The following is a 244,252-nucleotide window of genomic DNA, read 5'->3' as shown; positions in this document are numbered from 1 at the left end:
ACGAGAAATCCCTGAAAGTCTTTTATTTTGCAAATTTTGAAAGTCTGATGAGGTTTGGACTGATATTTTATGGATCTAGTTCGGAGATTTCTGAAATTTTCCGCGTTCAGAAGAGGTGCATTTTCAAACTCAAATACCGCGAATCTTTTAGGGGTATATTCCGTACAAATCTGTTAGTGAGTGCACACGTGCTACCTACCTCCGATACGTACACATATTTAGCTGTCCTTTATCTACGGTGAGCGAAGATAAAATACTAAATCTGATAATTACAATGAAATAACCTCATCTTAAAAATCTCATTCGTAATCTGATTATTGCTAAATATACGAATTATAATATTCATCTCATCGAGCTCTAGCTCGGCGGGAACGATCCATTCGAACGAACAGGCGTATATTTCTTACGAGAAAATATGCCTATGATTATTCCTTATCTCGAAAATAACAGATAAGATAACTACAATGAATAAAGGAACCATACACGAACCAACCACCTCCCAGGCAAATAATTCAAGCGTATCAACCAAAACATCATACGCTTGGCTAACGCAACAAAATCCACACCGACCATAAATTTCCCAAAAAAAGAACAAGCAATCGTACTAAATGCAATTGGAGATCTCCGAAATTCCGACTACATAAAAGCCATTGGTAGTTTAATAGGACCACAATGTATAAAATTCATATCACGCCTTTCCAACCAGAGAATCTGCATCTTCCTAGATGAAGTGAAAACAGTAGACAAATTACTAGAAAATAGATCGAGTATCAACATAGGTGGCTATGATATACATATCCGAAGATTTATAACCCCAGCAAAGCGAATCATTATTTCGAATGCATGTCCATCTATTCCTCACGCAACTATTGAAGCAAAGCTAAAAGACCTCGGACTCAAATTAGTCTCCAGTATAAATTTCTTGAGAGCCGGAATAGAGGGCGACGAATTCTCTCATATATTGAGTTTCAAAAGGCAGGTTTTCATTATGCCCCCCGAAGATGAAGGAGAAGGTTTTCCATCAATATTTCTCTTTACACACGAACAAACAACTTACAGAATATTTCTCGCTTCTGACACATTGGTATGTTATAATTGCAAGGAACAAGGTCACATCGCCAGCACATGTCCAAATATACCTGAAACCGTAACGCCCCGTAGTGTTGAGTCTCTGGATCCTACTCATACTAACCAGATGAATCCAGAAGCAGAAAAAGAAAATGAACCAATGGAAGATGAGTATCCTATAACCGAAATATCTGAGAACCCAAAAAAACGTCGAGCTTCTTTCAGTTCACCAAATTCACCAAATACAGAAGAGATCAGCAATCCTCTCACACAACCAACACAAGAACCAGGCTCAGGAAAACCCCAACAAATTTTTATGAAACCTGATCCAATAAATACATCTAAAACCAGTAGAAATAAAAAGTATAAAACCTCACAAAATTCCCACCCAAACCTTAACTTAGACGGAATCGAAGCAGTATTTCAGACAGACCCAACACAATTCCCGTTAAACTTTCAAGATTTCAAGAAGTTTCTCGACTTCAGCATCGAAAATAAAGATCCACTCAACAACGCATACAAAATGACTGAAAACGTCGATTTGGTCATACACACAATGGAAAATATATACACACACTTACCTAGTAAAACCACAAAAACAAAGTTCACAAAGATACTAAATAAACTGAAGGCTCAAATGGAACTTGAAGAGACTGAATTGTCCAGCAGTATAAGCATTAGCTCTCAAGAACCTTACGATGACGTTGACGAACATAAAATCAGAGAGAATAGAATCCACCATTCACAAAATTCACTATAAGTCAATGTAACTGTCACGAAAACAATGTTATACAATACAGTTCAATATGTTAACTAAATATGAATAATATGTAAATTTTATTGTACCGAAATCGCTAATGACCTAGGTGTCGAAGCGAAAATTTATAAAAAAATATTTATTTTAGGGGTATATTCAAACGCAATGGCATTATGACTGTTTATGGGCTATAGATATATGAAACACTCATTTATCTTTTTAAGAACAAAAGTGAATACAGTACTTGTAATAGCTTTCATGACAAACCAAAACATTAAGAAGTGTGATACTTTGAGGTTATTAAAAAAAATGTAAAGAGCTTTTTGCTAGATCTGGAACCTTATTCTCTGAATGATTTTTAGCTAAATTCTTTTTCATTTGACAATTATTTAATTTTGTGTTGTTATTTTGGAAACAATGAAACATGTCTTTAAAATAAATATCTATTATTATTATTATTATTATTATTGAATCTCTGTCAATTGATTTCAAGTGATGAAAATCGAGATGAAAATGTTGACGCCGAATATTAGTAGAGAAAGGGGCAATATCTGAAAATACTGAGTAGATAATCACATGTTATTCAAACAATTTGTAATTTTATGGATATATTGAAAACTTGTTATTAAAAATTAATCTCTTCCAATGAGTGTGCACCTACACGTTCTTATCCGCTCTCCAAAGTAAGTTATTTTTATGATGCAATTATATCATTGAAGCGCATTGTTTATATCAAATAGTTCAAATCTTTATGGAGAAACTCAGCACCTAATCCCAATCAGGACCATATATGACAAATTTTCCAGCAATTGTTTAATTTTATCCACCATAATATAAATAATCATGTCAAAGATGATATTATGTTTTGGCCGGAATTAGCTTCGTGTGATGTGTCATAACATAGCTATTAGATTTTGTGCCGACAAACTTCAAACCACCAAATTTACTGCAGGTTCGGCCAATTGTAGTATTCTGGGCTATTTTGTCTAAAAAAGCATGAAATAAAAGCGGGAAAGCGAAAAATAAGCAAAAATCAAAACTGCGTATTATTAGTGACATTCGGATTAATGTTGGTACTGTCCAATGTTTGATGTGAGATGTACCCAAAAGACTGCGAAGATGCTGGACCATTGATTTTCTTATCATTCCATTATTGCATATTTTTAATTTATCCTTATCTAGTAACGTTTTTCCCCGTCGCCGAGTCATCGATTATTACTCCGATCAATAAACAAGGGGATCGCAATCTTATTGAAAACTATCGACCAGTATGCATATCGAATGCTCTGTCTCAAATTTTCGAGAAAATAATATATAATGATATAATTGATAATTCAAGTATACAAATCAATGAATGTCAACACGGTTTCGTTCGGGGAAAGTCAACGGTTAGTAATGTTTGTTCTTTTGCCGAGTTTGCAGCTGAAGCAATGGAGCAGGGCTTTCAACTTGATACGATATATACAGATTGTGAAAGACATTCGACAAGGTTGATCATGGATTGCTCGTTCATAAACTTGCTTCGAGTGGTTTTTCCAAGGAGGCTTGTAGCTTTATTGAGTCATACTTAAATCATAGAACACAAGTTGTGAGGGTTGGAGCAAATTTTCTCACAAAATAACACAAAGTTCAGGTGTAGCTCAGGGTAGCATACTGGGGCCCTTACTCTTCCTTATTTTCAATAACGATCTTCCTTCTTGTCTACGTTTTTCCATAGCATTGTTATTTGCAGATGATTTCAAGTTGTTCAGAGAAATTTTAAGTGTATTTGATTGCTTTATATCACAGAAAGATCTAGATTCAATTGTTCATTGGTTCAGAATGAATAAAATGTCACTTAATATAGAAAAATGTAATGTTGTCAGCTTCATTAGAAAATCTAACCAGGTATTTTTCGGTTATGAAATTGATTCGAGGATCATAGAGCGTAAGTCAAATGTGAAAGATTTGGGTGTGATATTTAAGCACAATTTGAAATTTAACGACCATATTAGCTTCTGATAAATAAGGCGTACAAGGTCATGGGTTTTGTTTTAAGAAACACTAAGGATTTCAATATTTCAACCACCATTCTATTGTATAATACCCTAGTCAGACCTCATCTTGAGTATCTATGCCTCAGTGGTTTGGATGTCAATTACAATCACTAATATCGATAAAATTGAGAGAGTTCAAAAAAGATTCCTCAGATACTTACATCTAAGGAAATATCATGTATATCCCTTTATGAAATCATATATATCCATGTTACAAGATTTCGGTATGTAAACATTAGAGAAAAGGAGAAGGTATAATGCAGTGATATTTCTGTTCAAAGTCAATACCAATCAAAACTGTATTTTATTGATTTTATTAATTTCGAAGTTCCCAAATTGAATTTAAGGATGAAAAATAAAGAGCTCTTTCTTGTTAAACCAGGAGGTTGTTCTCCTGTAAACAAAATGATGATTGTATATAATGAATTTCTTATTGATAATGATGTAGACATATTTTTTGACTGCTTGGAAATTCTGAGGGATTTATTTTTTTCTTAGGTTGAGTAACGAATTGTTTGTATTCTGCATTTGTAACTATGTATCATGGTGTTGGTGTGGAAATAAAATATGTATCATGGTGTTGGTGTGGAAATAAAATAAATAAAATAACATAAAATAAATTACATTTGATCTAAAATGAAATATTGTCGTTTATAAAACTTTAAATTGAACCTGTTCTGAAAAATCCCCGTAAAATCATGTTTTTCAATATTGTATGAAGAAATTTGTGCCAACATTCTTGAGATATATGTTATGTGTTTTCTGTTGCCTGCTCTTCCAATATTGAGCAAGGTTAGTATCTCAGAGAAAATAGTTTCTTGCTTATACATTTCTGAAAGAGTATAATAAACCGTAAGGCCTCTACGACATCGCTATATAACATGACCAGCATAATATTATGATCCCTGTTTAACATCGATCAGGTACGAAAATTTAGGTTACCATTCTTCCGACCTAACAGCCTCTGCAGAACACGTACATCAAGTAGGTGTACCAATCATCCCATCCTAATAAATAAATCATTCGAATCTTCCATATTCAGCAAGATTTGGTCTTGACCCTCACCACGTCTGAAAACGCGTATGACTTCACATTCTATTCGTGAACACCTCACCAGCCTCACTCAATACCACTTTGGGAAAGTGCCGTTACAGATGTCTTGGCTCACTCGATTTTGCGGGGGTTGCAGCAAAGCCTTGGACAATTTTCTCTCGCCATCACATCCGCTATCTACCTACAAATCAGAATTTCTCGACTTATTGATATTAAGGCCGATGATTAATCAGGTATTATTGATTTGCGGTCCAGATGCGAGCAGATTTCGAGATTTATCGGAATCGGACGCGGCAACCTTCGATTGAAAGTCGGATTTGATATTACCATGGATTGTGGTTCATTACTATTCAACACATAAGGCTACTCGTGTTTAATTATTCGTTTGGAATTTCTCAATTTAGGTGTACTCATTTTAATGGTATACTGGAGCGAAAAAATTAAATCAAATCGAATTATAGGTTGCTAATATGATAGATTGACTGATCATTCCTAAATGGACTTGAACCCGAGAATCACAACAAACTAATATTGGTGCAGGTTAGTACATCTGACAGTACACCTGTTGAATCTATTGTCTTTTCGAGATTTCAGCGAACTTATTTTATCCAAGGAACCAGTAGAAGTTGATTTCTGGTTTATTGATTCCTACTCAAATTTAACCCGCCCTGAAATTTACATTTTGCTTGAAGGATAAAATAAATTGTCAGAGGCAGGGTGGTTACTGGTTGTAAGTAGTGTGCGTTACTTTTGTTCCCAAGATGGAATATTATTGACAGTATATGATAATAATAATAATAATAATAATATTCTTTATTTGATCAAATATCAACAGATGTAGATCACGTCAATACATATGAACACTATAATGAAACAAAATCCCTTTCACTTAAAAAATCCTTAACACTATAATAACATTTACTAACCAAAAACATTTTTAATCTTTTTCTTTGAATTGCAATAGGCATGCATTTAAAATTTTGAGGAAATTTATTCCATACTGTGATTATAAAATATACAGCATTCCTTTGTATACAACTAAAATTTGTTTTTTCTCTACTGAGATAATTTTTTCCTCTGGTATTGTATTCATGACATAACAGTAATTCTTTAAAATCTTTGAAGTTGTTGCTTACATACATAACAAATTCATAAATAAACAGACTGTACAATGTCAATAAGTTATTACCAATAAATATATTTCTACAGCTCTCATTGTATTTCATTTTGAAGATAGTTCTCAAGCATCTCTTCTGCATTATGAATATTCTCTCAGCCTCAACAGAATTACCCCAGAAAATTATTCCGTACCTGAGCTTGGACGAACATAGGCATAATAAGCTGTCAGGGCCGCCTCTTCACCAATTTTATTGGTCAATATCCTCAAAGCATAGCAATATCTTGCAATACCTGTAGACAGATTTTCAATTTGTGTTTTCCAACTCAAATCCCTATCGATATATATCCCCAGGAAAGGTACTGCATCCTCTGTCTTGATCGTTTTACCATGGTATGTCAAGCTTATGGCATCTTCATTTCTTTCCCTAAAGACATGCAATTTTGTTTTGTCGATGTTTATTACTAATTCATTTCTTTTAAACCATTCTGCAAGATTTTTCAAGTCACATTCGAGCTGATCCTTGCATTCAGTCACAGTCTTACAAGACAAAATCATTGACACATCATCAGCAAACATAACCATATCATTGGATGTTACATGAATTAAATCATTGGTGTAGATTATGTAGAGTAGAGGACCCAATATTGAGCCTTGTGGTACACCTCTCTCTACATGTAAGGGATCTGATATTACCTGTTTGCCATTTTTTCCTCTCTCTGTGGTTCTTTGAGTTCTTCTTGTTAAATATGATCTGAAGAGATCTAGTGCAACTCCTCTTATTCCATATTTTTCCATTTTCTCTAGTAGGATGTTATGATTCACACTGTCAAATGCTTTTGTCAAATCAAGGCAAAGAGCTGCTGTCACTTGATTTTTATTCAATGATTTTATGATGGAATTTAGCGCCTGATACATTGCATTTATTGTAGATTTTCCCTGCCTGAAACCACATTGCTGCTTAACCAAGATGTTATTTATTTCAAAAAAATGTAAGACCTTATCAAAGATTATTCTCTCGAAAATCTTGTTGATATTAGATAATATTGATATAGGGCGATAGTTATCAAAGATGTTCTTATTTCCCTTCTTGTGAATTGGTTTAACCAGAGCTTCTTTGAGTGCCTGTGGATATTCACCTCCTTGCAATATTCGATTGATTATATGAGTTAAGGGTTTCACAAGTATTGATGCACAGGTTTTCAATAGGTCAACAGGTATCTCATCATATCCGACTGTTTTCTTATTTTTAAGCGCCTTATATAACCTAGCATTTCCTCTTCCAATACTGGCCCCAGAAAAATGCTACTATCGATTGGTCTAACAGTCTCTGTGTCCGTCTTATTGCTCATATCAGGTCTTGGAGCAGACTTCAGAAAGAAAGCGTTCATCTCGTTTAATAAATCTTCCTCTGATTTTTCTGGAAACACCTTGAATAATGATTTGTCTTTATCTCTTTCATTTTTGGTTGTCTTATTTATCAATGTCCAAGTGGCTTTGGTCTTATTCTCAGAATTTGCTATGAATGTCATTTCTGCATTTTTTTTGGATTGTCTAACTACTTGCTTCAATATATTTGAGTATTTCTTGTAGAACTCCTGTGATATTAAACCGTCCAACATTTTTTCATAAAGATCTCTTTTATGTTTACTTGACTTCTTTATTCCCGAAGTGATCCACATCCTTTTGAGTCCTTTTTTTAGGTTGCATTTTTTCAATGGAAATATTTGGTTAATTCTTAACTTCAATATATCAAAGAAATGTTCATAGGCTCTATTTGGATTCATCTGCAACATAACGTTGTCCCAGTTACACTCTTGAAGACTATAAAAGAAATCTTGGAGCTTTGATTTTGTGGAGAATCTTTTTTCAATGATCTCTTTCACGTTTTGTTCTATTGGTGTTACGGTCTCCACTGTTATGTGCTGACCCATATGATCTGTTAAGGCCGATGTGAGGTTTTTATTGTTTCTAAATTTGGTTGTATTTATGAATATATTGTCAATTAGAGATTTTGTTGTTTCTGTTATTCTAGTTGGCTTGAAAATTGTTTGTTCGTAGTTGAAAGATGTTAAGAGGTCTAGAAATTCCGCCTTTGAGCAGTCATCATTCAGCAGGTTAATGTTGAAGTCAGAATATGTGTTTCATATTCATTTGTATGACAACTCGTACACCATAGCAACGTGATATCGTTATCGCCTGTGTAAATCAATTTATGTTGCTAGCAACTTCTTCTTCTTGCAGTGCATCTCCTATCGGAGGTTAGCTAGCAACACGACGTGTAATTTCATTTTATATTGAAAACACTTTGGACAGACTATACTCCACATGTGGGCTAAAGTATCAGTTGCGCTCAGCAGTATACGCTAGTCAATATGTGTTTTTCTCAGAAGGGTTTTGGGGTATTTTCATTTTCTTCGATCGTAGATAATTTTTGGGGTGCTGAAATGAATCTGAGGTTTGCCAACAGAATTTCGTGACAGAATATCGAAAAAATGCAGAAATAGGTTCTTTGGCGATTTTTTGCATATAACTCGGAAAATATCAATTTTTCGTGAATAACCTTCCTTCACAAAAACAAAGAATATAAAATTCAGTACAAATTTTTTCTATTGAATTTCTTCAGCTGATGAACTGTTCTGACTCATATGATAGTGAAAAATTGGCGTATTTTATGTGTCTCCGCAAAAACCCATTTTCGGTTAGTTTCGATTTTTCACATTGTACATTTTTGGGATGCTGAATATGAGGTTAGTCACCAAAATTTCGTGACGGAACATCGAACAAAATGCAAAAAAAGGTAAGGAATTGCATTTTTTGGCGGTTTTTCGCATATAACTCGGAAAATATCAATTTTTCGTCAAGTATTGTATCTTCATAATAGAATGCAATACCTTGAAATTGATTTGAAACCTAGTCAGCACCAGGCTGTCCATACTGGTATTCCGCAAGGTATCGTTCTCGGTCCGGTACTATTCCTCATCTTCATAAACAGTTTTTTGCACATTCCGAATTTGGATGGGATTTCTTATGCGCTCGATTTTGTTATTGTGTTTTTGGGTAGGTAATTCATGGAATGAATTTTATGTTACATCGGAGGAGGGAATGGTCGTAATCTGTGACTGGCTGTCATATAATCAGCTGATAATGAACGTGACAAATTTATCGCATATTTGCTTAGGGTTGATGGTCAGCCGGTAATTTCTTCCATCGTCATTCTCTTGAGCAATTATGAAAATTCAATTGATTGTGGCTCTTTAATATTGAGGGTAGATTACATAAAATATCTAGGAGTAGCTATGCATAGACAAATATCTGAGATGGGACATACAATTTCCCATCAAGAGTTTTGGGAGACTATTTTCAATTCATAAGTGGTTGTGTGTTGGAGTGGACACGATGTAATCGAATTCATTTTTAATTTTTTTTTCACCTTGTTGGAAGAAATTGCGTTGGCGCTATCACAAAAGAAAGAATAATGTGAATTGTTGTTCCTCTTGTTCATCACGTATATGGATGATTCATGGAGTAACATACGAGCTCCAGCACATATCACGAGGTTCTCATTGTTGAATAAAAATTTATTGTTATTATATACAGGGTGATTCATTGGTGAATAGGTGGAAGTTGAGTACAGATAAAGGACACGGAGGCGAATCAGAATAACCTATACTTGAAGGGTCTATCACTCTTTATAACACACAGGATGTATTATCGATGTCAATTTTTTCAATTATCACTAACTTTCAAACCACCCTATACCTATATTTGATAAATAAGATTCAACCAAAAAAAAAAAAAAACTGAAGGAAGCAAGGTATCTTGAACATCCACATGCGATTTGAGTACCTACTCAATAAATCTAGTAGTGATAGGAAAAGTTCATAAGTTAGAGTTTTTAGGTTGATATTGCGAAATCGAAGAATTTTATACCCATGTCCATTTATTGATGAAGCACAAATCACCAGAGATGGTATTACCCAATTATTTAAAAAAATCACATGTTTGCGCTGAACCAAATCATTTCGCCACAAAACACGTCCATTCCCAATACAGGTTTTCGTTTAATGTTTGGTCCATTCGTGTTACCACCTTCTTTAACTGGTGATGTTTATTTTGATTTTCTTCAAAATATTTTACCTGTTTTGATTGATGCAGTTGTTTATGTCGGAGGCATGTATTTTCGACAAGATGGGGCTTCATTTCATTCAAAGGCCATTGTGACCAATTTTTTGAACAAAAATTTTCTGAATCATTGGATAGGTAGGGGTGGACCTCATAACTGGCCTGCAAGAAGCCCCGACTTGAATCCTATCAAATTTTTTGTTTGGAGTTATTTGAAATCAGGAGTTTACTCGACACGAATGAACGAATAGAACTTCTTCAGAGAATCGAGGACGCTTGCAACAAATTGACAAATAATCAATAAATGATAAGAAAATCTAATTGTCTAATTAAATGAGCCCAGAAATGCATTGAGATGAATGTTCGCCATTTTGAGCAATTTTTATGAAACTTCTTTCTCTGTATCAATGGCTTCTCAATAGCATTAAGATGTTTTTCAGAACTCATTTTATTGTTAATTTTCAATGTAGATATTATTCGATAAATAAATTTAATCCTCGATGTTACCGTTTTCAGTGGTGATGTCATTAAATGAAATTATTACTGATTTCTGCAAAAAGAAATTGACCAAATCAATAAAACACTCTGTATCTCAATTATACAGAGAGATAGACCCTTCAAATATGGGTCATTCTGACTCAGTGTCCTCTATCTAACCCTTAGCTTCTGCCCATTTACCAATCAATCATTGATACAGATACAGAGATACAGATGAATAAGGCCATCTATTGGAAAAATAATAGATTTCTTTTTACAACACCTAATGAAATGTTTTTTTCGAGTTCGAAATTCTTGTTCCAATGCTAATATTCTGCATAAAATTGTTTAATTCAGAAAATTACTCCATATGAACATAAATTTCCTTATACGTGGTAAACAACAGAGTTTGAATATTATTGAATGAATAATCTGTCACAAGTGTATCCTTGAGTTAGGATTTTGTATGTTACTTTTTTTTCTTTAAGTAATATTTTTCGCAATGTGTGTAAACATTATATGGAAATAAAGTGGTTACTATTTTCATTAGTATTATAAGTCCAGAATATTCTCACTGTTTGGAGCGAAATTTCGAAATTGTTCCTATTGAAAAAAATTTTTCGCGGAAAACCGGAGGTGTGCCAAAAAAATAAAAACACCGGAATATTGGGTCATTATAGAAAAATATGAAACGGATAAAGAAGATCTGGAAATGCAATGTTTACAGGTATTTTTTGCACAATTAATCTGAAATTATCACAATAACAATCCCGTATTTTGAAAAAAGTGTTGATATTATTGATTGTACTCATTTATATTTTACTACACTCAACACTGATCCAGCTTGAATGAGCCATACCAATGTTATTAATTGAAGTAGAATCTGCCAAATCTAACAAATTACCCTGTAAAGCCAAAAGTCTCAATTAAGACCTCAAACCATAAACCAAACATTGTTTTGAAACTGTCCTAAAATCTAACGGTCTCCTCCGGAATCACCCTGTATATGACTGCATCTGACTACATCCAGATAACCATGTTGGGGATACTTTAAAGTATATCACCTCATCTAAACTACAGAAAATTGAATAAGATATACCCATTACATGCTTCGTTTCAACTTGCCCAAATTTCGTGTGAATAGCGTAATCTGAAAGACAGAAGACATATGCGGAATATCGAAAAAAATTTCACACATGAACTTAAATTTATTAACGCAAACTGAATTTCTTTTAAGAAAATTCAAACTCGTATAGAGACTTCTACTCGGAATTTTGTTACCACCTTCTGCTGTCCGTGCTTCTTGTTGAAATATTACTTAGCAACACGTTTTCAAATTTTTTTCGGAGATATAAGATGCCCTTATGATAATACTTACGAATAAAGACTGACCGTTTTTTTGTTCAAATACAATATTGGATCTTTGATCCACCTGCGATACCACTTACAGAATCTTAACCATCATTACCCAATATTCTGTAATTTCTTTTCAAATTTCATCATCGTCGAGGATATTTCGGAAAAACATTTCTCCTTTTATGTATCAATTCTCGTAAGTTCCAGTTCATTAGTTAGTACCTTGCTTCCCTACCTCGTAAGTCTCGTAGGCGACCTCTACACTAGACAGTTAGTCATATGAGGTCAGGAACGAATCATTTCTCCTTTCTCGCTTAACCGTTTTTGGCGAAGAAACCTTGCATCGATCATATTCCGAAAGATCGCCTCACGAATTCGGAGAACCCAGAAGTTTTTTTTGATCGCATCGCGACCATTTTTCTTCGTTCTACTCTTGATCCAAATTCCATCTGCGACGTCTGAAACGCAATCACGAACGATATGAATTGCAGATCACCAGCGCGCGCTGCAATTAGAACTTATCTCCTTAACTTCATACGACATTGACATATGCCCATATAAAGTACCTATCTTTAAAACAAGTGATTGTTAAGTCATACGTCTGGACCGGTCTCGGGCGGCCGTGGCCCGATGCGCTTATTTTTCACGTTATGTCACGGTTAGGGGGGCGATTATGTCCATAGTTGACCATAATGCGGATTGCTGCGCCTTCTACATTGTATTGGTTTTAATATACGATTTCTTATTATTCTTGGAATACAAATGACTTCATCTGATTCGGATTTGTGCAGTAAAAATTATGTTTTATAGCGTTGGAGGTGTTATGAAAGGCGGTTTAAATCGTAATTGACGGTAGACTTACAAGCTTCTGGAATTATTGGGAAAGAGTTTTTGGTTTTGGAATGACGAAAGACAGAAAATTCGGATATTTGTTTAGAATTTTTCGGCTAGACAAAATCATTGTGTTATTTCAGAATTGTTGTGATTTCACTGATATCTAGTATATCAGGTTTCTCAAGGCTAGTATGAATATTTCATAAGATTCTACAAGTGTTTTGCATTTCCCGTATAGCAAAACTGTAGTTCTCTTCATTTGACATAATGAAGAATATACCTGCTCTACTTCACAAATAATATCATACATTAGAATGAATAGTTTTACATATTCTTTATGTCATTTGCTAATTCCCGCTACTTCATTCACGTAGTGTTATTTCAAGTCCTAAATGTTTTATTTCGTGAGTTTTGATACGAAATGACTGGAATAAAAATAATCCCAAATTTCATCAAAAAGGAATTGTAGAAATTCGACTATGAAAAAGCACAAAAAGTAAAAAACTTTATCTTCGGAGCCGGAAAAGCAATATACAAAAAATTCGACTATGACCTAGCTATTAGTTTCTCTTTACACATCAGTGCTTTTTCAGGAAAATGTTTATTGAGAGTGAATTAATGAATAGAACTGTCTTCAACTACCTACAGTCAGCTAAATGCACGTCATATTTTTCGATATTTTCAAATTGAGAGGGAAAAACTAAATAGCACTGTATATAAAGGGTTTTCCAATAAGAGGTTTATTCTGAATAGCCCGCTATCTGTGCAGCTGTCACTTTTGAAGCTGTCATCTTTTAATATTTGACAAGTAAAACCTAAGTCATTACTAAAAATAAAACAATACATGCTTTAACAAACGGCATTACACAGTATTTTGCATAAATCTTAAGGCTTTTAAAGTTCAGTTAACACGAGTACTCAAGTTGGTCGATCACCAGCAACGTCATATTTTTGCTGTTTGTGTCCTTGAAATGCATCGGATTCTCATGAAAAATCGTCTTCAATGGTGAGGCCTATTTTCACTTCGGCGCCAAAGTTAATAAGCAGAATTGTCGTGAAGCATCTTCTCGACCGGCAATAGTGAACCTGGTGGAAAAATTTGAGCTGTTGGGATAATGAATAAGTGATGTGAAGAACCGAAACCGCGTGCGTCGCCCAAGAACAACTGAGAATATTGCTGCTGTAGTCCGTAGTGTTGACGAAAACTCAGGTTTGTCGATTGATTGTCAATCTTGGGAATTAGGCATTTCCCAAACTATTTTTTATGGCCATAATTGGAGGATATATGACCATCGATGACGATCTCGAACAGATGATCACAATTGGCCACTGAAACGAACTGAACTGGAAACGATAATATTTTTTGGAATTTTAATACAAATTCCGTACTTGAAATAAAATAATTATGTGTTCATTTTCATGAAAAACTTTTCGTTCTTCGTTTTGGCAAGAATTCTAAAATTTTATAATTTGGAAGTCTTGGGGGAAGTAATTACCCCCAGTACCGCCTAAATCTACGCCCTTGGCAACAAACACGCAAAAAGAAATAAACACACCTGTTTGATCTACCGAATCAATTTATTTTTCAAGAAGTATCATTTTGATTAATTCATCAAAGAGAACGCCCGCGACGGTTATTAATAAATTCCGAATCCTCTCAGCATGGGCGTCGAATTTGGTCCTCCACATCCAAACAGTTGACAGAATAAACTGGGCTGAGGGGCAATTAAGAAATCTGTAATGGCACGTAGGTGATTCTGTGTCTGCCGAGTAATCTTGAATATTTCTCTTATTCATCTGTGGGCGATGATGTATATGAGACGGCCACTGTGAATCTGATTCTGGTAAATATAAATGAGAATCTTTCACCATTCGAAGGGAATTTCAACACTTAGTTAAGGAGAAATTGTATTCAAGTTGTTTTTGGACAGAATAGAATCATCTCGTAGGTATATCCTTTTGATAGGTACCATGTGGAGTATAATTTAATATTCAAGAAGCTTAGTTAGTATTTGGTTTTAATTGGAGAAACGATATATTGCATAAAATGTATCGAATTGTCTCTTCTATGCGATATTTCACAATTCACAATTAATAGTCCAGTCATTTTATAGATTCACCTAGAAATTCGTTCGGATAATTTGAAAATTGGCGATTTTAAAGATTTCGATGTACTATTTCCGAATTTCCTCTTTGCTACCTTGTATCTTTGCCGTTCGCGCCATCTTGGATAAATGGCGCAAAAAAACAGTTTTTGGATAATATGTATCTCGTTCCGACTATTTTTACTTATTTATACAACTTTGCTTCCACCGTTTTTTCCGAAATTCGAGGCTGTATTGTAAAAAACTGGTTGTACATTTATGATCCAAAGTATTGTCCATCGCTAGCCACTACTTGCTCGAATCTTTCGGGCAGCTTACGAATCCCGAAAGGAAAAAACTGGTCATCTTTTGAAGCGATCCACGAACCGATCATCCAATTTTTTACTTCTTCATAAGATCGGAAGAACTGGTCAGCCAGGCCGTGTGCCATTGATCGAAACAGTGGGTGGGTTAAGAGTTCCCATTCCAACGTATTGCTGCCGTTTGTCTTTCAATACTTATACTCTACGCCGAGCTGGTCCCACCAAATACTGAGCATGACCATGGAACCGTGAATATTCGGTTCGGCTGTCGACGTGGAAGCATGGCCGGGATATCCCCATGATTTTTTCAATCTTTGCTTTGCAAACAAACGCCGTTCAACATCTCTCGGCTCCAACTCGTATTAGGCACCCAATTTCCTTGTTTCTGAATCATTCCCATGACTTTCAGGTATTTCAAAATGGCTAATTACGACACTTCCAATGATCCTGCCAATTCTTTTTGCGTTTTATACGAGTCTTGATCAATTAATGCCTCCAATTCTGCATCTTCGAAAACCTTCTCTCTTCCCCCGCCATGCTGCTCTTCAACGTCAAAATCACAGTTCTTGAAGCGTTGAAACCACTCTTGGCTTGTTCTTTCACTAATAGCGGTCTCACCATAGGTTTTTGAGAGTATTTGATTGCCCTCACCCGCAGATTTCTTCATAATAAAGCAGAAAATTAAAACTGACAGTGACATGTTTAATCGAAAGTAACTTCAAGATGCATACACAAATCGACTAATATTTCGATGGCGTTATGTTTACAAATACCTAAGCTTATTACACCTATGACATCAACGATCTATTTATTTTCACTACGACGAAGGTTTCTGTTGTTCCAATTCCACGGGAGGTTTTCTTTGTTCCAATCTCACGGGAGGCTTTCTTTGTCCCAATCCCACGGGAGGTGCGAGAATCCCGACACAATTCTCGCCGATAAATCAGATTCCGAGTCTCAAATTAAATTAATAATGACTGAAATCTAAATCTTAGGTACGTATTCTTGCTGAAGTCTCAATAATCATTGAAAATCTTTCAGAAGATTCTCTCCAGATCCGCGCATCTGCGTTCCGACCGATAGTACACGATATTATACGATTAATTGACAAATTACCGCGTCTTCAAAAATTCCAGTAGCGTAACATGGAATAAAGCGTGCAAAATCGTTGCAACATCTATAGCTTTTTCTACTATATTACTATTTTTCTCATTATATATTTACTTGGACATATTTTGTTTTATTTTGATTTAATTTTTCAATTTCTGAAAAAAATATGTTTCAAAGTTTATCTGAGGTGATTGAATGTTGTGTACCTGATTTATTGGTTTTGAATCGTTACTACCCCCTCCATGAAAAAGAGCTATATGTAGGCTTTCTGACAGCCCTGATACCAGATACAAGAAATGAGTTTTAACAGGGTTTCTGGAGCTAGGAGATCAATTGTCATGACAGGATTTTTTTTTTCTGTTTCATCTACATTGCTCTTCATTTTGTTCATTCCATCATTCTCATACCACTGCTGTACGTCATGCTTGGTTCGAAATTAATGTTGTCTTGTCATGCTTGTACTTCTGTTGGTGATAGTGATGCAATATTGAATGTATTTTTATATGCTAATTTTTTGAAGCATACATTGCTATCTATATTCGTTCAAAAACACGCTTTTCTCACATTTGACAGTTAAAGTTTAGAAAGAAAGCGTTTTTCAGCTTAAGCAATGATATATTGATCGTGCAAGTTTGGATTTTTTCGGGACATCTGCAGATCATATTTTATTCTTAAGTGCACTCCTCTTTAGTGGCTGCGATACAACATGTGCACTTTTTAATCAAGTAAAAATAAAATTTCAAACTTCAAAAATTTCCAGGTAAACCCCTTTTTTGGGACCAGATGACTTGACTAAATAAATATTTCTCTAATAGAAAAAAGGAGTAGGAGGGTAGGGGTATAAACCAGCAATTTCAAAAATGCATTGATTTAATTAATTTCGAAAAATGAAATCGACCGGTAGGAAGATTTGTCTCAATAATTTATTGTTCAATAATGGCCTAATGGTAATATTCCCCAATAACAAATTATCAATTTTTTCCTATGTTTCAATAAAACAAAGAAATAACCAATTTTCGTTTTGGTCAAACCTCAGAATGGGTAATCGAATGGCCTTTTATTTTATATATCACAATATACATATATACATATGAATAGTTGCGAAAAAATTTAGGGAGTGATTCCTTGTCGAAAAATATGGTGGATCTTTCATATAAACTTTTTTTTGAGACTCCCCTGCTCAGTTACTGCCACTTTAAGATGTAGTCCGAAAAGAAGTTTTTCATTTTTTCTTCAGAAAAATTCACAAAAATCAAAATGAGTTGACATTTTATGCGGGCGAAAAAGCATTCGAAAAAATTTTTAGTGGTGTTCTTCTATGATTTCAATGGGTAGAAAAAGCACACCAAACTTGTTTCGCAATAACTTTTTCATTTTCATATTTTACAAAAGGAAAATTGATTTTGGATGGATTGATTTATTCTTAACAAATAAGGTCTTGTAATTTTTAGCTAATATTCATGCCATTCACGGTTTTTGAAAAAAAAATTATCAACAGATAATTGTGAAGGCTGGCATTTTATCCAGTAGGCGGATGTCAAAACAATATTTTATTGAGAACTGGGACAAATATAAAATAAATGTAACAAAAAAAATTTATAATTTTTTCACAAACTGAAAATTAATTTTCAGGCTCCATCTTTAGGGGCTGTAACTAAGCAGGGGGATGCTCAAAAAAAAAGATTTATATTAAAGACCCACCATATTTTTTGAAAAGAAATCCTAGCCTGAAATTTTTCGCAATTATTTATATACACCTTGTATATTCTCATTCGAAAAAAATAATTGTGGGGGGCAAAATATATAAAATTAAAAAAAAAATAGCGTAACTTTGAAAATAAAAATCGATGGGTGCGAGAAGTTCCCTTGATTAGTTTTCATAGCAGAATTATTATGGGCCTTTCACGTTACTCTTTTGGCAAGCTGTTTATGTATACATATACCAACGCATGAACAGAAATGTTAATATTTCACGAACACCCCAAACACCCATCCTGAAATCGATAAAATTTTTATTTATTAAAATATCGATTTTTCTTCACTTTTTCTCGAACCTATTGGTGAAATTTGTCTGTTTTAACTTGAATCACCCGGTATTTACATGAAAGTAAAATGAAAATAAAACTTCTAATTAAGATAAAGTTTATGTTGCACTTAATACCTACAACGCATAATAAGGATACTTTCAATTCGATGTAGGTACATTTCTCGATTTGTTTACTCGTTCAATTAAATTATTCAATAATTGCATATTCATCGATATTGAGCTCTGAAAAATGAATTCTATTACGGGGGTGGTATTTTTTCACCTACATATTACAGGTAAATTAGGTAACAAGAATAGCATTGGTTATTTGCTTATTTCTACGTATTTCGATTTGAGTGTTATTTTTAGAGAACGATTATAATCAGCAAGTTTCCAAATATGGGAGCCAGACTACAAAATAGTTTTTATGGGACTTTTTTCCTTCCTCATAATTAATGATGGGATAATTTTCATAGATCACCAAATTTCCAAGGCTATTCGATTTCAATCAATATTTAGGTTCTAGAGTTTTTTTTTAGTTTTTGTTGAACCCACATAAATTTGAAATCAACAACGAAGAATAGTAGAAATAAAAGCCAACATGCATACTAAAGTCGAACCTTTATTAGTCAACTTCGATAATAATACTCTGATTTATACTTTACATAAACAAATCATGTTGGCAAATACGAAATGCACAATTCAATCTATTTTGAAAGAAGTAACATTCTTATGTTCAAGTTGTGACGTCACCTAGTTTCATCCCACATCAGTAAACTCTATCGGGACAAATGTCCTTTTAAGGGACCATCCCACTGAAATAGTTGCCAACGCCAATGTGTTATCGAAGTTTTTGTTTCGATTCATGGAGAATCAGCGGCGTAGAGAGCATGATTTGATATGAGCATAGTATAAGGAAAGGATAGTGTGCCAGTGTAGTACTTTTTTCGATTTTGTTGATGTTGAGCGCCATCTATTTGTACTCACGTTTTACTCGAATTTTATTGTCAAAAATTGGTCCGTGAAGTGGAGCCCTCTGAAAAAATCGGTGTTATTTTGAAGAACTAAAATATTTGAAATAATGTGTTCAGAAGATTTCTATATTTTGATATTTTCTCTGCTCTGAAATAAGCATTTACGCCAGTGGCGTGTATTTGTGATAACTCAATAATAACATAAAAATTGTTGGCAATGTCATGCGACCCCTTCTCAACCACGCCACTGAATTAATTATCGTATTATTTCTGCGACATCTATAGCTCATGATACAGTGCCATCTATTATCGAGCTACTTCTCTAAATCCAAATCCAACTACAGTAGCGACCCCTGGTGACTATTTCCTTGCCGTCAAACGGCGGTTGGCTTACTATCCTTTCCTTATACTATGATATGAGTACCTACAAGTAATTTTTTCCGTTTATTTCAATATGTAAAAACTTGAACACATTTTTTTTTCAATTGAAAATCCGACTAGATCTATTTTCCTCTTGTATTTCATCCTTGTTTTTCATCAAATCAATTAGTGATTCTGAAGACATTGACAGTTATTTATTTCTTATTTTTAGAACATATATCATTATATTAGGTGTGGTTCTCACGATGTTCTCTGAACATTACAGGATATCTCCATTTGTGAGAACCAGAACTTAAAAAAAAAACAACTTTGCTTCCGCCGTTTTGCTATAGATGGCTGTATTCGTAAACATTACTCCATCGAAATATTAGTCGAATTGTGTCTGCATCATAGAGTTATTCTCGATTAAACATGTCAGCTTACGAACCAAACTCTCGCCCTTTGCTGGAGGTTTTAATCTACGTCTGAGGCTCATCGAAAGCTCTTAAATACCTATAATGACGTCACTATTAGTGAAAGAACGTGCCGAGAAAGATTTCACGCCGATTTTGATTTTGACGCCGAAGACCAGCATGATGGTGCAAGTGAGAAGATGCAGAATTGGAAGCATTACTTGATCAAGATTCGTGTCAAACGCAACAAGAAGTGACAGGATCATTCGAAGTGACGCAACAAGCCATTTCAAAACAACTCAAAGTCATAGGAATTATTCAGAAACAAGGAAAATGGGTGCCGTATGAGTTGAAGCCGAGAGATGTTGAACGGCAGTTGTTTGCTTGTGAACAGCTACTTTCAAGGTAAAGACGGAAGGGATTTCTGCATTGCATTGTGACTGGAGATGAAAAATGGGTTCATTTCGATAATCCCAAGCGCAGAAAATCATGGGGATATCCCGGCAATGCTTTCATGTCGACGGCCAAAACAAAGATTCACGGTTCCAAGGTCATGCTCAGTATTTGGTGGGAACAACTCGGCATAGTGTATGAGTATTGAAAGAAAAATGACCGCAATACAACGGCAGACATGATAAAGTGATTTTACAGCATGCCAATGCTCCACCCCATGTTGCAAAAGTGGTCAGGAGATACTTGGAAATATTGAAATGGGAAGTCCTACTCCACCCGCCGTATTCTCCAGACGTTATTCCCTCGGACTCTCACTTGTTTCGATTAATGGCACACGGTCTGGCTAACCGTCACTTCCGGTATTATGAAGAAGTAAAAATTGGATCGATTCGTGGATCGCTTCAAAGCCAGTATTTTCAACTCGGGATTCGTACGCTGCCCGAAGCATGTGAGAAAGTAGTGGCCAATGATGGACATAACTTTGAATCATGAATATATGACCAGTCTTTCACAATAAAGCCCCGAATTTCTGAAAAAAAAACGGTGGAAGCAAAGTTGTACGCCTATGTTTATATTTTTTTGTTTTCTTCAAGTTGAACAATAGAAAAATTAAGAAATTATGATATGAACCCGATAGAGTCACAGTGCGAAGAAAAAATTGTGGAAAGTAATTTAAAATTTCAAAATAAATTTCGAAAAAGGAAACCAATTATTATTCAAGTTCATATTTTCATTGCGAACCTATTACATCTTTGTTAGACCTGTCAGAAACCAGAAATCCAAGCTTGTGTGAATTTTGATAATAATTATGATAATGAAAACCAACTGAATCGAAAATAAAATACATATTTCAATTTATAATTTGAAATTATAAAAATATCAAAATCAAAGATCCAATTCCTGAGACGCCACTGATTTCATTCAAATTTTTATGCTACGATTTTATTGTTGCCTTCATTGAACAGAGTGGTTGAAATAAATACGGATAATAATTGTTGGTTTCAAGCTCGTAGAATTTATAATAGGCTGTGAATTGATATCTGCCACTCAAATTTTTGTGCGAAGGTGTTAGAAATTTCTATGGTTCACCGATTATCCTAGAACGAAATACTTCCTAGGGGTACGTTCCAATTTCATCGACTTCCCTTTTCATTTGAATGAACTGTGTTATTTTCAACAACCTCCATTATTTATTGAAAACATATACACCTATGGGATTATGATCAATGAATTTTGAACTGTTGTATAATAAAAAATCAGTTTGAATAATTCGTTGAGAACTTTTTAACATAATATCAGGGGGTTTTGGAGTCTATGGCTTGTATCTACATGAATGTCTTCAATACCTACATAAAAACAAAAGCGATTTCCTGAATAAGAATAATAATAATTTAACATAAAATATAACAACAGCAAATGATACTTACCCACACCACATGTTATCTCTTACAGAAAATATCCATCATATAGTTGTATCATAATATTCAATAAATTTACCTACAATCTGCAAATAGGGCTAGCAGATTCCTTGGATTTTTGAGATATCGTAATCGTTTGTGTAGATGTTCTAGTGAAGAGGTCCTAGAACTGAACCTTGGAGCAGTCCTGCTTCCACTAGTCAAGTGGGTGGTACTGCTAAATCTATGTTGTCATTAAAACTCCTGTCTCTCAGGCAGATTATTATTTCGTTGCTGGTTTTGACAATGTACCTTTCTACTTCATTTTACAGGTTGGTCCTTCGTGCCAAACTCGATTAAATGCTCTATTTATATCTAAAAGCACTAGATTTGTGGCTTGCTTGCGTTGAATTTCTTCGGTAGCATATTATAAAGCCTCAGTTGTTGAAGTTCTGTGGAATGTTATCTTCTGAATCCGAATTTCTCGGTTGTCATCAGATTCAGTAATATTGTTTCATCTCTTAGTCTTCCTGCAATGATTCTCCCTCATATTCCAAAGTGCTGATAGAAAACTTACTGGCCTGTAGTTTTGTGAGGATTTTCATCTTTCTTTGGCTCATTGAAGACAATAACTTGTGTTTTCCATCTCTTCATATCTCATTGGCGTAATTGTTCAGCGCTTCTGTTTCTTTTCTGGGCATCTTCTGTAAATTAAAATTTATTATTCTGTCGTTATCTGGAGCTCTCCCGGTTCTCAATTCCTTGATGACTTCTTTGATCTTTGTTGGTGTTATTGGATTTAGAATAGTTTCACAATCTGTTGCTTCCGCCAACAATTCATCATTTACTTCTACTTTTTCTGAGGCTTCATAATCATCGTCTTCCCTTTAATCACAGTTGATTTTTTTTGAGAAGAACATGCAAACATTATCACTGCAAGATGTTCAGTGTAAGTGAAAACTACAGAGTTTTGAATTTCATTTGTTCTGAAAAGAACATCCTGAAATTTTGTCGTTCGCCTCTCATTCTGTGATCAGGGTTCTGCTTTATACTACATCTCGCACTGGAGTGTAATTTCGTTTGACATGATGATAAATCACATCTGATTTATACCTATATATTTAAAATTCTTCGATTGAATGATAAGCGCATAAAGGCTCCTGAGTAGTTCTTTATTATTATTTTAAGTGGAGAGTGCCGTGTTTACGGAATTGCATATGGTTTGCAAATAGAGTTATTGATATGTTTCAGAACTCGAGCCTGCTGTCCAAAAGATTTCAGGGGTTATTGCGTGTTCGCTTAGTTTAATTTAAGTTTTTATTCTATTGTTTATGAATAGACAATTTTTATGTTTCACTTTCATTCATGGCTATTCTCCATTTCTTCTACAACACCTGGATTTTCTGTACCATATTTATTCAAAAGCGAGTTCGATGATTTTGTGCAGTGCAAATTACTATGTCTTTCGCACAAAATCCAATTTTGGTTTTAGGGTATAGTGCACTGACTCATGAATGACGAATGCTCAAAAGCTTGTGCTTTCCCCATTATTTCGCTTAAATTTACCGAATTTTAAAATTACCGTTATAATAAAAGCTATTTATGCAGTTTTCAAGCCGAAAAAGTTGTTTTCAAAAACAGTTCACCTAAGCCATGAAATTTTTTTTATTTCACGACGGAGATTCTTCAAAACAGTGAACTAGTTGCGGGACACTAGGTCACTACGTCACTTCTTGAGCGGTCATTCCCAAAACTGATGGTTCATCATTTCATACCGATTTCTGAAATTTCAGAATTTTAAACCGAACATAGTCACACTCATGAAAAATCCGTCGTTGAATTAAATTTGTCCTCTTAGTCAGCCGTAAACATGACAACTCTCAAAAAGGACGACCTAGGAATGTTCAGGATAGGTTCCGATAATAATGGACAAAATCCGACTAAGGGAGAGTATTATAAAGATATTTTTTGTTTCGGTTGTACAACAATCGGTTACGACCGAATTTATTTCGGTTGGCTACACTGCGCGTTCAATTATCACAGTTTTTTCTTAGATTTCCTAGTTCGAACACAGGAAGAAGAAGAAAAAAGCCGATAATTCTATATACCTCAATGTCTTAAACCTTATTTTCATTCGTTTATATTAGGTTGAACTCAACCGACGGTCAACCATCAACGGCCCTAAGCGTTCCCTAAATATTGCCATTCAGAAAATTGTTTTCAAATCTATCTATTCGGTCTAAATGAAATGTTGATTTCAATTGTGATATAAGGCATTTAAGAAGGATATAGAAATTCAATGAAAAAATAACCTCAAATGTTGACGACAAATTTTAAAAGGACCATATTTGTTACAAAAGGAGGAATCCTCATGGACAAACTATCAACTGTTTGGAATTTTTAAATGGCGGAAATTGGGATTGCCTGTTACCTTTCGAAAGCTTTTCAAGAAGATACTTCGGCTGAACGAGCCTTTTGAGGCGAGATTGAGTAGTACAGGGTGGGCAAATTTCGATGTTTTAGCACTACAACTTTTGAACCAGAGGAGATAGACAAAATCTGATACCCACTTCTCGATCTCTTTTTCTGAGAAACTAACAAGGGTAGTATTCATTTTTGGCCACCTTCTTTTGTTTTCGAGTTAAAAGCGAAAATTGGAAAAATGGCGATATCGAAAAACATTTATATCTCCGCTAATACTGATGATAGAGCTCTGAAATTAAAACATTATACAGGCACTTTTTTACGTAGAATCCAGTGGAGTGCTTGTATTTTCAAAAGGGTTTTTAATTACGAAGCTATGACCCAAAGTTATGTTTTTTTAAATGGGAACACTAGATTTTTGTGCCATTTTCTGAAAGCTTAATTTTTCCTGATTTCAAAAATATATAACATCGTATGATTCGTATCAAAATGAATAACAGAAAATGGTCAAAAACCTTTTTTTCCTTAAGAGTCTCAATATTTCTATGGTTTCAACTGTTGATGAGCCTTCCTATAACAAGAGCAGTGTCCTTCCGTCAATCTGATTATTTCTATGCTTTTCACTTATTTCTACAAAATTCGAATCTATATTCATTTTATACAAATAGTTTCGAAAAGATAAACGAACTTGGAAAAAGGTTCCTAGGTAGCTTGAACACAGTTTCAAATATTCATCTATTGAAATGTCTAGAAGAGGTGTCGACTGTGCATTGTGCAATTGTTGTCATTATTAGGTAAAATATTATTTCTTGTTTGTCCCTTCGTAATTAAAATGTTGAGTTCAATCAGATATGCATTGTTTCATATGCTGTTTAAAATGGATTGGTACTTGTGCGTATTGATTCTGGAGACCTATGTAAATAATCTCCTGATACATGCATCTCATTACAACTCTGTCGATTGAAAAATTCGATCTTGTGGTTTCTCCGTTATTTCCAAATCAATTTTTAGATAAAAAATTTATAAAACATATCTAGATTCGAATTTTGTAGAAATAAGTGAAAAGCATAGAAATAATCAGATTGACGGAAGGATACTGCTCTTGTTATAGAAAGCTCAAGTTTTCTGTGTTCATCAACAGTTGAAACCATAGAAATATTGAGACTCTTAGGTGAAAAGAGGTTTTTGGCCATTTTCTATTATTTATATTGATCCGAATCATACGATGTTATATATTTTTGAAATCAGGAAAAATTAAGCTTTCAGAAAATGGCACAAAAATCTAGTGTTCCCATTTAAAAAAACATAACTTTGGGTCATAGCTTCGTAATTAAAAACCCTTTTGAAAATACAAGCACGCCACTGGATTCTACGTAAAAAAGTGCCTGTATAATGTTTTAATTTCAGAGCTCTATCATGAGTATTAGCGGAGATATAACTGTTTTTCGATTTCGCCATTTTTCCAATTTTCGCTTATAACTCGAAAACAAAAGAAGGTGGCCAAAAACGAAAACTACCCTTTTTAGTTTCTCAGAAAAAGAGATCGAGAAGTGGGTATCAGATTTTGTCTATCTCCTCTGGTTCAAAAGTTGTAGTGCTAAAACATCGAAATTTGCCCACCCTGTACAGTGAATTCGCTGATGTTCTGAGATTCGATTTAGAGTACAAGTTTAGAACGGTTGTATCTGAATGTACTGAACGATTAGGGTATTTTTTCCGTTTTCCCAAGAGTTTTGAGAGCAATTTTATTGAAAAATCTCTTCAACGGTGGTAGATTCGCCTCACTTTGGAGTTGGGTATTATCATAGTATAAGGAATTCTTCATATTATGGAATTACGGACAAATCAGGGCGCGTTGAAGGCGATCGTTAGGAATTTGTATCTTGTGGAGCTTCTTTGGGAAAGGCGCGAAAGTTACAGATTGTGTTGTACGGACAAAGGACATGTTGCTGCGACGACAGAGCAGCACAATTTACCCTTTAGTCCAGGTGCTGGTTGAATGTGAGTTTCTTATCCAAGATGACTCCGAAGTGAGGTTTTCCAATATATTTCGTCTCATTATGAAGAGGAAGGTAATGAAGGTATGGCATTAATCATGGAAAACGATTTCAACCAAATGACCAAACCGGCTGAGGTTGCAACACCATATCCGTTTCATGAAATTTTCCATGACCAATTCATACATTAGAGGCTCTATGTGCACGATAACTTCACGAATTCCCTCTTTAAAGTCTTGAATTGATTGCGGAGCATTGGCATAACCTATATTTTCCAAGTGACCCAAAAAAAATGTAAAGATGTTAAATCACCAGATCTCGGTTGCCAATTGTAATCAACTCCAAAAAATAACACGACCAGGAAACCTTTTTTGCAAAATGGCGATTGTTTTATTTATTCTGTGGCACGCAGCACCGTCTTGTTGAAAGTTTTCATTGTTCACGTCAATATCTTTCCCTTTCGACCATAAAAATCATTAATCATAGCTTATTCGCCGACGAATCGACAAAACTGGGTTTTCCTCAACACCACGGGCTACAGCAGCCATATCCTCAGTTGATTTTCCATTGCAATAACTAATTCTAACAGCTCAAATTTTTCCACAAGTTTCACTATCGCCGACCGAAAAGGTGCTTCACGACGACCGAAAAGGTGCTTCACGACGACCCAAAAGTGCTTTAGTTTCGTGAACTGTGACAAAATGTTCAACATTTTTAAATATGTAGTTTGTATCATCCCATTTAGTAATGACGTATTTTTTACTTGTCAAATGTCAACAGATGACAACTTCGAAAGTGACAGCTGGCTAGATATTAGGCTATTCAAAATGAATCCTCTTATTGGAAAACCCTTCAGAATCTTTTTCAAAATTCTGTTCAAAAATAGTATATCGCAACACTTGAAAGTGTATGATTGAAAAAAGATTTTCTTGAATGATTTCGAAAGTTAACTATTGGAAATAATTTAGAAAAATATCACCAGTTTCCCAGAATTTCTCAGAAATAAAAAAATATTGAATCGCTGGTAGGTATCATTATACCTTCAAGATCAGCATTTGGTCAATAGTTTTTCGAATTGAAAACCCCATATGAATTATGAAAATAAATATCAAAAAAACGTCAAATTGGGTACAATTGTAGCTTCGATCTCCCAAAACCGATTTGGCCAGATTAACCGAAACCAACTGAGCTTTTTTCGGCATACCTACAACAATTGCAGAATTGCAAGTGTAGACTAATAAAATTGATGACACCAACTCATCGTGAGCGGGGGGGCCAGGAGGGTGGCTGGGGGGCTCCTTCGCGAGTCTGCAGCCCAACTCATGGCCGCCCAGGATCCAACATCTAGTCGACCACTAGCGTTCGCGATCGCAGCAGCATTTTTCGACAATCGAAAACGCGCAGAACCTCACGTTCAACAGAACTCAATCTCCTTGTTTTTCAAAGAGATTCCAGTGAATTTATGAATGATTATTGCTTTGAGTAGTTCGAATAAAAGTGCTTCAATTAACAGCTTTGGATCAAGTGGACATTAACGCTAGGTAACGTGAGTATTTTTTATGTAATTGATACGATAAACGACGAAGAATTTGCTGTGTAGTGGAACTTCAGGATTTCTGGAAATATTGAGGAAGGAAGAGTGCGCTTTATCAATCTTGGAGAATTTCAAGTGTCTTCAATATTATTTGGGAATCTTCATACAAAGGGTCAGTGTTTTATCTCTTTAAAAAAATATATTGCAAAAACCACTGAATGGAAAAAGTATATAATACATTTCAATTCGCAAAATCTCGGAAACTACAATGAAAAATATGATTGTAGAAATTTAAAGAAAGCTTGAATGTAGTCGAATTTTCACCAAATTAATTTTCAGCCTTTGAAACTTACTTATCATTTTTGCGAGCTTGAGCGTGGCAAATGTTATTTATGCATACAGCTCTCATTTATTTCAGTATTTATGAATTTGTTTCAATCTTATTTTTGTTATGATAGCAGAAAAGTGAACAAAGATGATTTCAGGAGAGTTTATTTTTTTCTCTCTTGAATGATACCAGAGTTTCACTAATGAAAATAATAATTATAGGACAGTTGACTCATTTTGATGATCCGAGCATCAATGAAAAAATAAATTTGGATTATGGTAACGAACACATCACAGATATTCTACGAAAATATTAAATCACGTTAAATCAGTTTTTCAAATACAAAATTACGGAGATCTCTACCTTCATATGAATAAATGCAAAAAAATTAAGGTGATGATTCCTTGTCAAAAAATAGGGTGGATCTTTCATATAAACTTTTTTTTAGGCCCTCACCCCCTGCTTATTTTGAACCCTTTAAAGATGACGCCCCAAAGTAGTTTTTAATTGTTCTCAAAAACCAAGGAATTCACACAAAAAATTAAGCTGACACTTAGGCATTCAAAAAAATTGTTGGTGGTGTCTATTATTCCAAGGGGTAGAAAAAGCCTCCCCTCAATCTTGTTTCGCAATAACATTTTCTTCATTCATATTTTACAATAAAAAATATTTTTTTGGATAGACTGATCGATTCTTCACAAATTAATTTTTTGCTAAAATTTACGGTTTTTGAGAAAAAAAATTATAAACAGATAATACACCTTTTCACATATAAAACTACTTTTCAGGCGCCATCTTTAGGGGGCTGTAACTGAGCAGGGATCTCAGAAAAAATGTTTTCATGAAATACCCACCCTATTTTCTGACAAGGAATCACCCTTCTAATCTAGCTTTCAATTTTTTCGCAACTATTTATATACACCCGGTATGAATTGGCATTGAGGGAGTACACTATTCTTTTCTTCTGTGCAGATTAATTTTAATTTTGTGTGGAAATCGCTTAATCGATTATTTAAATTTTTGGAAGAACCTTCGTATGGCATGACATGACATTTTCATGTCAATGATATATTTCAGAAGAAAAATTTGAAGTATTTGTTTTATATCACTTTTAAAATTGAAAGGTTCTGTAACCGTATTTCAATTACTTCAATGATGAATTTCAAAAGTTTTTTATTATCATGTACATAATTGCAAATGTTTTTGAAACACTACTTGAAGCCAATTTTCATTTATCGCTCTCTTATTAGGTACTATTTCCATTTGTTGATTCATATTTGAATTTTCAAATTGAAAAACACGAGAATATATTTTTTTTGAAAAACCCTAAATATATAGATCATGAATCTTCTATGAAAAACCCTGTGGGAAAGGTAGTGTACACCCATAACAAATATACAGGGTGTTCTGATTTGTTTCCGACAAACTGAAACGGGTGATAGATCACATCATTTTAAGCAAAAAAGTTCCTATGAACATGGGTCCGGAAATGCTTCGTTTCCGAGATACAGGGTGTTGAAGTTGAAAAAATAATTCGCGTTTTCTCAAATATCTTTCGACTGATTCCAAATAATTGCATGAAAAATGGTACATAGGGTTTTTTGAGGTGAGAAATTCAAATTTGTGGTCGATTTGGTTGTATTTTCTAGAGGGCGCCACTGGCAATCATTTCGTCCCCTTTAAACCGTTGCAACTTTTCTGTGCTACCCTGTACGTCATTCTGGACTAAAAAAAACGATTTCCCTGACTTTTCTAGTTAAAAAAGGTATACCTCATTCAAGTTGCTAGGGGCAACCGTTTCAGAGAAAAACGCATTTAAAGCCAAATCCATATTTTTGTAATCTCTAAAACATGTAGAAACAAATTTGTAATAATTTTAAATTAAATATTTTTCAGAAGTAACAATTTAGAACAAAACAAAATAACATAATAATTTTTAAAGAAGGTGTTCGAAATGTCCACTGTTCTCTTGATTGCACAAATGACATCTTCGAATGATTGATTGTTTTACATTCAACAATTGTTTTACATTCAACAATTGTTGCGGCAATAGATTTAAAATGGCTATACACAATTACATATTTAAAGTGTGTTAGGTTCAGATGTCATTAATTATAATTATAGTTAACTAAGTTAATAGCTTATCAACAAATACAGGAAAATGGTATTGGTTACCAAAGGCCCGAACGAAGCATACAAAGAAGAAATCATCTACAGAGAAATAGGATTTTACAGACCTTCGAAGAAAATAACACTCAGTATTCGTAAAGCATCCCAACAACGCAATATTGCAGGAAACAGAATATTCAGAACACTTAAAAACAACAATTACATAGCATACCACTTCTACTTATTAGTGGGCAATAGAAAATCCGCATGCATTTCGCCTTAGAAATTTTCAAAATGAATTTAAATTTAATATTTGAATAGGAATAATTTCATGAAAGGATTTCGAAGCAGTCAAAACATATTAAAGAAAACGCGAATTATTTTTTCAACTTTAACACCCTGTATCTCGGAAACGAAGCATTTCCGGACCCATGTTCATAGGAACTTTTTTGCTTAAAATGATGTGATTTCAGTTTGTCGGAAACAAATCAGAACACCCTGTCTATTCAAATTGTGTGGTTTAGACGAAAAATTTGAGCTACTTCTTGATTCTTTCAAAGTGCAAACTACGAAAGTTTGAAAGGAATCGAATTTTCAATCCATAACAATTTCAAAGGTTTTTTATTGGAAATTTTTATTTTGATTAGATCATCAACAAAAATTTATTATTCATAAACTCCACAATGTGAAATTATGAAATTTGAGACGCGTGATTGTATGAGGATACTGAATTAAATATCCTTCACTGTGAAGTATTCTTCTCTATGATTATGGAGTCATAAATTCTAAATATTATTTCATCTTAATGGTGAACATTAGGTTAATATGGGTTTGGCTATTGTTGAGTATTTCGTAAGAAAATCTTGTGGTGAATACTATTCAACTGTACAAAACTTCCAAAAGTAAATAATTTCGTAAGAGGAGCTTCTTGTTAATCGTATTCAAATATACAAACTCAGTCCTTCCTGAGTTGAAATTGGAAAAAATTGCATCAATAGATTATGCGCGAAAACTTTTTTGTCGTTCATGATATGACTCTTTTCAATATCGCTATTGATTTATTGAAGACTGAAGGTTGACGGTATTTACAATTTGTAAATATTGATGATTGTACCTCACCCGAAATATATCGAAAAACTATCGAGAAATAATCAATGAAACATAAAATCTGCATTTTTGCACGATTCAGCTTTATGGATAGTATACTGTATCTGTTGCCAAGAGAAGGTCTTATTGTTGCTAGACTGAAGGCGTCGGTAAAGTATTTTGCTGACGTCAAAATTATTTTCTTCAATAATATGTACATTCAATTTCACTAAAGTTAGGACTCGAAAATGGAAAAATTTTGATATACTCATCAACAAAATCTTTTGAAGTCATCGAGTAAAAACGTACAGTTAGTACAATTGTTTGTGACAATGCCTCGTACATTATTCGAATCGGTATTCAATGAACATGATGTAGTAAAAATCCAATCTTATATAAAAGTCACTTTTGATTTGTAGCAATTAGGTGGTAATTGATTTATTCAAATCAAGGAAAATATAATGGGATCGTCAAACAGAAATATGAGCATAACGAGCGTTAAGACGTACCGATTAACATGTTTACCATTCTTGATACTAATAAAGGGTGTTTTTTTAGAGCTATAGAACTTTAAATTGCAATAAAACAACGATGTATTATTCGATTGACATGAATTTCATTTATCCGCAAGATAATCTTGTGGCATTATATTTTAAATATGATTTCTGGCATATGACCGACACGGCTGGCTCGGATGTGGTCCAATCTGGACGTCCAATTTTCGATGACTTTTTCCAACATTTATGGCCGTATATCGGCAATAACACGGCGAATGTTGTCTTCCAAATGGTCAAGGGTTTGTGGCTTATCCGCATAGACTAATGACTTTACATAGCCCCTCAGAAAGTAGTCTAGCGGTGTTATATCACAAGATCTTAGAGGCCAATTCACAGGTCCAAAACGTGAAATTAGGCGGTCACCAAACGTGTCTTTCAATAAATCGATTGTGGCACGAGCTGTGTGACATGTTGCGCCGTCTTGTTGGAACCACAGCTCCTGGACATCATGGTTGTTCTATTCAGGAATGAAAAAGTTAGTAATCATGGCTTTATACCGATCACCTTTGACTGTAACGTTCTGGCCATCATCGTTTTTAAAGAAGTACAGACCAATGCACCAGCCCATAAAGCGCACCAAACGGTCAGTTTTTCTGGATGTAACGGTGTTTCGACATACACTTGAGGATTAGCTTCACTCCACATGCGGCAGTTTTGTTTTCTGACGTAGCCATTCATCCAGAAGTGCGCTTCATCGCTAAACAAAATAAAATGGACGTAGTGCGCGATACGTATTCCGCACAGAACCATTATTTTCGAAATAAAATTGCACTATTTGCAAGCGTTGTTCAGTCGTGAGTCTATTCATGATGAATTTCCAAACCAAACTGAGAATAAATCACTTGACAGCTGTTAGATCGGTCGCCTTCTTGAACAGTAATGCCAACTTAAAGTTATTTACTTCGAAAAAAAACACCCTTTATCTCAATTCATTCCCTTCGAAATAATGATGATTTTAAATTTTTCGAGTATTCGAATTGTCTTTTGCGACTTTGGCTGCTCGTTATCGAACAAAATTTTATGATTTGTTGTGTTTTTGGCCAAAAAATATTAGGCAAAAGTCTTGTCATAGCGAAAAAACCATGAGCTTTCATACTCTCAATCTAGCCTTGTTCGATAAATTTACTTTGTCAAATAGCGCATAATGTTCATACACAACAATGCATCACTCATACGTATTTTTCATTCAATCATGAACCCTATGTAACAGGGTTCCAATGCAAAATTCAGGATATATTGCTTTTTCGATGTTTCTAAACATATTGTGACAATAAAAAAATAATTGGAATGGAGCTCTGTGAACAAACTACATGACAATGATAGGATATTTATTTTATAAGCAGCTCGAACTCCGTCTAAGTGCGGAGGACAGTTGTGGTAGTTGGTGACAACAAATCCGACAGTCCCTTCATAAATTATCTATTTCCGATGATTTTCTGACTGTATTTACCTATATAAAAAATTTAATTTTCAAATCAGTTCATTTTCTGAATTTTTGTCTCTTACTATCTGCTCTTTATAATAGAATCTATTTTTCAATTCCATTTCTCTACCAATCCTATTATGAAATAAGTCTTTTGAACGAAACATACCTATATTTGTATTTCATAACACGTGAAATTGAATACCGAAGAAAACCAAATCTGGCATAATATTGAATCATTCCACAAATAAAAATTGTTAATTTCTTTCACTCTAATTATATTTCATGCTAAATATCTTTTTCAATCGTTAACATTTGACGCGCAATATCACCTCCAAAATAACTCAATAAATCACCCTGTATATCTACTCCATTTTTTCAATATTCATTACTTACTTGAATACGAAGGACGATAAGAGATATTCAATGAGTTCTTGTATATAAGCAAACAATATACACTAAAAGATTTATTATAGAATTTATAGAAATTGTAATATCTCAAATGGTAGGCATCACAATATTGTTCAATAAAGGTTGAAAAGAAGTAAGTATGAATTCATGTATTCTCTCAAAATCGAATTCAGTAAATGCAGATTAAAAAAAATCATGTCGCATATTTCCTCTTGCCTTCGCAAACAATTTAATTATTTCAGCTTATTCAACCGACTTTGTTAAATTAACAATGCAATCATTTCTATTTTCGAGCAGAAATCACAACTAATTTGAAGTCATTTTGTCGGTAAATAAATCATAAATCAGAATGTATCGTTATTATGATTTCGCAGGAAGAGCTCGTAAATTTCTTCATCCGATTGAATAAATGCGTCTTATTTTGCAGCAAATTTAATTACACGAATAATGTATGTATTTGTTTAAGCTCAGCTGTAGGTAAATCATGTAGAGTGTAACCACCTGATCGGTAGATCTCTGGTCAGATTTGATGAAGTATTAAAAATATTTGCGAACCCACTGACCGACAGACAGATACGAATTCTTAATAATTTAGAATGGTCATTTTTTCCAACCAGAACCTTTTCTAAAGAATATGTCATGTGGGGAGGTAGGAATTATAATTTTTTAATCTCAATGCAATACGCCATATATTATTCAGTTTTTAGATCCTTTAGATTCGGGAATATTCACATTAATAATGGTACCACGGACTACATATTTAGGCAGATTTAATTGATTGTCACCATGTATATTTTATATCCAAGAACAAATGTCGCAGATAGGATAATAATTCATTATTATGACTGATCAACTGAAAATAAGTATCTGTCACTATAAATTACAGTGGAATAATTCTTATGGAAGAACCACTTAAAAATAACAAGAAATTTCATTTTCAATTTCAAATACATCATTTACATTTATTATAGTTGTCCCATTCGATAGAATTGAATTCTGAAAAAAATTACACTTTTAAAAATTTTACACTTTTTATGTGATTAATAAATATCACTAGGTAAGTAAAAATAATTTGAAAAGTGAAGTAGATCTTTAGGAAGTGCAGCCATTCCAAAGTGGTCCTCAATGATCCATATTTTAACATGTGCTCCTTGATTGAATCGTATTACGTTTATCAGATAAAATAATCAAACATATGTTTTAGTAAAATTATTGAATATATTAGAAATATTTAACCTTGAATTTCCAAATGTCAAATGTTAAATATCATCAGTCAGGAATAATATAAAAAGACTTGATCACTATTATCGTTGTCATTCAAGAGATTGAAAAATAATTTCCGAAGAAATGTAATTGTTACTGTCGTTCTCGAGAGATGCATTTTGAAATTAAAAAACACTCGGAAAATTTATCAGTTCCTGCGTAAACCAGTATGCAAATATCTTCAACTCCAGGCTAGTTTCTGCTATCCATCAAACTAATTTGTTTATTTACAAATATTTATGGGATGACCTCATTTTTTATTTATATGTGTTTGGATTTGATATATTTTATTGCCTTAATCAGTAATTATATTATATTATCATTTTCGAAAGTTAGGTATCAGGTTGAAGAAGTCATTGTTATCACCTAAAATAACAGTGATCACATAGGATCTAAAGCTTGTTTTCTTACAGTAGGTAAACGATCGTGCAGTCAAACTATTGAAGGCTAAATAGGTGTGTTCTCGTAAGATGGAACACGTGAATCTTCAGGTAGAAAGAATTCATTTGTAGATAATCAAGCAGATCAATTTCGTTTTCGAACATGTACTAGATATTCGATTAATTGATATGTACTAGAGAAGTACGCTAAATCGTAATACTCGTAATTTGGTTGATTTGGTTTTACTTGATGAAAATTCATTTTATACCTATTAATATAAATTATTATTATGAATTTCCCACAACGGTTTCATATGAAATAACATTTTTTTTCGTCCGATTGTATATTCTGACTATAGCCTACTGCTCGTTTTCCTTATGGAAATGTAGGTTGCTTTTGGATACACAATTGATTTCGAATAGGTATACCTACGAATTTGTAATCGTCAAAAATTTCATGTCAATGAGCTCCTGTAATGACGTTATTCATTTTCAGTAAAATTTTAAACTCATATCCATGGGCGCCCGTAGGGGGGGGCAGGGGGGGCCATGGCCTCCCCTGAGATTTTGATTGCCTCATTTTTCAGCTCAACACCCTCACTATAACCTTCTCAATCCAAAGGGAAAGGAAAAACGGAAAGTAATGGATTCACAACAATTTTTCGGTTTTCAATGACAATCTTGGACGCCTTATCGTTTTTCAATAATTTTCATTTTGCCCCCCCTGAAAAATTTCTGCGGGCGCCCATGCTCATATCATATATTTCTCACCGAATGCATAACATCCTTTCTAAAGGATTTTCCAATATAAAGTTTCATTTTGGATAGCCCGCTATCTGGGCAGTAGTCACTTTAGAAGCTATTATCTTTCGAAATTTGACAAGTAAAAACTACGCCAATACTAACAATAGAACGATACAATATTCAACGATTGAAATACAAAAATGGTGGAAATTTTGCAGTCCAGTTCGCAAAACTAAAGCACTTTTGGGTTGTCGTGAAGCACCTTCTCGGCCGGAAATAGTTAAACTGGTGGAAAAATTTGAGCTGTTGGGACAAGTGAAGTGAAGAATTGAAACCGTGTGCGTCGCTCAAGAAAAACCGAAAATATAGCTGATGAAACTCATAGTATTGACGAAAATCAAGAGTTTTCGATTCTTCGTTGATCTTGGGAATTAGGCATTTTACAATAGTATATTATTCAACGAGCGATAATGTAGGTCATAACTCACGCAGATGATGTTTGCAGCACGAGCCGCAGGCGAGTGCTGTAATTCATCACGTGAGTTATGACCATTACCGCAAGTTGAATACTATACTTTATCTACGACTATATCAATAAATACTAAGAAAAAAATACAGACTTAGAATAAAGACAGAAGGAACGGGAAATAAACATAATGTGCTCGATCCCGTACAAGAGAGATGGAAACTTAGTGCCACCAATCACAATCGAACTAGCTTCGGCTAGCTCGAAGCCAGTACAGAGTACAGACATAGAAATTCATTGAAAAACCTTAATAATTGCCTATAAAAATGCATTAAAATATACCAAAAAATATTCTCTGTAAACGATGACTTAATGATCTTACTGCTACACCAATCTTGAAAATTTTTTCAAACTCCTTTATATTTTTTCGGGCAATTAATTGTGTATGGTAACATTACCTAGCTGTTTGTCTTTTGGAAATGTATACCTTTATAATATTTCATCTTCACTATCTGATAATCGTTTTCAGAAAAACATTCACAATAATTAGATATCAACTTAATTTGAAAACGTCAAAAGTGACATTCCCTCGGACATTCTTCCCCTCAATAACAATACTGGAATGTTCCCTTTCGGCCAATCGAATAGAAGCAGAGAAGTATAGAAGCACAGATCCATATTTTCCGATTTATAATAGTGAGTTATAGTAGTGAGTTATTATAAATCACGCTGTTTGTTAATAGATACTATTAATTGCTCAAAAGCAGTTGAATAATCAGTATATAATTCAATAGGAGTAGATAAACGCTATTACACCGTATTTGGGATGAAGGCTTTGATCTTAACGCTTTCGAAGTTCACTCAACACAATAACTCAACTTCGCATCTTCGCTGATTGAGTCCTTGAAATGCATCAAAATGATATTCATCGAAAAATCATCTTCAATCATGAGGCCCATTTTCATTCGGAGCCTAGTTTAATGAGTAGCATTTTCGCATTTCGGACTTACTTGTTCTAAAATGAGGCTGCTATTACCGTGAGTGTATTGCGCTAAAGATCTATGATTAATGCTTTTTTATAGACGATATTGGAAAATATTGATGTGGACATTTTTTATTTTCAACAAGATGGTGATACATTCTACACAAGCAATGAAACAATTGCAATTTTGCAGAAAAAGTTAGTCGGCTTGTTATTTCTGAAAGAGGTGACCATGATTGGCCACCGAGATCTTATGATTTAACACTTTGGGACTTTTTCTTTGAGGCCCCGTGAAAGAAAAGATCTTAAAGATGGGATTCGTGAAGTTATCGAGGACATACAGCTGTAAATGTGCGAATTGGCCATAAAAAATTTAATGAAAAGGATGTGGTACTGCAACCGTAGCCATGGCGATCATTTGGCTGACATTGTTTTCCATCGTTAATGGCATACTTTCCTCTTCACAACTGAAAAAACATCCATTGATTTCTCTTGAAATATTCTGTTTTTTTGATACGTATACTAAATTAAACCTCTTATTGAGAAGAAAAGATTGAGAAACCCTAAAGGTTCATTTTCTCGATGTAACATTCTGTGCTAGTTTATAGGTACTTTCTTGACATCAATAACCGCAGGAAGTATCACCATATATAATAATAATAATAATAATAATAATAATAAAATGGTTTATTCTGTAAGCTACAGGGTATAAACATATAATCACAGAGGCGTGAGCCTGTACGTAAATTACTATCGCTATTGCACTGTCGCGATAGCACTCTCTCACTATCTCGTCGTACTAGATAGTTGATAGGTACTCTCATGACAGTTCGAGAACTGTCGCGCGCCAGCTTTCGCCCTGAATACAAGACAAAACATGAACGTGCGATAGTACGTTTCCCTCGTCGACTATTAAGAAAACTATCAGGAAAGTACTTCATTGAGATCATCCTGCAAATGGGGCTTTGAGTTTAGTTGCAATCTCTATGTCCCGCCCTGTTCTATGATCAGCATTCATCAAACCTCAGACTCTCAGAGTATTCTATGTTTATTACTATATGCATCAAACTGATGTCAACTTGACATCGATTGTCAAACTCCAAAAAACTTCATGAAAGTCCCATAATTTTTCCTGATAACATAGTTAGGAATAAGTTCTCTGGAACCAGGAATTGTCAGAATTTCTCTTAATTTATTTCAACATTCTCGAAAGCTGTATCCTGTGAATGTTGAATCTAAACCATCCATTGACCCATTAGGAATACCCTCAATAAATATTATTGGAAGTGGTGAAATTAATAATTTGTATTGCTCTTTCTCAAAAGAATATATATATTTGAAGTAGTTTTGTTTTTAAGAAGAATAATTCATTAATCATTATCATTATGCATTTCTGAAAAACCAAATGGATATCAATTTCTAAAATTGGTATTTAACGGTTTTGGTACTTAAACCTATCGCCTTAAGTTTATTCTACCACTGAGGTATTTTGAATGAAACACTAACTATTTTTTGCCTAGTTGTATTGCATGATAAATTTATCGAATTTATCGGTTTCTTCAAATATTTCGTAAGGTTAGACTATTAATTTGAAGGAAATTGCGTTAACGTATAATATTCTGAGGGTAATTACGATTATGCATAACATCGTTCCTTTATTTGAGACATATTTGATCAGATATTAGATATCGTTATGTGTAATTTCGATCTTATTCTTCCAAATCAAAATATTTCAATGGCTTTTATCCCTACTCTTTCAGGACTGTGAGAACTCTGGCAAGCTTTTTTTACCCAACAGCAAATATTTGCACAGTTCCCTGTAACTAGAAAATTTTCCCGGCCTGACAATCTTCGTATTAGTATTATGGGGTCATACCCATTGTACAGACCAACCAAATTAAACTTAATCTAATATATAAAATTCTTCTGTCACGGGGTGCGTAATCGAACTCCTCCGAAACGGCTCGACCGATTTTCGTGATCCTTAGCGAGGATATTAGTCAGGGGGGAGAATCGGACAAGATCTATTTTTCATCCCCCTAAATGTTAAGGGTGGTCCACCCCTTAATTTTTTTTTTTATTTTTCAGACAAAATTTTTTGTTTTTATTTTTTTATGATACATCATACAAAAATACATGCAACCCTAAATTTTCACCCCTCTACGATCAACCCTTATTTTTTATTTGGTAATTAAAAAGTTTTATTTTTTTTGCAAGAATTTTTTTTTATTTTGTCATGACTTATAATGAAAAATCTCATATGACTCTCAATTTTTCACCCCTCTACGTTCAACCCTTATTCTTTATTTGTTAATTATAAGCTTTAATTTTTTGGCAAAAATTTTTTTCATTCTATCATGACTTTAAATGAAAAATCTCATATTACTCTCAATTTTCACCCCTCTACGATCAACCCCTATTTTTTTTTGTGAATTATAAACTTTAATTTTTTGGCAAAAAATTTTTTTTTATTCTGTCGACTTAAAAAAAAATCTAATTATACTCTCAATTTTTCATCCCTCTACGATTAACCACTTTTTTTTATTTGTTAATTATAAACTTCAATTTTTTTGGTAGGAATTATTTTTAATTTGTCATGACAGAATAAAAAATTTCATATCTCTCTCAATTTTCACTCTTATACGATCAACCCCTATTTTTAAATCCCGATTTTTATCGTTTTTAATCTATCCATAGATCCGCAATAAGGTTGCAAGATGGCAATCAAATATTATAATTGTAGTACGATAAATTCTCATTCAGAGTTTATAATTTCAAGTTACTTTTTTTATTTTCTGTTGAATTTTGTTTCTAAAGATGCCGGCAATCAGACGTACAAACTTAAGTCGCAGAGCCCGTAATGCTGCAAGTCAAAGAAATACAAAAGCAAGTCAAACTGATGAGCAACGAGAAACGCGGAATGAAGTTGATCGGAATCGATGGAACCGGAACCAACAAAATAGAAGTGTTGCGTTTAACCCCTATAGAGCTGCATTTAATTATAACAAATAAATTGACTACAGTACACTGCATATCGTTGCTATTGGACCAATGAACGTTATTTGTCAATATTGCAAGGCATTTAAGTTTAAAAATGAAGCCCCTGCATTGTGTTGCTCGAACATAATAAAGAAATTAACTTAATTCAGATGAAAAGGTAACAGACATTTCTTGATTATAGGGTGGTACGAAGTTTGCCGGGTCAGCTAGTAAATAATATAAAATTGGCTAACACCTGCACTTGGTAATGAATGAAGAAAATACAAAAAAAAGAAAAGAATTACGATTTCCAAGTGTGTAATATCATACGATATTAATTATCTATCTGGTTAATGTATCAACAAAAATACCACCAACATAACCATTGTCAAACAGAAGATGTCCACGCTATTTCATAGGAATCATAATCGAAAGTAAACCAAGGAGAATGCATGTCATCAAGGGAGAGTAGCAATATACCGTTCTCACCCTTATTTGTGATCATTAGTTATGCGGTACTGATGATTCCAATAAGGGTGAAACCGGGATATTGCTACTCTCCCTTGATGACATGCATTCTCCTTGGTTTACTTTCGATTATGATTCCTATGAAATAGCGTGGAAATCTTCTGTTTGACAATGGTTATGTTGATGGTATTTTTGTTGATACATTAACCGGATAGATAATTAATATCGTATGATATTACACACTTGGAAATCGTAAGTCTTTTTCTTTTTTTTTGTATTTTCTTCAAATGAAACTTACAACGAATTAATTGACGAAACCCTACTATAAAGGAGGCAAGAATCGAAAGATCCCTATGCATAATCTATGTTTTAATCTATATCTAATGTCTTCATCCTAACTAAAAAGTATAAACTACTCTGCTTTCATCGAGGTTTATTATGGAGAATCTAACAATTTCACTACAGTCTTCACATTATACCCACCTTGCTGCCTGCAGTGATACCTATAGACTCTCTTCGTCAAAGTCAATATACCACACAATGTTTGTTCCCCCTTGGTCAATATGAATTTTTCATCCGGAACGAAAGCTTTATTATGAACGTTTAGAAGATATGCAAATTTTACAGTAGGATGATAGTTCCTTATTATGTGTTCTACAGACGTTCCCTTCTCTTGAGCGAATGCAGGCACTATCGGCTTAACTTCTAAGGCATCCCAGCCCATGGATCTTTTGCAAGCAATCGCAAAATCATATACATCTTTGAAGTAATGATCAAGAGGATATGTTATAGTGCTCTCTGATGCTTGTAGTGATATAAATAGTTTCACTTTCATCCTATGTTTTTCTATTACAGTCGACAGAAGCAAACAGTTTGGTGATATAATTGGTGGGGTGTTCAAAACATTAGCTGCTAACGATGATGCATCTGGTCTCGTTATGGGAAAACATTTGGTCAGGTCTATGTCATTTTGTTCATTCTTCGGTATTTTCTTCCTCTTTAGACATTTTTCATACCCATCTGGATTCAAACACGGTATTATAAGATACTCCACAACAAGCTTGAGATCATTCTTGACAAGATATTCAATCAAAAATAATACAGAAGAAACTGTCATCTTCTCCGAACCATTTGATCCAGCTTCTATCAAAACACTCATTTGATTGCGTCTGAACCTATTCGGACAGATCTTGACCAGACAAATCGGCCTTTGTTCAACTGAATATCCTAAACGCTGAAAAAAAAATCGTTTTTTAATTGAGCAAGAGAAACATAATATTTGCAGTGAAACTTCTTTAGTGAGACTAGACTAGAGTTAAATCGGTTGAAACTCCTTCTCGTTCTTTGACTTGAACGTGCAGTTAAGAAAAAAGAATAATTGTTTCTTTCTCGGTCTTAAAAATGAAGGTTGCTGGTGCATACGTGTATACAAGATTGTTCAATAAGTTTTGCGGTTCGGAAAAACAATTTTATGGTTTGAAATACACATTATGGAGTATAGTTTCTCTGAACATCAATACACTTGTTCCAACGAGATTCCAATTTATGAATTCCATCCCAGAAGTGACAATTTGGAAGGGTTGCAAAATTCGCTTCTACATCTGTTATGACCTCATCCTTTCTTTGGACTCATGAATTTTTTTAGATTTGGAAACATATGTAAGTGACAATGTCTAAATAATCTTGTCACATGGTGAATTCTGATAAAAAAGAATTTTTCTTCTTCTGCAAACTGGGTCTATTTCGCGAATTTTTCTCTTCAGCTGGTCTACAAGGTTACAATAATATTCAGAATTTATTGTTTTACTAGTTTTCAAGTAATTCGCAAACAAAATTACTTTCACATCCCAAAAAACTGATGCTAACACCTTCTTGGCCGATTCCTGGACACGAACTCGTTTCGGAGCCGAAGAACCAGGCTCACGTCACTCTTTACCCCCTTGTTTTAATCAAAACAAGGGAGTTCATGGTGATAGACCCAAGTTTCAACCATAGTGATGGATCGACACACAAAATGGACTTCATACTTTCGAAAGCGCTCTAAATGTTGGTGAGAAAGTCGCATTTGAATGTATTTTTGTTCCATTATTAGAGAATGTGGCACCCATTTTGCACACAGCTTTCTGATACCCAATACTTTAGTCAAAATATTGCTCTCACTGCCCAATGAGATGCCTAGAGCTTCTACTACATCTCTTTCATTCACTCGGCGATTTTCCAATACGATGTCCTGTATTTTTTCTACGATTTCTCGTGTTGTTGCTGTTTTTGGACGTTCTTGACGTGGTAGGTCTTCAAAGCTAGTACGACCACGTTTGAATTCAGCAACCCATCTGTCTACTGTTCTTATTGAAGGCCACCTCCCAAAAATAAAAATTCAATCACTGCACGATACTTGGTTTTTACTGTAACACGTCGATACTAATTGGCTTGTAAACAAATAATGAATTGGCTGATTAAAATTAAACACGTTTACCTATATGAAGCGTGTACGTGTAGGTACCAATTAATAAAGCTAGTAGCAACGCTCTCTCTTATTGAACAACCCTAGTATAAACGTAGACGCACTTACACACAAAATTTTTATTTGGCACAACTTTCGATGAAAAGTTAGTGTTTAATGATATAGGGTAATTCCAAAAGTTGATCAGTTTTGAAATACTTGAATTGTAATTGATAATAATGAGTAAAACCTCGGAATTTTCTTACTCTATTGGAAAATCCCACCCATGAATATGCATTCTATAAAGATTTATTAATGAATTATTTCGATATTTCCATTTCAGAAGAAATACATAATGCATAATCAACTCCTGGGTCTGGTATACATATAGATAACACTGCCTGTGCCATGTCACTTTTTTCTTGTTAGTTCTAAGCTTCAATATATTTGTTTATAGCGTATTCGACTGGCTGCACCAGAGCGAATTAATTAGAGCTAATTATGTAATTAGCTTGAAAAAATTCGAATTAATTCGCACTGTTGCAGCCAGTTGAATACGCTATTAAAGAAAAATTTCGGAACATAGAGTTAAGTCAAGTCTGAAGTGATAACCGGCTTTTTGCAAAACTCAAAAGAATTCAGGAAAAGAAATTTGGCTCCAATACAGGCAAAGATGAATATTTCGATTCAAAAGGTATTATACAGTTAAAGGAGCGTTTCAGCACATGTATCACTCTTGAAAGATACTATGTTGATGAATAAAGAATCATATTTAACAAAGATGTGTTTAATTAGTTAGACCTGGGACTCATTGAGTGAAGTGTTATAAGTATGGGAATCACTTGAGGAACTGAAAGTTCAAAAGAGAGAAGATCTGAACCTAATGCCAATCGCCGAGACGAAATTAAACCGTTAATAAGTTTTTCAAAGAAGTATTCCAAGGTGAGATTCACTACTAACAAATTCAGTGTACAGCCAAATCAGTCACTACAAACAATGAAGTATTTTATTGTTATTCAAAAAATTTTCAATTCTAAGACTTTATCTCCCATTCCAGCTCATGGTCATGACTCATTCATTTCTTTTCTGGGTGTATGAATCGTGAAATGGATAAATAGAGAAAAATGTGTTTATGTCGAATGAGAATTTCACCAACATTCATTTACAATTCTATAAATTAATCGAATATTATTGACCTCACGTCTTCTAAACCGATTGCTGGAGTATCATTTCATTACAATTCATTCATATCAATTCATTACAATTACAATCATTTTGGAATGTTTGGAAGAAATTGGCCTTGAAAGATAAGGTACCACTCACTGAAGAGGAATACGATTCTGTTCATCCATCCGGTCGGAAGTATACGAGAATGGAGGGCAGAAGAGCGTAAAAACCTAAAATTTGCAGGGTAGATGCGGATCTTACCTAAATGCCAGGGTTAAGTTCATTAATGGGCAAAATATGACTAGGAGTTCCTTACACAAATTTGAAAATATGCATTTGGATGTAGAATGAGAATTCGAAAGCTTCTACAAAATTTCATGCCGATCGCATAACCAGCATCATAGAAAATTCAAGAGAACCTATCGAAAAAAATGTCACAATATTTCCTTGAATACAGAACCGAAGTTGGGATTTTGGGTTTTTATTTGAAATGAAAATTTTAAATTCTTTACAACTCCCCTTGAGTTCAGATTCTGCTTGTATATAAAACATAACTATGTTAATCCTCAACCGAAAGTGTGTAGTGATAGCTCAATTAGAAACATTGAAAATTCAAGCGGAATATCAAACAAAAAACCTAATATTTATTATTTTTTAAAATTGGTGAGGGGGTGTTAAACTAAGAATCAACCCAAGAATATCGTGCTGATAGCATCATCAGAGTTATGAAAAATTCAAAAAGAATATAAGAAAAACAGAAAATCACTGACGTGAAGTCAAGAGCTTTGAGCGCGGGTTCATTAATGCGCCAATTATAGCACCATTGGCACATGAATTTAATAAATGAACGCTTGAAAGCTCCTGACGCTGGTGATTACTTCATTTTGATTAATGAGACAAATATTTTTACCTCAACTGTGCACTTATGTTTATAGAGGTCTGCCAATTTTACCAAGTACTCGAGTATTTCCTTATAACTCAAGAATTTCTCGTGCCAAAACTCGAAGCGACGGGCTATCACTTTCGTTTGAGTTATAACAACAGTTTTGTCGTCATCGCTGGTGTTGTCTTCGATGCTGTCGTTGCAGTCATCATCTGAAAGTTCTGTTGGTGAGTCATCGTAGCAAGATGAGGAGGACATCTTCGAAATTTGAATTTATAATTTTATCAATAACCATTCGTAACTTTTGACGTTCCAGGAACATTCCTTATCAAAAACTGAAGTTTTTTCTGTCTGTCGATTGAGTTTGTGAATTTTAATTCTGTGATCATTATAAATTTTATGCTGATTAATCCACAGAATATATTCATTCCGATATGCGAAAAACATATAAATCTTATGTCCCAATTTTTAGAGATTTGTATTGATTTTCAATGAGAGAAAAGGGGTTATCTGATCTACATGGCTCAAGTCACCATACTGATTAATTGATTAGTATAAAAAGGTCGTTTCGCCTCAATGTGATCTCTCTACTCTCTTGTATAAATCAAAATATAATTTCACTAATTCTGTGACGAATCCGTTCATTCTGGCGTAGCATGTAGATCAAAATCGTGGGGAAATATCTCAGTTTCGCACAGATTTTATGGATATATTTCATTATTATAAGTTGGTACCTACTTGGAAATCTCCTATCACGGATTTATCTAGTATCTGTCAAATTCATGATTCGGGAAACAGTTGTGCAAACCAACATTTTTCAATGTCAAAATCACTAAACGATATTTACAAAAACATTTCATTAATTTCAATGACAATTCAGCGAGAAAATAATGTCCTGAATTCGTTGTCTAATGAGGGGGTTTCAGAATTCCTTTGAGCTAGAAAAAATGAATGGCACATTTTTGGGTTCGATTTTTAAGAGAATTATTTTGGTGAATATTTCCCTCCTGTCAAAAATTCTATGTATGTGGAGAACAGTTATCGAAAATTACAGCGAATATTTCCCTCCTGTCAAAAATTCTATGTATATGGAGAACAATTATCGAAAATTACAGCGATAATTGCATTGTAGGAAGCGAAACAGCACTGCGATGCCGATAATTGTTCTGTTCATAGATGCATAGTTTCTATGCATCTTACACAGTTCGAATCTATGGCAATTCCATTTTAAATCAGTTTGACAAGTAATGTAACAGTTTATTCGGGAAATATTCCCCCGAATTACACTCGTGCATCAAAATGACCGGATAATCTCGCATTCCAGCGTGTTTTCTTTGAAAAACTGCATTCGGTCATTTTCAAAAATGAAAATGAACTCATGCAGTTTTTATGACAACATGCTGTCATGCAAAATTACCGGTAATTTTGATGCACTTGTGCAATTACTCACGAAAACAGCAACCTCATAAATTCAATATTTTAGGTGAATTTTTTGAGAGCTAGTTGAAGCTAACAATTGCGAAGTCATTTCTTTTTGGTTTATGTTTTCAGAACTGTAATTTACTAAAAAAAAAGGAATATTATTATTATCAATCTACATGGTATTCAAAAGTCCCATGGGATTTTCCGATATTTTTGCAGTATTTCATATAGGTTCAAACCTTGACTCAAAAAATAAATAAAAATCTTATGACATAAACAGTTTAGCATCAATGCTTAAATTTATCTCATAGAGTAATAATTTACAGTCCATTCAGGAATTATTGACATCCCGGGTGGCTATGGAAAATCGAAATTAAGTTGGTACTGGCTCATTCAGTAACATTTTGAATTGCAGATTTCGGGTTGGCATTGGAAATGTCATTGACAAGAGGTTAGATTTCAGTATGTTTGTGTTATTGGTTTTGATCGAAGAAATTTTGAAACTTAAAAGTTGTATCAATTTCAAACACACATTGATTAGTTTATTTGAGTATTTCTCACAGTACTGTTCGAAAAAAGAAGAAGGCAAGTCATTACAACCTGGATTATTAGTGGAAGAAAACCTGTGCAATACGATTTCACCTTCAAAGAATCATTGAATGATTTGATTGTTACCAAAACCCGAGCCAAAAGCAACCAATATATCAGCCTGGATGAAAATTGACCAAAAAGCATCTGGATTTTAATCAATCAAAGACAACATTACATAAACGTAATTGGTTACAAGTTCAAAACAGTTAATAAAAGGAAAATTCTTATTGATAAACAGAAAAATATAATAAGTTGAGTACGATTTTATGGTGAATACAGAGAATATTTGCAACAAAATGTGAAATTCATTTATCTGGAGAAAACTTGGTTATTTGAAAATGCCAGCATTATTCAACAGTGGACTCTAGAAAGAAAACAAAATGTTTTTCAAGTATACTCAAGGGTAAAAGTAGAAGGAGCACTATTTTGAATGCTGGATATTTGGATTTTTACCTGGATGTTTTGTTTTGACAGTGGTGATCATGAGGATTATATAAATCTATGAAGAGAGAATTATTTTATGATTGGATTGCTAAACAAAGTCTTGGCATTGCATCTATAGCTTATTTATATTCTATATTGAAATTAAGTATTGTTATATCTGTGTTTTGTTCTTCAATGAGTAATCCAAAAATCTAATAAATTCCAATTGCTTTATAGAATTTTTACTGAGTATTTAATTGAAAAATATATTCAGAAGAGTAACTTCAAGAATTTCTTCATCTCTTACCCCCTTGAAGATAATAATAGAATGCAATAAAATTTTAAAATTCACAAATTGAAAATAATTTCATGCAAAAATGCTTTTAGTGAGTGAGTTAAAGCTGTTATGGGCAAAATAATTTATGTAATTTAATAGAAACTAGTATACAAGCATTTCAATAAAAAACAGAAAACTCAAGTACAAATAGTACCTATATTTTTCATACAACTTTAAACAATCATTCATGTCATGAACAGTTTCATTAAATAGTGACTTTAGAAAGTAATTTACACATCGGCTGATAAATTGGTTCCAATTTTGAAAGTTCAGTACAACTGTGATGTCAAAATTTTTCATATACTAAATGGATTCTTTGAATTTTATTTCTGTCTTATTATGTTACGGCTCTTCCATTCACTAAGCTACACTATTTAAATTTATCAACCAGTTTTTTCTGTTTTCTTTACCAGTTTAGACACCACAGTTAAAATGATCCATAAGAGTGATTTAATAAGAATTTTGCAAGCAGGTTGGTATCCAGTGTCCATCAGTAATGCAACAATTTTTGTAGAGCCTTTGGCGAAAAGGAATATGCCTATTTTAATGATCTTCAATGGGATCTTTCATGAGCGACTCTTAAATGAATAGATATCTCTTCATTGAATTTCCTTGAAATGAGATAGCATTTCACTATATTTTTACGTTATATAATCTGAATTTCAATTTATGAAATCATGAGTGTATGCGTCCCTTCGTAATAATCGTAATTTCGAAAATTCAGGATCTTTCGGATACAAAAATGATGAAAATAATTTAAACTGGTCATTTCTATGATGAACCATAGCAATTTTTAGTGATATTTTTGTAACCAGAAATAAAGCCGCGACTAGACGTTCATGGCCTACTTCGATGTCAATAATTCCTGAATGGACTGTATGTTTATTACTCTGAGATTTATCTACTCCGCTACTGATATAGATATTAGTTTGGAAACGTTAGTATTCTCTTCTAGACGGGTTGCTCCTTTTCTTGATATCAATAGGTTCTTTTATGATATCGATTTTAATTTCCAAGTTTGATTTCGGTATTATTACCATTTTATTCTTTAATATATGGGAAATTTATTCAGAGTACCATTTCAGAATGTTGATTAACTTATATGTTTCAGTTTCATTCATTGCAATATTTAAAATTTGATTTTCGTCCCAAAATCACTGTCACTAATGTCAGTTACTCAACATGTTACCAAAAAGTATCATAACATAAATTCGCTACCAAAGATGGCAACCTTTCCGTAGCATATGCTGAATATGAAACAACTGTTGAATCTGCTGAACGCGCCCGGCATTCTATTAGAAAATACACTGTATAGATCGAAAAGCGTAGTTTTATGTGTAATTGCAATGAGTTTAGATTTTAAATGTGAGCTTTTGAGTTCACGTCAATGCTTTTTCTATTTTCTCTCCAGAATTTCACAGAAAATGCATCCCATTCAAATTGATACTAATAAATTAATTCCACGAATGATTCATCGAACGAGAATAAATATTCCTACTGAACTTCGCATATTTCGCAATTGAATGAAAACACCAACAGCAGGTCAAACAATAAATAAATGTTCTAATAAGGTAACACCGAATGCAGAACTGATGTCATAGAGGTGGGCGCCAAGAACAACAGTCAACTCGCATGAACGAAGGTGACAATTTTTCAATCGCCATAGACATCGTGGTGCGAGGTCGGCCGTTCTTGAATTCACTTGAAATAATCCATTTTCAATTATTCAATTTAACAATTACCGAGCATTATTTTCATCCTCACTGTTTGTTTTATTGCGATGAATGATGATCTAACCGTTTTTTCGAATCTAATTATTCTTCATTGTGTTTAAGGATTTGAGATTTACAGGAGAGAATATGTAATATCTAGGCTAGAATTATAAAATATTTTTTTTAAGAAATAAACGAAACATTTTAAACATTATGTTCTATACAAATATCCACAATTATGATCCATACATTGGCAAATTATATCCTTTCCTTATTTCATTACAATTAACTTTTGAAGAGTAGGATTTGTATGCGTTTGTTATTTTTATTTCCGAATGCTCTAAATTATCAATTTTGTATTTTATATTTTTCTAGGTGACCCAAAGAAAGTAATCCATGGGCGTTAGGTCCGGCGATCTTGGGGGATATATGATGGGTTTATTTTCGAATTAGTGATCTAAATATCTTTTTACAATGACAGCGTTGTGCATGGGACCTAATTTTGCTGTAGCTACATATTTCATCTTATTTGAAGAGGCACATTTCTAGTAAACCCGGAAACATTTTTTGTAGGCAATCTAGACACTTTTGTATATAAAACTGATTTTGAGAATTAATTAGACAATTCAAAAATAAAAATAGGAAACCCATGCGCTGATATAAACCCTACTATAAAGGTTAAAGTAAATTATATCATAATGGAGTAATGAAAATCTATAATTTACATATGGATCTTAATGGTGGCCTTATAGAAAATGTGATTTAATATATTTCGTTTATGAATTAAAAATGGTTGTTGTTATTGAATACAATAATAGATAAATAGTTTGTAGGAAATCCTTCTTGATTTTAATGGTGGGTTTATGCACCATTCCTAAGAACTAAGACTAAACGTTAGAACTGAGAACTAAGAATTTAGGGCGTTTATGCACTTTACCTAAGAACACAGATAACAGAGTAGAATTGCCTAAGAATTAACACTAGCACTAGAAAGTTGACCAACTTTTAACTAAGAACTAAGGGCTCAGGTAAAATATAGAAGTGCGCGTGCGCCGCATAGAATTTCAATATTAACGAGTACCAGTTTATATCATTTTATGTTTTTTATTCGTGATTATCGATGAAAAGTATCAGGTGTATTTGAAAAACTTGAATTAAATTTTTTCACAATAAATATCAATGTATAGAACAAATAGAAAGTAGTTCGAGCACGTGCGCATGCCTTAACTAAGAACTAACAAGAGAGTGCATAAACGCCACTGAATTCTTAGATTTAGTTCTAAGTTCGTAGTTACTACTTCTTAGTCCTTAGTTCTTAGGAATGGTGCATAATCATAAGATACCTACAAAGTCATAACTATGTCCTCAAATCAAGGCATACTGTTACAATACAAAAAAATTAATGGAGTAGAAGTAGCATAAACTGCATACAGCTAACGGAAAAAAAATGGTAGTTTGAATGAAAAATAAGGATGAAATCACCTCTCCAATGGAATAATAAAAATGGTATGATCCTGGAAAAAAAATTTGAAAGCACCGCGAAGCCTGGCATCTTTATTTTTTTGGCGACAGGCCTAGGTGAATCACCCTTACATAGGTAATAACCGTCGATATTTATTGGTGTAACGAATTAATATTTTTGTATCAAATGCGTAGACTGAATTCTTATAGTTTTCTTCGATTTTCCGACATACAATTTTTTTATCAGAATATTCAGCTTAGGAAAAATCTTTCGCCGGTATGAAAATCGTTGAATTAAATTGAATTTTATTCAAAAATCATACCCGGCAAAAGTAATAAAAAATGTAGATTCATTTTGATTAGGCTCCAATTTGAATAAAATTAAAAAATTGCAGCCTAATATAAAATTTGAAAGATTAAATGCTTATCCCTCTTTACAACAAAATCTCATAGAATCTCATTTTGAAGTGTTTTATAGACTTTTCCTTCTACTTCTTTACAACAAGTTTCTTCAAAATTCCAACACATGGTATAACTTGACCCAGTCGGCGATAAAGATGTATAATCAATGATCATTATGAATGGTAATTTGATCTGGTTATCCAAAGTTGAACAAATCTTTATAAGGACAAAACTCGTTTTGTTTAACATTTTCGGAAAAACCTTGAATGCGACTGCACATGATATGTGGGTCAAATGAATTTAAATTTCAATGATGAACAGCAATTGATTGATATTTTCTTTCGTTTCAGTCTCAACCAAAAGGCCATGTCGGCCATAAACGAAAGAGCGATCTCCAACATCAAAGATGAAGATCTGCTGAAAAAAATGGTGAGTAATATTTTTCGATGAATTTGATTTTTCTCTTCAAACGATATTCGAAACAACTAACTAACTAACAAATCAACTAAATAATTTCATTGCATGAGGGAGTTTGTTCTAAAAAAGCACAAAAAACCGATATGACAGAGTATAAAGTATACAGAGTGTTTCATTGTAAACACATATAGTTGTGTGGATGACACCGAGAGAATCATTTTTGCCTTATGATATCTACCTCGTTTTCGAACCATAAGCGAGATCCACGATGTGCAACGTCATTTCTGAGCAATATTCTATTGAATGTGGTCAGTTATATGCAACCTTTGAGGTTTCTGGTCATATCAGAGTATTTTTGTGTGCTCAATTCGGAAAAGGTGAATAACTGAAAAAAAAATTCAGAATGGCGAAAAACTTGAAACATTCGAGATTTTTTTTTTGCCGAATTGAATTTCATTCTCTGAATGGAATAAATTCTTTAAGAATTTCTGTGATAAATTTTCTCCATAAATCATAAACAAAAACGTTTGTTCGATTTGTAAGAAATTTTTTTTACAGAAATTCTCAGAAAATAGAGTTCATTCAGAAAATTAAATTCTATTTGGCAACCAGAAAATAATCTACTGAGTAGGTATCTATTGCACGCACTTGTCAAATAAACCAATCAGGAGCTCTAATCGGGATTAACTCAGATAATCGATAGCATCAAACTTCACTCTTGACTCTGTCAAGTTCGGTGTTTTCAGATTTGTGTATGTGATAATTCCTCTGATTCTACCAAATTCAGTCCTCTTGCTTTCAACTATATTTGTGAAACAATAAAGTTGTATAGTAACCAACTACACTCAAATCCATAGAATCTTGAAATCGTTCAACGAATCGTTTCGATAATATCTTTAGAGAATATAAGTAACTGTGGTATGTGTTGTAAAGTAGTCTAAAAAAATTGCACCCGTGATTGAATTGAAAGTTTGTCTTTTATTGCAACAGTTGCTTGAAAGAAACACGTCCTTCCGAAAGAGACAAAAAATCAATTTGAAATAGTATATTGTGCAACAAGTGGGGAAAATCCAACTTTTCTCGCGAGTGTGGAAGTTTGTGTCACGAGCCTAAAAGGCGAGTGCCGCAAACACACGAGCGAGAAAAGGACTTTTTCCACATGTTACACACTATACTTTTCCTACAACTGCACAAATTTCAATAATTCAAATCAAAATGGCCTTCGTTGACAGTATGTGCTAATTCATTGCATTTCCATAGAAACGACTCAAATGCCCAATTTCATTGGTCTACCATGCGAGGTGTGGGCAAAGTGCCGTGAGAAATAATATTTTCCACAGTATGAGCAATATATAGTTTTGAAATTGAGTAAGCTATGAAGAATACGCTACTTTTCATAGCAGTTGTAGGAAAATATTTTCTTCGACTGCTATGAAATATCTTATCCATATAATAAATTACTTGCATTCAAAACATTAAAGTCTACTGTGAGAAATGACTCTTATACCCGGATTTCAACTGTTCGATATAAGGGTACAGGGTGTCCCGGGAAGAAAGCGACAAACGGATACCATGAATGAAGGTCATCATGAAGGACTCGTATCAAGAGGTTTCAATCTCCTGAGTGCCTTTGTTTGGGATATTGTGTGATGTTCATCTCAAGAGTGGAATTTCACAGTTCAATAACTCTTTAACTAATCTACCGAATAATTTCAAACTTTGAAGTTTTGTCACCCTTTACTATAACCTTCCTTCAATATTACTGAAATCGAGTAAATCAGAGCCGGACAAGGAAAATTTCAGACTTTTCCCATTTTCCTTAATATTGGACCACACTGTACGTGAACATTATGATTTTTTTCCGTTTTCGTAACCACAGAGAATTAATTCATAATAAAAATTCTAAATTTGAACTGTGAAATTTCGCTCATGAGATGACTATCACCCTGTATATCCCAAACGAAGGCACTCAGGCGATTGAAACCTCTTGATAAGAGTCCTCCATGATGATCTTCATCCATGGTATATCCGTTTGTCGCATTCTGCCCGGAACACCCTGTACAATGCTTCTGCTCAATAAAAGACCAAAGGAATCGGGTCTTTGAAAACTCGTTATTATGGAAACCCAGAAAAAAACATACGATGAACGATGGCCATTTAGAAATGCATCGATTTGATTTACAAAATCGTATAAAAAGTAGAATGTGCAAAATGTACAATTCCTACTTTATTACTTCTTCAGTTACTTTCAACTTCGACACTCGTAAGAAAAAGAAATGTTCGTTTTTTCGGCATCAGATACATAATATACGTACTATTGCTTGGGATTTGAAGTCAGCAAGATGTCATGGCCTTGAAGACCAATTGCAAATGTTTATATTTTTTTATAACTAATATTTGTCTCCCGATATATCTAGCACAGCTTCATTATGCCAATACCATTTTGAAGATTCAAGGTCGAATTATATAAAATCGGTGATAAATTCTACAAATTACACTATAATTATGGATTCACCCCTGAGCAAGGAAATGCTCTGAACACAGCTAAAGCAATGTTGCTACGCTTTTTTTCATAATTAGTTAGTTATAATAGATAATTTAGGTACTTCGTTACGAGGGACATGCGAGATGAAATTTGATCGACGACTTTATTAAGAAATGAACACAAACATAGACAACATTCACATTCAGTGTCGTCAAGTTATAGAGCAATAATAATACATTAAAATATTAAGTCTGTGAAAAAAATCGTATCTCAAGGCACATTAAAACAAATTTATTCTATTCATTCATAAATGAAAACTATCGAAACTTTAGTAATAAAAATTCAGACCAACTAGATGAATTCTTAACACATTCACAGTTGATTATGTGCCCAACAATATTAAAACACATCATTGGCGCACTTGCCAAATGTCTATAGTTTTAATTATGGAGACACATGAACACTTAAGCTGGTTGAGAATGAGCACCTTGTGGATATGCGGGATGACACCACCACCGGCAATGGTGGCTTTGATCAAACTGTCCAATTCTATGAATACTTCATAAACAAGGATTCTGATTTGGATTTTGATCACAAAATGTTAGCTTTCTACAAAGTGATATAGAACAATATAACCTCGTTTTATATCTATACATTTTATCTATATTCAATCAAATCCATTGATATGAAATATTTTTTCTGAAATACCCCTCCTAACATAACATATTACCTGCGATTCGAATCGATTGTCTGTTTTCATGCATTTATTACATACAGAAAAGTCATTTTCATTTTCGAATAGTTCCGGTTCATCAATGGAAATTAATGCATTCATCATCATTTTCCTTTGAGGCAAACAATAAAATAGAGACTAGCTTGCTTGAAGTTATGATTGAACTGATTATCGCCGTTTGAGCGAGTGCGCACCTTCTGCCAGTTCTTCTCTAAGGTTATAATAATATAAAATTGAAGGAAAAGTCTATAAAACACTTCTGCTGTTAAAACCTTGTATATTAAATCATCCGGTTACATGTTTCGGCGTATTCGCCATTATCAAACCAAAGATTGATTTTTAATGTTCCATAGTCATATGGTAAAACATTGATAAAATATGTATAAGTCACAAAGTGAAAAATAAAAATAAATAAATATCAAAAATACAACGGTCAAAGAGGCATACTGTAAAAAGGCATAATATGCAAAATGTGATTTCTACTGCAATTTCAACCCCAATATTCCTGGATCTGACAATTTGTTTTCTTCAAAGACGCAATTGACGCATTAATGACAAGCGCCTAAAAGCTTCTGAATCCCTATTTTGTTTTTTTTTACGATTATTCATATAAGGCTTTAGTACAAGTTCAAGAGTGTGATTAATTCATCGTTATTCTATAGCAGAAATATTCAATACTTCATAGTATCACTAAAAGCCACTCTGCCACTTTTGCCAAATTTCATTGAGTACTTTCTGATCATCAATTTACATACTGAATAATGTCTTATATTTTGGTTTAAAAATTGTACGACCTTCTTCGCTCACCTAATATATTTTGGTAATCAATTCCTTTTATTTTACTACGATGTAGGAGGAACATAAAACATTTGCACTATTTTTGAAAAGAATTAAATACGAAGAATAGCAATGATTTGTATAATAGCTTTATCATTGTAAAAAGCAAAGTGAATATACAAAATATCCTTTTTTTTACCTTTGGGATAGCAGACCTAAAAATGAACAATCAACATAAATCGGCTTTCAACAAATGTCATGACTCAATAAAAACAAAACGTAGTCAATGGGGCTTTGGTTGAGAGAGAAAAATATTACTTCCTCCTTTGCAAATGAAGCTGGGGCTAGTAAGCTGGTGAAGCAATTTTAGCAGTCAGGTCAGGGATAAGCACGGAAAACCCAGAGGCTGGTATTTTTTAAAGAAACTTGTTAAAGATCCATAATCCACATAAGATAAGCACATGGATGGTGGTAGCACTTTTTCTTAGCAATCATAATGCACCTAAAATTAGTGAAAACTATGCTTTCAAATTTTAAAACTCTCAATTGTAATATGAACATAAAAGTTCACAACTCCACGGTCACCTAGATCACTTTCCAAGAAACTTGGGTGATTTCTCAAGATGAAAATTAAAAAATCTCCGGCATTAAAATGTCTGTTGGTCTATGCTTGCACTAATATACATATAACTACTCTGCTAGATAACATTTATTCAGGGTAATAGCTCAAATTTTATTTACAACATACATAAATCTGGGAAAGCTTGCTTCATTGATAAGGCATGTTGATTTTAGAGGCATCAAAGCTATAAAGGTCAGACAGATCATAATATGTCTCAGGAACCCCATATCTTTGATATTCATACTCTGTCTAATACTTCAAAAGTTCAAACCATGAAAATAATTAATACCTGTGTAGTAGGTATATAACTATGTGAGGCTCTCAACAATACGTGATATGACAGTAGAAGGCACGTTTCTGAACTGAAATGATGATCACAGATAAATACATTGACCCTGAATCGAAAAATTTGACTTCAATGTGATGATGATAAAATCACGTAATTGAAGGAAATATTCTCAAACGGGCTACTGATTTCCATTAGCAAAATTCATTGGTTAGACACGTTCTTAAATACTTCAACCTTTCTTGATTCAACTACGTATGTCGGCTAATTACAAATTATTAACTTGTTTGGAAGAAGGTTCGGAGATTCATGAATTGATATTAAGATATTAGCTTATCTGAAGTCGGCTAACTTTTCCTGCTCCAAATATCATGAGAAAATAACCAAACTACCTACATAAGTACAGAAACTTACTCACTTCAGATCTAGAAAAAAGGAAATTTTCTTCTTTTTTCTTTCAACAGTCATATTTGAGATACTCGCGCTGAAAAAATATGATTGAAAGTCTATAAGGATGAAATTTCTTTTTACCTTCACGCCATATGTCTGTTCTATCCTAAAAACGATTGCACTTCGCTGCTATATTCATTTAAAATCATATGCTTCTGTCGATGCTGCATACGCTGCAAAATGGTGGAGGCTCAGCTTACATATGCTCTTAAACGAGCTACTTAACATAACCAAAACGAAGAAATAATACGCAGACTAATATGAAGTAGTATTATACTCAAAGCAAGGCAAAAGTTTCAACAGAATTCTCTAAAGATCAACCAGATAAATCCAAAATCCAATTTCATGACTTTGTTCTGGATTTCTCTTAGATTACTTTCATTCACTTCACATTAGCTTATTTTTTATTTGATATTTTTCATTTACAAAATAAATCCAGATATACAGATATTCAGTATCAAGATTTCAGGGATTTATTTTTCAAGTCAAAATAAGCCTTTTTTTTATACATTTGCCCGCAAACGCTTCGTTACCAAACTAGAGTGTTGAAGTTTCAAGATTTTTGAGTGTTTTCTCCATTGCTCTTTCAGTTTTTGAGATATTAAGATCAAATTTGAAATATAGGTTACATTTTAGGGTTTACATCATTCACTATGCCGAGTGATTGTAACAAGCTACGGGGAGATATTTTTCCACATAAACTTTCTGTAGTGCGCGGCTGGTTGATTTTAACATATGAAATGAATTCTGTATTTTGTTCATAATTTTTTTTATCTCTTTGATTTTAACTCATCTGCGATCGTTATCGAGAAAAAAGTGTAATCATTTTTTGTAATTCGCTACATTCAATTAACATTTTCAACACACGGTAGTAACAATATTATCACAATGATAATAAAAAAAAATATTTGATTTGTGTTCTACATTACAAGTTTCCTCAAACGTTAACTGAAAATTAGAAACTCATATTTCAAATTTGATCTTAATATCTCGAGTTTGTGGACACATGTTTATGGAAAAAAGAAGTTTTATTTTGACCTGGAAAATAATTCCCTGGGATTTTAATTCTGAATTTCAAATCACCCTTTATATTGTAACCATTAGTAACTGTATGGAATTTTCAATACTTTCAGTGTTCTGTATTCTGTATTTTGTTCATAATTTTTTTTATCTCTTCGATTTTAACTCATCTGCGATCATTATCGAGAAAAAAGTGTAATCATGTTTTGTAATTCGCTACATTCAATTAACATTTTCAACACACGGTAGTAACAATATTATCACAATGATAATAAAAAAAAATATTTGATTTGTGTTCTACATTACAAGTTTCCTCAAACGTTAACTGAAAATTAGAAACTCATATTTCAAATTTGATCTTAATATCTCGAGTTTGTGGACACATGTTTATGGAAAAAAGAAGTTTTATTTTGACCTGGAAAATAATTCCCTGGGATTTTAATTCTGAATTTCAAATCACCCTTTATATTGTAACCATTAGTAACTGTATGGAATTTTCAATACTTTCAGTGTTCTGTATTCTGTATTTTGTTCATAATTTTTTTTATCTCTTCGATTTTAACTCATCTGCGATCGTTATCGAGAAAAAAGTGTAATCATGTTTTGTAATTCGCTACATTCAATTAACATTTTCAACACACGGTAGTAACAATATTATCACAATGATAATAAAAAAACATATTTGATTTGTGTTCTACATTACAAGTTTCCTCAAACGTTAACTGAAAATTAGAAACTCATATTTCAAATTTGATCTTAATATCTCGAGTTTGTGGACACATGTTTATGGAAAAAAGAAGTTTTATTTTGACCTGGAAAATAATTCCCTGGGATTTTAATTCTGAATTTCAAATCACCCTTTATATTGTAACCATTAGTAACTGTATGGAATTTTCAATACTTTCAGTGGCAAGAAACAGAAGATTTCGGCAAGAAGAAAGAAATCAGAGCCCACATGTATAAACTCAGAGAGGAAAGGTTGAAGGATTTGTACAGCAGCTCTGATGTAAAGGATGTACACATGATAACGAACAAGAAGTCATCATTCAATCAATCTATGCATGCTGATGCTCTGGCAGATCACAGTTTTGCCAGTTTGAAAAGGAAGGAGATTAGAGATTCTGAGTCGCCAACTAAGGATGTCAGCTACAGAATGAAAGGTAATCATGATTTTTTATGGTATGTTAAATCTGAGAAGTTTGTTTACGTTGGATGTAACAGGCTTTGTTTAAATTTTTTAAAGATCAGATAAAACAGTTCCAACAAAAATATTTCTGAAATTTTCATCAAAGCTTTCAGTTATTTCTTGTATTCTTTGTTAAGTTTCCTATCCTGCCTCGAAAAAAAACGTGTATCTTAAAATTATTTTCGTAATGAAGCATCTGCATATCAAGATAAAATATGAAATATCAGTTATTATAGAAAAAAAATAATTACATCTACCCACACTCACTTGTTGAATACTGATATAATAATATAGGGTGGAAGAATGTAAGATGATAAAACTTATAACGAGATAAACTGCAAATATTCAAATTGGACACCAGAATTCAACTTCATTTAATACAACATCACGAACATTGTCCTATCAAATTGAAAAAAAATTTCCACGTAATGATTCCGTATCAGCGCTCCTTCTAAGATACAACAAGAAGTATTTTGACTTTATCTATCAGCAATTAGGTTAGTTACCTGATAATACCGCATCTGGTGACCTGTTAATTAGGATTTATCAATTAGTTAGTGAATTCCCTGTTGAACCAGAGGTTTCTTCATGTCTGCTGTGGCTATTCGGACATAATGAAAACTAAAGCTTTGATCGACAAAATAACGAAATACTACAGTCATAAATGTTTTTCGATGAAGAATCGTATACAGTACAATATTCGTTTCCTGAATGTTCTGGAATGTCCCAAGTAAATGAACAGAAAAGCGGGATTTCATTTGTAGCTCGATTGAAGACATTTCTGAAGAAAAAAAAGCGTGAGTTTTACATTTTGTGAATTTCTAAGCTTTTAAATTTCACTGATAGATGACACTAGCATGCACAACAGTACATATATTTAACTCCATTTCCTGGTTTGATGAATTCAGTTCAAGTTCTTTCAATATACATATCTGAGCATTAAATTCCTGTTTTTCTTGAAATATTATTGGTCTGCGGATGAACATTCCAACAATAAACGATGAATGTTCTAATTTTTTTAATCAATACTTGTTTTTAATACAAATAAGTTTATATGTTATGGATGATAAAAAAAAAATTTTTTGAATTGATGTAAACATTGTAGTGTATTGTGCGATTTTGCCAGATCTATTATTTCGATGTGAACACGAACTTTTTAATGTTTTGAGTATCGTCTAATGAACTAAAATTGAACATAAACACAACGAAAAAACATCATTTTTCAACCAATGAATAATCGATTGATAATATGAAAAGTCGTTCATCATTGATGAATATTAATCATTTATTGATGAAAAACTTTAGAAACAATGAAGTTTTTGATAACATTGAAGACCATCCTGAAAAATTCAGTGTTCTTCTACCATTGATATCGTTCACCGCATTCATTGAATTAATGAACTTTTTCATTAAAATCAAGTCCCAGACCGAAACAATTGAAACACATATTTTTCTTAAAAATTCTACACTGGGGGCACATCTGGAAAATAAGCTTCATTTTGACCATGGTTATCATAAATTGTGTTAGGAGGAACAAAATCAATATAGGAAACTAGTTTAAATGCATTTTTCGAATAACAACAAATAGAGCTTCATTTAAATTTCTTATGTCGATCCATAACTCCACAACTCCATATTCCGAAATATCAACAAGAATGTTTTGAAGAGTGGTAGGTACTAACGAGAAGGATTAGACATATATTCTTTTTTTTTTCTGAATGAAACCAACAATTCATTTTCAAACAAATACCTCAAGACACTTATGAATTTGAATCGAATATCATCAAAATTGAGGAATATTTTACAATCGTGAAATTATTCTATCTTACCAATACAGTCATTCGAACGTTGTAGTAGTTCTTCAAATTTTTTCATATGGTCAATACTTTCCTCCACTTTATGTTGTTTTCTTCTAACAAAAATAACAAATTATTTGAAATTCTTCATGGTAAAAATGTTATTGCGTGGATCTTTTTCACGTCCAGAGTATTACTGAATCATATTATAGCTATTTGAAAAAAGTGATATTTGATGTAAGCGATCCTTACTCGAGGAAAATTCATTTTCAACTGAAAACAACCAGAACAGATGAGACAGCATCTGAGCGTTCGTCAACATTTTCGGCTGTCAACTTTCCATTTTTTTTTATTCGCCCTGTATATAAGAAAAAGCAAAGTAACTGAGAACAGCATCTAAATAGTTATGTTCTCAAGGAATCCAGCTATAATTTAAAAAAAATCGCAGGAGTCGGTCGAAGCATTCAGATTTTGTCCATTTCCTGAATTTTGCTTGTGTGTATATTTTTCGAAAAACTTCAAAAAATAAAATGAAACTAAGTAATTTTCATTATCTTGATAGAAGAAGACGGTAAAAATTACATTTTTTATTTTATCTATATTAAATTTCCATAATTAAATGAATACTTCTTACGAACGTAGCCCATTTTGGGAAAATAAATATCTTATAGATAAAAAAGTTCCGATAAATCTTTCCTCGACACAATGAATAATTTCAGAATCATGATATAGATGAAGAGGGATTCATAATATCAATAAATAAGTGTATATATTAAGTAATGAAATTTCGTTATAATAATGGGAAATAACGTAATATTGATGGAAAAGTTCATTATATCACTGAAAAGAAGTTGATTGCCATGCAATGAATGATTTTCAGTGTAGGTATACTTACTGATTACGAAACAGTGATCAACTTCAATAATGTCGTATCTAAGAGTTTTGAAGAAAACTGAAAAATTTTGTTGTTGAATAATTTAGTGATATATTAAGTATTATATCGAAGAAGTATAGGACATTGGTCAACGGAACACAAAATACCTATGAATCTTTTTTTCCTTATTTTCATGTTTCATTTTCAAGGTATGCCATCATCAAAGCATTCTCAAACGCATTTTGAAGAACCGGCTTCAGTATACCTACTTGCTTTGAATTTTTTGTCTTCTATCCATTGAAATCATAATTTTGTCGATCGAGGCAGGATCAAGATTTCTTAGTATGTATTTCTGATATTTTTATAATTTCTGGTTCACCTGATGAATATTCTTGGAATTTCGAATTGTGGAACGAAAGGAATTTAATTTTGCTTTACTAAAAAAGTCAGTGTTTGGATAAACAAACAAGCCAAATATCAAAACTTTTATTTTCTCGAAAAAAGTAATGAAAAGATAATTCTGAATTCATCATCATGAATTAGATATGAGAAATAAAATAAAAATATTGTCTTCAATTAAAAAACCGGTAACTCAAAATATTCAAATTATTTTTTATAGTTCCAATAAACTTATAACATTCTTTTACTCAGCTTTCCACTTATTTCAAACTCGTTTGAGACAAAAAAGATTATAATTCACGTATATTTTCCAGGTCCATCAAGCAACGAAGGATGGAATATATCTAAAATCGAGGAACGTAGTCAAGATGGGAAAAACCACCGATTTCAACAGACTGCTCATACATCTGGCACCGAATTAATTCCGCAAGGTAAATTAGATTTTGAGGCAAAAAACAGCCAAGAAGTAACTTCATTCCAAGATGGCGATCAGAATAACTTCGTCAAATCTCAAGGGGCATCTTCGAATAGTTTCATCCGTCAAGAAGCAGTTGGTGGTGATGGGAACAGCAGCTTCAGGACATCTTCTACTCAGTCCAGCAGTTCTTCTAGAAAAGTAACCGAACAAAGGTCAACTTACGGTGATGCTATAGATTACCCAAGAACAGAACTTATTGTAGAAGGTGTTAATAGGGATGATCAAAAAAATTCAAGAAAATCATCAACATGCGCTGATTCCTCATCAGTGTTATATACTGAAAAGAAGTCGTCTGGTAACGATGTTTCTAACTACCCAAGAAGAGAAATCCTCCTTGAATCAACCGGTAGGAATGATCAAAGCAATTTCAGAACATCTTCTTCAAATACTTCTTCCTCTATGAAAACAGTGACTGAACAAAAATCATACGATGATCATTCTAGAAAACCAATCCAAATATCTGATGATATCGTAGTGGATAAAACAACAAAAGTCTATACCACTGATGCACCTCGAGAACTCAAATCTCATCCAGGTTACGTGGAAGGTCGAACGAAAATCACCAGAGAAACAAAAACTCTGGCGGACGGAACAGTAGTGACAACGACCAAGTACGAAACAAGCGGCGCCAATGAACAGAAATCATCCTCAAATCATTATACCACTTCCTCCAGTACATTCCAAGACAATAAGTCTAATGTCATCACTTCCAAGTCTCACGAAGATAAATATTCAACGCATAAAAACGTTGTGAATCAAGATATTGCACAACAACCGAAGTCGAGATATTATGTAGAGAAGACACACACTATTCCCAGTAACACAGAAAGCATTCATCACAATGTTCATTCTCGAAGAGAATCGAATGTGTCTGAAAAAAAAATCGATACATCCAAAAACTATCAAACACATGTGGATGAACGGTATGAGGTGAGGAGAATGGATGATACAACTCAAAACATTGTTGATACAAAAAATACTGAAAATGTTAAGAAACAAGTTGTACAACATATCGAAATTGGTGACAGAAGAAAGGATAACATTGACATTCAGAAAACTCAGAATATACGAAAGGAAGTGGTGGATAATAATAAGGTACAACAAAAAACGATTGCAACGCATGATGTGAATTCTGTTCCTTTGGGAACACCGATCGAAATCGAAATTAATTTAACAAGAATAAACGATAACCAAGAAAGGAGATACGAAACACAAGATAATAAACCAAGGGCTGCAAATCCTACGCCATCCAACGTATACGATACCCCACAGAAAAGAGAGCCTATAAAGCACGAATCAGAATTGAAAACTAAAAATAAAAGAACAGAAGGTAATTACGATACAACCTACAAAACTGATTATACCAACAAAAAAATTAGCGTTGAAGTGAGTCCTACTCATGATGCATTCGCCAGATCACTCAGAGCAGTCAGTCCAGATAGGTTGAGTTCAAGAACAAACAGCAGGAATTTGAAAACCAGTAATTCATCTCTTAGAAGCAGCAGTAGTCCTGAGAAGAGTTACACGGATAGGAGGCATTCCCAAAGGATGTCTCCAGAAGGGCAAATCAATGGAAGATGTTACTCCCCGACAAAAAAATCTCCAGAGAAATACTCTAGTACTGAAACAATTACATATAGAACGACATCAAGACCTTCAACACAAAGAATTTCTCCTGATAAAAATCAGAGAACGAAACCTAATGAAATCAAAATAACGTCAAATATCTCCACCACAACTAGAAAGACGGAAAAATTGGATAATAGATCACCTACAAAGAATTCACCCCGATCTTCAAGGCCTAATTATGACGAGGAGCGCACGAATGTTCAGGAAATTATCACGGATTTGGATGACAATGTTTCTACATATTCTCATTCCACCGTTACTAGGAATGTGACTGATAGAGATTTTTCTACCAATGTTTCAAAAAATATCAATACGATTTCTGTTAACGATCACCAGAAGAGAATTGTTGAAAAAAATTCCGTCAAGGAACCTGTAAGAAAAGATAAACCTGTGGATAAACCTTTGAAAAGAACAGATACTTATGAAGAAAGATGTAGGCAGATACTTGGAATTACTGGTGACACGAATGAAAAGCGACGCAGTAGTATAGAGAAATTGAGAAAAAGAGGTTCGACTATATCATCACACACTGAATTTATTCCGAAAACATCCCCTGAAAAAACTGTTGATGTTACATCTTCGAAGAAATCCTCAGAAAACCCAAGGCAGAGTAGTCCAGCCAAACAAGGCTCTCCTTTACAAGAATTTCCTTCTCAAATAAGGAGATCGCCCGAAAAATATACACCTGACAAAAAAGGCCCGAAAGAGAATTCTCCTACTAAGAATAGGAAGACTTCAGTAGAACATAAACCTGTTCAGGAATTTCCCTCACAAAAACGTAGGTCACCAGAAAAACCCGAAGAGATAGTGAGTCCAACTAGGAGTTCGCCAAGAAGAACGATATATAACAGTCAAGAAAGAAAGCCATCTTCTGAAGTGAATCCAGTTCAAGAGTATCCTTCTCAAAAACAAAAATCTCCAGAAAAGTATCACTCTAACGTGCAGGAAATTCATACGAAGACTGTAACAAAGAGTAGAATTTCAGATGAGAGGGAAAGAAGTCCATCTACTCCAAAAGAACCAGCTAGAGAATATCCTTCACAAAGACGTCCTTCTCCAGAAAAGCAGGATAAGCAAACTCCCAAGAAAAGCTCCAGTATTAGTAGAACTCCAGATAAGAGAGAAAGGAGTCCATCTACTACTAAAGAAACAGTTGGAGAATATCCTTCACAAACACGTCCTTATCCAGAAAAACAAGATAAGCAAAGTCCCTACAAGAGCTCCCCTAGTAGTAGAAATCCAGATGAGAGAGAAAGGAGTCCATCTACTCGTAAGGAAACCGTTGGGGAATATCCTTCACAAACACGTCCTTATCCAGAAAAACAGGATAAGCAAAGTCCTAACAAAAGCTCCCCTAGAAATCCAGATGAGAGAGAAAGAAGTCCATCTACTCGTAAAGAAACAGTTGGGGAATATCCTTCACAAACACGTCCTTATCCAGAAAAACAAGATAAGCAAAGTCCCAACAAAAGCTCCCCTAGTAATAGAAATCCAGATGAGAGAGAAAGAAGTCCATCTACTCGTAAAGAAACAGTTGGGGAATATCCTTCACAAACACGTCCCGCTCCAGAAAAACAGGATAAGCAAAGTCCCAACAAAAGCTCCCCTAGTAGTAGAAATCCAGATGAAAGGGGAAGAAGTCCATCTACTCGTAAAGAAACCGTTGGAGAATATCCTTCACAAACACGACCTTCTCCAGGAGAACAGGACGACCAAGGTCCCAACAGGAACTCTCCAAGAACAATCACAAATAATAGAGAGGATATTTCTATATACGAAGTAACAAGTGATGATCAATATAAGAACACGACGAACATAACTTATCAAATCAAAAATGATGTTTCAAGAAATGAAAATCTTATTACTGAGGTACGCAAATCAACCAGAGATAAAAAACCTATCAACAAAAAACCTGGATCCAAGCCATCAAACGAAGAAAGTTCGAGTGAGGAGGAAACTTCAGAAATAAATGAAAGTCAAGAAACGGAAGAAGTCGTCTACGATATTCCTAGAAATACACCAATAAAGAATTTCAGTGACATCACTATAAAAACAGATACATTGATTATCACTACCGATGGACGCAATAAGGTTGACGTGAAAAAAATTATTACTGATTATGTTTCTGAAGATGAACAGATTATTAAGAATTATCAGGTAGAAAATGTTGAGGTTGAAAATGAAAAACCTCGAAAAATTCCAGAGAAAACAAAACCAGATCAAAACTCATATCCCAAACCAACTTCATCAACTAGGAATTTCCCTTCACAAGATAGTCCAACTAGCAGGAACTCTCCGAAGAAAACTCTTCCATGTGTAAATAAGGATGTGAAAGTAGATTCTCCGAAACAATTACATCCAATCGAAAAAGATCAGTCATATCCCAAACCTCGTGATACTTATGATAAGGAGATAGTTGAAGAAAATGAGAATATCATTGAAACATCTGAGAAAACTACTACAGACCAAAGTGTCATAAAAATGAAAACAGTCGGTGAATTAGTCAAAAATTTCACAGTAAAAGGGACAGAACAACTAACCGAATCAACTATCAATAAAAGGAAACCTACTGATAAAAGTCCAACTTCTTCACTATACAAGAAACCAACTACTGATGATGAAATACAAAGAACTATTATTGATGTTGAAATATCCGAGACGTCCAAAAGAACTCCGATAGACTCAAATATATGTAGACCAACACCTAAACAGACAAATAATTACCAAAATCTTGTTGAAGATTCTGAACATGTGGGCTTTGTGCAATTACAAAGAAACACTATTGAAGCAGAGCAAGTGGCTTCTGTGACGACCAACACATCTTCCATTGACGACAAAAAGCGTTATACATCTAATCAAGTGATAAATGTTTCTCCTTCATCCAAAAAACCAGTTCAGAATGATAAGACCAGAAGACCTTTCGATTCAGAAGAAAATAGACCAGAAGCTGTTATAGATATATCTAAACAAAGAATCCCGAACCAAACTATTAGTGATGACATCATTCGTAGAACAGCGCCAAAAACCAAAACACAATCAAAAAAACCCTCTCAATGGGATAATAATCTTGAAGATCAAAAAAATATTGATATTGAAATTGAAGAAACCATAATAATAGAAAGCGATGAGGAAATCACTAAACCGAAACATAAAAAACCAGCAACCAAGAAAATCACTGATAATTTAGAATTTGATGAAGAAATTGATGACATTCGTGAAGATAATTACACATCCGAGCATAAATTAAAAATTAACTCCATAACAAAGGAAAGAAAATCAAATGAGGTTTCTAGGGGACCTGTAGGAAAAACACCAAACAAAAACCGTCCGGGAGAAATCTCGAAGCCGCAAAAACCTTACCATGATTCGGATACTGAAGTCATTAATAATGATTTGAATACAAGAAAAGTAACCGAGCAAAAAGTTGTGCATACTTCATCTAGAAATACTCCGAAAGAAAAAGATTCTCAGAAACCTACACAAAGGATTCCAAGTAGTTCTTCGTTATCAAAAAAACCTGTTACTCCACAGAGGATCGATAAGTACGAAGATCTGAATAACAAGAGGAAAACCGAAGTTTCAACAGCTACTTCAAAAATTCAATCAGATCAAAAACTTACCAAAATTGATTCGGTGAAGAGTAAGAACCTTTCTACTAACAAAACAACAAATGAAATTTCAAGTAAGACAAATACAATACGGAAACCAACTACCAAAAAACCTGTGAAAGATGTTGAAAGGAATAAGAAACCTAGTAGAGAAACACCGTTGGAACCTCATTCAGATTATAGCAGTGAGGCAGAAGAAGAAATTCTTACCAAACAACATATAATGGAAAGCTATGAGGGAAGAACTCCAGTTGATGAACCGCTAGTAAAGAAGAAAACTATGAGTTTACTATACAGCGATGATGAGGATGACAAAAAAACTACGCAATTATTGATTGAGTCTGAAATTACAGACCGTCAACCTATTACAAATCAAAAAAAAATCAAACCTGTGGAATCAACCAAAACAAAAACAACAAAACTCATTTCAACTGAGAAACACGAAACTATTGCTCAAAAGACTAAATCCCCTCTGAAATCATCTCCTCAAGTCAACAACCAAATAGGAAGAAAACCTATAATAGAGAAAAAACCAGAAATATCGAAACAAACGCATTCGATCGAAAATAAGTCTAATAAAAGAGAAACTGTACGGAGAGAGAATAAGCAAAATACTCTGAAAGAAATTGAAAAGTTTGAAAATATCACACAGGACAAGACAGTTCATTTAAGATCTAATAGAGTAGATGACACTGTTAACAAGAAAAAAACAACTGTAATAACCGAAAGCAATAAACCAGTGACTAAATATCCTAAAGTTGCTAATGTTCCAAGAACAACCAATGGAAATGTTCAGAAGACACCATCTTCTAGAAACATAATTACAATTGAGAAAAAAACAACTAAAACAAGGGAACCAGCAACGCTGATGCCAAAAACCACTAAGCCTTCAATTCAGCACAAAAATACAACTTCATCAAAAACTATTACACAAACTAAGTCTTCAAGAACAAGCTCACAAAATATCAAAACCAAAACTGAAGAAAATATTAAATCTAAATCAGTTTCCAAGAAACTTCCAAAGCCAGAAGATTCTGATGAAGAGTCACTTCCTGATAGTTTGAATGAAAATATTTCCTCTTCAATTGATGATTTAAGAAGTAAAATTCAGAAAAATGGAACTCGTATTGAAAGTAATGTGACATCATATCGAATTACTTCAACTAGACAACAGCCAGAAGATTCTGAAGGAAAAGTGAAAATACCAAAATCCACAACAGAAAAAAAGCATATTCCAAAAAAATCAGTAATAAACAATAGCAGTAGAGGAGCTACTATTGATCTGCAAAGATCTATATCATCACGTGAAGCAACTCCAGATAGGATGTGTCCTCTTCCAGTCACATCAGATGAAGAGGGATTTGCACCAAGATATCCTGATACAGTTGTGGAACCTGATGAAGGTTACCCTAGAAGAAGATACGATAAATTATTAGAAACTTCGATACATGAATATGATGATTCCATCCAGTCAAAGAAAATTGTAGAAATCAACGAAGGTATTAATAAAAGAGTCAGTGAAATCGATCGCGTAGATAACGATGATGATAGTTTACTTACGGTGGATAGGAAAATCAATAAATTCTTGAATACAGCAGAAAAATTGACTGAAAAACCTATTGTGGATATAAGTCAGCCAGCACCTAAAGTTGAGCGTCCGAAATTTGTGGTAAATGATGACTTGAAGGAAGATGATTGCTTATTGAGTGTATCTGATAAGGTACAGAAATTTATCACAGAGGCCGAACACCTAACAACACAAAAAGATTCGCAGCATAGAAAATCTATCAGTTTAGAAAAGCATTCAGAAATTTCCAATAAAATAAATCAATTCACAGCGCCACAGCAACCAGAAACACATTCAACTTCACCCAGAAAATTTTCAGTTCCCAAAAGTGATCAGCCATCGGGCAAAGAAACTTATAACAAACAATCAGAAAAACATGAACCAGTGTTTCTCGCTACTTTAGGTAAAACAAAATTGGATCAAGATGTATTCATCACGACTGAATGTGCAGAGATAGAAAAAGAAGCAGATTTTGACAGAACATCTAAAAGACCGTCTCAATCTTCTATTCGTCCCAACAAAGAACCCGAACATCCATCTCCAAAAATTACCTCTGTATCGAAAACTAAGACCATAAATTCAAATACAAAGGAAACAACATCGTCTATCAGAAAAACATCTACCATAACAACTGAAATAAGTGATGATGACTCGGAAATTACTGATAATCAGCATCAAGTTGAAGACCAACGCGATACTTCGTCGAAACCTAGGAAAAACTCTTTGAAAGAGTTCACTCCCAAAAACAGACGACCATCACAAGAAGACAAGGTCATATTGAGTTCAGTTGGTAGACTTAGAAGCAATGAAAGTATACAAAAAGCTAAAGCTCTCTTTGAAAATACTGACAGTATTGATAGAGAGGAGAAAAGACAAAAAGATATTCTTAATCGTCCATCTGTTTTCGAAGGCAGAAGCAAATCCTTAAAAGAAACGAATCAGAGGAAAAGCATTGATAGGACAAGTGTAACGCCAAAGCGTCTCGATTTCTCATCTGAAAAAGATATTGAGGACAATCAAGAAAAAGTAACACGATCCTCTGAGAGGAGTCAAACCGAAACACGAACGCATATAAGATCAAACGTTAGAGAAAGTTTGGAAAGAGATATTCCGGGATATATGAAACCATTAGATCGCAGTTCTACAACCGAATCACATAAAAATTATCGGCCAGTGTCAGAAGATGATCTTCCTAAGAGGAAGCATCCAGACCAAGATGATCATCCTGGATCACAAACACCAGGATATATGAAACCTTTAGATCGTTCTCATCAACACACGCATAACCAAAATATACGAGAAACTCATGAATCTAAACATTCCATTTCTCACGAAGACATTCAAAGATACCATTCACCAAATCAACATAAAGAAAGTGATGATACTCCTGGTTATATGAAACCTTTAGATCGTTCTCATCAACATTCACATAACGAAAATTCACAAACACGAGAATCACATGAATCCAGGCATTCTATTTCTCACGAAACCCAAAGGTACAGTTCACCAAGTCAACATAGAAGTGATGATGATACTCCAGGCTACATGAAACCTTTGGATCGTTCTCATCAACACTCTCATAACCAATTGGAAAAGCATGATTCCAGGCATTCTATTCTTCATGGGGAAAATCAAAGGTATCGTTCACCAAGTCAACATGGAGATGATGATATCCCAGGCTACATGAAACCTTTAGATCGCTCTTCAAGACCTCAATTCGAAAATATGGAAGAATCACATAAAACTCAAGAACATCATGAACATAGAAAAATTCATAAAAATGATCATCTAGGTTACATGGAACCTTTAGATCGCTCTTCAAGACCACAATTCGACAATATAGAAGAATCACATAAACGCAATCAAACTCATGAACATCATGACCGCAGAACAATTCATAGAGATGATCACCCAGGTTACATGGAACCTTTAGATCGCTCTGCAAGGCCACAATTTGAAAATTTCGAAGAATCACTTAAACGTCATGAAACTCAAGAACATCTTGAAAATAGAACAATCCATAAAAATGATCATCCAGGTTACATGGAACCTTTAGATCGCTCTTCAAAACCACAATTCGACAATATAGAAGAATCACATAAACGCAATCAAACTCATGAACATCATGACCGCAGAACAATTCATAGAGATGATCACCCAGGTTACATGGAACCTTTAGATCGCTCTTCAAGGCCACAATTCGAAAATTTCGAAGAATCACTTAAACGTCATGAAACTGAAGAACATCATGAAAGTAGAAAAATTTATGAAGATGATCATCCAGGTTATATGAAACCTTTAGATCGATCTTCAAGACCACAATTCGACAATATAGAAGATTCACACAATCAATCTCAAGAACATCATGAACGTAGAAGAATTTATGAAGATGATCATCCAGATTATATGCAACCTTTAGATCGGTCTGTACGACCGAATTTTGATCGATTAGAACGTTCTAAATCACCTGAAACTCACACATCAAGTTCGAAGAGAAAATCGCTTGATCATGAGCAAAATAACCGGAAACCTGGACCACATCAGAATTCATTTGGACATAAACGACCAGACAGGCCAGAACGTACTGAAGTACCCGGTTATATGAAACCTTTAGATCGTTCTCCTCAGGTCTTCCATAGAGACTCTTCACAATCACCCGAACGTGAAGAACACAGAAACGCACCTAAACAACCATTGTCTGAAGAAACCAGTCCTACTCCAAGCTACATGAAACCTGTAGATCGATCTACAAGACCACAATCAGATAAGCTGCAAAAACCTGAATCACCTGCGGCTGAAGTGAACAAACAACCAAAATTGGGAGATAAGCCTAACTACATGAAATCCTTAGACAGAAAGGATAGAACATCCAGATCACAAAGTCCCAAGAAAGACGTGTCTAAGCCGAAAGAGAAGCCTGCTGGTACACCTACTAAATTTGGTGTCACTTTGAAGAGGACAGATTCTGGCAGATCTGTAACTAACTCAACGACTACTACAACCGAGCACAAACATTATATTTTGATGAAGAAAACCATCACAGAAGAAGAAATTGAGGAAGTTTATGACCTGGACGTGCTAGAAGAATTGGTAAGTAAATTCAGCAGCGTCGCTTAAGAATATAACCATTAGAAGTGTTAAAACCAGAATCAATAATTTCTTCAACTTATTTATAACTAACATTATTTTTCGAGCATGCTATAGTTGCTATTTCAAAGATTTTCTGCGGTAAATTTTTGTGGAAATAATATTTCCCATCGAACATGTGTTGAATATATTAGGAATGAAACTATTCATTTTGAACAATCTCTGACAATTCGGACACAATGAAGCGTGAAGTTACACTAGTGTTCACTAAATTCATTATTAGTTTTTGGATTACGTAAAATATAATTGATAAAAGCGATTTAGTGATGTAATACAAGACTGTTCTTTAAATCAACTTTTAAATGAATGAATAAAAATAAATGAATTTTCCATTAATCAAATTGGTAAAATTATTATCTCATACCCAGTGAGTGACTAAATTGATGATTATGATTCCTCCTATCGAAATTTTCTTCAACTAGATATAATAGAAAGATCCTTTAACATCTTTCAAATTCTTCCCTTTTATCTATTTTCAATACCTATATCAGTTTCATTTTCGTATATTTTCAAACTAGTCGAAAATTCAATCATATTTTTTTTAGCTATTGAAGTTCACAACCTACGAATTACGAAGAAAAATCAGGAGTCAGATTCGACTTGTGAAAAAACTTATATCTGAGAACAAACTTGAAATCACTATACAAAATATCAAAAACAAAACCAAAACAACAGATCAATCTCAGAAAATAAGAGAAACTGAGGAAAACAGTAACATTGATAGGAATATAAGGACAACTTCAACAAGAAATATTCGAGAAAATCAGACCACAGAAAGAAACAAACATGAAATTTCAGAATATAGGGTCGAATCTACTAGGAAGGAATCTGTCAGTTCAACTATCATATCTGAAAATAAAGAATCGAGGAGGAGTCAATCTCCTGAGAAAAAAGACAAAAAAATACCGAATAGAAGAACTCCTGAAAGAGCAACTCCTGAGCGATCATCTCCTGAAAGGAAATTGTCGACGAAGTCAGTCTCCGGGAAGAATGTTTTTGAAGAAAGAACTTCTTTGCAACAATCAACATACAGAAATAAAGGAAAAGAACAACCTGAAGAACCAACACTATCCTCGAAGACTACGTCGACAAACATATTCAAATCCAGTTTGAAAAAGACAGAACCAAAGACCAAAACACCGACATCAACAACTCAACCAGAATGGATTACTCAAAGGAATTTGAAAAAAACTAGTACTAATGAGGTCGTGAAAAAATCTTCTAGTAGCAGCACGACTAAGAAACAAAACATAAGGTCTTCAAGTTCCCAGAATTCTGAGTCAACAGATTTGATACAATCAAGTTATGGAATAGGTCCAACCGACGAAAATGGTGCACCACTATTTGGACTAAGAGCATTGAGAGCTCAGAATGGAAGCACTAAAGGTAAAGAACCCAAGTTCAACATTGATAGTAACGATTTCCAAACAACTTCACACATAACAATGACCATTGATGGCTAACATATTCACCTACATACAAATTTTGGAAGGACTCTCCACTGTTCTTTTCAATCAATGCTTCAGCACTTGTCTTGTTTTTTTGATAATCACATTCCATAATAGAAATAAATCTTTTAAAATTTACTATTGTAGAGTTTCTTCGTTTATTCGAATTTTATTTTATATTGTTGAAAATTCCAAAAACACCCACAGCAAATGAGAAACTACCTACCATTTCATCATGCAGCAAGAAGAAGTATTTTCACTTTCAATTCATCGGTAGGGCCATATAAAAGTTACTTTGTAACATTTTTTAAAACATCTTTTAGTAAGGAGCTTCTAAGTTTGTTCAAATTCATATTTTGCACAAAATTTTGCAAGAATATTCAAACCGTAGTAGCTGAATAGCTTCAGTTACTCAATTGAAATACAAGTGACATGCTATGAAAATATAGAATTACTTAGATACTCTTAACTCAATGTTATATGTATAACACTTTTTCGCAACAATTTTCTTGAAAAGAAAAAGCGTATAAACATTATAAAAACAAACTTGGAACGTTCGATTTTTTCCTCTATTTATTGAATATTGTCTATAAAATTTTAAACAAATTTAGTTTTAAAATAAATATCATGAACTTCACAGCCCACAAAACTTCTTGTAAAGGGTTCCTGAATAAGTGGTTTCATTTCGATAAAAAAAAAACTATATTTTGAGAGAAATCAATGGGTGTTTATTTCATTGTAAAGAAGATGGTATGTTATTAACTATGGAAAATTATCAGCAAAATGTCGGCCACACCTACAGTTTCAGCACCATATCCTTTTCATGAAATTCTCCAAGACTGATTCGCAAATTTGCTGTACGTGCTCGATAACTTCATGAATTTCATTTTAAAGATCCTGAATCGATTGTGGAGCTTTGAAATAGACCTTATCTTTCACGTAGTCCCAAAAAAAATCAAAAGTGCTAATTGATGTGATCTTCTCTTTGAGAAATAACACGGACAGGAATCTTGCCATTGTCTTGTTGCTTATGGCACATAGCGATTTCTTGTTGGAGATGAACGTCGTTCAATATCTCCTAATTTTAATTCTCTGGGTTTTCGTCAACAGCTCAAATTTTTCTACCAGTTCCTCTATTGCCGACCGAGAAAGTGAAACATGACAATTTAAAAGTGCTTTAGTTTTGCGAACAGTGACGTCAAATCTTTCACCATTTTTGTAGTCTAAATTAACAATTTCATTGCGTTGTTGAAGCGTGTATCTTTCCATTTTTAGTGATAGCGTAGTTTTTACTCGCCAAATGTTAAAAGATGACAGCTTCAATGGTGGCAGCTGCCCATATAGCGGGCTATCCCAAATAAAACCTCTTATTGGTATCTTAAATTGTAATTTTTTCGACCTTCCCTGCAAATGAGGGTTATCAATCAAAAAGAACTATATTATTTCTGGTTGACTGAATTCTTCGATAAACACTCAAAATTTCAGCAAAATCTCATGGATCTATTCAAATTTTTTTTTAATCTCTCAATTATTCGATCCTAACGAAATATTCATGAAACATTAACTTCACTATTTTGCAACTTGCTTTTTGAATTCCAATTCGATAATATGGGCAGTTTTTCAATTATTTAGGAAACATAATTTCATATTGGTATAACTCCTAAACCATCAATAAAATTTACTGAGATATTGGGATCGTAAACCTATTTCGAAAATTTCATGTGTCCAAGGTATTCCATTCGAGAGTTATCGAGTACACAGATGGACAGAATGGATTTGATATCATTCTCCAACAGAGAAAGGAACCCAATCATTCAAGACTACTCTCGGTTCAAAATCAGAAAATTACAGATATTTGACGAAATATTTCCTCAATCAAGTGCTCAAAACGCCTTTTTGAAAACATCATTTTATATGGCTTAATCGATACCTGACCACCTGATTTTGTACTACAAAGTATTTTGAAAAACTCATTTATATTTTTTAGTTCACGGAACTGTTATGACGAGCCAGTACTACTCAGAAACAGGAAAGGAACCAGTTGGTGAAATAAGTTACACGGAATACTCTTCTGATCCGAGAGACCTTGGAGTGGATGAAAACTCAACACAAAATGGAGAGATTCTTAGTATTACAACAACACAAAAATATGGATATGATGATTCTCCTTCACTCAGTCAACTAACCAGTACTAAAAAAGTAAGTTTTGAAATGTGTGTTCATTCATATTTACAAAAAACTACATTTTCCAGGAAACCTGTGATTCACAAACTCAAAAACGAAAAAATAGCACAAAAACATCGACGATAACAAGAAAAAATTCCGTTAAGGCATTGACCCAAAAGTTTGTCGAAAATGCTGGTGAGTTATGTTGTTATGAATTTAATCCATTGATGTTTTTCGAAACCATCTAATACACAATACTAATCTGGAACTTCATATCATAGATTCGCAAAGAAAAGTGTGTTGAGAATCACTATTTATAGGGAGTTATATCTTGTCTACCTTTTTAAAGCCTATTTACTATTTCAACAATAAGTTAAAATTTCTTCAAGGGACCACTGTGATACTCAACTGAATTTCAATAAGAAAACAATTAACAGTAGTCATACCTATACATATTAGAATAAATGTCAGTGAATTGTGAAAAGAATCAAATCTAACAATAAATATTTCCATTTGGAAAAAGGTAAATCTATTAGACGTATTATTCAACATTTTTTTTCATAAATAGGAATTGGATAGGTAACTTAAATTTGCAACGTATCATTTATAATGACAAACTTATTTAGTAATAAACTTTAGGGTTCACAAATTAGATTTATGTGGATCCTTAAATATGTTTTCATTTTTGCTTCTCTAAAATTCCTCATGAATTTTTTTCCCCGAAAAAAAACTATAAATTAAGAAAATTTGAATTTACAGTAGAAGTATCGAAAAATGAGCGGCAATCATCCTACCCAAAGGCAGGACTGATTTTGCGAAGCTCCAGTTTCAAAAACGAATCAGCACAAGACGACGGTTATAGTGAAATTTCAGGTAAGTTGCAAATCAGTTCAATTTCATTTATTGCTATTTCTGTAGAAATTATCATCAAACAAATTATTTATTTTTTTACCATTATTCATTACTATAATATGTATATTCAAAACTCCTTTGAGGATGTAAAAGGATGTACGCAATAATACCTAATAGTGATTTGTCAATTTCAAAATAATGTAGTTATTTTTATAAATTAATTATTAATCCACCCTATAGCCAGTCAACAATCATGAGAACTTATTTCACTATCATGATTGACAGTTTGCTTACAATTATGAAGAATTTCTCTGTGAAACAAACCACCAATTTCAATATAGAATCACAATCTTTATCAGTCTCTGCATATTGAAGGAAATAGGTATAATCCGAAATAATTGACTCTTTGCGAATTCACTCACTGAATTCTGCAGCTTTCAACTCTTTACGATCTGGAATTGTTTCAGCTGAAGAAAGGATAGAACAATCGGTATCAACGAAATCGTCAAACTCGAAAACGGTTTCCGGTGGTACGTTCCTCAGAAATAAATCCAAAGTGACCGGAGTACACGATGCAATCTCAAGAATGCAAACAGAAGGTGAGTAAAGCCTGGATTGTTCTTCCTTAGCTATCCACCATTCCTTCCTTAATGAAAGCCTCCTCCATTATCTTCCACATTTTGGTTTCCCTATCTCGTGACTGCTACTTGCCATCTCTCGGATATCGTCCACCCATTTTCTTTGTGGCCGTCCTCTACTTCTCTTGTTTTCATGAGGTCTCCATTGTAATGTTTTTAGTCTCCATCTGCTGATGTCCCGTCTAGCTATGTGGCCAGCTCATCTTCGCCTTTTTTACCTCTTTTTTGTATCTCAACGATATGTTGAGCATAACGCATTTCATTGCTCTTTGTGTTACGTTGAGTTTATTTTCACTTATATGAGCCTGGGTATAATTAGTACTAGCGCTCACTAGCATAATTTTTTTCTGTAATACTCTACTATGCTCATTTTGATAGAAAAACAGTATCCCTGTATTCACGGTTGCTAGTAATTTGAAAAGATAGTTGGGCAAAATTTTTTAGCTGTAGTTAAAAAATGTTTAGTGCAACCTGCAGATATTTAATTAAATGAAGTTAACGAAGATATAGAGGAAGAAACTGATTAACAAAAAGAATTTGGGCAAGGGCTTGGATTAAGAAAAATGGCCGAAGCACAAAAACAGCTGAAAAGACACGCTATCCTCTGCTGAAACCAAACTTGTGTTATTTTACATTAGTATAGGCAAGAAATAAACCGGTAAGAGTGGAGTAAGATTGTGTAAGTGGGGGTTAGATCGTTGAGTGTTCTATTCCAGACTTCATTTCTCCTGCATTATCTGAAGTATTCTACTGTCACTAGTACAACCTGTTTACATTGTGGGTTGTGGTTCTTATACATTGACTATCAAGTAGTTCACGGCCAAGAAAAATTTAGGGAAATACAAGAACGGGATAAAAACACGTATTCAATTTATTTCAACCAACTAAAAGAGTTTGAAGATGATAATATGTCTAATCGTTTTTAGGGTCGCTGGCCACTTGGGTCGTTGCAGGTACTTTTCGCCGGTCTCGGGAACATATGTGAAAATCTTATCTCTTCTCGTTGTTGGTGCAAGTGTCGAACATATGTTGTAGATGTAGTTTCTAGTAGATTGGTGTGAACTCAATTGAATTATTAGCTCAGATCTTCTTTTTGTATAAGGTCCGGAATTTATATTACCTTCGCCTCTACTTTCCTTTCACCTATTTTCTGCTTTTGTCTGGTCAGGAGGCTTTCCTCCCTACTTCTTGTCACTTTTTTCTTCTATCTAGTTCTTTGAAAGACGTATTTCCTCTTATCGGTCGTTCTTACTTTAATTTGTATTATCTTTCTTAATTCCTTATTATCGTGCTCTTTCAACGTCTCTATTGTCTTCTTTCTATGCTTATTGACTATTTCTTCAATAGTTTCAATTTTCAGTTCATCTCTGATTTGTTGGTTAGTTAAATTATTAGCCCTGAAATGCCGAGTTTTATGGGTATTCAGGCCGTTTTCCATTCGACCGTTAGCAAAGCCTTTCTACAGATCCCTTAGGGGTGTGGCTTCGATCATTCCAAGTTTATACACCGAATTCTTCCGTTCTCGGACTGTAGATTCCCTACAACATTATTCTAGTAAGGGAATAATAACCACTCTACCACCGAACTGAAATACTAATTATACCAAAGTAAACCAGGCTTGTTGTCGATAATTATTCTATTTCCATTAATTATTCCAAATTTCCATGAAATTGAACTTTTTTTAGATATAGAATATGGTGATACATCAGAGGACATTGAGGCCAAGGATCTCTTGAACAAATATTTAGGAACTCAAGTGATTTTATCTGGCATAGAAGGACAGGTTTCAAGGACGGGTACTTCATCCACAAAAGCCACTTCATTCACGACTGCAGCTAAGAGCACAAGCAGAGTAACTATTGTTACAATGGTGAGTGGGTTTTCAGATAATAAAAGGAATTTCTAGGTTATATGAAAAAAATCAGAATGAAACAACTCGTCATTTATTATCAAAATGGAAGATATTTTCTGCATTACATTGAGGACTCTGCCAATTAAAGAAGTCCATTCTCAGTGCAACTTGCACTGAGCAAGTCGGTAAAAACACTAGAAAATACTAACGAGAATTCAGGTACTTTTTTACGCAGTTTCTTTTATTCCATTGGGAATGCCTTGAGCTTTTCGGTAGGATAATCTTCATTTTGATTCTTCGATATCATCATTGCTTCATGAAATCAATGAATCATGAAATATCGAAACCACCTATTTGAAATCTTCATTTTTGGTATATTTGCCACTTTAAAAAAGGCAAAAACTACATTTTCAGAATCGCTTGTGATGTTCTCATTATTTCAAGAACGAACAATTATAATTATTATTATTTTTTGAATGTTCACGATAAATTTATTGTTGAATACTCATTTGTTTCTCCTTGACGGCCTCAAAACTAGTAACCAAAAAATGTAGCAAATTGTTCTAAATGGATCAGCAGCACACAATTTGTTTTTTGGAATATTAATTCGTTTTTTGGAATGTCATTTATATGCCGTTTATAGAAACATGTTAATCGGGACGACACTATATACATATTAACTGCAAAAATGGTGCGAATTTTGCAGTTCGCAAAACTATCACTTTTAGGTCGTCATAAAGCAGCTTAGAATTTGGTGGAAAAATTTCCGCTGTTGTGACAAGTTGATAATGTGAAAACCGAAACCTTGTGCCTCGCTCAATAAGAACTGAGAATAGTGCCTCTATAATACGTATTATGGACGAAAACGCAGGTTTGTCGATTCTTCATCTATCTTGGAAATTACACGACATTAGGTCGTTTTGCAAAAAAGCTTAAGTCTTAGGACTTTTAAACTTCAGTTGACACACGAACTCAAGCCGGTCGATCTTCAGCAACGTCGTAAATTCGCTCATTGGTTCCTTGAAATGCATCTTAAATGATAAAGATTTTCATAGAAAAATCATCTCCTCAAAGTGACAATGTTTGGTGTAGTTTCTAGACCAGTAGTGGTGTGATCAGTGTTCCTTTCAGAAAAACCCAAGGGGGCAATTTATAGTGCCAGGGGAGCAAAGTATCCTAACGTTTTGAAAAAATATTAGCTTGAAGAAATTGCTTTCTCATTCAGCACTTTCAATTCTCAACATGCGATTTTTTTGTTCGTGAATTAGAACGTCTTGACTGAATCTATCCTCAATTCTTCTCTGGAGGGACACCTGCACAGCTCCTGGGGGCACTGCCACCCCGGAAATTTTTCTGAAAGAAACACTGGGTATGATTGAACCTTACTCATTCTAAAATGAGGCTGGTACAACTGTTACAGTGAATGGATTGCACTACTGCACTATGATGAATGATTTTCATGGCCGGAATCGAAAGATATTTATATGGACAACGTTCATGTTCAACAAGACGGCTCTACGTACCACACAAGCAACGAAACAATTGCAATCTTGTAAAAAAAAGTTGCCTGGCCGTGTTATTTCTCGAAAAAGCGATCGCAATTGGCCACCGAAATCTTGTGATTTAACACCTTCAGACTTTCGTTATTTGAGGCCACGTGAAAGATAAAGTTTATGCCAATTCATCACAATCGATTCGAGTTCTTAAAGATAGAATTCGTAAAGTTATCGTGTCCCAAATGTGTGAATTGGTCATGTAAAATTTTATGAAATGAGTATGATGCTGCAACCGTATGCGTGGTTTCGGTTTGACTGATATCGTTTCATCAATTATAAAAAAGATTCATACCTGTATATAGCAATATCGCTCTGTGACTTTTTGTCAGTCTCATTAGCAGTGCTCTGCAGTGCTTTCATTCTTAGTTTTGAAGGGGATAAGAAATATACAACACCTATTACCAACCTGAAGATAAACTGATAGATTTTTCAATTGTGTAAACCATAAAATGCAAATTTAGGATCACGTCTATTATTGGAAACAATAAACTAACAGACAACTTTCCAGCCGAAGTTAATAATGGATTTAACGAAGTAACGCATTCATTCCAGAGTCAAATTTTCGCATCAGAAAATTTATAACTCGAAAATAACGTTTCTAGTATAATATAATTCTCCGAAAAATCCAATTGCTTGTAGACGTCTAGATAAATAGAAAATATCAGCTCGGTGATTTACTAACTTTACAACATAAAAAGCTATTTCTCCCATCATCTGCTACTTTTTGTTGCAAAGAACTAAATTTGGACGTGCTGACGTCAAGATTTAGATAGATGTACTCTGAAACACTCGGTTGAAAGTTGCGCTTTCAGTTCATTTGAATACCCCGTTCAGATAGTTAGCTCCTTATATCCGTGAAAATTGAAGTTTTGGCCTTTCTCACGTCAAACCAGAATTTCATGGAATAACTGAAAGTTTTCAGGTAGGACTTCGTATGTTCAAGTTTTTCATAGCATGCAGTAGATTAAGTTATGCATTATTCCCCCGAATAGTTTTCTAGTGTTTATGTTTGAATGCTTCAGCTCAGTTAGTTCTGAGTTATAACATAAAACGAACTTTTGTAATATTATGATATGCTTTCCCTGAAAATTAATAATTTCCAATTCAATTTGATTGAAAAGTAGAATTTCAGTTCTTGTTTATTTATCACAATTTAGATTCGTTGACAAGACTAGTTCTCGACCATGGATTATGAGAATAGTATTTCTAATCATGGTGTTTTCGAAACGTAAATTGTGTTTCACTCATTTTGGTAACCCCAATTTTTTGAAAAGCGGTGGAATATTTTTTCATTCTGTAAACGGCATATATCATTATTTTTTAAGCGTGTTTTATGTTAATTCAATTCTATTTTCTTGTTGCTGTAGTGTGACATAATGTCTCGATTCGAAGACATAGATATGATTTCTTTCTTGAAATCAAGGAAGCTATATTTCTAATACTATATTCAAATTAATAAATTAGAATTAAATCATATTTCGAATGACTCAATGAAATGGTACGCACGCCTGGCTTCTCTATTTTTTAGCTGACTTTTACACGCATATAAAGTCAACAATAAATAAACAATAAATTGTACAAAATGCTGTTTACTGAATAAAAAAATATTCGGCCGTTTTCTAAAATATCGGGTTACCAAGATAAGTGAATCACCCTGTACATTTTGAAAACCCATGATTAGAAATACTACTGCCATGGTCCAATGTAGAGAACTAGTCTTGTCAACAAACAGTCTCTATAAGATTCCAGCTATTTAATGTTCGTATTGAACAAATCTAAATTGTGATAAATAAACAAGAACTCAAATACTACTTTAATTCGAATCAAAAATTATCAATGATATCAATTTTTCAAACAAGATATTTTGTATATATCCACCTACAAGTTTTCCATTTCGAATAATTCTCGAAAGAATTACAATATGTCCATTAAGATGTAACTCCACCAAATAGTTACTGACTGTCTCAACCATTTTTTTTTCAAATTGTTCTTATATTTTTGGAATAACCTTCGAACCTTGGAAATCAGATAGCCAAACGGATTTTCCATTTCACAGATGCCAAAATATCTAACAATAAATCCAAACGTAAATTAAAATATCAAAGTTGCGATCCAAAGTTATCTCCAGCAGATGAAGACATCTTCATGTGATGATTTATTCGCAATTATTATAGCCTTGAACTTAAAGATATATTTCGTATTATTGCAGAAGCTTTCATTGAATGAAGTATATCGCAAGTGTTTGCCAGAAATTGATGTATAGTATACATGGTTCTTGTCATTTCGCCAGGTGTAGTTACTTAGTGCTCTCTTAAGCAACTCATCATTTTGAACGGTTTTGTCGATTTGTTTTGTCGAATTTAGGAGCATCGAGTGTACATTACAACATGTTTACTTGAATATCGATAGGTAAATTGACCTAACATTTTCTCAAGGAGATTTTAGGGAAACTTATAACCAGAACACTTGAAATCAATCAATTTCATCCCACTAAATACATTTATCTTAGAGAGAAAATGCTAAAATATGAGTGACTTTCTATAAAGCTAAAATGAGAAAGTTCTAATATTCCATCTAAATGCAAAATTTGATCGCTATCGAATTCACAATTTTTAAATTATCAGTGAATCAAAAAGGCAAATGGGCATATTTACGGAACACTTAATTGGTTTTGACAATATCAATCGCAATATTCAAAATCTTTCCTGAAAATTTCAAATTTCTAGTTGGTTCCATTCGAGAGTTAACGTATTCACGGAGGGATGGCACCACAGAATAAAAACTGTCATCGAAATGATAGAATGATCTGTTCGGGAAATGACCGCTGAAAAATGTCCCTTCAAGCTAATACTTTTAAGCGAATGTTATATATCATTTTATCATCAAAATACAATTATTTGATAATTTCTGATTATGTACATGGAAGTATGTACTTACTTGATAATCATTGAATTACTCATCTGATTCATCTGTCATGGATGACATTGTGTATTTTTTATCCTCTTCAAAACTAAGAATGGTCGCTATGCAAACAGGCGCGGATCCAGGCCCCACTTTTGGGGGGGGGGGAACTTTTAGATACTCAAAATACTGAAAATGTGGATCCCAGACACTTCCGCCATTTTCGGACGTAATTTTTTTTGCAGTTCATTAATAAGGGTTTTCACAAAATGTAATGAAGGTGAAATTCTTGATGATCTTGTAATTATTCGAGCCTTAGTATGTCAAATTCTAGGAAGGCCGGCAACATTTAAGAGGTGCCCGGGGGAACATTTTCAATATGAATATTTCGTAGTGAAGTACTTTTTAAATCCACTTCTTGATTTGTTACTGCTGTAAACGTACTAGTACTTGGTAACTGTACATCGTTATTTCCTTCAAACTGAAATATTTGTTTTGCAACACTGAGTTTGCTTGCCTGTGTAGTGGGTTTGAACGTTTATGTTTGTCATGATGAAAGCACGTTGAAGTAGAATGACAGATGAGTGCAATAAAAACTTTTTTGCACTAGTGCAATAAAGAACTTCTTTTTCCACTAAATATAGTTCAATAAAGTTTTGCTTTTTGCATGAATGTAGAAAAAAGAAATGAAGTAACAAACAAATGAATGACAGAGAAACTTTGATAGAGGTAGTTAATGCGGCATCGCTTACCATAACACATAATTCAGAATCGTGCATCAGAAGTAATGGACAAAATTTCGAGAGAATTTTCTGAACTTGATTGTGGTTTTGAACTTACCTTCAACACGCTGCAAATCCAAAACGAAGTTTTTTGGCCTATATTTGAGTAATTTTGAGATTCTGAATTCATGTTGAACGTGGGGCAGTTTACTTTCGGGACATCTATATACAACTATGTATAGATCTTTCAAAGTGTTATCTCATAAATCTTCGAAAATTGCATGTATTATTTTTGTTTTTGGGGATTTGCTAGTGTTTTCAGAATGGACGATCCGGTATTATGGAATCAGAATAGACTTTCATTCGTTTTCATTCTTTGTTTATCAATTTAGAGTTTAATATAAAAAATATTGATAACACCATTATAAGATATCGAAATTCTCATTGATGCTTCAATAATCATTGCAGGAATAGTTCTAACTTGGGTTGAAATTTTGTTTGAATAGTTTGCAGAGGGTTTTCCAATAAATAGTTTCATTTTTATATTGAACAAAAAAACGAGTATATTTTAAGCAAATTCAATAAACTGACCAACTCGCAAATTTGCGACTGTGTCCTCGATAACTTCACGAATTCCATCTTTGAGGTCTTGAATCAACTATACAGGACTAGCGTAGACCTTATCTTTCACATGGCCCAAAAAAAAAAGTCTAAAGGTCTTGTATCACAAAATCTCGGTGGTCAATTGTGATTACCTCATCGAGAAAAAACACGGCCAGAAAAATTTTGTTGCTAAATTGCGATCATTTCGTTGTTTATAAGATCGACGAGGAATAGACATATCTGGGTTTTCGTCAACAGTATATAGGCTACAGCAGCAACATTCTCAGTTATTCTCGAGCGATGAACACGGTTTCGAGTCTTTACAGCTCAAACTTTTCCTCCAGCCGAGAAGATCCAAAAATGCTTTAATTTTGGAAACTATGACTGAAAAATTTTCACCATTTCAGTAGATGATTTTAACAATTTCAATGCGTTGTTGAAGCATGTATTATAATTCGTTTATAGTAATGGCGTAGTATTCACTTGTCAAATGTCGAACTTATCAAAATAAAACCTCTTATTTAAAAACCCTTTATAATATCGTTCCATCAGAACTCTACTAGATAAACTAAGCGACAACAATGGTATGATACATAAAATATTCTTGATCCATTTCCTCTCCAATTGTTATTTGAGTTCAATCAATAAACAGACCCTGACCATCAGAATCCTCAGCGTCTCGAGCTATCTTCGTACAATTGTTCTTCCTCTTTCTCACCGTCAATTTTGTAACACCGTGAAACATAACTAATTATTGCTATAATCGAAATCACGGTAGTAACCTTGTGTTCACTTCTCATGTATACCTTTGCCCTTTTTATGCGGCCCGAGCCACGGCATAGTCCAGTATTACAATTTTCACAGTAGTATCACAAATAAGGTTTCGAAATTAAGCAAAAGTAACGATATCAATATTTACTCATTTACCTTTGTTTTCTCCCTTATTGCGTACACACAGAACACTATTACCCTCGCTATTACCATAGTATGAACAATGGATTCTTTATACATACTATGATATTCAATAATATACACTTTATACTACCTATACTTAATCTTCTTAGCGAGAATGCCTTATTTCACGTTTTTGCTCTTGTTGTTTTCGTTTCTATGGATTCTTGGGTGTATTTTTTTAGCTAATTATATAGTTGAATTGTCATATTATAGTGTAATATTTTTCTGGCCAGTACCATCATTTTTAAAACCTTTTATTAGCATTATTGCGTGAATTATGCTGATAAAAAAGTTCAGAGATCATGGTGCCTACCAAAATAAAAAATTACGATAAAAAAAATTTGTCCAATTTTCTTAAAATCGTCAATAGTATCCCCTGTTTTCGTTTTCGGGAGCGTTTCCCTAACACCCTGTATATTTTTATTTTCGCACTTCCCTAATAATACTACAAATGCGAAAAAACGTTATCTGCCTGTCTGCTACGATTTAACGCATAAACAATCGATTTTGATAAAATTTGGTACACAGACAGGAACTGATAGAGCTTAGGAAAGGACTAAGGCTACTTTGTAACCGACTTAAAAAAAAGGGTTTTGCTTATGCGCGATGAACAAAAACCTCGCGGGCTAAAGCTAGTTTTACAAGTAGTTAAATTACTGCGGCCCGCAAGAATGAACAGTAGCAATTATGCGGCCCAAGGTAAAAAAAGGTTGAGTATGACTGCCTTAAAGGCTTATTTTCACCAATGGTGATAGTAACTGTCGCGATAGTACCATCGTACTATCACTGTAGTAACTATCGAGTAGTTTACATGGTGACAGTGGCTGCGATAGTTACTATCACTATAACACTATCGTGATAATACTATCATCGTGAAATTGAGCCTTTATAACGGGTGTTTTTTTTCGAGGTATATAACTTTAAGTTGGCATCACTATTCAAGATGGCAAACGATTTAACAGCTGTCAAGTGATTTATTTTCAGTTTGGTTTGGCAATTCATCATGAATAGACCCACGCCTGAACAACGCTTGCAAATAGTGCAATTTCATTTCGAAAATAATGGTTCTGTGCAGAATACGTATCGCGCACTACGTCCATTTTATTTTGTTTAGCGATGAAGCGCACTTCTGGTTGATTAGCTACGTCAACAAACAAAACTGCCTCATTTGGAGTGAAGCTAATCCTCAATTGTATGTCGAAACACCGTTACATCCAGAAAAACTGACTGTTTGGTGCGCTTTATGGGCTGGTGGAATCAAAACTTCTTCAAAAACGATGATGGCCCGAACGTTACAGTCAATGGTGATCGGTATAGAGCCATGATTACTTACTTTTTCATTCCTGAATTGAACAACCATTATGTCCAGGAGCTGTGGTTCCAACAAGACGGCGCAACATGTCACACAGCTAGTGCCACAATCGATTTATTGAAAGACACGTTTGGTGACCGCCTAATTTCACGTTTTGGACCTGCGAATTGGCCTCCAAGATCTTGTGATTTAACACCGCTAGACTACTTTCTGTGAGACTATGTAAAGTCATTGGTCTATGCGGAGAAGCCACAAACCCTTGATCATTTGGAAGACAACATTCGCCGTGTTATTGCCGATATACGGCCACAAATGTTGGAAAAAGTCATCGAAAATTGGACGTCCAGATTGGACTACATCCGAGCCAGCCGTGGCGGTCATATTCCAAAAATCATATTCAATATGTAATGCCACAAGATTATCTTGCGGGTAAATAAAATTCATGTCAATCAATAATCCATCGTTGTTTTATTGCAATTTAAAGTTCTATAGCTCTAAAAAAAACACCCTTTATATGTGGTCTCCAAAGAAGCAATTGGCTCATTCTGACTTCATGTTATCGTGATTTCTCAATTTTTTTTCTCACCAGTAGACATGAAGATAATAAACCTTCACGTCAAATCGGGAAAACCGAGTGATCGACGCAAATTCATTGAAAAAGCTGCAGCTGTCCATCTGTTTTGACGTTTCAGTATCACGAAACTGTCAACCAACCGGACAATGACCATGAATTCGAGAGGGAGGGGAATATGTAAGGATCCGACGTTCTATCGTTATTAATAGAATCGCGTAAAATGGGACGAAAATAACGAAAGTCCGAAATTGAATTCAAGGGCGCTTTTGAGAGGTATCGCTCTATTTCATTAGCAGAATGCGCACTTTGTTAACGGGTGCTTTTTTGGAAAGTTGTAACCCAGATAAGCGAAGAAATTTTTTTTATTTTCTCGAAATGAGGCCGATTTCGAAGTAAACATTTCCGGGATATGTCAGTGACCGATTTATGGGTAAATAAACTGAGATGATTGACTTTTAAGTAAATCTTTCATGGGTGTTGAGTTCAAATTCAGTTCATTTGTATGAATAGACTTTTTACTTGTGGGAGAGTCGGTTATACGAGGTTTTCCAAAAAGAGATATCATCGATATATCTGGGCAGCTGTCACATTTGAAGATGTCATCTTTTGACATTTGACCAATAAAAACTACGACATTTCTAAAAATGGAACGACACTTCGATAACGCAATTAAATTGTTAAAATTCACTACAAGAATGGTGAAAATTTTCGGTCACTGTTCGCCAAACTAAAGCACTATTGGGATCGACGTGAAGTATTTTGAAGGCCCGCAATAATGGTGGAAAAATTTGAGCTGTATTGGCAAGTTATTGATGTGAAGAACCGGAACCTCGTGCGTCACTCAAAGGCTGAGAAAATTACATTGTATTTTGTATGAAGACTAAGCTTTTAAAGTTCAGTTAGCACAAGAACTCAAGCCGGTTGATCACCAGCAACATTGTATTCTCGCTTATTGTGTCATTGAAATGCATCAAAATGTATTGTCATCGGAAAATCATCCCAATGATGAGAACCATTTTTACTTAGGAGGCTACGTTAATAAGCAGAATTATCCCATTTGGGGCTCGGAAAATCCAAGAATTGTTGTTGAAAAGCCTCTCCATCCTCAACGTGTAACGTTTTTTTTTTATATCCGGAATTGGAAAATTTGAATATTTTGCAGTAAAAGTATCTGGGCCGTGTTATTTCTCGAAGAGGATAACCGAATAACTTACAGTTATTCAGAAATGTAAAATATCTGAAGACTGTACTGTCATTTAATTTCTATTAAAATGAATTTTCATCAAGTGAACACCGAATCAATCCAATATCAGAAAGATTTTGGACATCATCTGACATTTGGTTGTTTCTTGTGCTTTATTTTGTCACTTCAACTCAAGTATCGTTTGGGATTTTCGCAATGTATGATAATATTCAAAAATAATTTCCTCAAATTCAGCGTTGCGTATAGGACATCTAAAAATTAAACATAAGCTTCAAAAAACAACATTGTTCTTATTTTTTCAGTAATTTTTACTATTATTATATCGAGATAGGCAGACATCAAAATTAAATGAATTGACAAAAATCATTTGCTAAACCACACTCAGCCTAATAGGGCTCGATTTTTAGATCGATGAACCTCATTTGTCTTAAGGGAATTTTTCAAAAAATCACATAACATGGTATTAATACACAAAATATATGACTTTTATCGTAAAGAATTTGCATTTTTCTATAAAAATTTCCTTGAAATATCAGACCCAGAGTAATTTACTTTTTAGTTCTTCCATTCGATAGAAGGAAATAATGAAGCATTATTTGGATTTATTTTTGTTTTTTTTTTTGTGATGAGTAATATTTTGCTCTGTATTTCCATGAACTCACAAAAAATATAGGTCGAAGTTGAATTGTTGATTAAAGTTTTTACTTTTAATTGGAGCAATGCCGAATCAATGCAATGTCATTAACATGACTAGAGAACTAAGAGTGTGTCAGCACACAATAATAGATGGAACAAACATTTCAAGAATTTCGTTTCCACATCGGCTGTCTAGAAGTAAAAATACCTGCTCTGCAGTGGTTACAAAATTTGCAAACTATTTATCGATCGAATTTTTTTAGGATGAATACAAATGTCAAATTTATTTGAAATCTATTCATTTAACAGAATTGAGTTCTTTTACTTTTAATCAATATGAAAACCTCTACCAATACATTTAATGAAGTAGCTGAAAACGTTTTGTCTTTATATTTCATAAATTTTTGAGAAAATCAGGATTATTCGATGTATATCGTAAAGTCTTGCGGATACAAAATAATGAATCGAAATGCTTAATCAGACAGGAGAAATAATCAATTTTCTGTTTTTCACTGCAACTTCATAGCTTCCATAATTTAATGATGTAAAGAATCTATCTCGTGTATTTAATAACCGAAATCATTTTAGCTCTGTACTTCAGTTTTTTTGAGATAGAGTGTGACTTAATTGTTTATGCTGAGAATACACTACTTGTCGATAACTTCTGATTATAATAATAATAATAATAATAAGAGAGTTTATTCAGAATATAACATAAATAAACTCTATAATACTGTAAAGTTAAGTTTAAAATATTAACTGTGCTCAGCAATCAACATAACAATACATTCTTTATTATTGATTGAATTATGATTTTTGAATTGAATTGTTAACAGGTGTTCTGCACTAAGGACACTATCATGAATAGATAGGAACCAAATTCTTGGCCCTTATTGAGAATAATTGGAATTTGTTACTTGATAAAAATGTTCAGCCTGTATTTAAATATCTGAAGAGAAATTAAATTGTGGGTTTTGGTCCTTATACTGTGACTATCAAGTAGTTCACGGCCAAGGACAATTTAGGGAAATAAAAGAACGGGATAAAATATTTATTCAATTTATTTCAACCCACTAAAAGAGTTTGAAAAAGAATGATAATTTGTCTTCGATAGATTCCCTACAAAATTAACACTCATAAAAAAATAAAAATTCCAAAATTCGGCACACAATGTTTTCGGAAATATGTATAAATTTTTAAGTATTGAGAATATCTATTTGTTTAGGATGATTATACTTCATCAATATTATCATAATAATTACTACGAACAATAAAAGGACAATGTCAGAACATAAAATTAATTGTATACTAAAAAGTTGTAATTTTTTCATTTATAACTCGATTAATAACAAACATACCGTAACAAAGGAAAAAAATAGAAAATTTCAAAGCGTCCCTAATAAGAATGCATGGATTTGTCTTTTTAGCCTGTTGGACCAATTTAAATCATTTCAAAAACTATAACTTATCGGTGTACCACGAAAATAGAATATTTTCGATTAAGATCTATTCCCATGTAGTGTAATAAAACACTGAGGTTTTACACCCCTTCGTTAAGAGTCACATTAGTCATTTCAAAATCTCGACTTCTGCACTTCGTTTTAATTAGATGGGAACATGTGTTGAACCATAATTTAAAGCTATTTTGGCATTCGCTCCTTACACAACTTGCACTTCAGGTATTGGGGACTACTCACTTCAAAACGAAATTATAGATTTTTCCTCTTACAACCACCGATTTTTATGGGGTTTCCACATAATTTCTTTGAACATTAATCTACATTGTAAAATGACAATATTTTTGATTTGCGAATGAAAAAAAATGTTGGTAACTTTTTGTTTTCCGCAGAAGAATTTATGATATATTCAATGTACGCATTGATATATTTTTAAGTGAAAAGAAACTACGAAAAATCATAACAAAAGAGGTAAAACATGATGAAAATTATCGACCGCCGTCAGTACTCTCATCTACTTGTAAGTTTCGTGAAGAGAAAAAAGATGAAGTACACCGTAGGTACAAAGTTTGGTCATCGCCGAAGCGCCAGAATGTAACGAGTGTTTTTTTTTCGAGGTACATAACTTTAAGTTGGTATAACTGTTCAAGATGGCGACCGATTTAACAGCTGTCAAGTGATTTATTCTCAGTTTAGTTTGGCAATTCATCATGAATAGACTCACGCCTGAACAACGCTTGCAAATAGTGCAATTTTATTTCGAAAATAATGGTTCTGTGCGGAATACGTATCGCGCACTTTTGTTTAGCGATGAAGCGCATTTCTGGTTGAATGGCTACGTCAACAAACCAAACTGCCGCATTTGGAGTGAAGCTAATCCTCAAGTATATGTCGAAACACCGTTACATCCAGAAACACTGACTGTTTGGGCGCTTTATGGGCTGGTGGAATCATTGGTCCGTACTTCTTCAAAAACGATGATGGCCAGAACGTTACAGTAGATGGTGATCGGTATAGAGCCATGATTAATAACTTTTTCATTCCTGAATTGAACAACCATGATGTCCAGGAGCTGTAGTCCCAACAAGACGGCGCAATATGTCACACAGCTCGTGCCACAATCGATTTATTGAAAGACACGTTTGGTGACCGCCTAATTTCACGTTTTGGACCTGTGAATTGGCCTCCAAGATCTTGTGATTTAACACCGCTAGACTACTTTCTGTGAGGCTATGTAAAGTCATTGGTCTATGCGGATAAGCCACAAACCCTTGACCATTTGGAAGACAACATTCGCCGTGTTATTGCCGATATACGGCCACAAATGTTGGAAAAAGTAATCGAAAATTGGACGTCCAGATTGGACTACATTCGAGCCAGCCGTGTCGGTCCTATGCCAGAAATCATATTTAAAATGTAATGCCAAAAGATTATCTTGCGGATAAATAAAATTCATGTCAATCGAATAATCCATCGTTGTTTTATTGCAATTTAAAGTTCTTTAGCTCTAAAAAAACACACTTTAGATTGTAACTGGACACTAGATTACTAGAAAAAATTGGTGGTTTCGAACATCCTGTATTCTGTGAGTACCATCGAGAACCATCAAGGCCAATGAATCTCTAAACCAGAAAAACAGACAAAAGCTCCCAGAACAATAGCGTTGTAATACGCATTTGATTTATTTCTGAACATCCATTTCACAAAGGTTATTAATTTTCCAACGAAAATGTTGTCTAATGACTAATAGGGTTTATTGTACTCCTTTATCACGAAAACAGTAAGACTTGCTGTGCAAAATACTCAAAAAGACATCCGTTATATTTAGAATAATCATTCTAGCTGCCTGAAAAACAAAGACGACCTCACGGAGTGTTTTTGTATATATTCAATGAAATTTTCATGTTAACCTTTGGCTCATTCATGCTGGGAAATCCAAACTTCCGCGATCTGAATGAATGTTTTGTTATTCTCTTAGATTGGAGTTTATTGTGTATCTATCTATCTGATCACAGTTTCTACTCAATACTATTGAATGTTTCTCTTTCATGAATTAATTGGCAATGACAAATTACTATGTGCGAATAATATTAATCGTGTCTTCTATAGGAAGTCAACACCTTGTTATTTCTTCATCACTTTCGATTGAAGGTTTCGGATTAAAATACCTTAACTCTAGTGGAAATTTTTGAACCCTTAATTCTTTACTTAGTTGACAAACTACCAAAAACTATTGCTTCCTCATAACGGAGATACACGGAGTTCATAGAAAGTATAGAGTATTTACAATTTTATAAATTCAGTCAAATGTTTTTGAGCGCTTCGTCACAATGTCTGTATTTTCGAATTTTGGGCCGGGAATGGTCTCGAATGATGAGGTTCCACTCAAAAGAAACTAGAAATCTCGAAACTTTCAGGATAGGTGCGTATTTTAAATGCCGCAGTTGAGTTTGTTGATGGGCAAAAACCAATTAGAGGGTTCCGTAAATATGGCCGTCCGACATTTGGTTCTTTTTTCATTTCAAAACAGCTCATTCGATCCAGATGAAATTGTTCAATTAGACGTACAAAAACAATTCAAAGTTTCGTACGCAATTTTATACCGATCGCCTAACCATGTCTATAGAAGAACAAAGAAGGATGTTAGGAAGGAAATACTGAATATTTCCCTGATTTTAGAATCGATTGGGTTGAAACTTTGAACCTTGAAAGCCAAGCGGCTTAAAGAATATAATTTCTCTAATTCTATAGAAAACGCGTTCAATCTGCCATACCTTCTAGAACAAAATCATATGGGAATATCTTGATTTTGCATCGATTTCATTGTCATATAACATTATTATGGGAATATATACAGGGTGTTTCAAGTTCGACGGCCTATTAGATGTTTCTGGAGAACGGGGCCGATTTGAAATCTGGAAATTCGGAATATGACATTGTTCATGATGCCCTCTTCAGCTAAAATATTTTTGGATTTCCTGCACTTCCGGTTATACAAGAATTGAATAAAGTTTTTTCAAAAAAAAATTTTTTTTTCATTTTATGTCCAAATATTATCAAGATTTCCATTCTCAATTACTCATTGCTAAAATTATTGCGTTAGTTCTCATAGTTTTCAAAATATTAGGAAAAAACCTTAAAAAAGAGAGAATTTCCTTAGTCACAATTACGTGAATTATTTTTACTGTGAATATCCTATGCGTATACTCAATTCACTTTCTCAAACTAGAATGTTGTTGGAATATCGTGCATATCTTGAATTTGAAGAATATCATCACAGGGTGTTCCAAATATTGTGCCAAAAATTGTGAACAAAATTTGATCATAACTATCGATTTTCGAATTAGAACCCTATTTTCTTGTGATGTCGTTGGATTCTACGGTGAAAAATAAGAGTAGTGTTCAAACATGATTATGCACTCAAATTCAATAATTCAAGAGTTATTCGAGATTTTATGAATTTATGTTATACGTAGGGTCAAGTTGATATTAAAAGGAAACCTATTCACTATCGGTGATCTCACGGTTCAATTCACCTTTCATTCAATTGCATTATTATGTTGGTACTCGAAACTCTCCTGACACGAATTTATGTATATATCTGCAAATTCGTAATAAAAGAAACAGTTCTGCCAACCATCATTTTTCTGTGCAGAAATCACTAAACGATATTTATGGAAATACTGCATTCATTTCAATAAAAATTCAGTGAATTATAGAGAAAATTTGGTATAATACTCGTAAAGAAGGCTTATAATATTATAAAACTAGTTCTTCCTAAAACACGCCACTTCGCAGTTCATTTTCAAATTTTGAACTCGTAACAGAATATCAATTATCATTTACATATACCCCAACAAACAAAAGCCAAATTTCTGGCATCTAAGCTTGTTCTCAAAAATCCTTGTTGAACCATTCTGAGAGTTAGTTGGTATGAGTTAAAATACCATTTTCCTAATCCAAAGATTAGGAGCTCGAACCCTAGAACAGAAAAGTCTCCAATCATTTACAAATACATATCTGAAGAAGTTATTTTAAGATATCATTCGGAAATCCGATAATCAAAGATTAATATGTTGATTAAAAGAAGTCTCTGCTTTAAGGGTTCTATGGAACCTGCTTGTAGTGACGATGAAATATATTGACTTCACAGAACACTATCAGCTTTCTCAACTGGCACAAGGTCTAAGCTTCTGCTAATAATAAGCTAAAGTGTGAAATGTGCAATATTCCGGAGGTCAAATAATGTAGAAGGAAACATAAATAAGAAGGTTTTCCAATAAAAAGGTTTCATTTTGAATAGCCCGCTATATGGTAGCTGTCACTTTTGAAGTTATCATCTTTAGTCATCTGACAAGTGAAAACTGTTATCCATTACTAAAAACAGAACGATACACGCATTGAAATTGTTAAAATTCACTACAGAAATGTTGAAAATTTCGCACTCACAGGTCTCAAAATTAAAGCAATTTTGAGTCGTCTAAAGCCCCTCTTCGGCCGGCAAAAATGAAACTGGTGGAAAAATTTGAGATGTTGGGATAAAAGTTAGTGATGTGAAGTTTTAAAACCATGTGCGTCGTTCGAGAACAACTAGATTATTGCTGCTTTAGCCCGTAGTGTCGACAAAAATCCAGGTTTATTCATTCCTCGTCTATCTTGGAAATTAAACATCCCAAAAATGACATTTCAAAGTATTTTGCACAAAGACTTAAGGTCTTAAGGCTTTTGAAGTTTATGTAACACAAGTACTTGGGTCTTTGAATTGTACCAAAATGATCCGGATTTTCATCGAAAAATTATATTCAGTTATGAGGCCCATTTTCTCCTCGGAGGCTACGTTAATAAAAAGAATAAGAAGAATTGTCGCGTTTGGGTTTCGAAATCCAACAATTATTGTTAACGTGTCACTGTTTGTTGCGTTTTTTAGGCTGGTGATATGATAGTACCTTACTTATTCGAAACTGATTCTGATACAACTGTATGGATTGCGCTACCGAGCTACGATTGATGATTTTTCATGGCCGGAATTGAAAGATGTGGACGACATTTATTTTCAATAAGCTGCAATCGTACTGTGGCGAATTTTTGGCTGATATATTTTCCATTGTTAAGGGTATACCTTTCTCTTTACAATCAAATGAAGATCCATTGGTTCTTCTGAAAATATACTCGTGTTTTTTTTTAATATTAAACTGAAACCTATTATTGGAAAATCCTTTATTTTGAAAAATATAAAATAAACTATAAAATCGTTCTTCGTTTGAATTAATTAAAACATTAAATTTTTTTCATTCAACCAGCCCAAAGAAAATCTACAGGAAATAACAATCTATAAAGATCTAAATGATCATTTTCAAACATCCGTTTTTTTTCCGACGCTTTCCTCTATCCACGACTTTCGATCAGGGAAATTTCCTAATACTATCATATTTATATTTATACAATCTCAATACCGGCGTACCCAAATATTTATATTTTGTTGGTCCTAGAGCCAAATTGTGCACCGTAGAGCATGTTCCATCGGACTGACACACGGCTCGCACCAAAATAGGCATCTCTGCCGATCTTTCTCCATAGATAAACCGGCCATGCGCGCACAGCATTTATTTTTGGACCCGATTTTTCCCAATTACCTTTGCTCGCGAATTCGTGTTTTTCCTCTTTTCCGAAAAACTACCCATTGTGGAGTGATGTGCAGCCGGTGTTGAAAGTGTTGCGGGAATTATTCGCTGCAGAAAATTCGAGATTGTAACAAGTTTATGGTGCTGAAGCCGATTTTTGATATGTGAGTACAGATGCGGCTTTATCGGGACATTCGGCAAGAACTAAACCTTCTGAAATGGTATTACTTTCAATTATTTCAGTTGTTTATCTATGAGTCTTCAACTTCAACTTTGATTTTTTTTGTTTTTCGTCATAGCACCTTTCCTTCATAGTATTTTCAACTCAAATTTGGCGTAGATATTCCAATTCAAAGTTTTCATCTTGTGATATGCTTATTTTGATTACAAATCTACAGGGTGATATTTTCTTGAACAGTGTCGGTTTTTTTCCCTCAACTTTTTCTGAAGGATCACTGGTAGTTTAGAAAAATGTAAAAAAATCTTTGGTCGAATACCACTTTTCAGTTTCTGTAGTTTTGTCGTTTCCGCTACTGATTTCGAAAGGAAAAATTCAAACAATTCTTTAGTAATCCTTGAGAAAATCCAAATAATTGTAAAGATCCAGTTATACATGTAATGAATAAATTAATTATAGATTTTGGTACTTATTTACCCAATATGTAGCGAAGATTAATAAAGATTCGATAAATTGGTGAAATCCTCAATTACAAATTCAAGCAGAACTACAAGAAACACTGTATCTCAAAAACAAAGCCTTTGCGGGTCCATGTTTATAGGATCTTTTTTCTTGAAATGATCCATGGACTCTTTCATTTTCCTATGTACCTCCAAATTAAAAACATAATAATATTGAAGAAAGTTATTAGAACTGAATTTTTCGGAAATATTTCGTAATATGAAGCAGATTTTCGAAACTTATAGGCAATGTTGACTATTCCTGTAAGTTTCAAAACCTATTGAGGAGCTTGATATACCCATTCGCTTTTTAAATTTATCCTGAAAATTCCAAGTAACTGGAGATTCTTTGAGCTCAAATGTTACTGACCTTGCCCAACGCGAATTGGCGTCCAAATATGAAAAACTTCCAATATTCGTTCAAATATAAAGGTTTCGTAATAACTCGAGTTGTCGATGCTCTCACAAAATTTCAGAAAATGTGACAGATTATTTATCTTTCTAAAGATTTTCTTTTCTTTTTCTACATTTCTCTTAAAAATGTTCTGGATCTTGCAAATATTGTACAACTTCCAACTAAGTTTCAATTCGATTGAATAAGAAAAATCACAAATTCCTTATCATTGAATTTAACCTAATGAATTGAAATAATCTTCATTATTTCGCAATTCACAAATTAGGAAAATGACTTTATTTTTTCTCATTTGATCACGCACAAGTTGTAGTCCGGGAGCCAGTAACAGATATACATGACCAAGTTCCTCTCCAACGGTAATTAGTAGAATGAATCAGATAATAGTAATAAAGAGCCTCGTGAACGTCAGCTACAACTCGGCTGGAGGGGAGAGCGGCGGCAGCCCCCCAAACACGAAGAAAAAAAAATACATTCAGTCATTTCCTCCCAACTGAAAATTTGTCAAATTGTAGCTAACCCAATATCTAGACGAAAAAATACAATCAGCTGGCTATAGTATAGTGTATTATACGTCAGCTGGTGCCTCAAACATGAAAAAAAATTAAATTTTCAATGACAGCTCTGACAGCGACTCTGATAATGAATCAGAGAGTGCCACAAACTTCCACACTCGCGAGAAAAGGACTTTGTCCTTATGTTGCACAATAATATTTATTTACTTCCAATCTCTGATTCAGTATCAGAGTCGCTGTCATTGAAAATATATTTTTTTTTCATGTTTGAGGCACCAGCTGACGAATAATACACTATGCTATAGCCAGATGATTGTATTTTTTCGTCTAGATATTGGGTTAGCTACAATTTGACAAAATTTCAGTTGGGAGGAAATGACTGAATGTATTTTTTTTCTTCGTGTTTGGGGGGCTGCCGCCGCTCTCCCCCCCAGCCGAGTCGTAGCTGACGTTCACGAGGCTTTTTGTTACTATTATCTGATGCATCTCACAAGTATCTTTCGAGAGGAAATAATCAACCAAATTTGCACCTGGCCCTCAGACTATTGCACATAATCAAGTTTATGGAGTTTTTACGGTAGGTCTAGATTCGTATACAAGGACAACTTGATTCCGATTGGGGGACTTATCTAATGAATATGACTTACCTAGTTGAATGATTTTTTTTTCTAGCTATCATTTACTGAATGGTCGGAATGCATTTCAATAATGAATCGAACTCAATGTTTAAACTGTTTATACCTACTATTGTAAATATACTAGTTTCTCATTACAAAAAGACTACAAATTTTACACTATGACTTATTATTCTCTCGTAGAATATCTCGAATCATTGAAAATATCGTTTACCAAAATGACAAAAAAATCTAATTGAGGTGAGCTCTCGTTCTTAGTAGTTGAGGGAAATAATATTCTCCCAAACGAGAAGTAACAGAACTTTTCGATAAAAAATATTGTACCTATTCAGCAATAGGTAGATATTTTCAAGTTCATGTTTTTTTGTACCAATTGCTGATTCATCTGAATTCCATTTCCATACAACAACTTGCTCTCAACATATTCAGATAAATAATGAAGTTTTCTCATAAACATTTCGTTTAATGGTTTCTACAAAAAACCTATAAATTTGGTCCAATCGTTACATATTATAATACCTAAATGAGATAACATCGAACTCTGCAACGAAACTCTACTTGGTTATAGATTGTTCTGAAATAGATGAAAAATTTATTTAGAAATTGAAAAAATTTTCAACAAGTTAATTAAACCTTAAGTGGTCCATGGAACGTGAAATAAGACGAATATAAGAAAAAATGAAATATAAAACACAAAAAAAAGTAAATTCTAACAAATATAATAAATCTAATCATAAAAACGCAGTTTCCCCCACTTGTACTGATGAATTCAGAAAATCTCTAAATTCGTTTATCTGATGTAGAAATCTGTAGTTGATCCAATTGTAACCTCGACTCGTCGTCACCTTTTAAAGTGGACAATGTTTCCGGGTTCCTATGTAGACTGCAATGAACATTCCCGCTTGTAATATTTTTAAACTTGCTTTATTTTCGTTACAAATCCGCTTTCGTTAATAGTTACCTAGTTTAGCGTTGCGATCGAAATAATTGACCTACATGATATATATTACTCATTTTGTAGGTTAACGAACTTCTTTTCATTTTCATTTTCATTTCATTTTTAATTGGTATTGGTTCTTATTTAAAATAATAAACCCCATTACTATATGCAATAATAGTTTTCTACTTTCTAAAACAGGTCCAATAAGAGGTTCCATTTTGATATTGGAAAAAATGATGTGTATTTAATGATATTGATAAAAATGATATGTATTCAATTGTAAAGAGGGCGATCATTTTGATGCATTTTAAGGACCCAATCAGCTAAGATACGACGTTGTTGATGATCGATCGGCTTAGTCCTTATATTAACTGAACTTTAAGAAACTTAAGACCTAAGTTTTTGCAAAATACGGTATAATATCGTTTATGGAATGCTTAATTTCCTTGATCGATGAGGAATCGACAAACAAGGTTTCGTTAACACTACAGGGCTACAGCAGCAATATTCTCAGTTTTTCTTGAGCGATGCACATGGTTTTGATTCTTTACAGTCCTAACTTATCCCAGCTGCTCAAATTTTTCCACCAGTTTCACCATTTTCGGCAAGAACGATGACCCAAAAGTGCTTTAGTTTTGTGACTGCAAATTAATCACACAATTTGATATGAATTTTAACAATTTCATAGCGTTGTTGAAGTTTGTATCGTTACATTTTCAGTAATGGCCAAGTTTTCACTTGTTAAATGATGGCAGTTTAAAAAGTGACAGCTGCCCAGATAACAGGATTTTCCTTATGAAACCTCTAATTGGAAAACCCTGTATAATAATTAGTATACCTTTGCAACTTTGACATTTTGCGTTCTGAAATGTAGGTACATATATAGAATCCAAATAATGTTGACAATTATTATAGACTATTATATAGAGAAATAAATAGATGTAATAAATAAATAGGGTGTTCCAAATTCGATGCTCACTGAAAGCATTTCGAGAAAATTCAACAATAGCGTTCACAGTTTTCTATTCTTGAAAATTTTCAAAAACAACTATCATCATCAAAAGTCAATGAGTTCAATAATATTTTTTAGTCTTGACTATCCTAGACCTTTATCAGACATCACATAAACTTTGAGCTTGTATACATGTTGGATTTCGATATTCTCTCTCCTCGAATTTATAACTTATTCTTCACTTCCTCCTACTTACTCTTATTTTTTTTTCAGGAAAACGGCAAAGAAGTGACCAGGACCCTTACCTTCGAACACCCTGTCACTGAAGAAGTTTTAGAAAACGTTTGGGACGAACAAACTCTAAGATATTTGGTAAGACACATAACTAAATTTGTTTCATAATTTTGAATACTTAATTGACGATTTCAGCTGGACCAAAGTACTGACTACGAAGAAAGGAAAAGAATACGTGCAAGACTACGCCACATAATGGCAGAACAAGAAGGTAAGACACACAATTGCCAATTTCCACTATTCGGGTTTTATTTTCGAATAAAAACCTATGAATTTTACATTTAGTTGATCAAGTGAGTAAAATTAAATGTTTCAAAATGTCCAAGAATTATTGTTTTGAGCAATAACGCCCTTCTTCTTCAAAAAACAATGCTAATATTGATTAAAATTTATCTGGAATTGCATTAGAGTTCAGGAATATTCAGGGAATGAAAAATATCTATTCCGGTGTAGCAACATACCGATATAATCATTTGAAAATTGAATTTACTTGAATCCTGTTCCGGAAAATGATAAATAATTGGTAATATTTGTAAGTAGAAGTCAAATTTCAACAAGCAGTACACCAAAAATCAGTGTATTGAATAAAAATTCTTCGAATGTCATTTAATTTTTCATCCTCTGAAGAAATGGATAAATGTAGTTTTCCAATCTAATTGAAACAATCGAACAGCCGATATAATTTGCATATTTTTTGAAGAAACAAAATCCAAAAATAGAACAGAGAAATACTGAACTTAATTTGGGACAAACCCATCAGTTGCTATTTCAGCATTGATCCTACTATGCATTGTCCTAGCTAGACAAAAACCTGAAAGCGGAAAATTGAGAATTCAAATTGGAGTAAAGTCCTAACCGTTTTAGTTTGTTATTTATTGAAACGTTTTCTCTGATGTTGAAACCCATGACCACGAGTTCAACCCGCCGCTAGATAGGCACAATAATTCTCTTTCATTTTTTGATAATTTTTTTTATACGGGTTGAAATATGAAAAAGTATAATACTAAACTATACTGTAAAATTTGCCGTGTTCTCGTATTGAAAATATTCTATTTTTTTCCAGCTTGTACTGAACTCGTCAAACAGGCAAGTCAGGACCAAAGCAGCCAATCAATTGATGGTGAGTCTCTTCTTCTCCCTTTGCTTCAAGGCTTATTAGACGCCCCTGAAAATGAGCAAACTCATGATTCTGGAACTGAATCAGGAGAAGATCAACGTTCTGGCTTGATAGCCGAAGTTCAAAACGCTCTCGATAAGTTATCGATGAGTTTGCAAAGTGACGCCACCGATATTACCGCTGAAAGACGTAGTTCCTTGCTACAATTAGTTACCAAATTGCAAGCTGGTCTGTCTTCGGCCACATCTGACAGAAGACATAGCGGTCAATCGAGATTCAGCCGAAGGAGAGAACGGCCAGATCGTCATACTATCGGTGTCAGTAACGAAGAATTAGCAGACGCTAGAAAACTCATGCAAGAAATCAGTTGTCCCTCGCAATCCTCCTCCAAAACATCGCTTATTCCAAAACAGAATTCCGAGGGCAGTGTTAATCAAATCACTTCCTCGTTCAATCCAGCTTATCAGAAAACTTCGGTGAAAAATGCAACGGCAAAACCATTCAGTTCCTCTAATAGCGCCAATGCTTCTACCAACTCTTCCTCAGTTCAAACACCTTCCGAATCCATGGATTGTATTGGTTATTTATTCAACGAGGAGACTAAGGAGTATCCAAGCTTGGAACCATCTCCGATACCTCACGTTAATCAGAAGAATGACTCCCTCAAAACCCAGGAATACTATCAGCCGACGCAAAATACAGAATATCTTCAAAATGGTATTATTCATAAACAGACGAATACCTTAACAGAGTCAGAAGAAGACGACTGCAGCACAATCAAGACAGATAATTACTCCAAGCCTGATATCATTATGCAGAGTAACCCTATATACTACCAACATGATAACTCGGAATTCGATAATAAGAAAAACAGATTCACTACGAAGAAACTAAAAATGAGAAGAGCGAACACTATAGATATTCCTAAACCCTTACATTTCTACGAATGTGACGACGATGAAGAAACAGACATTGAAGAGGAGGAAAGAAGAAGGAGGAGCAACTATATAGCTCTTCGAGGACCATTCAGGGTAGGAAACACTGCTAACAGAAATTCAATGCCTACTTTGGAACCGAGAACTGAAAACGACAAGAAATTCTTGGCTTTCATAAGCAAGCACAATCAAAATAACCATAGGCATTCCTTATGGGCAGATAAAGCGGATAAAACCACCATTTGGAATAATAAATTCGACCATATTAAGACAAACTTCGAGAAGAGAACTGATGATGAAAGTGTGTCACCAAACTCTGCCAGGCATTTCTGGAAAGCATCAGATGACTCGGTAATGTCAAAATCTAATAAATACGATCCAAAGATCAGTAAACAAGGTGCAATGAATTTGAAAAAAATGTTCGAAGAAAAAAAGAGATCAGATGAACGAAGAAATTCTATTATTGCTGAGAAATCTTCGAAAACCGCTACAGCAGTTGTTCCTCAACCTCTCCCTGTCAATAAATTCTCTCATGCTCCTTCTTCTGCCTTTCAACCTGTCCACAGGTTTTTGAATAATTATACTGAACAAACTAAACCATCATCATCCACTTTCCGACCCATACCGAATAAGGAGACTATAAAAAAACATAACGAAGAACATCCAGAGATCACAAAATCTGTTCTTCAGGTCAACGATACGCAAGGCCCAAATCGTTTGTTTCTATATAGTCCAAAACCTCTCCAGATTAAAGAGAGTGCGTCTCCAACTTCACCGGGTTTCGTAAAACCATGGATTGGCAATACTGGAGAAAGTAGGGTCTTAGCTCTAGCAGCCAAGAAATTTGAGAATTCAGCTCCACCACCCAGCAATTCATTCCAACCGAGAAGGTTGAGTAGGGAAAAGATTAATGCATTTCCTAATTTCCAACAGAATAATAATGACAAGATGACTGCACCGTATTTAGTTAAATCTTTGGAACAATCATCTAACACCGTGAGGAAACTAAGCGGTCAGTATGACAACTTAGGATATCAGCCCAACAAATTTGAGAGGTTGCCACAACCGCCTCTATCACCATCAAACAAAAAACACATAGAAGGTTTCCAGCCAAAATTCACAGTACCTCAAAATTATTCAATTCAGTATGATAGATCTAGACTACCTCCGCAAAACCTCCCTTTTCAAAAACCTACATTGATGCACAACGCCACCCCTGCAGATGTAAAGAAATATAATCAAATGCACCATCCAGATAAACAGAGCTCTCAATATTTTACACCAAAACATGATCACAATTTCTCTAAGGTAACACAAACCTCACCACAACTGGATCACATCCAAAATACCGAACACCATCAAGCTCATTCCATAATGCCTCATCGCAATGACGACCACAGAGAAACTTCACAACATTCGAATATAAAGAAAAACATTCGATCAGAAGATAGAGCTGATCACGTATCAGCTCGTCCCCAAGGAGAAAAACCCAGATATGCTGCTCAAACTAGAGTGAAAACTGAATTATATGATAAGCCTCGAATTGAAATAAACGATCCTGAAAAGGAAACTCTTGGAAATGAATACTCGAGGCCAAGTTATATTTCTCAATCGTCTATCGAGAGTCTCAAAGAATATGGCGCTATAAATAGCAGAGTAATGAGTGGTCCTGTGGCCCAAGTTGCATCAACAGTTAAACAAAAGTCGCCAATGACCAGAAATGAACATGATATACAAGCTGCATTCGCCCTTAAAACTGCTTTGCAGAAAGTAGGTTCTGTAAGTCCAAACCCGCAACCTAAACAAGAAACAAATAGAGATAGTATGGAAGAGACCTCAGTTCAATATCGAAGAGATAGACAGACAAGAAACAACGATCAATCTCAAAGAAGTAACGCAATTTATAATAATGTACATTCTAATCAAATTCACCCTTCAAGAGAAGATGATATGCCAAGAATACCTAATAAGGTGAAGCTTTCCGAATCTCATGAGGTGACTTCCGAAGGAGAACATATAGTGACTGGAAAACTACCTCTTCTTCCCTCAATCAGCGTGCAGCCTTCTTTCAATAAACCCACTCAAGCTCAAGTGTTGAGTAAATCTGACTCTTGGCACCAGATATGCTTGTTGAACCAAGCAACCCCTCAGAATAAACCTATTGCCAAAGCAGCACCACCTGCTAGAAACATAATGAAATCCAAGTCGACTCATTCTGTGATTGCTCCAAAGCAGTTCGAGGCTGGAATGACGAGGGATGAGATTGCTGAAAAAAGGAGAACAATGGAGGCATTCTTTGGTGGAAGTAGTGTTCCACAGCAGCAATCCAAAAGTCCTTCACCTGGTAAGATAGTCAAGAGAGCTATTAATCGTACTAAGACCTCTGAAAAGAATGTGCAGTACAAACAGCTGCAGTCGACGGAGATGCCAACAGGTTTGGCAAGAAGTAGGACGCTTCCTGACATTGTCTGTCTGGATTTATTGGATGAAAATAACGTGGATCAAGCTTTCGAAGATCTTTTCACATCCAGCTGAGTGGAGGTATTTAATGTTAGGGAGCAAATATTTCGACCCATTCCATTAATGTACGTGGAGGATTTTTATCGTATCTAGAATAAGGACATAGTTGACGATCGATTGTTTTGAATGATCAAGTAGATGATTCTCGATTAGATTTTTTAAGGATTCATATTCACAAAACTGTTGGATGGAACTTCCGAGAGGAGAATTGTGGTGCGTACACCAGGATTGGGGAGGAAGGATAATGTTGAACACGAAAAAGGGTGAGGATGTGTTTTGGTGTGCGCACCCACCTGCTATATAACCGCTCGCACAAATAACGTACCCAGATTTTGCATCTCGTATACACCTTCAAGGAATTTGATATGCTACATTATATTGCATCTTGTTCGTTCATTGGATTTGTTTCTCCCTTTGAAATTTTCGTATTTTAATTTTTGACAACAATTTATGATTTCGTTATATTAGATCATCGACACTTCATGAGAAAAAAATTGAGCAAAAAAGTGTACCTATATTTTTAATATTTTTATCTTAGGATAACACTTTTCACGATCGACTATATAAAGATTGAGGTCTTTTTGTAATTTCAAACCATCGATGTACTATTATCAGTTCGTTAGATCATTGACCATGCATGTTTTTTCTTTTATAATTAGCATCAGTTCTTATGGGGCAGTTCCTAAAAAGACCATAATTGGTCAAAAGACAAAATTTGATTGAAAGACTTATGCCTAAGAGGCTGGAACTGACACTTCAAGGTCTTCAAGCATTCGACCATGTCATATTCAGTCTCTTGCGCATATGTTGATCCATTCAATGTATGTTTTTCAGTTCGGTTATTTTATTTTCACACACACATATACTTGCAACTTTTTGTTTGACTAATCAGATTTTGCATCACATTTTCTAACAACTAATATCACCGCCTTGGTATTGTAGGAAAGAGATTGAAATATCTTTTTATTTGCAGAAGTTGTGGAAACAAGCAGGGAGATTGTTAGTGAAGGACCCGTTACAACCACCAAAGGTAAATACATTTGGTATTATCTGAATAAACATATCAATACCATCAAATAAAGAGAAAATTTAATCTAAATTCTTTATGTTGTTATTTATGTTTCTTTGGTAGGATTTACAGAGATAGCAATCTCGACAGATTGTCATATCTTCTCTCACTCTCCTATGAAATGGATATACAAATCAACATCTACAATTCGAATTATAATTTTAGAGAATTTAATTTTATCTTTTGGTGGATATGAGGTTGCTATCTCTCATCAGAGAAAGAGTTTTTTTCTGTTATCCCACGGTGTCCCTAAATTCAAATTAGTGAAATGAATATACAAGTTGTAATTTTGTGAATTCAGTGAGTTTTTTGAACTATAAGACACTGATGAGGAAAAATTGTATCAAAAATACAAAAATTTCGAAACGTACGTTTGTCTTTATGTAAATTCAGTTATTCAATTGATTAACTTCTTAAATTTGTACAGTTTAAGGTTATTCATTCATTCTTTTTTTGGCTGGTTTCAATATTTAACAATTGGAATTGTATTTCTAGACAAAAAAGTATTAAAGTATATATCAAGAAGATTTTGTTTTGACACAATGATGTCATAATTTTAAGATTTCTATTTTCTAAAGATTCTTTTCCCTAAAATGTCGAAATGCAAGTAGATTTGTATGCTTTAAGATGAACAAGAATCATTATCTTCCGATACTTAGTGGAAAGGATAATTATCTCATGAAAACTTCCTATTCAGTTGATGTCGGAAGGTTTAACAATTTCTTTTTTTTTTTCAGTAACAAAGGTCAGCACACAACAGCATATTTCGAAGAAACCAATGTCACCTTTCGCCAAATTCCGGCAACTTGACAAGCAAAATAGTCTCAACACACCCCCAAGGTAATATTTCCCATGTAATATGAATTTCTACTTATTAATATCCACTCAACATCTCTTTCAAATTCACAACATACTATTTCGTCACCCTATTTAGCACTGTCGCACATAAAAGCAACAAACAAACGCTTACCATAAATAACATAATTCCTGAAAAAAAAAACGTGCATACTGAATAGGATTTAATCGATTGTTGAATCGAATATGGGAATATATGATGGCGACAAGTATAAGACATACGAATAATTGCAAGAAGAACAATGATCTCAACAGTTGGTGATACATCCTTCTAACTCTCTCTTTGGCTTATATTTCTTGTTATTCTAGTCTTCATTGAAATAATCGCAGCAGATGTTTCATCCCCAGACTGATGACGTGTGATTTTCTCAATGTACAAGATGAGTGAATCTGATAAAGTGCTAATTCGAACATAAAATTTTTTTTGCAAAAAACAAAGTATAGTAGACAACTCAATGACAGTTGATGCTTGAGCTCTAGGAGGAGAGCTGGACTAACTTGACGACAACAAATATTTTACTATCCGAATTGACAAACGAATTTTTTGAATAGGTCTATTTCTCTAGTTTTTCAGACAGGGCCGGCGTTAGGGGTGAAACAGTGAAGCGACTGTTTCAGGCGCCTCTAGTTGATGGGCGACAATTCGGCCCAGTTTGCTGGCCACCTTTTCATATTTCATCTTTGATTCGCAAGAACAACATAAGGTTGTTCCGCTCCGCTGCGTTTGTCAACATTCCATGCAATAAAAAATCGCCAATCCCACCTTTACTAAGCCGCCTGTATAAAAAGTGGCAGTCCAACCAATATAAACAGAATACTCTATTGCTGTCATTGAAAGAGGGATAAAATCATTAGGTATTTAACACGACCATCAACACAACCTTCGCTTTTGAAGTTTTTGGGATGCCGATTCAACATATGGAAAATTCCAACGATTTTGCATTCGAAACTAGTTACTGTTAAATGCCAAAAGTTTTCAGCGGAACACATATGTTTGTAATCCCAATTAATTTTCGAAGCAATACTGAAACTTTGCATGCCCTACCGCTCTTTGTATCTTGTTGTGTGATAGGTAATCATTCTTTGATCGTACGCAGTGTGATGTGAAAATCAGATATAGAAGCAGGGACGCCGAAAAATTCTATGCTTCAGGCCCCAAAATCACTCGCGCCGGCTTTGTTTTCAGAAAACAACTATAACCAAATGTTCACATTTTACAGTCATTCAATGAAAATACATAAATTGTTTGGACAAAAATATAGAATTAAAATTATACTCTTACATTTCTACGGCAAACAAAATATTGAAGAGTTAGGGTTTTCATTTATTTCTAATGAACTTTTTCAAATCGCAAAATCTATAAAATAATACTTACAAAAGAATATGCCAGACAAGTCCCTATGAAAAAAAACGGCTCAAGTTATTTAATAATTTAAAGTTAATTATTTCAACTTAGCCTTCATCTGAAGCTCCTCAAGAATGTAGAGATGGGAAATTTTGAAAATAAATCATCCTTCACTTCAATACAATTTCCTTCAATGGTTAGATGAATATACTAACACTTCTGCATTAATTTAATATTACCTACTCTACCTAAACTAATAGCATCTTTCGGCTTGGTCTGCAGTACGCCTAGAACGCCTGGTGGCAGTCCCCTTTTTAAATTCACTGATGCGGCCCTGAGCCAAAGCGCCAGCACCATCAAAGATCGACTTTTATACTGGTGCAGGATGAAGACTAAGGAATATGAGGTATGATCAGTGTTCAGTGTTTTGGGGTGTTCTATCTGTCTGCTTTGCTTCACACTATCTTTTCATTGTTTCATTCATTTCATTTTAATTCACCTTTGCTTCAATATTTGATGCTAACAATTTTTGATTTTGTGTGTAAGTCGTGATAATATTTCATTTTACTCTTTAGGATTGATAGAAAAATAGGTAAATAATGATGTTTCATAATTCACCTAGTTAAAAATTCGAAACATTTCCAAAAAAGAAAAACTGGCTTTCAAGATGAAAAAAATAATGCAACTCATTCAAAAAAACTCCGGATAATTTTAAATAGGTAATTTAATGAATTAGCTGTTTAGATTGCAATAAAGTATATGTAGGACCCTCCCAACTCTAAGAGCCAGTTCCATAATCGAAACTCGAAAGTAAAGTCTCCTTTACAAGTGAGACGTGTTCCATAAACCAATTCAAAGGTTAAAAAAAGCTTTGAAGTATCTTTCATCATAAAGTCCGGATAGTGGCCCTTTATGGCAAGAAAAAGAATCCTTTTTGTTCGCGCATATTCAATGATTGCGAAACTTACCTTGGTCTGTTTGTCAATTACTATAGAGGTCAGAAGGAAGGAGAATAATCTTCCCGTTTCAAAAGTGTTCATTGACCTGAAATAAATTGCTCTAGTGTAGCTGAAGGGTGAATTTCATAAGAAACGTCAAAAAGGACTGATAGAGATAAAGCAAAAAGTAAACAAGTATGAAAGTGTGTTAGGCTTCTTGGGTTGGTTACCCTTAGGTTATACCAGCACCATTGTAGAGAATTTTTGAATTCTTATGTACCTTTTCCGCCGGACACTTCTTCCGCAGTTCTACCATAAGAGATTATTCTCCTTATCTCTACCCTCCATATCATTGCAAGTAATGAGTAATTAGTTCCCAGAACAGCCAACCCAAGGAAACTTGACAGTTATGAAGACAAGAAAGACAATCAGAATATATTTATGGAACCGGAGCCACCTTCAAGCTTCCTTTAAAGGCGACTTTCTAGTGAAACGGAAGAATTTTCGCATCGATTGTGAACTGTCCCTAAATATTTTAACTGTTGTGTCCTTTTTATTTCTGAAATATTCTTCATATTTTCTATTTCTATTCATGTGAATAGAACCGAAGAATATATGTATATCCTTCGGCAACGGTCAAGTATTTTCATCCTTCTTGCCTTTGGAAACTAAATTATCTATGAGGCAAATCTTGATTTTTTCCACAATTTGAGAAATTTTGACAAACTTAAGTATTTTCAATACTTGCCTACAACCTGTCAAATTTGAATATTTAAAAAAATCTTCCATATTCCTAACTTTCTGGACGGAATGCGATATATTGCTCGTGAAATGGCATATAATTTTCGTTTATTATTACAAAATAATGTTCTTGGATTGTTCGTTATGTTATCGGCTATTTCGATCAAAAGCTTAGATCAAAAACCTCCATTATCAAATTCAATTAATATGATCAACCTCGGTGACATGCTTCTGCAACAACAAATATTGAGGTCACCTTAAAAGTATACCCTACATAAAGTAGGTAACATTAAAATTTTCAGATGCTAAACATAAACATGCCATATTCATTAAGTCTATGTGATCGGATGCTTACGTAATAAATGCTTTGATTTGTTCATCAGGCAATATTTTTTAAATTATATTTATCATTCTAGAGTTTCAAAAGAGCACGAAATTCAGAATATTCTGAAATATCAATATCTTTTTTTGTACTGAGTGTGGCTTTTAGCATAGAGTTATTTGACCATATAGTAGATGCTTTCAACTTTGTAGACAAGTGGGAGAAGTATGCAATCATTACATTTTTAGATAGGAAGGTCTTCTTTTTTCCTGGTAATGATGACCCATGAAACGTTTGTAAGCGTATTCATATTTTTTCTCTGAATTTCAAGGTTACATTTCACCTACTCTGATGGTGTCCCGCACATTTGAGCATCATCATTTCAAATATATTTGTTGAAGATATGTAGATAGCCGAAGCCGAAAAAAGTAATGACCATCTAATTCTTGTCACAACGATAAACGAATCCGATTGTCAAGAAAACAATTCCATGTGCTATGAGATTGTAATAGAAAATAAAAAGATATTATTATGCCATCTCTCAATCCTGGTTTACATTGGTATAATAGTATAGTTCGTTCTTCTTCTTCTTCTTGTAATAGGACGGAGTCCCGTCAATACGCTCTATTAGTGTGACGTCACACACCGCCATTTTTGGTTCTCCTGTCGGTGTTCGGAATCCAAACAAATAAAATGTCATTCAAATTAGAACGGTGTCGTTGAAGGAATTGGCTTATTGTCATAAATAGGAGTATTGATGAACCATTTCAGTAAAAAAAAATGTTGCTGAACCATTTCAGTATTAATTGATAGACAGAAGGAACGAGGTTAATACAAGTAAGTTTGAAGCCTGTATCATTCCTCAGATTTTGTAAAAAGCCGTGTTTATTAGTTGAACTTCTAGTTCGAACTTACTGGCATTAATCTCGTTCCTTCTGTCTATCAATTGATAGTAAAATCGTTCTTTAAATAATCTTATTTATCAAAATAAGCCAATTTGTTCCACGACAACGTACTGATTTGAATGACAATTTGTTTGTTTGGATTTCGAACACTGACAGAAGAACTAAAATGGCGGTGTGTGACGTCATCACTAATAGAGCGTATTCTGTTATCCGGCCTCCTGCGATGTTGGCGTCCAGCTATCGTTCGTTGATAGAGATTTTTCCCTACTAGAGTAATGTAAATTGGTTATGCTAGAGCAATAGAGTACTACAGATAATGCAGGGGAGGAAGTGTGAAATAGTGTACTCGACTATCCCACACCACTTCAACAATCTTACTCTAATCTACTGGTTTGTTTGTTGACTCCCAATGTGAACAAACACATGTTTGGTTTTAGCATCTTTCTAGCTGCTTGTGTGCTTCAGCCTTCGAACTATCTTTTTAAATTACCAGCAAACGTAAATACAGTTACTCTATCAAAATAAGCAAAGTAGAATATTTCGAAAAAAATTGTGCTAGTTAACTCTACTACTAATTATACTCTATAAACCAGGTTTTAGTGAACGAACACTCCCGAACTCCAACATTTGTTAGCCTTGATTGACACCTAGGCCAATATAGTCATCCGGGAATATATAACTTATTCTTCAAAATAAAAAGAAGAATAAAAAACTAAACAACAATAGCATTACAAATATCTATTTCTCTGATAAGCTCGCCTCAATTAGAATTCCAATTGTCATTTTTTCATTTTCAGAACATCCAACTAGATAACTTCTCAAGCAGCTGGGCCGATGGACTGGCGTTCTGCGCCCTTGTACACCATTTCTTACCAGACGCTTTCGACTACCATGCACTCACACCAAAAGAACGCAGACACAATTTTACGCTTGCATTCAAAGTGGCCGAGTAAGTATGGATTTGTTAATTAACACGATGATGAATATTTTCCTTCTTTTATTTTTTCCTTATTCTTCACTGTCTTTTGTTCTCTTCTTTTCATTCTTGTTTTTTTTTTACTTTTTCTTCTCAATTTTGGAGTAAACATTATGAACGCACTAAGCGATTTTATGTGGTAGCAACTCTAATACGTATTGTTTACAAGAAGATAAATTTAATGTAGGCTTATATGTAAAAATATAATTCTATTTTATATTGAACTTACATATTTTGAGCCGTCATTCAAGTGTGATGAAAATTTCAGTTAATAATAATAATATCATATTAATTATAATTAACTTTTATACCTAACAATACAGCAAAATATCTCGTCAGCTCACATCGAATATTTTATCAAATATTGTTTTGACGTCTACGTTTGCTCATATATGTGATGTGACAAAAAGAGATTTGATAACAAAGTTTGAACCAAAATACTCGAAATAATAGCTTTTTTTATTACTTTATTTGATTGTTCTTTCCTTATTTAGTCAATTCAAAAATGATATCCTCCCAAACAAATTGCAATTCGAATGAAATATATTTGACCTGTTCTTAACATACATTGTTATGTCCAAAAGGATCAATGAATATTATCATTAGTAAATTATACAACACAGTACAGACAATTTTTGGATACGAATAAATCAGTTTTCAGCTCCTCGACAATTACAGTTTTGAGAATGCAAAAATCGAAAATGGCTAAACAAAGGGCGACAAAACGGAAATATAGAGGAAAATATTATAATAAACTTCGGATGTAGACGTATTTTAATGAAAGTAATCATCTTAAAAGCGATAATAAACAATAAACTCATAAATCGTAAAAAGAGTACGATTTACCCAGTGTAAATTTTGCAGTGTTTTTTCTTCTTGTTTCCTTTTCTTTGTTCATTCTTCTCACCTGTTTTGTTTTTCTTATCGATGCGTATCATTCAAACTTGAAACTTCAATAAACTATCAGCAAATTTCATCATAATTATTTTCACAGTGAGAAAGCAGATATTGCACCACTTTTGGACGTCGATGATATGGTAGCGACCATGAGACCTGACTGGAAATGCGTGTTCACTTACGTGCAGTCTATATACCGCCGATTCAAGGATGAAGACTAAAATGGCTGTATTTTGTTGATTTTATACTTTTTTACTTTTTTATCTAACCTGATGCTTCTAAATTCATACCAAAAAATAAACTGTGGAGAAAGTTCCTCATGCCTTGTCTCAAAAATATTTGCTGTGATATAGAAAAAGCATCCTTTTAGATTTGCATAGAAAATCACAATACATAAATACATTTTCTAGTCATACTTGAAAAGTCTGTTGAACTTTGACTCTCAACTTACTTTCTCATCATTTTAAAGGTGATATATTACTGATCAGCCCAGCTGTTTGATTTGTTATTCTTATTTTATATATCAAGTTCTGCTTCCAAACTAATTCTATATACTTATATAGGAATTTTAATGGGTTGTTGCTGCTGCGTTATCACTAATATGAAAATAATATTTTCAACCCTACCAACATGTTCATATTTCCGTCAATACATTATTCTTCTTAGATTTCACCTTCTAATTGTAAAAATTGCTATGTGCTTTCAAGTATATATATATATATATATATATATATATATATATATATAATATAGATGTGTATTTTATTTTGTATACAATGATTTAAGATTCTAACACTGTAACAAGTTATAAAAATTAAAGAAATACCAATTATTTCAGTGGATTTTTCTCTGCGTCTTCCCATGATGAGTTATCCCTTAACTTATAGTCTGAGAGTATGTGAACTTACGCCAAAGTATAAGAGCCGAAAGCTTTTATACGCAATGTCCTGGCCAAAGCACTGCGCTCAGATAGGAAACCAACCACACCGATTCACGGTCTACAAGGAATGGTATAGAGTCCAGAGGAAAAGACTGAAGCTTCTGCAGATAAACTCGAAAGCCAATGTAGATCGAATTATAACAATGCTGATATGGACAATATCTAGAACATCAACCGCAAAATAGGGAGAAATTCTAAAAAGGAACCGACTGAAGCTATCGGTTTTGCAACTCTTCAGGAAATCCAGAATAATATAATATCAAGCAAAGTGAAAATGTCACCAGGACCGGACGGCATTAGTAACTTGTTGTAGCGAAATCTCCCTCGAGAAACCTTAGAAGCATTTACGAATATAGTCAGTAAATGTACTGGAAATTACACTGCGCAAAAAAATTAACGCACATTCTGAAAATCTCAATTTTAATGAAAGTTAACTCTACATTGACTTTATAACTTATTTTTTATGTTCTCTCGGGAAGGTTTTGAAGGAAACAAGACACATTGAATGGAAGAAAAATTCAGAATTTCACCGAATCTTATGTGAAAGAAGAGAAATAAACAATTTTCAAAATACTGGAATGAGGATAAGTGATTTAATACTTGGTATTTCCACCCCTTGCGTTAATTACAGCTCGGCAACGACGGTTCATACTCAAAATGAGTGATCTTAAAATGTTCTGATCTAATCCTTCCCAGATTTCTCTGAGTTGGATTCTTAAGTCATTAAGGCCCAGTTTCACCAAACAGCACTTGATCCCAGATTGATTAAACTCCGCTTGTTACTAAAGCAGGCTTAACAGTGTTTTCTGTTTCACCATGCATCAACCCGTCCGAAGATGATCGCGATTAACCAAATCGCGATTAAATAGTCAGACCATTTGGCAACGTTGTGAACAAAGAGTTATATAGTATTCTGTATTCGTATTAGCAGTGATGACCACCATTGACGCTAGGTGTCAGGTGTCATTCATTCATAACTCATAACATTTCAAAACATTTGTCATCTTGTAAACAAAAAACAAAGTTAATTTTTGCCGAAAATGTCGAGTGATGTGCTTCGAAATGTCGGAAACTTGCAGAAGTTAAAAAAAAATTATCCCATTTCACAAAACCACACATTCTGGAAAAAAAACTATATAAGTAATTTTATTAACTTATTTATTTTTATTAACAAGTTTAACTGCTTCTTAAATAATATTTCAATCAAACATATCAATAAATTATTCTTTGCAATAAATTTCATAAAACACAAAAACAAAGTTTACGTGTATTTTAAATGGGAAATATTGAGCCTATGCATATAGTCATATATTTTGATAAAATTGACCCAAAAATTAGAAATTTCCGGAAAAATAATTACATAGACAAGAGTTCCATACTGATAAATAATTATTAATCTCAACTTGAAAGGTTATAATCCTCCAAAAATGGCCGATTAGTGCTAAATCGCGATTGGTCGATTAAATGGCGCTTTGGAGTGTGGTGAAACGCTACATTACATTAATCGTGATCTAAGGCCTCACTTAAGAGCTAAGTCAAGATTAAAGCATTTGGTGAAACTGGGCCTTAGAGTAGTTGGATGATTTTCTGAACTTCTCAGCCTTCTATTGAGGTTGTCCCAAACCTGCTCAATCGGATTAAGATCTGGACTTCTTGCTGGCCATTCCATTTGAGAGACTTCAACCTCTTCAAGGTACTCCTGAACGATGCGCGCACGATGTGGTCTGGCATTATCGTCCATAAAAATGAAATTTTCACCAATGTATGGGGCAAATGGCACTACATGTTCTCCAAGAATGTTCCTTATATACAGCATTCATAGCTCCATTATCAACGACCACTAGGTCTGTGCGAGCAGTCAAAGATATTCCACCCCATACCATATTTTTTTTCAAATAATTTCAAATAATAATCGATCCTCCCCCGAAACCAGTAGTATTCAGGAAATCGCACTGAGCATATCTTTCATGTGGACGTCTGTATACAAGGGAACGTCGATCACAATGGTAGAGGCAGAATCTAGACTCATCTGTGAAGAGAACTCTTTCCCAATCAGCCTCTTCCCAATGGATATGCTCTCTCGCAAAATCCAAACGCGCCCTTCGATGGGCTGGGGTAAGAGCTGGTCCTCTTGCCGCGACACGAGGCCATAAATCATATTCTCTGAGGCGATTTCTTATTGTCTGAGTGCTAATTTACACCCCATGAGTTTGCTCAAGCTGATTTTGAAGGAGGCGAGCGGTTGCAAACCGTTGTCTTAACGAAGAAACTCTCAAGTAACGTTCTTGAATGGCAGTTATTACCCGTGGTCTACCCTGTCTTGGTCTTCGGACATTCATACCTGTCTCCCTGAATCGCTGCAACATTCTGGACACACTTGTATGGGAAACTCCAAACCTTTCTGCAATTCTTGTGTATGTCCACCCTTCTTCTCGCAAAACTACCGCTTGGGCACATTCCTCTTGGGTCAAATTGCGTGTTTCGCATTGCATAGCGATCGAGTGTAGAAAATCAAACGAAAGAAAAACTATTGATCACTAGAACTGATCGAGAACAACTGATTTCAGAATGGAGCCAATACATTCAAAATCTCATAATCTCATCTTTTTTTATTCCTGCTGGGAAAAAACATCTGTATTGAAGAAAAACGTTGAAAGTGGATAACATAGGTATGCATGCATAATTCTGATAAAGATAATTATTTTTGAGAACACCTTCAGTTGTAGAATAAATTTGGGATTTCCATAATGTGCGTTAATTTTTTTGCGCAGTGTATATTGGTTAATCTCACCTAGTCCTTTTCGTATTCTACCAAAAATATTTTCTTCCGTGGTAGGATGCGAAATCATTTTCTTCAGAACTCGTCAACTCGACGTATCATTACTGACTTGGAAAGAAACGGGGGGAAATAGATTTGATTACAATTATTCATCTTCAGTCCTCTTAACGTATGCCACAGAATTTTGACGAACGTCGTCGTCGAAATCATTGCTCCCAAAGCAGTTCTATTTATGAGATGTGGAAGATGAGCAGAACTCCCACCAACAAGAGCGACCAAATTGCCACGTGACAGCACGTATGATATTTTGAGCAATAAGAGTAACCAAATAATAAATTAGCTTACTGGAATTTATTCAAAAGGACTGGTAGAACAATTCCCTGCTCTCTAATACATATCTGGGAATTTGGAAAGCCCTTGTAGATATATTAGAAATATTCTGACATAATTCAAGTGACTTTAAATACACTTTATCCAAATGAAAAGGAAAAATCGGTCACACAACGAATTAAAACCGAGTAAAAATGTTCATTTCATTAATCCCATTACGGACCTCACTGGTCTATGCGAATAATAAGAAAGATAATTGTTATTATTATTTGAACTGGGGTCGTTGTGGTTCGGTAATCCTTCCAGGAACCGAGACCATGTAGATCTTTTGTTCTCAACCCTACTCATTCATGGAAACCCAAGGAGGTCGTCAATGGCGATAATAAAACTGACAACCTCGATCCTTAGGGGCCTTGGCCGTTACCACTCTGGTATCCAGGACCGGCTTACCCATATAAATGGTTCTTAAGCCAGCCAGCTCTGGACACTTGCATACCATGTGTTCGGCTGTTTCTGCTTCCAATCCACAGAGCCTGTAAGAAAGATAATTAAGAAGTGATAGATGTAATAGATTTAACCCAATACAAACAACCAAATCGACACATTCTGGTTCCAGAGATGACCCGCTAAATACCGAGGTTTATTTGAAAATGTTGTTATGGCGGCCACTCACGAGGCATTCTCTCGAGCATCTGGAAGCCAGCAATCAGCATCGACTTGTGCGTCGACTTAGGCATCGACATCGGCATCGACTTCAGGATTCGACAAATGGTCACATCTGCCTCCTACTAAATTGCATGCTGCTGGTGACCATCTGTCGAATACCGAATGCCGAAGTCGATTCCGATGCCAAAGTCGATGCCCAAGTCGACACACAAGTCGATGCTAGCTTCCAGATCCTAGACAGAATGCCTCGTGAATGGCAAGTTTTAGGCAATAAATTCTCTGGCTTCGAATGAATTTCTGAAAACTTGAACAACCCTTGCATAATCGATATTTTCTGGCTTCCTCCAAGTGAATTTGGTATATACAATACAGGAATATTTTATGAATGATGAATGCAGATCTACTTGACACCCTTATTTTCAGGTTGAAAAAGATCTCGTAAGAAATCTAATTATTCTCTTCGGCAAGACAATTACTGCATCTTACACCAATTTTTGTTTGCCTTAGAGGAAATAAAGTGAAAAAAAGACTGCATTGATATCAGGTGATTTATCTCACAAAAACATATTGTAAATCATGTAGAGTTGAAGGACAAAACATGTTTCAAAGATCTTAACTTCCTGCAAACAAAATCAACACGATTCCTCTAGTTCAGAGTCATATTCAAGAAGAATATTTCCGTGACAACAGTTCTGATCGGAATTATATTGTATTGGTAGAGTCAGAACCATAAAATTCAAGCAGAATATAAAAAATGTGAGTTCTAAATACTCACGCAAAAATGATCTTGATCAGATTTGTTGTCACCTAAATATTGGGTATTACTTTTCCAGGCTTCTGAATTTTCCATGGTTCTGATCTTGAAACTTTGCACGAAATTTGAAGTTGTTATTTCATATCAACTCCCAAAATCGTATTCCTTTCAGTTCCGTGGTCACTGAAAATTTGGGTTTTATTTTATTCTTCATAAATATTCTCTTGATCAATTGAGGACATCCACATGAAATTTTACCTTTGTTTCAAATTCATTTCACATCTAAATGCAACAATTCATTTTGATCGAATCTGTATTTTTGAAATTACATATCAGGAAAACAAAATTTCGAACGGCTATATTTACGGAACCCTTATTCGGATATTGCCGACTCACGATCCAAAACATTAAATTCGAGATCTGAACATACCTACCCTGAAAATTTCAACTTTCTAGATCTCTCCATTAGTAAGTTATCGTTTTTACAGCCGGACAGAATTAAATTTAACAACGGATTCATCATCAGTTTGATCATTTCCGACTCGAAATTCGAATATTACAAACATCGTGACGAAACTGTTCGGGAAACAACAGCTCAAAAACAATTTCATATTGATTGTGTTTAATTAATATCACCTTCAAAAATTTCGATATTTTCGTTGATTGAGCATCTTATCTTTCCTGAGAAAATGTTCGAACCAAACCTTGAATCTGTCGAAATAAGCATTATCTTCGAGATAAATCACGGCATCATTCTGAGAAACAGATTTTCCCAATCGGAAACATCAAATTAATCTTGTAGAAATACGATAATCTGATTTCATCTGATTATTTCGACGTATTTATTTCGATGCAGCTTTTTTGCATGGACCTTTCAGCACAATAACTAATAAGTTGTAATATTTCCAATAATAAAGTGCCGTTCGATATAAGGAAAAATGAAATACTATCTGATATCAGCTATACTAGTGAGTATTTAAATCCTTGTTTTCTAGAGGACCAAAATCTCTTCCTTACGCTTCATTTGTGACAGTTTCTTTTCAATTTGAGTTTTCTACTGGATTCTGCAGATATTTCGTTTTGTATTGAAGTGCCCTTCCCTACCGGTACTATTATACTACTTACCTCGATATTTGTATCTTACATTCTAATTAAACTTTTAACCGTTTTGTTTTTTATCTCTTCTATCCTCGGGTTCAGGTACTTACTTATTTGTCAGTTGCTAACCTATCATGAAACTGCTATGGTTTATCTAATCTAATTATTATACTGAGTGTACTTATAAGGTCTTCTTGGTTTTTTATATTGTTTTATGTGCTTCCTGCATAATGTGATGCTGGAAATTAGCACTATTTTGATCAATTTACTTTGTTTTCCAAAGATACTGCGCGAGTTATAGCGAATATAGACTCCGATGAGGTCGATTTGTTTTCTTCGTATTTTTCTCCAATTGTAAAACAAAGACTTTCCTCAAGAATTTTGACTAGTTAGTTGTTTTTCTGCTTTCATTCAATGTTATCAATTTTTAAAATTAAATTTCCCTTCCTTCGCTTTGTTTAGAAATTATTAAGTATCTTATCTTATTATTATGTTCATTCTAAATAATTTTGAACTTCATCCTACGTCCTTCTGGAGTTGATTCGTCAAGCTTTGATGGTTGGGAAACTAGATCGCATTGTCATCTGCGAGCTAGACTAACTTCTCCTCTGGTATATTTGAAACGAAAATATTAAACCGTAGGGGGTCTAGAATAGATCCTTGTGGTAAACCCTTTAGATCAATATTATATAATAAACACAAAAGTTGAATAAAATTCGGTGATGATTACGAAAATTTTACATAATTTAAGAAGTAAACATCTTATTAGTAATTATAATGAAAACTTATAGTTAGGGAAAATATGTAACTATACCTATATACCTAAATGCATGTTCCATATAGTGTCCACTCCGAAGTTGATGCTAAAAAATGCTGAAATCATTCTATGATAGCATTGAGTATTGAAGTTCTGAAGTAGGTACTTCAAGACTCAATTATAATAGCAAGGGGGCTGGCTTTGATAACAATCCTTCTTATTCTATTAAGAACTAACTTTTACCCAGCTCAGCACTCGTGATAAACTCTGAAAATACTTGTCACATTGTTTGAAAAGGATGAAACATTTATTTGTCTCGATGGCTAATGAATGGTTTTTAATATATGTGAACACTACTTACCAAACTCAACTAATCACTCTATCTTAGAGCAATAGGTATTCTTCAGTGAGCCTACCGTACATAAAAATTTATTACTTTCGAATCCTTTCAAATAAAAAAAAATTGAAATTTGTTCTATAATATGAAATAACAAGAGTGTATCGGATACAAATGTACCAGTAACTTAAAAATTCGCATTGGAAGATATAAACTGATTGAAGTAATACTTGATATGTAGGTATTTATTGATGGTTTTCTTAAAAATTCAACTCACGAAAGGAAAAAAGGAATGAATTGGCAACAAAATAGGAGGCTTTCACCTAAATAAATTCTAAAACAAAAAATTATTCATTTTTGACTACTTATGGTATCTGGAATACGACTACGGAAAAAAAATTATAAATGGACATGACAGACACTCTTATTTCCTGACTTCGGTAGAAATTAGTAAAATTAGGATCTAATCACTTACTGACTCAGTTGGGTGAATTTTTTACTTGTATATATATTTAGCAGTAGATTTTTAGGTCGATAGGAACACTTTTCTGCCAAACCATTTTTCTGATTCGACCTAGATTAAAAGATGTAGTCCTTTTGAATTTTCATAATAAGCTATGGCACCCCTGAAAACCTGCACAAAAATTTTTTCAACCATAAGAACAGAGAAATCATTAAATTCAATTCATTTCATCAATTTTTCTTTCTTGTATTATTATTATTTAAAGTTCTCAAACTCTTAAAAAAACTCCCATTATAATACCGACCAATTCTATTTTCAGTTTTCGCTATGTTATGCCATATGCGCAGGACCAATGCAAGTCCTAGACCTTGAACCAGTTAAGGAATGTGTTAAGTCCGGCATGATGTGTGACACATGTACTAGCAGTGCTATGTGTGTTAAAGTGGGCAATGCTTTCAAGAAAGTCAATCAAATGACTTGTCCTGATGGAACCACGTGCTTAGGGGGCACGTGTACGAAAGAAGTCAACCCTCCTTGCGATTATGCTAACATAGACTTTCCTTGTCAGTACACAGGTAAGTTGTTTTACCTCAAAATACTAACATACTAACAATTTTACTTAATTGGTACAACCAGGCAAGATTTTTGGAAATATATAATAAAGCAGTGTCAACTGACTTCACACAAGTTCTGCTAGGGGGCAGAGCCGCGCCACCGGCGCCACCCTCAGAAGCAAGGTAGACAAGGCCCAGGGGCGCTGAGTTCCATTACATAAAGGTGTCTATCATTCATTCCCCCAATCTACCCTGAAAATTTCAAGTTCGTAGCTTTTTTCGTTCGGCAGTTATCATGCCGAATTTGAGAACGAATTTGTTATCGAACAATGTCGTTGGAAACCATTTCCGCCTCAAATTCGCAAAATATAGACACTGTTACGAAATAATAAAGCGATCTATTCAGTAAACCCTCAATGACAGGTGAAAAAACTTTTTCCTACTAGCGTTTCGAAAGTAATACTTTCCACACGCATTGACGTTTGGAAAGTAGTACTTTTCCAAATTCGTGCGGAGAAAAGGGTTTTTTCCGCGCACAAATATTGAAGTATAATTTTAAAAAGTCAGTCAGTATCAAGACGAAAATTCTCCGTGAAAGTGTTTCATTTAAGCTAGTAGGAAATAGTATATTGTGCAACAAGTGGGGAAAGTCCAACTTTTCTCGCGAGTGTGGAAGTTTGTGACACGAGCCTGAAAGGCGAGTGCCGCAAACACACGAGCGAGAAAAGGACTTTCTCCACATGTTGCACACTATACTTTTCCTACAACTGCACAAAAATCAATAATTCAAGTAATGGACTTGATTCAAATCAAAATGGCCTTCGTTGACAGTATGTGCTGATTTATTGCGTTTACATAGAAACGACTCAAAAGCCCAATTTCATTGGTCTACCAAGCGAGGTGTAGGCAAAGTGCCGTGAGAAATAATATTTCCCACAGAATAAGCAATACATAGTTTTGAAATTGAGTAGGCTATGAAGAATACGCTACTTTTCATAGCAGTTGTAGGGAAATAACTATTCGATTTCAAAATCTGAAAATTCTCAATATCCATTCTGTTGTTCATTCGGAGCCAACTGCATCGAAGATAATTATTTTCTTTTTAGTACTGAAAGATAATTATTTGATAATTTCATTCATTTAATTTCAAATTTGAGTCACCTTAAGGGAAAACAAGAAGGGGCTCAAATATAATATTTGCCCAGGAGCGCATCTTGGGTGAGGCGCGGTTCTGCTAGGGGGACATCCGACACTTCATAGAACTGGAATAATGGGTTTTTTATTGGTCTCGACTATTGACGACTACTTCTAATCAGTAAAGCTAATCCAAAAAGCTATGCGTATGCTTTATTCGTTATAATTATTGTCCTTTATATCAATTCAAGGCTCAAAAATTTTTTAATATTTATGTTTTCAGGAGCCTATCCTCATCCAGGAGATTGGTCTAAGTACATTTACTGTGTCCCCAACGGCGATGGTACATTTAATGCTGTCACAATAGACTGTGAGCCTGGTACTGGTTACAACGCCCAAACAACCTACTGCAGTAGAAATTTGACAACTATCTCCCCCAATGTCTTTCCAATAACAAGATGCTTAGAACCAAGCCAAAACCCACTTGTTCATCCCGATAATCCTTCAATTTACTACATCTGCAGTCAGATTCAAGGTTGGGATAAGCTCTATCCTATGCAGTTCACCTGTCCTAGTGGAGGTGCATTCAAAGATGGTGAATGTATTATAACGTTGAGTGATGAAACCAATAGAAAGTAAATAAATTACATTGATCATTAAAGACCACATTTTGATAATAAATTATGACTCTCTTTCATTGTTAAGCAAAATAGCCAGGGGTCCCGTAATTTAATAGTAATAGTTTTTTGATAAAAATATACACAGCGGCAAAATTTGGAAAACGGACAAAATCACCAAGAAGTTTGTAGTTCACTTTCACCTGAATCCTTTTGCCTATTTCAGCAATTTTGTTTTAATTGAAGCGTCTAATACTGATTTAAACAAATCTTTTGTCCATTCGTAAATAATTCTTTACGGCCGATGTAGAAGTCGTTCATTTACAGGTTTGAATCAGGAGTTCCTCAAGGTTCTCATTTGGGACCACTCCTTTTCATTTTATATATAAATGTTATATACAGATGTTTTCTTCACATAAACTTTGAACTTTCAGGGAATGACATTAAAATTTTATGATTTCTGTTCCCTGACCTACTTGTTCTTGAATGTTAAGAAGTGCAATCACATAACATTCACTCAAAATAAAAATAACGTAGTCACTCCTCTATCTCTAAATGCTTTGATCTCAGACAGAGGAAGAGAGAGAGAGAGAAAGTATTTAAGGACCTGGATCTGGATTCAAAGTTATTATTTGAACACCACATAGATTCCAGACTTATTCGAATAAGAGAGTTTCTCATGAGATCTTCATTTATTTTTCGAAATATCACGCTTTAAACTCGTAAAGAATCTAATCTCTTAGATTATTTGCATTATATGACATGTAAATTGCTTGTAAAAATCTGAAAATTTATATTTTTTGCAAAAAACAAGAATTTTTTAACGCTTCTGATACTCAAGATGAACAATGTGAGGTACAATCTACTACCAGAAACCTCTGATAATGCCTACCACAGTTGTAGGTAGAACATAAGGTGAAAAACCGAAACTATCAACCTCTTTGAAACAACCTGGCCGTGAAACACTTCACAATTATTTGACGAAGAATGTTTTTCATGTAGAAACTGAGTCATTGTTCCATAAAAATAGCACCCTCTGAATTTTCTTCGACATTTGACATGTTATTATGATGTAAACTTCAAAGTACAATATAAATTCCAAATGAAAATTTCGAGAAATCCTGATACCATGACGAAACAACTAATAATAATAAAAATAAATATTAATCTTGTATATTCAAAACGAACCGTATGCGGAACCATTCTTAAAGTAATGTTTTTCTTTGAATCGTCCAGATTCTTCTTTTGTACTTAGAGAAATCCTAGCATAAGAGCAAGACTGCATATACCTATCTTTAGATCAGTTTATTTCCTTCTAAAATAAAAAGATCGTTGATTTTGTCCTACGATGAGTCCAACCTAGATTTCTGGACGAAACCAACTCAAGAGTATACCTTGAAATAAGATATTCCAACGCCATCAAAAATCAAAATTCAGCATTAATATAAAATATGCTTTTATTTCACATTCCTTGTTGCAAATATATCTAATACAATGGTAATAATTGAAATAATAACAACTATTAAACTCTATTCATAAACATTTTCCTCAAAAATAACAGACAAAATAGTATTTATATAAAAACAATATTATCTTTTGAAATCACTTGATTTCAACTAGTGAAGTAGACAACAAAATTAAAATAAAAACAAACAAATAAATCAATTGCTCAAGCATGATTACATTAAGTTGTAAAGTTTTCCAATCAATTTGAAAAAACAACAATATTGAATGTAATCAAAATGAATTGAATTCCTGAATGAAAGCAACATTTGTGCGTATTTTCTTCAACCAATGTCTCAGTCTAAATGGAAAGCATTATCATCGAAAATATATGAGAAATTAAGTTATCAAACGAATAAGGTTTATCTCTACAGATTTTACATGTACATAATCCCATACTATTTCAATTATAATTCCTCACCATCAAATCTATCAATCAATAACAAACATCTCAAAATCAACCATGACATGCCATTGTCTGCAATCCATAACAATTTTTACCAATAACCGAATTCGTTATTCGATTACGATGATTAAAAAAAGAAAAAAATGGGTTAGAATAAATCAAGTGAAATGAATTTGAACTTAGTTTGTCTTATTTATAGCTTTTTGATTCGTATTTTGATTATATGGGTGAATTCCTAGTCTTTCGGTTACTTTTCTATGATTCTTCCTTCTACTTCTTAGAAATGAATATTGAATGTAGAAATTTATACTTTGTGCATTAAATTATCTCAGTCACTATCTTCTCCATCAATAATAGCTCTTCGGTCACCAGATGCTTTTCTCTTGAATAAAGTTTGTTTTATATTTGTCCTTGTTGTGGATCCCCATTTTTCTTTCACGGCTTCAGATGACGTCATCAATACAGAGTAAGATGAATTGAAATCTTCCATTTTACTATGATGAATACCATATAAGAAGTATATGAGCATACCTGAAAAAGAATATGAGCTCAAACATTGCACTTTGTGATAAACACTAAGTCAAATGGGCCTTTTTTAGGCTGAGATAAATGTACTCATATTTTTTATTGTTGCACCAATCAAAATCAAACTGTTTTTTTTTTTCATTTAATATCCTATTCTTCGATAAGAAAGATCACGAAAAAGTTCCAGGCCATCCCCATATTTTGAATATAACATCGTTTATTACACCATTGCAGTGATCTAATAAAATAAACAATATGGCATTATTCAGTTCAATGAAAATCACTGATCCATCAAACTTCTAATAACCTGTTTCGAACTACCCCACGCAGCTGAGCTTGCAGCACCCCTAATTCGCTTTTCGGGAGTTTCAAAATTGTAAAATTGGCCCCACGTTGGGCGCCAATCTTGTTAAGTAATAAATCACGAGATATCGAATGCCAGAATCTATGAATTTGAAAATTACTGTTTGATATTAATTCAAAATTGAACTAACATTACATTTTCTTATGTTATGTATTATTATTTCTCCGATTTACAGCAAATATTGATTTTGCAGACACATAATCAAAGTTTACTTTTCCTGCCTAAGCAGCAAAGTGATTATTTTCAATGCGAATAAAACATTCGACCTTTTTTTGACAATCAATATTTTTTGCCACCTTCCTTATTTCTGGAGGAGTAAGTACTTTTAAGTCACTATCACTGTTCATAATATAAATATATCCGATATTTTTCCAAAAAACTGTCAAATATTTCATAAGTTGTCAAGCTATAAGTATCATGGACATATACACTTCCATAGCAACCAACCATTCCAACAATTGCGATTTCTATCAAATTTCGTTTTAATTTATCACTACAGGAAAAATAAAGGATTGTGAGAATGGTAATAATTTGCAAATACAATATCCTACATGTATCTTTTTAAACAATCGAAGAAAAAATTATATGTTTAACTCAGCAGCAAAATAAATTTACTGCCCTACCAGAATAAACTAAATCCGCCGCGGCAGTCAATATATACTACTTTGCTGCCTAATAAAACAAATGACTATTGCAATGAAACTCACCTAGTACCATCCATATGAAGAACCTCAGCCACGTAAGAATATTCAAATGAACCATAAATTCAATATTGCATAATATGCTGAGAGCTGGAAGGAAGGGAACCATTGGAACTTTGAACCTTAGATTAACTGAGTTATTTTGGTGATGTGCTATGATGACCAGCAAACCTGAAAATTATCAATTCAAACAACTATTATAGTAATAGGCAAAATGCTTCAGATATTTATTAATTTGGAAGGGTTTCCTAATAAGAGTTTTCAATTTGAATAACCCTCCATCTGGGTAGCTATCACTTTTGAAGCTGTCATCTTTCGACTTCTGATTACTACTCATTAATACTAAAAATAGAACAATACACGCTTCAACAACTCAATGAAATTCTCAAAATTCACTACAAAAATGATGAAAATTTTACAGTATGAATTCGCATAACTTAAGCACTTTTGGGTCGTCGTGAAGCACTTTCTCAGCAATAAATAGTGAAACTGGTTGACAAATTTGAGCTGTTGGGACGATTAAGTAATGTGAATAATCGAAACTTTGTGCGTCGCTCAAGAACAACTGAGAATATTGCTGCTGTATCTCGTAGTTTTTATGAAAATGTATTCACAGAAGATCACCGAGATCTTGCGATATAACACCTTCAGACTTTTTTCTTTGGGGCACGTGAAAGATAAGATATATGCCAATGGAATCGATTTAATTACCTTTGAGATGGAATATGTGATGTTATCGAGGAAATACGGCAAATGTGTAAATTGGTCATGAATAATTTCATGTTAGGGATACATTGTGCTACAACCGTAGACGTGCGGCCATTTGGCTGATATCATTTTCCATCGTGAATGAGAATGGCATACCTTTCTTTTTACTTTGAAATAAACATTAATGAATTCTTCTTTAAATATATTCATTTTGTTTAATATCAAAATGAAACCTGTTATCGGAAAACCCTGTATATCATTTCGTTTTATCTTCATACAAATTGGTGAAAATTATAAACCGAAAATAAAAACTCTATAGAAATTAATACCCTAGTATATAAAATCCAACAACTTACACGCAGCCATTACGAAGATGAAGAAGCCAGCCAGAACCATAGACCACCACATCCCATCTTCTAGTTCCCTATTAGACACTTGTAGCATGATACATAGAGCTGCACTGAATATTGTGAAGATGAAAACAGAACTGTATACTGCAGATCCTGCTTGTAACCTACCGAAAACTGGAGCTAGCCAACTATACTGAATTCGTAAGGTACCTGCTAAGTTAACAATCTCGCTACTAGGACTTGTAAGTTCAGACGTCGACACAGAGCACTCAGAAGTTGGCGATGAGATGATTTTCCTATTTGCATCATAATTAGGCCTGTACCTCAATATGATGACCGAGGCACTGACTATGGTGTAAGCCAGAAGTGTTCCTATCGACATGAATTCCACCAATTTTTCTAAATCGAATAATAAGGCTATAAGAGAGGTAAGAATTCCAGAAATCACTAAGTTTGCTAGAGGCACCTGGGTTTTATCATTTACATTTCCTAGAAAACCAAAAAGAAGTCCATCTTGAGCCATGGAGTAAATGCATCTTGGGAGAGAGAACAAAGATCCAAATAAGGTTGTCGTCATTCCGCATAATGCACCAAGTGATACCACATACTTCACCCAATGCATTCCAACATGTGCAAAAGCTTCTGGTAGAGCTGCCTCAGGGTTTATGTCGTAGTAGGGTACCAAAAGTGTTAATGCGGATGCAACCAATATATAACCCAATGTTACAATTCCCATTGAAACAACTGTAGCTATTGGAATGGAAAAACTTGGATTTTTAGCTTCTTCACCTGAAGTAGCAATGCTGTCAAACCCTACAAAGGCATAGAAACAAGTTGCTGCCCCAGCGATCACCCCTTCGATTTTGTATGGAAGAAAGCCTCCTCGGATATTTGTCCAATTATCCAAGTTTGCGTAATAAAATCCTACACATATTACAATACCCATAACACATAAATTAACTGTTGTCAGTATGCTATTGACTATTGCAGATCCTTTAACTCCGATGCCAAGAAGTGAGGCGTAGGTAAGGCATACCAAGCATGCTAGTATATCTGGATAGCGTCCAAAAAGGGCTTCATGTAGTTCTCCAGTAATGGCAACTGTTGTATTGCTGATAACACCATCGAAAAGGGAATCTACGTAGCCACTCCAGGCTCTGGCTACTGACGCTGCTCCTGTAAGAATAATATTTCCGATTAGGTATCAATCGAAGATGATTCTCAATTGATATATTAGGTGCGCAACTTAGTTCCCGCTGCTTGTCAACAAATGGCTCCAGCAGTAAATACTGGTCGATTTTGACATATCCAAAACTTTATGAACCAAGCTGAGACATATAGTACACAAATTGTTTCAACCAATTAGTGATTTTTTTTTGGCGTCATAAACTTTTTGTTGTAGAATATGTCTGATTTCGTGCCAAATAATCGACACATGCGGGTAGTGTAATTATCTTTTTCTACATTCATGCAAAAAGCAAAACTTTATTGAACTATATTTAGTGGAAAAAGAAGTTCTTTATTGCACTAGTGCAATAAAGTTTTTATTGCACTCATCTGTCATTCTACTTCAACGTGCTGTCATCATGACAAACAAATATTCCAGCCAGAAGAAAATAACGATGTACAGTTACCAAGTACTAGTACGTTTACAGCAGTAACAAATCAAGAAGTGGATTTAAAAAATATTTCACTACGAAATATTTATATTGAAAATTGCACCAATTGTTCATTCACTTTCAACATTGAGGGTAAAAATAAAGTTTGAGTTAAATTGTTCCTAACGTATTAGTTCCTGTTTCAATGCAAATCGATATTAATAATAAAGTATTCAAGTTGAGATTTTCATTTTACTACACCTAGTGCCGCACCTCAATAAATCATTTTTTGCTTTTTGCATGAACGTAGAAAAAATGTTGTTTGCAACTCGTGCAAAAATTGTTTATTGCACTCAACGTGTTGTCCAACTCGGCCAAACGGCCTCGTCGGACAATTTCACGTCGAGTGCAATAAAAATTCACTTTTTGCACTTGCTGCATAAATAACTATTTTTCATTTGAAAAAATGAAAATGGTGACTAAAGCGCATCAAGAACTCCAACAAATGTTCGGAGATGCCGCTCTAAGTGAAACAACGTACCGTTATAGGTTCAAAGAAGGTGATTTAGATTTCGACGTCCATCCGCATGAAGGAAGGTCAAAAATCTTCGAATCCTATGAATTGGAAGTATTGCTCCATGAGAATCCATGCCAAACGCAAGCGGAGCCATGCATTGGGAATTACTCAAAATAGGGAATAGGGTTATTTATGGATTGAATCCAAGGAACGTTGAACGTCTTTTTTCATGAACAACTTCAGCGGCAAAAAAGAAGGCGCTTTCTTCATCCCATCGTGACGGGTGATGGAAAATGGATCTATTACAACTACCCAAAGGAAAGAAAGGCATGGGGCTGCCCGATCAAGCTTCTACGTCATCGCCTCGACTGAATATTCACGTTGCTAAGGATATGTATTTGGTGGAATCAGGTCGGTGATATTTACTATTAGCTGTTGGAACCGAGTGAAACCATTATTGGGGAACGGTTTCGACTTCACTTGATGTAATTCAGCCGAACACTGCGCGAAAAACGGCCAAAATACGAGTAGAGGTACGATAAAGTGATTCTACAGCATGACAACGTTCTGCCTCACATTGCTATACCCGTTAAATCCTAGCTGGAAACGATCAAATAGGAAGATTTACTACATCCGCTATATTCCCCAGATACTGCTCCGTCAGATTTTTACTTGCCCCGGTCAATGGCACATGGTCTGGCTCATCAGCAGTTCCACTCATATAAAGATATCAACAAATGACTTGATTCGTGGATAGCCTCAAAAGATCAACACTTTTAACGTAACGGTATTCGAACTCTAACAGAAAGATGGAAAAAAGTAGCTAACAATAGGCAATACTTTGAATGATTCATTTGTTACCATTTTATCACAATAAAAAGTTGCATTTTCATTGAAAAAACAGTGAAAACTTAGTTACGCACTTTACTTATATATATATATTATACTTGGAATTTGGAAATAGATCATGTATTTTGTTGTAGGTACCTATTAGGTGTACAACTTTGCTTCCGCCATTTTGCAATAGATAGCTATAGCGATAAGTGGTCGTCGAAATAAATAGATCATAGATGCCATACAATAAGCTTAAGTATTTGTAAAAATAACGTCATCGAAATATTAATCGATTTGTGTCTGCATCATAAAGTTATTCGCGATTAAATATGTCAACTTACGAGACAAATTCTCGTCATTTGCGGGAGTTTTCAATTTTTAGCTTTAATATGGAAAAATATGCGGCTGAGGCTCATCGAATGCTCTCAAATGCATATGGTGAGGCCGCTATTAGTGGAAGAACGTGCCGAAAGTGGTTTCAACACTTCAAGAACGGTGATTTTGGTGTTGAAGACCAGCGTGGCGGTGGAAAAGAGAATTGAAGACATTATTTGATAAAGACTCGTGTCAAACGCAACAATAATTGGCAGGATCATTGGGAGTGACGCAACAAGCTATTTCAAAATGCCTGAAAGTCATGAGAATGATTCAGAAACAAGGATATTGAGTGCCGTATGAGTTGAAGCCGAGAGATGTTGAACAGCGTTTGTTTGCTTGTGAACAGATACTTTCAAGGCAAAGACGGAAGGAATTTCTGCATCGCATTGTAATGGAAATGAAAAATAAATTTGTTACGATAATCCCAAGCGCAGAAAATCATGGGGATATCTCGGCCATGCTTCCCCTTCGACGCCCAACCGAATATTCACAGACCCAAGGCGGGACCATCTCGGCGTAGTGTATTATGAGTTGTTAAAACCGACCGAAACAATCCCAGGCGATCGTTATCGAACGCAATTAATGCGTTTGAGCCGAGCATTGAAAGAAAAACGGCCGCAATATAACGTGAGGCATGATAAAGTGATTTTACAGCAAGACAATTCTCGACCCCATGTTCAGGGGTCAAGACATACTTAGAAACCTTTAAATGGGAACTTCTACCCCACTCGCCGTATTCTCCAGACGTTGCTTCCCCGGACTATCACTTTTTTCGATCAATAACACACGGCCTGGCTGACCAGCACTTCCGGTCTTATGAAGAAGTAAAAAATTGGATAGATTCTTGGATCGCTTCAAAAGATGACCAGTTTTTTCAACGCGAGATTCGTACGCTGCCCGAAAGATGTATCGTGGCCAGCGATGGACAATACTTCGAATCATAAATGAATAACCAATTTTTCTAGAATATAGCCTCGAATTTCTGGAAAAAACGGCAGAAGCAAGGTTGTACGCCTAAGTAGATTGATTATTTCGATCATTAATCGCTAGATTAATTAATAAACTCAATAAAATTGAGAAATTGACGATTTCTTTTTTCGAAATTGAAGTTAATTTCAAGAAGAGCAGTAGCGTAACAATTTTTTCCTTGAAAAACTAAAGGAAAAATTCGAAGTCTATTCTCTCATATTAGGTTTTTCGGTACATTTGTTCCTAACATTTTCAACCACAACATTCAATTCACCTATCATGTGTTCCAGTAATATATTCCATCCAATGACGAAGGCACAGAATTCTCCAATACTGATGTACGTGTAGATATAGGCCGAACCAGCTTTTGGTATTCTTGTTCCAAACTCAGCATAGCACAGCGCCGACAGTATACAAGCTGAGCCGGCTAATAAAAATGAAAAAATTATTCCAGGACCTGCTATGTCTCTTGCTACTGTTCCTGTCAATACGTATATTCCAGCTCCTACCATGTGTCCAATGCCTGAAAATATTTGAATTTCAAAATGGATACCATAGTAATTCATTTGTTATAATACATTCACTATTACACTGTTCTGTAACGAAATCCAAGGTCTAAATATTTTATCAAAAATATGAAGATTTCAATTTCCTAAATTCATTTTCGTTGGCCGATCATTTCTATAATGTCTATTCATAGATCGACAGATCGTGTGACATGAAGTTTTTTATTTCTAAAATTTAAGCGAGTATAATGAGAAAGAAGAAAAGAAACGTAAGTGAATTTTTGATGGTATGCATATATTTTTATTTTATTTATTTGTTTATTGTAGCATTTTAAACTTATAGGAAATAGGTCCTAGGTTAACGAAAAGAAAACCTATTCATAGATATTCATATATGCCCCCGCATAATTTTCTGTCCAAACAGTTAGTTGAATAAATAAAATAGTCCCAAAAATATGGAATATTTGTGCTAATCTCCTTTTCATGTTTATGCAGGACAATTAAGCCAGAAATAATAATTCCGTGGTCAAAATTTGGCCAGAAAGAAAAAGCTTAACACCTGACGTTTGAAATTTTGAAAACCTTATATTCAGTGTAGAACTTTTCTTTCACCACTTCACATGAAGTTAATACTCATGAAAAACTATGTAAATGTGCTATGAACAAGGATATTGTAGGCTTCCAATATCTTAAAACGAAATTTACCGGAATCTGTGATGCGAAATTGAAAGAAAAAAATTTTATAGGTCCGCAAATGCAAGTGCTTAGGTGTGCCTGAATCTAGCTTTTAATGCCTAGCTAAACAAAGCAGGAAGGATAACTTGAGTTATTCAAGAATAAGACTTTTTCTACTCCCCCTACAGAAAGAAACGAAATTCGGAATTTTGCCTATTTTAAACATGTGCGATTTACTTTACCGTAAACAGAAAGTACGATCAACAACCAATAGGATAGCATCTGTAATGTGAATCGCACGGCAAAGAACCAATAAGATAAAACCTTTAGTAGTTGCCAAGGAAACGAATCAATAACAGCCCGCGTAGCCGATAACCTTTTGACGTTTCGTATTTGTGCCAGCTATTTTGGATTTGCCTAAGTTTTTATGGAAATGATTGCGGTCGTAGAAAAAGCATTGTATACCACTGGAGTTGTTAGACAATTACGCACGCTTCGCGGCTCATGCGTAATTTTTTCTAGTCGTGCATAATATGCTTCTTACAGCTCTTGTTATGTAAAATAAATATACTATTAGGATGCAATATGCCACTTAAAATTGAAATCATATCATTCAAACATGTCTGTTAATTTTGGTTGAAAAATTCCAACACTTTCTTGATGTTGCATTTTTTATGTCACAGAGTAGGTATACTATAGGACATCGCAACAAAATTTTGAAATTGTGCATGAAGCAGTTTCATCGCTATTGAATGAAAACCATATTTTGGTTGACACATCCAGTGAACTGTGTACTTCCTTCGAGAACCATTTTTCCTTTTTAGGTTATAGCAATTCACTAGCTTTTTCAGGACACATATATTTTGAAAATAGAAATTTTACTCACCTAATAAAGTTATATCAAAAGTATTCAAACAACGATTGAGTGGTGTTTCCATGATATCGCTAGGCATCTGTTTCGTTCTATGCATCCTTGACCAAATGTTGGACATGACGTGTTTGAGTATCATCCTTCTTGATCCTGGCATCTTTTGATGAATCTGAATAGATAGGATCTCATTATAGAAGCAAACCAGAAAATGATCAATGGAACAAATATCAAAAAATTTTACTTGAAATTTTTAGTAAACAATACTGTATTATTTTTCTGTCTGTCTTATCAAGTATTAACGATCAGTCATGCTTGTTTATTATATTTGTCTTATGAACATTTTGATAATAAAATCCTATCATTTCGAAGATCATTAAAATATGGATTACGATATCAATTAAATCATCACTATGATCTTTGTATTGGAGAGTCTTGAAATCAAGTGTACTATATAAACTAAATTATAAATTTTGTTCAATAATTTCCAATATTCAACTATAAAAAAAATTTCAGTTTTTCATAGCTTTCTCTAATTCTGTTTATTCAGCTTTGTTTGAAAAGTTCCCAATTTTGAAGGAAGTCTTTTGAATTGAAATAAAATAAGCCATAATGTTTGAAATTTGTATTATTTTCTATTTTTTTTTTCAACTAAGTCTTCCATACTCATAAATGGTAAATGCGTATTCTATCAAGATAACTATTCTTAAGTTTTATATTGAAGAGTTGAAATAATTTTTAAATTTGCAATATTTTAGAATAATTTTTTTGTTTACTTCTTAAAATGTACCTATACTTAACAGAAAATATTAACAGGAATATTCGAATATTTCATGGAAAATCAATATAACTACATATTGGATAAGATAGCCTCGAAGAAATGCCAAGAAAAAAATTATGGCCCACCATTCAACTATAATAGAATTATATACCAAAGACAGAAATGAAATAATTTTGACTTATAAAGTTATATGTATACAGAAATATTTCTACCTAATCGAAAAAATTTAAAGGAATAAAATCATTCCTCTATAATTTTCAGAATTATATTGATGATAATGACCATAAATAATAATACACTGCTGATTTCCACAAAATTTTGTGGAAATCAGCAGTGTATTATTATTTATTTAAAATGAATTTCCATCAAGTGAAGACCGAATCAATCAAATATAATGACCATCATATATAGAATCATTTTCTCCAATCACACAGGAACTAACATGAAGATTCAGTTATTAGGACAAAATTTCAAGCTCATTTGAATTTCCATAGTTCTATTTTGTATTCGAAGACCCTAAAATTTTCCCATGAACAATCATTACCTTTTATTACCCCTTTCATCATCTATATGTCTCAAACTATCTTCATAACCTAGCTTTTTCTCCTTATAAATTCGAGTGTCAATAATGAAAATTTTTCAAATATCCAAATAAATTCAATTAATAATGTCAAATCGTCATTACAACTTTTGCTTTTAAAAAATATAGGATTTAGCCATCAATCTATGTTTTCATGTTTGTGATTCCTTCTTGTTGTTTCACAAAAAAAAATGAATTGAAAAGTGATAAAAATGTTATAATTCTGAAAATGATGCAGAGACCTGGATTTTGCGTTTTCAAGATTAAAAAAAAATTGAATGAGAGGAAATAACTATAATTTCTCAATTACTTATCGAATAGATATTAACCCCTCTTGTTTTCGTTTTTTCAAATGAGTTCTTTTTGATGCTTCCATCGTCTTTGAATCTCTTCATCTATTATTGAAATAACAACAAAACAAGTTTATTCGAAATTAAGTTCGGCAATAATAAAGTTAATTTCGGTTATGTCGAGATTATTATACCACAACAAACTTACCCTGAATAATTTCTCACAAAAAAATGGAAAATCAGTATCAAATGAAAATTTGTTTTAAATACAATATGTTAGGAAATTTCCTGAGAATTCAGGGCATGTTTGGAATGGAGAGAACATAGGATCGCGCATATCCTGAGGGATAATCAATACTATTCTGATGCGCCTGTCAGATAAATTAATACACTTTTACAAAACAAATCTTGCCTCTCTCCATAAATTAGATGTCGATAGTTTCAACTAGACTACTTTGAAGTATTAGGTATATGTATCTCGAGGCAAAAGAAGAATATTCGAAAAAATTGTTTTCAATATTCCGAGAGTTTTTGCCGAAATCATAAGTATTTTCGAATTTCGAAAATTTAATTTTATTTTTAATTCAATTGAATGAAGACCTTTATTATTATTATTAATTACAGCGTTCACCAACTCCAGTGACATAAAATTAATAATAATAATAATCGTAGTGCCTTCATTGCAAAAAATAATAAAACATAATATAGGGGCGAAGTCTAGCTTGATCTACTCTACTCAACCCCAAAATAAAAAAAAATATAAAAAATTAAATGAAATACAAATATCCTGCAAAACACTAATAATAAAAAATTATATATTTAAAAAAGAAATAATAACCCTGAAATAGCAACAGTGAACTCAGATCAACAAATCATATGTTCCCTTAACAAACCCTCCCTCAAAATCTTCCTCAATGATCTCACAGAGACCACCCCACATGAAATTTAGTAAACATTATGTTTATGTACCTTCACTGCATTATGAGTGAAGGAGCGCTGAAACATGGCTGAACCGAATCTAGGCAACATAAGCCTTTGTCCATGCCTAATGTCAACTTCATGAACATCGCGCCTGTAAATTAACTTTTCCCTCAAATAGGGAGGAATAGAGGAACTCAAAATTCTGTGTACCGTTATTGTCATGTGAAGCCGAAAAATATTTCCGACCTTGAGCCACGCGAGTTTATTTATTCCAGCACTTATTCCTCTGTCATATTTTCTCAGGCCAAAGATGAACCGGCAGCACGAGTTCTGTACCTTCTGTAATCTATACCTTGCAACAGAATCAAGACAAAGATAAAAAACTGTCAATCCGTAGTTCAATTTGGACAACACTAGTGACTCGCACAGATACTTTCTCGAAGAGAAGTCCAAAAAAGGTCTTTGCCGATACAAATGACGCAGTCCAAGAAAGGATTTTTCAAACAGCAATGAGACATGTTCCCTAATTCTTAGCTGACAATCATATATGATGCCAAGGTTCCTGCAATAGGTAGAGTAAGGAACCCGCTCACCACCCATAATCACCTCAACCGCAACAGAAAGCGCTCTGGGGAAGAAAGGTATGTGGAAAATTTTTTTCACATTTATTTTCAAATTATTTGACTGACAATAGTTCATTATTGCCGCCAAATCTTCGTTTAACTGATCCACAGCCCAAGAAACGAGAGAGGGATGAAACAATAGACGAACCTGGGTGTCATCACAATAAAAATAGATGGAAACGGATTCAACTACTTTATACATATCCGAAATATATATCAAAAATAGTAATGGACCGAGAATTGAGCCCTGCGGAACTCCTGAGGTTATCGGACAAAAACCTGAAAAGCTGTTACGCAATCTAATACACTGATATCTTCCAAAAAAATTTGATTCAAAAAAAACCTCAGGGCTGTTCTGTCAAAACAGAAATAACTGAACTTAGCACAAAGTAGATTGTGGTCCAAAGTATCGAACGCCTTTGCGAAATCTAATAATACAAGAATGGTGGTATCACCCTTATCTAAAGATAGTAAAAAGTCGTCAGTTATATTCAGCAGAAGAGTTGTAGTACTAAAACCACTCCTGAAACCTGACTGTTGCGCGGTAACAATTCCTTTCTCGGTGACGTAACTATAAATCTGATGAAACAGTGTTTTTTCGAGAACTTTCGACAAAGCTGGTAAAACACTTATGGGCCGTATATAACAGGTCAGGACGAAAATTACTCAATGAGGACTTGAGGCGTGTTTTCGATCCTAGAACACCGACAATGATAACCGAAGATCTGAACGTAAAACATCCAGCATGACATAGGAGAATCATCAGCCCAAAGGGAAGAATTCTGAACAATACCCAAGTAATTCTTATAGAAGCATCGAATGAGCAAACTCACTACGGACCGATGAGTCGTCCAGACATATTAAACATCATGATGTTGAAGGACATTCCACTAGCTCATCGGATCACATACCTATCTGAACTCAGTTTCAATCACAACCCTCTTTTGGTTAATCTTGAGGATCTACCGAAAACAAAGTCATCGACAGACTGGCAGGTTTTCAAGAACCAAATGGCAACAAAAATGGGTTCGATTAAGCTCATCTAACCTGAAGGAACTGAACTCAGCCATCGAGTCGTTAATGAAGCGTAACCCTCTGAGTTTCTTATTTCCCTATACAGAAGAACTCAATATCTGAAGATATCAAGGAGCTTATCAGAGAATAGCACAGAGTGAGACGTAGAGCCCAGAGCACATGATGCCTTGAGGAACTTCGAGTGTTTAATCAGCTCAACGTTAGTGTCAAGGAGGCTCTCAAAAAGGTCCAAAATGATCGCTGGGAAGAGAAACTAATATATCTTTCGAAAAAAGACAACAGTGTTTGGTGAATGGCCAAAGCACTGCGCTCATAGGAAACCAACCCCAATCGATTCACGACCTACAAGGAATGGTATGCAGTCCAGATAAATTTGGGTGTTGAGTGCATCCCTAAGTATAACAAATTAGATTTGGAGCATATCTAAGTATAACAATATAGGTAGATTTGGAGCATATCGAGGGCATCAACCGAAAAATTAGGAAAGATTTGCCAAAGAAACCGACGAAAGCTACCATAATAATAATAATATTTCTTTATTTCCTTAAGACAGAATACACTGTATAGAAAACGTCAAAATAAATATGCATAAAATAATAATAATACGAAAAAAAGAAACAAATTAGTAACTGAAACCGAAAATTTGATCAACAAAAGATTCAAATTTCTCAAACAAAAGATTAATCCAAGTATTCGCTGACACTATAAAAACAATTCATTAACAACAATTCTTTAATGTCATTCTAAAATTTTTTTACTCCAAAACTTTCAGTCTCTCCGGAAGGCGATTACTGAAATTTAGTTGTTCTATGTTTTGGAATACAGAGAATATCTTTATGTCTTGTATCGTAATCATGGTAATCAGAGCATTTTCTCAGCAACCTCGAGTTCTTTTATATATGCAATAAACAATTCAATATGAAAACGCAGGGGAAACTTAACAATCTGTTGGAAATGAAGTAGGGTAATCTCGATCAAAGTGAAAACGGCCCCATGACTAGAGGTCATTACTAACTTGATGTTGCGGATCCTCTCTCAGAAAGCCTTAGTAGCATTGACGAATATAGTCAATAGTATATAGTTTTAATCCACAATGCCAACAAAGATACTAAATTACCACAGAACTACCCCCAGATCAGTCTTCTTTGCATAGGAAAGATTACGGAAAAGATTGGAGGAAATAACAGAAGAAGAGAAGATCATACAGTTGAAGCAGTTTAGTTTTCAAAGCCACTCCTCTGTATAGCAAATGCTCCGATTAGTGGAACAAATCAAGGATGGATTCAACCTCAAGCAAGTTACAGAGGCTGTGTTCTTGGACGTAGCCAAAGTGTTTGACAAATTATGGCACAAAAGACTATAAACAAACTGGTTGAAGGCGGTTTCCCACACTCCATGGTTTAACTTGTACCCCCTTACCTGCATTCTCGCAAGTTGAGAGAGTACTGTCTTCAGAGAGAGCACTTCCAGCCGGAGTCCCACAAGGATCTATGCTGTCACCGTTATTATTTACATTTATGTATATATCCGACATTCAGAAAAGGGAGAAAACCTCCATGGCACATTGTGCTGACGAATTTTTGCCAGTTCGTAGTGTCCCAAAAGGGCAACGAAGTAACTGCAAGAAGCCATTTCAAGGCTTCAATCAGAGTTTGCTGGATGGAGAATTGAACTGAACCCCGAGAAGGCTGTTCTCTTCAGCTGAAAAATGAAAGATCCCACGGACACGTCGTAATATTCGGTAGGAGGTTCGAATGGAATACGAGATCAAGTATCTGGGAGTGATACTGACAAGAAGCTTACTTGGAAACAACACTTCATATCAGCTGTGACGAAGGAAAAGGCAATAGCGGCGTCGTTGCAACCGCTATTTTTCAAAAGCAGCAAAATGTCTCTTGCTAACAAAATTTATTCCCTACAAATCCACCATGACTTACGTCTGCCCGGCTTGGGGGTACGCCCATCAGCAGAGTCGTACACAATATCTACATCCTGAGATGAGCCATAAACACACCATGGTTCGTCAGCAACGTATGGATCCACGAAGACAATATAAATCCTAGACGAGCATTTAATAGAACTGAATTTGAAGACCTGCATCATAGCGAAAATTCACACAAACGTCCTTATGAGGAAGGCTTGCAAATACGTGAAAAAGCCGCGAGAAAGCACAAGAGACCGATGATGGCACTTCCTCAAGAAGTGCATATCAAACCAAATATCGACTGGCGCGATTAATAGTTGCACAAATTCAATAAACTCTATTGAATGTATTCTCATGAATAAACTCTCTTATTATTATTATTATAACACTTACTGTACGGTTTTTTTGGTCTCCTGTAAAATTGTTCATTATGGACATAGCAGATTTACACTCTTAGTCGACGATAGGTATATAAAATCAGACTGTATGGCTCTCTTCGTAATTTCGAAAATTTGAATGACAAGGATTATGAAAATAATTTATTTATTATTATCTTTATGATGAAACCTCAGGAATTTTTGTGATATTCTTGTAACCAAAAATGAAGCTGCGACTGGACGCGACAAGCCTACCAAGGGGACAAAATAATAATATGTGCTCTGTTGGAACGGGCACTCAATAAAGAAGAGCTATCAAACATTCTATGGTTTATAAGATCGACATTTGATTTGTTTTCATTCACAATTTATACACTGAATTGAGCAATTGAGGATAGTCAGACTCGAATTTTGTGGTATAGATATCACCAAGTTATTTGAGATATTTATATTGGATTTCAACCAACATTCGCCATTCTAGTGGGAAAATCAATACGTGAAAATATTTGGTCAAGTTTCCAGTGTTATTATAGTTTACTCAAGTTGTTTCTTATAGGTTATTTTTGATTTTGAGAAATTATGGCAGACGGCGATTATACGGCTGGAATTGTGTATGAGATGCCTACGCAGAACTATGTATCTTACAATTTTGAAAAATCTGCTTTAGAATTGGGGCGAATAGTTTGGCCAAATTATGATGATCAACATTATTTAAAGGGTTGTTATTGGTCACCTGATGGAACTTGCCTTTTGACTGTTGTGAGGGGTGCAGGCATGCATATTTGTGAATTACCAAATGATTTATACTCTGCAGATGTATTGATGACTAGTAGACAGGTTAATCCTCTAACACCAGCCGTTAGTGTTCCAGAACAAGGTCTTATATATGATGTCTGCTGGTATCCTGGAATGAATAGTTCCATGCCTGCTACCTGCTGGTGAGACTAGAATATTGACACTATTTTCTAATACAAGCATATTTAATGAATTTTTCAACTATATCGATCGTCCCTTCAGTTGTACTCATACAATAAAGTGAAACAAAGTAATTTGCACTAAACTAGATAAGTGAAATTTCTTTTGTTTTATTTCATCTCTAATGAATTTCCAACAGGACTGATTTATTTGTTTAGTTTTTTACCAACAAGCCATTTTACGTATTGATATATAATAATTACACTATCAAAAGCTCGACCCATTTACAATGGCTACCAAAATTTGCCAATCACTGACAAATAAATAGTGAATATGAATAAGCATGTTGAAAGTGATCGGAATAATAACTAGCTATTTCTAATTATTCCTAGTCCAATAAAACCTCATTTTCTAAAATTCGCATTCTGAAATTAATAACAATTTGTTTCATTGTTTTCAATAATATAGCTGGGGGAATCATTCGAATTTGCAAGAAATTTTAACAGTTTATATGAAATTGAATGGAAAGATTTCTTTATCATGACTTTACTTAGGGGTTTAACATATTTTCATGAAATGTATTGGTAGTAGCAGTACAAAGATTGGTTGCTTTACCATATTGATCCTTTTAGCTGTTTCTATCAATGAATTTTAAAGGTTAGGAATCAGAGAATTGAATTAAAATGTTATTAGAACAAAGATTATTTGGTTCAAACTCTGCAGTATGATATTTATGTCAAGATTTTTTATACAGTTGAGATATTCTGTTGTATAGCTTAAAATCATAATTTTTTCAGTTGGTTGTCAAGTGGACATGAGGGTCCTGTCCATTTATGGGATGCTTTCACAGGAACACTCAGGTGTTCCTATAGGGGTTATAATGCAGTTGATGAGATAGATCCAGCATTAAGTGTATGTTTTTCTGCCGATGGACAAAGTATATTCTGTGGATCTAAAAAATCAGTTAAAACATTTGCAACAAGTAGACCCGGAAGGGAGTATTATGCATATGAGGTTTCACATCCTGCTTCTTGCATCGTGGCAAGTGAAGCACAGCCTGGAGTTGTAGCGATAGGTGAGTTTTAAAACTTGAGTTTAGCTAGAAATCAGCATTATAATGAATTATGTTGATTTAATGAAAAAAAAAATAGCCTGCATGATAGCTTAGGTTAGGTTATTCAAAGGTTCCATTGACAAAAGTGTGATTATTTAAAGCACAAACCAAAATGAATGATCAATAATAATTTTCCAAATAATATTTATTATACAACTTTATTGCTCAACAAGTCTGAGAGTCAACTGAGATCCATCATCTGAATTGAATTAGATTACCAATTTAAACAGTAGAATCATTAATTATTTCTAGTCTACATTCTCTTTTCGAAGTGCTTTTATGAGAGGATAGAGCAAATATTTCCTGAACGTTTAAGCATTATGTTTTTGATGGAAGTTATCCAAATTGTTAGGATCCATCAGCTTCTAATTTTTTTTTTTTTTCATTTCATAAACCATTATTCTCTTGTTTGGAATTTTGGTCTTCAATATAGTCCAATTGGGGTATAATTGAAGGATATTTAATTTTTTTCTTGTGCTGAGCATGTTGGATCCACAGTTTTCAAGTGAAGTTGGCTCTGCAAAATTCTGGAAAATTTGATACTTTTAGCGTTTTCGACTGGCTGCACCAGTTCGAATTAATTCGAACTAATTATGTCATTTAGCTCTACAAAAATTCTAATTAATGCGAACTGATGCTGCCAGTCGAATACGCTATAATATTCCAATATAGGTCGTCTTGTATATTGTAAATGTTTTTGGTTATCCAAATGATCCAATCTAACAAATTACCTATTCTTTTCAAATATCACTCTTGGAAGATCCTTTCTCTAATTCTGTGGTTAATTCGTTCATTCTGCCACATCTTGTACAACAAAATTGTGCGAGAATATTGCAGATTCACACAGATTTCATGGTTATATTTTATTATTATATGTTGGTACTTGGAACTTTCCTCGCCGGATTTATCTATTATCTGTCAAATTGTGATACAGTAAACTGTTCTGCCAACCCAAATTTTTCAATGCAAAAATCACTAAACGAAATTTATTGAAATATTTCAATAATTTAAATTAAAATTCAGTAAAATAATGTATAATGTAAGAAGGCTAATTCTGCCACTCGTTCATATCTATAATAATCTGTGAACTTTAGATAATCAAAATATTCGGTGGCCTCCAAGGTCTCTGGATTCATCAACGTTCGATTTTTTCAACATTTTAAATTGATAAATATTTTTCTTTGAATGTGACCAGAGGAAAGCCATTTGAAATACATATTATAACTTCAAAACTAATTGCATCCTAAAAAATATTCTTGTTTTATATTAATATCGCTAATAATAAAGAAGTTATGAAGACCTTTAATTTCACGCCATTTTCCAATTTTCTCTTATAGCTTGAAAACAACTGAATTTTTGAGGTTACGGTTTTTACCGAATTAATTATTTTGAAAATCGAGCCTGAAAATGTGCCATTCATTTTTTCACGCCAAAGGGGTTCCGAAATTCCCTTTATTGACCTTAATGAATGTGTTTTGCCCTTTAGTTCCCATTAGTTAATCGAACTCGAATCATTCAATCATTCGGTTCAAAACTCGAAAATTGAATCATTTGGTCAAAATGAAACGAGCAAAATGAGAACGCAACTAGTTCTCCTACTCATTCAAGCTTCATGTATGTGCCTCATACCTATGTAAGTAGTTCAATATATGCAGTGGATTGGGAACCTAAAAATTTCGTTGATCTCTATTAATTAGTTTTATCAGATCAGGTTTTTTTCAATTCCATAGTCTTATTTCTCTATGCATATACATTGTAAGATTTAATAGAGATTCTGACAGAATCCTCTCTTTATTTTCTACAGGTTCCTGGAAAAATACAATAGAATTAGTTTCTCAAAGTGATGGCACTTTTAGACACCTTTGCAAATTACAAGGTCACAAAGGTGGTATTACGTCAATGGCATTTTCCTTAGATGGATACAAATTATTCAGTGGAGCAAGAAAGGATAAAGAAATAATTTGTTGGGATCTGAGGGTAAGTAATTAATAGAAATAATTGAAAAGTAATCAGGTAACAAAAATGAGGATGATTTTCTTTTTAGTGATATGAAATAAAAATTAAAGTAAAATGTTAGTTATGGACCAAAGGTATAAAAGACAATCTATTTTCTGTCTGCCCTCCTTTCAACTGATTGAATTGCTCTGCCAAGTTCATCATTATCTCGATACACAAGTTTGGTAAATGCATTTGGAAAGATATTCAATGTTATTCCAGATAATATTCATGGGGGAGTGCAACAATCAAAACATCTGTGTGATACAACATCGTAATCCATCCTACAGTTGGAGAGCTACTAATATGCAAGCCGCAGCGACAGCGCAGGCCCCAATTATCACCATCCCCACTTCGACATTGAAAGTTAACACTCGTTTATTTGATATTATATCACAAAGATGTTTTTATTGTTGCACTCTTCCATGAATATCGTCTGGAATAACGTTGAATATCCTATTTTTTCGAATGCATTTACCAAACCTGTATTTATCACTATTAAATATATTCAAAAAAATGGTTTTCAAATCTTGTATGTAACTTATATGTGGCCCAGGTCTAGTCCCGAAAAATCCAGTGTCGAGTTATAATCTTCTGCCGAGAAACCTTTGAAGATGCCTTCCACAATTGTAGTTGAAGCACTTGCAGCTTCAGAGAATATTCTTCAATACCTTTGACCCGCAACCATTCTAATTCTATGTTAATAATGGGAATGTTTTGAATTTAAGGTACCAGGACGCCCCCTATTTTGCCTTGGGAGAGAAGTTAATACAAACCAAAAAATTGCTATCGATTTATCAAGATGTGGAAGATATTTGGTATCTGGAGGCACAGATGGTAAAGTTTTAGCATGGGATATTTCACTAAATTGTGCCCCACAAGAAAATTATCAGGTTTGTAAATTCATATTAATATTCATTCCAGATATTTATGAAATTGCAATAATAATAATTATTATAATTAATAATCCCACTCTTATCCGCAGAAATTTTAAATAATGTTTGACGTAAGTTTGGACATAGTTGTAATTGTCAGAAGTTACTGTCAAAACATATGTCAAATTCTAATCAAAAACTCCTGTAGGCAAGAATGTGGTGACTTTAGCTTTCAAGTATAAATAATCATTTTACATATGAATATGTGTTCAATTGCCATCTTCATTTATTAACCAAAAAGTGATACATTTGGTATTGATTGACTATAAACTTCAAGGCTGAAATTCTAAGCATTTTAGCACAATGCTAGTCAACTAAAAAAGAATTTTCTGAATTCATTCATCTACACTGGGTGACCCATTTTGAAAGATGCAGTAAAATAACTCCATGGGAAAAGCCTGGATCAAAAAATATTTCAAATGAAAATTTCTTCTTCAGTGGGACATCAAATGATGACATTCAATATGACCTTGGAATTTGATTTCAAGGTCAAGTGGTTTTTTTTTATAGAGAATATACATAAATGAATAAGGAAAAATAATACTAAAGAAAATTGTCTGAGATTACGCACAATTTTGTACCAATGCATCTGTTTGCAATGGTAACAATTCCAAAATTCGGCATGCGTTGAGATTTTATTATAACGGTGTCAACTATTGTGTGCAGTTGAACAAATAATTCGGAAAGCACACTAGTTTTCATTTTTGAATATGTTCATACGGAATACAAGAACAAATAATTCTAAGGGAAATAACTTTGAAGTATTTTATCATTACCTTCTTAGGCATGAAACACTTCATATATCCAGAGAAATTCATTTCAGGGAAAAAACAAAGACAACAAAATGTTTTTAGTTTTCCAATTATGCAGAGAAAAATATGTATTCCCTATTCAAAGAATCTACTTGGCCTCAAAATGTCCTTGAAATCAAATTCCAAGGTCACGTTGAAATTCTGCTTTCCATGCCCCTCTGAAGACAATATAAACTTTGATTTGTAAAATTTTTTTTGGTCCAGGCTCTTCCCAAGGAATTATCTCAGTGGATCTTTTAAAATCGGTCACCCTGTATATATGTAAAATATTTTATTAGTTCAGGCCATCCAAACTTATAATATCCATATCTTTTTCGTTTTTTTAAATATCATTTGAAAATTATGGGAATTCCAAGGTCTGTCAGTTGAATAAGTTTTTAAATTTTCTAAAAATTAATTACCTTTAGTGTACAGGTACTTATGAAAAAGGTGAAGTGTGTATACAGTATGATAAATTAAGTGGTTAAGATGAAATTTCAATTAATTTATTCGATGTTATCTAAAAATACCATGGTTTAACACTTGAAAACATGTAATGTTATCTCATCCAAGTCTACTGAAGGTTGGGGAAATTTAAGGCCCCCTTTAGTATTAAAGAATTTCGATTTCAAAATTTCCGTTTACAAAATACACATCATCTTGAACAACTTTGGTTTCGTATCTGTCAGCCTAAGTCTCCGCAAATCCTTGTAACAACCTTAACTTCAACAAGTGTTATTCGATTTTGATGAAATTTTGTTTGAGTCATAAGTGGTTCCATTTTCATATCTCGCGTTTCACTAGTCCGATGTTAATGAAAATTTTTCTGACAACCTTAAAACTACTTCAAGAATTTTTATAGCTCTTGTTTAGGTTGGTTATCTTAATTTCGATTTCATTTCTATGTTCACTATAATCAAGGTTATAATGATGCACTTACAGTTAGCCACAAATTTAGGTGTAACATAGGTGACACGTAAGTTGACGACGCAATTAGCGATAAAAATATTTATAAATCACTTTCTGCAGCACAACAACAATATGTCCATTAGAGAGAGAGTGAATATAAACTGTTTAGCAATAGTTATTACAATATTGGATCAGCTACTACCAGGGTGTCTGTTAAGATATCATAAGTACATAAACGTTCTTTCTTGTTTGCACTTTAACTGAGTGAATGATATTTACAGGAATTCGGTGTTACAATCATCCGAATTATACAACTCTAGCTTTCCTTTGAAAAGTGGGACGACTCTTGATTATTTTGCCACTTCATTTTTATTAAAAAAAGTGTTACTTGTGAAAAGGTGATAGGCCGCATAAAGATAAATATGAATTTCACAAAACTATTAACTGGTACATGTTTTCAAAATTATCATGCAGAAAATTAGATAGCGATAACCTCAATGATTGTAGTAGCTAAAAATATCTAATATAACAACATTATTATTGAAATATACTAAATTCATTTGGGTAAAATCTCATTCAAATTTTACATATTTTGGTGATTCTTCAAATAAAAGCATATTTCAATGCTATACTTTGTTGATAATTGATTCAAATTATCATTCTTTACCTTATGAGACCTACTGCATTTCACAAGTGATAATTGCAAACGAAATTGTAAAAACCGAGAGCCTTAGGAACAATGGTTATCCAACTATTGGTAAAAGTATCATTCTCCTGAAATATTTCTGTTTTAATTATGGGTCAATTTTGCAGATGCCTTTACACTCTGACTGTTGCAATGGGGTAAGCTTACATCCTACTAAACCCATACTAGCGACGTCTTCAGGTCAACATCACACAATGGACCCGTTACATCACACAAGAAGCAGTTTCAGTTATGAAAATTCTCTTTGTATGTGGTGGTTGGGAAACCAACAGGAAGATCCAGATTTGATAACTGCTATAATAAGAGCAGCCACGAATTCATAACTTATATAAAAATACGAAATTGTGTAACATATATATTTTCATTTTATAATAAATTAGTTTTCTGAAGTCAGATCTATTCATTTTATTAACCTTTAAGTTGAACTAATTGAAATTATGTATATTATTTTGTTCCAAGCCATCTCTCAAAGAGAACTTTTGCAACTCGTAGATATTCAGGAATTATTAACATCCCGGGCGGCTGTGGAAAATCGATATTAAGTTGGTAATGCTTTATTCAGTAATATTTTATGTATCAGAATTGCAGTTGGTATTGAAAATGTCATTAACAGAATACATAGGTTAAGCAAGAAGTGAACAAGGATGAAAATATGATCGCCTTTTTGGATTGGTTCCCCTTTGGCTACACTATCTTGGATAGTGGGAAATATGAATATGTAATTTTCGAATTTTTAACCAAGAGTGGTATCAAAATCGATTCTGCTCAATAAAACTGAAATTAGACATAGTATTATAGTGAGAGGAAGATTCATATGAAATTTCGTGTCGGTAAAAAAAAATAATCTCAGAATCATCTGTTGAATTTGACTGAAATTTTGTATTTCTATTCATCAATAAAATGAATTATTCAAAATTCCAACTTTATAAATTGAATATATATATATAATCTACACCCATTTTTCCTTTCAGTGTTTGGAAAAAAATTATATGAATACAAATTTTAATAAGAGCAGGAAAGCTCTTGAGCTTTGTATTTATGTAAGGTATGGTCCGTATAACGCCGAGAGTTTCAGATCGATTTTCAATATTTTAGGTAATGCTTGACACTGATCATTGTCATTGATCAACAAAATTTTGGAGGTTATAAATGGTTAATCTCCTTTAATTTGTAAACAACTAAAAGTTCTTAATGGCTCTGAGGGGTATTTGTTGTAATAATTAAATAAAGTATTTGATGTCATGGAAAATGTTCATAAACAATAATCTGAAAATTAAAATGACAACTGCCAAGACGAGTGGGTGTAGTTACCGAACCTAACCAGAATAAAAATACAGTTACTATGGTGACAGATAACTCACCCAAGTTTGAGGAAATAGATATATATGTACCCCCAACTCACTAACTGTAGTAACCAAAGTGATAAATGGACGACACCCGTAATTTTTTCATGCGATTTTGGCTTTAACATAGTACATATATTTATTTTTCTTAAAATTATGACACAATAAAGTGTAACACGGTAATAATAAGACTGTAGTTGACATTTGGTTTTTTTATTACAGATCATTGAAATTTTATTCTTATAAAATCCTTATTTATCTTAATATTTTCATACTCATTGAAAATAAACTTTAGTTCATTTGAGAATTAATGAATTAATATTATGAGTTCCAATAGAAGATTGGAGTAATTTTTGCCTACTGTAGTGTTTAACTTGCAGCAAACGATAAGTGAAATGAAAAACTATTGAATCAAAATGATGAAGTTGAATATGTTGATAATTTATTGTAAAAATAATAAATTAATTGAACACTACAGTGTCCAACATTGAACCTAAGCACTGAACAATATTATTCGTCATAAGTACATCAACTTTCTCTTCCAAATGTCTTTTAGGGTCCTGTTTTCCAACATTTTTAATTGCTAACTGTTCAGGTGTCATTTTCTCCTCATCCTCTAAGGCTTTGTTATAATTTTTAGCCAGTTCCAGCATTTCTGATACGGTTTTTTCATTCACACTACAATTTTCTGAATAATCTGCCAAAGTGAGGCCATCCATCCAAGATTTTTTGTGTAAATTAAGCAACATTTTTTGTTCAAGTTCATTTTTCCTGTAGTTTATACTGATTGAATAATAATGACGGTTTAGACCATGAATGAGAGCCTGGACGGAAGGTTTTTGAAGGTGTCCCAAATTTGATGTGGTTTGTCTGGGTTCCTGACCTAGTACCATCATATTAGGATTTATCAGTCTGGAAAAAATAGTAATAATTTAGAAAAGAAAAAAGTATGACATAGATTTTGAAGAAATACAATAAAATAGTATCGAGAGTACCAATTATAAATACCTACATGGGCAATGGGAAATAACTACAATTATTTTGCCATTCAAAGATAGATGAGGGTCTTAATTTTTGTGAATATTACATTAATTCATATTTATTTAAATGATTATGGAAAATTACCTGAATGCATCAATAACAACCTTGCCTTTTACAGACTGGATAGGATCAACAACAACTGCAACAGCTCTTTCTGACAATGCTTCAAATGATTGTTGCGTATTTATATCCACTCCAGAAAGCCAGCATCCAAAACCAGGATGGGAATGATACCAGCCAACAACCATTTCAGGTCTGCCTGTTTGTCGAAGCATATCCAACATTTTTGCTTGAAATACAGGATCCACAGCTTCGACACTTACACCAGTACCAGTTTGGGGCATAGCAAATACATCGATTACTCTAACGGTGTAGTCATCAACAAATTCACCTTTGAAAAAGATACAGGAGAGAGTTCTCATAATAATCATACACTGTGATGTTATTATGGATATTTTATTGTTTCACAGAAATAATTACCCAGCATGAGCCCCATCACTTCCATGGGTACACCTGCTCTTCCATGCTTTAACATCTTTAATAAGGCCAATGAAGAAATATAAACTTGTTCTGCAGTATCTACAACAGGAGCATCAGAAGCAGGGGCTGCCTGAGACAATCCGGGCATTCCACCACCAAGCCTGAGTAGTCGATCCATGGCTATAATATAAAAGCCTAATAAAATATATTTCTTTACTTATAGTAGTAATAAATTTTATTAGCATTATAGTAACAATTAAGTTTCCTACTTACTACTATTAAATGAATTAATATTCTTATTTATAAAGTGAAAAAACAAGGAGTGTTAATTTTGCAAATCACCGTTTGTTATTTGACGATATTTGACTTCCACTGACAGATTGACAGCTGGTTTATAGAAAAAAGTTTATTTGTCCAAGTCATAGGTATACGCAAAAATAACTTGAAATGGCCATTTTTCATTTTATTCATAAATATTTTACAATTAGTGATATATCTGATCATTTTCTTAGAATATTTCCGCTATCACGTCAGTTTCAAATTCGCCAACATGATTTGGAGTTTGGAACCTACCACCTGTCAGATATTTCTGTAGACGTGTCGCATAGTCATATCTATGGACGAGAAAATTATTTAAATATTGTTGAAGATAAAAATTGTAAATTTGAAAACAAGAATAATGTAATTTTGATATTTTCATAATCAGAAGCATTCAAAAGACTTCAACTGTTTCTAATAATGTCCTGGATAATTGAAAATTCACTGAATAAATTCCAATACTTCCTTGTAAATATTCTGAAGTGTGGGCCCATTCCTAAACATGTAGGCATTATAATGGATGGAAATAGGCGCTATGCGAAGAAAATTAAAGCTGAAAAAGTTGTGGGGCATTCAAGGGGGTTCGACAAATTATCGGAAACTTTAGAATGGTGTAAAGAAATAGGAATAAAAGAGGTTACAGTATATGCATTTAGTATCGAAAACTTCAAAAGAACCGAAAGAGAAGTTGCAGAGCTTATGGATTTGGCTTCAGAAAAGTTCAAGAAACTTTTAGAAGAAGAGGATAAGCTAATGTTAGAAGGAGTTTGTGTTCGAATTATTGGAGATCTCTCATTATTAAGAAAAGATTTACAAAAGTTAATAGCTAAAGCTATGTTACTAACTAAAGATAACACTAAGTCATATTTGAATATAGCATTTGCTTATGTTAGTAGGGAAGAAATATCTACTTCAATTAAAAATGTCATAAAAGGGACTGAAGATAAATTCTTAGAAGTGGATGATGTAACAGAGACACTGCTATCACAAAGTTTATATTTAAATTCGTTTCCTGATTTGTTGATCAGAACTTCAGGAGAAGTTCGATTGAGTGATTTCTTATTATGGCAAAGTTCAAACTGTGTAATTTATTTCTCTGATGTCTTGTGGCCAGAATTTTCTTTCTGGAATTTTGTTCTTTGTATTCTTCATTATCAAAAGTCTTATTATAATTTGAAACCTAGAAATTTGTATGGTAATGCTCCAATTTGTAGATCAGAGAATGAAAGAGTTGAAAAATATTTAACATTTTTAAGAGTTAACAGATTAGACCTTCTGAAAACTTATGCTGCAAATTAAATTAAGGTCCTTTTCATTGATATCAATTTATTATACAGATACATTAAATAGTACAAAAGTATAAAAAATGTTCCTTATTTTAAATAACCCACAAGATGTTGATAATATATTTACAAGGTAAATTTTTGTGCATCTTTCCATACTTATAGCAAAAACCTATTTTTAAAGACTAACTAGTCTGTGCGTATATAATCTGATCAATAGTAAGGTGTTTGTCCAGACCAAAATAAGAAAAATTACAAATTGAACTCCATTACTGGATATACCAAAATTAACAATGGTGGCCCTTAGTCAATGCTAGTAATGCTACCCTAGACTTTCATGGAGAACGGAAGGTTGATTTTGTTGAAAATTTGATTTCTTGGTTGGGAGTCACTGCTCTATTGATCTAAAATAATTTCAGCGCTGCCGCTTATATCAAAACTAACTATAACAACTTCGATATTTCAAATAGAACACCCTATACACTTATAATATAAATTTTTGAAATATTCATTCGGACTTCTGAACCGCCGCTGAATTATTACAAATTTTTCCATTAATATTCCATATTTTTTCTTGACGAGTCGATAATTTCCTGTTTGATGAGGAATTAAAAAAATATGCACTTCTTTGAATTCCTCTCATTTCTGACAAAAATAGTTTATGAACCATTCGCCACACAAATTTTTTAGAAGAAAATTCTCCATGAGTATTTCTTTTTTTGAGACAATCATTATTCGTCTTTTTTTTTCGATATAGGAACATAGATAATTATATCTATATATTATTATTAAATAAAGATCAAAGTTTCCAGTTCGGTATCGAATTCAGATGCAGAAAGTGAATCAAGGTATTCCAACATTTTAACACAAGAACAATAGTAAAAAATTAAATCAAATCAACTTCGACAGCACAAAATATCAATCCAGATGTAAGACCTGCTTCAAGTCATGAACCTGAACTGATTGATTTAAAATCTCCGCGCCTCAATATAAAGAATACCGAAACTGTTCCCAGAATACGCAAACACACTGTACTAGTTGTCTATTACTCAAGTACAGCATATGACATTGGGCTGTGTGGTAATATTCGGCTGGGATTATGTTTACTGTGAACTTGAAAAACTATTATTTCAGAAAATTTGCTTTCAACGTTTAGGTGAAGTTCAAGAAAAGTGGTGGTGTTAAAAATGTCTATCCCCAATACCCTTAGATCATTATAACCAAATGGAAAGTACATACATCATTTTATCAAAACTTAGTTTATTGAAAATTGCCAACAAGTAAAAAGTTAATGGATATCACGATTTGAATGTACAAAAGTCATTTAAAATAATGGTTATATTCCTGATTTCTTCAATGAATCCCTATGTACCAGTTTGGAGTCTACGCCAAGGGCAGATGAGAGCAATCTGACCACACTCTTAACATCAGGATTGTCTCCCTCTGAAAAATAAATGAAATGATAAAGTTATATGGTTCAACTTAAAAATGTGGATTATTCTTAACAAAGGAAAATATTCATGTTCTGTTATTAGGTAAATTAAATTCTTTCAATTTTAAATTTTCTTCAACTCACCATCTGTAATTTGTCGTTCCAATTTAAGCTTTTCTTTATTCATCTCCAGCATACCCTCTTCGATAGTTCCCTGAGAAATTAGTCTATATACTGTAACAGGTCTTGTTTGACCCATTCGGTGACACCTGTCTTCTGCTTGTTTATCATTATAGGGGTTGAAATCAATATCATGTATGACCACAGTATCTGCAGCTGTTAAATTTATTCCTAATCCGCCAGCCTTTGTTGAGAGAAGGAAGACAAAAATGTTCTTATTTTCATTGAATTCATTTATTAAATCTTGCCTGTAAATTAAAAACTCAATTAATAACTAAAACCTTGCAAAACATAACAATGATTATTAGCAATCACTAACTGAAATTCTATAAAAAAAAACCAAATGAATATACTTGAAAATTTACCTTAAACCTACTGGTGTGCTGCCATCTAATCTACAGTATTCATGTTTTCTTAATTTCATATATTTCTCCATGATATTCAACATAATCACATACTGACTGAAAATAAGAACTCTATGTCCTCCTTGTTTCAGTTCTCCGAGTAATTTATCCAAAAATAAAAATTTTCCAGAGCATAGTATAAGATTATCAGGAAGGTCATAATTATCCAGACACTGAAACAGATGGAAAATCAAAATTTTTAATTGAAAGTATAGGATGATAATAGTTCATAATACTTCATTACCCCATGCACTTAACCATTTAGTAAGTAATAAATTTTTCATGGAGTTAGCATTAAAAACCTACAAGGTAAGAATATGATCAAAGCTTTGATGTGATTGTCCACAATAAGAAGTAATAATTAGAGATAAACTCCTTTGAAAGGAGTTCAGTGCACACAGAATAAAATTAATCCCAAATTATAATACTTAACCCGTGAGCAAGTCTGTTCATAAGTTGTATATCTCTTGTTTTTAATTTTGTGATGAAGAATTGTTCATTTTGGAAGTGCCAAAAAAAATAATATCGATGAAACACTATCACTTCCACGTTTGAAGTTTTTCCATCTTGTACAGTTTAAGCAGTAGGTAGGGTTCTAATATATTGTGCAACAAGTGGGGAAAGTCCAACTTTTCTGGCGAGTGGAAGTTTGTGGCACGAGCCTGAAAGGCGAGTGCCGCAAATACACGAGCGAGAAAAGGACTTTCTCCACATGTTGCACACTATACTTTTCCTACAACTGCACAAATTTCAATAATTAAAGTAATTGACTTGATTCAAATCAAAATGGCCTTCGTTGACAGTATGTGCTAATTTATTGCGTTTCCATAGAAACGACTCAAAAGACCAATTTTATTGGTCTACCAAGTGAGGTGTGGGCAAAGTGCCGTGGGGAATAATATTTCCCACAGTATGAGCAATACATAGTTTTGAAATTGAGTAAGCTATGAAGAATACGGTGCTTTCCATAGCAGTTGTAGGAAAAACATATTTTAGGTTGCTAATAATTTAAATGGATTCTAATCTTGAAGTGCATATCTACATAGGCATACAACTTTGCCGTTTTTTACGAAATTAGAGGCTTTATTGTAAAAAACTGGTTATATATTTATGATTCAAAGTATTGTCCATCGCTGGCCACTACTTTCTCCCATGTATCGGGCAGCATACAAATGCCGTGTTGAAAATACTGGTGATCTTTGGATGCGATCCACGAATCGATCCAATTTTTTACTTCTTCATAATACCGGAAGGGATGGCCAGCCAGGCTGTGTGCCATTGATCGAAACGTTGATAGTCCGAGGGAGCAACGTCTGGAGAATACGGTGCGTGGGATAGGACTTCCCATTTCGACGTTTCCAAGTATGTTTTGACCACTTTCGCAACATGGGGTCGAGCATTGTCATGCTGTGAAATCACTTTATCATGTCTCTCGTATTGCGGCCGTTTGTCTTTCAATGCTCGGCTCAAACGCATTAATTGCATTCGATAACGATCGCCTTCCAAGCAGCTGTTCACAAGCAAACAAACGCCGTTCAACATCTCTCGACTTCAACTCATACGACGCCCAATTTCCTTGTTTCTGAATAATTCCCATAACTTTCTGTCGTTTTGAAATGGCTTGTTGTGTCGCTCCCAATGATCCTGCCAATTCTTGTTGTGTCTTGATCAAGTAATGCCTCCAATTCTGCATCTTTAAAACTTCCTCTCTTTCACCGCCATGCTAGTCTTCGAAGTCAAAATCATCGTTTTTTTTTAATAAGCGCCTGTAATTGTTTCAGTCGGTTTTAACTACTCATAATACACTATGCCGAGCTGGTCTCACTAAATACTGAGCTTGATCTTAGAACCGTGAATATTCGGTTTGGCCGTCGACGTGGAAGCATGGCCGGGATATCCCCATGATTTTCTGCGCTTGGGATTATGTAATGCCTCCAATTATGCACCTTCGAAAACTTCTTTCCACCTCCATGCTGGTTCTTTCAATAATAGCGGCCTCACCATTGGTGCTTGAGAGCATTTGATGAGCCTCAGCCGCATATTTCTTCACATTAAAGCAGAAAATTGAAATCTCTCGCAAATGACGAGAATTTGGCTGGTAAGCAGACGTCATGTTTAATCGAGAATAACTTTTTGATGCAGACACAAATCGACTTATATTTCGATGGCATAATGTTTACAAATACCTAAGCTTATTGTAGGACATCTAAGATCCATTTATTTCGACTACCACTACAGTGACTTAATTAAACATAGTGGTGACAATTCGTTTAAATTGAGCCTAAAAATGGCGAATTGGAACATAGAACCATAGAACTGAACTGACATGTCAAAATCAAAATTATTGGGCCTGATAATATTTGATTGTATATAGAAGAAATTTATTTTACTGAAGAATACTACAGTGACTAAATAAAATGCGCCTTACATTTTGAATAGATCACAAAAATCAGGTATATGGAGAATGTAAACAAAAAGCAGCCATATTTAGGCTCAGCCAATCAAAAACGAGACCACGCTTGTCGCCACTGTGGTTTAATAAGTCACTGTAACTACCACTAACCGCTACAGCCATCTATCGGAAAATGACGGAAGCAAAGTTGTACACCTAATAATTGTTCCTAAGATGTCTAAAAACCAGGTGTATGAACTGATTAGCTTTTGTTTTGCCAATTTTGAGAATATTAGTTAAGCTTCGTTATGTCAACTGTAGGTAGCACTATCAACAAATAAAGATTCTTGTTATTTATTATTTATGAGTTTTGTGCCATTATGTACCTAAATATGTATATCTTTCATTATAGTTATGATCTATGGAAGCAATTCTTGTAATTGAAATACCAATAAACTCTCTCTCTATTTCAAATATTTGAATTCATTCCAGTAAACGTTTCGTGTTTCGTTTCACGACTTTGCACGATCATACTCGGTTACACATAAGATGCATAGAATACCTGGTGTGTTTACTGATTCGATTTTGTTTCAGACTTTTCGAGAGACCCACCTGTTGCTTTGGTGGTCTGCTTCACCAGAGTGCTGTAAGGTGGCGCTCTTTAAAATTTTTCGAATTCCCGCATCTGCCTGGTGCCGTTTAAAAAGGAAATACTGATTTTAGACACTGCAAACATTCACAATAAATTACAATTCAGTTCATATCGAATTTTTACTCAAATGAATGGAATATAATGACAGATCATAGAATATAAAATATTATTGTTCTATACTCAAAGTTCACGACAAGAGCGTAGAAATAGGGGGATACTGGGGGTAATTACACGGTGTTCCTAAATTGGAGATACAAATGAAAATGAGAGATTTCCGGATCATTTTAAGAAAAAAAGTTCTATAACATGAGTCCCCAAACATTTTGTTTTGAGATACATGTGTTAAAGTTTAAGTTTTTTTCTCGTATAACCTTCCCTTCACAAGATATTTAATATGAATTGGCCATAGATATTCCAGTTTAAAGTTTTCACTATGTGATATGCTAATTTTGAATGCAAATCTACAGGGTGATATATTTTCTGGAAGGATTCCTGCTTCCTTCCTCCAAAACTATATTTTGGTGAATGGCTGTTAGTTTAGAAAAATGTAGAAAAAAAACTCTGGTCCAGTACTACACTTTTTGGTTTGTTATAGTTTTGTCGTATCTGCTATCGATTTCGAGAAAAATCTCTAGTAATCCTCAGGAAAATCCAAATTATTATAAAGATCCAGGTAGTTAGCTATAATGAATGCATTAATTATAAGTTTTGGTATTTATTTACCCAATCTGTAGCGAAGATTAATAAATATTTGATAAACTGTACGACACACTAGAAACAACCTGTATATTGAAAGCAAAGCGTTTGTGGGCTCATATTCATGAAACTTTTTTTTCAAAATTATCCAAGTAATTTCTCATTTTCCTTCGTAACTCTTATTCGAGAACACCCAGTATAAGGTAAGAACAACCAAATAGGTAATAGGTAATTAAAAAAATTATTTCGAGTAATTTGGTTCAAACTTCATTATCAAACTTCTTTTTCTAACATTACAGATATGAATAAAAGTTGTCGTCAAAATTTTTTTTTTCGATTATCCCTCCCCAAGAAAAAAAAGATCTACGCCCTTGGTTCGAGAATTGCGAGAAATGTCAAATGTAAACGATGTATGCGCCATCTGAAAAGCCCGCGATCCCTCGAAATCAAGTAGGTATAAATCCGAAAAATCTCCCGTTTTGTCTGAAAGTTTTACAGGTATGAGTAGACACACCAGGTATTCTATGCATCTTAGTTACACATCGCTTTTGATTGGTCAGTATCAGGTTTTAATTAATGTATCCAATCAAAATCAACGGAAAAAGATCGAAATGACAAGTATGACATTGCGGCGCCGCCACGAACTAAAACTAATATTTTCAATTTGGTCGAATATCATTGCATTCAAAATTTGAGGAGTGCACACACACCATGGTTTTAGACATCTTAATTGTTCCTAACCCACAGAATTACAATTAATTTGGCTAATGAACATCTTCAAAATAGCTTTATAATAGTTATGTCTAAGTAAAGATTAAATCCTTATACTTACAGCAAAATTCTTGATAAGCGAGTGAATATCAAAATCAGACATGCAGAGTAAATCATCTATGATGTATTCTTCTTTGGTGTCTTTATAACCTGGATCTTTCGCAAGCCTTTTTGCGATTTCTAGGATTTGTGTGTAATCATAGTGGTACCTCAACAAAAGTGGATGGTTACTTAGTTTTCGTAGGTCAGTCATCATGGTCATACTGTTAAGAGGTACCTCGTCATTTTCCTGAAACATTTCAATTGATTTTTATCTTTTGAATATATTATCGAAAGAGTCAGTTAATTTGAGTTTATTTTCTAAAAAGTTCATTGAAATAATAAAATAAAAAAAATAATCAAAAAAATTAAATCACCTTAGCCTCTAAATTGGCAGCTTGATAAGAAGCAACTAAAGTTTCATACTGTTCTTTCTGGGTAGGTGCCATGGGTACATGCATAACATGATCTGTTTTTGTAGGAAGATCCTTTAGGACATCCTGTTTCAATCTTCTCAACACAAAAGGCTTCATTATCCGTTTTGCCTTTTCAATTTGCTCTTTTTCGAACGTAGGTACATTTCCATCAGCTTGATTGGATTTCTGTGGTAAAAAAGCGAATCAATATATGTATATTTGCATGTAACTTGTACAAAATTCAAATTACTTCAGTTGCTATTTAAAATCTTATGCAATATTTCAATATAACTTATAGGTTAAGAGTATTTGGAATAAGAGAGAAAAATTTATGCTACTCACCGAACCCTTTTGGAAAAGACTCTTTATATCTGTTGTTTTCTCAGCAAACATTTTCGGCATCACAAATATCAATAATGACATTAACTCAAGCAGATTATTTTGTAATGGAGTACCAGTCAGCAAAATTCTATGTTTGGCCTGAAAATGAAAGGGAAATGAAAACCACTATAAAATAAAAGAAAAAATGTTATTATAATTAGTTATTATTTAAGTTTTCTTTGAACCATATCCGTTATGAACTGAAGGATTCGTTCTCAGCTAGTCAAGCTTCAATTTAGATGTTTGATTGTTTGCTGGGAAAATGCCTCCAATTTAAATAATGCAAGGTAGTCAAGTACAAAGATATGATGGAACAAATATTTTAAATTTAAACTAACAAAATTTGAACAAATGATATCATATCAAAAAATTTCTGAAAACAAATAAATAAAAGAAAGAAAAGATGTATGTATGAAAATTCTATACAGTCAAGACAACACCTAATGACTGAATTCATAGAACAGAAACATCTGATAAAATCAACATAAACAGTTTATTGTAAAAATATTATCATGCCTTCGATTTAACACCTTTAGACTTTTTTTATTTGGGAGCATAATGACAACTTCTTACTTCATACAATTGTTGTAGTACTTAACAACTTTGTTTTATTTTTTTGCACAAAGTTGTTAAAATTTTGTGCAAAAAAAATTATTTGTTTTATCAATACTGTGTAGAAATAAAAAACATTCCCATAAAAAGAACAACTAGAAATGCAGAACAGACTCACATTGATCCTTATAAGATTTTCATATCTTTGAGTATTCATATTCTTTAACATATGAGCTTCATCAAATATCACATAATGCATAGGAATCACTTTGAACATTTTTCGTTCTTCTGGGGTATTGGCTACTGTTGTATACCTGAAAATTAGATCAGAAGATTGCTTTCGAGTGTTTATAAAATAAGGGGTGTTTTTTTCTAGAGCTATAGAACTTTAAATTCCAATAAAACAACGATGGATTATTCCATCGACATGAATTTTATTTATCCGCAAGATAATCTTGTGGCATTACATTTTAAATATGATTTCTGGCATATGACCGCCACGGCTGGCTCGGATGTAGTCCAATCTGGACGTCCAATTATCGATGACTTTTTCCAACATTTGTGGCCGTATATCGGCAATAACACAATAACACGGCGAATGTTGTCTTCCAAATGGTCAAGGGTTTGTGGCTTATTCGCATAGACCAATGACTTTACATAGCCCCACAGAAAGTAGTCTAGCGGTGTTAAATCACAAGATCTTGGAGGCCAATTCAAAGGTCCAAAACGTGAAATTAGGCGGTCACCAAACGTTTCTTTCAATAAATCGATTGTGGCACGAGCTGTGTGACATGTTGCGCCGTCTTGTTGGAACCACAGCTCCTGGACATCATGGTTGTTCAATTCAGGAATGAAAAAGTTAGTAATCATGGCTCTATACCGATCACCCTTGACTGTAACGTTCTGGCCATCATCATTTTTGAAGAAGTACGGACCAATGATTCCACCGGCCCATAAAGCGCACCAAACAGTCAGTTTAACGGTGTTTCGACATACACTTGAGGATTAGTTTCACTCCAAATGCGGCAGTTTTGTTTGTTGACGTAGCCATTCAACCAGAAGTGCGCTTCATCGCTAAACAAAATAAAATGGACGTAGTGCGCGATACGTATTCCGCACAGAACCACTATTTTCGAAATAAAATTGCACCATTTGCAACCGTTGTTCAGGCGTGAGTCTATTCATGATGAATTGCCAAACCAAACTGAGAATAAATCACTTGACAGCTGTTAAATCGGTTGCCATCTTGAACAGTATAATGCCAACTTAAAGTTATATACCTCGAAAAAAACACCCTATATAAAAACCGAAGACTTATATTTGATAATTTTCCAAATCTTCCATAAATTAAGAAAAACTTTCATTTCTCAATAATTTAAGAATATCATGAAAATATTCAAATATTGAACAAAGCAAAGGTTCACTCACGTAGTAAGTACAACATCAAATTCCTCAAGTACCCCTTGAGCGAATTCTATCCTAAAAACTTTTCTTTCTTCTATACTACCATAATACATAAAAACTCTCAATTCTGGACACCATCTTGCAAATTCGTTCCTCCAATTATCTGAAAAAGAGGTAATTTCCTGTCATTACTTGCTAAGAGTTCACATTTAGAAAGGCAGTACATTCCATACCCTCATTAGTCTTGAATGATGCAATGTTTTTTATATGCTCATTAATGGATTTTAGAATTTCAAGCCAAATACTTTGGAAAAAGATGAACAATTCCTGATAAAATAAAATCTGTGCACAATAATTTTCAACAGAAAATACCTAATGTCTTGAAATTTCAGGTTATGTTTTATATATGTTTCTCTATTTCAGTATCGTAATGACTTTATTACAGTTCTAAAAACAGTGCTGTAATGAACTCATTACAGCATTGTTTTCAGTTATATTTTTCGTTTTGTGGTTGTCTACACAGACGTCAGACATCCAATCCTATCAAAATTAAACACACGTCAATTATTGACAATATAATATAATTTGGATTTTGTGAAATGATTTGCGATATTATTCGCATTTTCTCTTAATTGTGTTGGTGTTAAATCGATTTCGTCAGATAAAATTCACGAATTCAATGCGTAATTATAAATTATTTCAAAATTCGAAACGTACGATTCAAATTGAATTTCCGTAATCTGTCAATTTTCGTAACAGTCACACCAACTGCCAAGATACAATACAAATGTCACTAGGATATATTATCTGAATTTTTATTGAATTTCGACAATATTTCACAAAACTAGACTGAAATAGAGAAAATATCGTCTAATACTCGTTGCAGAAGGCAATTCCAACACTCATGCGTTCCAAAACTCGCTCCTTCGTCGCTCGTTTTCGAATTTCGCATTCGTGTTGGAATAGGAGCCCATTCTGCAACTTGTTTTAGAATATACTATTTAAGATGTAGTAATCATCAAAATAATTCTAAAAATACGAATCCAATCGACTGACACAACTTTTAGATTAATGAATGTTTGTAATTCTCATATTTTGAGCTGAGAATGGCAGATTGGACTGAAAACTCACCCATCTGATCAAACTAATAATGATAACATATACCAGGTAAGTTTTTTAAGTTGGATCAGTAGAAAATGCCGAAAGAAACATCTTATAGAAAAATTTTTCAAATAAAAAGTTGTGGGAGGAGGGGGATCAAATTTGGAATTTTAGACATGAATCCCCGTTTTTTATGGCAGATTCGTATTCTTCAGCAAAAAATACAAAAGTTTTGTATGAACAATTGTTCGCAATTCATCGTCATTCGTCTGTAATCGAATATAAAATTTCCGTCTGAATCACCTCATGAAATTTTAGTTCAACTCTTCGTTTGAATAACGGAAAAGGTTGTGTGCATAAAGATAGACAGCTTAACGGAGATTTCTACTAAAGACAAATAATTTTTTTTTTTTTTAATAGATACACCCTTTTTAATTAATGGGAAGTATTTTAAATGAAAAACAAATGAAGAACAAATAATTTCGCCATTTCCGAATAATCAATGATAGTACATGTACTGAAAACAAACAGTTCAGCAGAAAACGTCAGAATTTTAGGTGATTACAGAGCCATAAGTGACGATTTGTGAAAAACAAAACATTTATATTTTTTGCTGTAGAATACGAATCTGCAATAAAAACAGGGAATCCCATTTGAAATTTCAAAGTTGATGCCAGTACTTCCCACAAGGGGGAATTAAATGTAACAGGTTCTGACATAAGTGGACTTTCTCTGCAAAACCATCAACCATTCAATAAAAATATTTTTCTGTAAGATGTTTCCTTTTCGTGATTTTTAACTGATTCAACTCAAAAAATTCACTCTGTATATGGAAGTCACATACAATTTGGTGGGATATATTTCTAGACGGATGGCTGTTAGGGGTCACTCTAGTCTAATTTTATAAATCATCTTTGAGAGCATTCATTCAACTTACCTAGTGTAGAAGCAGGTACAACAACTAAATGCGTATCCTTGGCCTGGCCCGTTTCTTTCAAATATGCCAAAAACGATATAACTTGTACCGTTTTACCTAAGCCCATTTCATCAGCCAAAATGCCATTTACTCCCTGGGAATGTAATACTGCTAACCAATTTAAACCAACCATCTGATAACTAGTCAACTTCAACCTGAAAATTTATTTTAGCTAATAACCTAAGTTGTTAATACCGAAAAAAAACACCTACGATTGGGCATAAAATATCAGCAGTGTACAGGGTGATTCACTTATCTTGAAAACTCCAATTCTCTAAAAATGGTGAAATATTTTTGTCTCTGTAATTTTTGCTATTTTGTACAAGTCAGTGTTGGCTTGAGATGCAGTTGGCAAAAAAAAAATTAAGACACCAGAAACATTACCTTTTTATGAAGCCATTCGAAAGATGATTTCATTCTAATTTTTTTCAAACCTTCAGAGTTCTGTAGCGTTTTTTATGTTAATTCTATTCCATTAATTTTTTTATGTATTGACATTATTCCTTGATTTGGAGACATAGATATGATTTTGTTTCTTAAAATCAAGGATTATAATTTAATGAATATTATATTTCAGGATGCCCCACAGAAAGTAATCTATGTACGTTAGGTCCGGCGATCTTGGTGGACATCGGATGGGTCCATTAGGTCCTGTCCATTTATTTTCAAATTCTTGGTCTAATATTCTGACAGAAGTAACTCGTAATGAAATAAAAAAGATATAATTTATGTATGGATCATAATGTGGGCATATAGATTATAGAACATATGATTTAAAATTTTTCAGGTTATTAAAAAAAATGTTTATTGGATATAATAATAATAAAGAAATGGATTGCTAGAAAGCCACCTTGATTTTAAGAAACAAAATCATATACATGTTCTATGTCCCCAAATCAAAGCATTCTGTCACAATACAGAAAAAATAAATGGAAAAGAATTAACATACAAAACACTGCAGATTGATATCATTTTAAAATGAAAAAAGAAATCGTATTTGAAGAAAAAAATTGACAGCGCCGCGACGACTGGCGTCTTTATTTTTTCCACAGACTTTTACGCACATCTAAGTCAACATTGACTTGTAAAAAAGGCCGTTTAAGTATAGAATGAAAAATATTTTGCCGTTTTCGGAAAAATTCAATTTACCAAGATAAAAATGAATCACCCTATATTTACACAAACTTGTAATTTTTTTTAGACAAAGAAATAAAGATATTATTTGATATTTGAAATACTTATAACATTGCCAAATAGATAATTTCATAGATTTATAAAAAAAAAATTTTAATTTTTTTAATTCATAACTAAAGGTATGGAAATTTCAGATCAATTTTAAGGATTAATTTTTTTGTACTTTTCGTTAATGAAGACTTAATAATCAACCATATTATTTCCTAAAATATCTGTACTTGTATTTCAAGGAAATAGAAAAGTAAATATTTCAAGGCAGGTTTGATCTGGAAATTATCATTGAAAATAATCTAACGAAAAAATTTTCTGATTAATTTTCATATAATATGATATAGATTATCAAGAACTTGTAATTCTGAGATTATTTGCCTTACGCTGATGATAAATTTCGAGGTTGCTCCTTGACGCCGGCACCAGCAGCTACTGCTCTCTCCATCGAAGTTGCTATATTCGAACACTTTCTCATTAAATTTTTTATATTATTACGAATATAAAGCACTTGCTGTGCAGCATTCAATATGTCAGTGCTCAAGTTTTTATTTTTTTCTAATTTCTCCACCTAGAAATGAATAAATTGCTTCGTAAACCCTCAAATTTTTTGTTGATATTAGCAATAATGTATGATTAGATTTAAACAATTACTTCAAAATCAAACAATCAATAAGATTCAGGCGTTGTTCCAAAGCTACCTAGATGATGAAGATATTTTCCTTATTCAGACATCAAACTTGAGTTTTTTGATATTACATTTCTTACATACCAAATCAATCCATCCAGTAAAAGGTCTTGCTTCTATTAGAGCTTCAGCTTTTTTTTTGGAACAGCTATTCATTAGTTGGAGTTCTGTTAACGTTGCATTTTGTAGGAAATCAAAAACATTTTTTTTATCTCCCATAAGTTCATCATTCAATTCAGCATCTGAATCTTCATCATCGCTGAAATAAGAACTCTTTGAAACTGCATCAAATTTGCAATCGTAATAGATTAATTGTTATGTTTAAATTTTTTGAGAATGTTGTTTTACCTGTTGAAAACTCTTCTATCCTTATAATTACTACCTTCTGTACTATCATCAGTGTCATAATCCGCGGTTTTTCTCTTTTTCACTAAAAATTCAACAAAATGAGGAATTTTGAATTATCATTAGGAATTTCTCTAATTATATCATTCACTTAAAAATATAATTAAAAATAATACTGATATGAAAGAATACAAAATTTTGTTTGATTTCAAAGAAATTTTGAGGAGGTTGTGGCATAAATGTCTGCCTTTCTGAATTTTATATGGGATTGAACAAACCTCTCTTTTTGCCAGATTCTATCTTTTCTGAAGCCTGCCTTTTGAAACTTCTTTGAATTTCTTCCCTGGAAACATTAGACTGGATTACCTTCTGCTGATAATCCAATTTCCACTTGGCATAACCCCCTGGCAAGACTTCTTTACCATGTAACCTTGCTAACTCAGAAGCAGCCTCATCAGTATTAAAATTATATTTGGAAAGCATATCATGGATCACCTAGAGCAAAAACTTTATCGATTGAATCTTAATAAGTACTTTTAACCTGCTGAAATGGTATAGCTATTGTATGAGAATATTCTATCATAAGGAAATTTATTCAGGACAAACTTTCAGCACTAGATTTTGTTTAATACATCTATCATCTATAAAAAACTACAAAAATAAAATAATGAGAAGTAATTAACAGTAGCTAGATTTGTAGGGAAAAACACTCAGTAAAAATTAAAGAATACCTACACAGATTTTAAAAGTACCAAATTGAAATTAAGAGCATTTGCAAAGTAAAAACTTGTTTGCTGGGTTCCACTAAAATTCTATAGAAACACTGGCTTGAAAAATATTAATATTTAAATGGTCTTGCATTCTAACATGTAGCTTATTGGTAGATGGTAGGAAATACACAATATTCGCAAAACTCACCATAGCCTCCAAGCGGGGAAACATATCTAGTAAAAATTTCATTTGACGTTCTTTCTCCAAAATTGATGGTGTTTTCATTGTTCTTCTGACACCGTTTGTCACAACAATATTATTGGGAGTATTAGAACTGCTTTCTGGTTGAATATTTTTAGTGCTATTAGGTGGTTGAATGATTTGGTTTGAGTCTGAATCAGAATCAGAATCAGTAGGGAGTATTATTATTCTTCTCCTTCTTGGCGCTGAAGGATTAACAGACGACACCCCAGCTGAAAGAAAGAAGCAATAACTAAATGCTTGGGAGTATGGGTACTTGACATCAATAAAAAACGTGTTACATACATTCACCATTCCCAGAATGGCTAGATGTTGATGTTGGGTCATGACTAAAGGTTTTTTTGTTTATCCTAAAACCTCTCAAATTCAACTGAGAACCATTATCATCAGACATTGTTTATGTTTAAAATTGTCAATATTTAAAATAAATATGTGTATAGAATATAAAATAAAATCGATTTCTTTAGCTCTTGAATATTATTTATTTATTCAAAAAACGCTGTTAATCTTGAATATATGTATAAAATTGTTGCATGTACCCATAAATTCGGTATCACTCCCAATCACTAAACACAAAAATACCAAACCGTAAATGTAAATACACTGAATTTTACTTTTTTTGACTAACTGACATTTTATGCTATGGTTTACAAACCCATCAACCAGAGGTGCCAACTGGCTTATACGAACGGTAAGAACGTTAGAAGAAAGTTGATCTATGTTCTACGGTTAGAATTAGAAGAAAGAAGCAGGTTAGGAGCACAGAACACAAATATTTACTAAGAAGTCCGTGCAGATTCAGTATTTTATGATTAGAACTATCTGCTTTTCGCGATTTTTACTTACATTGTTCATTTCCTTTTGAATTATTTTTATTCATTTGAAAATTCAAAAAAGTGATAAACAAAACGAACAAAAATAATCTGTTCTTATTTTAATGGAGAAAAATGTATGAAAGTTATTTTCACATTTTTAGTTACCCGATTACTTCTAACGATATTCACTACACATTCTCATACTCATAGTACACAAATAATATTTTTTTTTACAAATTAAATAATGAATTTCCATCACATAAGGTCCGAATCCAGTAAATATCTATTTTCTACATAATGAACAAATCATTTGTGTTATAAGAATCTTATCAGATTGTGAATGGAAACAGGTATGTTATATATTATTAAATGTAGTAAGACTTACCGTTAAATTTTTTTAAGACGAAATCTACAACGTTTTAATTCGAACCATCAAGATAACATTTATCAAATTATTTTGTACATAATTCATGATGAATGACAAAACTTATTTATGACAATAGGAAAACATAGATGATTCTCATACGGTTGCAATCTATAGATCTTCTAGCTATTTCATATTAATATTTTCATCAGTGTTTACAACTTAGTCTCCTTTTAAACAACGCAGCGAAGAACGCGTATAATGAAATATTATTGAACATGGTACAATTTACACTAGGCCATCCAACAGTCGTACTCAAACCACGACGCCAAATTTGATCGGCTAGCGCCTCTAATTTAATTAGAGCATATTAAGGACCTTTTTTAACAGAGTTTTTTGATGCGCGGCAGGCGATCGCCAATAGTGTGCCTTTATCGCGTATTTGTTTAGGTAATGGGGATATGTCGACAATGTGTCCCATTGGATGAGTTGTAATCTAGAAATAAGTGAGCTTCTTTAACTTTGAAAATCAGTTGATCAAAATACGATAGCACTATTCATTAGTACTAAGTATGTGCTATCGTTGTATTCCAAATAGAATGACACGCAATTTTCACTGAAAATATATAGAGGGTGCCATTTGAAAATAAAAAGTTAGGGGTAGCTACCACAGGGCTGTCAAATGTGAGAACCTTTTTTTATACATCATTGGTAAGGTACTTTGATGTTATTCTAAAGCAGTTTTTTCATTATCTTGTCGAATAATCTAGATATTGCCTGTATACGATAACTTGGGATACCCGGTATTTTCAGGCTTCATCTATGCATTTTCATTAGTGTAAAAGTAAAACGACAATCGATCGAGTATATAGTCGTTTAGCATATGTATATATTTTATTAGTTCTTAGGAGTCCTTACTTATTTTCTAGTTATTACATTTTTATTTATAATCCACAGGATCTTCAGATCAAAGTTGAGATAGAGAAGTCAATTTAGATGTGAATGAACCTCAAGGATTACATATCCCAATAAAGGGCCGCCGCCAGAGGTTTTGGTGCACAGGCAAAATAAAATTTTGCCGCCCTAATTGTCTGATTGATGTAGCTTCATTGACTGCTATTGAATTGATATGTTATTGATAATTGTTATTTACCAGAAACAAATTGTTTTCGGCAGCTGAGGTAGAACAACAATTTTGAAAGGTGAATTTTTTTTTCGACACATTAAAATATTAAGCTTCATTAGGTACACCTATATTCTCGAATTGTTTAGGAATTCAGCTCAAAACTTAAAATTTTTGAGATATTTCTATTCTTCATAAATTTTCGATTCTTCATAAATTGAAATGTCTTTTGGAAAAATTACGAAATGAATAAATTTAATTAAAATAAGATTTTGAAGAAAATACTAGAAGAACGGGGGCTGACTATGATAATCATTGAAAACTCTACTGGGTGTTCAAAATGAAACGATTCACTTATGACTTATTCAAACATTAATATTAGGCAAATTCGAAATGGCACAACCTATATTTCATGTCCTCATATGGTAGAGAATTTTTCGAATATAATAAAATTTGCCAGAAAAATAAAATACAGGGCATGCCATTTGAAATGAGCCCGATATTAAAGTTTGAATTAGTCATCAATGAACCATCTCATTTTGAACACCCAGTGGATTTTTCAATAGTTATCAAAATGTCATCACTGCTTTCTTCCGTTCTTCTAGTATTTACATTCAAAATCTCATTCAAATAAATCAATTCATCTCGAAATGATTAGGTTTTTCCAAAGGCCCTTCAATTTATGAAAAATCGAAATGTCTCATAAACGGTAAGCTTTAAGCCAATGAAACTTCGAACATAACTGGGTTCTTTTATTAGATACTTACTTTAATTTGAAGTTCAAATAAAAAACAGGGTGATCCGTAAGAGAAAAGGACCATTTACACTTTTTTGGTACACTTTGTGTATTTCCAAACAGTTTGAGAATGTAGCTGTAATGGAGGCTATAAGGAAAAAATTCGAAAAATTCAGCGCTTAACCATAATAGAGTCAATGATGGAACAACCTGTATTCTTGAAATTTTTGAAGGATCCTCTGTTATTCCTCTCAGGCATATTTTCATATTTTTTTTCATGTACCTGAGTAGTACGCTTTATAGTAAAAAGACGACGAAGTTCTTAAAGGAGCATTTTTGAACGTGTTTGTATTTTCGTTACTAGTTGAGAGCGCCTATTCTATTTCTTCAATAAATTTGGCGCTTGAAAATTTTTTAATTTTACTGCAAGGAGAAGTATTTTCATTAAGAAAACAATTATTACAAAGACCATCCTTTTCGCCATCTTTCAGTTTTTATTTCACCGTTATATCCTGATTTCTTTTTTATTCGAACAAAAGCCTGGAATTTTATAAACACGCTTAGCACTATTAAGGAACAGGCCGGTATATCGAGAGCAGCACGTACCAAATTACATACTATTTATTGAAAACTGCGCTCTAAATGCTCAACTTTACATACAAGATGTTCTTCAGGAAGCTGTAGTTCCCTTTGCTTCATTTGTTGGAGATATTTTCATTTCAATGAACGACAATGCAAGACCGGGTGTAGCAAATATTGTTTACCAATAAGGTAAATATAATAAATATAAGGTTGATATCCAACGGAACGAATGGCATGCATGTAGCCCGAATCTGAATCCGATTGAACATTCCGAGATGAAATTCAATGTTACATTCGTTGTCGTCCTATACTACCCGAAACACTTAACGAGCAGCGTTTTGCGTTGCAATCTGAATATGACGCAGTTCCTCAAGATCGCATTATTCCGTCTTATCAATTTGATGTCTTGCAATTGCGTGCAGTGTCACTACAGTATTGAAAAGTCCCCGGTCTGATGCAAAGATGGCGGTGCTAGTATTAAATCCTTATGATTTTTAGTTAGTAGCAATCCAAGGTCTATAGATTACACAGGTTGTCTCATAACTTAGGTTGAAGAGTGGGGTAACACGTCATCCAGTTTCTGTATCGCTATTGGCCGTCATTCACAGACATCGCCCAAGGTCTATAGATTTAGACAGGTTGTCTCGTAACTTCCAACCAATCAGCGTCAACCATTCGTGACGTCACCCAGTTTCGAGACAACCTGTCTAAATCTATAGACCTTGGTACCAATCTTCAAACGATACTGTCAAAATTTGACAGCAGTCCGACCATTAGTTTGTGAGATATTGCGTTGCGAGTGTAGCTTCTCTTGTTATTTGAAAAAAGATGAAAAAAAAAAGAATTCCGTGTGCTGATAACATATTGATTTTTGAAGGGAAAAAATACAGTTGAAGCAAAATCTTGGTAAAATCAAAAAAGTTCACGAAATAATTTTGAATGACCGTAAAGTGAAGTTGATCGAGATAACGGACATTGTGAAGATATCATCTGTACGTGTACATCATATCATTCACGAATATTTGTACATGACTAAGTTGTGTGCAAAATGAGGTCCGCGCGAGCTCACAATGGATCGAAATCAACAACGTTTTAATGATTTTGAGCAAGGTTTGAAGCTGTTTAAGTGCAATAAACCTGAATTTTTGCATCGATATGTGACAATGGATGAAACATGGCTCCATCATTTCACTCCAGAGTCCAATCGACAGTCAGCTGAGTGGACTGCACACAAAGCGAGGAAAAACACAACAGTCAGCTGACAAGGTTATGGCATAAGTATTCTGGGATGCGCAAAGTATAATATTCATTGATTACCTCCAAGAGGGCCAGACCATCAACAACGATTATTATATAGCGTTATTGGATAGTTTGAAGGATGAAATCGTTAAAATTCGAAATTTGAAAAAAAGAAGGTGCTTTTTCATCAAGACAATGCGCCGTGTCACAAATCAATGAAAACAATGGCAAAATTGTATGAATGGGGCTGCTTCGAATTGCTTCTGTACCCCCGTTATTCGCCAGATCTTGATCCCAACGACTTTTTCCTGTTTTCAGACCTAAAAAGAATGCTCGCTGGAAAGAAATTTAGCGCCAATGAAGAAGTAATTGTCGAAACTGAGGCCTATTTTGAAACGAAAGACAAATCGTATTACAAAAATGGTATCGAAAAGTTGGAAGATTATCCACGCTGTAACGTCCTCTAAGACAACTAAGTTGAATAATAAAATCGAATTTTGCCAAAAAAATGTGTTTTTCTATGGTAGACCGGGGACTTTTCAATTGGCCTGTTACAGCATGCAGAGTCACTACACTAACACTGGAGGTATGAAACCTACCCAACTAGGGCAGATCTACCACCTCTTCATCTTGTGATATATAAATTAGCCCATGAGGAGGCTATTCTAAGATTATCCAGGGAAAGTACCGGCAGTGAGGGAATTAGGAATCAAAGAGATTAGTCCTCTCTGACCAATTACATACCATCAGCGGGTCTTCCCAGTGACGGGATGATAAAGAAGGTAATATCATTACCCATTCTTATAAAAGCCCTCATCCCTATTGGCAAAAAATTGACAGAATAGATTTTCACAAGCTTCTGTTGGAGCGTATTTTTCACCAGCAAAATTGTTCGCCGTGGACAGGAACAGATGGTAATCACTCGGTGCCAGGTCCGAATTATAAGGTGGATGCTTATAAAGCTCCCAACCAAGCTCCCGGAGCTTCTGGCGAGTCAAATTGGTTGTATGTGTCTTGGCATTGTCCTGATGGAACACACATCTAATCTTATTGGCCTATCGCTTCTGGGCGATTGCTTCCTTCAGACGCTCCAATTCATAGATAAACTAGTTCTAGATTAGTTTGTCTATGCTCCAATTGTTGACAGTCCAGTTGTGCCGTAGGGGAACAGCTCATGGTAGATAATTCCCTGCTAATCCCACCAAACACACAGTAAAACCTTCCTGGACGTCAATCTTAGCTTGGCCACCGTTTCCTCCAGCTCACCGATTTTCGACCACGGTCGTTTTCGCTTGACGTTGTCGTAAGTGATCCACTTTTTATCACCAGTCATCAACCGCTTCAAAAATGGGTCGATTTTGTTGTGATTCAGCTGCGATTCGTAGATGAAAATTCGTTCCATGAGGTTTTTTTGCGTCAACCCGTATGGTGCCCATTCATCGAGTTTTGTCTTGAGACCAACCTCATAAAAATGGTACCAAACGGTTTTTTGTGCAATCTTTAGCTCTTGGACAATTGAAGCAGTTCTGACATGAATGTCGGACTCGACAACGTCCTTGATTTTATCGACATTTTCGACAATTGGCTGTGTAGTGCATTTTTTACATCGAAATTACCGACGAATGTTTACATTTTCAGCCGCCTGGCTTGCATTTTCACCCTCATCGAAGAAAAACTGTAGAATATTGCTAGTGTCTTGGCTAGTTGCGCGCTAAAACTAATCTGAATCAATTAATCACAAATTTTTTATCGAAAGTTTTTGTAATATAAAATCTCATCTATTTTACGCCATCTAGTGGAACCCGATCGGAATTATTCAACGCGTGATACAGACCACTAAAGACATCTTTTGTAAAATTAATGGTTTTACTACACCTAATATCTCATTACATTAATTCAGAGTTTTGTTTTTAGTTTCATTCGAAAGTTATTTCATGAGAGTTTTATTTCGGTTGAGTTGTTGAACAATTTATATTTTATTTTGAACTTCAAAGTTTACTTTTATTAAGTTTCTGTTTTTAGAATTTAATTTTAGTTCAAGATAAGAGTTTAGAGTGTATTAATTTTCGAAGTTTCATTCAGCTTGAATACCTCAGAAAAAAAGATATCTAATCTAATAAACAGCTACCTCCTCATTGTGAGTTCTGGATTATTTGCGATAAAACATTATAAATAGAATCGCAAATAAACGAAATGATGTTTTGCTTTCTCTTATTCAGTAATCAAGAATAAAATCATTCCAAAACATTATCGGCATTGTGAAATATTGGTTAAAATGCCTAAATCATCGACACACCGTCCATTCTGGCAGAGCTACGTGACCCTCCGATATAAAAACGGCAACGGCTAACCTTCCGGCCTTGAAGGCTTTTATTTGATGCACAGAATAATAATATTATAGTTTATGGTTTATGATATATGTACAGTTTAGTTAGGTTAACTAATAACTCAACTATTTATTTACATAGATTCTATATCAATGATTGATTAATATAAAAGTATTCAGAAAAAACATGTATAATTCAGAAGATACTAAAAGAGAAAATAAAATAAAATATGCCAAGAATGAAACATTGAGAAACACTGTTCTAAATTATTTACAAAAAAGAAATTACAAATTACTCAATACAGTTGATGTTTCAAAAAGTGAATTACAAACTTACTCTTCAGTTGAAAATGAGATAAGTAATCCAAACTCAGTTCTATATAGGTGCTATAACTGTGATCCAGTCATAATTGACAACAATTTCTCGAAATTTGTAATTTGGATTAAGGAATTGGATGTTGATGTTACTGATCTGGAACAACTTATTGGGCCTTTATTTTGTCACTTGTACCTAGATATTTTACAAGGGGGTCATCCTGAAAAAGCTGCTGCTTTTTTTCTAAGTCATTTGGCTTCTGTGGAAAAAGTTAATCAGAATACTTTCATTCAAGACTTGATGAAAACATTATCTGCAGAAAATGGTTCAGATTACCTCACCCAAGAATTCAGGTCTAACAAATATATTATTCAGCTAAAAGAGCATTCGAAACAGCAGTTGATGAATTTTGTGATGAAAAATTGCCACATCATAATTTTACAAGAATTACAAACTTGGTTCGATATACAAGTGATGAGTGATGATATTGTAGAGATGGAGCATGACTTAATCCCTAATGAATGTTGCTTAAATTCTAAATTCCAAGAAATCATTAATGCATCTGCAGATTTAGAAAATATAAATTCTAAAATTATATTTTCTGTTGGTGTTTCTAATGTAATTTCAGAAATTAATTGTGGTTTATTGAGCAGATATCATGGATGGTTTATTTATAATCAAAATAATTTAGTTTATGTTAATACCTTGCATAATTTTAATAGTTTAAGTGAAGTAGAAAATGCTGAATCAGTGAGATTGAATGGACATTCTACAAAAGTTTATGCAATGACTTCTTCTAAAAATTATTTAGTGACTGGTTCAAGTGATGGTAAAATTTGTATATATCTTAATGAAAATTTTGAAATTATTAAAGAATGTTTAGGACACACAAGAACTATATATTGTCTCAGAATAAGTAGCAACGAGTTTTACTTAGCTTCTGGTTCTGAAGATAACACTGTTAGGTTATGGGATACCAGTAATGGGAATTTTCTTAGGATTTTTGTTGGACATCATCAAGCTGTTGTATCCTTGGACTTCCATCCTAATTGTTTATATTTAATTTCTGGTTCGTGTGATAAAACTATAAGGTTATGGAAAATTGATAACGCGGCACCAATAAGATTGTTACATGAAAGTGAAGGAACTATAAGATGTCTGTCTTGCCACCCTCAAGGAAAAATTTTAGTTAGTGCCAGTGATGATCAGTATATAAGGGCTTGGGATATTCTTAATGGAAAAATAATTTCAGAGTTAAGGTGTAGAGAGGGTTATTGCAAACATTTACAATGGAGTAAAGATGGAAATTTACTATGTGGTTCTTTTTCAGATGGATCTGTGAGAATATGGAATGTTAAAATTCAAGAAAATAGTGTTAATTTTGTAGTAATGCAAGTAATAAGTAATACGAATAATATAATTGCCATAGAATATTGTTTTGGTACCTTTGGCATTTTGACAACAAAATAATATTTTCAAATATAAAGCATTACCGTGACTTTTCATTACAAGTATTATATCTGTTCAAGTGAAAGGATTTTGCTGTAAGATAAATTGTATCTATTATAATAAATACATATTTTGGGATTAATATATTATATCCTGTAATGAAAAGTCACCTTTAATTAATATGAAATTTTCGTAAAGCCATTTTTTCTTATGAAAAATTATATTCTTGTGAATGTATTCCTCATCTGTGAAACATTCTACTAATTATTCAATAATACACAGTTTATGTTTATTTCTACTTTTATTATAAAAGAAACATATTGTGTTTCATTATACTACTAATATTTTTCCTTTCCTTTTTCTATCTTACTTATATTCATAAAAATTGCTATAGCTACTATGTAGAACCTAACAGATCTTTGAACTTGACCACTTTTCGATAGGGATGTCAAGAATTTTTTTGGAAATGAGTTTTTTAGTCAATCTCTATTTGTCAATAAATCTGATAACATACTCTTAAGATCAATACTACTGATAACTTTCACCATATACTTAGATCAAAGAAAAATCTCATTCAGTTTATTAGCTACAATTTTTTCTTTCTTTTTGGAAATCCTTAAAATAAATTTCAGACCATTGAAACATCTTTTATATTAAAACAATGAAAATGCAACCCGAAATTGACATCACCATAAGGAATCTACAATATAAGCGATAATCCCTGGTAGCCCAGTGATCTTAGTAGTTTACCTCGAAATTTGAGATACCCAGTTATTAAATTGTATTTTGACACCCTAAGAAGTTGTCTCAAAACCTATATACATATCTAAGCTCAAAGTTCACAAAAATCGATTTTTCGATATGGGCTTTCGATATTTGTTATCGTTATCAATATTGTAGATGATTGAATTCCCTACGACTTCAAAATACAAGTTTATAGCTGATTATCTCAAATTTCGAAATTACTATACCTAACTATTAAGCTTTAAGGAAGGGAAGGAAGTGAAAATTTATCCCAAAGTAATGGGTGTTTTTTTTCGAGGTATATAACTTTAAGTTGGCATTACTGTTCAAGATGGCGACCGATTTAACAGCTGTCAAGTGATTTATTCTCAGTTTGGTTTGGCAATTCAGCATGAATAGACTCACGCCTGAACAACGCTTACAAATACTGCAAAATGAGATTGCCGTTGTTCCCGATTTTCATGAGCGAATTTTGTTTAGCGATGAAGCGCACTTCTGGTTGAATGGCTACGTCAACAAACAAAACTGCCGCATTTGGAGTGAAGCTAATCCTCAAGTGTATGTCGAAACACCGTTACATCCAGAAAAACTGACTGTTTGGTGTGCTTTATACTCTGGTGGAATCATTGGTCCGTACTTCTTCAAAAAACATTATGACCAGAACGTTACAGTCAATGATGATAGGTATGATTACTAACTTTTTCATTCCTGAATTGAACAACCATGATGTCCAGGAGCTATGGTTCCAACAAGACGGCGCAACAAGTCACACGTAGCTCGTGCCACAATCGATTTATTGAAAGACACGTTTGGTGACCTCCTAATTTCACGTTTTGGACCTGTGAATTAGCCTCCAAGATCTTGTGATTTAACACCGCTAGACTACTTTCTGTGGGACTATGTAAAGTCATTGGTCTATGCGGATAAGCCACAAACCCTTGACCATTTGGAAGACAACATTCGCCGTGTTATTGCCGATATACGGCCACAAATGTTGGAAAAAGTAATCGAAAATTGTACGTCCAGATTGGACTACATCCGAGCCAGCCTTGGCGGTCATATGCCAGAAATCATATTTCTCTAATTCTGTGGTTATTCCGTTCATTCTTCCACATCTTGTAGAACAAAATCGTGCGAGAATATATCAGAAACGCAGAGTTTTCATGGTTATATTTTATTATTCTATGTTGGCACTCCGAACTTTCCGCTACGGCTTTATCTGTCAATTCATCAAATTGCCTTAAAGAAATCAGTTCTGCCAACCAACATTTTTCAATGCAAAAATCACTAAATTATATTTATGGAAATATTTCATTAATTTCAATGAAAATGCAATGAATTAGAGAAAATAATGTATAATACTCGTACAGAAGGCTCATTCTACCACTCGTTCATTCCAAAACTCGCCACTTCGTGGCTCGTTTTTGAATTTTGAACTCGTGGAAGAATATCAATGCCTTCTGCACTTGTATTATAAATAACTATTAAAATGTAATGCCACAAGATTATCTTGCGGATGGATAAAATTCATGTCAATCGAATAATCCATCGATCGTTGTTTTATTGCAATTTAAAGTTCTATAGCTCTAAAAAAACACCCTTTACAAGAGATATTTGAATATAATGATAAAATAGCTAAATTAAAATTCCTATAGAATGCTAGGGAGGAAACTATTAGTCCGGGAGCCAGGTGCAAATTCGGTTGATTATTTCCTCTCACAAAGTCCGATGTGGGGATCAGATATAATTAATTACAATGGGAAAATCATAGAGAAATTGTTAGAAGATAATGATATCACACTGCTAAATGACGGAAGTCCAACTAGATTCACAAAACCAGGTATCAATAAAAGCGCACCAGATATCGCAATGTGCTTGTCAGTTTTGGGAAATAAGTGTAAATGGGAAGTCATATAATATGACCATGGGATGAGCGACCACTATCCAATCATGCTGTCCATTGGCCCGGAAACCGAAATATCACATCGATATTTCAAATCTGTGATAACATTTCTTCATCTCCTTCATCTATGGCCTGTTTTTTCAATATTTGAATTTGAATATTTTGCCGAGGAAATACGTTAAATTCAAAGAGTGATCGCGCCTTATGTAAACTGATCTTATCTTAGTATAAGGATGTTTTGTTTTCCAATCAATGCTTTTCTTAGTTACCGTCTCCAGACGTCTCGACACTACGTTGGTGAAATCGATATATCTTTCACGGATAAGAAGAATACATTTAGATACGGGGAAATCTTGGCTTATCTGAGTTCAGTAAATACTTTTTGGTCACATTGACACAGCAGAAAATCCGTCCGGCTGTAGGCAAAATCGAAGTATGGTTCTTGCTGAGACTGCATAAAAATCTAGTTTGAACTGAGGTTGAAGGTCTGTTGGCGAAAAATGAAGAAGGATAAAAAATCTTTTAACCAATGATCTAATTGGCATGGTATCTTGTGGAATTGTTGGGGCGGTCTTAAGAGAAGTACGAGGTTACGATTTTTGTGGAGGAAAAGAAGAAGTTAGTATCGCTTAGGGTCTCTTATTGAGAAAGGTTGAGAATTAGAACGTCGGTCGCGAAACCAGACTTAGATTAAAACAATTTCTTTTGAAGATCAGAGTAATTTTTTTGAAAGGTTGAATCAAGAATAAAGGAAATTTAGTAGATGATAGAGAGTTAAAGGAATTTTAAGTTTTTTTGGAAGAAGGAATTGTTTTAACTCTAAGAACGGTTGAAATAGGTCAGAAACAGTAAAATAGGAATTTTTTTTGGGATGAAGTTAGAATTTGTTTTTTAGAATCTCTTTGGAATAAATTAGGTTAGATCGGAGTTCGCGGATCGGGAGTGAAGTGTTATATAAGGAATTACACGTTTTCGAGTGAACAGTTTGAAAAAGAATTAAAAACTAGGTTTAGGCAGGGCCTAAAATACTTACCTAGCATCGTGGGATAAGGGCAAGTTTTTGGCTATTTATTTTTTGGTTTATTTGTTGATGTTTGAATGTTTTTTTTTAATGAAAATAAGTTTATTTGAGTAGTCCTGATTCTCCCAGATTCAAAGTTGATATATTGTTTCGTTTGTTTGAATAACAGATTATTTGAGACATTTTTTGTTTTATAAAATTTTGGCCGTTGAGTCAACATTTCAAGGGATATTGTAACTTGGGATATTTTTATTTTTCTTTATTATATTTAATTTAAAAATTTAAATCGATTTTCATTGACCCAATAAACTAATCCAGCCCCTAGAGAAGAAAATTCAACTAATAAGACCTGTCCATTGAAGCGACAGGCCGGACTTACGTATAAAATCTTTGGTAAACTTATTTAATTATTAATTCTCCGAGACCTCTGGAAAGCCGCTCTTCCAGGGGTTAAAAGAACATCTCAACCGGAGATAAGTGAACGATTGGTCAACTTTCTCTGACCAACCCGTTTATGACAGAGTTACTGATCTTATTATCTGGGGAAATATACCCGGATCCTGGATACTCATTTTTTGTAAACTTTATGCAATGACGCTATTTCGAGTCAACAAAAATAAATTCTATATATATTTATATAAAGATAGTCAGTTGTATATTAAATAAACTCACCACGAAAGGTAAATACACTTAGAAAGTTTAATATTATTATTATTGTTTCAATAAGAGTAGAGGTACAAATACCTATAAACACAAACTTAAAAAAATAACATTCGGAAACTAAATATAACTCAAAACAAAAATTATGGTTTACAATGAGAAAAAAATTAAGACGTATTATTCTCAAGGTTGGGTTTTCCATCGGTCATATCCATTCTTGAAGGCGTTGGTGGAGGTTGCATCTACAAGATCACTCGGTAGACTGTTCCATAAGTGGAACACCCTATTTGTGAGGAACTGCTGTCTCTGAGGCGTGCGGAACTGTTCTCTCCTAAGCTTAAGTGAATGGCCCCTAAGGTGATTGTGGTTTCTGGAAAACAAGCGACGGATATCGTCGCCAAAATGATTGCGAAGGGCTTTGAAGGTAAAAATGATATCGCCTCTTGTTCTCCTGTCTTCAAAGTTTGGCAAACTGAAGAGTTGCAGTCTTCCTTCATAAGAAGGTCTAATGGGTCCATAAGGAAATCGAGTTACCCACCGTTGAACCGACTCCAGAAGAGCTGCGTCCTCTCGAGATGAAGGCCACCACGCTGGTCCTGCATATTCCAGAATAGGTCGCACATAATATTTTATTAGTTTACTGAGCTTAGCGTTGTTACAGCCGTTAAAAGATTTTGAAAGAATGAAAGCAGTCTGCTTTGCCTTGCCTAGTTAGTAAAGAACACTAAGGGAAATTTGAACACCCGTCCTGTTTCGATGCTAGCACAGATTACGGATATCATAGATGGGACACTCCCCTACCTAAAGTAGAATCATTTGAAATTAGCTCCCCCTGGGGACCGGGCCTAGAACAAACTCGACAAACGCGGGAAATTTGAAGTGAGTGGTTTTCCTATTCTTGTTTTGAATTTATTAACGAAATATTAAGCAATTCAAATGGAGTTTGGTGCTATGATGACCAAAAACCATTTGAATTTTTTTATAAATAACTGGTATAATACGTGATGATATTACATTTTGTGCAAATAAAAGTCGATAGTAGAATAAACATATAATTTATTAGCAGTAAACAAAAATAAAAAAATCAACAAAGAATAAACAATATATGTATAAATATATCAACATTGAAATAATAAAGGAGCATCAACATTAAATAATGTTATCCGTAATCTGTGGATGCTAGACTGTGATATTTGTTTTATTATTTAGTCATAGACCTATCTATGAATATTTATAAGTATATTGTCAGAATATTCTATGTTTTAAGATTATGTTTATTGTTTATGTTCAAGGTTATGTTGAAGTTATTTTATTAGTGTTATTTTATTACTGAATTTTCTCTTATCCTATTTGTTGCAATATTCTTTGCGTACTGAGTTTGTTCGCTGAACATTTTTTAAATTTAACTTGTTATAATGGTTTTGTGCGACCCTTCTGCTATTAAAAATAATACTGAAAAGTAAGTAGGTATCTAGGTATATTAAAAAATAACAGAATACAATCAAAAGTTAGTTATCCATCTACTTATTATTATTATTAAAATTAGTTTTTTTTTGGCCCATTGGGTTTAAAGCTCAGAGGAAAGAAAAGATAGAGGTGTCTTATAGCATTTGTTGACATCGCTATAACATTTTTGTTTACAAACACTTATAATGTACTGCGTTGCCATTCTGAGGAAGAAGTAATATTTTCTTCGTTCTGTGGCATAGATGTTTTGCGAATATTCTGAGGATTTGGCAACACGGTTCTGTTGTTGTTATTGCACGTGTCAACTAGAGGTACGTTAAGGGTTAACTGTTCATTTTAATTTCACGTTTGTAATCGGCGTTATTTCATACAAGTTTGTGAATTTTAAGTTATATATTGTTAATTTTAATCATGGTAAATACTCGAAAAACATGTATAGTGTGTAAAACATCGGAAATGAAAACCTAACCTATCATAGGTAAGTTCACGTTTTGAGTCCATAAGCGTAGAATATATCTCGTCTATGGCGTAGTATTTGTGAGATATCCAAAACTTAATTCAATGCTAACCTTTGTAGGTTTCCTTCAAATAGAGAATTTAGCAAAATATGATGCCACGCGTTAAGATTGCAAATGAAAAATTTGCCGGAATATGCATATGTTTGTTCCAAACATTTCAGCACCGAAAACTTAATAAGAGGCAGTAAGAGAACCATTGACTACGCCACTGAAATGTTTACCGTCCCTCTAGTTGTCAATTTTGCAGGTTTGTTGTTGTCCTATCTCACTTTATCATCATACTGTTGCAATTGATTACAATGCAACGCTATTTACTTCTAAGGGCACCTCTATCTTTTCTTTCCTCTGAGGTTTAAAGCACATAGAGGGAATAAGAAAATAAATAATTTATTACATCAAAATCATATGTATGTACTACAATAAAGAAATATTAACATTGCTGATACATATTTTATATATACCTACTTATATATAAAATTTCATGAGCGACATAACATTTAATTAATAGGTATTCTCTTTGCAGGCGTCGATACATCATCATTAATGATGAAATTTATGTAGAGTTTCCTGAAGCTAAAAACGGCTCCAATGGCAATATTTCAGTACATCTAGTTCCCATTTCTGAGGTTAATTCTGATCTTACAAAGTTAATTTCTACTAATGATTGTAATTCTGATGTACAGAATAGCGAGCTTAATGAAATGCAAAGTGAATTTTCAATATCAAAAACGAATTGCAATGAAGATAGTGAATCAGTTGTAGATTTCCATAAAAGGATCTCAGATGAATATCTGAATAATACTAGTAATTCTAACTATATGAACTCAAGTCCAAAATCACATTTTGGCCTCAGAAGACCCTCGAAGGAAAAATTTAATGAAGACTCTAATGATTCTTTAGTTATAGACTTAACAGAAAATGAGGAATTATTAGAAGATAATGCTGGTACCGTAGAGAAGATTAATAAATTGTATAAACCTGTTGAACTTAAATTTAAATATGAAAGACATAGAGGGTTGGATATAAAAGTAGGTGATTACTTTCCAATAAATAATTTCTCTTTATCACCTGAAAACATTGATGAACATTCTTTGCTAAATGACTCAAAATTTATATATAAATGTCCTTACTGCAGTTATAAATATCCCTCATCATTAAAATTTTATAGACACATAATTGCCCATATTGAACCATGTTTTTGCTCATCATGTGATTCAGCTGTACCTTTAAAAAAAATTAATTTCCACATACGAAGAAAACATGTTAAAACTATAAGATGTTTGGTATGTAGTTTTGAAACCAAAAAGGAAGGTCCGTTTAGATTACATTTGGTGAGTACACATAGAAAAGAGATGATGGCAAAATGTAGTATCTGTGGATGTGCTTTGGAAAAAAAGAAATTATTGTTACCTCAAATTGAAATTCTTTCAAATCATGTAAAAGACAAACATTCTCAACAAACTTATCGGGCTTCTTGAAATTTCTTCATGGAATCAATTGTACTCAATTATTTGAATTGAAATATTTTATTGAATACAATGTTCATCAGTGGTCCCACATTATTTCCATATTTTTTTGATTCATTATCTCATTGTAAAGATTTTCAAAATGTTATTCTTTTTAGCTTAACCTTTTATGTGAATTTTATGGTCAGTTGCGCCATTTGCCTAAACATTGATTAAAAATTTAAACATTGATTAAAAATTTAAACATTGATTACTTTCTGATTTCTCTTAAGAAATCAGAAAGTAATCAATGTTCAGGCAAATGGTGCAACTGGCCATTATTATTGTTGAAAATTACATAGAAAATTATTCTTTAATAGATACATATTGTTACTATCATATAATCACATAATGTATGTATGTATATCATTCAAAAAATATTTTGAAATTGTTTCTAGAAGATTTATATAAATGTTAAAACATCGGATATATATCAACTTCCTGAATATTTTTATTTATACATATATGCTGGTAGTACATACTACTTAAAGCTTCCTTCCACTGGCAGATGTGAGGCTCTATACAGTGGATATTGGTTCAACAGAGTCTGGATATGCAACTAATTAAAAAATTCACGTGTTGAGAAATTCAGAAGTAGTGAATGGAAATAAAATCAATTTATAAATATGAAGAATACTGAAAAATCTAACTCTTGTTGTAACCATCATCCCAGTCCCTGCAAGGGAAAAACAATAAAAATTGCAGGTTTTTTGTCATTTTGAAAATTTTTTTACAACATTCTACTCTTGTATATTTGAATTTATTACCAAAAAATACAAAAATTACGAAAACTCATAACAGAAAACAAAATTTCAAAGATCACATATTTCCCCAAACACAACAAAATAGTGCTCAAAAATTTCATTAAACATCCTGTATCTCGCTTATGCTTGGGGTAGAGATATGTATGTCTCAAAGCAAAAATCAAAGGGAAGCACAGGTATTGGGATACAGTGACCTAAAGTGAGGATATCTAACGTTCTAAGAAGCGAGTGTTCTATCTTAAAAAATTGAGCCACTAACTGAGTGCCTCAAAAGGAATCTCAAAGGGGCGCATATGATAAGACACAAGATAAGACCAAATTCACCTACAATCCAAGTGGAAAATAGAAATGTAACACCATCTCCATCAATAAAATATCTTGGCATACAAATCAACAACAAAGCAAATATGGAACTTCAAACCTCGCCAAAAAAAAAATCGCAATAGAAAAATATTTCAAATGCCTCATCTATAAGAACGAAGGAATCAGTTTGGAAAAAGATATACAGGATGGCCATTTGAAAACGAAACAGACGAGATTACAGACGAAATAAAGTTTTTCGATAGAAATGCTCGGACAGGTCGATTTCTGTTTCGAGGGGGACAACTTAAGATGTAGGTTACAGACGCATAGCGCTTCAACCCTTGCTACTACAACCCTCACCCCCAAATTTTGAATAGGGAAGATGGGGTGAGTGATACCTCATTTGAAAGGTATTTTTATACTGATTTCAGCACTGTAATTGTTTTTTCATTTTATGCATTAGTTCTCGAAATATTCTTAACTAAGTATTTGAAAATGAAGTGGTGTTTTCATGGCACTTGTAGTGTTTTGTGAAAAATCGACATTTTGAGCTTCAAAACAACCATGACTGTGGCTTCCTTCCTAACTAACTAACGCATGAATATTTCGGGAACTAATGCATAAAATGAAAAAACAATTACTGTGCTGAAATCAGTATAAAAATACCTTTAAATTGAGGTATCACTCACCCCATCTTCCCTATTCAAAAATTGGGGGTGGGGGTTGTAGCAGCAAGGGTTGAAGCGCTATGCGTCCGTAACCTACATCTTAAGTTGTCCGCCTCGAAACAGAAATCGATCTGTCCGAGCATTTCTATCGAAAAACTTTATTTCGTCTGTAATCTCGTCTGTTTCGTTTTCAAATGGCCACCCTGTATAAAACTATATGTAGGCCAATTCTCGAATAGGGACATACATTGTATGCAAATCAAACAAATTCAGTGTTACGAAACCTAGAGGTAGGGGAGAGAACATCGCTGAGAGTAATACCAAGGCTGAGACATCCCCTCAATAGATTGCACAACCCACCCAATGAACTCCTATACAGGAAGACCAGGATACAGCCATTATCAGAAAGAATGAAAATTCTGAATGGAAGATTTCTGAAACGTGTAAAGGACCTGGGAGACATATATGATATGTTCCATAGAGATGAAGTGACTGCAACGCCATGAAAGTTTCCGACCCACACTGTGATAGAAGGACCGACAAACTAATAAAATTAATTGTCCAGGATTCAATTTTTACACAAAATAATGATCTGATGTAATTTAATGTACAGGGCTGAAGAACTTTGGTCGATGGCCTTTGACTGTGGTCAATTAAATACAGTTATTATTATTATATCACTACAGTCAGGCCACACTAAGGTCCCTGAAATTATAGTTAGTGGTCCCTGCTGACATGGGAGTGTCATTTTACTGTAAAGTAACTGGCCAGAGGCAAAAAGGTAACTCTACTAAGGGTACCGGGACATTGTGGAATTGAAGGAAATAAAAATAGTGTGAGAGTAAAAACGTTTGGTACTCTTAGTTTGGCTCGTTTTTTAGTCCTTTTACTTCTAATATGGTTGCCAATTCTTGATGAAGTATTTTTAAATAATCTTGCTGGAACATCTTCCCCAATTTTGCAATTTTTCTATAAATATAATGAATGAATTACATATTCAAAGGGTGGTCACATAAAAATGTTCTTTGAGTGCTCAGGTGAATTTGGGTTTTCATAATGAGCAATATATGATGCAAATCTATTTTTGCTACATTGAATTGCTCATGCTTATTCGTTGCCACATAACTTGGAATTTGAACTACTTTTGTATAACTATATGTTAAGGCAAACTTTTTGAAAACTGAGAGCAAACCTATAGTTGTGGTGCCTTAGTTGAAATATTTGGATAAATCAAATTCTTAATATTTTTTTGGGAAAATAAAAATTGTGGTTTAAATATATAAACATTTATAATGAGAAAATAGAAAACTTATACTACATATTTACAAAAACATTGAAACAATATACAAAAAAATCTACATTTCTTACAACGAAACTTGCGGAGATCAGTCTCAAAAGTTTATGCATTAACAAAACTTTCATCTAAATCTAATTAATTCAATAGGTACTGGCTTCAGTTTTTGTTTACATTCTAGTATCTATTTTAATTACATATGACTAGTTGGCAAATATATTACTGGTAAGACAATCATTCTTATATACAACAATTACAAATTATATTTACATTATTTTATACAATTCACATCACAAACAATAGAACATTAATTGAAAGTTATTGAATATTTCTGTGTTTCAAACTTCACCAAATCATGACTTCAGTTATTCACAATATTTAAATTTGCAATAAACTCAATTATTCATGAATAAAAATGTTAAGATATAAGGCATATAGAAATGCTTGCTAAAAATGGAAAAAATTCAAACTTCATGTTAATTTTCTTTGATTGAAGTCTTTGGAAGATGACGCTATTTCACTGTTTGAAAATTATTAAACTTGTGTTGTGTAAGTTTCAACAGTTGTCACTGTATCTCTAATAACGTATCGTTAAACCATAGTCACATTCCTTCTTTTCTTTTCACCACTATTAACAGAACTCATTGAACCTTGTAGGCTCGGATTGAACTGGCCAACAGGTTCATTTCTTATTGTTTGATATAGCTGATGATTCGGAGCTTGGTGGGTTCCATATATGCTGTAGTTTGGGGGATATCCATTACCAGGAAAAGCTGGAAGTGGAGGAACAGGAGGCGCCAAATGGGTCTGTTGATACTGTTCAACCATCTGAGGATGACCATTAAGACTCATATGTTCAATTTGTTGTCCATTAACTGACATATGATCCATTTGAGAGTTGTTCATCATCATTTCGTGATTCATCTGTTCCTCTGACATATTCTCCATCGGACTGTGTCTTCTTTCATGTTCGTGAAGAAGTTGGGAAGCGCTCCAAGAATTGAAGGGGCTAAGAGGATGTGTAGATCCATTTCTGTTAGAGATAACACTGACTCCTGCGTAAGTCGCTTCGCGGTTAATTGCTTGTTGTTGCTGCTTCAATTCGTCAATGAGTTGTTGTTCTTGCTGATTCACCAAAGAGTACCTCTTCTTTGTTTCGTCTTCGTAACCAAAATTACTTACAGGTAAACCAACATTGTGATGATCTGTTATATCTGAAGAATATGTTTGACTGGGATTGTTCATTGGACTCCCAGGTACTATAGTAATATTTCCATTTAATTTTTCGTTTTTCAAAGACTTTGATGGAGATTTCTTGACTATTTGCCTTTCTCTTCTCTTAACTACGCAGAAATAACAATATATAATTAGGAGAAGAACCAATAGAATGAAGCCGATAGCGATTGGTAAGATCAATTCAAGACCAAAACTGACAGGGCTAGTCAAGCTTGGACTTATGGGATCTATATCTACAGTATTTGTATTGGGCCAATATTGTTCGTTGTGAGTGTAGCTTGGTGCAACAGTAGGTGGTGGTGGGGGAGATGGCACAAGAACTCTGACCCAGTTGGAGATGGTTCCAGGAACGTCAGAAGACATTTTAGGATAAGCTTTGATAGCGAAATACATAGGTTTATCTAGAAGTTCTTTCAGTTGGGAGAAATCAAGGTTGAAGGTAGTTTCAGAACCTGGTGATAAAGGAAGAGGCCCTTGTCCAGCTTCCCAACGGATTCCGTTGATCTCAAAGTTATCGATGATATCTTTAACAACATTTGAGTACTTTATTTCATATCTGGATACCGTGTTGCCACCCATGTCAGGCGCTGTCCATGACAATCTTGCTTTCATATCTTCTGCAATAATGACAACTTTGAGATCTCCTATCTTTCCTGCTGCAGATTGGCTAGAAGTCAGTATATCTTGAGATGAAATGAAGATGGTCTGCTTGGGTAGAATTCTTTGGAAGGGTGAAATCGGTTCTACTCCAGTTGATGGTACTGTGCTTCCGCAACAAGGTTTATCTGTAATAACAGAATTGTAGTTAGATGATATAACATATAACCTCGGTTAATAAAAGTATTCGATTTCAATTTTTGTTTTCATTCTTACCTGATATTTTTGTTGATTCAGCCCAACTGTAAGCAGTATTTCCGTTATCAGTAACTTTCACTTCGAATGTGTAGAACCCAATTCCAGCTTCGCTTGCACTAAAATATCTTGTGTAGATACCATCTCCTTTAGTTATGTCTGGGTCACCACTTCCAGTATCTAATAAATCGAATTTATATGTTCTTGTATTGCCATCTTGGGTTTGATTACAAGGATTGCAAGTTTTTGTGACTGTCACCTCCACTTTAGCACCGAGAACTGGCATTTCGCCTAATTTTACTTCAGTCAAAAGTATGAGTGGACCATTGGCATGATTTCTGTGTGTCCAAAATCTTGCGCTTAGAATTGGTGCCGTTGGCGATTTTGGTGTAGCGCAAACTTGCAAGAAATGTGGCTGAGGGTTGCCGGGATATGGTTCGACGGTATAGGTCCATGTACCACTCTGTAAAATAATTATTTTTGTTAGATTCAAACATACAACTACAAAATTGAGAATTATTCATGTAATTTATTAGTTGATATTATTGTAATGGTTATGATGAATTAGTGAAAAATTTACCTCGCTGATGTTAGCATTCAGAAGAATGGTTTTGAAGAAGAGCAAGCGATCACTTCTAGAAGAAAATACTTGATGAGATGGGCTGATCAGTTTCAAACTTTTGAAGAGAGGTGCAGCAGTATTGTGGGTGAAGAAATTTAGAGATGCAGGTTCTCCCATGTTTGGCTCTAGAACAAAACTTCCTGTGACTGAGCTTCGGCCATCATCAGTGATTTCTCTGCGATGAATCTGTGAATAGAAATGCAATTTTAATAAACTTCTCACTGAATACAAAATAGATAAATAAAGTCCTTTTAAATGACAACTCACCTCAATAGGTAGATCCGACAGGCTACCAGAGTAGTATTTACGAGAAATATCAGCTAAAACATTCAAAAGTTCGAAGTATGTGGTGAGAAGGGTGGATTCAACATTTAACTTCTGTTCCAGTACGGTATAAGCTGATCCTTCAGTTTTTTCTGCAAGAAGATTGAGGGAGCTACTCCTGATTATATGGGGATAGTTGATAGCGGCAATTTTTATATTAGATTTTTTCACTTCTTTCAAAAGAGATTCCATCTGAAGATTTTTGTCCATGCCGGGAGAAATGATCACGATGACATTGTTTGCAGGTCCCTTGGCTGCAGTTCTTTGGTTCAACATGTCCATTGCGTCCTTGAGGCTACAGGTCAGACATGCTGGTTTGCCTGAATCGCTTGCTGTGTAAGGAATAGCAGAGTAGAAAGCATCTGTACTCCTGCCAATGCCGTTGGGATGTTGGGTGCCGTCAAGAAGTTCACATGCTCTGGTAGACTTGATATCAGCTAATACTAATCCCAATTCAGTGTTGTTGGGTAATTGGTTTGAAGCCCAGTTGGTGAGAGCCAATCTCATGTAGTACCAAGATTCGCGATGCATCATGTCTTTGGTACTTTCGATCACGAAAACGTATCTGGTCAACGTTTGTCTCTTGAAGCTTATTTTTGGGGTTGTGTCAGCGATCTCGTGGCTCATGGAATCGTCGGTAGTGTTTTCGGACTTGAAATCTTCATGGCTCAGTACGACATCAAGAATGCTGCGTCTGTCACATATCAGATTCTGTTTGGTGGGTGCAATTCTATCGTGATTTCCAGAATCGCAGAACATGGACACTGATGGCGCTTCAGGAGCGAAAATTATCGAACTTCTCGCGTGGGGGTCCACCATGGAGGAAGCGTTGTAGAATACCTTTTGCCCTTTGCATATCCTGCAAGGGATTGATAAAATTAGTTGATAGTACAGGGAGAACAACTCAATACTAATTCAACCTAAGGTTATTTGATCAAATTCAAAATGTTGATTATCGACAATAATACACCAACATGAGAATGTTGTTTGCTTAAATATTTTATTGTGATGAATTGAACTTACCCTTTATCGTTTATAGGAAGATCTGAACATCCGGTCAGTTTGCCTTCTTTTTTCTCGTCGTCATAGTAGCAGAGAGGATATATAGGATCGTTGAAATATCCCTGTTCTTCGAAAACTCCATAACGGTACATGGCAAATTGTTTTACCAATGAACGACCTGCAAAAAAAAAATATTTGAATTAATGATTATACATCAACAATAATTCAATAAGAAAAATGGGTAAAATTAATATATCCAGACATAATTTTTGGATATGTACCTTATATCTCAAATTATATTGACACCCTCATACTTAACTCATCTTTAGTTAAAATTTTCAAAATATTCGTTTGGTATTTTATTGCAATCAAGAAAGTTTTCCCCTATTATGTTATTATATTTTTATATAAATATGATGTATTTACTGAAATAATAAAAAACTTAATGTACTTAGTTTCTTATTGAAATGCATTTGAGTGTTATCCCAGGAGATTTCGAATAATTTTAGAGTTTTGAATGCAGTCAAAATTTGCTTTTTTGACTGGAAAAAAATTATAGAAACTTGAAAAAAAAACAGCTAATAAATTAAAATCAACTAGTGGTTCTTTCAAATTTTATTAATTGTAAAGATTGATTGATTAGAGTATTGTTACTACAACTTCATGTTATATCCACTACTGTAAAAACTTCAAATAGGTACATATGCCATTCCCCTCATTGTATTCAAGCAAATAAGACTCACCTAATTTATTGTCAGTTTTCAACAAGCCTTCGAAGTTCATATAAATTTGATCGCCTGGTTGTCCGCATCCTAGAGATTGTTGGGTCCACAACTGTCCCCTTGTGGGATCCCTTGGTAGTATCGTGATATCACTTGTTTCTCCGGCACCTGCTGTGACAGTTGACGGCGCGCATGTGTCAGGCCAGGAGGGCGGAAGTAAAACAGTTGCTGATCGCAGGAATGCTTTACCGTCAAGGGCGGAAAACAGGAACTGCGATGCACTTTGTAGGCTTGTCTGAAACGAAAGAAGACATTTGTTAGGGTATTGTTTTACCATGATTATTCTATATGATAGGAGTCCACTATGAGTAATCAACGCTGGATATTTAATATGTAGACTGTTCAGAGGGTAGTTTTGGCGGTGAATTTCAAGATAACATATGGAATATTAGCGGCACGCTTATCGACACAACCCTTTTTAATTGGAACAGGTGACCGACCTGTCTTTAGGGTGCTTTTGAAACACTTGCTTAATACGATCCTTTTATTGGTAATTCGAAATAGATCATATCGAGGTTTCAATGTTATTTATTCGTGTTTAATTTCAGGCAACGAAAATTTGTTAAGAATAATGTTTTTTGCTGATTTTGAGTTTAAAATCCCGGAACTGTTCGGACACGTCATAATATAAAACACGAAATAATTATCATTTGCGTTTTATTTTTAAATATGAAGTGTCTTGTTTAAAATCTTGAAATTAGTTTCACTTCAATTTTTTTCAAATAAAACTTTTTATATATTTTTTTTAAAACTCAATCGGTAGCAATGTACCTAATATCCTTGTAATATGAAATATCCACCCACCAAAATGCCACCGAAAAAAAAATATACCTGTATCAATATAGTGCACCTTACAGGTGCTAAAATTTTCAATAGCGCTCCCATAGAGTTCCCACGACCTTAACACTATTGTCCTCTGTATCCTTTTTTGTAGGTTGACATTTCAGGAACCCTTTTGAGACCATGAGAAGATTATTTGCGGTATGGGATTCGGAGGATGGGCTTTGATCCTCAGATATTTATGAATTCGAATTTAAAGTTGATGCGATATTTTATATTCATGGTGAAAGTGATATGTGGGAAGCTGTGTTTCTTCAAATGGTCCAAGGTTTGTCATGGGTTAAGCTCGATCCACACGTACTGATGCGTGAACTGATATTGTAGAAGGTACCTTATATGTTGTTGAACATTATCTTGGGCTTGTAATTGGACTGGATAGATGTATATGAGGAATTTAATTGGACATGTTTTTTAACATTGTTGGGTCATATAATTACGTACACAACAAAGAAAGCTAGCACGTGTTGTTTCTATACATAATAAAGCTCACTTCCCATTTCCAAATTGCGTGGATTTTTACTTTGGAAGCAGCCTCTATGGCTGTAATGTATTTTTTTTCGAATACTTTTTTTTCTTGTTCATTCATGTATATAGGTTTATCCGAGGGCGCAATAGGTGAGATTCTAGGGTTTTCCATTCGAGAGTAATCGTGTTTAAGCGAATTCAAAAGTGAACCTTGTCTTGGCTCAGAATTCTAACGAAACGATAGGGTGATCTTTTTAGGGAACAAACGCTCAAGAAAAGAATATTGTTAATGAATTTTTAAATTAAATTCGGGCGAAGTTGAGGGCTTCTTCGTAACGTGCCATCTCTACCGTTGGAAGAGATCAAAGGAAAATTGCCACTTCAGTCGCATCCAGATAACTTGCATAACTTGCCCCTATATGCAGAGGGGGATCTTAAACGATTTGAACTATTCCTTTGATATGAAAATGACGTGCATTTCAAGGTCTGGATGCGCACGTATACAATGCATAAGCGATTAGGACCCCACAAAGTTCGGTTTCATCACTCTCCCGTTAATTGTTCTACGAGGGTTATCAGAGTTTAATTATGCCAGGAGGAGGACAATATATCTTGGATGCTATCAGCGGTTGGCATAACTCAGATGATACCCCTAAGAACTAGCCTTTGTCATTGCTTCAAAGAACGATGGGAGGTTTAATTATAATGTTTTATTGAATGAGACCTCGGGCATACCAAAAATGCAAATGAGGAGTTGAACAGACTCAGGCTAAGTTGGTAATTTTTACGAAATTCGAAGGAGAAGTAATGAAGACAAGAACTGAGAATTTAAAGTGGGTACATTGATTAACAATTCCGAAAAAAATTGGCAAGGGTTGATATGTTATAAAATGACGATAGATTCAAGACAAATTCTGAGTTTTGTAAATCGAAATCGTTGAATGTTTTCTTTTTCAAATTAATATTGCAACAATTTTGACATATATAAAGAATTTTTCAATAGGAATTTTCATTTTGAATAGCCGTTTATTTCCAAAAAAGGCGCTACGTGCTACATAAGTAAATAAAGAATCACAATTTTGCAAGAAAAATTTTCTGACCTTGTTACTTCTAGAAGAGGCAAATGAGGTGATCACTATTGTCCAACAAGATCTTGTGATTTAACATCTTTAGCCTTTTTTTTTGGGCCACGTGAAAAATAAGTTCTATGATAATGCTCCACAATTGATTCAAGACTTTAAAGATGGAATTCTTGCAGATATAAAGGATATATAGCCGCAAAAGTGCGAATTGGTTATGAAAAATTTCATGAAAAGGATATGGTGCTACAACCGTAGTTGTGTCGGCCATTTGGCTGATATTTGGCATCGCCTTAATGGCTATCTTCCTCTTCACAATGAAATAAACATCCATTGATTTATCTTAAAATATAGTCGTTTTTCCATTTAAAAAATGAAAAATCTTATTTGGAAATATTTCACTACCGATTTGAAAATGAACGAAAATATCCAAACTTATTTTATTGGCTCCAAAAGAAAACTTTGCGAGAAAATAATGGCAAAAATTATTGAAATGTTAATTTTTTTTCCATATGCTTTTCATTTTTGATTTATTGTGAATTGGTTATCAACTTCAACTAGGTGTTCATATAATCATCAGATGCTTTTCTTTGATACCTCTACCTTATTGCACTACAACTTTTGACCTTATCTAACTGATCCTATAGCATTAAACGTAGGTACGAATGTTCAATAATATCCACGATTCCTTTTTGTTAGACCCACGCCAACAAATTACAGTTAATGATGATTATTGAAAATGAGCGATAGATAGACCTTTTGTGGAATAATAATGTGGATAACCTATGTTGTAACCCACTTTCAACGCGATCCTGACCTAAGCAGTGCCATCTTCACTTCCTTCATGGTAACCGAAGAGATTATCCTTTCAAAATGTGAATTTATAGATGTTATCCTAACTTCACGGTTTTCATTCTTTGAGACATCAATTCAATAGTTATTGGATTTAAGATCTTCTTAGCGATAAACCTCAAAACTTGTAATATTAATTCATTAGTTGTCGAGAGGAAATCAAGATAGCTTTGTACAATACTCGATAGATCCATGATGATGGTCCTCACGATGTCTTTCCTTCGATCAGTTACTCAACTGATTGAAACCTTCGTAAATATCAAGATGACCTAATATTCAATTGTTCTATTGAAAACGCGAACGATCGAACTTTCTCATGGCATACTTGATGTTCCGCGAAGACCTTTAAGGAATTGGAAGTGAAGAAAACAAAGCATGCTGATTCTGATGACAAATGATCCAAGACCACCAAATTACGGGCGCAGGTGAAGAAAGTTGGTTTCACAAATGACCGATCGCTTTTTTTAGACACTTCTGAAGAATTTAGGTGTTCGCTCTGAATTCGAATCCAAAGTTCTTCAAGTTGAAAAAGATGAATTTTCTCGGAGCGGAATTTCAGCAAAACAATCTAGTTGAGCTAGAATTAGCGGAATTGCTTCCAATCATGAGAGTTGAAAAAACTTACGTTATGATTTAATAAGCGATTGAAACCACTTAAAAAAAGTAATTTTTCATTCTCCCCCGCATAGAATCAATAAAAAGACATCTTCGGAATTAAAAAGTATGAGGATGACGGAACAACCGCAGTCAATGGACTTTGTAACTTGATCGTAGCAATACGAAGAATTCACGTAATTTTTGTAAATGATACGCTTTCAAGACACTCCTTCCTGTCGATAAGAATTGAGTAGTAAGCAAACAGAGTGTTGAATTTCCAAAGATAAAGATGAGGAGTTATATGGGTCCCACATAGAGTATTTCCTAATGGACGAGTTTTTTCATGATGCATTTTATCTAGAAGATTATTTGTTATATCCATGAGCCCATATGAGAACAAGATAATGTTACGAGTATGTTTTTTTCAGAGGAATATTTCAAAAATAAAAACTATTTTCATAAGGTGTTTTAAATATTATGTTAACATTACTCATAAATATCTTTTAAGGAAATGCCTCACCTACAACAGGTATCGTCTTGAATATAATGAAGGAAGTGTCATTTTATACGCTATGAATTTTTATTATTCGATTCTAGAACTTACAAGTCTTGTTTGAACGTTCTCAATTAATTGTTTTGTTCAATTTGTGGCCTGTATTAATTTTGGTATGATGACACGATATATACTTATAGAACATTTTTCACTAATGAAATGTCCTATAAAAAATTAGACGCTGAAATTTCTATATCTGAAGCTGCAATAATGGGGTTATAAAAACACTGTTGATTAAAGCTAGTAATAACGTTGTGAAATAACCAAGATTGTCTATTTCAATATTCCCATCTCCATAGAAGAAGGTAATGGCTCTGAGCAGATCATTATGTAATGGACCTTTCCATGTTAGATCGGCAAGAAAAACTGTGCTCTTGTGGGCTTGCAGCGACCTTTTAATTACTTAAATGAAGAATAACGGTGGAAAGGTTAAGAAACGTGTATTCGCGAAGATTCCCCAAGCTGGTTTTCCGTTTTCCAATTCACCTCTGTTGGATCAAAACCGTTCACAGATCCGTACTGAACTCATTCTGATGGATACCAAACTTTATTCGCCAAAATATTCATTGTGATGAGATTTCAGAAAATTCTACATTACCCATAGAGTAAATTTTTTTTAGAAATCGAGATGATGTTCTCTATTCAGAAATAACATCGAAATTTGATGCGAGTGTCGAAAGAAACGATGTGGGAATCAACTTAACTCTGGTCAATCACATTTAAATCATGCTAAATCTACACTCTACAGAGCTGATCACTGAAAATGTCTTCAGACAGTCTAGAAAAACTGAAAGCTCCAATAGGATTCTTGCAATGTTGCAGACACCACTGCAAAATTTCAATAGAATGGGGCTTGCAGAAGGAAGTTATTTAGGCAAAATGTTTGTTCTTGATATTGAAATCAAGTGTGAAAATTTTGCAGTGAGAGTTCGCAACACTAAATAATTTTTGGGTCGTCATGAGCTGTTGGGAAAAGTTAGTGATGTGAAGAATCGAAACCGTGAGCGTTGCTCACGTCTTTGGAATTGGGCATTGAAAGATATTGATATGAACTACTTTCATTTTCAACGCTACTTGTCAAATAAGCAACGAAACAATCGCAATTTTGTAATAAAAGTTTCCTGGTTGTGTTAGGTGATCTCAGTTGGCCACCGAGATCTTCTGATTTAGACTTAGACCTTTAGAATTTCTTTGAGACCACGTGAAAGATAAAGTTTATGTCAATGCCCAACAACAAGATCATAGAGATGGAATTAGTGAAGTTATGGAGAACATACATAGGTCATGAAAAATTTGATAGCATACATTCATCTTCACAATAATTAAACATCCATTGATTACTCTTAATGAACTCGTTTTTATTTTTCATTAAAATAAAACATTTATTTGAAAGCACTTTAGGCACTATCATATCAAATCATTAGCAGAATATATTAGTAGTTAATTTTTAAATACCTAGGTATGGACAAACAAAAGTACTATTTACTTTTTCTTGAAACGATCGCAAATTCGTGGAATACCTCCCTGCCTTCCAACGCAATCTCTGATGTACCTCTCAAACCGTATAATTGCTTAGAAATGTTCAAATATCGAAGATGCCCGGTTCAGTCCAACCCGCTAACGTAATGTGTGCTTAGGTCCTGCCTTTCTACTTATTTTTTTAACCAGCTGGTCACGAGTTACCTTGCGTTCTCACGGTTAACTCTGCAGGAATCTCAATTTTCAATAACGCACTGTGATCAGATTGCGATGGCGTAGAAAGATCAGTTCACCAAAATATTTGATGATGGGAACGTTTGCCGAAATGTGATTTCTTGCGGTTTTTGATATTTTACGAATCTATTAGCTTTTATGAACCGCGTGTGTCCGCAAGCTTTCTTGTACGTGGTGACACGTAGGGATTACATATATTCAAATTGATGCGCGAATTGTCAAATTCAATATTGAACAGAACAAAATTGGGAAAAGCGTTAACAAAAATTCAGAATCATATTCGCGGTTGCATTTGATCATTTACGCAACTATTGACAGATCACATACGGAATTATATTGACTTTTTTTCAGTGGAAACAATTGCTTTTTATATTGAATTATAGATTATAGAAGTTAGTTGTTAATATATAGAGAGAAGGTAGTCACGTTTTCATCACAGCTTATTAACTAGATCTTTATACTTTATAGTTATTTGGATTTTCCTGAGGATTACTAGAGAATTGTTTGATGTTTTTTTCTCGATATCGGTAGCAGATATGACAAAACTAACGGGTGTTTTTTTTCGAGGTATATAACTTTAAGTTTGCATTACTGTTCAAGATGGCGACCGATTTAACAGCTGTCAAGTGATTTATTCTCAGTTTGGTTTGGCAATTCATCATGAATAGACTCACGCCTGAACAACGCTTGCAAATAGTGCAATTTTATTTCGAAAATAATGGTTCTGTGCGGAATACGTATCGCGCACTACGTCCATTTTATTTTGTTTAGCGATTAAGCGCACTTCTGGTTGAATGGCTACGTCAACAAACAAAACTGCCGCATTTGGAGTGAAGCTAATCCTCAAGTGTATGTCGAAACACTGTTACATCCAGAAAAACTGACTGTTTGGTGCGCTTTATGGGCTGGTGGAATCATTGGTCCGTACTTCTTCAAAAACGATGATGGCCAGAACGTTACAGTCAATGGTGATCGGTATAGAGCTATGATTACTAACTTTTCCATTTCTGAATTAAACAACCATGATATCCAGGCTGTGGTTTCAACAAGACGGCGCAACATGTCACACAGCTCGTGCCACAATCGATTTATTGAAAGACACATTTGGTGACCGCCTAATTTCACGTTTTGGACCTGTGAATTGGCCTCCAAGATCTTGTGATTTAACACCTCTAGACTACTTTCTGTGGGGCTATGTAAAGTCATTGGTCTATGCGGATAAGCCACAAACCCTTGACCATTTGGAAGACAACATTCGCCGTGTTATTGCCGATATACGGCCACAAATGTTGGAAAAAGTCATCGAAAATTGGACGTCCAGATTGGACTACATCCGAGCCAGCCGTGGCGGTCATATGCCAGAAATCATATTTAAAATGTAATGCCATAAGATTATCTTGCGGATAAATAAAATTCATGTCAATCGAATAATCCATCGTTGTTTTATTGCAATTTAAAGTTCTATAGCTCTAAAAAAAACACCCTTTATTATGCTTCCATAAACTTTTGTATTGATAACATTATCCATATAAATTTTCCTTCAAAGCTTCGAAGCCAGATAATAGAAATCCATTAGAATAATGAAGGCCATAAAATACGATAGAAAATTAGGTAAGTATGTGGAAGATGCATATTGACCATATCGGTCATAGCTATATGCTGACCTATTGCCTTGAAGCTAACGGCAAATGAGGTAATACTGCAAGCACAGAATGAGGAGATTGGTAAAGATGATCGTGTGCAGTTGAAGTAGGTATTACAGGCTTACCTTTGCACTTAGCAGAATGAGAAATGTGTTACTTTTAGAAGCTATACTTGGGTAGTGTTGTGTTGTGAGTATGCAGGTTTCAAAAAAGATTTTCAAACGATAAATTATACCTAAAGTAAATATTTGAGAATAGTTGGAAATATTTTTCTCGAATAATTTAAAAAACTCATTATGGTGTTGAATTTTAGGTTAGGTATATTAGGTACCAAATTTATTGAAAAATTCAAATCAAAATTACATTCCAACTATACAACACGTGCCACTTCACGCATGTAATGAAAATACTCAACTGGGGATAATTTCCACGGTTTATAGACATAAACATACGAAGACCATCAGCATTATTGAATATTCATTATAACCATAAACATCTGAGCGAAGAATTACCATATTTATCCAATAAGTTTCGAATCCGTATAAAAATTATTAATTCCTATTAGCATATTCATCTAAATCCACACGATTCTATCCGAAAGACATAAAAAAAATTCGACCGATATCTTTTGATACGAATTGGTGCTCAACTCTTGACCCTGTCCCAAGATCTTGAACTTGAAAGAACCAGTTCCACTGTTCGGAAGTAAGTATGCCATAATTCAAAGCCGAAGTGATCCGGAGGATGGCAGGACCATAAACACTTTGTAGTTTTGTGGAAACATCCAGATGTTATCTTCGACAATTTCACGGCCTCAAGTCGAAGTATCAATTTTCACGGTGTAAGGTGAGTGTTGGAATTAATTTTGAAATTTAAGACGAGAAGTCTTGAGTGACCAGGTACCTTATGGTGGAGGAAGTCGAAGGAATCAAGCCAAGTGCAAGGAGTGGAAGGAAGAATCGTTTAAAAGATGTTTCGGGATCGAGTTACTGAATTCGCATCCAACTGTTGGCCAACTGTCGTGAAAGGATATTGCATATTTTGTTTTTTTTGTCGACCCTGTATTTGTATGAGGCAGGGAGAGTGTTTTGCTGGCTGAATTTGTTTTAAGAACACAGTTTGTTCTCTTTTATGTTAATATTGGATGAAACATCTTGTTCAAGATCAAGGGTAGGTTCTAATTTTAAAATCTTGAGTTTTGATGAATTTGAGTTGTCCAAGTTCATGACCTTCTTATAAACACCCGGTCCATTTTTGGTACAAACTGCAACAGAACCGAAAAAGAAAAAAAAAAGTTCGAAAAAGAGCTTTTTTGCCGAAATATTCGAAAAAATGTGCGTCCTCATCATCACCTTTTTTTTTATAAGAATCCCTTTAACTCATGAATCCTTGAGTTTTTACCCAAGGTATGGCATATTGCCGAAATTTTCATCAAAAAAGCTATGCAATAATATACTGGGTGTGCCATTTGAAATAAGGATGTAGTAGTCTGTTTTCGGTATAACCGGAAGTTGTAGAGATCTGAAAATATTTTTTTCGGCAACCGTCAGGGAAGTGCTCACTTCCCGGACGCTTTTTCTCTGAGAAAGTAGCATTTCCCGGCCTAGTCCGGAAAGTACGTAATCGACCACATCAAACGTCAACATTGAGCTATACACGATTTTCTCGTTTTCCACACCTACTGGCCTTGACAGTAATTTAAAGAATGCAACTAACATTTTTTTCTTATTTACTATCATCCAACTAACCGATGGAAGCCTTGAAGAGCATCAATTTACACACGTAGCAACAAATCCTTGGCAGCTCAGCAGGAAGAACATACCCAGCAGGATTCACGATGTAATTCAATGCTGCATAACATTCGATTAGGTTTTAATTGAAAATGGGCAAACAATACGTTTCGCAATTTATGAATAACAACTGTAAGATAATCGGTTTAGAGATGATGCTGGTGCGGTTTTTTTCAAGGATATGTGCCGTCATTTGAATATATTGTACGTTTTATAATCCAAGTCAGCTTTTATAACCCACTGCATTTTACAAGCGTGTTTTCTGAATTATCAATTCGACAATTTGTGTTGAACGGAGAAACCTGTTGGGTAAAATTAAAATAATATACATTTTCTCCAATATTCAATTATAATATTGCACCGTATTCCATCATTCAATTTGTGAATTTTGAATATTGCGAAGGTAGTGTTTTTAAAAAAATTTTATGTTGATTCATTTCATCGCGATTATAACGTACTTTATGAAGCGATAGCTTTCCAGGAGATGTCATTCTGGAGAAAAAACAGACAGGGATCATGGTCCATTAAAACAACGGATATAATGACAGAGCTTTTAAAATTCTTCTCTAACATATCAGCGTTCAGATAACAAGGCACTTACTACGACATGAAAGATGTTTCACGTTTGTGAGGCGCATACCAGGATGATTTTGACGCAATATGCATTTAATCCTAGAAGATTCTTTTCGGAAAATGTCATATATGTTAAAAGCATCCTATATTTAGAATTGACTCTTAGATATAAATGCATAGTTGGCATCAAACCTGAAAGTTTTAATATGATAAAACTTGAATATTTCGAAAGATTATCCTAATAAACAAAATTTTTGGGTAAACCGTCCCAGTTTTTGGTAAAACTAGCCTCTAAGTTTCCTTCGATGTTCACATTGTTCACTATTAGTTAAGGATTTGGATTTTTTGAATTTTAACAATGAAAGAACTTGAATATCTGAATGTGATTCAAATTTTCGTTCAATTGAAGAAAATATTGATCGTATCGTATAATAATTTTTTGGAATATAAACTTATTTATATTATAGTTCAACGTTTGAAAAAATTTTACCACAGTTGTTAGCAAATATCTGAGGCACAAAGGAAGAGAGTAAAATATGGAATTTCTACAGAAAACGTTATTTTCCAAAGAAATTGACAACGAATATTCGAAACCGCGGAGACTTCAACGGTAGCCCAAGAACGAAACGTCAACACATTTCGATGTTTTTTCACACAAATCTACATCAAACCAAATATTGGGAATCCTCTCCTCGTATCATTAATTGAAGTTGAAACTTCAATAGACTACCTAACTCACATCGTGTCAAACAATCGAATTCAAACAAACCTAGTGTTTATTCAAATTTTAGCACCTGCGTCTAGGTAGGCGAGGCACTAAACAGCGTAGAAACAAAGAGCAAACAATCCCACGGCTCTTCAACTATCGCTGCCCTTTTCACATATTCGTCTTTCTCTCTTGAATCCTTTTGGTTCGTTTCTATTTGGCGGATATCCTTTTCGTTCACGAAGTTGGCACCTTTTTAATTCCTGAGGCCGTGATGCGCTTTGTTTGGGAACCTACAGTCACCACCTTGTGAGAAAATGAATTTTGAATAGGTTATAGCTTCATCAATTTTTCTTCGAATTTCCAAATGTTAAATTTTTTTGCTTCGTAGTTTTTATTGGTATAATATTTTATTTTTTCTTTAGTACCCAGTAACTATTTTTATTGAACTTTCATTTTCACAATATACGACTTCAACAAGTATTTTTTTTTATTATTATGATCTATTGTTCTCAAGACAAAGTATTTCTTGTTCGAATCAAGTTTTGAACAACCCTAGGATGCACGAAACATTTAAAACGGCATCGTAGTATCCGATAAAATTTAAAATTCTATGTGGATCAGTATCGATAGCTGAACAAAGAAGATTCACTCGAAATCGTGACCAAAGTCACGATTTATAAAGAAAGAGGCATGAACCTCCAAGAAGAGAGAGCTTGTGATTTTGTTCACCTTTAAGCTTAATGTAATTCAATAAAAATCGATTGGGTGAGGTTGGTTTGGCGTTTCTGTTTTTCTCTGCTACTTCAATGTTGAAATCTTGAGATTCTTCTTTAGGTATTTTATTAAAAAAGTAGAATTAGAGAAAACTCATTAGATATTATATGAGATTTGTGAATAATTGAGAATTGAATGAACAAGCTTTTGAAAGTTGCACTTGTATTTGAAATAATTTTCACCCTCTTTGAAAGGGCAGTTTTAATTAAAAAAATACAATAATTTTGTTCTATTATCCTGTACCTAGTAGGTATTGAAAACTATAATTAATAATAATTTATAAAAGTAAAGAACACATTCTTGTGAATGAAAATTGTGAGAAAAATTATAATTAATGTAAAACTAAAATCACCTTTTAGTGGCAAACACAACTAATAATTGAAAGTAATTGTTTAATATTTTTGGCGTGTTTTTAGTTTTTTTCGGCGAATTATTTTTTAATTGGGTAATAATTTCATATTGGAATTTTTTATGCTCACTACACTTTTACTGGCAGCAGTATTTTCCAAAGAATGATTATCACTTTCACGATATTAATCTTATTGATCAGAATTACCACCTCATTGTATAGCAGATATGTAATAGTTGGTAATTTCACCCAATAAATCTATAATCGTCTATAATTCATAATTGAACACACTGTGTGTTCGCCACTTCCTGGCAGCGGTAAACACTTAATTTTCTTCTATCCAACCATAGAAAAAAAAACCCATGCAACAAATTCGTATGAGTTTAATTGCCCCTTTCGAAGTATCCTGGCCCATACAATAAATTCAAGACTTTTCCTTAGTGGCGTGTATAGCGAGAAACGGCTACTGGGTAATTTTTATCGCGCCCGAGGCCAAATAACCCGACGGTCTAGAGACCCCCTACATTTAGATTGAATTAACCGAATTAATTCTTTTCTGTGGTTCTTTTGTGTTGTCCGCAAATTAGTTGCGGTTGATCGTCACAGATTTCTGTGATCTCAATCCACTTGGGCGAGATTTCTACGGCAAAAAGAGGAATAGTTCGATTGGTTTTTGATTAGTGTGCAGGAGCATCAGTAGGCCATGAATTGGACCAATTTTGATGAAATTCCACGTTTTGAAATGGAAATAGTTTCTACGAAGTGGTAATTGGAGTTTTGGAAATACATTTATTGAACAGACATTTGAGATGAACTTACAACAAAGAGCACATTTTTTCGAACTTTGCTCCAAAAAGTATTGCGACAATTTATTCAGTACTTTCTGGAGTGTTTTTAACGACTTCTTTTGGTCGTTTCGTATGGTTTCGACCTTTCCCTGAGTGTTGTGTACTAGCTGTGGTTTTCTTTCTCTTTCAGACTTTTTATATTAGTTACCCAACATTTGATTTAAAGTTCCACGTACCTACACCAAAACCAATCAATACTTTCCGCACAAAATTGCCTAATTCTCGCTTCAATTTCGATTTCAATCATCCTTGAGCTATCAATTCCTATCACGAATTCTTTGATTTATACGAATTGGGTTGGTGCGTTTCAACAGAAATGAATGTGTGTGTTGGAGGATTTAATAAGACATTAAATTAGACGATCACTATTCATTGAAGGAGAATTCCGATCACACATCTTAAAAGGAATGGATACACAAGTTTATTAAAAATTCAATACCAGTTACCATCACTTAGGTAACATTAAATAAATAAATGGGTTGTGTGATATCGATGTTTCTACATCATGAAGAACGCATTGCTTTAGGTTATACATATATCCAATAAAGTTTCAAAGAGATTCCTTTACAAAGAGATCATCGTCAACAACGTAGATGCAATTAAACTCAGAATGATATGAAGCGATGGCCTACTACTAAGGTTAGCGACTTCTACTTTCTTGACTAGTAAATTTCATAGGTTTATGTAATAATGTGGTATGGAACAGCGTAGCGAACATCATTAAGGAGGGAAAGCTAAAACCGTTTTTATTAAGAGTTTACCGTGGCGAATCTATGGAACTAATTAAAATGGTAACCAAAGACTAAATCATCATTATCATCGTCAACAACTGAAGTGAAAACGGGACACGGGAAAATCATATTTATCAGAAAAATCAATGAAAAGTTGATACGAATAGAAAATAATTTCATACAATACTGTAATAATTGTTTGATACCTCAATCGTTGAATCATAAAATCATCGGTGAATCAAACATTTCGAAACGACGAATCCATTTTCTCACAACGACGATCGTAAATAATTATTGTTTGAAATAACCAACCATAAACATTCGCAGAAATATGAGCCATCATCATATCATTCGTTTCAACTTTGACGTTCGCAAGAGTCGAATATTTCATAACTTATAAATGTTTACTTCAAACCCGTTGATTCAATCCATATTGTGTTATTGGTATTTATGAGTGTAGGAAGTACGTGTGTGCAGATTTAGGGCGTTTATTTTATTTTCAACCATACATGATGTGGAACATATTGTGGAAATCTTTTCCCAGCAGTTGGTTCACTCGTTTTCATAATATATGCGGATAAAATGCATGCAAGAGAAGATTTTGTAATGAATATTGTCGAGATCAAATAGTGGTCACGGTGATCATTCTAATTGATTATATTATCGCTTTTGGTTGAATTCGAAAAAATTTTAGGAGAATTGCAAATTTTTTTTCAAGTTTAAAATTTGGTCTTTTATTTTATTTTCAACCATGAACCATGTGGAACAGATTGTGCAAATATTGAGTTCGTTTACCTATTCGTTTTAATAATGTTAATTAATGTATGAGAAGATTTTTAAGGACGTATGTTCGAGATCAAATAATGATCAAGATGATCATTATTATAATGAATGATATTTTCGCTTTTGGTAAATTCTGTAGAGAATTCTATACAAAACTTTTTTACTTTAAAATTTAATCGTTCATTTTATTGTCAACCATAAATGATGTAGAACATTAGAACATTTTTTCCTAGCAGTTGGATTACTCGTTTGAATTTCCGCTTTTGGTGAAAAAATATTCTGTAAAAAATTGCAATTTTTTTCAACTAAAAATGATGTGGAACATATTGTGGAAATATTTTCTCAATGATCATATTAAGTAATGATATTTTCGCTTTTGGTAAATTTGAAAAAAATTCTGTAGAGATTTGCAGAATTTTTTTTTCACATTTTATTAGTCAATTTTAACCATTCAAATATTTGAAATTTTGTGCTTGTAAGGCTTAATACTGCAATTAAAACTCGAAATGTCCATGCCTTCGTAAATTTTCCCGAAAAACCATTTATGTGGCACATAATAATGAAATATAGGGAAAAACCCCTCGGATATGTTGCGAGCAAATTGAACAAAAACAATTGCCGCCTCGCATTGTTGGTCACGGCAGTTTTTCAAGTCGCTTCAGTTTAATAGTTTTTGGTTTCGAAATAAATTTCCTATACCGTTACGAATCGCTTATTACGACAATGGAGAATGAATTTAACGATTTATCGCTTGCTTTTTATGGCAAAATCGAGAATATCGACGTGTCTCCACGATTTTCACGGTGTTGGGTCGCCGCGTGATGTCACATATTTTGTCTTTAGGAAACATCGTTCCCCTTTTTTTTTATTTTAATTAAAAATTAAAAAAAAATTCCATGCAATGGACTGATATAATTTCATGGATGAATATAAAAATTACTATTTTCAATATTTTTTTTTTTCTGTTCAATTGTTATATTTCTCTTGGATTAACATGAGTTGATATTGCCAAAAAATTAATTTTTATGTGAATCATTTGCTTTAATCATTCAGAATTATTCATCAAATATTGAACATGCATTATCGAGGTTGATCAACCGATAGCATTTGTGTGCACGAGTTCCTGGTAAACAGTCCAATAATCAAATTGATTAAATCAAAATTTGGTCTCGTTAAACCAATTGTTAGTGAATCAAAGTAAAATTACCCAATTAATAATACTTAGTTCATTCGGCCTATGGAAATTATGAAAGAGGGCAAAGCCCGTATAGTCACTCTATCGATTACTATTCTTCGTATTGTTTAATATTTATCATTTCTGCATGCCTACGTAACACAATAAACCGAATAAATTCTCGTTGCTTTGGTTTCCAACCAAATCGATTTTTTTATGAGTCATTGTTTTGAATCGATTTTATGTGACCATATATGATCAATATATCTGTAGAGGCACCTTTGTATTTTATGAGATAAAAGACAGCCGAAAAAAAATAGTAGAAATTGTATAAAATACGGTTGGTTCAATTTAAATTTCTTTCCGAAGTTCACTAGGCTCACAAAGGAAGGTCGAGGAATTTTAAGACGTTTATAACAGTACGCAATGTCCAACAAAGCGTGAAAATATTCATCTGTTTGTTGGTGCCGTCTGCTTACGCTAATGGTTTACGTCTTCGCTAACGTTTTCTTCGTGCGGCAGGTATATTTAACGTTAATACAACTTTAGATTGATGTTTAAATGTCTTGATTCTTTCGAATTCACGCAATTGACATTGTGGAAGTAGTATATCAACAAGAAAACGCGTAAAATTTAAAATCCTTTAATCTAATAACTATTAGGAACATTGCGTATGCGTTAATTTTTTTTACTGAGTAATATTTTATTTAATTCCTGCAACGTTGGAACTCAATAATTTACTGTATTGATCTTATTAAATTTGTTTCGTAAGTTTTGATTAACCAAAATAGCAATAGACTTCTTTTTTTTATTATGAACCCTCTTCAAAATATAAAATAAAAAAACTGGAGTGTCTATCAGCTAGGTGGATCAGCTTCTAATTGGTATCTAGTCCTTCTCAGATCACAAGATGTCATCAATGAAAACACTATTATTTTGAATACGATGCACGAAAAACAGGGCAAAAGTTCTCTTATGAATGTTATTGAATTGGGCGAATTTTGACAGAATTAAGTAATTTCTTCTCACCTGAAGATTTTCCAGGACAGCCTTGCAGTTCTCGACTGGGACATTTTCAGAAACCTTGATCGTCAACCCTTCATAAGCCTTATTCTTCAACTCCAAACAACCACCAAGTTGTACCGTCGACACCAGTAATCCCAATAATACGAATTTAAACTCCATCGTAGAAAAATTGATCAAGCCACCAAAAGTCAATTTGAAATCTCACTGTACTCTCATAATACAAGAGAGAAGTAATCAGTTTTGGTTCACTGTTTTTATTCCACTGGTCAGTTTACGTAACACTAAAAAAACACCCGGTAGCAAGTCCGGTGTGCACTGTTAACACTTTATTTTTTGAGGAGTTCTAGACCTCAAAATCCTCGTAGAACACCGTCTATTGATTAACGTCGTCCTGGTGACGAGAATCACAACAGTTTTTGTTGGTACCAACCTGAGTGAAGTTGGTTAACCCGAATATTTACGGTCCGATACACACGATATGGACGGGGAGGATTAGAACTAGTTCCCTGCAACCGCTCTGTTCGAAGTTCGGTTAGCGACTGTGAAGGAAGAGCTTTCGATGTTCGGAACTGCCAGAAGCGCATCAGTAATCGCAGGATGATTTCCTACTCCCACCCACTACAAGAAAAGCCGCGTATTGTGACTCAAAGACGGTGATTGGTAACTGGACATCCTGGGAGATTCACTGTAGTTGGTTAGAGCGAGAGGGATGAAAAAAGGACGAAATTTTTGCGTGGGATGTTTCGGTGCGTGAGCTTTAAGTCACCCCCACCCCTAGATCTTAAGTTCTCGGGGGTGGATAAGCAAAAAGTTAGATCAACTTTTATCGAAAGAGTCCAGATTTCGGTAGCAAGTTGTCATGAAGGATACGGTTTTTCGTACATAAAGGGTGTTAGTGAATAAGTGCCACAAACTTCAGTGGGTGATTCTGCATGAATAAATAGTGACAGTTTGCTGTATAATTTTTATTCGCAAATGCTTCGTTTTTCGAGATACAGGGTGTTTTTCTTAAAATCCGACTGTTTATTGTTCTGAAACCCACGAAGATACTCAAATGAAATTTGGTGGGTTTCAAGAAGTTGTTATTCCGCATTTATTGACATACAAACTAGAATTTTATGTTCATCATACAAGCAATGAAAAAAATTGTAAGCCACTGAGATATTCCGAGCTGAAAATCATTTTTGAATTCCTCGTTCCATTTGTGATACAAATTCCTCATTTTTTTGGGGCGCCGTTTTTATGCAAAAAAAAAAACATCTCAATTTTAATTTTTTTAATGAATTATCTATTATTAGACGGTCTTTGATGATGTATTGAAGTTGAGATATTTTATTTTTTTTTGGCATAAAAACGGCTCCCTGGCTAAAAAAAGGCAAAAGAGTTTTGGACACAAAGTGAACGAAAAATTCGATTTTAGTTAGAAATATCTCAGTGATATACCATTTTTTTTTCAATTGAGAGTAATCAACAGGTATTTTTCAAGAAAAATTTCAACACCTTGTGTCTCGAAATATACCAAGCATTTGGGAACAAAAGTTATATTGCATACATTTTTCACGCAAAATCAGCCACTGAAGTTTGTCGCACTTATTCACTTATACCCTGTATACATATTGCCATAATTTTGAATTAAGTCTTAAGAACTAAGCTAAATTTTTGATTTATTTTCTGTACTACACAGGATGCTGATAGTCATTTTGGATATTTTTTCAAATACTTTCCAAACTGTGTATAATATCTTGTTATTGTTATGAACAGTGTATGAAATATATATTTTCGAGGAGGAAATTATATTTTAGCTTTAATCGTTGGAAGCCAGAATAACATACTAAATAAAAAAATAATGTGGACCTTACCAATTTCGAAGGACAAATTTTGAATGGTTTTTATTTGTAGGCTTTTTTACGAGGAAAAAGCATTTCTGAGGTGTATAAAACTACTATTTTTTCATGACCCAACTTTGCACATACCTAGCAACCACTTCAGTTGAAATAATTTAAAAAGCAATAAATTAATTGTCAATTTGGAATTCACAGAAATCTGGATGGCGTACTGCATTTGATTACTAAGGACTGATAAATAAGTATAGCTGTATTGCTTTTGTGAAAATCGAAAAAGTGGACTCGCATTGCCTGAGTTTTTGAATAAATATCGCTAAAATGTGTGATGAAACTATTGGAGAAGCTGCTGCAAAAATAGTGGAGGATTTACCGCTACAAAAATCCAGGAAAATTTACATTGAGAAAGTCCTTCAGAGATTTTGTGATCTAATAGAACAAATACTTAGATTAAATTCATAGCGAAAGTGTGTAACTAGTATATTTTGTCAACAAAGGCTTCTACCAAAAATTATGTGGATAAATAGTCATCAAAGTCTCTTATTTTGAAAATTCATTGACAAATTTTGAGATGATTGCTATAAAAATTTTTGTGGGGAAACATTCGAAAAGAAAAAGCAACCTTCAACTTCGAGCGAATTGGAAGAAATTAATATTCAAACATATACCAAATAATCTAATTAATTCACAATCTTTGTCAAGTATTAGCGGTGGTTGCAATATTAACGTAAATATTAACATTAAATAAATATGAGAAAATAATCTGAATTGGTTGGTTATGCTTTTCCCCCAAAGGATATAGAATACTCTCTTTATTTCTGCTTTTGAAAAAGTAAAATAGCTTGTTATACAGTGGGTAGTACAAAAAAATCTTTGGTGTTATATTCTCTTTTCGAACTGTCTTCATGTAAAAAATAAATAGCTATGTTATGTAGGTGCCTAATTTTAGAGATATACGTCTTTGATAATTTTCATTTAAAAATAGAAATGAAAAACTCGAAAATTAGTACCAATATCTGATCAAAAATTCATTAATAGTTGATAAAATTATCGAATAAGGTATTAGCAAAATTGATGCGAAAATTGAGATACCTACTTTAAATGAGGGAACGAGCTTTTAAAAAGTATAAAGATTCCTTATGTTTTTTTATCTCATTGTTTTAAAGAGACTAGATCAATTTGGCGATGACCGAAAAACTGTATTATAAATTCAATTCTGATTCAGTTCAGGAAGTAGTGAATTATTGTCGTGTGCCAGGCAACTAATGAAAGATTTAAAAGACCGCACTTTGCCGCTCGAGATATCCAGTTACCGAATGCGGAACGTCGACTGCACTTTCTCAGGTGCATCTACAAGCAATACTACGGGATTCTCCACACGGATTGAATGGATACTCCGGTAAAGCACAACTGATGGGTAATTTGGTAGTCAGTTGGCCTGGGGTCATGCCGATGTTCTGCTTGGCGCGCAGGCTGGTTGCCTAACTCTAGGAGCAAGTTTGTCTACCACGATATTTGAAATCTACTTGGTTCTCACCGGAATTGTTTATTGAGTCTTCGATGGACGCAAATATTTTGCTTTCGAGTCTGCCGAAGTTAGAGAAAGCATTGCAATCACTTTTGAGATAAAAAAAATTTTGAGCTCCGATTTAAAAATTTCCACTAGCAAACTGAATTTTAGGCCATACTCAAAAACCAATAGTTGATCATTTTTGAAATGAAAGAATATTTGATCTCTGAAAACAAAATTCACACTCGCAAAATGCATTTCAGAACAGTATATAACTGCCTTAACTTTTACAAAAATGCATTTCAGAACAGTATATAACTGCCTTAACTTTTACAATTCCTATTCGATCTTGATGAAATTTGGTATGGGTATTCATTTTTGGTAGTAGATGACTCCAAACAACATTCATCTCTTTCATATCTCAAGTTCGGTAAGTCCATATTATGAAAACTTTCAGTGAAACTATTAGATCTACACCATCATAATATTGGTTACCAGTGCTATCACATATAGTTCCACCTCATATTTGTAGAAATGCAGGTTGCAGTCAAGAAATCTTGGGATATAATTCACTTCTACCCGAACTTATTTCAAATTTTATGGTGAAATTTTATTTCAGGGTTGTTTCTGAAATATATTTATTGTTTACGATATAAACTGTCATTTGATAGGCAACGTTTGGGGCAGTGCCCTTTTTCAAGCCTGTAAAACATATATAAAACATACTCAATAAACATCACAATTCCAATTACAATTCAATTGTATCTTACCTTTACAATTACAATTTCCAATTGTATCTTACCTCCCAGATACTAGAAAAATCAGATTAAAGTCACGCAAACCTTTATGAATACCTTTCTACAATCTGATGAAAGTGACAAGGAAATTTGGTGTTCGGAATGGAGTTCTTGTTATGTCTCCATCTTCAACATATCGTTGATCCTTCAGAGAAAGAAAAGAGAGAAAGAAAATTTGGTGTATTTTAAATCGACTTAGGACTGGTCATGGTTGTTCTAACAGTATGCTCTTCAAATGACATTCTATTGAAAGCCCACTATTTGAGTGTGTTGTAGAAGAAACTTTAGACCACTTGGTGGATTCATGGTGGTTTTCAAACTATCCAGTTTCAGACCCTTTTTTAGAATGGATCTTTAAATCGATATAATGGAAACTATTACATTTATTATTTCTTTCTGGTTAATTCGTTTTTGATTTCAGATTTAATTAGAATAAATATGTCGTCAACTTTTGGAAAGAGGAAGAAAGCAGTAGAGTTTGTTTATTACGATTACGAGTAGGCCCTTCCATATAAATATGTCAGCTTATTCTGTAAACAAATACACGAACCAATCACTAGCTATACGGGGAGACAGAGTTTTTGAAATGTGTCGGATACGAATAATATTCTCAAGATAAATTTCACATTGCCTTTTTCACTATTTCGAAATTTAGGGTCATACGATCTTCAAAATCAGTTATTACAACACCCCTCATCCCTATTCAAAATTAAAGGGTTTTGCTCACCTCACCTCCATTGAAGTTACGGGGTTTAAAAAAGCGGAAAAGTTGTTCCCCCTCGAATCAGAAATTGACGGGTCTGAGCGATTTTCCATATTTTCATCGGAAAATCGAGGTACCTCAATATTGAGTTTTCGTTTTTTTTTATATAGGCATTCAGGGATTTTGATCATAAGATCCTGCAGTTTATGTTTATTTTTATCGAAAAACCCATGAAATTCACTAAACAGGGTGATTTTGCGAACTTCGTATAACTGTCCAAATTTGTGGAATGCAGTCGTGCAAATCGAATGATATTTAATTTCCATTCAAATTTGAAAAACAACCTGTAATTTAGAATCCAATATTTCTAGGTACATACCTACTACATATGAGGGTTTTTGTGATCCTCTAAATGTACTCTCTTTAGAATATTTCTTATATAATCCAGGGCACTCTGTATAAGTAGAAAAGAATTTTCCAGAAAAATTATAGTTTTGCAATGAAAATGTAAGTCAACAATATTGGAAGTTTTCGGCTTTTTAGCCGTGGTCTTTTCGGTTTTTCACTTGACGTTTTGCCTACTACTGCGGGAGGCATCTTCATCTTCCTTTGAATGAATTGGATAACGCAGTATATATTTTTATGTTTTTGATCGCAATTTTTTTTTCATTTTATTTTTAGATTCCTTCATTTCAAAACGGTGTTATATTCAAGGGCTTCTTGAAAGGGTATTTTCCTTGAAGATTCCAAAGATTTATTTCGATCATTTCATCTTATGCGATATGACTTTTATAATCAATTTTTTTTGGTTATTATTTACCCCATAAAAAAATGGATTATGATAAATTATAATCGAGTATCTGAAGTTTTGAATGAATTAATTAATCGATGTCTTATAATATGTAGGATATCAATCATCAATAATGAAATCCAAAAAATCGATTAATTTTGAACTGAGATTTTGTCGTTATTGAAAAAAAACCATTCTATTATCTATTCATTCCACCAAAAAATTTATTTCCGTTTTTATTATTGACAAAAATAATTTGCAATCTTCTCTTCTAAACAATAAAGAGTAACTCATTTTCGGCCTATTATCTCCCGAAAAGTTCTAATGCACCCATTACCAACCCACACCGTATAGTCGAAAAAGCTGAAATTCCTTTTTAACTATTTATGACCCGACCCACTTATCCATACAGAATTTCATCAATATCGTAGTAGTAAAAGGCGAAATTATGAATTCCCAGGAAGTTCACGTTGGATCATCTGCAAGGTATATCCGAAATAGTTCAAATTTTCATAATGATTAAAATTTTAACAAAATAGCCAAGTGGTCTGTGAGATATGAAGATACCGACAATTTTAACGTGCAACGTATTAGTAAAATGTAAAATTTGTAAGGAGTAAGGGATCATCTAGGGCCTATATAATAGATATACTCAAACCAAAATCCATTTGAATAGGATAATATTTGTAGAAGTTACGGCAGTTCAAAAGGGTTTCCGAACACGCAAACAGAAATCCAAAAATGATTATGATTTAAATTTTGTATTGAATATGCCAAGTAACTTTTGTTATCACCTGAAAGATTCCAGTTGGGCTCTTCAATGTTGATGATGATGCTTCAGAAGTATTATCAGGTATGGAGGGTTGAAAGGATAGGGACATTACTTTCGTTCCAATTCAGTAGATAATGAGATGCTTTGAATAATAACTCACTTACAACACAATGCCCTTTACGTGGTCTATTTTTTTTTCATTCAATTTTCATCAGCAATCAGAACATACATTCTATGAGCTAATTTATTGACATTAAAAATAGCGTGACAAGTCCACTCCATTGAGAGGATCTCCTAGTTCTTCATTAAGTCAGTTGGCCATACTCTTCTCAATCTTCTTGGCTGGTTGTCTGATAGAAGTGATTGCAGAAGCATGTTTGAGTGTCCTTCCAACCTTGTGTGATGTTTTGTGCTTTTGTTTTTAATGACTTCATGGACGTATGGTATTCTTAGATCTTCGTGTAGCGTTTGATTAGTTACGTGTTCTATTCAAACTTAAATCGATGATAATGAACAATTATTGTTTCAAATTAGGAGATGGAACGATAATTATTTTAGATGATACAATATGAAATATTTCAACGGTTTGGACGGTTATAATTAGCTCAAGAAAAAACTGTAAAACTACTTTTCGCGTAAGCGGAGATAAATTGATTGATTGAATGTGGATAAATAATATGCTTTTTGAAAATTTGATGTTTTACAACATATAACATGAAATATTCTCAGTCCGGACCTGCGTTATATCGACAAATGAATATTGGACTTCATACTATACTCATTTTATAAAACTTTCATGAAAGTTCATAGGGACGTTCAAGAAAATTTTCGATAAAATAGAATAGTGACTGCTGGTCTTTTTTCGAGGTTTATTATTTTCCTTTATCTATCCGCTTTCTCGGCATCGCCCTTTATTTGCCATCTGTGATTTTTGCATTCGTTATCGGTATACACTAACCCGTTGTTTTCGTTTTTTTTTTCATTCTCGTCACAAAATTTCAATACTGCAGTTATTAAAGAACTGAACTGAGTAATTCGTATCGAAAAATTGTATGGGCTATGTTATACAATTCATTGTGTTCCATTCATATTGCAATTTATTTGAGCTAATATCAGTTTTGAATTGATTATATCTAAACGGTGTTCCTAAATTGGAGGTATAAATGAAATTTTAGAGATTTCTCGGATCATTTCAAGAAAAAAAATCCTTCAACATGAGATCCCAAACGAGTTGTTTTTGAAATACCGATGTTAAAGTTCAAGTTTTTTCTCATAGCAGGTTGATATTTTTTTCCGAAGGGTATCCGGATCTTTCTTCCAGAACTATTTTTTGGTGGAGCACTGATACTTTAGAAAAATGTAAAAAGAAACTCTGGTTTAGTACTACACTTTTTGGTTTGTTGTAGTTCTATGAAAAAAGTTTTGGTACTTATTTACCCATTCTGTAGCGAAGATTAATAAAGATTCGATAAACTGATATAATCATCACTAAAAAGTATGACTGTACAAGAAACAACCTGTATCTCGAAAACAAAGCTTTTGCGGGTTCATGTTTATGGGACTTTTTGTTCTTAAAATTATCCAAGGAATCTTTTATTTTCCTTCGTAACTCCATTTTAAGAAAATCCAGTATTAGGTGAGAACAATCGAATTGGAAAGGGGTTACTCCTCAGCTAATGAGTTAACATAATCTAAACCGAAAAAAAATTCCAAAATCACCAATCTGTTAACCTCATGATGATATCCTGTCTGAACCTACCCTACCCATGAAATTCACAAAATTTACGATCGCAAAGAGGATGGTTCCATTGTTGCTCTTCCATAAAATGTTCAAAAGTTAACAGACACCCATAAATCTGCTCCTTTGTACCACATAAGTGTTGCATATTCAGCAAACAGATCAGAATTTTGTTCCACGAAACATTAAGTATTTCGGCTGGTTTTAACTCTTCTGGTAATAAAGCTAGTCTTCAATTTTTGAAGTGAAGAACATCGACATTTGATTTATTAGCTTGCAATAACCCTTGAGGTCCTCGAGGAACAAGAGCTGACTCATGGCCTATTTTGTAAACTTATAATATTCCTTCGTCAATAAAATTACGAGTATACACTATGGGAATTTTCGGGTTTCAGAAGATGTTAATGATATGCGGAGGTGCAGATGGTTTTGAATAATTATAACAAAATATATTGACGGTGTTAATAGCTTTTCATGGTAAGGTAATAATGGAATACGACATCTAAGATTCTAGCGATATATCTTCGACACTTCATAACGGTTTTGAAAGGAATATAACTTGTCTTGAATGAATGTCTATCGGAAGAATTCTAATAGGATTCAAATTTGAAATCGGTTAAATGTAAGTGAGATTTATTCTGAATGACGAAATTTATGTTTTTTGGAATAGAATATTTTGTAGATAAGAATTGGTTTGTTGTTGCTGGTGGAGCTACTATGTAAAATATTACCTAGGCTGGTTGAAATAACCTTGGATTAATGTAGATTATAAATTTAACTTCTGGAACGAGTAGTATAGAATTTCAGGAGTGATATTGGTTGATTATATAAATGAACCATTAGAATCATCTAATGAAAAATTTTAATTTTCATAAAATTATACGTTTTGGCATATTATGAAAAAAAGATATCCGTTTCGACACCTGTTATCCTAATTTTTACAAGCTCTAAACTTCTCTCTGAGGCCTAGAAGAGACGGCATATAAAATTGAATACATTGTCTAGTCTTGAGGAACAGCATAGCTGGTTGAACCATTCTGCCTAAATTTCTGTAATTTACAAATTTTGAGCAAAGAGTGGTCACAAACGGTTGGGTTCGACTCTCTGATGAAGAATTCGTAGTCAACGACGAAATTATAGAGCAATCTGTTCTGGGAATAGATCGCCGAAAAGATCGATTTCATTCGAAACAGACAAATTGAAATGCAGAATGTTCATCTTAGATGATTTTGTATCGATATATAGGGTGTAAGTGGCTAAAGTTTAAGATTTGGATAAAGTTCAAGTTCGAAAAACTTCTGGGGGTGGTGATCCTGCATAAAAAAACAATTAGACTTTACTTTATAACTTTTGTTCGCTAATCCTCTGTATTCGATACGGGATAATAAAATTTTTCTTAGAAATTAACTATTTGGTTATTTCTCTCAATCGAAAAAAATGATACGCTCTGAGATATTTCAACCTAAAATCATTTTTGAATTCTCCCTTCAATTTGGAACAAAAATCTCTATTATCTTTTTTCGTTTACCTATATGAAAAAAATAAAACTCTCAACAGAAACAAGAGAAGATTTAGATGTAGTGACCGCAAACCTCTAGTATGGATTGCACTAGAAAAAGAAGAACTTTAACATTATCAAGAACTAACTTCTTCTTCCTCTTGTAACAGGACGGAGTCCTGTCAATTCTGTCATTTGCTTAAAATAAGAAATGTATTTATTGAGAAATGAAAAATATGCGTTAAGATGTTTTATTTTTTGCATAAAACTGCGATAAGAGATATTTTGTCACAAATTTAAGGAGGAATTCCAAAATTTATTTCAGTTTGAAATATCGCAGTGGAGAACCAATAGATAAATTAATGCGCAATAGCTAACTCTTAAAACCCATCAAATCCATTTGAATATCTCGAACAGGCGACTCTGAAGCTTCAAAGCTCAAGCACAATACATTTCTTTGAAGGCATTCATCAAGGCACCGAATCAAAATTGATAACAGAAAAAAATTCATATTACAGAAAATAAGAAAATTCAAACCAACGAGAATAAACAAATTAAGAAAAAAACATGTTTACTTGTTCTTGTTACTTTATTACACAAATTTATTATTTACCTTGTAAAATGTTGAAATTTCGCACATTTCGTTGGAACATTCTTGATGTAAGTCTTGGAAAATAATATTTATTGAATGCCCTTCGGAGAGCAGATAATAAATTAAATTACAAATTTATTGAAATATTTCTGCTTGATTTTATTTTTGTAACTAAAATGGCATTAGTGCAAAAAATATTAGGTGTACAACTTTGCTTCCGCTGTTTTGTAATAGATAGCTGTAGCGGTAAGTGGTAGTCGAAATTAACAAATTAATAGATTATAGAAGTTATACAATAAGCTTAGGTATTTGTAAATATAACGCCATCGAAATATTAGTCGATTTGTGGCTGCATCATAAAGGTTCATCGAATGCTCTCAAATACTTATGGTGAGGCCGCTTTCAGTGAAAGAACGAGCCGAGATTTGTTTCAACGTTTCAAGAACGGCGATTTTGACGTCGAAGACCGGCATGACCGTGGAAGAGAGAAGGTTTTCGAAGATGCAGAATTGGAGGCATTATTTGATCAAGACTCCTATCAAACGCAACAAGAATTGGCAGGATCATTGGGAGTGACCCAACAAGCCATTTCAAAACACTTAAGAATCATGGAAATGATTTAGAAACAAGGAAATTGGGTGCAGTACAAGTTGAAGCCGAGAGATGCAAAGACGGAAGGGATTTCTGCATCGCATTGTGACTGGAGACGAAAAACATGATAAAGTGATTTTTCAGTATGACAATTCTCGACCTCATGTTGCGAAAGTGGTCAAGACATACTTGGAAACGTTGAAATGGAAGTCCTACCCCACCCGCCGTATTCTCCAGACGTTGCTCCCTCGGACTATCACTTGTTCCGATCAATGGCACACGGCCTGGCTGACCAGCACTTCCGGTCTTATGAAGAAGTAAAAAATTGGATCAAATCGTGGATCGCTTCAAAAGATGACCAGTACGCTTCCCGAAAGATGGAAGAAAGTAGTGGCCAGCGATGAACAATGCTTTGAATCATAAATGTATAACTATTTTTTTAGAATGAAGCCTCGAATTTCGAAAAAAAATTCGAAGCAGAGTTGTACGCCTATGTTAAAAGAATTTTTTTGCACCCCCTCAAGGAAATGTATCTAGGGATTGCTTCAATGAATTTTTTATCTAAAAAATTCCATCAATTTTCACAAGAATCAATTCAATTGTTAATACATATTCACATATCTGAAAATAAGGAAAATACTTTTATTTTTGTCCGCAATTCAGTACTCACTAATACAAATGTATTTTGCTGAATACATCCTGTTTTGAAAACTAGTAAAACTCGAATTACATTAAAATATAGGATTGTTTTAGTTTGGATGGCGTGTATTCAAACATACATTACTCGCATACCGAAACCCATTCCGAAATGATATATTCTAACGCAGAATGACATTCTAGACTAATAAATGGACCTGCAGACTCATTTACCGGCATAAAACATTCAAAACGTATCTTCCCACATGCAACACCACTCCGTGTCTAAATGGCCTGACAATAAATTACGTGTGAAGCGTTTCTACTAAGGGGTTAATTATATTGCACTCCTTTCTTTCTTCCTCCAAATTTCATTCACAATCCCACGTGCTTATCATTAGGGTGATTTCCGTATGGTACTAATCTCTGTCTAATTTGTGGGCCTATGGATGGAAGGATCACCAAATTGTGATCGTTTTCGGAGTAATCCGGGTTGTGACATTGTTTGATGATTCTACAGTCTGCTTGTCTTTGGTCTATTTAAAACGGTTTTGGATGCAAGAGCGCTTAAGAATATTCCGTTTTTTATCAGTTGTTTTCTTTTCTGTTTGGGAGATAAATTTGAATGTTTGATTAAACGGTTGTATAATTACGTTAGGGTCGTTGACACCTTCTATCCGGAAGATAAGAAGAATTCGTGTTTGTTGTTGAGCAATTATGGGCTAGTTTAACGATGGTAGTGGAGCTCAGATTGTTGTTCTTGAGGAAATTTAAATATTGTAAGGAATTACCAAATATTGATATGTTTCCTAATATGTACTTCATTTTATCAAATCAAATCAAATTTTATTTCAACATATAAAGATAGAACGATTGTTATGATGCTTCATCTTGAAGTTATGCTGTATACAGGCTGTTAGTGAATAAGTGCGAAAAACTTAAGGGGATGACTCTGCATGAAGAAATTTCGGTATACAATTTTTTTCCAAATGCTTCGTATTCCGAAATACGCGGTGTTTGAGTTGTTTCTTTGAAACTGGTCGAGATATTCAAATTAAATTTGGTGGGTTTCAAGAGATCGTTAGATTTTGATGATTTGAAATCCTGCAGATAAGTGTAGTGGTTTCAGAGTGAATCAAGAAGGTGATACTAGGTGGGATTGGTGGGAATTATAACTCAGGTTTTTAGTCTGATTATGGAACGAACCGAATACCTTGTGAATCAATTCTTTGCAATGCGTAACTGATAAGTACTTCCCACTCCTCAAAAATATGAACATATAATCGAAATGATTCAATATTTGTTGAAACCCGTCGAAAGAAATCTTCCATATTGTCATTTGATTTTAAATTGAATGAATTCTGAAATTTTTGCAAACTGCAATAGATGAGTATATCGTGTCATTTTACAAATAGGAATTCATTTTCCGAAGTGAAGAAAATGTTTTATTTATTTTTAATTTTCGTATTGTTTTGTTAACCTGGACCTGGATTCTCCTTGAAGTTATTGAGTAATTAATTGGTTATCCAGGAAGAAATGAGTAAAATTTATGAAACCCCTTGTATCTGGGTCCGCGAAGTTAATACCCACTTTTTCGAAAATGAAGAATTTTTTTGCATTCGTTAGTAATTTGTTAATAACTATTGTAACATCAGAATTTTCATTTCTACCTCAAGAATACTGGTAAAAAAAACATCGCATTCCACTGGGGTGCTAACTTCACGCTTTTTTCGATTTTTCTCAAAAAAATATTCAGTTTGAAAGTACATCGTTAGTACCTGTTTGTAACACAGAAATTTTCGTTAGTAACCTAACCTATAATGGGTATAAGTTAATAAGGTCGTAGAAATGGGGGGTACTGGGGGTAATATCCCCCAAGATTTCCAAAATATAAAATTTCAGTATTCTTGCAATGACAAAAAACGAAAATTTTTCCATAAAATGAACCGATAATCATTTTACTTTCCTTTGAAATCGACACGGCAGTGAAAAATCGGACCCTTTTACAGTTTATGAGTTTATTATCGCCTTCAAGATGAGTAACTTTCATTGCACTACGAGCACGTCTATGTCCGAGGCTTATTATATTCCTTTATCTATCCGCTTTGTCGTCATCACCCCTTATTTGCCATCTGTGATTTTTGCATTCGTTATCGGCATACATTTACCCGTTGTTTTAGGTTTTTTGGATCATCCTTGTTCTAAAATTTCAATACTCTAGTTATCAAAGAACTGAACTGAGTAATTCGCATCGCTATATTGTCTGGGCTGTTTTATACAATTTATTGTTTTTCATTCAAATTGCAATTTATTTGTGCAGATATCAGTTTCGAATTGATTATATCTAAACGGTGTTCTTATATTGAAGGAACAAATGAAAATGACAGATTCCTCGGATCATTATAAGGAAGAAGTCCTAGAACATTAGTCCGCGAACGCTTTTTTTTTTTAAATACCGGTGTTAAAATTCAATTTTTTATTTCATAGCACCTTCCCTTCACAAGATATTTAACTTGAATCGGCATAGATATTCCAATTTAAAGTTTTCATTTTTTGATATGCTTAATTCGTATGCAAATCTACAGAGTGATATTTTCTGGAAGGATACCCCCTTCTTTTGTCCAGAACTAATTTTTGGTGAAGCACTGGTACTCTAGAAAAATGTGAAAAGAAACTCTGGTCTAGTACTTCAATTTTTGGTTTGTTGTAGTTTTGTCGTATCTGTTATCGACTTCGAGAAAAACAATTCAAATAGCTCTCTAGTAATCCTCAGGAAAATCCAAATTATTATAAACATCCAGTTAGTAAGCTGTGATGAATAAATTAATAATAAGTAGAGTTTTGGTACTTATTTACCCATTCTGTAGCAAAGACTAATAGAGATGTATCTCGAAAACAAAGCGTTTGCGGGCTCATGTTTATGGGACTTTTTACCCTTAAAATTATCCAAGGAATCTCTTATATTCCTTCGTAACTCCATTTTAGAAAAATCCAGTATAAGGTAAGTACAATCGAATTGGTAATAAAAAAATATATTCAGAGTAATTTGGTTCAAACCTCGTTATCAAACCTCTTTTTCGTGTATCCACCCCCAAGAAAAAAAAAAGATAGTGCTTGAAGTGATTATTTCACGCACGGTCTCGAAATATTCACCTATTCCGAACACCTTACCCATTATCTTACCAAAACAAAACTAATTTATCACACCTATTCCTTTAGTTCAAGGTATACTTCTACTTTGTCTTCTTAGGATGTAAGAAAAAAGTTTCGCACCTTTATCATCAAACTATTCTTGTACCTTAAAAGTTCGGGTACCTCCCGAATACGTGACGAAAACCAGATTACGGGGATGATCTTAACTAGGAAACGCCGTGGAAAGACACGTAGACGCCTTTGATAGTTTTTGTGCAGGGAATCTATATAAAAATAAATAGGAGTTACGACTGGATTCAGAAATAACCCGGCAATGTAAAAGCTTCCTTTTAATCTGGCCCGTCGTTATATGGTTTGATTATGTGCGAAACGATATAAATCGTTGATGGTTTTGGTCGGACCCCTCTGCACTCTGCACTTAAGATGTGTACATGATGTTACATTTCAATTTGATACAAACATCTTTAAAGAAATGTATACTGAAAAATGAATGAATATACACGGTGGTCCAGATTTAAGTGCAATAACATTGGCGCCGGATAGAAAGAAAATCCTATACAGGGTGATTCACCGCGATGGCCTATTAGATGTTAATGGAAAACTTATCACAATTTTGTGCTGAAAATTTGCATGTTGGAGTTTGAGACAATGATCTTTCTTCCTAAAATATTTTCAGATCTCTACAACCTCCGGTTTTATCGGAAACTGACTACTACTTCCTTATTTCAAATGACACACCCAGTATATTATTGCATCACCAGATAGATTTTTTGATGACAATTTCAGCTTTATGCCATACCTTGGGTGAAATCACAACGGTTCATGAGTTAATGGGATTTTTATTAAAAAAATTTGTGGCGATGAGGAATCAAATTTTTTTTGAATATTTCTGCAGAAAAAGTTTTTTTCGAAAAAACCCTTATAATTTTAGATTCTGCGAATACGTAGTATTATGCACCTGTTCACGGTTTGGATGAAAAATGTACAGGGTGTTTATCAGAAGATTATGAATTTGGACAGCTCGAATTCATGAAAACAGATTTTCAAATTAGAACCTATATTTTATATTATTTCAGTCGATTCTATGTAGAAAAAGAGGGGGGTTACTTAAACAAACCCTAAACCATAAAATAATACTTTAAGAGTTATCAAGGAAGAACTGTCTTTTTTTCGAAAAAATTGTTTCACATCTGAAACCAAAAAAAAAATTAAAAATAAGGTCTTATGAATTATTTTCAAAAATTTACAAAAATTGACGTTGCGTATGATAATGCTTTCAGATGGCATTTATTTGAATATTTCAGAAAGACAATTTATCAGACACTTAACCATTAATAAATTTTCACAAAATTGGTTTATTGTTTCAGTGTCTATCTTAAATGTTCTATTAAATGCCATCTGAAAGCGTTATAATAGACTACGTCAATTTTAGTACTTTCATTTATAACTAATGGGAAAAATTATTTTTTTTTAATTTTTGTAGATAATATTTTGTGTACTCGATAATATCGAATATACTATGAAAATATTTAAAAAAAAAATAAAAAAGGTCTCATTTTTTTTACTGAAGCTCTGTTGATTTCAGAAAGGAAACAAATTTTTCGGAAAAAAGACAGTGCTGTAGATTTTCTGTAGAAAATGTTCATCGCACCCATATATCTACGCATGGGCGCCCGCAGGGGGGGGGTGCAGGTGGGGCCCCCTGAGATATTGATTGCCTCATTTTTCAGCACAACTCCTCAATATTACTTTCTCAATCCAAAGGGCATGGAAAAAAGGAAAGTAATGGAGTCTCAACAATTTTCCGGTTTTCAATGACAATGGACAATGGACGCCTTATCGTTTTTCAATAATTTTCATTTTGTCCCCCTGAGAAAAATTTCTGCGGGCGCCCATGTATCTACGCCACTGGATAAGTTTGATAGGAAACACCTGATTCGAAACATTCCATTATTAAGATTTCTCAATACATACAATTCATAATAATGAATGTAAATTTTCTAGAGTTATAAGTAAACTGAATTTTTTCAAACTTGAAGACCCTACCCTCTATCTCGAAAAAGAAGCTTGTTAGGATATATTTTTATAGGAATTTTTTTTTCATTTAAAGTGTTGTTTTATCCGATGCCATAGTTATTACACTAAAATCTGGACCACCCTACTTATAGTTGTGAGACTTGAGTCGCATTATCAATAAAATTTCAATTATCGGAAAAATTATCCGATAAAAGTGAAAAACACATAAAATTTCAGACAACAAAAATCATGCAGCATGAATGAACCCGGTTGTTCAATTTCAAAATATTGAGTTTAGGTACTCATCTCATAAATTATTCAATTCAATATTATTTGGATTTTCCAATTTTTTTTTATATTAAAATATTCCAAGAACAATGATAATTTCATTGTGAAGAGGAAGTTATGCCATTAACAAGGAAAACGATATCAGTCAAATGGTAGCCACGGCTATGGTTGCAGCACCATATCATTCTCATGAAATTTTCATGACCAATTCGCACATTTGCGATTGTATATTTCCTCGATAACTTCACGAATTCTATTTTTGATGTCTTGAATTAAATGTGGAGCATATACTTCCTTCCTCACGTGGCACCAAAGAAACAAGTCTAAAGGTGTTAAATCACAAGAAATCGGTGGACAATTGTGATCACCTTTTCGAAAAATAACATGGCCAGCAAACTTTTCTTGTGAAATTGCGATTATTTCGTTGTTTGTGTAATACATAGGGCCGACTTGTTGAAAATAAACGTCGTCCACACAATATTTTTCAATTCCAGCCGTAACAAATAATTAATCATGCCTTATTCTCAGGATCGACGAGGAATCGACATACCTGGGTTTTCTTCATCTACGAGCTACTGCAGCAATTATCTCAGTTGTTCTTGAGCAACCCTCACACTTTCGATTCTTCACATCACCAACTTGTCCCAACAGCTCATATTTTTCCACCAGTTTCCCTTTTGCTGGCCAGGAAGGTACTTCTCGACGAGAAAAATTTTCACCATTTTTATAGTGTATTTTAACAATTCAATGCGTCGTTAAAGTGTGTATCGTTCCATTTTTGGCAATGGCGTAGTCTTAATTGTCAAATGTCAAAAGATGACAGATGTCCAAATAGCGAGCTATTCAAAATCAAACCTTTTTTTTTTGCTAACACTAAAGTGTTAACAAATATTGTAGTCTTTCTAACTAACATCTGTCCGATATGGTCTAGTGGCTAGGATACCTGGCTTTCACCCAGGAGGCTCGGGTTCGATTCCCGGTATCGGAAATAACATTTTTGCAACATTGTCTGAGATGGCGGCGGAACACAGCAACAAAGGTTACCCTATTCTTGAACGTTCATCAAGTCTGATAATAATAAACTAAACATTCATAAAGATCATATATTAATTTTTTTATACTACATTCTACCAGACAGACATCTGAGAAATCCTGCAAAGAAGAATGGAAGATATTTGAACGAGTTGATCATTGCTCTTCCTCTTCGAACTGTTGACTCATATCAGGCCATTTGAAGGAATTGGATTCCAATAATGTGAAAATATTTGGTGTTTGAAAATAAAATTTAATCCTCTAAAAATATAAAAATATTTGCAGAAATTTCCAGATCTTACTTTATCGTTTCAGTGTCAAACAATGGTTTTCAAAATAAATAAAAAAGTATGTATTGAAAACTGTAAACTAAACTAAGAGCCAAGAGATGGACGATACTAACAACTATTGCAAACTTGATCACTTTTTTAGCTTATGTAGATTTAGACGATTATAAAAAGTTAATATAATGGAAAGTTGAAGATACCAAAGATGTTCAATAACCTCAATCAATAGTGTATTGAGCAAACGCTATGATTTTGTTAAGTGAAACGCGACAACAATTTGATGTTCGATATGTAGGTGAATAGGTGATACATGCAATACATGCAGAGAAGTTAACCATCACCATCACACTGTTTTGTCCCACCTAGAAACATTTGCACGTGAGAAGAATATCGCCCAAAAGAAACGAAATCAGAATTGAATTGACATTTTTTCTGTGTTTTTTCTTGCAATATTTTGAAATGGTTTATGTTTGAATTATTAGACATTTTTTCGTATAAAAATGAAGCTCGATATAAAAAAAAGGCATGAGAGATTTTTTGTGATAAAATGCGCAGTAACTACCTATTAATACCACCAACTTTTATTTGAATTTCTTGACCGGTTTTAGGGCAATAAATAGTCAGTTTTCAAGAAAAACTGTAACACCCAGTATATCGGAAAACGATGCAAACAAAAGTTGAGTTAATGGATTCGGTTCTTACTTGATGTCAACGCATTATATAGATAAAATAATAAAACAAAGATTAGTGAGAATTAGCATGTATTGCATGGGTTGTCATTGAAAGTTGATTAGCAGTGAAATTGCATTGGTAAAGATAAGGTATTTAGGTATTTAACACCCTTAAACTGTCTACTTTTTATCTGGAAGAGCTGAATTTTTATATGATTATCTACGGCCCAAGCTCAATACCCATACCAAATTCAATTAAAATCTTATCAGAATTGTAGAAATTGAGATTGTTAGGAGGATATGTGGACACACACACATATAAGGTATCAGAGTTGCTGAGAATGTTCAAAAATGCATTTTGCAATTTGAAATTTTGAATTCAGAGACCGAACAGTTTTTTTCATTCCAAAAGTGATCACAGTATTTCCACTACCTTCGGTATACTCGGAAGCAATTTTTGGTTTTTGGGAATTTGTAGTGTATTTTTAAAATTTTTCAAATTCCTTGAGAACAATATTTCAAGTGCAATAATATTTAACTAAAAATTCACTTATTGTCGTACATCCTCTACCGGAAACGAAACAAAGGTATTTTGTTACATTTTATTGGGGACCCTGTCAAGAGTAGAAGTACCTTTTTGTAGAAAGTATTGTCTCTAACAAATTTTTATCAAGGTTTGCAATTTGTACCTGTGCAGATAAGCGAAAGTACTAGGTACTCCATTTTATGAATAGGACGCCCGTCTAAGAGACGTCATTCATTAAATTTTTTATGAAGGGCATTACCTATAATTGAAGCCTCTCGCCGGTGTTTATTTTATTGAATGAGTCGATGAATTGAGGAAATGTATACAAGGTGTTTCCAAATTAGACGTGAACCTTGAAGGAGGTGTTATCATCACTCATTTGATGTCGATTGAGTCATATTTATTGATAACCGAAAATCAACAGTTTCCGAGATATTTGAGTTCTTGTGTTTCTTGAAAAATTTCTCACTTCACTTCATTTTTCGTAAATTTTTTCTACGTTGACCAAATTTTATTTAAATTTTGGGAAAAAGCAAAACTATGCTGTATTAGATATTGAATAAGAATAAGTATGATTTAAAAGTTGGTATATGAAGATAAGAATAGTAAATTTCTAATATAAATTTGCCTGAAACTTTCGATTTACACAATTTATATATACCAAAAATTATCTGAAAAACTGCCAAATTCCTTCTTTATCTCCTTAAAAATTTTTCGTTAGAATGTAGGCACTTGCTTTGTTTCAATAGATTTTGATTTGGAAGGGAAAAGACGCAAAGAAAGGAAAGTAATGAATTAAATATTTTTTTATTGCAATTAAACTCCAAATTTCAGTAAAAAATGTATCATAAATTATATTTGAAATGAACCCCACCGTTCCTTATACAAGCACATGCCCTCTTTCTCATTTCTTTTGTTGTTACTTTCCGCTTAAAATTTACTCTCCATCTTCTCGTTGCTTCGTCTATTCTAACAGTGTAAGATCCGGACTTCTCGCTGGCTACGAAAACAATCCAACATTATAATCAAATTTGATCAACGTAGAAAAAAAAGTAAGGTGAGAAATCTTTTAAAAATAACAAGAACTCAAATATCTCGTACTGTTGATTTTTGGTAATCACTAAATAGGGCTCAAACGGCAACAAATGAGTCAAGCTAAAACGTCCTTTAAGGATCATGTCTAATTTGGAAACATCCTGTATAGTTTCATGATGTAACTTTAAAACAGTTGAAGGAAATTTCTTCAATGAATGATGTGGGTTAATTAGAGAAAGACTTGTTTTTATCTATGTTCGTAACATCGTAACAGTGGTCTTATAAATTTCACAAAATTTGAATAGGTATCGATAAAATTTATGACCAACAATTTTGCAATTATACAAGGAGTATTTTCTCATATACAGAAAGTTTTAAAAGAGATAGCCTGTTGCTGAGATATGCAGAACGCTGCAAAATAAGTTGGGCTTATATCGAGGTTTATATCCCCATCCAAAATTGAATACAAAATTCATAAAAATTTATTTGTATTTTCTCCGTTATTCAATAGCGAACTCTTACCTCAGAATAATGTAATTGTATTTGGATCCCAATAAATAGCTACTCAATTGTTTTTATAATACTAACTTAAGGTATACAACCATCAGTTATTACTTCATCATTTTCAAATCAAAATATTTCAAAAACTGTGAACAATATTATTGAGTTTTACTGAAAGAACCTTTTTGACATAAAATTCGGACCAGAAAATCTAACCTCAAAAACTACTACGTGCTTTCTAAGAGAGTTAGATATAAAAATAAATTCATACGATGTGTCAACTACCAAAACGTGTTGGAATAAACAACAACAAAGTCAATTATTTTGGTGTGTTCTACGTATCCCAGCAAAAAGGTCACTTCTCTAAAACATCCTGTAGCACAGTTGCAGGAATTGGATGAAAGCTGTAAAAAAACATTCAAAAGGCCACTGTGATTCTACAATAATTTATTAAGGGCCTGTAGGTACTATATTTCTCCCAAACTAATGAACAATGTGTGTACATAAAATAACATATTACAAATCTGGCAGAATATTTTTGTATATTCTATCATACCTTGATGAATATTCAATTGAAATAAAATAATGCTAAACTTAATTTATACAAATTTCATAATAATTTGGCGCTTTTTTCTATTCTATTGTTTCGTCCCTTATCTCAAGTTTCAACAAATTTAGTTAAAATTAAATATTCTCAATTCGTCAACGAATGAATCCTATTATTATAAATACATTTTTACCGCATTTATTGTTACTTGAACACTCATCCAGGAAAATTATGTCTATAGACTGAAGATGTCCATTGTGAAAAATTGCCTGTGATTTTAGATCACACAACTTCAAAAATCTCTTTCCATCAATGAAAATAATGAACCAAAATGGAGACGATCTTGATTAACACATTTCCCATAATAACACGTGTTTAATATCAATACACCTGGGTTCAGTTCTAATCAAGACGGCCTTCATTGATGTCAAGTGTACTAAGTACTACTGGATAATTGAGGAACATATCTCAATCTCATAATTCTCGAAAAGTTGATAAAATAACCGAAGAGGAAATACCTAGAACGTTCACCGATTCAATTGCAGGTGCGCATTTCTTTGGTCTCGAAGAATGATAAAAAGCAAATATGAGGACTAATCAAATGTTTCCTGAGGCCGACGTCGCATCATTACTGTACCTATAAACAGGTCACTAAGCACTGTAACTAATGCTTTTTACCCGTTTCACTCTAAAACATTGTCATTTGTAGTAATTTCGTATGATTTATCAAAGTTGCGCTGTCGACTGTGATATTACGTGATGCGGACTTGTTTTCTACCGCTGAGTGATCTAATGATGAGCTGCTTTTCCTCGTTATATTGTAAAATTAAACGACTAGCGTTTAAAACATTGCTTTTTTTTGCCGTGTAACTAGAATTGTACTGGCTATGAAGCTAGGCATTTAGGGTTGCAAAAGTATAATTTTTCGAATTTAATGATAGCGAATTGTAACATTTTTAGATGCACGTGCTAAAACATTGAAAATTCTTTCTAAAGTATTCAACTTTTCTAACGAATTAATTGAAATATTCAAGTACTATTATTTTTTTTATACCGTGTAACGAGGTAGGTTCCGTAGAGAACCAGGAATATACAAAAGGCCAAGGTTGTTCTCAGGAGGTGGTCAAGACCTTTCGGGCTATACCTGTAGTGGCCAATCTACAGGATTTTCCTAAATAGGGGTACAAAGGAAAAGGATACATTTTTTTGTTTTTATTATAGAAATTTTTAATTTCACGAGTTTCAGTTGTGAAGTTTCGTTTTGAGAGGTCGATATATAAATATAATAACCAGAAAACCAGATTTTGAATAAAGGGTAAATTCCTCAATATTTTGGGATAGCTTTGAGGAAGTGAAGGGTGTTTTTTTTAGAGCTATAGAACTTTAAATTGCAATAAAACAACGATGGATTATTCGATTGACATGAATTTTATTTATCCGCTAGATAATCTTGTGGCATAACATTTTAAATATGATTTCTGGCATATGACCGCCACGGCTGGCTCGGATGTAGTCCAATCTGGACGTCCAATTTTCGCTGACTTTTTTCAACATTTGTGGCCGTATATCGACAATAACACGGCGAATGTTATCTTCCAAATGGTCAAGAGTTTGTGGCATATCCGCATAGACCAATGACTTTATATAGCCCCACATAAAGTAGTCTAGCGGTGTTTAATCACAAGATCTTGGAGGCCAATTCACAGGTCCAAAACGTGAAATTAGGCGGTCACCAAACGTGTCTTTCAATAAATCTATTGTGGCACGAGCTGTGTGACATGTTGCGCCGTCTTGTTGGAACCACAGCTCCTGGACATCATGGTTGTTCAACTCAGGAATGAAAAAGTTAGTAATCACGGCTCTATACCGATCACCATTGACTGTAACGTTCTGGCCATCATCGTTTTTGAAGAAGTATGGACCAATGTTTCCACCAGCCCATAAAGCGCACCAAACAGTCAGTTTTTCTGGATGTAACGGTGTTTCGACATACACTTGAGGATTAGCTTCACTCCAAATGCGGCAGTTTTGTTTGTTGACGTAGCCATTCAACCAGAAGTGCGCTTCATCGCTAAACAAAATAAAATGAAAGTAGTGCGCGATACGTACTCCGCACAGAACCATTATTTTCGAAATAAAATTAAACTATTTGTAAGCGTTGTTCAGGCGTGAGTCTATTCATGATGAATTGCCAAACCAAACTGAGAATAAATCACTTGACAGCTGTTAAATCGGTCGCCATCTTGAACAGTAATGCCAACTTAAAGTTATATACCTCGAAAAAAAAAACACCCGTTACTTGTTCCCTCCTACAAGTTTCTGTAAGCTTCTGCTGAAATTTATGGGATGAAAAAACGTAAATTGAACAAATCAGTTTTTATAATAGCCAACGATTCGCAAACTTTATTTATTTAATAATATAAAAAGAAGATACAGATAATGAATCAGTAATCAGAAGAACCTGCTAACAAAAAATTATAACTAAAATTTAGAATACAAACTACAATAGATACTCAATATTCATATTTGTGAATATCAGATATAAAATTATTTTATACGAAAAACTGGTGAAAATGTATGTGTAAAAATGATATTTTTCGAATGATGTCGAGGGCATGTCATTGAAAATAATGAAACCAATATCAGCAATCCATTATAAAATGTCATAGATGGATGTGTGTGTCCCGAGTATTGAAAAACCAATCCTCATTTTCCACATATCCATCCTGCATATTTTACCCAATATTGATTTCCCGCGCATATAGAGGGCTGTTGAATTATGAGTTTTATAAAGAACAAGGCAGACCCACCTAAACGTGGCAGTGACATATGTCATGAACACAACCTGTATTTCAACACTCTAAAATAGGGGACCGTATGTCACCAAGTACAGATCCTGTTTACACTCCCGAAGGAATCCACAATGGCAGCTTCCCTAGGACGAAGTTTTTTGCTGCAACGTGTGGAAATGGGCTTTTCGTTATAATAAAAGTGTAATTCCACGCTCTTGTGAGCTCACCAGTGATCCGGATGACAGGGATAAAGGCTACTATGATGATTTAGTCTGATAGGACATTTCCTCGATATCCTTGGAATCGGCGAATGTTCCGATATGGTCGGAATGAGATGTTTTGGATTTATATTTACAATAATGGAACTTTGAAATCGTTCTAGGGAAGTATAGAACTCTATGAAATTTTCAATCTTATAGTTTCGGTAGTGACAATAGACTGATGTTTTTGAGCGAAGAAAGAGCTGAAGGGTTTTCCAATAACAGGTTTCATTCATAAAAAAATGATGTGTTTTTTTTCGAGGTATATAACTTTGGGTTGGCATTACTGTTCAAGATGGCGACCGATAGCTACAAGCTGTCAAGTGATTTATTCTCAGTTTGGTTTTTTCAATTCATCATGAATAGACTCACGTCTGAACAACGCTTGCAAATAATAATAATAATAATAATAATTTATTCGCACATGATAAAGTAATATATACAGAAAATACATGTACAAATAATTTGCCATCAAAAAATTCCATGGCTTGTCAAGGGCTTATTAGTCATACTTCTAGATAAAAGTTCAATATGCAAATACAACACATAAATACTCATATAAAAATACTCGAAGACTGAGAACAATTATTATGTATATGGGACATAAACAATATTAAGTAAAACAAAGGTACTTAAAGAAAAAAAAAACATATATCATCCGTCCAAAAACTCGCTCAACCTATAGATCGTTTTTTCTAGGAGGTGACATTTCACTCTCCTACTGAAAGCAGCCGAACTTAGTTTCTTAAATTCTTCTGGTAGTCTGTTGTACAATTTCAGACAAGTGTGATTGGGGCCTTGTTGGGTTTTCTTAATTCTTGATGATGGAATGGAATAGTGATTTTTGTCTCTTGTGTTGTATTCATGAAAGGAAGCTTTCTTAGGGAATTTGTTCTGATTTTGATGAACGTAATTGACACATGCTAGTATGAAAGCTCCTGTTATGGTCAAAATCCTTTCATTTTTGAAAACCTCTCTACAGCTGTCTATACTCCTCATTCCGAAAATGGCCCTCACTGCTTTCTTTTGCTGAAGAAGAACTCGACCAACATCGACACTCTGTTCCCACAGGATGACACCATAAACAGCCAAGCTATGGAAAGACGAATAATATGCTAGCTTTGCAATATTTGAATTAGAAATTATTCTCATTCGTCTGATAATGAAAATGGAAGTTGACAACCTTCTACACAAACTCGATATGTGATTCTTCCAGTTCAAACCCGAATCGAACTCCACTCCCAGATACCTAATCGACGAGTTTTCCTCCCTTTTATTGGTAAAAATGATTTTTTGTGTTTTGGATGTATTCACTTGTAGACCATTAGCCAAAAACCAATTAGTAGCACTAGCCTCACTCATTTCAGTCTTCTCTTGCAAGTTGGATCTAGAGGAAGATTTGTTCAGGAAGGAAGTGTCGTCCGCATATGTGCATACCTTATTCGATGGAGTGTTATGAAAATTATCGTTTATGAAGAGGATGAACAATATGGGACCCAAAATAGATCCCTGTGGTACACCTCTCTCTATCGTTTGACAGCCAGAAATTTCCTCTCTCCATTTTACAGCTTGTTGTCTATTGAACAAATACGATCCAAATATTGCCAGTGCACTTCCTCTTATACCATAATATTGTAATTTCTCCAAGAGCAGCCCATGATCAACACTATCGAACGCCTTGCTTAAGTCAATACATGTCATCTCCACTTCTTCACAGTTGTTGTGTGCCTCCAAGATACACTCAAGGACATCTATCATAGCCGTTTTAGTAGACTTAGATTTCCGGAAACCATGTTGACCACAGTGTAGTAAAGATTTCTTTTCCAAGAATTCCACTAAGCGGTTTTTAAGTATCGTCTCGAAAATCTTTGAGAAACTAGGTAAAATGGATATTGGTCTATAGTTAGAACAGTTCTCTGTATCTCCTTTTTTATATACAGGTGTTATTATTGCTGTTTTGAGATTAGCGGGAAATATGCCTTGATCTATGCAATCATTGAACATCTTACACAAATGTCTACTTATGTAAGGGATAACCCGTTTCAGTAAAGATGTTATCATACCATAGAAATCTTTCGAGGTTTATTTTTAGGTTGTTCGTGATTGTTATTATTTCACCTTCAATTAGAGGAAATATAAAAAGAGAATCTGAATTGTTTGACTTACTGTGTTGAAGCAGTCCAATTGAAGTCTCCAGGTCCGGGTCTGCACCCTTGCCCGCCAGCGAGAAGAATCCATTCAGGTCTCCTGCTGTAATACTATTACTTCTTTCATTCCCTGTGTTGGACTTTTTTTTTCCATTTGTTTCCCTATTGATCAATCTCCACATCTCTTGTTTTTTATTGTCTGTATTGTTGATCTTGATCTCATTTCTTGTTTTTATCGAGTCAGTTATTTCTTTTTTCAATGATATTTTTAAGGCTTCGTAGATTTTCTTACTTGTTTGGTCTTTTTTGGCTTGCATGATGGTTTTTGCTGCCTCTAGTTTGTTTTTTAGGTCCTTTATTTTTCCTGTTACGGTGTAGTTTTTGCGTTCCTTGATTTTGGTTTTTACTTTAGGAAAAAAAGCATTGAATATTTCGTAAAATCTGTTGTGGAAAATATTGTATTGCTTTTCAGCGTCTTGTGCATACAGATCTTTCCAATTTTCTCCCTTTATTTTTTCAATGAAATGGATTATGTTATTTTCCCTCATGTCTCTCGTTATTCTGAAGTTATTTCCTTTTGGTCTGGAGTAGGTAGAAGGGAGCTTCAATACCTGAGCGTGATGGTCAGAAAGATGCGGATCGAGTGTCACCAAATTGCAGCTGTCTTTATTAACATTACCAAAAATGTTGTCAATACAGGTCGAGCTCGTTTTGCTTATTCTAGATGGTGCATGAAAGAGATAATTCATATTGTAGGCTTGGAAAACCTCCTTTAATTCCTCTCTTTCTTTTGAGTTTCGGCGGAAATTTACATTATAGTCTCCAGCGAATAAAACACGCTCATTGTCATATTTTTCCAAACATACATCAAGTGCCAGACCAACAACAGATAAAAATGAGGAAAAGTTCCCGCTTGGGGGACGATACAACGTTACTACAATTAAATTTTCTTTTGGAATTCTGATAGCAGTGATCTCAATTTCTCTTTCAATTGACATGTTATTGATTTCATGTACTTCCCTGAATTGAATGTCTTTTTTTATGACTGTGGCAACGCCACCATGTCGTGATGATTTTCGCGAGTATGAACTTGCCACCACATAATCACCCAAATTAATTCTCTGGAGAATGTCGTCATTCAACCAGTGTTCTGTGACACATCCCACGTCAATCTGATATTCAGTCAAATAATCTACGAATTGGTCAATCTTATTCCCAAGTGATTGTATATTCACATTCGATACTGTGAAACAAGTACGGCATTCAGATTTGGTAGGGAACATTTTTTCTCCGAAAAAACTGGAAACGACGAACGGTTACACCACTTGGCCAATTTTCGCTTTTATAAAGATCATCCATGAGGTCGAGATCTCCCCCTATCTTAAAGGACATACTATTCGTCCCTTCTTTACTTTTAAGCGTCTCCACAATGAAGGAACGGCTTGGAAAGATTTGATTAAGATGTTTTCTAATTTTGTCTTCCGTTGTATTCAATTCCACCTTACCTACATGAACCAATATTTTTGGCTTGATCCCTGCAAATGTTTGTTGATCTTCGTTATAAACTTTAGTGCCTTTTACTATTTTAACTTCTGTATTATTTTTTGTTTTTCTTACATAGTTGTTTGTTTGCTGCATCGCCAATTTATTTTTCTTGTTTGAAATAACAGCTGATTTGTCATTGTTTACATTGTTTATCGCGACTTCTGTATCATATGATAGGTCATCCTTCTCACCTGTTGTATTACTCATCGTCATCTTATCTGAGACAATATGTTCTTTATCTTTTCTAGAATTTTCTTGTCTATTTTCATTATTGGACTCCATTGATACACGACTGACTGGTTCATATCTATCTCTTTCTAACACATTGATTTTGAATAATAAAAGTTTATTCTTATCTTCCATTTCGGAGATAAGCCTTTTGAGAAGTTGATTTTCACTAGAAAGTCTATCATTTTCTCGGGTCAGTTCTGCTATAATCCTCTCACCTGACTCGTTTAGCATAGTTGCATCAATCACTGTTTCCGTAGAGCTGTTAAGATCGTCCATCTCTTTGTTTTCTAGGTTAGAATTCTCGCGAACTTCACAGCACCTAATATGCGTTTCATCAATTTTTACTATATCACTATAATATTTCAAGCAACCCGGATGCATAAGGGTTCCACAATTCACACATTGCAACCCTGAATTGGGCATAATCTTACACTTTTTGCATTTTTTTATCGGGAGTGTATTCGGTTGCGTCTTCGTGTCAGCCATGTTCGAGATCAATTCAAATAGTGCAATTTTATTTCGAAAATAATGGTTCTGTGCGGAATACGTATCGCGCACTACATCCATTAGCGATGTAGCGCACTTCTGGTTGAATGGCTACGTCAACAAACAAAACTACCGCATTTGGAGTGAAGCTAATCCTCAAGTGTATGTCGAAACACCGTTACATCCAGAAAAACTGACCGTTTGGTGCGCTTTATGGGCTGGTGGAATCATTGGTCCGTACTTCTTCAAAAACGATGATGGCCAGAACGTTACAGTCAATGGTGATCGGTATAGAGCCATGATTACTAACTTTTTCATTCCTGAATTGAACAACCATGATGTCCAGGAGCTGTGGTTCCAACAAGACGGCGCAACATGTCACACAGCTGGTGCCACAATCGATATATTGAAAGACACGTTTGGTGACCGCCTAATTTCACGTTTCGGACCTGTGAATTGGCCTCCAAGATCTTGTGATTTAACACCGCTAGACTACTTTCTGTGGGGCTATGTAAAGTCATTGGTCTATGCGGATAAGCCACAAACCCTTGACCATTTGGAAGACAACACTCGCCGTGTTATTGCCGATATACGGCCACAAATGTTGGAAAAAGTCGTCGAAAATTGGACGTCCAGATTGGACTACATCCGAGCCAGCCGTGGCGGTCATATGCCAGAAATCATATTTAAAATGTAATGCCACAAAATTATCTTGCGGATAAATAAAATTCATGTCAATCGATGTTTTATTGCAAATCTATAGCTCTAAAAAAACACCCTTCAGTTTCACGTGGCTCCAAGAAAAAAAATGATGTTGTTAAATCATAAGATCTGGATGGCTTATTGTGAATTGTGATTTCCTCTTCGAGAAATAACACAGTCAGGAAACTTGTCATGCAAAATTGAAATTGTTTCGTTGCTTGTGTGACACGTAGCGTCGTGTTGTTGGACATAAATGTCATCCACATAAATATCTTTCAATTCCAGCCATAAGAAATCATTAATCATAGCTCGGTAGCGCAACAGTTGCACCATCCTCTTTTTTAATAAGTAAGATCCAATCACACCACCTGGCCAAAAACCGCACCAAACAGAGACACGTGGAGGATGGGGAGACTTTTGAATAATCATTCTTGAATTTTTCGAGCCCCAAATGCGACAATATTCTGAAGATCAACGAGGAATCGAAAAACCTGGATTTTTGGAAAACCCTTCATAACTGATTACTAGTAATTGTAAGTACTATTTTAACTACGGTCAAACATTTTGAAATATTGAAATTCATCATGATAGAAAAATTCTTTTACAATCAGATAACATCAACTTGAATATTATTCCTTTTATCGTGTAATCAGATCAATTAATCGAGAATTAATTCAATTATATCTGTTCTTGAAAAACTATAATATGAAACACGTCTGTGTTTTATCAATAATATTTATTAGTGAAAAAAGGCTTACTTTACACAGTTGTTTTATAAATAACTATTGCCCGTTCTATTGGCACCATAAATTAATATCATTATATGAAAATGAACATGGAATATTGATAATTATTATGTATAATCTATGTACACTTAGCATTTAGCACAGTTGGAAAGAATCCTAGATATATCTGTTGATAGAAGCTTTCTTGAAGTCAACACGAAAAAATTCTTGGACCATGAAATCGAAAAATCTTTCTGAGACATTCCATTACTGAGTACAATTCAGTTGGGATTTCATAAGAATAATTGAAAATTTGAAATCATTTGGGGATTTATGGAATACGATAACTTTCAGAATTATAAACCTGGTTACTATATGTTTCAATAATGATTTTTTTCCAGTATGTGTTTAATGTCAAACTAACAAATAATTCAAATTATATGCTGTTATGAATACCTATATTAATAAAGAAAATAAGTAAAACACTTGACTATACGATTCAATTTCGAATATTATGAGTATCTATGTTCACCAATTTTAATATTATTTATCAAAGTTACATCTTATTGAAACTTCTGAATATGCGAAATAATTATTTATTATTCATTTTCAGAAAAATGTTGGTTTATTATTTATCTATAGGTATATACAGGGTGGTCCAGATTTTAGTGCAATAACTATGCCGTCAGATAGAACAACTCTTTTCATGAAAAAAATTCCTAAAAATATATATCCTAACAAGCTTCGTTGCAGAGATACAGGGTATTGAATTTTGAAAAATAATAGTTTTTACTTACTTTTTACTCTAGTATTATTACATTCATTGTTTAAATTTTTTAGGTATTGAAGTCTTGATGATGTGATGTTTCGAATCAGGTAAGTGTCTTTTGCCAAAATGATCCAATGGAGTAGATAGTACGAGGAATAGTATTTGCTTTGTACTCGATTATCTCGAAAATGGTACATTCTGTGAAGATAATTCAAAAGCCGTTTTTTGTAATAAAATTTCAGAAATGAAACAATTCTTCCGAAGAAAAGAGGTTGGTGTAGATTTCCAATACGAAAAGAATCATCGCACCCCTATATTTACGCCACTGGATCATTTTGGCAGGAGACACTTCCCTAATTCGAAGTGTACTGAAATCTGGACCACCCTTTTTATAAAAGAGGATCTATGTAAGGACATCATATTCAAACAATTGCACCAAATTGGATAATTCTTTTTCTTTTTGTTTCTTTTTTTTTCTTTACTCTCATAAGAAGGTTTATACAATGAAATATTTTCGAAAAAATTTTAAGGAAAAGAAAAAAAGGCTTTCCTTTTTCTTCCGACCGAGCGAACACTTATAGAATATAATTTGACAGTTCGAAAGATGTATTTGACCTCAGAGTAATAAAAACAGAAAGAGGGAGCATATGTCATTTTCAGTAAGCAAATTTTTTCCCCAACATGAACTATCAAATTCGATACGAGATCGCGTGAATGAAAACATATTAGTGATACTATACTTTACTCAATTCGCGAGTTTCTCCACAAAGAACACACTTCGCATGTCCATAGTGAATCAACGTTTCACATTAATTCAAAATATATTGAAATAAATACCTTAATATATTAGTAATTCAGAAAACAAATTTCAAAGCCTAACGATGTGAAACAACCGATGACACTAGAAGAGCAAAAGTTGCCAAACCTAGGATTTCAGCAGGTAGATACAGAAAATTATAAATATTCTGCTTATTATAAATTCGACAATTAGGAAAAATATCCGATTCCAAATATTCAAATTTGCATATTTAATCGGGAATCACATAAATAAATATATTTCATTGTGGATTTGAGAATATATCACAATCCTACAACGTAATCTAACCATGTTGGGGATATTTAAAAATTGCGTATACTCCCTCTATCTATGTTTATTATTTTATTTGACAGAAGGTAGACGATTATATTGAGATGAAAATTATTCTTTTTTAATTTATTGAGCCCGTGCAAAGCCGGGGCTAGCAGCTAGTATTTCATATTATAGAAGCTGCGGAACTTTCGGTTTTTAAATTCTTCACATTGCAAATACAAACAGACAATTTCATTATCCTTTCTTTCTTTATTGAAAATAAGAAAGAAGCAGATTTTTTAGGTGCGAAATTAATTATTTATGAATAAGTGTTATAAATGTGGTTATCTCTCTATCCTCCTTCAAAGCACTGATCGATTCCGAAATTAATTTCTCCTGTCAGTTATCCCATTAAAAAACGTTCCTGCTTTCGACATGGTCCCTGAAAAGAACTCACACAAAACCAATATCGAAAGTGAGCGAGCATGAAATGAAACCCCTTTGTACTCTACTATGTTACACACTGTATTACATCAGGGAACCCCTTCAGTCCATACTCTTTTCAATTAAATCCCCTAACCTCCCTTAAAGCCAGTAAATCTTGTTCTGATTGAATTCTTCCATCCGGACATGTAGTGTAGACTGACTGAGAAATCACAATACTGTGAATTCCATATTTATTCCGATATGACTGTTTCCGGTCAGCAGAGGAAGCATGGAACACTGACCGGAAGTCAGTCTTCTGCTCTTTGAAGGGCATGTACGCTGATCGTGCAACGCAATGCAATGGGGGGCTTAGGACAGGTATTGTTTGGTTGTGCTTCTTCGGGTTTCAGTCAGTGAACTATGGGTTTACAATGTCATATTTAATTGAGCGCATTTTGAATAGGTAACATTCGTGAGGGAAAATAAGACATGTATCAGAGTATCATATTAAGGTTCCTGGTGAATGGAATTGAACGGATTTCGAGTACTTCCTAGTGCTGCACGATGCCGTTAGGCTGAAAGAATTACATATATTACATACAGGGTATTTCATCATAAACTCGACAAACATATACAGAGTGCCTACTTTTAAAAGGGCTAACCTTCAAGAGGAGATCATACGAATTATTTGAAACAAAAAATGTCATACAACATATGGTCGAAATGTTGATGGTTATTCTTCAATTCAATATGTCTTGATTTCACGAAGTATTTCAAGTTTTTCCATAAAATCAATTAAATTTCAGTTATCCTTGTAGCCACATCAAATTTGACCAAATATCTGGAAACGGAATTAAATATGATACAAGGTAAGGAGATGAATACCACTATTCTGAAGTGAACAATCTCAGTTATGTTGTTCTAATGGTTTTATCGATGAAAAATTATTAATTATGGACATGTTTTCTTTCATGCAAAAAATATGAAATATTCGAAACCTAAATTTGTTCTAACTTGAAGCTCTTTATGATTGAATATTAATATAGTTCTTTTAGAACATGTATTTATCGGTTGAATCAAAGTAATTCGAACGAATAAACTGAATTTTAACAATACAGATTTCATGAAAAAATGTAAAGGAAACAGACTGTTGTTTAAATTTTTTTCATAAAATCTGTGTTATTAAATTTTAGTTTATTCGTTTGAATTGTTTTGA

General features: G+C 33.8%; 11 protein-coding genes, 1 long non-coding RNA gene and 1 other non-coding gene across 25 annotated transcripts; 7 read left to right on the top strand and 6 right to left on the bottom strand.

Moving 5' to 3' along the window:
* Positions 1 to 27,722: 27,722 nt before the first annotated feature.
* LOC123682495 (microtubule-associated protein futsch-like) lies at positions 27,723 to 115,696 on the top strand. Of its 5 annotated transcripts, none has more exons than XM_045621134.1 (19): positions 27,724 to 27,930; positions 52,306 to 52,384; positions 59,653 to 59,905; positions 63,315 to 65,381; positions 65,412 to 73,372; positions 73,975 to 74,815; positions 76,865 to 77,076; positions 77,130 to 77,238; positions 77,803 to 77,916; positions 78,363 to 78,494; positions 80,219 to 80,403; positions 102,331 to 102,429; positions 102,487 to 102,562; positions 103,415 to 103,471; positions 107,897 to 107,953; positions 108,730 to 108,832; positions 110,475 to 110,598; positions 113,896 to 114,047; positions 115,069 to 115,696. In XM_045621134.1, exons 2-19 carry the CDS (start codon positions 52,322 to 52,324, stop codon positions 115,190 to 115,192), a joined length of 12,729 nt encoding a protein of 4,242 aa, XP_045477090.1. In that variant the 5' UTR covers positions 27,724 to 27,930; positions 52,306 to 52,321; the 3' UTR covers positions 115,193 to 115,696. The 5 variants fall into 5 exon arrangements, with proteins under 5 accessions (XP_045477092.1, XP_045477090.1, XP_045477091.1 ...); XM_045621135.1 differs by having other exon boundaries at positions 63,315 to 72,961; positions 73,067 to 73,372; XM_045621133.1 differs by having other exon boundaries at positions 27,724 to 27,925; positions 63,315 to 73,372.
* On the bottom strand, positions 41,531 to 45,958 carry LOC123682497. The gene is made up of 2 exons (XM_045621137.1): positions 45,635 to 45,958; positions 41,531 to 42,348 (listed from the first exon to the last, which is right to left on the bottom strand). Exons 1-2 carry the CDS (start codon positions 45,863 to 45,865, stop codon positions 41,551 to 41,553), a joined length of 1,029 nt encoding a protein of 342 aa, XP_045477093.1. The 5' UTR covers positions 45,866 to 45,958; the 3' UTR covers positions 41,531 to 41,550.
* A 5,551-nt stretch (positions 115,697 to 121,247) lies between the features above and the next one.
* Positions 121,248 to 125,439, top strand: LOC123682391. The gene is made up of 3 exons (XM_045620989.1): positions 121,248 to 121,408; positions 123,415 to 123,670; positions 125,067 to 125,439. The coding sequence occupies exons 1-3, from the start codon at positions 121,379 to 121,381 to the stop codon at positions 125,420 to 125,422; spliced, it is 642 nt and encodes a 213-aa protein (XP_045476945.1). The 5' UTR covers positions 121,248 to 121,378; the 3' UTR covers positions 125,423 to 125,439.
* A 1,400-nt stretch (positions 125,440 to 126,839) lies between these two features.
* LOC123682390 (cationic amino acid transporter 4) lies at positions 126,840 to 138,298 on the bottom strand. The gene is made up of 6 exons (XM_045620988.1): positions 138,162 to 138,298; positions 136,321 to 136,474; positions 134,528 to 134,776; positions 129,964 to 131,133; positions 128,906 to 129,070; positions 126,840 to 127,840 (listed from the first exon to the last, which is right to left on the bottom strand). Exons 2-6 carry the CDS (start codon positions 136,460 to 136,462, stop codon positions 127,638 to 127,640), a joined length of 1,929 nt encoding a protein of 642 aa, XP_045476944.1. The 5' UTR covers positions 136,463 to 136,474; positions 138,162 to 138,298; the 3' UTR covers positions 126,840 to 127,637.
* Positions 138,299 to 143,188: 4,890 nt separating this feature from the next.
* On the top strand, positions 143,189 to 150,587 carry LOC123682122 (telomerase Cajal body protein 1 homolog). 4 transcript variants are annotated; one of them, XR_006747782.1, is made up of 7 exons: positions 143,190 to 143,771; positions 144,546 to 144,823; positions 146,667 to 146,839; positions 147,586 to 147,750; positions 149,526 to 149,559; positions 149,613 to 149,719; positions 149,774 to 150,219. XR_006747782.1 is itself a non-coding variant. In XM_045620532.1 (5 exons), the coding sequence occupies exons 1-5, from the start codon at positions 143,413 to 143,415 to the stop codon at positions 150,519 to 150,521; spliced, it is 1,191 nt and encodes a 396-aa protein (XP_045476488.1). In that variant the 5' UTR covers positions 143,190 to 143,412; the 3' UTR covers positions 150,522 to 150,587. The 4 variants fall into 4 exon arrangements, 1 of the variants encoding a protein (XP_045476488.1); XR_006747780.1 differs by having other exon boundaries at positions 149,505 to 149,559; XR_006747781.1 differs by having other exon boundaries at positions 143,189 to 143,771; positions 149,505 to 149,719.
* LOC123682123 lies at positions 144,990 to 146,666 on the bottom strand. Its single transcript, XR_006747783.1, has 2 exons — positions 146,492 to 146,666; positions 144,990 to 145,389 (listed from the first exon to the last, which is right to left on the bottom strand). It is a non-coding gene; the product is annotated as an uncharacterized LOC123682123 (long non-coding RNA).
* A 1,151-nt stretch (positions 150,588 to 151,738) lies between the features above and the next one.
* LOC123681941 (26S proteasome non-ATPase regulatory subunit 14) lies at positions 151,739 to 153,497 on the bottom strand. Of its 2 annotated transcripts, none has more exons than XM_045620324.1 (4): positions 153,336 to 153,497; positions 153,063 to 153,242; positions 152,667 to 152,973; positions 151,739 to 152,453 (listed from the first exon to the last, which is right to left on the bottom strand). In XM_045620324.1, the coding sequence occupies exons 2-4, from the start codon at positions 153,238 to 153,240 to the stop codon at positions 152,003 to 152,005; spliced, it is 936 nt and encodes a 311-aa protein (XP_045476280.1). In that variant the 5' UTR covers positions 153,241 to 153,242; positions 153,336 to 153,497; the 3' UTR covers positions 151,739 to 152,002. The 2 variants fall into 2 exon arrangements, with proteins under 2 accessions (XP_045476280.1, XP_045476281.1); XM_045620325.1 differs by having other exon boundaries at positions 153,063 to 153,256; positions 153,336 to 153,459.
* A 160-nt stretch (positions 153,498 to 153,657) lies between these two features.
* On the top strand, positions 153,658 to 154,747 carry LOC123681942 (dehydrodolichyl diphosphate synthase complex subunit DHDDS). Its single transcript, XM_045620326.1, has one exon. It carries the CDS (start codon positions 153,801 to 153,803, stop codon positions 154,677 to 154,679), a length of 879 nt encoding a protein of 292 aa, XP_045476282.1. The 5' UTR covers positions 153,658 to 153,800; the 3' UTR covers positions 154,680 to 154,747.
* Positions 154,748 to 155,903: 1,156 nt separating this feature from the next.
* Positions 155,904 to 170,592, bottom strand: LOC123681940 (SWI/SNF-related matrix-associated actin-dependent regulator of chromatin subfamily A containing DEAD/H box 1 homolog). Of its 4 annotated transcripts, none has more exons than XM_045620322.1 (15): positions 170,447 to 170,592; positions 169,193 to 169,458; positions 168,553 to 168,769; positions 168,278 to 168,359; positions 168,014 to 168,188; positions 167,628 to 167,812; positions 166,021 to 166,214; positions 164,007 to 164,145; positions 162,757 to 162,892; positions 161,988 to 162,125; positions 161,607 to 161,831; positions 161,252 to 161,479; positions 156,641 to 156,852; positions 156,240 to 156,523; positions 155,904 to 156,106 (listed from the first exon to the last, which is right to left on the bottom strand). In XM_045620322.1, exons 2-15 carry the CDS (start codon positions 169,268 to 169,270, stop codon positions 156,000 to 156,002), a joined length of 2,400 nt encoding a protein of 799 aa, XP_045476278.1. In that variant the 5' UTR covers positions 169,271 to 169,458; positions 170,447 to 170,592; the 3' UTR covers positions 155,904 to 155,999. The 4 variants fall into 4 exon arrangements, with proteins under 4 accessions (XP_045476278.1, XP_045476277.1, XP_045476276.1 ...); XM_045620321.1 differs by lacking the exon at positions 170,447 to 170,592 and adding an exon at positions 169,786 to 169,938; XM_045620320.1 differs by lacking the exon at positions 170,447 to 170,592 and adding an exon at positions 169,532 to 169,931.
* A 5,917-nt stretch (positions 170,593 to 176,509) lies between these two features.
* Positions 176,510 to 180,646, top strand: LOC123683027 (TAF5-like RNA polymerase II p300/CBP-associated factor-associated factor 65 kDa subunit 5L). The gene is made up of 3 exons (XM_045621926.1): positions 176,510 to 178,106; positions 179,289 to 179,297; positions 180,596 to 180,646. Exons 1-3 carry the CDS (start codon positions 176,619 to 176,621, stop codon positions 180,644 to 180,646), a joined length of 1,548 nt encoding a protein of 515 aa, XP_045477882.1. The 5' UTR covers positions 176,510 to 176,618.
* Positions 180,647 to 183,808: 3,162 nt separating this feature from the next.
* On the top strand, positions 183,809 to 187,338 carry LOC123682635. 2 transcript variants are annotated; one of them, XM_045621375.1, is made up of 2 exons: positions 183,809 to 183,983; positions 185,033 to 187,304. In XM_045621375.1, the coding sequence occupies exons 1-2, from the start codon at positions 183,940 to 183,942 to the stop codon at positions 185,985 to 185,987; spliced, it is 999 nt and encodes a 332-aa protein (XP_045477331.1). In that variant the 5' UTR covers positions 183,809 to 183,939; the 3' UTR covers positions 185,988 to 187,304. The 2 variants fall into 2 exon arrangements, with proteins under 2 accessions (XP_045477331.1, XP_045477332.1); XM_045621376.1 differs by lacking the exon at positions 183,809 to 183,983 and adding an exon at positions 184,790 to 184,916 and having other exon boundaries at positions 185,033 to 187,338.
* A 1,681-nt stretch (positions 187,339 to 189,019) lies between these two features.
* On the bottom strand, positions 189,020 to 210,952 carry LOC123682025 (calcium-activated chloride channel regulator 4-like). The gene is made up of 7 exons (XM_045620404.1): positions 210,364 to 210,952; positions 193,823 to 194,096; positions 193,101 to 193,257; positions 192,021 to 192,936; positions 191,712 to 191,939; positions 191,153 to 191,594; positions 189,020 to 191,064 (listed from the first exon to the last, which is right to left on the bottom strand). Exons 1-7 carry the CDS (start codon positions 210,517 to 210,519, stop codon positions 189,635 to 189,637), a joined length of 3,603 nt encoding a protein of 1,200 aa, XP_045476360.1. The 5' UTR covers positions 210,520 to 210,952; the 3' UTR covers positions 189,020 to 189,634.
* Positions 210,953 to 228,201: 17,249 nt separating this feature from the next.
* Positions 228,202 to 228,273, top strand: Trnae-uuc. The gene has a single exon. It is a non-coding gene; the product is annotated as a tRNA-Glu (tRNA).
* Positions 228,274 to 244,252: the final 15,979 nt, after the last annotated feature.

Source organism: Harmonia axyridis, chromosome 6, assembly GCF_914767665.1.
Source record: "Harmonia axyridis chromosome 6, icHarAxyr1.1, whole genome shotgun sequence".
Classification (NCBI taxonomy): Eukaryota; Metazoa; Arthropoda; class Insecta; order Coleoptera; family Coccinellidae; genus Harmonia; species Harmonia axyridis.
The sequence above is the reverse complement of the archived record's forward strand: the minus strand, read 5'-3'. Positions and strand labels throughout refer to the sequence as shown.

Coding starts and splice junctions, on each gene's coding strand:
- LOC123682497 (XM_045621137.1), bottom strand. CDS start 45,865: ATGTCCTCCTCATCTTGCTACGATGACTCACCAACAGAACTTTCAGAT. Junction 42,349..45,634: donor AACATAAGTGCACAGTTGAG/GTAAAAATATTT, acceptor TTTTTTTTTCAG/CGTTTAGGATATTCAGTTGA.
- LOC123683027 (XM_045621926.1), top strand. CDS start 176,619: ATGTATAATTCAGAAGATACTAAAAGAGAAAATAAAATAAAATATGCC.
- LOC123682025 (XM_045620404.1), bottom strand. CDS start 210,519: ATGGAGTTTAAATTCGTATTATTGGGATTACTGGTGTCGACGGTACAA. Junction 192,937..193,100: donor CTTCCTATAAACGATAAAGG/GTAAGTTCAATT, acceptor AATCCCTTGCAG/GATATGCAAAGGGCAAAAGG. Junction 191,595..191,711: donor TGAATGCTAACATCAGCGAG/GTAAATTTTTCA, acceptor ATTATTTTACAG/AGTGGTACATGGACCTATAC.
- LOC123682122 (XM_045620532.1), top strand. CDS start 143,413: ATGGCAGACGGCGATTATACGGCTGGAATTGTGTATGAGATGCCTACG. Junction 143,772..144,545: donor TCCATGCCTGCTACCTGCTG/GTGAGACTAGAA, acceptor TAATTTTTTCAG/TTGGTTGTCAAGTGGACATG. Junction 147,751..150,305: donor CCCCACAAGAAAATTATCAG/GTTTGTAAATTC, acceptor TCAATTTTGCAG/ATGCCTTTACACTCTGACTG.
- LOC123682391 (XM_045620989.1), top strand. CDS start 121,379: ATGAAATACTATCTGATATCAGCTATACTA. Junction 121,409..123,414: donor ATCTGATATCAGCTATACTA/GTGAGTATTTAA, acceptor TTCTATTTTCAG/TTTTCGCTATGTTATGCCAT. Junction 123,671..125,066: donor CTTTCCTTGTCAGTACACAG/GTAAGTTGTTTT, acceptor TTATGTTTTCAG/GAGCCTATCCTCATCCAGGA.
- LOC123682495 (XM_045621133.1), top strand. CDS start 52,322: ATGTCGGCCATAAACGAAAGAGCGATCTCCAACATCAAAGATGAAGAT. Junction 52,385..59,652: donor AAGATCTGCTGAAAAAAATG/GTGAGTAATATT, acceptor CAATACTTTCAG/TGGCAAGAAACAGAAGATTT. Junction 110,599..113,895: donor TGAAGACTAAGGAATATGAG/GTATGATCAGTG, acceptor TTTCATTTTCAG/AACATCCAACTAGATAACTT.
- LOC123681941 (XM_045620324.1), bottom strand. CDS start 153,240: ATGGATCGACTACTCAGGCTTGGTGGTGGAATGCCCGGATTGTCTCAG. Junction 152,974..153,062: donor AGTGATGGGGCTCATGCTGG/GTAATTATTTCT, acceptor TCTTTTTCAAAG/GTGAATTTGTTGATGACTAC. Junction 152,454..152,666: donor GTTGTTATTGATGCATTCAG/GTAATTTTCCAT, acceptor TATTTTTTCCAG/ACTGATAAATCCTAATATGA.
- LOC123682390 (XM_045620988.1), bottom strand. CDS start 136,462: ATGCCAGGATCAAGAAGGATGATACTCAAACACGTCATGTCCAACATT. Junction 134,777..136,320: donor TTTTGATATAACTTTATTAG/GTGAGTAAAATT, acceptor AAATATTTTCAG/GCATTGGACACATGGTAGGA. Junction 127,841..128,905: donor CTTCATATGGATGGTACTAG/GTGAGTTTCATT, acceptor ATTCTTTTTCAG/GTATGCTCATATACTTCTTA.
- LOC123681942 (XM_045620326.1), top strand. CDS start 153,801: ATGTCCTGGATAATTGAAAATTCACTGAATAAATTCCAATACTTCCTT.
- LOC123681940 (XM_045620320.1), bottom strand. CDS start 169,640: ATGTCTGATGATAATGGTTCTCAGTTGAATTTGAGAGGTTTTAGGATA. Junction 167,813..168,013: donor TTACTGGATGGATTGATTTG/GTATGTAAGAAA, acceptor ATTCATTTCTAG/GTGGAGAAATTAGAAAAAAA. Junction 164,146..166,020: donor TGTACCTGCTTCTACACTAG/GTAAGTTGAATG, acceptor CCTCTTTTTCAG/ATAATTGGAGGAACGAATTT.
- LOC123682635 (XM_045621375.1), top strand. CDS start 183,940: ATGGTTTTGTGCGACCCTTCTGCTATTAAAAATAATACTGAAAA. Junction 183,984..185,032: donor ATTAAAAATAATACTGAAAA/GTAAGTAGGTAT, acceptor TTCTCTTTGCAG/GCGTCGATACATCATCATTA.